This window comes from Manis javanica, chromosome 11 (assembly GCF_040802235.1).
Source record: "Manis javanica isolate MJ-LG chromosome 11, MJ_LKY, whole genome shotgun sequence".
NCBI lineage: Eukaryota > Metazoa > Chordata > Mammalia > Pholidota > Manidae > Manis > Manis javanica.
The window spans coordinates 92,489,666-92,732,517 of NC_133166.1; the positions used below are offsets into that span (position 1 = coordinate 92,489,666).

The window sequence follows — 242,852 nt, forward strand, 5'->3', positions numbered from 1 at the left end:
CTTCTATAAATATATTGAGTACGTAGATGTGCAAAGAAAACTCCCTGTCTTCCAAAATGTATGAGTCAAGACACGTAGGAAATCATTAGAAATTTCTTGGTGGTACATAGCTAAGTGCCAAAATCAACGTTGTCAGCACAACAGCCAGAAGAATTCATAGAAAGAAGCCTTGAAATGATCCTGGGGGCAGCATGTAAGTTCTCATGTGCCCTATGTGTTGGATAAACAGAAAAGGAACGTCCTTGGTGAGAGACGGCATACTAGACGATGTGGAGTAAAGTGGTTGTAAGCCCAAGACCTTTTATTCAGCCTTCATTAAAAATCTAAAAGACACTCACAGGTCACCAAGCACAGCAATATTCTAGCAAGAAAACTAGAAGGGCAAAAATCTGATACAAGTGCTTTTAAAAATATGATGTCCTGGGGATCGTATTTTAACAGGAAAAGGAGAGGGTTTAGGCCTATTTACAAATCAGTCACCTTGCACTTACAAAGAATAACTAACACTGACCAAGTAGGTTGTTTTAGGTAAGACTTATTCTTATTTTGGTGGCAAGAAATAGAATTTCTAGCTGGTTTAGAATTTTTGTTTTCTTTTGTTCTTTTAAGAAGGGAAAAGAGCTTGCCCTCAAAAAATGGGTGTGTGTTTAGTTATTCCCCAAGCACTGAGCCTTATCTAAAGACTACAATTCTGTGCTCTAGAAAACCACATCTGTCCTTGGCATATTTGTTGTAGGGAATTGTGCTTGTTTATCTGAAGTTATACACTATGTTCACAGGTCAAATTTCCTCACTTACCTTGAGATAACTAACATGTTGTTCATTGTTATAATTAGTCTAAGTGGTACATAAACAGTATGAATCTTATTGCTGAGATAGGGAGAAAAAAACCTTTTAGATTTTTCTTCTTACATGGTTAGTAAGTTTTAAAAATATTTTAAGAAATTTTCAAAACCAATACAAAAAATCAAGACTGATAGACTGGACTGGAGTTGGGAATGATCACGTTTTGTTCACCTAATGATGAGTGGGGCTAGGGCAGCACAGAGGCATTGGGAAGTATGTGAGAGGAACCAATGTCTGTTTATAGTCTAGTAAAGAGACAAGAGTTTGAGTTTTAGACTCAAACAGGAGTCATTTGAATCCTGGTGAGGCAGGCTTATTGCATTGATGGCCCTCGTTAATGGCCTCCCTGGACTCATGCCCAGTGCGACCTGACTTTGCACCTCTTCCCATCCCTTGGATCTCGGCCAGCCTGTGACTTGTTTTGGTCAACAGGATATGGCGGAAGGGATGTCCCACCAGTTCTGAGCCTGGGTCTCAAGAAGCTTTGGCTGCTATGTTTTTTTCCTCTCCCTTCCTCTCTCTGAACCTGGCTTCTGACACAAGAACAAGACTGAGTCAGCCTGCTGGAGAATGGGGAAATACCTTTCTTTTTCCCCACTTACGTTTCTCAAACCAATGTACAGAAAAGCTGCCCCCAATGTGATCCAGGCAGCAAGCAGAGAAGGGGTTGTGGTTTGAGGTATTTCCAGGAGAGACTACCCCTATAGTCAAAATCAACTCAGTATCTCGTAGGAATTCCTCATGACATAAACCCACTTTCCTACCCCAACATTCCACTTGGAATTGCCTCACCATATGCATACTCCTTTGTGTAGAGACCAGAGGCAGAAAAACACAACTGTGTCTGCAGGTCTAGGCCAGCATCCACAAGGGACTCAAGATTCCTGGAAAGACTGTGTAGGGGCTGGCGTGATGGGATCCTGATAAAAATTTTCTTCAGGGTATCTCTCTTTAGGCAGTTGGATTTTGGATTTTAGTTCATGATGGAGAAGAAATAAAAAGAGGGAAGAAATAAAGAGCAGGCTTAGAAGGTTCGATATAGAGCAACAGCCACTCACCTTTTCATCTCGAAGTGCTGTTTCTCCCAGTTCAGGAATGACACTCGCTCAAAAGATGAAACCAGCCCCATTCCAAATAAATAGGATATCTGGACACCTTTTCAAGGATGAAAATTTTATTGGAATATAGGCACTTGGCAGAGTTAATATGTGGTTACAAAGTGTTTTATTTGCTTTGTATAGTGACCAGAAATATCAATCCGCAGTGTAGATTTTTTTCTTGAAGTTACAGACTTCAGAAGGCAAATCCCCAAACCCCATCTGTGAATGGTAAAGAAGGCACATGTAGCCAACGTTTTTACCTAGTGAAACTCTATTATTGTCTTAGTCAGTGGTGTCCTTCCCTTCCCCATATTAACATTGCTATGAAGCACATATCATTTAGCACTTTTTATAAAGAAATAAAATCATCTTTCTGAAGAATTGTGAATCCCTTTGAAATCACTGGCTCCGATTGGGAGGGTTACAAAACCAGATTTGAACATCTTTGAAGTAAAATGTAGGTTGGGCCTAAAGACCTGCGGTTCTTCACGCTCAGCCTTTTTATAAAGCTTCTGGACAAAACCTGGAATCTTATCCTAGTGTTCTCCAAGAGACTTTTCTTGAAAATTCAGAGTGTTAACTCTGCATAATGCAAGGCACTACTGTCTCTGCTCTAAGCTGCAGAGGAAAAAAAATGCCATGCTAATTTTTTTCAAGGAAAAAATTCTTTCTTTGTGAAATGCCAATAGCAACATAACTAGTTTAATGTAGTGGAAATTTTGCCAAATACCATGTCTTGAGATTTTATGCATTTCTAATGTATTTGCCTTGAGGAGCAATCCCCAGAGCAGTAGGCAGAGGCTTTTCATGTTTCTGATTTAAATCACAATAACCTTGCTCCAAGCTGGAAACCACGGAAACCACACATGTAAGTGTAATAAAAGCAAGACAAATCCATGGTATGAAGTTACTCCATTCACCAAGTTAAATGAATAAGGAATATTTCTAATGCACTTAAGTCTCCTGTTCCATCTCCAAGCGGAACAATCATCCCACCTTGTCTAGTGAACTTCTGAGAAATATGTATAGAAAACTTCTTTGTTTTAAGTACACCCGTCCACTTAGTGCACCTTCCCTTGATGTTCATCCATCCAGTGCACTGAAAATGTACTCTGGAAAAATCTCTTAGCTTTGGAGGCCTCAAGAAGACCTGAGATGAGCAAAGGCAGGAAGCTAGGGAGCTAGGGCTCAGCCTGGCCCGGGACTGCCTTGCTTGCTACGATTTTCTGGGAGAGAAAGGCAGTCCTTGGTGGGGCTGGGCGCTGCTCCTGTGGCTCCTGGCATTGCTGGGCAGCGCATCTGACTATCTGACTGTCTGTTGTTTGGACTCTGGACTTGATTTAAGGCAAGACTCCCTATAGGTAGAAGCCCAAATAAAAGCATCTCCCTGCCTGACAGCAAGCCCCAAGTAGCCCCAGTTACAGCGTGTGGCACACTCAGTTCTCACATTTCCTGAGCAGCTGGCCACAGGTAATTTCCCATGCTAGGTGCTAGGAGTTTGAAAGCGACTGGAGAAGACAGGGAACCCTTATTTAAGGCTTTGTTTCTGGCAGGAAGCACAAACTAGGACTAAAGCCTAGTATCTGTCCTGGAAGACTCAGGAAGTAAACATCATTTTAATATTGTGTGCTAATGTGAGTATGCAACGAGGGACTACTGCAGGGACGAGGCGTGGGGGCGGGTTGGGGTGGGGGGGGTTGGTGGCAGGTGGCCTCTACCTTCCTAACCTGTAAGGAGGTCCTTCAGAGATGTGAGGGCCTAAACACTAAGAAGAGTTGAAACAATTCAATGTGAGAGAGTATCCTCATACTGATTCTTTTTCATCATTTTTACATGGAAATCTGAGAGATTCTTCATGGGAAGGAGAAGAGAGAGGTACTTTAATTCATGGTTAAATAGTTAAACTGCAGGACACTTTCTTTACAGAACTGATATAAACTTGTTCATCTGATCAAAACAAGCTTTAGGACAATAAGCTGTTTAACGTTAACCATTGTAGGTCATAAAACATTTAGAAGATGTATTGGTGTCGATTTCCATGAAAATGTAAGTTCTGGGAAGAAGGAGCAGCATTTTTCCTCCAAAGTATCTCCCGCGCCTGGGACATGATAGGGTCAGTTTACCTGCTGAATGATGACGGAACAAACGATTTCCAATTTGGGTGATGATATCTTTGGACCTTGGGGTTACACATCCTGGCTTTGCTCTTTCTCTCTCTCTCCCTTTTCTTTCCTTCCTCCTTTTTCTTTTTTTTCCTTCATTTTATTCACTTACTTTATTCCCTTCTGGGAAGGGGCCAGGACTGTTTCAATGGAAAGACAGAAAGCCGTCATGGTTTGAAAATTGGCATTTTTTTTCCTTTTAGATTAAATTCTCCTGGGCTTTTTAACATACTAGACAAAGTACCTTATCTTTTCTTTTTTGACACAATGCCTAACAAAGCATGTGGCACAGAGGAGTCGGTTCCATAATATTTGTTTACTTGGCGGGCTTTACCCTCCGTGATTCAGCGAAGCTTTCTCTGCCGGGTCTAAGGCTAATCTGGAATGCTTCCAGGCTGAAACATGCCAAGGAAATTTTCTTGCCTCATCTTGATTTTCCCAAAAGGTGATGCATTAATAAGAATCAACAAGATTAATTAAAAAGAGGTTGATAGAATTAGCAACAGGCTCAGACAGTCCCGTAGACCACAACCTTCCTCCATTTCTGCTCTCTTCCCCTGGGATCTCTGAGGCATAATCTCTCAGGCTCTGGGGGGCTGCACACAGCACAGGTAACAGGTGAGCACCACCTACCCTTTCTTACAGCCTGACTGTGGGTGAATGCTGAGTCCTTAAGAGATGGTGATGTTGGTACAGTAGATGGTGAGGCTGGGTTTACACTATATGTTTGCATTCTTACAAAAAAACTAAAAATCCTTAAAGTGCATTAGAAGAAAATGTGCAGAATATATTAAAAACCGTGCTCCTACTGCTTTCTTGGTCTTCATTGTGACACCGTTCCCTCCCTCGGACACCCAAACACACCATTACCTTTGTAAATCCTACTAAAATGCTAAAGCAGTAATTCGTGGTAGAACAATTCAGTTCCACAAAGATTTGCCTCGGTGCTCGCGGCCGAATTTTCCTCTGCTTTCGTTACACAAATTAAGGAAATACCTAATACCTTTCTTTTTTGGGAAACAACTCTCATGCGACCCCCTAAGCGTACCCATAATCATAACCCTTTGTCTGAGTCTGTTTTGCCAGATTGTCGCTCACTCCTCTGAGGGCTGCTCTGGGGCGCTCTCACTAGCATCCTCTTTCTGTGCATCTAGGACATCGGTGTTTGGAGCGTTCTCGACCACCCACTCACACCCGTGAACGTGGGCAGCCTTAAACTCCTCGGCACCCCCGCCGGCAGCAGCCTGGGCCGGGCTGGGGTTCCCTTCTGCCACTGCTTCTTCCACAGAGACCTGACTCTCATTGGAGTAGATAGGGTCAGAACTTGAGGTGCAATCTTGTGGCACAGCCTCACCCTCTACAGGGCGCTCAGCCCCTTCTCCATGGGCTTCTGGGCTGGATGCCTGACCTGCAAGCTCCCTGTCAGAGGGCTCCCCGGCCTCTGCTTTCTCCTCTGTGGGGCCCGGGCCTCCGGTGCTCTCTGCGAGCACTCCACAGGCCAGCTGAGCCTCCAGAGATGCCCCTGACTCCACCCCGCCAGCCTCGGCCTCCGGAGAGGGAGAACCGGCCTCCTTCTCACTGACTTCATTTTCTTCATAGTTGTCTTGACTGCAGGCAGCTTCTTGATTGGCTTTTGTGTAGATCTGGGCCATTTCCTCTTCTTTTCCAATTTCTTGGGCAACAGGGATCTCCTTATTTGTATCTTTTTCAATCTCAAGGGCAGAGGACTCCACTGGTACTTCAAGGGTCACCGTCAACAAATTTCTGATCTCCTTCAAGGAGCCAGAGGTGGAGGAGCTGGGCTCTGGCATTTCGCCAGGGGGCCTTTCACCCTCGGGAGTCCCTCCAGCCTCCAGCTGCGACGACAGTGTGCCCGGGGCTCCTGCCGTGGCCTCTGCAGCCACGTGATTCACAATGGGGTCATCCATGCTCGAAATGATCACCTGCCCATCCCCACCTGGGGGAGGGCTGGGTGCAAGGAAAGAAAGGCCTTCTCCTTTGGCCGGTGGACCAGGGACCCCAGGCTGCCTGCTTTCCTCTGACTCCTGGAACACTTCGTTACTCGGGATCTCAGTGTCCAGAGCGCCTGGTAGAACGGCTGAGGCTCTCCGGGCAGGGCTGGCCTGGTTTGACCCTGCAGGGGTTTTTAGATCCGTTAAGCTGGAAACGCTTTCACTGGGCAAGGCCACGTTGTCTTCAAATAAATTGTGTTTTTTCAGGATAGCAGCTTCCTTTATCACTGGGAGACACCAGAAAACAAAGCATGCCATTAACATTCTGCCCTGGCCCAAATGGATTTTCTGCTTTTTTCCAGAAGCCAAAGTCTTATCTTCGCTTTTCTGGCTATCCTAATTTCTCAATTTCAAGTTCCAGTTCATAGCCACCCTCTTCCAGGTAGCCCTCCCGGGTGACCAAAGCCAGCAAACTTATTCTAAACTCCAGACCTCTGTAGTGTTCATTCATTCATTCCTCCACTCATTTATTCAAATAGTGAACATTTACTGGGTATGAACTATGGGACATGCTTTGAGAATCCAAAGATGTATGAAATATGGTAAAAGGACCTCACAATCTAACAGTATTATCTGTATCACTCATGGAGGCTCTCATCACATTTAATTAACTACTAAAATTGTGGTTTCTGTTTGTCTACCTCATCTGAAACTCCTCCAGGGCAGCAGCAGGCCTTAGAAGGCAGTATTTCCCTGCTTTTCTCATAGTTCAGTCCTGAATGTGAACGGGTACTCAGTGCTGAGCCTGTAGAGAATGCCATTGACTTATAGTGTCCAAAATTAAAAACCCATGGACAACCAGCTCAGTCTTAGAGACCATGAGAAGAGTAAAAACAATAGTAAGGACAGCAACTGACATTCTTGGCCACAGGCCTCCACTTATGGCTGTGCAGGTTGTTTATGCCCCAAGATATCACACCCAGTGGGGTGCCGTTCACACCAGAGACCAGGTAGCTCTGTGCATTCAGCTGAATCATCTTCCAGCAACAGGCAGCAGAGTCCTACTCGGTATCACTCTGCTGTGGCTGTTTTACAGAGAACAGTCATGTATATGGAGAGAGGGAGCCTCTTTTATTTTGCCCAAAGGCACCGTGGTGGACTGGCATGGCCTTAGGCCCTCTCTCTGAGGTGCAGACACCATGCTAACATCTTCACATTCCTTATCTCATTGGATTAGCTACTGTGACCTGGGCTACTCCAAGACTGGGCTCACGCTTGGCCAGTCTTTGTGGAGTGTTTTTTTGTGATATTCAACCCCTACCCCAGGGAGACCCAATATGTTTCAGGCTTATGGTTTTAGGGATGGCCCTCTCCAGCATATTTCTATCAAAGGTTTCCAAGCCAGACTCCTGTCCCAGGCAAGGCCAGATTCCACAGGACAGTGGGTGCCGGAGTGCTAACGAGACACAGAGTACTGTGTCATCACACTGTGTCTGCTCTGTCCAGCGAGAGCAGGCGAGGAATGTGCTGCGGGCGCAGCTGGCAGGCCCTGCTCCCAGAATCACCTGCTCCCAGCTCTGGGAGGGGTTGTGAGCGTGCAGATATGAAGAGCCCTGCATTTCTTTGCTGTCTCAAACATGACACACTCCAGGTTTAATCTCTCTAAACCTCAGTTTTCCCACCTGAAAAATGAAGCCTAAAATTCCCATCTCCCAGAGTTCTTTGTATGGAAAGAGAAATAATATCAAATGGGCCGAAACAGTGTGTGCCAAGTCATGGCTGCCCGGTCAAGGTGAAATCCCTCCCTCTCTTCCCCTTTTCTCTCGGTGTCCTCAACACACCAAGGTCACTCTCCTGCTCCCCTTTCACACCTGTGGAGAAAACCTAGCTGGCCTAGCTGGGTCCCATCCCAGGCATGCTTCCCTCGGTGTAGAGTTCCCTCCGGCACCAGGCGGACCTTTCTTACCTTTCAGAGTCTCATCAAGGAGGATCTGATGCAGAATTTCCTCATAGACATTTTCAACATGGATCATATTGGTGTGATCTGCGAAGATGAACTGCTCGTATTTCTGAAGCTCCTGGAGAGTGAGAGAGAAGAAGATAAAGATAAAGAAGACAAGGCATGAGATGTCAGTTCACAGAGGGGATATGGAAAGGCTGACCCCATCCTGATGCCCTCCTTGGAGTAAGGAGTGCTTAGCCGTTAGTCATTCTCTTCCCTCCACCCAGGCACCATTCCTTGTACTGGGCACATGCTCTGTGGACCTTAGGAGACAGATACCAGAGATTCCGACCATCTCACACCTTGGTCTGTGGGTCTGGGGCTCTCCTTTATTAAATTTTTTTATTATAACCAAAATATTTTTCTTTTTTTTAAAATATCAACAGTACTTTACCAAGGTATAAGTTACATACAGTAAAACCCCTACATTTTAAAAGTACAGCTCAAATGGTTTTAAACATATAAATATATCATGTAACCATAACCCAGATCAAGACAGAGACTATTTCCAGCTCCCCATCGCTTTTTTGTCTACAACTTCCCAAGAGATAATAAGCACTGATTTGATATCTATCACAACAGATCCGTTTTTCTGGTTCTTGAACTTAATATAAATTGAATCATACATTTGTATTTTGTATTTGTTCTTGAGATTCATCCACATAGCTCATTCCTTTTTATTGATAAAAGGCATTCATTATGTGGATAAAATAAAGTTGTTTATACATACTCCTGGTTTTTCCATTTTAGACTGTTATGAATATAAGTGCTATGAACATTCCTGTGCATTACTTTTATGGATTTAAGGATTTTGAGTCTATACCTGTGTGTGAGGTTGCTGGGTCCTAGACTAGCTGTATGTCTGACTATTAGAATGGGACCCCTTTTCAGGTGCGGAGCATCCCTTGTCCAGGACTCTTCAGGCACATTCTCCTCTTTCCCCCCTGCTGGTCCTGGCACTCACTGATTTCCCTTTAAGACAACCAAGGCACAATGTAAAATCCCTCCACCCTTCCTGCTTTCCAGGGGTTTCCAATAGGCTTGCCTGTTATCAGCATGAGGGCAGGACAGGAATTAAAATGTACCAAATCATATCCTAGTGATTAGCTGAGTCATCTTTGTACCCGAGGGTGCTCAAGGAGGGTCCCCCATACCTGGCTCGTAGAGAGCCAGGGACTGAGCAGTGGGATTTGATGCCTTTTGCCTAGAGGGTCAGAAGCCACCACATTCAGACAACTCTCAGTACTAGGACTCGGGGCTCTGTAGCCCTGAACCAGATCACAGCAGGCAATAGTGGGGTCCCTTTATACCCACGCCGGAGCAAAGCCAAAGGACCGGAGGGACATGAGCCTCCATGACCCCAGAGAGTCTGTGAGACAGAACTGACACACTCTCTTCCTCTGCAAAATGAGGGGCCCAGGCTCATGTCTGCAATACCCTTTAATCTCCCTAAGTGGTCTTCCTCTCCTTACTCCCCTGACTGTTGTTTCTCCCTCAGGACTGGGTGCCAACATGACTCCAGCAAGTCCTCTCTGACCCGTAAGCAGAGCTGGGCACCCTCCTCAGAGCCCAAACCATTGCTCTTCCCCATAAGGCTACTGCTGTGCTCATCAAGGAGCATACTGGATGCGATCTGCTGCCCCTAGGCCGTGAATCTGGGACAGCAGGGACATTGGCCTGGCACAGTGCCTGGATCAGATGGGATACATATTTTTAATACGTGTTTGCTGATAAATAAGTAGACCTTTAAAATTTCAACCAACTAAATAATTGTGTGGAAAGGAGTAATTTCTGGGGATGCTCATGCTGTTGTGACATGTCCGGATTTATAAATCAGGTCTTGTACAGGGACTGATCGAACTGTGACATATGTTTAATTCCCTGGAGCCCTGAAACTAGAACTCCTGAGGGTGGGTCTTGGGGAATCAGAATTTTTTTAAAAGCTCCCCAGGCAATTCTGATGTGCAGCTTGGATTGAGTAGCACAGGTCAGGGAAGCTGTGATTGAAAGAACCATGGGCAACACACCTTAGTAAAATAAAGACTTCTATGACGGAGATAATCCCCTTATTTATCCATTGTGTAACTCCAGATATTTAAGAATCTCCTGACACGGAAACAATATCCTTCATTACTGAAAACTCTGAGTGTCAGTCCCTTTCGAAACCAGTCTCTCCTGATTAAAAATCACAAGAGCCTTTTACAGCTTGGGTACAACTGATGCTTAAAAAGAGGGGAACAGACGAGAAGGGAAACTTTCTTTACCTTTCCCTTCTTCTCAGGGGAGGTGGCGCCAAGGGCCCAAACTGCCTTTGAGATAGAAAAAGAAAACCACCCTGAGCAGAACGCCTGCCTGTGGACACATCCAGAGGTGACCTGAACCTTCCTTCGGGGGTGGCTGAGCTTTTCTGTCCACATCACGCCAAGGGACCATCGTATCGACAGATTCTGTCCTCCCTTGACTCGATCAAACCCTTTTCTATGAAATAAATACACCCCAGAAGTAAATGCCAGGTACTAGACATGCCAACGAGGCTGAAGAAAAACAGCATTTACAGAATCTAAAAATGACCAAAGAAATTTCCACACTAAAATAACTTATGCAAAGGATTTTAGTATTCCAATGTTTGGAGACTCTCTAAGCTGCCAAAAAGCCCTTTTTAAATTCTGAAAAGCTCTTTATCATTTGCTCCAAGAGGGGGCAGGCCTTGGAAATGCCCAGGCTCATGATCATTCCTGAAATGTACAAGTAGTAACAGTAGCAATTTATACCATTTACTGAGCACGTGCCATGCATTTGGTGAGAGTGAGTTGGGAGCAGGCAATGGTGGCCACCCACAGCGGGTCCATTACTTAATCTCCTAGGTTTCCTCACTTGGACATGAGGATATAAATAGTTACACTTTACAGAGGTGTCGGGAGAATTACTGAGATGATCCACACAGAGTGTTTAACGTAGTACCTGGCATATGGTAGGCACTCATGAAATGTTAATTGGCTCACCCTAGTCTCCTCAGTCTTAAGAAAGACATTACAAAATATATTGCATCCCTTTTCTAGAAAGTGGAATCTAGTCCAAGAAAGAGGAAATGACTTGCTCGAGGCCCCAGACTGGATATATGGAGGAGCCAGGACTCGAACCTGAGCCTTGAACCAGCCTCCACTGTCAGTGTGCCCATTACTCTGCTCTCAGACTAAGTCACACCTTCCTAATGATGGCTTCACTGGTGCCTGGTGTTCACAGCAGCTTTAAATGGTTTCAGTTTCATTGACTTCACTAATTAATTGACTTACTGGATTGAACAAATACTCTTTGATAATCTTGTTAAATGTAAGGTCTTTCTTGGATGTAGTGGTTAAATTTCAGAAGGAGGCGTGTTGGACCTACGCATCATACAGTGAGGGACACCTGGTATTCTCAGGTGTTCTATGGCAACCCTGAGCTTGGCCAAAAACCAGATCATTATCTTTTGAAATTTTGTCTAGTCTACCTGCTTGTCTTTGTACATAAAGTTTTACTGGAACACAGACGTGCCCGTTTGCTAATGTATTACTGTCTGTGACTGCTTTTGTACCACCATAGCAGAGCTGAGTAGTTGCAACAGACATAGTATGCCCTGTGGAGCCTAAAATTTTACTTTCTGACCATTTACAGAAAAAGTTTGCTAACCCCTCCCTGGTCTAGCAAGCACATCACGGCAAAGGAACTTGACTGCACTTCACAGACAGTCAGAGTAGGCTCTCTGGAATAACCATCCCCTTACGGGTTTGCACGTGGACGCCAGTGCCTTCTGCACAGTGGGAAGTGTGATCTGAACCAGGGCCTCTTGAAATATCCTCTTCCGGGTGGTGCTGCTGTCATAGTCATATTGCTGTCAACACAGAGATAGAAACATGTGCTAAATAGCAACACTGCAATCTGTCCACTTCTGCTTAAACTAAAGCTCAGGCACTCACTCCATTTCCCTCTCCTAACTACTGAGGTCCCTCCTGGTGTGCCCAAGGTCTCACGGATCTTTTAATGCAGTTAGGCAGATGTTACATCTCACAATAACTCATCCTACCCCCTCAACCCCCAACACACACAGAGATATAGAAACTGAGGCAAGATCTGAACAGCAACTTTTGAGTCGTGTAGAACCGGGAGGTGGTTGTGTACTTCCTCACCCCTGTCCTGCGTGTGCCCACAGGAGGCATGATCACTTACTTCAGTCACTCTACTCACTGAAAGTAGGATTAGTGGGTTGTAATGATTTCCACAAGAGAAGTGAGAGCCTGGCTCCTGGCTCCCTCAACACATGGCATGTTTACCAAAGAAGTTTAATATCTAGAACAAGAAAGATGATGCTTCCCTCTGTTCTGCATGGAGCACCCAAACCTAGAGACTGGAGTTTGGTTTTAGGTGTCACTTTAAGGGGATCTCAGATAAACTGGGGCACATTTATAGGCATGTGAGCAGAATGGTCAGGCCAAATAAAGCATGATTAAAGAGATGAAGCATTTATAAAGGAGACAGTACCATGAGGCAGAATTATAGCTCTTTTCAAACTACCGAAGGAAGTTGAAAATGTGGAAGAAGGATATGAACAAAGAGGGTAGAACTAGAATTACCCAAGGTGAGAACTTGGGCTTAACATTAGAAAGCATATTCTTGCAGCTGAAAGAGTCCAGAGAAGAAATGGACTGTCCCGAGAGGTATAAAGTGTCCTGACGCTGGAGGTGATATGGGCATTCATACTCTCTTTTCTTTCTCAATGGCAAGTTCCATATTATTGCTGTTACCATGTTAAATACTACTTTTAAATACAATGGTTTTGTTGCTAGAGTTTTCTCCTGTTTGTAAGACATCAAGTCTGAAATTCAGGGACCACCTCCTAGGCTCTGTGGAACTTTCATCTTCTGCTCCAAAGCGCTGGTAGGGGAAGTAGGAGGTTAAAAAATGAGTGGATTAGGTTTTAGGATAGTTTTAGCTCTAGGCTCAGCACTGACAGCCTGTTGAGCTTATGTAAATTATGTTAGCTCTTAATTTACTCATCACTGCAAAGGGGACATATTCCAATTATCTCATTATCTCACAGGCTTTTCATGAGTATCAAATGAAAAAGGATAAGTTTCAAAATAAGCTTTAGAAATATACCATATATGTACAAGCTTCTATTATTAAAACCACTTTGATATGTACTTAAGTCTTAAGCACATTAAAAAAATCAAAACAATTTCATATGGCAGGTGTCTTTTGCTTCAAGTATTGTTTCCTTTGCCATGAGATTTAAATTTTTCTAAAGAATGTTGGCCAATCTATATGAATTTTACTATAATGTAAATAAACTCTTTGAAGAAAGAGGTTGTGCCTTGTCTATTTTTACATTCCATACAATACCTAACACAGTGCTTGGCTTATAGTGGGCTGCAAATTAACGAGTCCAATTGCTGTGAAAGCAAGCTGGTGGACCATGTTAAGGACCTGTGGTCCCTCAAGCAGCCACTAGGTGGCAGAACAGGCCTGAAAGTCGTGCTGGGGGACAAGCGGCTCCCCCGGGGCGGGGAGATGAAGACAAGGTGAAAGAAGAGAGAGTGACTGACTTGGTATTTTCCACCTAAGAGAAGAAACGGGGTCACATTCTTGTCTCATGCATGCCACAAACGAGGAAACGGTTTTACCTTTAAGACTCGGAGCTTCACCTTCTCAATGGCCACTGCGGTTTTGGAGGCCTCTCCTTGGAGATGAGGCGACAGCAACTGCTCCAAAGTGAACACCGCGTTCTCCATCAGCTAGACACCAACATGACACAGAAACAGCCCCGTCAGGGCCCGGACGGAAGGGCGGCCATCGGGGACGAGGCACCTCGGGCGCCCCTCTGCAGGTGGCCCAGGGCAAGAGGCCCTCATCCCCACAGGGGGGCCCCCTATTGTTTTGTTCTGCGGATTGTGAAATAAATAGGCACGTGGCCACAGTGGGCTCAGTAAGAGGCACGGAGAGACACACGGACGCACGCGTGTATGTGTGAATGCGCATTTTCTTTTCTCTTTCTGCTCTAACTGGAAAGGACACCATCACCTTCCACGGTCGTCCCACAGCCAGGGCTGGACAAGACGAGGTGAGCCTTCCCCAGCGACTCTGGCTGCTTTAGTCCTTCCTCTCCACTTTCAGGGGGATGTAAACCACCTTCATCTACCACTTCTCTTCCTTTCTCTGCCAGGCGGCAAGGGAGGCGGGGGCGGGCTCCGTGGAGGCGGTGGCTGACATGCTCCCCGGGTCAGGAAACGGAAGTAGCTCAGATTTCTTACTCTCTGCATTGCCTGGGGTCAGTTTCACCACGGTTCAGTATTTCAAAGGGGCATCTCTTAACCTGTTGCCCGGTTTTCCCCCTCGTCTGTGTTTAAATCTCACATCTCAGAAGTTAGCTAATGAGATGACATCACTTAAAACTGCCCATAACTTTGGAGAAAAAAAATGTTCCTTTCTTCCCCAGGCATCCCGCAGGTTGGTCTCTCACTGCCTGCTCACCCAACGCCTGAGTGAACCTAGCTAAGAATCTGTCCCCCAGGCAGCTCCCTGAGGTGGATCTGGCAGTGTCCAGCCCCACAGAAGGGTTCCCCGGAATATCTGTGAAAGAGAACCATGCCCTTTTGGCTTCAATGACTACATTCATCTTCATCTGGAAAGCACTATTAATATGAGAAGAGACTGTACTTTTCATCCCTGTTCCAAAAGAAAAGTTGTTTTGGGGGAAAAAAAGGGAACCTATCAAGCAGACTCAAGACATCCAAATAGGAAGGTGTGATTGATTTACTCTTAACTAGGTTAGGGAATTAATGAAGCCCAGTGATTCCCATCCTGGCTGCATATTAGAAGCAGTGGGAATGGGAATGGGGAAGTTTTTTTTAATGACCGAAAAAAAAAATCATAGTCACTGGAAATGGAGTCTAGACATCAGTATTTCTTAAAAGCTCCCCAGATGATTCTAGTGTGCAGTCAAGGTTAAAAGCACTGATTTGACCCATATGGTAATTATCAGTGAATGCTACTCTATTTCTCTGAGATATTTCTTCTCTGTGATGGTCATGGAAGAAGGACAAAGCCAGCTGGAAGGACAAAACCTGTCCTCGGCTCCGTGTGACAGCTGAGGAAACAGGTCCCGCTTCCCTGAGTGGCACGCACACCAGCCTCGTGAGCCAGCACTTGCTTCTCTGCTCTCTCCGTCCTCACCCACCGTGACGCCCCCGCGGCTCCCACCTCTTGCATGTCGTTCTGTGTCCTCTGAACCACAAGATCGACGTGGGGGAACCTGAAGCGGCTCTTGAGGTCCTGCAAGCGTTCCTGAAGCAGGTTGACTTTAACGTAACAAGGCTCCATCTTCACAGAATCCAGTGGCAGATTCATAAGCTGGTCTAGATGCTGCGTTTTGGTGAAGAGAAAAATGAAATGCATTAAATACTCATACTCAGGAGCACTACTACATACATGTTTATCACACAAATTTTAAACAATCCAGTGTATGTTATTAGAGTGAATCACTTCTTGGTTCAGTACATCTGTGACATCTACAACTGTTGTATTTCCCTCCTTCCGTAGGTCTCTGGGGGCAGACTGGTAGAACAAACTGGATCACAGGAGCATGCATTTAGGGGCATTCAGTCTTTTTAAGCTCTTGATGGACTCCACACTTCCACTTCCAAAGCTCAGGAACTAGGCAAGCAGGCTCTTGGGCACAGGGAATTGCTGCTGGGTCCATGAACCTCCAAAGCCTTCTTGAATAAGTGGCACCCTCTTAGACACCTGAGGGGATTCAGGATGTTCCTGGACTCCCCACAGTTCTCTGGGGCTCTGCCCATGTCCATGGGCTTCCCTCTCTGGGGTTCTCTGTGGTGCTGGTGGGTGGGGAGGCGGGTGATAGGAAGAGGCCTGGCCTGGGAGAGGCATTCAGTGTTAAAAACTGGGGACCCCCTCCTCCAGTCTGCACAAGTGGTAACTTGACTGATGAGGCCAGGGAGCTTCCAGCAAGAGGACAGAGACAGACCTTGTCTGCTAAAGGCCTGAAGTATTAGCAGCATACTCTTACACTGTATTATTGCCAACAGAACACATTCTATTTTCCAAGCTTATTTAAAAATAAGTTTTAAAATTCAATGTTGGACATCTGGAATAGACAGGAGAATTTGGTGGCAAAAACAAAGATAGAAAGGTACGTTCTGAAATGGATGCCTGACGGAGAATTGGGGATCAACATAGGGTGAGTGTGATTAATCTAGTGTGCACTGTTGGACTTTCAAGTCACAGAAATGAAAAATCTAGATTCCTCGGTTTCTCTAAATAGGAATTTTTAAAGGGACCATTCCCAAGCTTGTAAAGAGAAAAACATTACTCATGATGAGGATTTATGAAGCCCTCCACTGAAGTGGAACTAATGGTCACAAGCATTCCCTCAAACCTGCCCCTCATCACACAATCTGTAATGTGTCTGTTTTAAAGGAATAACAATTAAGCAGAGAGGGGAGGTAAAATGGGTTACCACTTTGTGCCTATCAGATTGGCAAACATGTAAACAATTGATAATACATATAGCTGATGGGAATAGGGGGAAAACAGGACTCTGCCATACACAATGGGTAGAAATGAAGAATTTAAATCCTCTTTTTGGAATGCACATGGCAACATCTGTTGACAGGAGAAATAAGCCTACCTTTCCACCTAGCAATCCCTGTCCTAGTAATGTATCCCATATAAATGAGGACATCAAAGTATATGAATATATGTAACAACAAGGTTATTTACTGCAGCTTTGCTCATGGTGCCAGAAACATCTGGATTGTTGAATAAATCATGGTGTATCTCTACATGAAATGTTACGCAGCCATTATAGAGAAGGATTTAGAGCTAGAACAGTTAACTTAGAAACAGCTTCATGAGATATTTTAAAATGCAAACACTGATGAGCATAGTAGCATATATAACATAATCCCGTTTTTTCTAAGAGCAAACAATCTAAAAATAACCTATAAATGGACGTGTTTTATATGCTCTCTCAGCAGGAAGAAAAGTGCAGAATGGCATATGTCAAGTTGGTAACACTAGTTAACAACAGGAGGAGTGGGTGGCTTTGGGGGGAGGAGGGAAAGTAAAAGCAAGTTAAAAGGAAAACTGAAATAAGAGGCCCCCAAATGTATATGAAATGATCTTGTTTATGTACAATCATGTGCATGTACATTATATGCATAAACAAATCAGAAAAGGAACGAGGAAGGGTCTTATCCACTGACTTGCAGGGATGCCCTTGATGATATGTCAAGAGTAAAACCAAGGTGCCAGGTTATGTCTGTCAGTCATTCTCAAACTTCAGGGGCATCAACCCTTCTGGTGGTTCTGTTAAAACTGCGGGGCCAGAGCCCCGGAGCTTCTGATTCAGTAGGTCATTAGCGGGAACCTGAAAACTTGCTTTTTTTTAACAGCCTGGTGATGATGATGATGCTGGTGGTTCAGAAGCAATACTTTGAGAAACACTGGTTTTTATTATGAGTCTATATTTTTAGAAACCAGTCAAACAACAAACAAGACTTACAGAAATGAGCATACATGCTCATATGTTTGTATGAACAAGGAAAATTATGTGAAAACACATCCCGGGCTATTTATGTTAGTTAATTCAGGGAGTTGGGAGTGGAGGCGGCCTAGGAGCTGGGTGTGGACTAGGATTAGGTGCACATGGGTGAATGGTTTTGCCTTTATATATGTATTTGAACACACTGCTTCACTTGTACAAGCATGTTATTATTTTGACAACTTGGAAACCATTAGTAATAGAAATCAGGTGGATAGATAAATGGACAGATGAAGCCTAGATGGGCAGACGGAAGGGCAGACCAGTGGGAGGAAGGAAGCAAGGGAAGAATGGCTGAGTGCCCACAGGCTCAGGGAAAGGCAGCCCCAGGCGCCTGTTCACATTCACCTCCCCTGCGTCAGATCCTACCTCCTTGAGCCGTGCACTGTCTTTGGTGGTCTGGAAGTTCTGGCTGAGTTCATCCACTTCTTTTTCAAAGAGTGAGCGTACTTCACTGAATCCCGAGCTCACAGGTCCCATGAGCTCCTCCAGAATGGACGCCAAGAACGGTTGCACATTCTCCGCACAGTTGCTCTCTGCTGGCTGCATCACCATCGCTGAGGTAGGAAAGAGCCAGAAAACCATGACTTGCGGCAAAGTTGGGTTCCAAGGCACTGGAGCCACAGCCAGGGCAAGCTCAAATGGGCAAGACAGACCAGCACGGTGAACCCTGCACCAGCAGCCACCAGAATGGGGAACTACTAGCTGCTTTCAGAAGCCCAGCAAGCAGAATCTGTCCTCTACCCAAGCTTTCCTCTGCCCTGGGATGAAGTGCATTTTTCTGCTTGGTCCCTATGAACATGGAATTCCTAACACAAAAAAAGAAAATGCCAGTGACCCACCTCTTTACCATCAATCATCATCATTTTAGAAGCACAATTTGTCTTCTAAAAACACAATGTATTGGTTTTGTTATTAAGGTAAACTTGATATACATTAGTTTCAGGTGTACAACATATACAAAAATGGAATATAACAATTTATTGAGTTTTATTCATTTCCCTAAGAACATGCAGCGACGAAATGTAGAGTACAGGAAATCCTAAAAAGGGATGTGAAAAATGTAACCATACTCCCACTTCCCAGAGGCAAATAGTGCCCTTTGGTTTAGAAGAGGAGGGCACAGGAGGGAGGCTGACTCAGCAAGCCTGGACTGCACCTGGAAAGCTCTATTTTTTAACGTGCATTATTCTCATGCACTCCAGAGATTCTCATGATGCGCCACGTTTGGAAGCAGCCACCCAGGGAGGGAAGCCCGAGAGCGGAACCCGAGCTCCTTCCATGGACTGGAAAGCTAGCTTCATGGAGCGAGGTGAGCCACATAGCCTTGACGTATAACTGAGAAGAGACCTTCAAAGTCAGCTGGGTGCCCAGTTTCTCCATTTCACAAATGGAAAACTAGAGGCCTGCAGGTGTTAGATGGCTTGACCAAGATTGCACCCTAATGTGCAGATCCAGGACTACAGTTGAAATGTATTTCTTAAGTTTTTATTGGCAAATGTTGCTTACAGTGAAATGAACGGCCACATTATTATTCCAATTTGTAGAAATATTTCAGTTATGGAGGATCAAACCGCCTCTTATTCTGATAATCTGAGATGATCAATACTATTAATATTATGAATAATTCATAAATTATCTGGGATTAAAATATGAAACAGGTCATAGAATTACTAGGGGGAAAAAACCCTTTCAATTGTATGTTTCAGATACAAAACAATCTATGACTTCTAAACATGACTCATCTGATACCAAAATGCAGATTTGTTTGCCAGGAGAATAAAAACATTATTTATCGATTAACTGTAAGAGAAGAACTATTTGAAGAGCATTGAATTGAAGTTTCAGAGTAAGCGTGGACATGGGTATTATACAGTAAAGATTCAGCTGCCCGATTTCACCTGCTGGGTGGGGCGAGAGAGGCCCAGCGAAGGGGCCATGGAGGGGGCGGGCGGGTTCCCTTCTGCCTGACCCTCCTGATGCCTGTGTACCACCCTGTGCTCCAGCCCCCTCTCCGTGCCTGTATTCAATGCTCCTTTTACCTGTGCCTTCCGTCCTCCACCTTTGCCTGTGAACATCCCACTCCCCCCTGCAGGACCCAGTTCAAACCTCACCCACAGGGGACAGCCTAATGCCCTGGGCCCACCACACGGCTTCCTGAGCAGTGCTCTGCGGTGTTCCCTTATGGATGAGTAAATTTCACATCCCACGTGGGTCTCCTTGGCTACTTTGCAAGGCTGTGGAGATGCTGCTGTGAAGAACGCTGTGCTGTGACACATTAATTCATAAGCCACACGAAATTCAGGCCTCCGTGAGGGAGCAGGGGTGCAGAGTCAGTAAGAGTGAAAGTATAGGAATTAGAGGGGAAAGCGGGACTCTGCCACACTCTGGTTTTGGAGTCTGGGGTGAGTTACTTAATTTCTGCCTCAGTTTTCCTATCTGTAAAATGGAGATCATAAGAGTAATCACACCTTAGGGTTACAGTGAGGATTAAGTGTGTTTACCATGTCCAAACTGCTTAGAACCCTGTGACCCTCAGGAAGTGCTCAGTGACTGTCCCCTCTTACTGTGTCTGTTGGCATTATCACGTCTTCTAAGCCACTGACACTACAACGGGACTCTTGTAATGAGGAGCCCCACGCAATTTTTTGAAGTTGAAATGGTTCCTGGTTGGGAACCACTGTGCTCTCTGTTCCTGCCTCTCCTGTGGTATTTATTATAAACTTCCTTCTGTTTCCGTGTCTGTGACATGATTCTTGTCTTCTACTTGTAAAATGTTGTCTTCTTTGAATCCTCATAGTCCTTGTACTCAGCAGGAGCAGAAAAATGCTAATTACTGGATTAGTAACTGTGGATCGGAACTAAGGCGGTGGTTACTTTATCCTCCAGAGCTCATGGGAGGAAAAGGAAAGACTCCTAGTTAATACTCCCAAAGATATTTCTGAAATCCAAGCCCTTTCTCCATGGAGGCTGAAGTATACTTCGTTGTTTTGCAGCTGGAGGCTGGGTTAAAATGTGCTTTTGACACTCATTTTAAAGAGACCTGATCAAGACTTCCTTTCAAGGCCTCCTTTATTTTATTTTATTTATTTATTTATTTGTTTGTTTATTATTTATTTATTTATTTGGTCAAATATTTGTTTATTTATTCCTGGTTATTTATTTATTTACTTATTTTTCTTTTGGTGTCATTAATATACAATTACATGAGCAACACTGTGATGACTAAATTCCTCCCATCATCAAGTCCCCACCACACACCCCATTACAGTCACTGTCTGTCAGCGCAGTAAGAAGCTATGGAATCACTACTTGTCTTCTCCGTGCTGTACTGCCTTCCAAGTGCCCACCCCCCACGTTATGTGTGCTGATCATAATGCCCCTTTTCCCCCTTCTCCCTCCCTTTCCACCCATCCTCCCCAGTCCCTTTCCCTTTGGTAACTGTTAGTCCATTCTTGGGGTCTGTGAGTCTGCTGCTGTTTTGTTCCTTCAGTTTTTGCTTTGTTTTTATGCTCCACAGATGAGTGAAATCATTTGATACTTGTCTTTCTCCACCTGGCTTATTTCACTGAGCATAATACCCTCTAGCTCCATCCATGTTGTTGCAAATGGTAGGATTTGTTTTCTTCTTATGGCTGAATAATGCTCCATTGTGTATATGTATCACATCTTCTGCATCCATTCATCTACTGATGGACACTTAGGTTGCTTCCATTTCTTGGCTATTGTAAATAGTGCTGTGGTAAACATAGGGGTGCAGATGTCTTTTTGAGACTGGGCTCCTGCATTCTCAGGGTAAATTCCTAGGAGTGGAATTACTGGGTCAAATGATATTTCTCAAGGCCTCTTTTAGGAAATGAACACTAGCCCAGGGCAGAAACTTTTTCCTTCCTATGTGGGATATACTGGAGCCACAGAGATTCAGGTAAGACAGAGAGGACTGGTTTAGTGCAGGCCCTTAGAACGGTCAGAGTTAGGCCAGTTCAGCCCCAGATAATAGCAATGTGGGCACAGGAGTTGTGTGTTGGCAGTTTTAAGCTGTATAAGGTTCTTCAATATATGGTCCACTTTAGACCAGCCATGCTTGTGGAGCAGGAAGGGACATGGGTAACAGTGAACTCAAAACACTCTGAAACTGGTTTATATCTGGCTTTTGGAAGGAATCCTGTGAACAGACACCCGGATTGAGACACACACACTCCTTGCTCTAGGTGGGCCTCCTCCAGTCTCTTCTCAGCAGGGCCCATTAGAAAAGCCCTGAAGTCAGCTGGGCTGCATTACAAACAGGGTGTGAAGGGTAGAGGATACTGAGCCACAGTCCCCTGTGAGACTCTAGACTCTTGGAGAGGAACTGCTAAAGCTCCATGGCCTTGCTCGGAAAGCCCTGAGCAAATATTCTTTGAATGAGTGAATAATCTGAAGAGTGACAGCGTAGGAGGATTGCAGGCAAACAGCGGCACACCACAGAGGAGCTCGCAGAGAGGACCGCGCGTTTGTCCTCTGAAGTGACATTCAGTGCAGCATGTTTGTGGGGAGGGAGGAAAGTAGAACCACAGGATCTCATCCTGTCGGATTCCTTAAGAGGCCGTCTCACGCCTCTCCTGAGGAAACAGGCAGCCTTTTTTCTGCCGAGGGACAAATAGTGAGTATTTGTCACTTGGTCGTCCATAAAGGAAGAGGCACGGCTGTGTTCCAATAAAATGTTATTTACAAAAACAGGTGGCAGGCTGGATGTGGCCCAGGGGCCACAATTTGCCAACACCACTCTCATGGGCCTTCCTGATTTCCAAGGACACTGAGGCAGACAGAAGTCAAGCGGCCTCCCCAAGGACACATGACTGGCCCATGTTGGAGTTGGTACTAGAATCCAAACCTATCAACTCTGAGCCAAAAACTTCTTTTCTGTTAAAAGAAAATCCGTTTATTCATTCATCCAAATACTCACAGAGAGTCTGTATGTGCCAGGCATGGTAGTAGGCATGGGATATACTTGAGTGAACTAGGACAACATAGTCCTGCTCTTAGAGAGCTTACGGCAGAGAGGGGGATGGGGTAGAAGCCGTTACAATCCAGTGTCAGAAATGCTACAATGGCAGGGCGTGGGGGGCGGTGTGCAGGCAGCATCACAGTGCACATGCACAGCACCACCACCAGGCCCGTGGCATTTCCCCCACTTCGTGTTGCTGAAGTTTCCCTGGGAAGGTCCAGACCCTTATTAGCATTTCCAACTCCAATTACAACTCTTATCATCTTTTCCCAATTCCCTCAATTTAATACACCTCTGAAATCATGAATTCCAACTATATGGTAGAGCCTTAAATGTACAGCTTATTTAGTTAGTAAGAGCATGGATTATCGCCACTGACCTTTGATCTTCCCGATTAAAAAGTTCTTTGAGTTCACAATCTGGTCCATGTCTGAACGGATGGTTCCTTCCAGGCCCTTCATCAGATTTCTGCATTCCTCCTTCAGAGCACTGAATCCTTCTGCAACTTGATGCTGAACCAGGTTGTAGGCCTCCTCGAGGAGCTGTGACAGAGAACAGCACACAGATCGGGGCTTGGTCGTGTGTACGTGCCTGACAGAGTCAAGCAGGGGGACGAGGGTGAATCCCAGACCATCAAAGCATAAACAAAACTGCAAACACATTCTAACCTTTCTTTCAAAGTCTGAGCCTGTTTGGATTAGTCCTCATGTAAGTGAGACTGAGCAGACCTGAGGTAGGCAGTTCTCCACCCAGGGGAGGAATTATTTAACAAAAAAAAAACTGCTCTAAAAGAGAAGGGAAGGGAGCGCTCATTTGGCATAGCACAGTGGCAGAGCAAAGTTAGCACTTACACCAAGCCAGGCCCTCTTTCTGTCGTTCTTCTTCCCCTTCATTTTAGGCAGAAGGTCTGTCTGAAGGGTGGGCATCAGCTCCTCCATCACCAGGCTGCTCAGGATCTGCACGAGGAAGAGAGGAAGGAGCCAGTGAGTTGGTGATGGCATAGATCGAGCATCGGGCCACCTGGAGATGTCACGACGGGCTGTCCCTCTCCTGGCTACATAAGACTTTCTTGAGCTATATGAAATGACAGGCTAATGGTTTAATTCTGCTTCTGAGGCTAAAGAAATCTCAATAGAGATGCTACGAGCGGGTAAACATTCTTAAATTAAACATCCACAGGGAACAATAATGTCTACTGATGTTTTCCCACCGCAAAGGACAAATCCCTCCAATTCGAATTTCTCATATTCAAACTGGAACAGTCTAGTACATTTATGATAAGAGGAAAAACTTCAATTATGGATAAAGACATCCTTAGCAAAATTATGAAGGGGGTCAGGCTCGGCCTCAGTGGCTTAAATCCGGGTCTGTGTCTTCTGAGACCATCATTCCTCCTGCAGCTTCCTTCATATTTCAGTGTCATTAGGTTCTTTGTGCCTATTGTCTCCTGAACCCCACATCTATTCTCTCAAAAATTAAGGAAAATAAGGGAAGTAACAAATACTTTGAACAACTAGACACTTGTGGATAATATGGATGAGGGGGAGGTTCTAAAATTTTCAGTATTTTTTTAAAAACTTTGTTCCCAAATCACTCCCAAAATTTTGCTTGGCTCCACGAGAGTGTTTCTTTTGAATCTGAGCCGTGTTCTACATGTCCGAGTATTACAGAGCTCCATGTAATACCGGCCCCTCCTTCTTTGGACCCCACTCACCCCACCCCCAAGTTGGAACAGCTTTTACCATGAGTCTTTTGGGGCTCACAGCTCAATATTCAGTATCAGGCTGTAGACCAAGATTTATAAAGAGGAAGCGCAATTATGGGAATGGAGGCAGGCAGAAAAGTAGAGAATCATTTGACATCTGTTCTATGAATTTAAAATAGATTTTGTCCAGAGTAATTGACCTCCTCATAAAAATTCAAATTAAGCTTTGGGAATTAAGGAAGATTTTCTTGGAGGTTAGTGCTCAGCTGCATGCTAGTGGAAACACTCAGGAGCTCACTAGGTTCTGCCCTTCACCAGGGCTCTGCTGGGGCAGCACGTGACCATTGAGCTGAGCTGAGCAGGGACACTGCCAGCTCCCAGCCCCGCTGTGCTTCTGGGATCCTGAGGGGGAAGGCTGCTCGGGTCGGCGCAGCCAGTGGGTCTCCCGTCGTCTGCAGCGTGGAACCTCCTGGTGTGACAAAACTTACAATGGGGATAGGGTTTCCATCAGTCCTGCTAATTCAATGGTGCGGAAGTTTGTACCTTTCTTAACCATTCTCCGAGGGCAGTCAAAAGGTGAACCAGCATTTTTGAGGAGAATATGAGGAACTTGGTCTTTGTGATCCCATGGAAATCAGCTGGTCCAACAATTAGACTCAAGTAGGTAATTGAAAATTCATGGACCGTCCCCATCCTGCTCAGTGGAGCAAGTTCTTGTTTGCAACACATCTGCCCAAGAGTGATGTAAGTGTGGCATGGACAGGGTGAGCTTAGAGCATGAGGAGGTTGAAGCCAGAACTTAAAATCAACAGGAAATACTATCTTAGTTGAAAAGTGTTAAATTCAAGAATCATAGACATTGCTCTAATTCATCTTTTTTGCAGGAATTAGTTTGAATAGGAGCGTTGAGTGTGAAAGGGGTTTGAAAAGATGAAAATGTTACAAAGGCCAAAGAAAATGAATGTTCCCCTTGGGTGGACTTATACTTTTCTTCTAGTCTTTCCCATATAATGTTCCAAGAGATTTGGTTCTACTTTATAACTTAGGGAATTGAAAAGGAATTATGTCTGGAAAAAAAAGGAGGGGGACAGAAATGGGCTGCAAGGGAAGGGGGCTCAGAGAAGAGCCACAGGGCAGGCAGAGCCTCTGGGTGCTGAGGCCCAGCTGTGTCTCATCCCAACACTCTGTCACCCTCCTCTAACCCTCAGCCCCACCCTGCCCTGACCTTGTGCTGCCCCATACCTGCCCAGGGCCCCATCTGGGCTTCCCTAACTTGACCAGCTCTCCATAAGCAGCGCCCAAAGCCTGAGGGCCATTCTAGGGAAAGTAGCTAGTCTAATATATAAATCAGACTTCTGAAAGCATTCTCCAAACTTCTCTCCTCAGCACAGGATCCACTGAGTTTTAGCATAAGGGACCTGAAAAATAATCACTTCTGAATTTGAAAAGGATGTGTGTTCGTGTGTAAATTTAACTGCTGGGATGTGGACATTTTTAAATTCCATTGCACATATCAGAAACCAAACATACCATTAGGGTGATCAAAATCAGCAAACCCAGGCTCATTCCCTGAGGACCACACCACACATTACCTTCCAGGCGCTGAAGCTGTGAGGAAGGCTTGAGGTCCAGAGAGATGGCCTCCTTCTTGAGGCTGGTCTTAAGGGTCTAACCAGGCTGTGGCCTCATGCCCTTTGTCTTACTGAGTTACTGTGGGTCAAAGAATCCATTTGAAGTGGCCACATTCAAGGTCACTGAACAAAAAATAACTTTGGAACATAGAGACAAGGCCTAAAATGTGGATAGTTTTTTGTCTTGAAACCACTCTGTTCTGTGGGAACTATGAACTGCTTTCTTGGCCCATAGGGTTAATTCAAAGACAAATAATCAATATACCAAATAATTGTAAGATTTTACATTTTGCAAAATGCTTTCTTTTGCAACCTCATTTATACATTTTTATTGACATTTTTACTCATGTTTTTATCAATATATAAATATTTTCTTTCACCTTAATAGTCCACCAGGCAAGTCATTCTAAGGTATTTGCTTTGCGTGGACAGTTGCCTAAAATATCCATCGCCATGAGGTCGTGCCATTCTTGCTGTGTGAGTCATTACTATGAAGATAATAATGGAATAATGCTGAAAATCTTCTAACTATAGGCCCCGAGGGTAGAGTGGGTTAGGACAATGTTATGATTAAGTTCTTAGCAGACATGAAAAAAATGTAAATCAACCCAGTGCTCTAATCAAAAGATGTCATATTCTCAAGCCCAGTTATCCCATGCCATTTTAATGACTTGGTAGCTTCTCTCCAGCCCTGACCTCTGTTCCTGTGAGTCTAGGGAGGTAGTGCTTCAGCCCCGTGTATAAGAGGCCACAGTAGAGATCACCCTCACTGACTCCTGCACAGGAGAGTTTGGGGAGCCTTTTCCTTTTGCCGGCTTCGCCAAAGTGAGCCTGACATGACTCAAAATAAGCCCTTCTGTCACAGACTGCCTTTGTGACTTCCAACTTCCCCGAACAACCTCTTCTCACCCAGAGGGTGCTGCGCAAATAATCCTGAAATGCTTTTCATCACACGTTTTACGAGTCTGTGATTTCACCAAGGCTACTCACATTCCTAGGGGAGCAAAACATCTCACTGGGTCGCTTGATGACTCCACGGTTTTTACTGATCCCTTCCTTGGTTCTTTATTTTGAGGTATCAGGTTTTCCCACTTATGGTATTTCTCATCCTGCCCAGTTAGCGCCCTCCTGCTACTGTTGCGTCCAGTGCTTCCTGATGCCTGTGTATGCGCAGAACCACGTCTGCACTCACACACACAACTCTAATGCTGCCTTGTTCTCTGGATGTTGGTAGGTATGTCTTGCCTCACCACGATGGCAAAGGATGAGTCAGTTAGTTCTCTTGTACCTTACAGCACCTCACAGGTGTCAGCCCAAAGCAAAAAGCAAAACATCAACAGAAGAAAACAAACTCAATACTCAAGCCCCCAAAAATATATGCTATGTACCTGCTTTCAAGGGTATCGTGAAGGAAGGTGAGTCGACAGGAGATTTCAAATGAAAGAAAGAATTAAGCAAGCAGCATAGTTACATGGAAGGAGCTAAATAAATGTTTAACTTGGTGTGGTCCTGTGGTTGGTGTTGATCTTTCACTGGACCAAGGGTCCCAGGCCATCACTTCCCTTGCCATTTGTCACTTAGCATGTTACTCTGCAACTGTCAGCTCCACAGGACAGCCACTATCCTGTCTTGCCTGTCTGTGGATGGCCAGCACCCAGCGGAGTGCCTGGCATATAGTGGCTCCATAAATAATTGTTCAGTGAGTAAAACTGGGCAGGCCACTTCACTGCTATTTGCCTACCTCAGTCTTCTCATTTACAGAATGGAAATAACACTCACAGCTCCATGCACTTGAGTGTGCTAAAATGCCCACACGAAACTGGGATTTGAATGTTAAAAAGTGTCACACAGAGGCATTTTAATACTGGTATATCTACTAAATATATGTGTTTCTATGACAGGCCCATCAGCGTGAAATGCTTCAGCTGCCCCTTCTGCTTTCATTTTTCTTTTTGGCATAAGTACAGTTAGTTCTTAGTCCTCTATAAATGGATGCACTTCCCCAAAATATCAGAAACCAAGAATTGGTTAAAGTTCCGGAATAATTCTCAGGCTGGGAAATAAATGAGTTTAGAATCCACCAAAAAAATAGCTTCAGAGTCATATGATGGAGCAACAAAGAAGAGCCCCCTCATCATGAGAAAATGTCTTTGGCTCTCGATGTTTAATGGCCATGTAAAATCAAGGCACCATCTGGCATCTTCCAAATATTCTTTCCTAATAACAAATCTCACTGGCCCCCAGAAGAGGCACTCTGGGAGATGAGGGGAAATAGAAGAATAGCTTTCTTGGACCCTGTGTGCCTCTAATTAAATAATGCCCATATCCAGTCTCCTCTTCCTGGCTGAATCAGCTGTGTGATTGGTGTCCTCATGGAGATGGGGGTCACATCATGAGACACCGTTTCCTTGGAGATTTGCAACAATGCCCCTGGTACCAAGCCAACCGAGGTACTTAGCCCATGACTGGCATTTAGTGAAGGTCATGGGAAATTACACTGGATCTCAGAGGATAAACAAAACAAAACAAAACAGAAAATGTAAATGAAATGCATAGAAAACAGTCCTTTTAAAAATTGTTTCCTTCAATTACTTCATTTATGAATCACTCAATAGATAAAGAAAACTATGTGCCAAACACTTTTCTAACAATACAGGATTCAGTTCTCAAACTCTGCAAGGCAAATCTCGTTGTTCCTATTTTTATTTTTATTTTTAAGAGGAGTAACCTGAGACTAAAAGAGGTTAATTTGGTAAGATTCAATCCAAGTCTGCTGACCTCAAGCCCCACCACACACTTTGCACTGGGCCACACTGCCCACATTTGTTTCTAGTCTAGAAGCATGAGGTCATTTGAAAAAATAACACTTTTATAGAAGACAGTGGAAGCAATCCTTGCTATTGCAGTTGCCGTGGTCTCAGCCACTCTCCCTAGTGCCCTGTCTGGAGGTCTTGGAGGGGGTGCCCAATAGCTTAAATGCTTCCGGACAATGAGAGCAAGGGCCTTTGGAACATCTTCCATTCTTGCAACATTTTTTGTTTGACTTTTCATTATGACCTTGACCTCCTACCTCCCAGCAGAGAAAAAGATCCAAAATTCTGAGCCCCATGTTACCTGGATTTCATCCCCAGTGAGCATTTCCCAAGAGCCATAGTGTCCCTTCTCCTGTCGGAAGAACTGCACAGCATCTAAAAAGGCTTGGGCTTCAAACGCTGTCTGCTTCATATAATCTAGAAGAAAGAGGCAAGGACACTTAGCAAAGAAAAATACCTTATTTTACATTTTCCCATAGTTCTTCAAGGGTAGTTCTTCAGAGACCCCATCCAATATTACAAGGATAGAATTATGAGATACAGAAAAATTAAGCAAGTACTGAATTCAAGTTTCATTTCATTGCTTGCTCACCATAGTAGCTTATTAATTCTATCAGTTACTGGGCATACTGGTTAGGACTAGAAAAAGATCTACCCCCATCTCTGTCTCTTGTATATGCTTCCTTTGGGCCCCAAGGCACCTACTGACTTCATGCTACTAACTGTAACACTGAGGCAGACCATTTCTTAACTCTGCCATGTCAGTCCATCCAAAGCATCCCCTCCCAGTCTCTTGAACAAAACTCTAGTTTCTTTGAGACCTCTGTCAACTTTCTGTCAAACGACATCAATAAATATGCTGATTTATGCAAATGAACAATGATAATCACTAGAGGTAATATCAAATGGTAGTATTTTCAGTGTCGTTGAGTAAGCAGGGGCTGAATGGCCTTCCCAGAATTCTACACATCACATCATGCCTTTAAATGTCTTCATTTCTGATATGGACAGAATATTTGCGTCCCCCAAAATTTGTATGTTGAAACCTTAATCCCCAGAGTGTTGCTATCTGGAGATGGAGCCCCTGGTAGGTAGTGATGTCAAGAAGGCAGAGCCCTCATGATGGGATTAGTGCCTTTATAAGAAGAGACACAGGACTCACTCTCTGCCCCCTCTCTCTCACCAGATACCAGATCTGCCAGGGCCTTGATCTTAGGACTTGCAACACTATGATAATTTTTCCTATAGGAGCCCAAACTAACCTAGACAAGTTTCAACATATAAAACTAGTTCTTGGAGTATACAATGATAACAGGATTATAGAAATGATAGCACAGAAATGAATTTTAGAAAGAACCTAATCTAATAACAAAGAAATCAAATCTTAGAAAGGGGAAAGTGGACAAAGTGAAGTGATTGAAAACCACCTGCTTCCCACCCCCCATTAGGACACAAAGTTCTCTTGCCAATAGCATATGATCTCCATTTGTAGGGCAGTATTAGATTGGTTAGTTGAAGGCAGGGGATCACTGGGGGCGGGAGGGGGGCCTTCAAGCTTTAGACAGCAAGACCGCTCAGGAAAGGACTGAATGACTGACTGGGGGACTGAGCAGAATGAAAAGAGGATCAATCTGCTCTGCAAGGTGACCATCAATTAATAGGTTGTAGGCAACTCTTATGATATTATCTTGGGCACTTGGAAAAGAGAAAATACAGTTCAAGGCATATGAGAATTCAAGCAAAATTCTTCACAGTGAAGGTATCATGAAGCCTGGAAGTTACATCTTCAAAAATGTAACACAGTAACTGACATTTCTGGTACCAACATAGAGATTTGGTCAAAATCTAAATCAGCGAAAGGGCTTGTCCCAAGAATCAACTTTTTAAATTGAAGTATTTTTTTCCTCGTTATTTTTTTCTGGTTTGGCAATTGATTTGGGGTTTAATCTTAGAAGTTTGGAAACAAAACTAAAGTCTTAGCATAAAACTGACAGCAAGGGGCTGTGATAAAGGGCTCAGTACACTGGGAGGAACTTTACCAACTGAGATGGAAACTATAATTACTACATTGAGATTTGAGATGGACTCATGTGCTCTTACTTTTTACAGCTGTTTTCACTTCCAGCCTGAAGAAACAAAGAGAGATGGAAGAAAATGTGGTACTTGGATGAAGTTAGTATTGCCAGACCCACGAGCCTGGGAATGAAGTTTTAAATCCTTCGTGTCCTTACAGAAAGCATAAATTTACTTATTTCTTCCCTGCTGACCTCAGTAACTAGAGGAGGTGTTTGAAATCCTGCCCATTCCTTCTATATCTTTATCGGAGCAAACCATGACACTCCCACTGATGGCTGCATTTTCAAAGATCTTTGGAAAAACTAAAGAAATGGGATTCGGAGACGATGATGTGGGTGTCAGAGAGGAATCAAAGAGCAATAGAAGGGCTAACATGTAGTAGTGGCAAAGGATGAGGCACCTTTACAGGCAGAAAAGTATTAGTAATCAAATGGACCATAGAGGAAATTATAGTCATTGGGCATCTGCAGTGAAGCCTAAGAGAATGAGAACGGGATGGATCTGAGTTCTCAACTCTTCACTATTAAGACAGATTTAAACTGGATTTTAACTACTCCTTTTCCATAGAGAAAAAGGATCTAATCTACTGATACATCATTAGACTTTCAGTATGTCAACTGATTAAGTAAATTAATTTATATAAAACTTTCACAACAGTATCTGCCACACAGTAAGTTGCTTTATGGATATTGTTTATGATTATAAGCAAAGCACCACAGTAACTGCCAGATCCTTAAGGAAATAAAGAACAATGTTTGCTTTGTAAAAGAAGAGCTATATTATTTTTTTATTAAGGTATCATTGACATGCAATCTTGTGAAGGTTTCACATGGACAACATTGTGGTTACAACATTCACTCATATTATCAAGTCCCCTCACCCCCATCCCATTGCAGTCACTGTCCATCGGCGTAGTAAGATGCTATAGAGTCACTACTTGTCTTCTCTGTGCTATACTGCCCTCCCGTGACCCACCTACATTATGTGTACTAATCATAATGCCCCTTAATCCCCTTGTCCCTCCCTCCCCACCCACCCTCCCGCACCCCTCCCCTTTGGTAACGGCTAGTCCCTTCTTGGAGTCTGTGACTCTGCTGCTATTTTGTTCCTTCAGTGCTGCTTTGTTGTTATACAAGATAGAGCTATATTGAAATGGTAATATGATCTTCATTTCCTCTAAACTGTTTGCAAAGGCATTGCTGAACTCAGCCAGATTATACAGGTGTTTGAGAGAAACCAGATTATCAGTTATTTGATCAACTTCCTGCCACAGATCTGGGAACAAATTCCAGGATCACAAGCACCTACCCTCCTGCCAACAAGCAATTGAGAGTTTAGTTCAAAAGCCCCCAGAATCAACAATGGTGTTTGGTCTTTAGGCCTTCTCCCTACAAGCCAACTTGGAAAACTGGCAGGTATTAGCCCAAACTCTCCTCTTCCAACATGCTGTCATTATGAGGATGCTCAAGTAGACAGACGGGCTGGGGAAACTCAGACATCATTGAATCCAAGTCTCCTTATTTTATGGATGAGGAAACTGAAACAAGAAATGGTTAATATCTTAGCTGAAGGTCATACAGCTGGTCAGAATCAGAGCCAAGAGTTGAAAAAATGGTTCTGGCATGTCACAAGTGGCCATGGCATTCACACTTACTTGAATCATAGACTATGGAAGTTGGAAGTGATTGTAAAGGTCACCTGCCCCAGGCTCTTGTTCAATGCTGGGAGCCTTCAGAATCTCAGACAGATTCTCATTTGGCCTAAGCTTGAATATTTCCAGGGACAAGAAGCTCCCAGTTTAGTGAAGTGGTTCTTTTTGTCACTGAACTGCTCTAATTATTTGAAAAATTTTCCTTCTATTGAGCCAGAATCTGCTTCCATGAATGCTCTCATTAATCTCATTTCTGTCTTTCAGAGCAAAATACGTAAGTTTACTTCTCTTTCATATGATAACTCTAAAAGATAACTAAATCTCCTTATTTAACCATTCTTTAAATTATGTTTTTGTGATCTTTTATATCTGATCCCTCTTTTTTCCTTCCTTCCTTTAGTGACCAATTCTGATTTATCTTTCTTAAATTTGGCCCCTAGACTGAGTACAACACACTGAGTATTACCTAACTAGTGCAAATTACATAAAGTGGAAAGATTACTTTCCTTTTTCTGCTCCCTAACCTCTTTTTTAATACACCCACATCCTATTGTTGACTCCTACCTTTCTTGTGGCCAAATAAAATCCCTACACCTTTTCATAAAAAACCATGGCTAATATAAGCCTTTCCTAACCTCTGCTACTGCTTTTGATTTTGAAGTACATGTTTCAACATTACCTCTATTAAATTACAACTTACTGTGATCAGCTCAGTGCCCCCAGAACCTGCCAAAACATTTACAAATTATCATTATGTCCCCAAACTCTCTTTCACTTCAGTATTATTGGAAAATTTGGTGGGCTTGCCATCTGTGTGTCTATCCACCTCACTGCTAAAACCATTCATCAGACCAGGGGCAAGGATAGAGCCCTGAGAAACTCTAAAACATTTTACGGGACATGTGGGAGATGTGCTCTTGGCCGTTCACTTGACAAGTACATCCTTAGGACCAAGACATGTTTATTCTCCTCAATCTCTCTCTATTTCTCATCTGTGTGGTTGTATGGAAAACTCATACTGGGGAGACATGATTAAGGATTTTGCAAGGGAAGGAAAGCTTCTCAAGGCCCCTTGGGGACAGTTATTCAGGGGGCCAGTCAGAGAGAGATCGCTTTTTTCCCCCCACTTATGCAGATTTACAGCATGTCTGAGTCAACTTGAAATGTCAGAGCTCCAAGGCCTATGTAGTTATTCTTGATTTTTGACTTTGGCTGCTGGGTCGGGACTCCCTGACTCGAAGTGGGTTTGGAAGCTGCCTTGTTATATTATTTTATTTCATCGGTAAACAGCGCCAAGCCATGTTAGCGGATCTGCCTAGTGATTTGTGGAAGTTATGTAACAGCATTACTCACTATACCACTAAGGGGTTCTTCTCACTAACGCAGTCTTCTCAACTGTCTTCAGCTTCAGGTCAATTTCTCTTCTAGGAGATGGGCAGCAAGGCTGTTTGCTCTAGTTTCTTCTTCAGAAAAGAGGAAAGAGGCACAGGGAAAACTAACCACCATTTATTGAATATTTATCATGGAGTATGAACCATATGAGATGTTTACCCATACTGTTTCATATAATCCTTCCAACAACCCCATTAGGTAGGAATTAATATTCCTACTTTAAGGCTAACAAAGGAACTGGGTTTCAGAAAGGTTAAGGGACTTGTTTAAGTTAATATGTGGTCAGGCAAGGTCTCCTGACTTCCAAAGTTCTGTTATAACACTCTATGCTTTAATTTGTTAAATGTTTTATTTTGAGATAGTTGTAGATTCACATATTTTATAAGAAATAATACAGAGATATCCAACATACCCTTCACCCACTTGCCCCCATTGGGAATATCTTCCAAAACTGTAAGTGCAATATCACAAGCAGAAATTGATATTGATGCAATCTAACCACCTTGGATTTCATCAGTTTCACATGCATGTACATGTGTATGCATGCACATGAATATATGTGTTATGGTTTAATTTTTAAATTATCTTAAATTTCCTTTTCTTCTTAAGGTTCAAAATCATATAATTCTAGAGTTTGAATATACCATAGGGATCATCGAGTCAAAAGCACTCACTTAATGGGTGAGGAGACTGAGGACCAGGCGAATGTGACATGACATCATTAAAACACAAAACAAAAGAAAACCTCCTCATTGGAATTAAAAATAAATGGTGTCTGTTCTAATGAAATGGTAATAAAGTTTTGATTTTTATGAAAGAACTCATTTTTTCATGACAAACCTAAGCAAATATTTATCCCCAAAATGCAAATGCTAACTCTTATGAGAACTATCCCCAGGACTACTTAGAAGTTCCTGAATTGTATTTTGTGAACTAACAGACTACAATATTCATGTATGAACCAAACCGTATCTATAAGGAATAAGCCAAATATATTGTATACTTCATGGAGATCCAGAGACCCAAAGAGGAGTTATAATGGTGTTGTTCTAAGTGAAAATACAAAGATACATGAACTCACTCAGAGGATATAAAAGACTTCTTAAAAAGATGGGATAAAGGTGCTTCTAGTGAAGATATTGTTTTGATAGGAATTTAACCATGCAGAAAAACGCTGCATGCCTCAGACAGCTAAAAGCTGTGCATCTCATGAATTCTTGAGTTGCCGATAAATATTAAAAGACTGTCAACAGAGAAAAGGAAGTGGTGATAACTACCAGTGGAGACACACTAACTTCGTTTCCTTTAGGTAGGCATAGCAGATTGATAGATTAGTAGACTGTTGGAAACTTACTGTATCTGTATTTTATAGCAAGGCAGTTATTAAATGATGATTTGGACTGACCCACCGAAGAAATTTGGACTGGTCGATAATGCAAATAAACATAAACACTTAACCTCAGTAGCAGGTGCTAGTTAAAGGTTACTGACATCCTAGAGGCCAATCTCTGTGGCACTGCTCTTAAAACATTTTCAGTTCCTTGGAAAAGGTAATATATAGACAGATAAGTCAATAGGTAGGTAGATAAATAGATAAGCCCACGGTTTCACTTAACTGTGAGCCCAGTGCAAGTCAGTGATGTGACAGAGCTGTACATAAAGCAGTTGCAGTTGGCCTCAGGAGCGTGGAGTATGTTTATAACAAGGACAAGGGCGGTCATAGATGGATTCTGAGATACGCTCCTCTGAGTTTATCATTATATACTTCCAACACATATATTCCAACAGCAGCAGAATAGTTTGTAAAAAGTTCAAAAATAAAGAAAAAAAGGTGGAGTACTTCTGAAGAAGACCAAGTCAGTGAGGAATCTCACAGCCTTGGGAAGAAAAAAAAACCTAAAGGGAAGAAATCATCTATGTAAGATCTGTAATGTATAAGACGACTGGATTAGTTCCAAGTTGACTCAGAGACTAGAGTCAGGATGGCATGGGCCAGAACAGAGTACGGCAGATTTTGATTCAATATAGAGAACACATTTCTAAGATGTCGATTTATTTTAGAGTGAAACAGGCTCCAACAGGATGTCAAAAGTTCCTCTTAAGAGGAAGTGCTCCATCAGAGGTGTGTTTCCTTGCAGAAGGTATACAGACTTGCTCAAATCCCTCTATTATACACTCTCATGACATCATGTGCCTCCTCACTATAGCACTTAAAATAATTATATCATAGTTTTTAGTGTAATCATTTGAAATATGCCTGGACTGTAAACTCCAAGAGGGCAGGGAATTGCTGTTTGCATTCACCATTGCATCCTCTATCCCTAGGCCCAGTGCCTGGGTGAGAGAGAGAGAGAGAGAGAGAGAGAGAGAGAGAGAGAGAGAGAGAGAGAGAGAGAGAGAGAGAAAGGGAGGGGAGGGAGGGGGAGAGACAGGGATAAAGGGAGGAAGGGAAGGAGAGATTCAAACACTAGAGGGAGGGCTGGATTAAATCTCTTTTCAAAGTTTCTTCTGAACTGAGATTTCTGGGTTAAAAAACAAAACCTAAATGTTGCAAATTAATGAGGTTCTCTTAATAAATCCCTTCCCTACTGCTGTAAAGAGCTACTGAAGGGAATGGATAAACTCTACCCGGGTGCTTCTCAGGCTTTGGTGAGCTAGAGGGCTTGCTAAACAGACTGCTGGGCTCCCACCCACCCAACCAGAGTTTCTGATTCAGTAGGTTTGGGGTTGAGCCCAAGTATTTGCATTTCTAATAAGCTACCAGGAGAGCTGATGCTGTGGGTCCAGGGACACACTTTGAGCATGATTCCTCTCCCCCAAATTAGGGGAGTGGTTCTCAAACATCAGAATCACCTACAGTGCTTATTAAAAATGCAATTCTTCACCTTACCCCAGAGATGCAGCTCAGCAGGTCTGGGGTTGGACCCAGGAATCTTCATTTAAAAAGCTATTCAGGTGATTCTGTCTCTAGTGGTTTACAGACCCAATTTTGAGGGAAAAAAATTACACAGAAGAAAGAGATACAGTAGAAGACTTGGTCTTGATGATCTTGTTCCCTCATAATCAGGTTAAGAAACATCCCCTCTGTCAACTAACTGGTCACACACACAATTCAAATGAACCCTCGTACTTACTCAAAGTGATGTATAAAAACAGTATTATGATGAAGCTTTATCAAAAGGTACGTGGATAAGGAAATATTTTGCACAGGCTCATAAGGAAATTATCTTGAATAACTAGAGCTCTACCATGGAGGGAAACCCTACCCGCTTTAGAAGCGATTGTCATTGTCTGGGCATAAATTTGGGTGTGACCCTAGTTGAATCTCATTTTCCCTTTTTTGGTACTCAATGGATATGTGTCAGCCTCCTTTTCTTTTGTATAAATGGTCTCCTTGTCTTTACCTTAAGTTTTTTTCAAAGCCTAAAAAAATAAAAATAAAAATGACCCATGCTCCTGGTCTCTTCTAACAAGTGAGGATGGCTGTCCTCAGTCTCCTGATAAGGGGAGGAGAGAATGCTTCTTTTGAATACCATGAAGATACTCTGTGCCCCGGAGCTGTGTTCATTGAACATGTGCCCCAGGGGCCTGAAGGAGTTCATCTATCATCCTATATGACTTAGGAACCTGGGCAGAGTCAGGCCAAGAGAACAACGACACAATCAATTATTTTCTGTCTGCCCAGGACAAATATTTATATCTTTCAATGGGTCAGATTTGTTCTCTGAAATAGTATAGAACTGTTTTCCAATCCCCTACAACCTGTGGAGACGGTGCTGAAATAACCTCAGGAGGAAAAAATTATTACACCCTAAAGCCTCAGCAAAACAAATGAGAACTATCCAATTTCCTCTTTAAAACATGCATTTTAAAAAGAGTTCACTATATAATGTTTACAGGCACTGTGGCAGGGCACACGTTCAGGGGATCGTTCAGCTCCGACCACGGAAACTAGGTCATGTGGCTCTTGCTGACGTTGCAGGGAGTTGTGTGGCTTACTCCTTGCAGGCAAAAGTTTGCCACACAACCTGGGCACAATTTAAAGCAAGCTTGAGTTTTCGAATAAATAGGGAAGGTGTTCCTCTAGCTGTTGACTTGTTCTTCACTTCTGATGACACTTGCTCATATTCTTGAAAATGAATGGGTCTTGGTATGATTTGTCACGACAGCACAAAAAAATTTTGGAGACAGCCTTCCTGACCAATTCTATGGCTGACCTTCATCTTGTGAGCTCAGAACCCTTTGCCTAGTCTAATCCACACCCCACAGGAGCATGTTTTCTACAAGTAAAGGCAGGCAGCAGAATGACTCGGCCAGGTTTATGTTAGAGAAAAAAATCACTGTGGTTAACTGGCATGGTTTCATCCTCTCCTAGCCTGACACACCCACAGTGAAGAATCGTCTGATGATGCTATCTGGAGACGTTCCACTCTTCATCATTACCAATCATTAATAATAGGATCCACCTTGCACTTGTCAGAAGATTTTACAGTTTACATCTCATTTGATTCTCACAGCAATCTCATGAGATGGGTAAGCCAGATATAAGCATTTCCAGATGAAAAAAGAACAGAAAATGCTGAAAATCAAAGAAATTTAAGTCAGTGCCTAAGATCATATGAATATGTAACTCATTTTATCAAGTCATCTAATCAGAATGAAAAATAATGGGCAAAAAAAAAGTTTCTTGTCTCCTGCAGACTCACCTTCAAACAGGACCTAACCTCATTTAAAACATCTAACTATAGCAGGAGTTGTAACTACCTCGGATAAAAGATCTCAGTTCCCTTGTTTGTAGCCTTTACCCAAAGACCTACAAAAATTAAACTGACCCATGCTCCATTCCTTTCCTAAGCAGGGCCGGCAGCCACAGACTCCTGGAAACCCATTTCTTTACCCTGCATTGGTTGGCAAGGTGAGATCGGTTGATTTTATGGCCCCCTCCAGGTTTGGAGGGCAGTATACAACTTAGTCCTCAGATTCCTAGGGGCCAGATTCTTTTCTAAAAACTGGGAGCCTCAGCAGTCATGTGCCAATAAAAATAGTGTCTGCATTCCTGATGCATTACAAGATGGGGCCACGCTGCCAACAGAGTTCTTTTTAATTTCTGGGTTAGCTGAACCCACAATGTACCGATTTTGCATGATTGCTTTAAGCCACAGACACACGGAGACCATCCTGCTGTTCGGGTGCTTGAGCGCCTGACTGCAGCAGCCGATGGCAAGTCACCAAGGGAGCTTAGAGGCTGACTTTACAGGTAGAGTAAATACATGGTTTTACCATGAAAAGAAGCTCTAAGCATTCACCATTATTTCCAGTAAAGTGCATGGAAGATCCTGTTTTATAACTTGGCTAATAACAAGTTTAATCAACATCTGATGGGATTACTGAAAGGGATATCATGCAGTCACTAACAATTAGGATGACTTAGAGGTGTCATGGAAAAGTAGTTTGGGTATCATTTTAATTGCAAAAACCAGATCATAAAATTACACATAGCTCCTGATTAAGCAATGTAACATATTCACCCATGTGAGTGATGATCGAAAAGGAATGTGTAAGAAATGAAAGTGAGTTGGGGCAGGGTTTGTATTTGTGCCTCAAATATCGTGAAATGTTATGCTATTATCCTTAGGCAGGTTCACGCTGATCTGACGCCTTTTTTTTTTTTTTAAAAACCAGTCCTCTCATGACCATGAGCCATGTTTGCTCTTCCAGAGTCAAAACAGTCCCGTGGCAGCTCACCTCTTAAAACCTCAGGCAGCTGCCGAATCACGGCACGTTCCATGGTCCAGACATTCAGGGTCCACACTGCGGTGTTTGTAAAGTAAATTACCTGATGTGAGAGAAACAGCCTTTCTCTCCCTCAGGACGGGGGGCAGCCTGGCTTTTCACTGAGGCCACCAAGCAGTTTCCAGTGTGATTTCAACTGAAGAGATCGTTCCTTTTTTTTTCTCTCCTTAAACATACTGTTGAATGTGGTTTACTCAGAATAGGTCTCCGCTGCCTCCTTCAAGGGTTTTCATTAATGAAGGGAAAACTCATCCATCTTGGAGCATGCTGGGCTTGTCACAAATGAACTTTGAAGTATTTTTACTCTCCCCTGCTGGCCATGAAAACGAAGGAGGTCATGGACGACACAGCGACATGCATCAGAAGCCAGGGTTCACCTGCCACACAGCTGGATGAACTTGTGTTCCCTTAAGCTATCATGTCCTTGAACAAAGAGTCATATTCATCACTGGATCCTAAGGCCAGAGCCCCATGCCTGGCACCGAGTGCCCTTTAGAATAGATCAATGAACAAAGAAATCACTGACTCAATAATAGGGATGCAGCATGGAACAGTGGAGACCACCATACAGTGGGAATCAGAGCGGTGCTATTTCTACTTTTGTCACTTAAGCTTCACACCTCAAGTGAGTTACTTTGTTTCTCTGGACCTAATTTATCTCATTGGAGAAGACAGGCTGACTGTCAGGTCTCATTTTTCGGCTATGACATATGTAATTCTATGACAAACTGTAAGTACAGTTAGTTTATGAACATTTAGATAGGACTTCCCAGGACAGGGCTCCAACTTGGGGATATCAAGTGTCAGCTGCAGGACCACAGTATCCTTTCCTTCCCGCTAACCATTTTCCCTCTCTCAAGTACATATCCTTCTCTGGGCTGCAGAAAGTAATCAGTGTGGCTATTAGAAAATATTAAATTACATATGTGGCTTTCATTATATTTCTGTTAGACAGCACCGAACTGAGTATCTTTGTCCACTTCCCCTTCCATTAACCTGAATAACAGTTCAGTTTGTGGTTATTTCCACTAGGCTCACCATAGAGGCCATTTCATTAACTGAGCTAATAAAATAGTGAAAATATGAAGTTTGCTGTTTCATGGTCTATGACAAGATTATGCTAAATCAATTGTCTTTTATAAAACACTAAATCATTAACTGAGAATGTCATGTGGGCTTGGTTTCTGAAATACCCTTTTTCCTTTTTCTTGAAAAATTAGAAGCTATGTGATATCTCTTAATATCTTCCTATTCTCCAGAAAAACTGCCATTTTAGTTTGGGTATTTACTTGAATCCAAACTGTAAGGCCATTAAATGATTCTATCTCAGCTGGAAATTTCTTTCTTATGAAATGCTGCAGAACAAATTACATTATACCCTTTGTCCAAATCAGAACTATCAGTCAGGATACAGGTCTGCTCTTGATTATCTCTGTTAACTAACGAAAGCGATGACAATGACAATTCTTAAAACTTCATGTTTGCTTCTGTAGTAAAGCTACAGAGCTTTGTGTATATTTACATTTGAATTCAGATGAGTCTGATGTTTCATGATTCAGCCTATCTTAAAACCAAGAGCAAAGTTGCCTTGGGATAAACTAACTTGCACTCAGCTATTTACCCTTCCCTTATGGGAGAGTGGATGGCCTCTCAGACCAATGCTGGTCAAAATTGTTCACTTCTCTTCCTCTCCTTTTACTCCTTATCTTTCCCACTGAACATGCTACCACTTCCATGCGCGCCCTCACACATGTGCACGCATGCACGTACACACAAGCAGAAATAAATCTCTCCTTGGCCTGCAGACAGTAATTATATTGGTTTTAAAGGCTCCACCAGGGTAATGAAAGGGGGTATGGGAGGGTAAAGAGACCCTAAACCAGCACTCCCCAATAGAAATATAATGAAAGCCACATATGCAATTTAAAATTTTATAGTAGCAGCATCATAAAAGTGAAGAGAAACAGTTAAGAGGGATTTTAATAATATATTTTATGTAAGCCAACATATCCAAAATATGTCAGCGATATAAAAATTATTAAAGAGACAGTTTATGTTCTCTTTTGAGAACTAAGCTTTTGAAATCTGGTGTGTAGTTTACACTAGCACATTTCATTTCAGACTAGCCATATTTCAAGTAGCCAGTAACCACATGTAGCTAGTGGCTACCATATTAGACAGCACAGCTCTAAATGCGCATGGTTTAAGAGTTATATTGTTTATCTGAACGGAGACAGGAGGGCAGCAATAAAAGAGAGCAAGTAATAACACACCTGAACTGTATTCAAGCAGCAGCATTACAGAGGAGGTCTGTTCACACATATTCCTACTTTAACTCAATAAAGAAGGAAGAAACCTGACTTTAACTCATCATTACACACAGCACAGAGCACAGTTCGTAAGGATCAGAAAAATGCACAAAAAATAATAAGATGATTCATCATAATTCTCCGCAGGGATTAAGATTAGAGTTGATAACTATATCTCACTCATAAGCCCTGTCTTAGGGGCAGCGAGGAATCCTTGTGGCTTTAACTTTGAGGGTTGTCCAACGACAATGCCCTATCATAATAGCCCTGCTCAATGTGGCAGAAAACTGCTAACCACCAACAGACGTATTAGATGAGATCATTTCTAAACAGGATACAGCCGTACAACAATCTGCTATATTTATAGCAACAAATTGTTCACCCCTCTCTTACTCTTTGCCAAAATGAGAAAACAGCTGAAATGTTTGGTGAATTTAGGTGCCTTCTGTTCCTATTGTAGGTCACCTTCATAGTTGCTACAAACTTGAATTACATGATGTAATAAACTGATTTTATTTGGAAAACTGGTCCAATGATCTAATTCCCTTCCAGTAAAACAGAGAAAGAGGAAATGAAGACAAAACCTCAGTTCCTGTGTTGGAAGTGTTTAAGCTTCTGAATGTATGAGAGCGAGAGAGAGAGAGGGAATAAATGTGTGTGCACACCTCTTGTGATGATATGTGGGTTATAAGTGAATGCCTCTTGAGTGTTCAAAGTTTGTAAGGTATTTTTACTGTGAAGGAGCATTGATGGGATCGCAGAACTTGAATATACTTTTAATGTCTAGTTCATTTCTCTGCTAACACGACAGCAATTATTTATGAAGTAACTGAAACAGCCTATAAGTTATTCCAGGCCTATAATCATTATTAATAACAGAAAAAGCTATTATTTATTAAGTAGTGCATTTTATGAGGGTCTACAAATAAAAATTAATAAAGTTTAGGTAATTCAGAAGACATTCCACAATTTTCCCACGTGTCACATTTTAGAATACAGGAGTTCTCTTTATCAGGCAGTTCTCTCTACATTTCTCCTGTTACAATTGGGAACATTTTTGCAGGTGGCAACTTCACTGGAGTTAGAAATACCACTGGAAAGTCATTATTGTGTCTTCCCAGGGCTTTTCTTTCAAGCTGGATGATACAAGTGTCTCTAATGTTCCCTATAGCATTCATTGCTTAACCTCGTACTTAAAGTTCTGGATTCCCTCTGATAGCACTCTGTAATTCCACACTTCTTAATTTTTAGGTGGGGCATAGTTCTCCCTGTTTAATTCTGTGCACATTTAATATAACCTTCTGTTAGACAGCAGGCTGCCCTCACTCCTGTGTTGCTAGAACTCTTGAGCCCCCTTAATCTCCTCCACTGTTTTTCCATAGCACTTACTACTACCTTCTGTCATATTATATAATTTACTTACTTATTACATTTAGGGCTTATTTTCTGTGTCCACATTGGTACCTAACTAGAATATCAGTGTCATAGGAACAGGGATCTTTGCTTTGCTCATTGCTGTATCCAAGAGTGCCTAGAACATAGTATGAGCTCAATAAGTATTTGTTGACTAGTGAATGTAGATTGGACCAGTGTAAATCCACATGGTTTTTAATTAAATTAATATGTAAGTATTCATCTAGACCCATATTTCTAGTTGACCGATAGTATATTGGGCAACACAAATTAAATGTCCAAATTAAATGTTTATTTGATTATAAAGCAGAAGAAAACTGGGTTATATTGGTAGTATACTAGTTAGTATATCATATTGATAAGATTCATTCTTTAAAAACTTTATTTTTCTTCAAAGATCAAGGATTGAGAGTGCTGATTATTTCTGATTTATTCCCATATTTTTCTAATTATAAATACTGAGTCCACAATCTAGAATGTTCAGAACTATGCTTATTCATTTCTCAATTTAAATTTAATTATTATATCTGTATTAAATATTAGATCTATGTTAATCTCCTGACTGATATCTTTATCTGTTTTGTAAGTTAGATATCATGTTTTTAGATTAAAAATTATGAGCCTACATACCATGTGGAGAAAACTGAACCAACCTTCGTTTTTTAAAATGGAAGTTCTATTGATGTGGGCTTATTTTTTATCCCTATTTTATCACCAGGGCTTATCATGGTGTCAAAACATAGTAAGAGCTCTTACCATATTTATTTATTTATTTAATGAAAAATAGATCTGGCTAAGTTGGAAAAATCTGACCAAAGACGTTTAGGGAGAAAGCAATAATACAGTATATTTGAAAAATTTTACAAGCTAGGAACAACATGGTAATTGACTGATGTAGAACTGAGAAAATCATATTTCAACCAGAATTACTGTCTCCATGGCCTAATCCCTATCATATATTCACCCACTCACCACACGCTGGTTGAACATATTCTATGTATGAGTCACGTTGAAGAATTCTCTGAATACAAGGGAACAAGACTTGGCTCACGGGCATGAATCTTGCATGGGAAATAATGATAAACTCCACATGTGTTCACCATTGTATGCACAGTGCCCCAAGCAACCACATGGCAGATGCTCAATTTGGTCAAAGTTTGGTAAAAAGAATGCATGACAATTCATAATACAAGGGTGTAATAGACGCTATTGGAGACAGTAAAGGCCCTGGGAGCTCCGATGATGAGGACGGGTCGTCTGGCTGGGGGTGGGGACGTGTTCCTGGAGCAGGGAGCTAATGGGCCAACATAGGTGGGAGGGTGCCAGGCGGCAGGTGCTCAAGGCAAAAGGAAGAGCACAATCTAAAGCACAGAGGCAAACCACACAGCAAACACAACCCGTCCTCATCACACAGCACTTCCTGTTTCTAACCACCCAGGCAATGAAATCTTCAAACCAACCTGCAGCAAGAGTTTTGAATTTATATTAGGTATAGATATAAAATTATGTAGTTATGAGGGTTTCCAACGAAGTGTTAGGCAGTGGCCTCTGGAGCCCAAAAGGCCTACGGGCTATATGAGACTCCATGAGCAAAGGACTGGGCACGCAGCCTGGCACCCAGTGGGTTGTCGTTGGTGGCTAGTGACTTTCCCTCCCCTCCTTCACTTGGTGTCCTAACTGCGGCCTTGAGCTTAGTACTCACAGGCAAAACAGACATTACATTTCTAACTCCATCAGTGTGAGTTTGGTCTTCAAAAATGAATTTTTTAAATCCTTCATTGAGTATGACATATAGCAAGTTAATAATAGTTTCTAAAGTAATTTATAAATTAATGTGATAGCAATTAGAATCCCAGCAGGCATTAGGGGATAATTAGCTACTATGAATGAATTCGCAAATTAGAATAGATGGCTAAAAGTAGACAAGAAAAGTATAATATGAATGAGTTGTAAGGGAAAATCTCTCTTACCAGATACAAGAACATATGACAAAAATCTACTGTAATAGAATCAAGTTGTGTTAACATGGGACTAAACAGATCGGTGGGAAAAAAAAGAGAATCCCTAGACATTTTATATGGCAAATATTGTAGCTTAATTCAGGAGGGAAGATTAGATTTAATAAGTGGTGCTAACACAATTTGTTGTCCATTTAAAGGGAAACTTTTAATCTTTTTAGACATACTTTTCTGTATTTTGTTTTTCTCACTCAACAGGCCCTCATGGATAAGTATATATATATATACACATGATTTTCAGATAGACTAGAGACTCAAGTGTTAAAAATAAAGCAACAGAAAGACTTCAAGAAAAATCAAGGAAATTACATGTACAATCTAGAGGAAGGGGAAATCTTCTCAACATAGGCAGGAAATCCAAAAGCCACAGAAGATGGACATATTTGACTATATAAAAATGAGACATCTTTGCATGGCAAAATACATCATAATTAAAGGTTAATGAGAATGTGAATAGTTAATGATAACAGGTAAATAATGAATTTGCAAAAAGTGTGTTTAGTGGAGATAGAAAAGAATTAATATGTAAATTTTCACAGAGCTCTTATGAAGAAAATAACCAAAAGGAGGGGGTGGGGACAAGAAGATGATTAAATGGATGAAAATGAAAATGGAACAGAGCCTTAATGGGAAGGTCACATAAAAGTAAGTCAAATGGCTAATAAAGTCCAGATAAGATGCTTGGACTCCCTGGTAGTCAGGGAAGGGCACTCAAAGTAACAGGGGGATTCACTTCTCCCTATCAGCTTCTCAAAAAACAGAAAAAGAGGAAAAAGGCCTACTGGTGACAGAGATGCAGGAAAAAGAGCTCTCTCATACAGAGTAGATGTGTGAAATTTTACAGTCCCACTGAAAATTAATCAGGCAACATCTACTAAGTTATAAATACATCACCTTTAAGCCTAGCAGTCCCACTTCCTGGGCCCTGCCTCACAGGAAGAAGAACATGAGGATGTGTGCACAAGGATACTTATTTCCCTGTGAATTAGGGCAGCAAAGCTGGAAACAAAGTTCAGGCCATCCATAAGAGAATGGCTAAATAATGTAGGATAGTGACCACGGAACAGTACGTACGTACTAATAAATGAATTCTGTCAGTTGACTTAGATTTCCAGGAAGCCCTGTTCAGTGAGAAAAATAAAGTGTAAAAACATATGTACCATATAGTTCTACTTTTTTAAAGTGAGCCCCACACCATAACGCATGTATGTACATGGAGAAAAACATGGAAAGATGCATACAGAGTTTTTAATACTGTTTATGGAAGAATGAAGAGAAGGAGAGGAGAGAGCAAGCACTAAAAAAAAAAAGCCTTGCATTTATAATACAACTAAATTTATATGTCATTATGTGTATGTTTTATATGTAAATATCAATAAATGAATAAGTGGATGGATGGATGGATGGATGATAGATGATGGATAGATGAGAGGATTTTGAAATGGGGAAACAACATTTGTCTCAAAAAATCACCTGGCTCATTAAAACCCTCGGCTGCCTGCAAATTTGTCCTCAGCCCACCCACATTTCTCAGCGCTGCTCTCCATGTGATTCTGGGTAAGGTGCTCAACCTGCCCCTGTCCTTGTGTATCAAATGATGTTGGTGGAGCGCATGGTCTCTAAGGTTCCTTCCAGCCTCGCACCTTCATTTGATGCCTCTGCCTCCCACGTCACTGAGTGCGTAGAACAGAAGTCTGTGTTTGTATTTCCCCAGTAACCATGTAACCTATGCAAGCCAACCAAGAAGGGTCAGAAAGCAGAAGCAGAGTACATCCCCTTACTGATTTCTGGGTTACCCTTTCTGTTTTTTTTCTTGACGATGCCATCAGGCCAATGTTTATTTTCACAGCGCTGTGAGGCCAGAACCACAGTGTGTATGCACGCTCACTTGCCGTGTACCCTTGCTGTGCTTCGCAATGCTCACCACATTTCTGTTGGGTGACTGCCGGCCACCAAACAGGCATTTTAAGGGAAGGGCTGAGTGCCAATTTCATGAACAACCCAGTGAGAACCCCTTGTTTAGCAGGGAACTGAGGTCTGGAAGAGGAAAGGGGAGAGCGGAGTGGATGTGAGCAAGGCCATCAGCTTTCACCCTTGCCACCCCTCGGCTGCACAGCTTTCCAGATGATAAGCAGTCAGCACCCATGCACTTCTGCACATCAGAAACATAAGAAACTGGGACCAAAGCCAGAATCTCAGAGCAGGATGAGCTGGGGTGAGCTAGGACGAGGTGGAGTCGGGCAGTGGTTGGAGCAGGACAAGGACTGTGGGAGACACAGAGAGAGAAAAAATAAGGAAAGGTTGGATGAATAAGCCCTCTTGTAAACAGCTGAAAATGGACCAAACACTGTGGTGTTGGGTAGAGATGGAATTAAAGCTGCAGGATCACCAGAGGCCAGGGTTGTAGCCTGAGGGAGCAGCGAGGAGGAACATGTACCACCTACCACCTTGGGCACTTGGACATGTGCAGAGCTGCAGGCTGTGTGAGCTAGCAGGGAGTTAAGGATACACCCCCCAAGTATAAGCACTGGGGGAGGGAGACTGAAGACACGGCAGACAAATCCCTCAAATTTCCAAAGTAAAAGCAATTTAAATTTTTCAGCATGCTAAAAATTTCAAAATATTATAAAATTGACTTCAAAACACTGTAAAATTGTGACTTAGATGTCACCACACTTACTTATCCTCAGAGATCATGAATAAATGTGTTTTATTAGAATAAAAAACAAAAGCTATGAACATTTTGGGATGACATTACAAAAACTGATGGGCTAGTTTATGAAAATAGTTCTGTATATTTAAAAACATATGGTATGTATTAAGCATTTACTGTCATTCATTGTACTAAGTACTCTTGCATTATCTCGTAATTTTCACAATAACTATAAAGGGTAGGCACAGTGAGTACCTCTGCCTTACTGAGGAGGAAACAGCTCCTAATGGTAGAGCCAGGATTTCAATCCAAAGTCATCTGATTCCAATCATAAAGCTTATGAATGCATTGCCATAACTCTCTCCACAAACAGAATACAGCAGAAAATTCACTTGAAATATGCCATGTCAAGTTTTGGAGAAAGCTTCTTGTCTGCTGAAAGCCTTCTTGAAGAGACATATACTATCCTGTACAAACAGTTTGTGCCCACACGTTTCTATCAGTGAAGGTCTAGGGCCCACATTGCCTGAAAATGCATAGGTCAAACTAAATTCCGTAGCTCTTATTTTCAAGTATGTTCTACACTAGCAGTCAGCAGGCTCTTTCTGTAAAAGGCAAAATAGTAAATATTTTAGGCTTTGCAGACCATACGGTCTCTGTTATAACTATTCAGCTCTGCCACTGGATCACAAAAACAGCTCTAGAAAACCCAGGTGAATGGTGTGGCTGTGTTCCCCACAAAAACAGGTGGTGGCCAGATTTGGCTTTCATAGATTACATATATATACACACACACACATACACTCAGAGACTGAGAGCAAGGGCTATGCAGACCATGGTGTGCCAACTCGTGCTCTAGACCATACATTCTTCAGAGCTAATTCACCATGTTACTCCTTCACAGAAACCTTCCCTTGAACCAACCTAAATCAAGTCCTTGTGTTATAATTTTGTGGTGCATCTTTTACACACAGATCTCAATATTTGTCATTAATTTTTTCTTTATTATTACTAGTTTGTAAGTTCTAGGTAGGCAGGGATCCTATTGGCTTTGTATTTCACTGGATTCCTAGCACCTAGCCCATGCTTGACACACCAAAGGGCTCAGTGAGTATTTGTTGGCTATAAGGAAGGAAGGAAGGAAGGAAGGAAGGAAGGAAGGAAGGAAGGAAGGAAGGAAGGAAGGAAGGACGGACGGACGATGGCAGTCCAATATACTTAACCTGGCTCTGTGTTCTGGACTGGAATTTGTGTGCCCTGCAAAGATACCTTCCCTGGCACCTCTGTGACAAGTACTGCGCAGTCTTCCGGTACCATTACAAACCAAGTGCCCCAATGTCCTTTCATGTGGTAGAAAAATAAATTTTCCACCCTTTTCTCCCCAGGTCCAAGGGCACCCCCAGTTAGTCCACCATTCAAGGAGAGTTAAGAATGACAAGGGTCACCTGGTCTTTTCTTGCACCAAGTCATCAGACCATACCACAGTCCAAATTAGAAAATCGCCTGCACACCTTTGTGCTGCCTGTTTAACCTTAAATGCCCCCCCTGCCCAGTTAACCTCAGCCACAGGACTGTAATGGGAAGCGATGAGCCAGCCGTCGGGCTAGCTAATCATGGGTCTCTTAATCCCCCTCACATCACTTCCTAATCAGGCTCAATCTCTCGCCAGATTTTATTAATTTAACATTTACATGACTCCTCTAAGGAACTCCAACAACTTTTTGTTTATAGATGTTTACAGATGACTCCCTCACTCCATCACCACAGAGTGTGGCTGGTCTTATGAGTTGACTTGTCCTATATCCTCTGCTTTATGAAGGCTTTGAACACGAAGGCAATTCCCCTCTCCCATCCGATCAGTTGACTTTATCTTCCTTTGGACATACTGACACTTTATTCTTAGAAGGACAGAAATAAAAAGATGAGATCATTTTTGTTTTCATTCTGCCATATAGGGAGCAGATTGGAGGAGTTTGTCCTTCTAACACAACAAAATGTGATGGCATATTGAGATGGTGCATGTAATAGATGTCACTCAGGGGCTTTAAGTGAGCGCAAATTTAGTTTTAGCAATTTTGAATTATAGATTCAATTTCTACTTTTCATTAAATAAAACTTCCAGAAGCAAGTAACTGCAATTGCAGTTTCAGGATCTGAACTGCCTGCATTTACAAAGAACACTTTTGCTTTTTGGAGCAAAACAAAACATGCCTGATCCTTCTTCTTTGTGACAGAAAATATTTAAGATGTTTCCTCTCCTCAATCATTGTGAGACTACACAAACCCAGCTTTCTCTGTATACAACCTGGTTTCCTAACCTCATTCTACTCAACACCCCTCTGAATGCACTCTAATATTGAGGCAGCAAAAACAGATCTACATACAAATTGGACTTAGCTTGCTTTTTCCAATAGTTTTGTGGTCTTAAATTTCTTAAGTTGCCTAAGTCTCTGGTTCTTCACCTGCAAAATGGGGCTAAAAATTAATTCTCCTCAGTATTGTCATGGGGGTTGGAAGGGTATATACCAAGCACCCAGGACATTATCTGGAATAGTAGACAATCAATAGTTGGTTACCAATTTTATTGCTTTATAAAATCCCTCTTGAAATGTGGAAGACTGAATATAATCCTTCAGGTCCTGAGCTCTTAACTTCATAGCAGTTAAAAGCATGAGTTCCAGAGTTAAATATTCAGGATTGAATTCTGAGTCCACCACTTGATAACTGGTCTACCTCTTGGCAGTCTCCTTGACTGGTCCAGGCCCCAGTGTCCTCCGGAAAATAATACAAACCCATACAACTGCTGTCAGCCTCGACACAGTGCTTGACACAGAGTAAGTGCTCAATAAATATTAGCAATTAGAGCTAATGTTTTACCATTACAATTGGCAATCATATCTGACAAGCTGTAATGTATAAAACATTTCATTTCCATTTTCTTCTTCTATGAGCTCTATTATAATAAACACTTTATATATGCATTATTTTAGTTAGTGAACATGTGTGAGTTGCATGTTTGAATAGGGTAGGGCTGGTAGGAGCTGTTGTCTCCCCTGGCTACTTCAACGTAGAGGAAAAGTCTGCAGACAGGAAGAATTGTTTGTGTTCTTCTTTTGTTAAGTTACTTATTCAAAAGTGACAGTAAAGTTACAGTTAAACCAATGTGACTCTAAAGAATTATATGTAAATGAAAACAGATGTATTAAAAATACTAAAGAATTTTTTAAACAAAGTAAAGTATGTTTAATGGGGCACAGCCAGCAAAACAATTAATTAAAATAATAGTGCAATGCAACAAATTGACTTTGATTGGCTAGTCTTACTAGTCAGCCTGACTAGTAAGATTGATTTTCCTGATTTATCAAATAATAAGCCAAATGTACTGTTTCATATCAGAAAGAAACACTAAGCAGGAATGATAGGAAGCAATAAAGAGCAGGAAAAAAAGCTACAAAGTTGATGCACTTTTGGAGTAAAGGAAAATCATCAGCCAGTAACTGACCGCATAACTGACCGCATGGATTGTCAGGGAAGCAAGCTGAGTCTTCCAAGGAAATTGACTTTGCTGGTAATTCCAGTACAATGGGCCCTCTTCTGAAACACTCTGGATGGCTTTATGAGCTATTCTTATCCTTTCCAGACACAATTTCAAATAGTGGCCTCCTCCCTATGCTCATGCACTCAGTTAAAGAAAAGAAAATGTGCACATGCTCACTGTGTTCTGTCTGGTGCCAGGGCCTGCAAGGCAGCAGTAGGTGGGCACGGGTCCCGCCTCCAGGAGCTTCTGGTTTTAGGAGTCAGGTAAGTCAATCACCAGTGATGATATAATGTGGCTCGTACTGTGATGGAACTAAGAACAGGGAGAAGAGAAGGAAGGACAGACCGGAAGGAAGGAAATCAGAGGAGTTTTTGTCTGGTGGCCTTGATAAATTAAGGGAGGCTGTCTAGGGGAAGGACATCTAAGCTAAGGTCTTCAGAAGATCAAACTAGAGTCCCAAGTAAGCTGCCCCTGGCACAGGATTTATTTCTAGGGTAGAAAGAAGCAAAAGGCTTTGAAAATCGCACTCTAGAATGCATTCTCTGGAGGAAAATTAAGAAGATAAATATAATTTCAAGATTATAATGTAAAACAGCCCATTTTACCCCAATTGTTAGCTGCCTATTATAATATTTCCATTTTAAATCTGCTCCCTCTTCTTCTGTTTGGAAATTTACATTTCCATGAACATCTTAACTAGACCGTAAGCAACTTCGATTCCTCAACTGGTAAAAGGATAAATGGTATGAACAGAGTGATATCGTGTTCATTTAAAACCACCAAATATGGAACACTGAAAAATATGGAACTAGAAATCAGAAGAGAAACCAGAGATGGAAAAAATTTTAGACCACCTTCTCGGTCCCATGGCAACCTACTCACCTACGCTGGGAATTTCCCTTTACTTCATCACAACCAAACCCAACTGTCAATGTCAATCAATCTATCTTAAAATTAATGATATTATTGCGATTTAGAACTTCCCAGCCATCCTAAGAAGCTTTTGTTTGCAAAGTATCTGTATTAGAAATAATGAAAGATTTGCAGTTGTTTCAATCAACCATAATTCAATATTTCTTTTTTGCTATATTGTTGCTCATTCAACAGAACACATGTGGGTAAACTGGGTCAGTTTAAAGTCACTAACTAACCAGGATCTGCACAAAAGAGCCAAAGTGTAGGACCTGTACTAAGGCGGGAACGTCAGTGAGGCCAGCCAGGGAGCTCTTAATAAACAGCCTTGTTGCAAAATCCTGTGGCTGTGACTAGGGCACATAGTGCCAGGAAGTACAGCTCACTGTGTATGTTAAGCTGCTTCTGACAATGGGTGCTAGACGAATGCAAACTGCCTACATTCTCAGCAAGAATGACTCATCACTATTGCCAGGAGCAGCCTACAACCTTGTGGACAGGCTTTTGGTTCTCAAAACTTGTAAAGATCAAATTTGATGTTTTAAAAAGTGGAGAAGAAAGAAAGAGGGGAGGCCTTCAGCTATTATCTCTTCACCAGGAACCGAAGAAGGAAGGACAAGGTTAGCATGTGTTACAGGAATGCATTTGGCCTGAATGGCCATATTCTCTAGAACAGAACCACCTACGGCTGGGAAAGAGTTGACTTAATGTGAGATGGAATGAAGTAAGAAATGATGCTCCTGGTCTACTTTCCTGTTCTGTGATTCTCTCTCTCCTTGAAAATCAGCAGAAAATAATTGCCGAAGCTCTCCATGACCAATCAAACAGGCTAGTCTTACAATTGAGTCTTCTTTTCCAGCAGCAAGTGGCTCTATGTTCTTTGTTTGTGTCTCCCTACCCAGCATCTAAGATAGTGTTCTGGAGATGGTAGATACTTAATAAAGGTTATTTTATTCCAATTCTTGCCTACCTTGTAACTTAAGGTGTCATTTATCCCTGACATATGTGCACAAAACTAGAAGAAAAATGATTACCAATGACCTAGGCATTTGCCATTCTGGGCAGCCCTCTACTTTCTATGGAAAGCCGGGGAAGGAACAGGGAAGTAACAGATGAAGAGAAGTCTCAGTTCTTTTCTTAGCTGGTACTTGCACAGACCATGCCCTGATCTCCTGCAGGAAAGGGAACTTGGTAGGGAGTAGCTTAGTCTGAAAGTGGGTGTTATGATGTCATTGCTCCCCCCAACTTCCTTCTCGTTTACCTCCCTTTCTAAGCCCCTTAAAATAGAAACATCCTACTAACAACCAGATGGTGGTCACATGAAGCATAATTTGTTCAGTCCACAAGAAAACACCAAAAAAAAATCAGGTCAAGTCAGGACTTAACCCCCAGCAATAAAGAATAGAAATCCAGCTAGCATAAGAAAATGTTGAAAGGGTGGCGGGGGCAAGGCTAAATACTTAAAACATCAGAAGATGGTAATATATAAGTACAATGAATTTTCAATCCCACGCCTGCAACATGTCCCACAAAATTATTCTCAGCTGTATATTTGCACAAGCCAAGAAAATTCTGACTTTGGAGAGCACTTTTACAGTAAACGATTTACCACAGGAACACCCATCTGGGTTAAGGCTCAACTTCATGTTTGAAAGCAGAGAAAAGACAACTTCTGTATTTCAATTGCCACCTGAATTTCAACAAACGTACAGCAGCTCACTTCCCTCTCAGACAGATATCATGAAATTAACCATACTGGTATCAAGTTCAGTAAGAAGTGAGTAGCCTCAAATCATCTAGGCCCGATTAAGGAATTGGATTAGATTTTTTTTTAAAGACCAGGTAATCAAATAATGGGCACACACTAGATTCTTAATGAGCACTTGCTGACGGAGAAGCCACCTGGTACGGGGGGTTAGACAGAGAGCATGGGCTTTGCGGTGTCAGACTGCCTCGGTTTAAAGTCTTGTGCTCATCACCAGTGTGATCTTCCCAGCTGCCTCAGAATCCTCATCTGTAAAGTGGGGATGATGAGGGTAACGGTGCCCACCTCACAGGAGGTGGTTTTCCACGTAGGATCCCCAGAGCAGGGGGATAAGGAACAGCATCACTGGAGAATATGTTAGAAATACACATTCTTAGGACCCAACCTAGACCGCTGATTCAGAAACTCTGGGGATAAGGCCCAGCCATCTGCATTCTACAAGGCCCTCCAGGAGATTCTGATGCTTACTGAAGTTGGAGCATCATTGAGTCGATCCCTGTAAAGCAAACAGCATCGTTCCTTTTGTTCCCGCACTCAGGAGAGCGCTCACTGACTGCTAAGTGCTGTTACCGATCTATGTAACCCTGAAAGGCAGCACAAGGTTCCTACTTATTAAGCACAGCTTCCAAGACAGCTGTCTGCAGGGGGATCACACTCAATAACTGTTAGAAGCATTGTTTCCCTCTGGGATTTTACAGCCTCTCTAAGTTAGAGGTGGAAGACAGGAATGTTCAGAACACGGTACCCCAAAATGTGGCACCTTGGCATATTGAGCACTTTAAGCTTGAAGGTGTTTGAGCTGAGCAGAAGTAAGAAAGTCTCTGTGACCTTCCCCCTGAGGCAGGTCATCAGACCTCTGTGAGAGGTGCCCTCCCTACACCTGGAAGAGAGGGGCAGCCCTGTTTCCAAGACAGGGGGACCCTGAGAGGATCCAAACAGGCCTTGCTGAGCTTCTCCAGTTCACTACACTTAGCTCAAACTCGGTGGCCTATTTATCTGTCCACGGCTTATCCTTCTTCATCAAATCCAGCCTAAAAACACTCAGGTTTAATCGTTTCTTTGTTTCCTTACGAAGGCTCCCATGTCACACAAAACTAACATCAGGTGAACGTGGTTGATTTTCTGTTAATCCATCTGTGTCAGTCTAATTTTCAGACCCAGCCAGGGACCCTAAGAGACTTGAGCAAAACCTTTTTCCTCCCCTACAATAGTCAGAAGGGAAGGACACAGGCACAAGGGTTGAGAAGTATTTCATCTTACTAGAGGAGATCACCCATACACATATACTCGAGGTAGAGCTTGTCAGAATGAGCTTTGATGTACAGTTAGATAATACAGTAGAAAAGAAAAAGGCTACACTGGAAATGCAAAACTCAGTCAATAGATAAAATATAGCTTAGTTGAATTTGCTATTATATTTAAGATTATTTTCAAAAAAAGAAATTCTGTTTAGTTGTGGTGCCCTAACTAAAATAGTATCGATGGTTCAATTTTATCATATAATTGCTAAGCGTATTGCGACCATTTTCTACCTTTTAACTATTTTATTGACTATCGCTTCAAACACTTATTTCATATTACAAAAATCCAAACTACCAGGAATGTAATTTAAGAAAAATAAAAACTAAGTTTCTTAAAGCAATGAAAAAATTACAAGGTACACAAGTTAATAAGATACCATGCAAGAATCAGCAAAAATAATAACAGGATACAACCCACAAGGATTTTGGATATTGGAACTAGCAACACAGAATATAAAACATATTAAGCTTAACATGTTTAGAAAATAAAGGAAGGAATTAAAAATGAGAGTAAAAAGCATGAGATTGTTTTAAATGGCTATTCAGATTAGAAAAAGAACCAAAATAATGACTAGAAGTGATAAATGTAAGAAAATTAAAACTCAGTGGATGAGTTTAAAAGCAGGTCAAATACAGCTGAGAATAGAGATCTGTAGAAACAGTTCAGAAAGAAAAAAAAAGATGAAAATATAAAATAAGACATTAAAGGATGCAGAAGGTAGACTAAGAATATATAATAAACATCTAATCAGATTTCCCAAAGATGAGATAGAGAATGAGGGAGAAGAAGAGATAACGGCTAAGAATGTTCTGAAATTGATTAAACAATAACCCACAGACTCTGGAAGACCAACAAATCTCAAGCAGTATAAATAAATAGGAAATCCACAGCTAAGACACATTCTTATGAAACTACAGAGTACCAAAGACTAAGAGATTAAAAAAAAAAAAAGAATGAGAAAGAAATCAAATTACTTTCAAAAGAACAACAATTATAGGTCGATAGTAAATTTCTCAACTTTAATGTGGAAGCCAGAAGATAGTGGAATAAAATACTCAATGTAGTGATAGAAAAATAACTGCTACCCCAGAATTTCATATGCCGTAAAATATCTTTTAAGAAGAAAAATAAGATACAGACATTTTCTCATAAACAAAAACTGAGAAAGTGGGAATACAAACTAAAGAAAATTCTACAGGATATACCTCAGGAAGTAAGAAAATGCTCCCAGATGTAAAATCTGAATGCAAGAAAAATTAACAAGCACAGAGAGTGGTAAAGATTTGGTAAACATTGCAATGGTATAAAACAGCAAAAATAATATATTGGAGTTAAAATAAAAAGATATCATTAAAAGTCAAGTCAACAAGAGCCTATGGGTGAGAGGGGTGGTGTTAAAGTTAAATGTTCTAAGTTATCTGTATTTTTTTAAGAGAAAGTTAAGGGCGTTGGCTAATTTTTTACTTTGAGAAGTTGTTATGCAGGCTAACAAAAGAGAAATAGCACATACGTATTTAGCAAAAGCAATAATAAATGCTTAAATTAGAGCAAAAGAAAGGCCAATGGAGTCTATTAGTTTTCTATTCCAACAAAATAAATTATCCCAAAAGGTAAAGGTTTAAAACAGCAATAAATATTTATCTTCTCTCCTAGTTTTTGTGGATCAGGAATTCAAAAGCCTCACGGCTGGGTGGTTCTGGCTCAAGGTGTTTCACAGGGTTGCAGTCCCACGTTGCTGGCCAAATCTATAATCATTTGAAGCCTCCACTGGAACAGGGGCATCCACTCCCAAAGAAATTCACCCACATGACTAGCAAGTTGGTGCTGGCTGTTGGCAGGAGGCCCCAGTTTCTCTCCACAGGGTCCTCCGCAGAGGGCTGCTGTGGGTTCCCACTAGACAGTGCCTAGGTTCTCTGAAGTGACTGACCTAAAAGAGAGAAGGCAGGCAGAAGGTTCTTTTTTTTGTGACCTATCCTTGAAAGTCACATACCATCACTTCTGCCACTCTCTACCCGTAAGAAATGAGTCATGAAGTCTGGCCTACTTCAAGAGGAGGAAAATTAGGCTCCATTTTTCTGAAGGAAAGAGGGTCAAAGAATTTGCAAGCATTTTAAAACAATCACAAGGAGCTAAGCATGTACTTGAAGAGGTGAGAAAAAAGAGAAAACGGCAAAATAAAGCCTAAGGAAATAGAAGAAAGGCAATTAAAAAGATAACTTCAGAAATTAGCAGATGAAAACAAATAGGCAATGATCTGTAAAGGGCGTGTTTTCTGAAAAGGTTGACAAAATCAACAGTAAGACTGACCAAGAAAAATAAAGGGGAGGTAAAAACAATATTAGAAATAAATAGGGAACAACTACAGATGCGATAGAAAATAATGAGTATCATAATTGTGCTCTTAAAAAATAAGAGGATATTATGCATAACTTTATGCCACTAAATTTTTTTTTTTTTGAGAGGGCATCTCTCATATTTATTGATCAAATGGTTGTTAACAACAATAAAATTCTGTACAGGGGATTCAATGCACAATCATTAATCGACCCCAAGCCTAATTCTCAACAGTCTCCAATCTTCTGAAGCATAATGAACAAGTTCTTACACGGTGAACAGTTCTTAGATAGTGAATAAGTTCTTACATGGTGAACAGTGCAAGGGCAGTCATCACAGAAACTTTCAGTTTTGATCACACATCATGAACTATAAACAATCAAGTCAGATATGATTATTCATTTGATTTTTATACTTGATTTATATGTGAATCCCACATTTCTCCCTTATTATTATTATTATTGTTTTTTAATAAAATGCTGAAGTGGTAGGTCGATGCAAGATAAAGGTAGAAAACATAATTTAGTGCTGTAAGAGGGCAAATGATCGTCAATACAAAATCGGGAAATTACAGGGCAAATACCCTCAACACAGATGTGACCATTCCCTAAGATATTAGCAAACCAAAACAAACTTAAATATCTACGGAAGAGCAACAACAGCAAGTGTCCAGAGTAACACTGTTAGTAATAAATAATGGAAACAACCCAAATGCTTTCCAACAGGAAAATGGGTATTAGAAATTCGGGGATATTTATTTAACACTCTATGTTCAGTAATGAAAGTCAATGAAATATAACCACAAGCCATAACATGGGTGAATCACTGGAGTATAAATAATATTGAAAAAGGAAGCCATGAAAGAAGACATGGGATAAAATTCCAAAGGGTAAAGTGTAAAAACATGAAAAATGATTAAACGTACATGATAAAGCTATGAAGAAAAGCAAAATACAAAATTCAGGTTGGTACTCTCTCAAAAGGAGAAGCCAGAAGGATCACGGAAGGGCAGATAAGAGAGGTAATGGTAAGATTCTCTACACCTTCTACGTCCATCATAAGCTTTCTTTTATAGCAACTCAATATTTAATTTTAAAAACCCCAAACAATTCACACAATGCACAACAGACAGCTCCCAGCACAGTTCTATTTCACATGCTCTAAATTTGTTCACAGTGTAAGAAGGACTGTGGCTCACCTCGTAACAATTGGTGAGAATTTTCTCCAAACTCTCCTGACTGTTGATTTTTGGAAGAAGTCCAGGAATATATGCCAAATAGAGTTCTTTTGTAATTTTGATGATCTAGCCACATTTTAATGCAGCCATCCCATGTGCTCTGTTATTTTAATAAGTATGTTTCAATCTACCTGTATTCCATCCACAAGAAAAAAACTTTATTCAAGGTTTGCCAAAGTCAGTCATAATAACATCAAAAACTGTCCAGAATTTGCCCAACAGAAAATGCACAAAAAAATTTGCTTGCATTAACTTCAACTCCTTGCTTGTTAAATCTTTTTTATTATTGTTCCGATTTGTTTCCCTTGACTGCCATAATGGCACAACTTTAAGACCTTCATACCAAAAGAGCTACTTGGTTCACTGGACGTGATGGTAGGAGTGGGGGTGCAGTGCTGGTACGCAGGAATCAGTGGTTTCACTGAAATGGTAATGCGTGTTTGACAGGTCTAAAGAAGTATTCAGAAGTAGTTTAGTGCCAACATAGCTTTAGGCAACAAATGAACCTAAGAATATATATGTATGTTAATATTCTGCTGATAAAGGCTAAATGGCTGAGAGACAGGAGTTCTATTTATTCTAGTCTCTGGCCTGGTCTCTCAGTTCTAACTCTTAGATTGTTGTGAAAGCTTCAAGTAATTTAAGTAAATTTGTAATTATAAATAATATGAACATCTTTAGACCTGTTATTTCAGCTTTTCATTTCAGTTTTATTGAGGTATAATTAACCAATAAAATTATAGGATATTTAAAGTGAACATCATGGTGATATGCATATACATTTTGAAGGGACTCCCCCCATTAGTTAATTAACATACTTGTCACCTCACATATTTATCTTTTTTGGGAGGGTGAGATCTTCTAAGTTTTACTCTTTTAGCAAATTTCAATTATACAATGTTATTAACTATAGTCACCATGTTTTACATTATATCCTCAGACCTTAACTCATCTTATAGCTGAAGCACTATACCTTTTACCAATCTCTCCCTAGTTCCCCTTTTCCGCCAGCCTTAGCAACCACTTTTCTACTCTGTTTCTATGAGTTTGACTTTTGTTGTTTTAAGATTCTACGTATAAGTGATACCAAGCAGTATTTGTCTTTCTCTGTATGGCTCATTTTAGATCTATTCTTTTTAAAGTATTCTAACTCATGTCTTCAAAGCAGTATAAACTTCCTTTACAAATTGTTCATAATTTAAACTGTGTAAAACCATTTATGGTTTGCATTTTATACTACACAAATTTAACCAATAGACAAACTACATTATCAATTATTTTAGCATATCTAAACTAAAAGATACAGTCCTGTTTAGCTGGTGGACAGAATATCAAGTTAAACTCAGACAAGTACTACCTATCAAGAAACCAGAAAAATCTCAGATCTCAGATGACCTCAAGTGAATTACTCTGGGTTTAACTCTCTTTGGATCATGCAAATGTATCTTGAGAGTACTTTGATTTAATATAAGTGTGTTTTAAATGACCAGGAGATGAACGAGTCTTTTAAAAAGTACTGCTGAAAAGATAATAGGTATGTTTAACTGAAGCAGACGATACTGAGTGTCAGGACAACTGGTCCTCTACCACTAATGAGCCGTGATCTTGGACAAGTCACTATGCTAGTCTTGTCACAAACAAATGCTGAGGGGTTGGAATAGGTGACTGCTAATGTCCCTTCCAAAGTTAGAATTTTACAAACAGTACACAAGGATCAGAGAGGGGAATGTGAGTGATAACATCTTAAGAGAAAATGACTTATTCACAAAGGGACAGAGAGAAATACTTATAACTTGTAGTATTAACTATATGAGACTGAAAGCACAGATTCAACTTGAGGAGACAATGTAATCTCCAAGCAGAAAGAATTCTGTTAAAGAATGGAGTTTGGGACACTCCTATGAAAACTGGAAATTGATAGCTACTTGTTTATTAAACAGTAATTTAGCAAGCATTTTTGTTTACAATGCATAGAAGCTTTTATGCATTACAACAAAAGTAAGGACAGAATACTTTTGAATAAGGAAAAGCATACAAAATGATGTTATACTTTTATTTATCTAGTCCAGTCAACATTATTCATTTGTAGTAAAGTAGCCAGAAGATACCACAGTTGGAATTCTCTAACTCATAGATTTGTGCATCTATAAATACAAGCAGGTGCCACAAATTCAGAAGTACATTTTCATATATAACAAAATAAAATTCATTGTATAATTTAGGTAAAATCAATTGATGTTCACATTAGACACCTAGTCCCTCAAGTAATGAACTTGCTTCCAGGTGATAATGTGCTGAGGAGATACTGCTCCCAGTAGAAGATGAGTGAAAATAGATCTGAGATCTGCTGTTGAGTAGTGGAGAGGATAAAACATGTTCACATAAACACACCAAAAAAAGGATATGCTCAATTGACTCTGATTCATTAGATTCTTTCCCATTTCAAAATTCAGTTTAATACATTTATTGAATACCTAAAATGTGCAGGTATCAAAACCAAATCCAAAAAAGGCATTTGATTTTGTACGGGTTTTCTGGAAGAAGAGCTCATGGTATACAGCCCTGACAGCAACCAATTTCAAAGTTTAATTACCGTTACAGCTCCACATTCAGCCTAAGTCACCACCACCAGCACCAGCGGCTGTCTGAGTTGTCAGAGGGGATGAAACTGTTGTACTGAAGCAGAGGCTTGCAGGATCTTTAGAGCATCGTGTTCTTTTCATCAAAATCCCTTAGGCTCTTTTATACTATCTTTTTCAACCCACATGCCCTCAGGCTTCCCAGATATTCTACTGTCCCCACTTCCTCAGTGATCCTGATAATGGGGACAACTGGCACTTGTTCGGTGGCAGTCCTGGCTGTCCTTCAAGCTAGCGTAGCACAGCTGTGCCAGCATTCCACCTCTTTTCCAGAATCACCATCCGCCCAGCGACGGCTGCCCACTAACATCCAACTCCTTTGTTCCCCCAAACCCTTTGGGCTTTATAGTGACAAATTCCTTTACTCACTCATGTCAATTTGTTTAACACATTAGGCCAAAGCACGTTTATAATTGTCATCTCTGAAATTGCACTTAAACTCTGAAATCAGCTTTCCTTGAGTATTGCTATTAATTCATTAGTGTCTTTGAGCCATTTTATGAAACACCAGACACTCGTGTGAGCACCACAGGGGGACACAAAGGAGAACACGAGATTTCCCTCGAGGAACTTGAGATAGAGTTAGAGCAGCAGGACAACTAGATATGAACATGAATCGTGTAAGGCAGAACGCGGTGAGAATCCAATCAGTGGGACAGACGACAGGCCCTAGTGAAGTTACCCTGTAGTCTTCGTGGCGGAGGTCAGATGGATGCTTGTCTTCAAGAAGCAAGAGAGAATTTGAATAGGTGGAAAGGGGGAGTAGGTGTTGCAGGCATGTGCAAAGGCCAAAGGTGTCCAGGTAAAATTCCCACTCAGAGAAGGCAGGAGGGATAGGGCAGCAAGGTCGGGGGAAAGAGGTCTGTGCTCAAGAACAGTAAGAAAGCAGACACAGCTGGTCTCCTTGGAATGAAGTGTTTCATTTTCAGCAATGGCAGTGCTGCTGAAGGATTTTAATCAAAAACTGTTTAAAGGTGATTTATCTGACTGTTACATGTAGAAGGAGAGGACAATAGTTGGAAAAAGTAAGATCTACCATAAGCCTCTGGGAATGCTTTTATGTGAGTCTCAAAGCAGGTTGGTAACAGTGAACTTGTAATAAAATACAGAAGAGACACTGGCAGTTGAGTAGCTATCTGTATGGAGAGGGTGGGTCAGAGAGCCTAACAGTCACTCAATTTCACAAGGGATTTATAGTCTTGATGAACATGTTGCCTAACAGTTCAATGGTAAAATCACAGAATCACGTAGTGAATGAATAATTGAGGACTTACTTAACATTAAAGCACCGACCCATTTTACTCTGTTTTACTGATTTTGAGTACAAACATCTTCGAGTGGCACCAACATACATGCTCCATGCTTTTTCACACATGGGCATATGTGCAACTATGCCTCAGGATGGAGGGTGGAGATACTAAGAGAGCCTGTACCAGGCACCAGGCCCTCAGCCAGTTGCTGGGGATAGAGAGAAAAACCACAGCCTCTGCCTTTGAGGGGCACTCAAGCTACATCCTTCCTACACAGTCAGCCATAGCTTTAATAGCCACACACAGGCTGCTGACCTCCCACCTATGTCTCCACTCCAGATGTGCACCTGCTCTCCAGCCTTGTCCAGGCATCTGTACATGAGGCTTTCTCACCCAGTGTCCACGGGGTTCTCCAACTCAGTATCTGCAGCACTGGACACGTTGTCTCCTTTCCCTGGAACGTGCTCCTCCTTGCACAAGGTTCCCATCTCAGAGGATGGCAGAACCTGGGACTCCGCCCACTGCCCCACTGCCCACCTAATCCATCTGTCCTCCAGTTCTGCTGCTTCTGCTTCCTGAGTATCTGTCCTCTCCAGCCACTCTAGTCATCTCCATCGTTACCTCTGGAGCAGGCTACCACTTTGCCTGCCAAGACTCCACCTGGCCTCCCAGCAGGCCACCCTCCCATCCCCTGCCCGGGCAGCAGCCAGTGTGACCTTTCTAAAGTGAATATACGACTGAGTCACTGATGTGCTTAAAAATCTCTAATGGTCTCCCATTGCCCTATGAGGCATCACAAAACCCTTTATAGCCTGGATCCTACCTGTCTCCCCATCCTCACATGGCTCCTCTCCTCTTGAAGCATGAGCCACACGATTCTTTCAGTTCCTCTGATGGCCCATCTCTGACTTTCTTCCTGGCCCCCACACATCCTGTTCCTCCCACCAGGAACACTTTTTCCCCTTCTTGCAAATTCCCATGCCAAGAAATGAGTATCCTGAGTTGAAAAGACAGAGCCACATTGATAATGATCATTATTCCATATTGCATGTGTACGACTCTCCACATTTGTTAAGTTTTAATCAAATCCCTGTAACTACAATGATTGTATTTTGCAAACTAAAACTCTGAAGAATAGGACAGAATTTTGGACAATAAAAACTGGTCTAAAACAGGACCATCTTGGAGTATCTTGGCTTTATAACAGGCCATTTTGTGGCTTGTCCTCACAGGGACAAGGGACTGTGGTGTGATTCCCAAGGACAGAGGACAGCAGGTGCTCTAGGCACATGCCACACAAGGAGCTTGATATTTGGTCCAATGTTCTGGAGTAGAATGTTTCACTGACTATGAGTCTGGTAGTTTTCTCAGGCCTGCTCAGTGAAGAGGTGCCAAAAACAAAACACACACACACAAACACAAACACCTTTAGCACTTTAGGAGTGGAGATAATCTTTGAAATACCTGCCCAGAGGCAGTTCCCTCTCTTGAAGGAAGGAACAGAGAGAGCCCTCTGCTTGCTCATACCTGCCTTAGGACACAGCCTTATTGCCCAAGAACAGGGTATAATCAGGACCTTTGTCAGGGTTAAACAAGAAACCACCCACCCCACAGGGAGGAACAGGAAAAGTGGCTCCAGGTGTAGAATGAATGGACACAGACACCCAGACCAATTTGGACCCATAACTCCTGGGGCAAGTGGGCTGGGTTGTGATGGGATTTGGGCGCTAAGGAAGGTATCCTGGAACTCCAAGTGACAGACATCCCTGGTGGAACTTACCAGAAAGGCACTGAAACTATTTTCCCTCATAGATCCCTGAGGGCATTATGCTAAGTGAAATAAGTCAGACAAAGAAAGACAAATATGTGTATCATCTTATTTATATGTGGAATCTAAGAAAACTAGCTCATAAAAGCAGATCAGATGGGTGGTTGCCAAAGGCAGGGGGCAGAGTGGGTGTGGGAAATGGGTGAAGGTGGTCAAAAGGCAGAAACTTCCAGTTGTAAGTTCTGGGATTTAATTAATGTACAGCTTGGTGACTATAGTTAATATTACTGTATTATACATTTGGAAGTGGCTAAGACAGTAGATCTTAAAAGTTCTCATACCAAGAAAAATATCTGTAACTCTGTGAGGTAATGGATGTCAACTAAACTTACTGTGGTGATCATTTTGTAATAGATGCATATATCTAATCATTTATGCAATACCTCAGACCAACAGAATGTTATGTGTCAATTAATATATCAATAAAACTGGGAGAAAAGATCCCTGAGGACTTGTGAGTGAATGGGATCAACAGCGGCCCAGCATCGGCTGCTAGAATGTCTCAAATCCTGTTTCCAACGGAGGTGCCTGGTGGCCTGAGAGCCCCTAAAGCGAGAACAGCAGGCGGACAGCAGAACCTCCCTGCAGCCCCCTCAGGGTTTCTGGCCCTTATCACAGCCCTAATTTTACACCTCTTCCTATGCCTTCCTAGTAATTAAGGAAAAAATAATGGTTAGCTGGGACTTTGGGGAACCTCTTGTCCGCTTATTCAAGATTGCACAATGAATAACAGATCTGAGACTGAGACAAAAATAGTGATTCAGTAAAGATGGGTGGTGCATCTTGGGCCCACAGCGGTCAAGGACTGTTTCCGGCGTGGTTCTGATGGCCTCTGGTTCTGAGTAGAACTCCTGGAAATGACACCAAATCATATCAAGCCTGCATGAAGCCTCAGTGAGGAAGATTGGTATTTCAGGACACAGGAATGTGACGGAGAACAAGGCAATGCAACTAGACTTCATTATCCTAGTGCCTTTGATAACATACTGGAAGAGCAGGGCTGGGATCTGAATTAACTGGAATCTTCCATAAATGGAGTCTAAAAGCAGACTACACAACATCCAAAAACTCCCCAGAGAATTTCCTATTATGTACATGGAAGGGGGGGAATGAAGCAAGTCCCATCTGGCTGGGGAGAGAACATTCTCTGCTTAGTGAAACTTCATGTTTCTTGCGTTTAGTGCCAACTGCATGTTCCTACTGGACCCAGGCCCTGCACACAGAGGTGCGAGTGTACAGAAAAATGAGCTAGATGGGGCAGCCAGTGCCGGGCAATTCTTTGTTTCCAAAACATCAAAACCACAAGGCAAGATTAATAAGGTATCATTGTTATAAAGTCCTTAACTAGTTATGAGCCAATATTAGATCAGTGTTACTCAGAGTTGCTATAGCAAAATAGAGTGACAGTATCTTTTTCCAGTAGCTTCTATCAATACACAGCTAAAATCCAGAGCAGGCTGACATGCATCTCTACTGACTTTTGCTCAGTGCAACTGACACCCTCAGGGAAATCTCAGAACTTTAAGCCAATAATGAAATTAGCCTTTTTTGGAAATACAGGCGTAGATGGATGAGGTGTCTCAGCTCAAATGCCAGCTGCTCAAGGAGGCCTCCTTTGACAAGCCTGAAGCCCTGCACACCCTTCTTCCCCACGTAGTGGCCTCTAGTTACTCTGCAACACTTCACCTTTGATAACTATTAAGTTACCTTGTGAATTTGTACCCGTGTTTGTCCCTCCTCCCTGTTTGAGTGTAGACCCCAGAGGAACTGGGCCTGTTTCATCATTCTGTTCCTCAAAGCTTCAAGGCTGGCACAGAGCGAGCCCACGATAATATTTGACTAGCAGCCTTTCCAGTTGCTAAAGGACAAAGAGCTCAATTATCTGTAACTGAAGGCTTCACAGAGTCTAGAAAACCAGCACTCACTCCAATTCATCAAACACATCATATAGGAAATGAAAATAGAAGCGGTATGAATTAAAGCCATACCTAGGGGCAAAGTGCCCCGAAGCAGCACCTCTCCAGGTGTGGCCCGGGCCTGGCACCTTCATCTGCATTCGGCACTTGGTTAGAAAGGCAAACCAGGGCTCTGCCACAGACCCAGTGAACCAGAATACCAGAGGGCAGAGCCCCAGAATCCACATTTAATGAGCTCTCTAGGTGATTCTTATGTGCCCTAAAGTTTGAGTAACTGTTACTCAGAAATAAAAGTGAGAATGAACAAGAAAGATCACAAAGACTAGGATTTTGCCAGGAACAACTGGCACATTTTTGCTGTCATTTTGATTTAAAAAAAAAAATCAGGCAAGAGGAAGGGCATGATTTATATGCAAAACTATATGCATGAGTACGGCACTCTGCATGCAGGTGGACGCGGGTCACCAGATACCCGCTCCACATCCTGTGCCTGAGGCTCCCAGACCTGGCCGAACAACCGGCACGGCGGCCACGCTCCTGGGGATGAAGCCCTGGTTTCACTTGATTTCCCTCTCCTCCCCAGGGGCAGCACCACCTGCAGCTCTCCCAGGACATTCTAACAGACGAGGCCACCTGCGGAAAGGCAGCGCAGAGGGAAAGCGGGCAGCGTTACCGCGGTTCAGGTGCCTGATGCAGTCACTCAGCAGAGCGCTGAACCTCCTCTGGTCGGCGGCCTCCTGGAAGCAGAAGTAGCTGTGTCTGAGGAACGGCAGCCACAGGTACACTGGGAATTCCTTTGGCAGGACCACGAAGGGCTGGGCGTTCTCCTTCTCACTGGACACTAAGGAAATATTGAAGACACAAAGATGTGTTAAAACGTGCATCTTTTATTTAAGTTCTTATTTGGGGCTGTGAGGGTAACTGTGCAGCAGGCCGTGGGATGGGAAGGTGGTGTGAGATGGCTTCACAGGGTGATGGAAAATGAGCTCAGGCTCCACGTGCTCCTTCCACCAGCTTCCTGTCTCCCTCCAGCAGGTGGCCTCACCTCCTACTCCTCAGTGACAGCCAAGGCCACCAGACAGCCTTTCTCAACTTCCTCACATTGGCAAATGACCCACAGTCAGGGCTTGAGCTTCCCCCCCGGCCCTCTTCAAGCTAGCCTGTCCTCCTGGGCAGACACTCACCCTCCTTCCCCATCAGCTCCCATTCCACCAGCTCTGTTCCCTGCCCTGCGCCCTCTCCCTCCTCCTTGTCACTGCAGACTGGCACTGGATATCTGCAGGCCTCACCCCCTAGTCTCACCTCACTCTTGTTCCGGCCTCGCCAGTCCCAAAGGCCAACTGTGGATGGAGGTCATTAACATCATCCAAACTGCCAGCCTGTGGCTTCTTTTTCATTCTCTGTCCTTTTAACCTGATCTGAAACATGTGTTGCTGCAAACCACCCCTTCTTTTGAAAACATTCTCTTCCTTTGACTTCCAGGATCACTTCTCTCCTGGTGTTCTTGATGCTTTTTAAAAAGTGTTTCTTCTTTGTCACCTCCGTGGTTCCGCAGCCCCTTCTCTCCCCTCCCCTGTCAAGCACTAGTGTTTGTCTTCTTCTGAGCTGGTTTCCCGCCCTCAGTCTCTGCTCAATATTGTCTCTTGTTTCTGCAGTTCATATTACCTTTTCTTTCTTCTTGTCCTTCATGTTTTCTCATAGAAAATTCTACTTGATCCTTCAAAAGTCAATTAAAAGCTTCTGGAGGGGCTTTGTTCGCACCTCCCCCTGCCAGCAGAGGCAGCTGGGTGTTCCCTCCCTCGTTCTCCCAAAATACTGTAGCGATCTGGCACCATGTGCTGGCACCCGCACTCAGGGTGGGGGACAAGGAGTGATATAGGCTCCCCCACTGGTTCTCACGTGCTTCCCCTCATGAGGAAGCAGAACCACGGCCCTGGAGCTCCCAGAGGGTGGCAACTGCACCTACGTGTCTCCATAGGCTCAGCCTATGGTGCAGTCATGGAGCCTGTAGACATTCAACTGCAGTTTATTGAATGAACACATGTGATATGTTGCCCTAGGAAAATTTAAAAGCTTTTAACAATGGACTTTTTACCATTTCCCTCAAAATCAATTCTAAGAAACTCATGTTAAACCATGCTACTATTCAGATCTCCTACCTAAACTTTACTCCCCTCCATGCATTCCAGTCATAAGATACTGCACTTGGTTAAATGAGTCCAGCTTATTTCCAGACTCATGGAGAAAAGCAGCAGAAAAAATTGGCTCTGTGCTCCCTGCCTACATAATGAGCACCAATCTTGGGGAAAGGAAGGGAAGAAGGACCCTCTAAGGGGCCACTGAAAGCACTGAGGTTACCAAGAAATCGATCATAACCATAAAGGAGGCTCCAGAACTGAGTTTTGCTGCTGGCAAATAAATAAATCAAGATTGGCTTAGATAAAGAATAGACTTCTTGGGGCATAAGAACATAAGAACAAATCAACGTATGAATGGACAAATAAATGAATGACTGAATGCTGTAGCAGAGACCTCAAGTTGTAACATATTATTTATTCTCCCCTTCTTTCCTGGTAACAAAACCCCTGATTTTTAGTTGACCAAGTGACTGCAGAGAATAAAGACTACATTTCTAGTCTCCACTGCAATTTGGTGTGCCGTAACCACTAAGTTCTGGCCAATGGGATGTGAACTGAAGAGGCAATGAAACGTCCTGGAACTATCCTTTAAAGAGGGAATGTCCCTGCCTCTTCCCCTTTTGTCCTTACTGTCTGGGGAGAGAAAGCCTTGGCTGGTGCTCCAGCAGCCACGTTGGACTATGTCAGTAAGGGCTACCACCTAGAGGTAAAGGGGGAGAAACTAGAAAGAGTCCCTGGTATTTACAGAACTGCCACACCAGACCTGGGCTTGTGATACCCTGACATTTTCAGCAAGATAATAAAACCTCATGTATTTAATTTGAGTCTTAGGTTGTATGCAGCAAACTGGGTTCTAATGAACAAAATGCCAAATCAGTGAATCACTTTAGCAAAACACGGGGGCATTATTGAAACATTTTTGTAGCAGAATACTATGTGAAGAAGACATAGTTATTCATTACCCTCTAGAATTTTTTTTTTAGATAAGGCTAAATTCCTCCCATCTTTACTGTGTCTTTATTCTTTCAAGTAGAATTAGTATTATACAGTGAGTTCTCCAGATTAGCAGGGCTTCGTGAGTCAATTCTCCTCACCCTTTCCATGATGTCACAATTTTGTACAGACAAGTGAAAGTAACATCAACCCTCTGCATTAAAAAGTAAGAACCATAAAATTTACTCCTAATAGTTTGTAGTTATCTCTCATGTAACCTTTTACAATTTTCCAGATGCTATTAATTTGCATTTTTCTGAGTTGAGTGACAAAGATACCACAAATGACCCACTGTAGAGTATTCTATTTTTAAAACTCAGAAGGCCACACCATACAATAAAAGGGGTCATTGAAATACCCCACTGTGAAGCCTTGGGCCAAATGCCATTAGTCATACAGCCCTTTTCATTCCATCTGATATGATTTCATCAATAAATCAATAAATTTATTGTCTGTTTTGGCTAATTTCATTGGAAAGTTCTTTTGGAGAGATTCTCAAGAGTCAACATATTGGTATTCCCATTTCTAGCAATGGCTCCAAAGTCAAGAAATTATAGAAATAGATGTTGAAAGAAAATATAATAATATGTATAGTGCACATAAAGTACTGTTTTAGCTTGAATTACTGAGTAATAGTTTGTTAATCTAGGTTTATGGTCCATGTACTAATCTTATAATAGTATTACTAAAAACACTATACTAAGCATTCTGTGCCAAAACATCAATTGATAAAATGATTATCTTCTCCACAAATTCTAATGAAATGATTATACCCATTAATTAATAAGAACCACAGCTCTCTTTAAAAAACCAGGTAATTACTGTGTAGTATGATTTACACAAAGCCAGATGGAGTTACTACATTTCCCACAGCTCATGAATCTCCATGAAATGTGTTTAGTCTATATCCTGACCATCACTTTCTCTACGTGGAGGAAATGGAATGAATAAGAAGCAAAGTATGTTAGAACTGGGAAAATCCTTCTAGATTTTTAAATTGAAGGCCCTGAAGTTGGAGAAACAGAAACCAGAGAGAGTCAGCAAGAGCTAAGGAGAACATTTGGTAAGTGTCACAGTTTGAACTAGATAAAAATCCAGCCTCCAAATTCTCAGTGCAATGCTATGCTCTTTCCATGGCATCATTCAGCTATTATTTACAGATATGCTAATTAATGCAATGCTTTTTTTTAAGCCAGTAGCTATAAGTTACTATGACGCTCACTAAAAGTATTTTGTTGATTTACGATAATTTATTTGCATATCATCCTAAAATTTGGACCTGACAGGTCCAAGCTTGCTTACTGAAAGATGGGACTGTACATTTCACAGCCTAGGCCCCGTCTATTTATTTCTGCTGTTCTATGTAGTGCTGCTTAATCTTGTAATATATTTCAAAGCCTCAAGATGCCCAGTCAGTGGTACATTATGCATGTGCCAGAAACATAGTAACTGACTTGTGTATTACAGAATTGGGAAAATGTTTATCTAAATAAGATAAATTACATCTTTTGTTGGATAATGCAGGTCTCTCTAGCTCAGGTTATCTCACCATTGGCAAACTGATATTTCATGCTGGGTAATTCTTCATTGTAAGGGCCTGTCCTGGGCACTCTGATGTTTAACAGCATTGCTGGCCTCTATCCACTAAATGCCTGTAGCGCCACCCTCCCAAGTTGTGTGACAAACAGAAATGTCTTCAGACAAATGTCCCTAGACAGTGAAATCACACTCTCCCAGTAAGACCCACCAGTCTCATGAAGCAAAACACTTTAATGAATTTTGCCTTGGGAAAGAATGCAGCACTCACCAATAGGGTCTGGGAAAAGCCGATCAGACAATAAATTGTATTCATCTTCTGAGGTCAACACCTTGCCACCAGCTGGAAGAATTCGGCTTTTAGGAGCAGCTCCTTTCTGATAGGCCTGGAAAAGGAAAGGCATAAATAAGCAATTTTTCTCCCCTATTTGGACTTTCGGAAAATATCAGGAACATTAGAAATAGACAGACCCAGACACGTACACTCACAGATAGCAATTCCCATACTGTGTCACTAAGAGCCATTTATCCATTAATACATGTTTTGCATACTTGCTACTTGAAAAGTATTACTTGAGTACTTTTGTGTGATGGTCACAACATCATATGTCAAGGTTTCTAATCTCAGAGACATTTACCATAGGGTATGTTTCTCAAATGGGCCAAACATAACCTCAGCAACTTCTAAAAATTCTGCACCACATTTACCATTTTTGATGCTGGCCCCTTAATCATCTTGATAACCATAGGGTGATGAAGCACACAGACATTTTCTGCCCCAAATGCTTGGACTTTGACGACTCATGAGACTGTGGGACATTAACTGCAATAATTGTTGCCATAGATTTTCATCAAAACATAAAAACGTTGCCATGATAATATATGCTGCCACTTTGCTCTCAGACGTGGGACTGTTTTGCAGTAAAATGATCTGTGATGGAAGTGCGATATCGTGATATCAGAACAAATCCTGGCCAGCAGACAGAAGGCGCTGTTGTTTGAGAAACGTAAATGTTAAAGCAGTGTGTTAAGCAGTGTGTTAAGCAGATACACCCACAAGGCCAAACAAAGATAAAATTTAAGGACGTACATCTGATTGGGGTGAGGGGAGGGCGGTTGCTTAAGGAAAAATATTGAAAATAACCTAAAAGCAAGTTGAGAATTGAAACCAAGAAATGGTGGGCTCCAAAATCTAGAATAATTAAAGCAACGTTGATCAGAAAAACAAAATCAGAATAACGTAACACATTCTGCATCAGTAAGATAGTGACTGAAGTGGCCCAAACAAAGCAAACTCTTGCACATCTAAGAAGGTTGTTTTCATACTGATAAAAACCACTAAATAGCTGCTTAAGCATATCAGAGAGAATCTCACCCGGTGTGGTTTTGAGAATGTCTAGGAGCAGTTCGATTCAGACTGGCCTCCAATATGAATTGTGTTTATAAGCCCCAATCTGGGATTTCATAAACATTGTATTATTTAATCCTCAAAACAGCACAATGAGCTAGTTATTATCTCCACTTTGTAAATGAGAGAAATGAAGCTCAAAGAGGTTAAATAATTTGCCAATGACCCATTGGTGAGTAGATGGCAACTTCAGGATTCATACCTGAGTCTGTGCAGCCCCAGTGCAAGCCAACAGGAAGTAGGAAGTGATTATCCAATGAGAATGCTTCATTTGTTCCTGCTTAGGTACCAGCCAAAACTGGACTCTCGATAAAATAATAGGCAATTTATAGGTACTTAATGTGCAATTTAGATGTAATTTTTAAAAATCACCCTCCTATAAATTTTTAAAGAGAGAATGAATATTATGAAAACTGAGGAATTACGGCAAACTGCATGGGACACTTTTTTTTTTTAATTTCTAAGGTTTAAAAAAAAATTGGTTATCACCCAATTCAGCCATCCTATCTAAACAACTGAACAAGTTCATTTGAAAATGATGAGCAAAGTAAAGAAAGCAGTATAGCCCATAAAGAGCAAGTTGAGAGAGCAAGCTTTAAAAAAATGAAAAGAGTTAAAAAAAAAAAAACACCAAAATTTGACTCAGAATGAAACTCCAGTTAGTGCTAAATGTGGTAAGAATCTTAGTAAGTTTAAGAGCAAGCTCTAGGAGTGTTTCCTCCTGACTAGCTAGTAGCAATTACAACTGCTCTAGATTAGGCTCTGCTGGGGCTTGGTCAGATGCTAAGAGCATCAGTGCATTCATTTGCGCAATGCTTACAAAACATCGTAACAAAGGGATCAAGCTGACCATTTTATAGATGAGAAAACTGAGGTTCAAAGGGATTATGACTTCTATAAGGACACATATCCAGTAACTAGTAAAGGTGTGATTAATATTAACCATTATGCTATACTGTCTCCTCTCAAGCTTCCCTGAGCACTGTAATGTTGTCATACAAAACATAAGGTGATTTGTTATTATTTGTAGTGTGCTGACAATTTCCTTCTGAGAGCAAGGCAAATGTTGAATAAAATCCTAACGCCAATAAGCAGAGAAAATATTAGCTTAATGAATGCTGAAAAAAAATAAAACTATGCAAGAGAATACTGGAGCACTGCCTGGTAGCCTGTGGACTAAGTTTGTCCTGTATTTAATTCTTTTTTCCATCAGAAATGTGAAGGGAACTTATTGGTCTGTCAGCCTGAAGCCTCTTCCTAATGGTTTAACATCAGGGGTATTGCTCAGAATATCCATGAAGGTTGTCCTGACTGCTCTTGAACTTGGAGCCAAGAGAGCAGAGTTTTAAATATGTTACTATCTCTGCCAGATAAGTAGCAGCTATTCATTTCAAAGGGAGCTTCAGAATCTATGTAGACTAAAAATGTGTGCAGTATGAGATCTGGAAGGATCCAATGGGATCATAACTCTCTAGCGGAGGCCCCACCTAAAATTTAGCTTGCCAAATTCTCTGCCCAGTGTTCTTTTCCTCTATTCCTGCTTACATGGGAAAGGAAATGGGAACCAATAAAAACTGAAGTCCTCCCAGGTAAAAAGCACTTTACATATATTGCTTCATTTTCTTCCACATTTTAAAGATAAGAAAAATAATGAGAGAAATAGGAAAACGTTAAAAGAAAAAAATATCTGTAGGTATAAGTGGAATAAAGTATGTGAAATATTCTGAATTCCGAGGAACCCATGTAAATTAAATCATGATCTATTTTATTAACTAACTCCTTGGCAACCTGTCATATAGGAGGTTTATGAGTACGAAGACATGGAGACACAGAGCAGAGAGGAAGCGGTATCAGGGTAATGACTGAAAAAGACCTGGAGGGTGAATGATCATAGGACAGTTTCTGCACTGGTCACTCAGAATAACTTATGTTCACACTCACTTCCAGTTACTTGTTCAAAGTCTACCTTGCCCATTAGAGGGCAAGCATGTATCTTATCTACTGCTACATGCTCAGAACTTTAGATAACACTTGGCATGTAACAGGCGTTCCATAAGCATCTGTTAACTGAAATGAGTGCCTACATGAGTCAGGGCTTACTGAACAAATCTGTCTTGAAGGAGAGGGCATGCCAATCAACTCAATGTTTAAGAATATTGCAAGAACCAGTAGTAACAAGGAAACATCTTACCTCTTTGTTTTCATAGCTCTCCACAGCAAAATCAGTTTTAACCACAATGTATCGCTCCTTCCATTTCTTTATGTCTTCCACAAACTGTGACAACTCTCCTTCATACAAAACGGTTCCAGGCTCCAATGGCGGCTTAAAGAAGATGAATACAATTAATTATCACAATAAAAGATAACATACCACTGAGCTACCACTGAGTCCATCCATGGTATTTCAAGGAGTATTTTAGGAATATCTCTTGGGCTGAGATCCTGGGGAAACTGCAGCTTCGCCCGCCTCCCTGCATGTTGCCCTTTCTTCCCACGTCAACTGCTCAGGTGCAGTCCCAGGAGCCAGTGTTCAGTGGTTTCCTAGGCCCCAGTGCTCTGGGAACCCACGCTGGAAACGTGTTTGCTCTCTGGTAGAACAAGCAGGCCAGCCAGCAAACCCACCTCTCTACTTACAAGCCTGAGGATTTCTCACTAACTCTGGTGGTACGGGTGCTGTAGGGGAGTCTCTGCTAGATTCCTAGTCGGGTCTCCCCTTGGGCTAACTGTGTGAGGGATAATTCCCATCCTGTCTCATGTTTCAATGCCCTTATTATCTTAAAACATAGAAATGGGCCTCTTGTCTTTCACAGGTTGCTGAATTTACATCTATTTTTCCTTTATTAAAAAATCACAGTGCCTTTAGAAACTCATCTTTCCTCTTTCAAGCAAAACTTACAGGAACCATGCAGAGGTGATGGATATGCTGATCTTTTTAAGAACTGGCAAAGGGATGAAATAAATTCCCTTCTGAATTATTCTGTCCTGACAGACAATAAGACTGTCTCCTATCTTAACAGGTAAGAGGGGATCTCACCCTTCTCTTTAAGTGAGATGAAACCATAGATAAGCTGACTTTCTAGTTCTTATTGCAGCATTTCTTGAACTGGGACCACTTAAATCAACTGATACATTTGTTAAAAATGTGACCTTACCCTAGACTTACTATATCCAAATCTCTGGGGGTGCAGGTCAAACGTTGCATTTTTAACAAGCTCCCTAAATTTTGAGAATCACTTTTATGGGGACAACAATCCATTGTCCCTATACACCCATGCTGCTAAATCGCAGCTCAACTCGACCTCTTAGCAGAGGTTTTACTTGTCCCACTTATCACTCCCTCCTTCTTGAAACTCCTTTTTTATTTGCCTTCTGGCACATTATCCTTTCCTGATTTTTCTCCTCTAGTAACAGTTATTCCTGCTCAGTCCATTTTTCTGGATCCTTCTCCTTTCACTGGTCTCCAAAGGTTGAAGGGGCCAGAGCTTGATTATGGAACCTCTTTTCTTCTCTGTGTTCTCCCTCCATTATGCCCCACGGCTTTCATACCACTTATATGCTAACCGACTCCCAAATTTCTATTCTGCAGCCTCAGCGTCTCCATTGAGCTCCAGATCCAAGCAGGCACTCCCTATTCAATGTTCCCACAGGTGTATGTCAAACAAACATTTCAAACTTACATGGGCAAAAGTGAACTTGTGATTCCTAACCACCTTTGACTCTTCCTCTGAGTAAAAGGCAACTCCATCCACTTACTTGCTTTGGCTAAAAACCAAGAACTCTTCATTGATTTTTCTCTTCTTCTGTCATGTCCTACCTGATCCATCAGTGAGTTCTGCCCACTCTACCTCAAGTACATCCTGACTGGGACCCTTCCTCACTACCTCTACCATCACCTCCCTGGTCCAATTTGCCATCATCCTTTTCTTGGGCTGCTACTACATCCTCCTTCCAGTCCCCATTTTCCCCTCTTGTCCCTCCCCATAGCCTATTCTGTAGAGAAGTCAGGAAGATCAGTTAAAATTATAAATCATTCTCCAGTAACTTCCCATTGTTCTTAAAATAAAAACCCTTATTGTGGCTTATGGGTTGCACATGGTCTGTCCTGCCTGTCACTCTGCAGTCATTTCTCATCCCTTCTCCCTTGCTCACACAGCTCTCAGCACACTAGCCTTCCTGGTGTGCTTATGACTGCTTCGAGGTCTTTGCACTTGCTGTTCCATCTGCCTGGAACACGCTTCCCACAGATATTTGCACAGTCTGCTCTATTTCACTCCAGTTTCTGCTCAAATGTCATCTGCACAGACGGCATCGCTAAAATAAGACTTCTACTTTATTTTTCTTTGTAGCATTTATTGTCACCAGATATTTATTTGTTTACCTTCTTATTGTCTGTTTGCTACTTCTAAATATAACAAAAATGCAAAGAATTTGTCTTATTCCCCAGTTCTTAGAATAAGGCCTGGCACATAGTAATATCAATAAGTATTTGTTGAGATTGTAGTTATTATAATGGAGCAAAGGGGAAGAAGAAGTTGGGGGATTAAGAGAAAAAAATCATATTTCATCAATAATCAAAATAAAAATACCCATAGTATGAGGCACTGAAATTATGAGTATTTTTAATTGAACTTCACTTACAACAGATTGAAGTATCAATGTGGGAAAAACAAATAATAAAAGTGGATCATGCTAGCTTTCCTTTTATATGAATACCACCATCAATAAGAAGCCATATATTCTAACTTTGAGGCAAACAAGAGTTTTTTAAGCATGCAATCATTTGAGAACAGATTTTTTCTTCACTGCCATTCAAATGACTGTTTATTTCAGAAACATTATGACTTCCTCTTCAGTGAGAGAAATTTGTAAGCCAAATGTCTAAGGGTTACCTTGGTCTTCAGAAGCTGTGATGTGAAATCCCTTTGCTGTTCTACTTCACTGCGAACATGGTTGCAGAAAGCCACCGAGTACTGGCGACTGTAGTAGGGACTGAAGTTTTTGATGGTAGCCTCAGTTTTCCCTGGAAAAATAGGAAAATCAGGATTTAGAAGAGTTAGCATCTCTCACAGAATAAACGCATAACCACATAATTCTATAAGCTCTCCTCCTGTCTCCCTTGCACGACTATTCCCCAGGGATCTGCTGTTGGCCACATCACATTCCCTGAGACCTTCGATACATGCTGCATATGCTTCATCTGTCCTCTTCTGACATCATCCTGAGAGATACTGTCATCCCTAAGACCATCCGTCCGATAACCTATACAATGTTTCTTCATTTTAAATCAACAACTCGTTGCCATGGTCATAAACTCAACCATCCACCCTGCCCTCCCCTTCGACTTGCTCTTCATTCCTCTCTACCTCCCATCATTCAACTACATTAGCAATAATTCCAGGACCTACCGTTTCAACTCCAAAAAAATCACTCCAGTTTTTTTTTTCAAATCCCTGCGGCTCCACCTCTAGTCATGCTGATCCATAGAACTGAATAAAATCAACAACATTGTTTCTGCTAGTTCTACTCCCATGTTTCTGGTTAAAAAATTTTTGTGTGTGATCCAAAGCATCATTTAATTACAATGAGGTAGAGGGAAAAGCTTTGGTTTAGGAGTCTAGAAACGGGTCTGGTTCTGGTCGAGTCTGGTCCCAACTCTGCTGAGACAGAAACCAGTTGTATGAGCTCAGTCATCGCTCATTCTCTCCAGGAGTCCAGAGTCCCCAACTATAAAGGAAGGTGCTCACAAGTTCACACTCTTCTTAGAGCCTCCCTGATGCTGAAGCGTAACTCTGGATGTCCATAGCCACCTCATTGTAGCAACCAACAACTGCACTACGATCTTTCAGCATCAGAAGAAAATTAAACCGACGACCAGCCACGTGGTGGGAGCATGAGGACTTGAGATGGGAGGAGAGAGGGGGTGTCAGGCACTGGGGATATTCTTGAGCTTTTCCAGCCTATGCTTAGCTTTTCAGAGAAGAGGGAAATTGCAAAGGAGAGAAAGGAGAAGGAGAAATAGGAAGAAAGGGCAAGGGCATGTTCTGAAGCAGATTAGAAATCTTCACAACCTCCCAAGGACTTGCTATAGAGTCTAGAAATAAATACAGGTCCACTGACTGGGTGTACGAGCTTTTAGTCCTTGGAATGAGATACTAGGTTGAGAAAAAAATAAACTTGACATAACATTCCACAATATTTTTAAATACTTTCATAGGAACTTGGCATAATTTTTGTTTTTCAAATTTGATATATTCATGGAGAAATATTAATATGTAACATACTGGCAGGACTGGTTTAGAACTATTATGCATGTAAAATTTCAAAAATAAGTGAAGAGTTCTAACCACATAGATAAGAACTTTGAATCCTTAGCTATCAGCCTCTACAGGTATGAAATCATAGCCCAAAACACCCTTAGGACATGTATACTCTGCAGATGAAGACTCCTACTTTAGCTCAAGGCATTTAGGTTCCATGATATGTATGAGGTAGAGGGGAATTCTTGCTTATTCCCTTGATAAAATGCCATTTTCTGGTCATATTTTTGGGCCTTAATAATTATTAATTGTAAAGTGCTTTGAGACCCACTAATAATAGGTTCTGTAGAAATGCAAATAAAAGCACTTATAATTTGAATCAGGCATGCTTTTACTTGCTCTCTGAGTTTATGGTATTACTATTAATCAGTATTTGCATAATACTTTAATCCACGCAGGCTTTATAGCTATCTAAAGCTATCTAATTGGTTATTATTTTTGTTATCTTTTACACAGCACATAAGAAATAAAATTGTATATCCTTATCTATTATTTTCTTATATAGGAGTGGGACATCTTTGAGAATTCCCACAATGAGACTGAGTCTCACCTCACTGAAATATATAAACAATTAACAAGATTTGCCCTTTCAGTCTGACTGATCATTATTGTGTTTAGCAGAAGAGAAGCCTATTAATTTCTGATGCTAATTTTTGCACTCTTGCAAGCACCTGGATTTAAATGAAAGGAGGTGGATGTCATTTTATGAGGAGCTCTACACAGCTTTGAAAGCTGACTTCTTGCCACATCACAAAGCCTCCCTCAAGGTTGCCCTCCTTCTACTGAGGTTCCACGATGCTGCCACTCCCAGTGAATGAGTAAAATGCTCCTGTGATTTGAATGTCTGCAGATGGCTCCATGTACCCAGCATCCACCAGGCAGCATTTATTAAAAAAGAAATTACAGCTTCTTTGGGTAGGTGACCTAAATTAACCTAATGATTGGTTCAAAATATGACTAAAACAACTAATAACATCACAATTTCTAGGGGAAAAGAACCTAAAGTGATGCCTACAATATATATACATTTTAGATTGAGTCTATCTAAACCAAATAAAGGAATGTCCGAGGAAGAGATCTTGACAAGTAGAGCAAAGCCTGGTGTTGGGCAAAATACCACTGGGTTAGGAAGATGGACACTGGAGTCAAAAAGGTGAGTTTGAGTCCCATCTCTACCACTTACTAACAGTGGGACATTCTGTGAGTTACTTCATAAAAAGGGAAGACAGCAAGAGGAGTAATCTCATAGTGTTATTGTGTAATTATATCAAATAATGCAGAAAAGTGCTCAGCACTATAGCTGACACATAGAAAATGTTCAATAATCCATTGTAGTTATATCAGTGACGACAATCGTGATGATGGGCACACAAGCCAACCAGCAGAGGAAGGTCTGTGAGCTGAACTAAGAAATCAAGGAGAAGACAAAAGCAGGTTGTTTTCTATCATTTTAACTGGAGCCATCCTGCCCTGCTGCATACAGGACAGCCGTCCCACTCATTGCATGCTTGAAGCAAACAGCCCACATTTTCACAGATGTTTCAGGAACACTTACCAGCAAGTTAAAGACCCTCAGTGCATCCCTGGATTAAAGCCAAGTAAATAAACATTATCTATAATGAGCCAAATCAAAAAGCATGAGTTAGTAGCTGCATTAAAACTGAGCTTCTCTCTGAGACAGGCTACAAATTATCATTCGATTCCTTTCCCCAAGGCCCATATTCAATCATCAGATCCTGCCACTTCTATTTCAATATTATTTCTCGAATACATCCCCTATTTCCCCATCCCAACCACCATGCCTTCAATCAAGTCTTTATTATCTCTTTAATTGCCCTTTCAGTCTGACTGATCATTATTGTGTTTAGCAGAAGAGAAGCCTATTAATTTCTGAGGCTAATTTTTGCACCTTTGTAAAAGTCTCCTAATCTGCCCTACACCAGTATCACAGCAGAGCAAAAAACTTAGTAACTCTCAGGTTTAAAAAAGGAACAAAGGACACTTGGGGAGTGTCCAAGCTGATACACAGATCCTGGAGGATGATGGGAAATAAGCCAAAACCTGGTCTGTGTGGTGGATGCAGATTCTGGGAAGTGGCCAGAGTGAGTTCAGGGCTAACGGGACAGAAGAGGAGAGGCTAAATCCAAGCTGGCCACGGTGGTTCCACTCAAGAGAAAGCTGGCACAAGTTACCGAGGCCCAGGTGTTGGAGGGGGAAACCATCCTTCAGAACCAAGTCTTGCCATGAAACTCTTTTCAAAGCCACAGAAGCACAGTCCTCTGCATCCTGGCTGATGAATCACATTTAACATGTTGCTGCAAGATCATGTCACTACCTTCATAAACTCCTTCAACAGTTCCCCACTGCCCAGAGTAGAAACCGCTTAGCCTAGCACCAAAGGCCTTATGATCTGGCCCCAATGGCCCTTATTTCCCATTTCTGCTCAAACTAAGCCTCTAGTCCCTTGTATGCGTCCATGCCTTCACCCCTTCTTTCTCCCCACTAAATGTCTTGTCAGCCACCGTCAGACCCTTCAAGCCAGGTGACAATCCTAATCCAAGAAGAAGCCTTTTGGGTTCTCTCCAGTGAGACACAATCCTGCCTTTTGTGTTCTACCAAAACTGTGCACCACGTTTGCTACAGCTGTTTAAACATAGCTTATCTTTCCTCTCAGGGTATACTGTAGTATCAGCAAATATTTGTTGACTGAATGGATGGTTAGGTAAATATTTAAAAGTAAAGCAAAGTACAATACATCATAATCACGAACCCATGCCAAATGTCCCAACAAAGGAGAAAGGCATAGTCCTCAGCTGGAATATTTATTATTAAAAATATATGTTCTTGAAGCTCAGTTCGTTTTCTGAAATTAAGACTCTTACTGGTTAATTCCTTCTCAGCTTAGATGAATTTGTCCATGAAAGTATTTGTGGGGAATTATGTACTAACAAAGGCCTTTGCTTTTCTTGATGGATGTATAAACATGGAAAATATATAAGGGTCTAGGTAGAACTTACATGAAGCCTGAAAAGCCCTCAAGATTTGTATATTTTCTCATTAGAGAAGGTTCTTTGTTAACTTTCCAGTTCTGTAGTAGTTCATCTCAAATGCAGTCTTTTTTTTTTTTTTAGCAAATAATAACTGTGTATTAGGACATAAAACAAGTTTTAACAAATTGCAAAGGTTGTTATCCTATAGGACCATAGGCTTAAAGCACCATGCAATTAAGTCAGAAATAGATTTTTTTAAATTTATTTATTTATTTTTGGTATCATTAATATACACTTATATGAACAACATCGTGGTTAGTAGATTCCCACCATTATCAAGTCCCCACCACATACCCCATTACAGTTCAAATGCAGTGTTTATTATTATTTTTCTTCCCTGAAAGATACTGTTCAGAATAGATTACTCCCAGTTCCCCATCATTCTAGTGTCAATACAACTATGATGTATTCTAAAATCTCTGAAATATGCAAATTCCTTCCATTTCAATCACTTTTGGAAAAGCAGTTCATAAGTACAGAAAGGTATTTTTAAAGTCCAAACACTATTTTTGCTATATTTCCTTCTGATCTTTGATACAATTATTTTTTGAAGTAGTTGAGATTATTATATTTTGTATCCATTTTATTTACTTAACATTTCACCTTTGGTTTTTTTTCTATGATATTACTAAAGGGGGGAAAATCACTCTTTTTAGAAGTATTTTTGTTACTATGAAAGAGAAAAGTACAGAATTTAAAAAAATAGCTTTATTTTTTTAATAAAATAAAAAGTGTTTATTTCCTGGAAATTGAGGCAAACCCAAACATAAGGTGAGGGTTAACTGGGACTTTGACACAATTTCTTAAAAACTGTTGAGGTTTTTAAGATTAATTTGGGGGAACAAGAGAAGTGGCTGTGAAAAATAAAATATTTTAATGCTTATAAAATAGAGTATATTTTCTCCAGAGTTCCTCACATTATCAAAGTTTAAAAGCCTTGATGGATTATAACATCAGCTTTAGTCTCAGGTTTCTAAGCACCATCACTGTGCACCTTAGGGTGGAGAAATCAGAAATCCCAATTCACAATACAAAGGTGTGAAAATCTAATTACACAGAATAATGCCCAAGGACTCTCTCTTTCTTCTAGTAAATGCCTTAGAGAATAGGGACAAATTGGATTCTCCATAATTGAACTAAATGGTGTGTGTGTGTTTTTAAGCACAGCTATTATTGGTGCTGGAGTGAGAGGTTTTTGAACAGACTCTACTAGGAAAAGTAAAAAACTCGTGAGCCACCTTGATGCCAGCAAGTCCCTGCATCCTTCCTGGCAGAAACTCTACTTTGAGTGAAAAATAACCGACATAAGTCCACTTACATTCTCTGTGATTTCCTCCCAATATTAATCTACAGAAGAAACACACACAAACACTCCCAAGAGCTTATATAAAATATATCAACGTCATGCCAGGACTTTCTTCAGATTCATAAAGCATCTGGATAGAAAGCAGACATGCTTAGGGACAAACAATGAACAGTTTTCCCATTTTCAAAATGCACAGTCATACAGATCTAAACTCTGAGTTTGGCTTGCAGTATACTTGCCCTTGGACTTGAGACCATCAATTTTCCCCAGTCCTTATTCTAAAAGCAGGCCCAGTATCTTTAGTATGGCCATAAAGCTTGGCCCACTAAGGACATTCGATGAATCCATGTGTGTTTACAGATGCTACATAAGGGGCTAGGAACAAACTCCAGCAGGTTAGCAGAAACAAAAACAATGTTTTCTACACACAACCACAGCACTGAAATAAATTAAGGCTCTCATCTGCACTATATATTTAGCAGAACTATACCTTCATTGGTTAATATAATGAAATGGGAGGCGACATTACGAGAGGAAAAATACACTACCACTCCATGTTAACGATTCCTATTATTCTATGGAAAAATAAAAACCCCACTGCGGTTGGCCATTCAAGAAGAGCTTTCTAGAACTTTAAGAACTTAAGTCTGGCATCCTCATTTTTAGAGTAAGAAACCAGTACTGTAGTATTGTTAGAAAAACATATGAGCATACTTTTATGCACAAATCTTTCCTTAGCCATAATCAGATGGAAGCCATAACTTAAATTTTCTACTTCATTTGGACAAAGTGCTTGGAAACTCTCAAAATTATTTTGCCATTACCTCACAGCATGCCTCCAATTTTCTCATGACACATCTAATGAGAATAAATCTTCTTTACTTTGCCACTTTGTCTAACATCCTCCAAGGAACCTGCAGTTTTGGCCAGCTTTTTTTCTTTACGAAAATGAGATGGAAAGAGTGTGAAAAAAGAAAATTAAACCAATCTGATGCAGCTACTTTTTCAGAAAGCACCACCAGAATTATGAATTCAGGAGGAATAATATTTTTGTCCAGTAGATAGTTCTTTTTAGTTTTGAAGGAAATACATAGCTGAAATTCAGAAACTGAAATGAGATTCCCTTTGCTCTTCTTAGTCTAATTATAGTTGTTAATTATTTTTCTGCACCTATTTTATCAAAGGCTCTCAGATTATTCCAAAATCCTGCAAGAATTCTTTGCTTTGAGATTGCAGCCATGCAAATGAACACAACATGAACATTAAAAGAAATCAGGCCAGATTTAAAGCAGGCAAACAAGCCTAGGAATTTTACTAAGTGATTCTTCTTCCAAAATAATAGGTTCTGGTGCCTCCTCCAAGTTTCTCTTTTATTTTCCACCTACTTGCTTTCTTTTTTCTTCATTTCACTTTTCCACTTTTCTTTTGCCATGAAGAAGCATTTGTTTGAAATGCTATCTATTATTACAGTTTATACTTCCCTCTCAAAAATCTATGCCATTAATGTAAAAAAAAAAGTAATGCATTTCTAGAGAACTGTGCTTGGGACCCAGGTATGCTCATGTTTTGTTAGTCTGGGGTGACAGGTAACAAGGTAACAGTTGGCTAGGAAAAGGAAGGTGGCCTTGCTACACTTGGGAGGGTCCAGAGAAAACTTCATTAACTATCCAACATTTCTGTAGGCCAGCTGACTTTTTGAAATGATTTACAAGGCAGATAAAGGACTCATTAGTGAAAATTATTTTAGCATGCTCTAACTTATCCTCACAAGAATTTAAGAACTGCCGAAATGATTCTGACTCCTGTCCACTTGACTTGGTTAGGCACCGTCTCCTCTCAACACAGTTGTCTTGATAACAACCCAAATGTCTCCAGTAATAAAGTCTGACCTAGTACAGTGCAAAATACAGCTCATCACATAGTCAAAATTTGCTTTTTTGACGATCTAATGATTGCCAGTCCGTGAACCAGTTAATTACTAAATTTTTAAATTTTAGTGACATACATCAGTGAACAAAAGCTACTATATGTGATGCTCTAAAAAAAACCCACCCCAAATCCCAATACTCCTATTTAGATGGCACCAGGTTCTTTAAAACCACCCTTTTCTTCTATGGGAATTGCTCTTCTATAAAGTGAGTTCACATGGCACTCAATTAATGTACTGGAACGTCATAAGATGAGCTCTGCTTGGAATCCGAGTTGCACAAGTAAGATTTATTTACTCTAAACTAGTAGGAAGGAAAATGCAGGAAGGAAATTAAATATGAAGTTAGAACTGTAAAAAACTGAGACTACCTCCCACAATACACCTAAGTGACTTGAGTTAATCTGGACTGTAGCACAGACATGCCAATGCCAATCACATCCCAACTTTCATATACTAATGGTAAGATGAAAGATTACAGGCCACTAGAACTGAATGGGATCATAATGTTCATTACCAACCCCTTCCTATTTTCAGACATTAATTCAAGAAATTAATTGGCCCACAGTCACAAAACTAATTAGTAAGAGAACATTTATGGGAAAAAATCAGTGTCAATGTTTTTAATAGAGTTTTTCTCTCTACTAATACTATAATTACCTTTTTTGGAGGAATTCAAAGTACTTCTTTTATATTAAAGGAGGGATATAAGTACTCTTTGGTAATAAAAACCTCATTATCAGGAAGCATTGTGAAATGATCTTACATTTGGATCAAAAGATGTTGTTATGGTTAATTTTATGTGTCCATTTTTCTGGGGCCATGGGATGCCCGATGCTCTGAATGTGTCTGTGAAGCTTTTTCTGGATGAGGTTAGCTTTTCAATAGGTAAACTGAGTAATGAAGACTGCCCACCTCAGTGTGAGTGGGCCTCATCCAAGCATTTGAAAGCCTGACTAGAACAAAAAGACTAAAATGGAATTTCCTCCTGCCTGCCTGCCTTGAGCTGGGACATTGGTCTTTTCTGGACTTTGGACCTGGACTGAAACACCAGCTCTTCGTGGGTCTCTCGTCCACTGATTTTCAGACTGGAACTATGCCATGGACATTCCTGGCTCTCCAGCTTACTGACCTTAGACCTTGGAATGTGTTGCTTCTATAGCCACAACCACCAATTCTTTTTTTTTAATTATGTGTGTCTGTGGAAGTGCTCTGTAAACTGTAAGTGCTGGGCAATCACAACCACCAATTCTTTATTTTAAATCTCTCTCTCTCCCCCTCCTTCCTTCCCGGCATTCCTCCCTCCCTTTTATTGGTTGTGTTTCTCTGGAGAACCCTAATACAGATATAATGAATTAAATACATTATTGAGTCCCAACGCAATTACCAGTTTATTTTATTTGGTGTATACATATTAAACTTTTGGGGTCAACAAGTTAAAAGCAAGGCAAATATTTCGTGCTTCAATTAATGAGTTCTAGATTTATCAGCATGCCAGTGTGATTCAGGATACATTTTGAAACATGTAGAATCTGTATTTAAAACATCCCAGTAAGTGATTTATGAAGGACAGTAAAAGCATTTGGCTCAGCTTTGTCCCGGTTGGCAGAGGTTGCCAGCAAGAACGCAGAGACCCAGCAAAGCTTTGGGCGCAGGGGAAATGAGATGACCTTATCTGAGTAGCCCTTAATCTCATTCGGGTGTTCCAATTAAGTGGCATTGTCTCAATTAAAGCTGCAGTCTTGGCTGGCTAATACCATAAGGCTCCCTGGGAAGTGCACTAATTAAGTAGATGTTCTTATCTACTTATTAGGAATATGTTTTGCACCAAGTCAAGGTTAAAGGTACTGCTATGCACGAGCTCCCTCATCTCCATAATATTTGAAATGTCCTCAGCAAAATTTCTCTGGTCTCCACTTTGTATGAGCCAAGAGCTAACTTGAATTACAGAACATTAAACACAAGAGTTTGTGAATGTCTGTGTTTTCTTTAATTATGGACTATTTTAAAGATACAGAACAGTAAATGGATATATCCCACTATCCAGCTATATAAAATATTGACATTACGACATATTTGCCTCAAAATATATTTAAACAAAAGTACAGCTACATTTGTAGCTGCTCTACCTTGCCCCACAACACAAGGCACCACTATGCTCAAAGTGATGTTTATTATTCCTGTAAGTTATTTTAGACTCTTAAAATATTTGTATGAATCCATACATAATTAAAGCATTGCTATGTATATTTTTGAAATTCTACCTGTCATTCCACAGCTTGTTTTTTTCCACCCACCTATGGTGGCTAGATAGATATCATATATAATACATATATGAGATATTTATTCTAGTCTATTCATTTTAACTGCTATCTGTACTTCTTACACACTGCAATTTATTTCTTTCCTTGTTAATGGACATCTCATTTGTTACCTCTTTTTGTTGTTATAGGCAATGTTGGTGTGAACTTCATGGTGCATATGCGAGTTTCTCTAGAGCTGTGTGTCTATAATACTGTAGTGAAGTGTGAGCATCTTCACCTGCACTTGATTTTGTTAAATTTTTCTCCAAAGTGGCTATAAATTTCATATTGTACCAGCGGAGCAGGAATCCTTAAAAACCCTAGGTATTGTCCCACTTACATATTTTTATCTATTTTAGTGGATGAAAAATGGTACCTTCATTTACATTTATCAGATTACTAGTGAGTCAAGCATCTTCTCATATATTTATTGGCCACTCATGTTTCTTATTCTGTCAATTCATATCCTCTCTCCCTATGTCTGCCTCTTAATGATGTGTAGGATTGTTTATTAACTTTAGGTATGAATCCTTCTCAGATATAAACACTGCAGTTGTCTTTTCCCAATGTGTGGCTTGTCTTTTCCCATTGATTATCATGTTGAGCAAAAGTTTTAAAGTTTAATGGAGTCAGATTTAACTATCCTATTCCCTCTGCTTTGTGATTTTAGTGTCTGGCTTGGTAAATCCTTATTATTTTCTCCATAAGGATGTTCTATATTTTCTTCTAAAAGTGCTTTAGCATTAAGGCTTTTTACAACCTTCAATTAATTTTTGTGTAGAACATGGTTTAGGAATCCATACTTTTCTATAATAATTAATCATTCGGATACTATTTATTGAGCAGTCCACATTTCTCACAGTATGTGTAGCCACTCCTGATACATATCAAGCTTCTATATTTGAATGGGTTGTGTTTGAGCTCCCTATTCTGTTCCATCGGCCTGTTGTCTATTCCTATGCCATGAGTACCATTCTGTCTTAATTACTATACTGTTTCAATGATTTCTAGTATCTGAAGAGTAAAGTCTTCCCATTTGGTTCTTCAAATTTTCTTAGATATTCTTCATCTAATGCTTTTCCACATGAATGTAGGGTGAATTACATCAAGACCCACGGAAAAACAATGTTGGGATTTTGATTGGAAAAACAATGAATTTGTGATTATTATGAGGCTAACTGAAAGCTTTCTAATATAATCTCCCCATCTAAGACTGCTGGTAGCCCACATAGCACTTATGAACAAACTAGGAAAAGGTATCTGTTCCTGCATCTATCACCTCCTACCTACTTCTTAATCAGTCACTCTCCCCCTTAGAAACACAACCCCACTGCACAGGCTATATATCCGGGTAACTCCCATGTGTGTCTGCCACCCCAACCTCTCCTGAACACTGACATATATTTGTGACTGTCTCTTGCTAAATAAATCCATGTGGAAGTCCTTAGAGGCTCTTCAAACTTGCTCTCCTATCTCTGTTAACAGAGTCACTGCCACCTGGGTGCCGACCATAAAACTCAGAGTGATCCTTTGCTCTCTTCCTGATTTTGGTGCCACATGCACCAAATCCTGCCCGTTTGACCTCAGGAATCTCTCTCAAATGCAGCCCCGCTGCCAATGATTGTTCAGACCCTCCTCTCCTGCAAGAACAATTGCTGCAGTGAGCTAACTTGTCTCCTGCCTCTGACCTCTCCCTTTGCAAATCTGTTCTTCACACCACCAGCAAATTAACGTTGTGAAGTGCATAACTGATCAGTTTCCTCCCAATAAAAGCCATCTAGGATTCTTCAGTCCTACTCATCTTGTCCCAAACGCACTTCTCTAGCGTCTCCTGTATCCACAGAGCATGGTGTGCCCTGGCTATGCCACATTCCCCACTGCTGGTGAGCACAGCACATCTCTGACCCTTGTCTCTACCACTCACTCTTCCCAGAAACCACAGATCCAAACTCCTATTCATCTTCAAGGCCAAATTGAAAATCTAAAGCTTCTCCTGACTTCCCTCACCCACCACCTCAGTCAGAATTGATTGCTCTCTTTTGTATTTTTACCAGCCTTTACCTGAAACCCCAGGTTGCCCCTTGCCTTATTAGCATAATGATTTGTTTCCATGACTCTTCTCACCAGCGCAGTGGCGCAGTCAAAGTCCATTTCTCCTCTTTGACTCCTGAGAGCCTAGAGACGTCAAAGACCGAGTGCACAGTATGCCGCAGTAACTATTTGAATTGGTATTGGAAATATCAGCTCTATATGAAATGCATTTTCCCTGCTCTCTTCCCAACCTCCATGAAAAAAGGAGAAAGCAAATGGAAAATTAATTTGTCAGACAAATGGAACATTTAGACCAGCATTTAAACTTGGAAGGACTTCTATAATTCTTTAGAAAACTCCATTCCACAACTACTGTTTCTTATATACTGTGAGTTCATTTTCCCTTCATTAGAGAAACAGAAAGGCTTCAAATCAGTAATGGTTTCTCAGAAAGATTCATCGAAAGCAATAGGTTTAGCTATGTAGTGATTTAGTATAAGACATGTTACAAATAATAATAATAATAATAATCAGCAATCTTAAGTGTTTCAATATCTGGTACAAACGGGACTGTCCTGACCTGTGGATGAATCAGGCTGACCTGCTCCCAGCAGCCCGGGGCTCCAGCAGTTGCTCAATGAGGGAGCATTTTATTCTTTTTCTCCAAATCTGAGCTGAACTTTACTGCTCCACTGAGAGCAAATCATCAGAACTACACATTTACAAAGAAACTTGTGAGATGAAAATTTTAGATTAACACCATGTTTATGCAGCAGGAAAATACTTGGTTGACTTAATCCAATTCAGAATGAAGGGAAAAAGAATCAGTTTTAAACAGCCTGAGTATGAGAAATTTGCTACTTACTAGAAAAACAAAACAGATCCAAATTTATGCTAGAAATAATTTCTAAAGATCCTTAAGAAGAAAAGAAGTGAGCTACTTTGTCATCTGTTTTGCTGTTTTCCATGAAGGGTTTCTGTGATGCTTTGAACTTGTCTATATTTGGGTAATGTGGTAACAGGTGAGGAATAAAAAGCAGCTGCACATTTACTCCCTGGGGGAGGGTAATTCTGTAAACATTCTAGGTAATGAGAACAAAATATATCTGAATACACAATGCCTTTTATGAGTCACAGGTTCTTTAATGATCTCCAGATAAAGAATAAACAAAACACTAAACCATAACCAAAAAAACTTTTTTTCAAACCATACATACTCAAAAATAATCTCCAGAGGGAAGGCCTTCTCTTAAAAAGGAGAGATTAAAAGTCCTGCCTCATTCAGTTACCCAGAGATAAAAAGGAAAAAGTATGTATGTAACTTGGTTGTTACGGTTTTAAATAAATAAGACCTGCCGAGCAAAGCCAGGGAAATGAATGGACAGGAAATAAGGCAAACTTTTAGAAGAGGAAGTGGTTTTAAGCTGTCGACAAGAGGGGATTGAGGAGTAGAAAACCCACAAGATGTGTAAAAATGGAAAATCAAGGGCCTTAAGAAGGAAACTCAGAGCTTATCACTAGATTATTGCAAAGATGCATAATACAGCCAATTAGTCTTCTATGGCAATTTGAAGAGGCTCTAGGAAGATAAGAGAGATGAGAAGAAAGAAGGTGTATTATATATAAAACCTCCAAAATCACCAAAACATATGTAAGTCATTAAATCATTAAAAATCCAAAGGAAACATTTTAAATGTAGAATAAGAACACCTTTTTTTTTTCTATTATATAGTCATCTGGAATGATTTAAAAGTCAATAGTTGGACTTTAGATATCTTAACTGTCAAAATTTGATAGTTTACTGTTTTAAAGTTATAGTATGAAAGTTGAAGCCAATAAATTTTTTTTATTAAGGTATCATTGACATACACTTACGAAGGTTTCACAAGAAGAACAATGTGGTTATTACATTCACCCTTATTAACAATGAAGCCAAAAAATTTTGAAAATTTTCTTCCATCAAAAAAGCAGTGTATTTCCTAATCTAATTATGTACCTAATAAAGTATAGGAAACTAATCAGATCAGGGAAGTAGAGTATGATATATTTTAAATGAAATGAGACCGTTAAAATGTATTTGTGAAAGGGAACTAATATGTACTACATGTCAAAAGTTACCAACAAAAAGTGAACACAGACTTTTATAGAGAGAGATTATAAACAAAGACACAAAACCAGCTGGGCAGAGAAAAAAAGACTGGAAGGAACTACAGTTGACCCTTGAACAACACAGGGGTTAAGGACACAGACTCTTGACATAGTTGAATATCCACAAATCACTTTTGACTCCCCTAAAACTTAACTACTAACAGCCTATTGTCGACTGGAAATCTTACCAAGAACAGAAATAGTTGATGACTACATATTTTCTATGTTACATGTATTATATGCTTATTCTTACAATAAAGTAAGCTAGAAAAAAAATGCTATTAAGAAAATCAAAAGGAAGAGAAAATACATTTACAGTACTGTACTACATTTATCGATACTGGAAGTTTACATTGCTTATAAGATGAATTGTCTGTCAGGACCTACATCAACATTGTCTTCTATAATACAAAGCACTGTAGATGTTTTACATATTACTAATGCTAGACATCAAAAATGACAGGATAATTTGAAAAAAATTTATATTTATTCACAGATTCTGCATATTTATTGAAAAAAGTCCTTGTATAAGTGGACCCCTGCAGTTCAAACCCATTTGCTCAAGGGTCAAATGTATACTAAACAAGAACTGTGTGCATCATTGAGTAATAGACCCACTGATTATTTTTTTTCTTCTTATTTTTATAAAAGGCTATGCTTTGTAGACGTATTTTATATAAGAAAGAAACTTTCTCCAGAGAAACAGTACAAAATAATGTCCTGCTTAGTATAGGTCTAAAAACCTGTTTAAGAGAGCACACAATTGCCCAAATAAAGCCATTATATATCATTAAATTAGTATTTAAAAATCAAGGCGACTGGGTGTCCCTTTAACTGCCAAAGTGTAGCATAATCAATCCAAACATCGTAAGAGTAGTAATAATCAATAGTAATCTCCAACACAGCATCAATTCTGCCATCATTTTCTGGAACATTCAAAACAGTTGAAAAAACAACTGATTTACCCTAAACTGTGATTCTGTGCTCTGGTTATTTTAAGTGTGTAGTCCCAGTTTTTAAAAACAAGTAATCATATGATAGTTTTGGCTTGACTGTTTCTTTTCTTGTTTTTTGCTTCTATATAACAATTTTAACATGATTCCTTCAAAATATATTAAATGTTTATTAAAATATGCACATATTATTAAATATGCACATAAGTGTAGTAAGTGAATTGATGGGAGTGGAAGGAATGATTCTCCCCATTCTCCGCGCTCACTGGTTACCTTCTTCATTCCCTTCATTTTTGCGTGAGGCACACCCACTCCTAACCCCCTCACCCCTGTCTCATCTGAGGCACACCCACTCCTAAGCCCCTCACCCCTGTCTCATCTACCCCCACACATACAGATGATCATAATGTCACTGTGGAAAGAATACAGATACACTGGGAATTTTAATAAGCATGTAAAATATAGTGACACCAAATCACTTTTCTTAATAGTTCATTATATTTGCCTCCTGGTAAAAATATTAATTTCTGTTCCCATCTATGACCTTGGTATCAGTTTGTCCAGCCAGTCCTTTCCTAAATCACAAAATACTTTACTTTTTTTCACTGTTATTGAAATATCATTTACAAAGAATAAAATTCACCAATTTTAAGAATGCAGTTCAGTGAGTTTTGATAAATGTTTGTAGTTTTACAACCATCACATGTTCATGATATAAAATGTTTTTATCACCTTGAAAATCCAATTTAAAAAAAATTCAGGCTATCTAACAAATAATTACTTTTATTCTCCTCTAAATGGTCAAGTGCCCTACAATCATAATATTTAAAATAAATGCTTCCAAATAGTGTTGTCCTTTGACTTACTAAATGAAATTAGATCTGATTTTTTCTAAAAGTTTGAAAGGAAGGTTTATGCCACTTATTTTTTTTTGTTGTAAATAACAACTCCTGGAATATTTTTTTAACCTCAAAAAAGGGAGAAATTGTAAGTTTTAAGGCATTCATTTAGTTTTTTAAGAAATAAAACTCATTTGCACAAGAACTACCCTCTGAAAGTATAAATTTAAGTTTTGTCTTTTTGCTTAATACAATAAAACAAGTGCTGGCTAATTGTGCTAGCTCCACTAATGCTTAGTTAAAAATGTTAAATAGTTTACCTGATAGATTAGATTATCATGAAATGTTAAGAGGAAGATTTATCTTTTACTAAACATTGTACATGGTGCTTTAAACATGATCACATTTCATCATCTAACCAACTATAAGTCTGTACCCAGCCGATCAGAGCAGAAGCAACCCTCCAGAGATAGTAATACGGTTAGATCAAAAACAGGAACCAAGAACCCTCCTACTCCAAAAATAATATCCAAAGGATATTCAAAGGATTGGGACACCCAGCTCCAAGCTGAAGTTGTCCTCTTCATGCGCCAGTGACCTTGGCTACTAGAAACCAAAGCCACCTCTATGTGTCCCTTGCACGTCGTCTCCTGCAGACTTTTCAGGACTATCCAGTTTGCTGGGCTTTTCTTTATCCTCTTTCACAACATCCTACTCAGTGTTTTCTTTTCTTTTTTTAACTGGTAAGTGACTATAGAAAAATAAGGTAAGCCTCAAATCTGTCCATCTTTCAAATGATCAGCAATTAAGTGAATGCCTTCAGGGATTGAACTCTAGGTAGACTCCTGGGAGGAACGGTTTAAATTAATTCAATTAAGAGTGAAGGCTGACAAAATATAGATGCATCTATCAACCATCAGCCTGGAAGATAGAGACTGACAGTGTGATCTCTTTTGGCAAGCTTCCCACATCTCTATTTGCGGGGCATGTTCTATGAAATGAGCATGCTCAGTGATAAGAATGAAAGTGACTGAAGGAAGGTAAGTTACATGTTTTCCTAAATAAGGATCATCAAGAATTAAACCAGACAAGAGAAGCACAAAATTATCCATTAAATAAACTCCTAACTGGTGCATGGTATGGGTGGAAGGAAGCAGGGTAAGTAGACCTCAGATGCCTGTACACATAAACCCACCATCTTGGGAAACAGAATTTAGTAGTATGGATGCTCAGTGCTTCAGCCTCCCTCCTGGCAGAGCCCTTTGGTAAGGTGACTGTGATCACCAAATGTACACTCTGATTTTAGGACACATGTCAGTGCACGTCAAGAAACCAGAACCCCAAAGGGATGCAGCCCGACCATTTCAGTCTTCAGTGATGGAAGCAATATTTCAGCAAGAGGTAGTTTGGTTCCTCGGCATGTTTTAAAGGAAATGCATATGCTCTTGCTCCGAAAATGCACATTTTCTTCACATTTTAACATCTCTAAATTGAGATTACATCTTATAATCAGTGGGGTCTTATAATTGTCTTTGATGAAGTTGCTATCCTGACCTGGCTGCATGGGCACCAATTTAGTCAAAGCTGTTTCGTACTGCTGTCACTGTAACTGAGCTTTGTTAATGGTTAGTATTGAACTTAATTTCCATTTTTATATGTCTTTAAAAGGTTATACTGATTCAACATCAAAACAAAAAATCATTGTGTAAATAGAAAGGCCTAGAAATGGAGTTGCAGGATAAATTTGTTACTAGTGGAATAAATATTTATCTTTGGAAAAATGACCACAATTCCTTTTTTTATTGCAAAACAACAATCCATTGTTTTATGGGACCTAAACAAGACATAGAGGAAGTTGAGTTGCCCTTTGTTACAAAGATCCATGCAAACGATGGTCCACCTCATGCCAAGTGATACAACTATAAGTAGGCGCAGGTGCCAACTATCTCAGGAGAGACGCAGGAAACGTTAAAGCAATGATAAGCCACAATGGCCAGTCCAGGTGTAGGTGTAGTGCAGGATGATCATTACACAACTGGGAGCACTTTCTTTTTTCTTAATGGTACATCAAAGAGTGAGGCCCTTATGAAATGAGGTCGTAGAAGTCAGTGAAATACTACCGCCAAGTTTGTCTTCAACACCTCTCCATGGTTCTCCCCTCCTTCAGATAGCTGTTTTTGCATGGTAGTATTACCTTGCTCAGGAATACGCATATTCGAAACATCACATATAACACATATAATTATGAGATGAATATGCACAAGGCTGGTTCAAATTGTAAAGCCATACTGCATTATTTGAAACAATCTAGACTATATGGAAAAATCATAGGTTCAAATATATTGAACTCCTCTTTGGTAGCTACAAACAGAATGCCAGTTTGCTCAGAAATCATGAATTCTTCCCTTTTGTATATTTGGTTTCTTTGTCTTAAATTTTATGATTTTTTTTAAAAAAGTTGAAAGCTATTAATGTTTAGCATAGTATGTAAGAAAGACAAAGTTTGGGCATAATTAAATGAAAATTTATCTGCCTATTTATTCCTTCTTAATACCTGTCTCTACATATTTGTTTTCCTTAGCATAGAGAAAAATTATCGCTATCAAGGACTGCCTGTACCCCTTCCAACAAAAAATAGAAATGCAACAGATGAAATTTACAATGATAAACTCTCAAAAACCCTGAAAGCATGATAAAAAAATGTCTCCCCCCAAAATTTGGCTGTAGACAAGAGAAATTAGAGAATAAACTAGACTGAATTTAGCAAAAATTCCCCAGTCTAACCTTGGGAACCCTTAAAATACCCACATAATCTTCTCAGCTTGTATTTTACTCTTACATCTACTTCTCTACACTCCGATCAAACTACACTATTGTTCTGCCAGCACGGCCTGCACTGGACCATGTCCATGCTGTGTCCTTTTCCTAGCATGCCTTTTCTCCAGATCCAAGTCAATCTTTCCAAATCCTAACCATCCTTCAAAGTTCATTCATTCAAAATATAGTAAGCACAGTCAGTGGGTAGAATACTAGGGATAGAAAAAGTAATTTTGAAGATTGCTGCCCTGAGGAGCTACCAGTCTGACCTCCCTTAACCGCTGTATCTTACACAAAGCCCTGTCGGATCTACCTACCCACCAGTGATCTCTCCCTCCTTTAAGCCCTATTCTCTTGTATTACTTCAATTGAAGAATCTCTTACCAATCTCCTACATATACCAGAGATAATACTGGGTACTTTCACATGCATCTACATCATTTAATCTGTACAACAGCTTCATTAACTAGAGGTCCCGTGGAGCCAAAACTCTCCTCTGCTTCATTAACTAGAGGTTCATATGACAAAACTGATCATAAATTCATGTTCAGCACCAGTGCCTGTTAGGGAGCAGAACTTGACTTTTGTATATGGGGCTATTTTCATCAATATTTCAGCAGCATTCACGTGTTCTTATTATTTGTGTGGTTATTGTACCTTCTGTATTATAATGACATCTTAACACAAGAGTTGAATCTTACTCATGCTACCATATAGTTTGAACATTAACTATGGGAACTATCTGACTTACAGAAGGTATTCAAAATGTGATTACAAATAAAACTGTGTTCTAAGTGTCCTAGTGAATGCCAGTGCTTGTGCATAACATGCAGAGAAGAGGGTCTGAAACCAACTGGCCTCCCTGACATTGTCAATAGTTAGGACATACCATCCTTACCAGAAGTCATGGTAAGAGAAAGGGAAGAATCGTGAAGGACCTCAGAATGTACATGGGGAAATCACTGGCTCACACAAGGGGGGATAATCTATGCTGACCCGGCTGAGGCTGGAATGTCTAAAGTAATGTATTAAAAGGAATGCTAGGAATGCATTTAAAGAGAAAAATGTGAGAAAGAGAATAAAAGCTTGTAAGAATTCAGTCTGGTTTGATCAAGCTCTGTTCACAGCGGCTGGGTGGGTGAAATATAGGTTCCTGGGACTAAAGAAAGACTAGTTGAGGAAATTCCAAAGTCTGAATTCAGGAACACCAAATTAGTCTAAAGCTAAGGGTTTTTTTAAAAGCTTTGATCTGGGCCTAGGGTCTAGAATGAAAAACAATTCTTATGTAGCTGAGAGAGAACTTGACTTGGGTTAAGAGGGAGAAGAAACTACACTGTGAGAAAGGGCTTACAGGGTCATGGTCGAAAGCAAATGCAGACCAGTGAGAGAGTGACAGGACTTGAGAGTAGGAAGGAACCACAGCTAAAACCTAATCTTATTCTTGTGACAGACACAGAAAAATGGGGATTGTGTGTGGCAGGTAATTGATCTCTCAAGGAGATCAGGTTGTCTCCGAGAGTGTCAAGTTACACCTGCACGATGTCCAATCAACTAAGAATCCATTTCCTTCTTCCTTTCTCATTCTGTTTCTCTGATTTTTTTTTCTTTCCAATGAAATCTTCCTTTTTGAATCAAAAAAGAAATTCCAATTGGGACAAAAATACAAAAGCATGTTGAATTTATTTTTCAACTTTCAAGTGGTCATTTTGACAGTACAAAGCCAGGATTTTTGAATTTTTAACATTTTAAAATCCTGTTAAGCTCTCTCTTCAGTAAATTTAATGATCTTGATGGAGTTCTTAAGTTTAAGCATTCTTTTTACTGATAAGAAATTATAGAGGGTTGACTGGCCCTAGATGGCAAATAGAAATACAAATTTAATGGTAGAATTTTAGGGTTCACCCCAGTGTTACCCAAGAAGCCATGGCCAACAATCCATGACCAGCAGATAAACTGTATCTTTAAAAGTCAGCAGCTAAGTCAAGTTACTTGGAATAAGTTACATTACCAAACGTCTGCTGGCTTATTTACTCCTGTAGTGAATTGATTACCATTTCATCTGGCTAGGATTATGGATTATTTTGACTTTAGTTTTCCAACAATTTTTACATCTTTTGCCCTGATTAACATTCATTCAATATTCAACACATGGATATTGAGTTGCTCTCACAGGCAACTGTGTAAGAAGCCAGAAGAAGGCGACACTCTGGGGCCAAGCAGAGCGGAGATGCAGCATTCTCAGTCCAAGGCCGAAGGCGCTGGCACCACATTAGTGCCATGACGAGCCTCTCAGAGATTGGAGGAGAGTTAGGCTTCCAGGGGAAATACCTGAAGGCAGAGAGGAAGGTAGAAAGGATCTTGTGGGGTAAAATATATATCCCACAAAAGGAGCCTCGGTGAGAAGGTACATGCTTTACTAGGAGAACCGAGAGGCTAGGGGAGAAGCCTTGAGGTTATCACTCTCTTTTTATTTTATGTGGTTCTCTGCCCACGACTGATTTCCTCATCTATGAAATGGAGATACTGATACCTACAGGACTGGCTAGGATGACCTGGGGTAAATTATATCAAGGGCTTAGTGCCAAACCTACCAAGGATGATGCTTAATCAGTGCTGACCACTGTTATTATCACATACTTAGATCTCTGTCTCCCACACTAGATAAATCTCTGGAGGGTAGAGATATACCCTATTCATCTTTGTATCTCCAGACTCTTAACACACTGGAAAATGCTCAATACATTAAAACTTTCAGTGGCCAGTATCAGGTCCTGAGAGTGTCTCTGAGAAGATCTTCAAGAGAAAAAAATCTGAAAAGCAGATGCTGATTCAGACTTAGTGCTCAGAAAAAAATCAGCTTAATCGGTGTGTAGCTTTGAGAGTTACATACACAATACCAAGAGATGGAACAAGAAGAAAAGTAAATGAGAGGATAGAGCCTAGAATCTCAGATTTCCCAATTTGGAGAAGAAATACAAAAAACAGGGATGGTACAAGAGGGGGGGACCAGCTAGGGAGAAAGAAAACTATAGGACAGCCTTATTCATGGAAACCAAGGTAAAAAAAAAAGAGATTCAAAGTAGAAATGCACCACAGAGAATATAGCTCATACTATTGTAACATTTTTGTGTGGTGACAGATGGTAACTACACTTAGCATGGCGAGAATTTAGTAATGTACATAACTGATGAATCACTAAGTTGTTCATCTGAAATCACTGCAATATTATATACAAACTGTATTTTGATTAAAACAAATTTTAATTTAGAAAAGATTCAAATGAAAGCAGTTATCTCAATAGTGGAGAAGAGGAAAAGAAAGACTGAGAAAAATGAATTTCATAGCTAGAGGTCACTGGTAGTATGAAAAATAGTGGAGTGGAGACAGGAATATAGGGTGATAAGGATGGTAAGCATGTAAGATCCTACTCTTGAGAAAAGTCTAGTGGTAAAGGAAAGGAGAGAGCTGGGCTGGCAATTGAAGGGAATGCAACACAGAAGTTCAAAGGAAGCGATTTCTTGGTAGTGAGGGTAAAGATGGTGATGATGGTGTTTGTGAGAGAGGACAGACTTCAGCCTCTTTCCCAGAGCAGGAGAAGAAACCAGTGAGGAGGCAAAGACCGCAGACAGAGAGTAAGGGGACGGCTGGGGCAGCCAGCTCCTGCACTAACCTGGGAGTATGGGGAGATACCCCTTGCCCTGAGAAAGGACTGGGTGGGTAAGTGGCCATACAGAGACCCAGCAGCCACACCCCGGATTGCCAGAGCAGCAACTCCTGGTCCTGGCAGAACTGTGGCTGGACCTCAATGGCTAACCAAGAATTTCCATATCCATGGTAAGATGCCCAGTTTTGAAGAAACTGGAAGTTGTGAGTAGTAGTAAGGAAGCAGTATAGTGAATAGATTTCCCAAATTGCTTTTGCAGGCTTGGCATTGAAATTCCTCAACTCAGGTAATGCCACAGACTTCCCCTACACCACTCAGCGGCAAGTGACTTAAAAATATAGCACAGAAAACAATTTATGATTTGTTGCACTTAAATGCTTTTCTGATGAAAGCACCTGATAAATATATAGAATCCTAATTAGTACAAATTAGTATACCCTAATGTATTTTGGTGGGTGACTAGTGAGAGGACTAGTATTGTCTTAAAACCTTCCAACAATATGATTCATATTAATTTGATACTAAAGCAGGCATTTGAAGGGAATTTAGGCAAAACGTTTGTATAATAAACTAAAAAAAATAAAGACTCTTATTCTCAGTTCCATGAGTTAAAATGCTTAGGTACATTCTGCATTCTCAGTTAATAGACAGAATAGATAATCTTTGTGAAAATGTGAGAGGGCACTTTCTATTTCTGGATGGAGAAGATATGGTAAAATCAACATTTTGTCATTCTGCTTGATATGGGTTGAATGGGTTGACTTCCTATATCTCCTGGCTGGTTAAAGGGGGAAATATACTGTAAACATAGATACAAGTGGAAAGGCATGTGGACCCGCCCCAGTCTACCATTTCTTATATCCCAGTTATTTGCTGGTTCATATCATGGGGGAACTTCATAGACTCTGGACATCACTTAGAAAAACTCCCTTAGATTTAGCAAACAGAAGAAGGAAAATGTAAGGGGAGAGGTTAAAGAAAGGAGAGAAGAAATTGAGGCAGGTAACCCAAAACCAGCTGAACCTCTTGGGCAGTCCTTTCCTCTCAACTTCAACAAGTCTCGCCCTAAATTAGGAAACTTCAACAACTAAAATGTCAACACTTTTAATTAAAGAATCTGGGACAGAATCCATGGCCCTGAATTGATGGGGGTAGGGGCAGTAACACATATACAATACCAATTACTTTATTCTGGTTACTAAAAAGCAAGTGCCTCCATGTGTCCCATGCGAAGTGACATTACAGATTGGTATCTGTTGTCATGTTCCTGAAACAGTCTCAGAGATGCATCTGTAACTGGGCTTATGCATCAGGTCAGCTGGTGGGAGGTGGAGGAAACCATATCTGTCTTAATTTGTAGCATATTCTCCAACCATGCATTCTGCAGCTCTCTAACCTCCTCACAACTACTTCAGGTCTGGTCTCCCCGCTTCTCTTTAAGAAACAAGCTGCATGAAGTTATTATTCCTATCATGAGTTGTGTCTCTAGAACCTGGAAAGATGTACAATAGTGTTGGAGATGATGGGCAACTTTGTAATTGAACTATTTGCAGTTATAGCTGGGTTGATGGGGTCAGTTGCTCCAACAGGGAAGTGCAGAGAGCAAGTGAGTCTCCTGTAAGAAGCATGTTCACAGTTCTCAGGAGAAGAGGGAAGCTTTTAACCATAGGGAAGGATATGGAGACAGCTCAAAGAGAGGTTATGTTGAAATAGAGGACCAATGGGACCAATCTTCTCTTTCCGCAGCTCACAGTCCAACAAGAGAAACTACATGTATAATGCATAGTACCTAAAAAGGGCCTGCAGTTTAAAGACAAATTAAGTAATACAACTTAAAGTTTCTTGAGGTCCCTGAGTTATCACTGACTCAAATGCACAAAAATTACTGACCTGTTGAACAATTTCTCAAAGGCCAACAGAGTTCATAATGAAAGCTGCGTAGGCCAAGAAATACAATAAACTATCAGAAAGAAAACATAGTAATTACTGCATCTTTCCACCTCCTGAATGCATGTAAATTATGGTTTTTTTTAAAGACCATTTATGTGTGTTCAGTTTAAGAGAGGAGATGCATTTTGTAGGTAATAAAATACAAAACCACTGAGCTTTAGGGCAAATCTGGAATCCTACAGGAAGAACACAAATGAAATAGACAGAAGGCTTGGATTTTATCACCTGTTTCAAGAAATCTTTACAAATATACTTGATGGGTAAACTTTAATCTTAGACAAAGGTGTAGTAAACATATGCAAAGAGCTGCCATTCTTAAAGAATCACATCTCTCCCACGTGCCTGAGTAAAAGCCCACATTTAGCACCAGGGTGATGACTGGTGGGAAGCTGTCACTCACACTCAAACCCTGTAACTCTGTGCACTAACAATACAGCCGGCAACTGTGACATGTCACATAGAATGTGAGAAGGGCACCTCGATGTAACTTGAAAATCCATGTTTCAGAAAATCCTTAAACCAGAATATGAAAAAGGAACATGTGAGGGTAAGAACATCAATACGAACATGACCTAAGTGATTTGCTTATTTTGGAGAGAAAGTGATACTTTTTCTTGTAATCTAAGATGTCAAGAAAAATGGCTCAGCTTTTTTGGGGGGAGAGAGGAGTTATGAGTCCCTTTAATAATAGTGCTGTAAGTTTTGGATACCAGAAAATTGTATATAGCCACAAAATTCTGCCACTTCAAATTCCCTGACCCCGAGTCAAGATATTTTGATTTAGATGTCTGTGAAGAATCCCTCCAAAATTAGCATGACTAATAGTCCAGCAACAAAATTAGATCAGAATGAGTTCTGTGGGAAGCCTGCATTGGCCAAAAAATGCAAAAACAGTGGGTTTGTCCTGAAAGAGTAGAGGAAAAGAAGAGACTACATCTAAATTTTATTAATGTTTTAATTCACACTTAAACTCAATTTTTAAAATGGTGACTCTTTGGAATTAACATAGGTCCCTGATCACTGAAAATGTAATATACCAGTGCATCAGTGCCATTTCTTGGAGAGAAATTTCTATTTTCTTAATAGAAGCAGAGTGGTTATATTTAGGGTTTATTAATGAAGCTAGCAAATGTTAATGCTAAATGATACATAAAAAAACCAACCATGCTAGTTAGAAGTTGACCACATACCCTGCTGCTTGAATATTTGCAACTTGCTAAGGAAATGCAGTGCAGCAAGTCAATAAGTCAACAATGCAGATAACTATTCAAAAATCATTGCTCATATAGTTAGTGGTATCCTATACAAATCAATTACCTTTAAACATTTTTATTAAGAGTGAAATTTTTTAGCATACTGTACTGGACACTGTGGGTGATACAAAAGAGTGTAGCCCACTGTGAGAGAACATGACCCAAAGGGAGAAAAAGAAGGCTCAGGATTTGAAGCAAAACACAAAAATAGAGGTAGAGTGGGTAGGAGGATCTTCCAAAAACAAATGTGGAAAAGTCAGGTACTGTGTTTACACCTGCCACATTGTACAGCAACCGCTACTCAGTTACCTTTAGAGACACTGCCGATTGCTGTCTTTATGTACGTGGAGCGTCAGGATTCACCTTCAGGAGATACCCAAGCACCACTAGAATAAAGAAGCCTGCTATGGTCCTGGGAGAGAAAGGGTGAGTGATGGGCACCACTCTTGCTGCGGGTATTAAGGGCTCTGTGCAGATAAGATATGGTGAATCATGCTTCCTGTCCATCTTTCTTGGATTAGTTCTGGACTATAATAGTCTACTGAAACATTAGCCCCACTCATCCACTATTCAGCCCTTGAATCTCCATGGGAATGAGTCAGATTGCTAGGAGATAAAGGGGCGTCACTATCATCTAAGAAGTCACAGGCTGGAGACTTAAAGACCCAGGAGCACAAGTGGAACTTCTGTACCTCTTCTCTTCAACGGTTAGGACTTTGGGAAAGTGAGACAATTGGGGAATAGGATCAGCGAATAGGATGTCATTTTCTGTTTGATGCCTTTATGTACTGCAGTGATGGACTTTGGGTAGGGCTGGCATCCATCTCCTGAGAACAGGGGAAAAAAGTCTTGGAGACTATCAGGTGGTCTTTAAATTGAACATGGAAGAAAAAGAAAACAATGTTCATGTAAAACCCTGGAACCAGTTACCAGAAAGGTCTGCAGTCATGTCATGGGGAAAAGAGTAATTCAGGAGGAGTTGTGAGACTCCTATAAGGAAACAACAGGGAAAAGTTCCCAAAATGATATTCTCAAGGGTCCTGTAGTTGCATGGAACCAGTCCAGAGCATGGGAATTTGAGAATAAGATGGTAAATACAATCTCATGATAACTGCTTGCCATTGGTAGTATTCCAAAGAATTATCTGTAAGGAAAGGAGGTAAAGAAATATCACTTACCATCTGTGCAAAAATCCATGAACCTAGGTGGTAAGGATGATAAAGAGACATTCAAATGAGGATTAAATTAGAGGGAAAGATATATTGTTGATGAATTTGATATTAACAGACTATCTGGCTGAATGGGAGAAATGGATGATATGTTCCTAATTTAGTTTACAATGCTGGCACAGAGGCCCAAAACACTTGGGATGGGAAACTTCAACAACCCAAACACTTGAATGGAGACTCTAAACTAAAAGCAGAATGTCTTACAAGTTCCTTGCTGAACTGGATAGCAATTTTATTTCTCTATAGCAAGAAGTAACTAGAGGAACTGCTATTTGGATCTAATTCTAAACCACGAAGATATCAGCTAGTGAAGTAAAATAATGAACCTTGGGTGAAAGTAATGATGTCATTATAGCATATGGTAGAGCCCCCTTAGCCGTCCTCCACTCACCAAAGGCTTTCATTGTCTGCAAAACATACTTGCTGATGCACAGGCATCTAGAGCTCAAGTTCAATAGACTAACACCTCTGCTCCCCCTGCCAGGCTGTGTGCTCGTCAAACACCTACTGGGTTTCCTTCTGAATCTATCCACTCCAGTTGTACTGGATATTGTGGATAAGATACAAACAAACTAAATATTAATTCAAAAAGAAAAGAACTGTTAACTAAGTTGAATGTTTTGGAAAGTTTTGATGAAGAGTTCTAAAGAATCCTGTTGTTTTATAAGTGTAAGCAGTTCAACAGTAAACAGCATTTGAAAACTTAAAAACCAAAAAAAAAAAAAAAATGGATCTAGATGGATTCTGTTATTAGATTGATTGCTTTTCAAGACCTTGTTCAACTTTCAAAATTATAGATGAAAATTATAGATGATACAAAAGTGATAATGTATAACTCTAACCAATTAGAAAAAAGACCTTTGCCCTATGTTAAAAGATTAATGAATGAATGTGGGTAAAGTTGCAGTATTTCCAGATATCTCGCCTGGCCTTAGTGAATCTCCGTATCAATAGGTGATTACAAGGGTGGAGGGAGCGAGGGGATATCTGGACTGGAGAGGTTTGTTGGGGTCCCTTTTTGCAGCCAGGTGGCGAGAGACACAGGCGAGCAGAAGTAGACAACTATTTGTAAGCACCAAATGAGTTTCTCCCACTTTATTTCTCCCTTTGACTAATTTTTACTTTAAAGGTAATTTGCCCCTGGGCTGGGAACTTATTTCTCACACCCACAGTTACAATGAATATATTTGTTTCATTCATATAGTTTCAGTTAAAAAGATAATCAAGGCACATGTATCTTTTTATGATTTGCTTCTTCTATTGTCTTTTTGATTAACTGTCCAACTGCATTCCAACAGTGACAGATAAAAGATTTCTATTCTGGCATGTATGATAGCCAGGTAGGTTGTGATTTAAAATGTAAGACAATAACCTGGACTTCAGGAAGGCAAACTTCAAAAGGCTCAACAGAAACAGAACAATGACTGTGGCAAGAGACTCTGAAAGAATGTTGAGTGACATCCATCTGTCTACATAGCCTGTAGTTCTGTCTACACAATCGCAGATGGTGATTCCACCAAGGGAGATATAATGGGTATTCCTACAAGGTTCCACAATGACCTCTGATTTCAATAGGACTAGGATAAATAATTGAAACAGGGCCTCCCCAAAACAAAATTTAGGGAGGCCTGGGGCTCCCCCCACCAAATGACCAATAGATTGGATACCTATAATTTATAAAAACAAAAAGTGTTCTTTTAGTTATGTTAGGAGCAAAAGGAAAACCACAAAGGATAAAACAGATGTTTGGCACCAATGACATGATGTTGTTGGATAACAAAGAGAAAGAACTGCTCTACTATTATTTTTGTTCCCATCTCCTCTTCCAAAAAGAATGATATTTGGCCTTAAAATAGTAGACCAACTATGAAAGAGAAAAAGGCCAAGACTGGTAAAGAGATTTAAAGTGAGCAGTGGGACACTGTAAAATAACTACAATTCAGGATACGAAGAAAATTCACAAATAAGATTGCTAAGCTTTTGCCAGCTAGCAAAGGTGCTGGAAGAGTTGAATGGACAAATGTAGATCTGATTCTCAAAAACAGAAAGAGGAAGAAAGAATGCAGATTTTATAAGCTACAGGTCTTTGAGCTTCATTTTAATACCAGGAGAGATGATAGAATTGACATAGAATGGTTTGAAATTTCAAAATTTTAAAAAAAAGAGATAGTGAATAGTATATGTTTCAAATTAAAAGTAACTATCAAATTTACTAGAGAAAGAATAGGGGCATTTCTTTTAAAAAGCAGGATCAATACCTGCTATCTGGGGTAAAGGACACTTAGTCTCCACTCTTATTTTCATAAAAGGGAATCTGGACAACAGGAAGGAGAAATTGCCTACAGAGGAGTTTAGAGTTCAGACAAGGAAATGCATCATTTCTCCTGCCTTGCTTTCTTTTGAAGCAACTAACATGCAATACAAGCCTTCAAGATCTTTGAAAAAGTGTGGCAGCTCTTGGAACTGATTGAATTCAAGAAGTTTAAATAGACAAAATGCATTTGCAGTGGAAAATGATGCTCTGAAGCTAAGTCGTAATGAAGAAAGAAAATGAAGCATTGTCGTAAAAAGAGGTCTAGCTTTAGATACAGAAGGACAAACATTGTATGTTTCCACTTATATGAGGTGCCCAGAATAGGCAAATTCTTAGACAGAAAGTAAAATAAAGGTTATTATTTAATGGGTTCAGAGATTACGTTGGGGATGATGGAAAAGTTCTGGGTATAGATAGTGGTGATAGTTACACAACATTGTGAATGCATTTAATGCCACTGAATTGTACACTTACAAATGGTTAAAATGATAAATATTATGTTACGTATATTTTACCACAATGAAAAAATAAAAGAGGTCTGGCTTTGACCAGGCAGGCCTGGGTTTGAATCCCAGATTCTTATAGATTGACCTCCCTTTTTACGCACACAGGAGTTTGGGTGCGGACCAAGGGCCAGAGACAAGGGAGGACTGGATGGGGTTGGGCAAGAGGGGGGGTCAGGGGGCCTGGGCCAGGAGCTAAGTGTGAGCTGACAGGCAGGGGTGGAAACTAGGAAGAACTCAGTTCAGGCATCAATCACAAACAAAATAAGAGTCTAAAATGAGTAGATTGGCTTTACGAGAGAATGAACTTCCCGTTACCAGTGGGCAATTGATACCTGCTCACGGGCTTATAAGGGCAAAGAAGCTTAAGGTGAGCTTTAATGACCTTTAAATTCTCCTCCAAAGGGGTAAGTAGGTGATGCTTATTCATTTTCCATAATCTCCTTAAAGTATGTCACATATACAGTAATGCCCCCAAATAGTGGTAGTGTAGAAAAAAATACTGGGGATGGAAAAAGAACTCTCTGATTGATTGATTCAACCTACTCCCAAAAAAGCACAATTCAGATATTCAAGAATATGAAGCCAGAGGAAAAGATCCTTAGGAATAAAAGATCCTTAAGAATTGTCAAACACAATAATCATTATTAAATAGGCTCATGAAATTTTTTTCAAGAGACCCTTTGGTATATACAGTAATTAGAAAGGGCTAATTCAGTTACATTTCTGTCTAAAAGCACTCTAGGTTCAATTAATACCAGTTCAAAGCAAATGTGTATTCATTTAGCCATTCATTCAACAAACAAGCATTGGGGACAGATAATGGAATACAAAGTGGGCAGGAAAATGCATAAGAAAATTTCTACTACCAAGAGGTCAGATTAGTTACTGTGTTACAGAAGATGCAGAAATTCAGTGTGGCTGATATATGGCACATCTAGTATGCCTTTCATTTTCAAGCTATAATTTTTTAAATTGTTCATATCTTTGACACCTAAGTTCTTCTAAGAAAATAATCAGAAATGCACATCAATATTTATGCATTATAACACTCACTAAAATATTATTTATAATAATGAAAAATTGAAAATGACCTCCATGTCCAACAAGAGGAAAATGATCAAATAAATTATAGGATGTACAGAAGCTAGCATCCTCACAGCCAATAAAGCTCACGCTTTAGAATACTTAGTGATAAGGGAATTATTCGTGGTGTAATGTGGAGTAGCAGTAGATAGATTTGTATACAAAATATGACCCATGGAGACAGTACACTGTACTTCCTTCTCAAAACAAAGCAATTGTTAATCTTGTGATAATTCTCTCCTTCAGAGCAGCTGTCAAACTGAACTAGGACAATGCCAACGGGCTTGAGTTGCACATAAAAATCACAAGCTTGAATTTAAGTCACAGTTCTTCATCTGGAAATTACAGATGATAATATTAATAGAAAATCATGTCGAACTGGGTTTGGCTTCCTGCTCTGCCAGCCATAAATAGGGCTCTTGCACCAACAGGCAGAAAGCAGCCATCACCATCCCTACTGCCATCATTATTATTGAGTGGAGGCCAAGAAAGGAGCAATAAAGAGATAATTCAATGGACTGTCTATTTAAAATAACCCAATCAAGATAATTTTTTATCCACTCTAGCTGCAAAATAGTTCTTTAAAATTAAGGGTTATCTATAACCTTTATTTAGATAAGGACTCCCCTCCCCACCGTACTAGCCCCACTGGTAGTGCAGAGGAGTCTTCATGAATTTAGAAGTTGATGGTTTCAGGTTCATCACCCACTAGCTTGATGCTGAACGAGGAATCTGAGCCTGTTGCTGAGAAGGTGTGAGATTTTTTTTTCCCCAGGCCACCCTAGATTGTTTAGTCCAGGGAGATGACATTTGCAAAAGGTAACTGAATAATGAGGAGCAGCTAATGTAATGTATTCCCCCACTGTAATTCAATCCACATTCTTAAGCAGGCAGGCCCTGGACAAACTGCCTTTTCACTCCATCATTCTCCTGATATGTAATAGGGGCCATTAAACTAGGTAAGAAGATGAATTGCTAGAGATGATTATGCATGCCTTCAGCAGCCCATGAAATGTACCCAAGAACAATAAAGATATCTGATGACCTGTCAGGGAGATGCTTATGTAAATGAGAACATCATGATTATACTGTTCTTGTGCACCTAAAGGCTATCATGATATATTATAGATGGAAAAACTTCACTTGCTCCGTTGCATTGCAAATAAGAAGCTGCTCTCAGGTTAGGACATGCGAGAAATGAGAATTCATGGACAAATGCCTAATTCAGCTATAAAAGAGAACAATAGTGGACATAGATCAGCATCCAAGCTTATTTCCTTTGAAAACAATAATTTCAGCAGGTGACAGTTCTTACGGCTCTCCTGAATTACAGTATTTGGCACTAAAAATTATTTGTAATCCCCAGAAGCAAAATATGTTTTATATGTATGTCATCGTCATCTTCTGCTTTTAAATAATAAATGATATTTCTGATCTGAATTCTACAACCTTCAAGGTGTTCATGAGAATTAAGACAAAAAGAAGTTGAGGCAATTGATATGAATCCCTATAGCAAACTTGTTTTGGGAGCAAGAGCTCAGCTCAGCTGTTCGAAGGCCCAGACTCTTCCTGTGGTGCCCATATGGTGACACTGCAAGACGGAGCTTTGGTTCAGGGAGAACTCCATAGAATAAATATTAGACATGTGTCCCTAACCACAGAATTAATCTCCCTGGCCTCAGTCGTGCCATGTGCAAAATACGCATGACACTAGTACCCATCTCAGAGGGGTCTTGTGAGGATTTAAATAAGGTAATGTGTACGACGTTCTTAACACAGTTCCAGGCAGGTAATTAAAGGCCTCACTTAACAAATGACAATTGTTGTTATTATTATTATTAGTTGTTATTGTTGTTAATCCATCTGCCTATCTGGTATCTCCACTTGGATCTCAAATCTAGCCTGTCCAAAAATGAACTCTTCATTGTCACCCTCAAATCGTATTCCCTCAGACTTCCCTGTTTCAATAAGTAGCAGCCCCATTCTTCGTGCTGCTCAGCTCTGAAATCTTAGAGTCGTCCTTGGAGTCACTTCTTTCCTCCTATGCCACAGGCCACATCAGCAAATCCTGTCAGCAGTACCTTCAAAATGGACGTATGAGCCAACCACTTCTCACCACCTCCACCTTCCCTCTAGCCTGAGCCTTCCCTGACGTGGACTGTTACTCTGCTTCCTAGCCGACCCCCGCTCCTCCTGGGTCCCTCTTACATTCTCTACACAGTAGTGAGAGAAATCAGATTGTGTCACTCCTCTGCTCAAAGCTCCCCTTGGTTTCTCTTCTCATTCAGAGTAAAAGCCCAAGTCTGTACAATAGACTATAAATCCTTCTGTGATGGGACCCCACTTACCCCCCTGCCCGCCCTCTTCCCATAGTACCTGTTCCTCATTTCTCTCTAACCACGCTTTCTGCTAAGACAAAACAAGCTCCTTTCCAAATTCAGAGGCTTTGAACTTGCTATTTCCTCTGCCTGTGCCGTGCTTCCCTCGGATATCCCTGGGTCCTTCCTTCAGTACTAGAGAGGGCTTCCCTGACCCTGTCTGAATAACCCTCCGCCCTCCTCCCTGCTTTTTTATTTCTTCATAATACTTATTACGCGTGCCATTTTATTATTTACTTTATTCCTCTCCACCACCACCGCCATAATGAAGTCCCTCAAGAGTAGTTTTTCTGTTTTATCTTAGATGACAGAACAGGGTACATTTTGATGACTAGCATGAAAGAGATTCAATGAATGCCTCACTGTAAGGAAAAAAATGTTCCATGAAGTTTTCTAAGTTCAGCCTGAAAAAGATTTTGGGGGGAGACTTAATTAAATGGCTTTTCTCACTAATGAGAAAGCTGAGGTCTAGTGACAAGCTCAAAGTCACATGGTGAGCATTTGAACCAGGACCCAAATTTAAATTCTACACCAAGTTTCTGCACTTTTTCTATTGAATCTCAATTCTACAGATTATAGAAGCTGTATGTATCTTCAATTCTGGTTCCAACTGGTTGATGAAGGATCTTGAGGGAAAAGTTTTATTTGATGTACAGTTTATTTTAAATATTTTACTTTGGTTTTAGAATGAGTATGCTATATTATTGTAAATGATAAAGCAGCTCAAAGTTGTCGAGAGTCCGTTTCCCTATCACAGCGGTAAGTACTTAAGAATTAGCACAATGGTTACCACCACTTTCTGGGACAGTACTATTACACACATTTAACAGTGGAAGAAATCAAGATTAGAGGAGGTTAGAGAACTTGCAGATGGTTGTACAGCCAGCAAGTGACGGGCCGTGATCTGAACTTGACTACTCTACACGTAGAGGCAATGTTCTGTTGGACCAAGAAAGCTGCGGAGTTAGCATTTTATGAGGAATGCTTTAGAAGGAGTTACCTGCTTTTTAAATTCATTTTGTCTACTTTTCTGAAAATGTATGAACAGACAAGCATGACAAATACCATTCTGAAAGTTGTTATTACAAATCTTAATCAGTCTTACACTCATTTGCAAAGTATGTCATATGTATAGATTTCGCCGTTTAATTAACAATGCAACGTTTTAAAAAAATATCCCTGAAGAACTGCTGAATTGGGTTATCAACACAACTCAAGGCATCATATACTTTCTTAAAAACCATATAGAGACAAGAGTTTGTGCTGCCACTTCTCAGACATCTGTGGATGTCAGTATCTGTGATGATCAGCAATAAGCCAAATAGCCGGTTATGGTATGCCTCAACAGTTTCTTATGAAAATGCCAGATAACAATATCAAAGACAGGAAATGCCAAAACATGAAACATGTTGGTAAGTGGGTCACTAAAATTGCCATGGGTCAGCATGCACTCCTTATGGCTCTTCTCAGAATGTAGAATTCTACAGACCACAGAAATTGCAGAGAAATGCAAGTTCAGAGAAGATGGAACATTCCAGAATGTAGGTGACATTTTCAAAAGAGCACGGAGGAAACTATGTTATTTCAATTTCAACAGCAAATGTATGATTGAAGAAGTACTTACATTATTTAAAATTCCTTAAAAGGAGAAGAAAGGATGTATTGGCAATATATTGAGATAAGATTTTTAAATCTAAATTCTTACTTTTAATATTATTGAAGTTCACAATGGCCTAAATGTGATTCTATGAAAATTGGTGTCTTAGAGAGGGAAAATGAGTTGAAGCAGGGGAAAACCTGTGGGAAGGAAAATTCTGGAACAAAAAGGTCAATCAGCATTCCAGGCATCCTCTTAAATTTAGCTATCGAGTCCAGAGTGGGTGCCAAGAAGAGAAAATGGAGAAAAGAAAATGAAGCCCATCATTTATTTCTTTTAAATGTTATCCACTTTGCCACTGCTCAGCTGGGAGCAAGGGGTAGTCATATTAAGTACTGGGTTCCACATGTTTTCAACCCTTTAAGACAAAATCTAGAAGAGGTAAGAATAGCTTAACATTTCCTTATGAGTTTAAATATTCAACACAGGAAAATGCAGGAGACCAGGGGAGAGTGACCTCAGGGCTTCTCTTCTTAGGGTTCATCAGAGAGTTGAGTATCAGCCAATATGACTGCCCACCTATGCCGGCAATTCTTCAGTAGCAAGGGGAAGCTATATTTAAGTTTTAAAAGTTTTAAATCTAGGGTGCAATAATACATTGGATTGAAAAAAGACCTGCCATTTTCAGGATTTTTATGTATTAACTCTGAATGACAGCATATTAGGTTTGGACTGGAAACTAAAAGCTTGGAGATTTTGGGTTTGATTTGGTTTGGTTGAAATAGGAACAGAGCTCTGTTATCAGGAGTGTGGAGACCTAAGTTCCACTCCTATATTTGCTGATATTAACTGTGCAGACAGGAACAACTCAGCCTCGCAGATTACAATAAAGGGGCTGATTAGATGCTTATCTCTAAGTTCCCGTCTGCAGCTTTATGAATCGTTATTTCAAGAGCAGGAGTTTAAAATAAATATCATGTGAGCCACAGACATAAGCCTCAAATGTAATTTTAAGTTTCCTAATAGCACATTGACATTTTTAACAGATTAAGTTAATTTTAATGCCTTTTTTCTGTTTAATATATTTCATTTGTATATAAATAAATTATAGAATCAGTAGAACCAAAACAGTATCACTTCAATATGTAACTGCTATTAAATGATATTACTATGAGATATTTTACATCCGTTTCTTTGTACTGTCTTCAAAACTCAATGTGTATTTTACACTTGTATTGAATCTTTATTCTGACTAGCCACATTTCAAGTGCTCAGTAGTCAAGTTTAGAGGACTTGAACTTTTCTTAACTAAACATAAAGATACAGCCTCCCTTCAAAGTGAGAATACACTTAAAAGTAGAAAAACTATTCATTAAAATGTTAGGGTCAACATATTGAGGGGATGTAAGGGAAGAGGTGACCAACAGAGGGATGGGATTTTTTTAATTAAAATATTGTTGATATACAATCTTGTTTTTGCTTCAAATATACAACACAATGGTTCAACAGTTACCCATATTATTGAATCTTCACCCCCTCTAGTGTGGTTACTATCTATCAACGTAGTAAGATGTTACAGAATCATTGACTATATTCTCCATTCTGTACCACCATCCAACAAAGGATGGGGCTTTTTTTTTGGAATTGCCAAATGAAAAGATACAGATGGACTCTGGGACGTGTGGAGATTCAAAGGTTGGACAGAACTGAATGTATGCTATCTCTAGGCCTGGTTGATAAAATGTTTGCACCTAATCGGCCATTGTCTCTCTTCTCTCATCTACAAATATATGCACGGTATCCAACTAAGGTCTTTGTGGCTCTAGAAATAATAGAGCCTAAAAGAAAGGTTCCTTATCTAGGGTCTGTGGACCTTTATGGGATCTGCAGATAGAATCTAGGGGGTACAAAAGTTGAAGAGGGGGACATATTTTTATTTTCATCAACTTCCAACTAAAATTCAGCATTTCCTTCAAGCATAAATGTAGCCAATGCCACAGTAGAATTTAAAGTACTTGTGACTCTGTCATCAGTAGAGATCACAGGTGTTTTCCTAGCACATTTCATTTGATGCATATTCTTAGAGTAGCACTTCATCAAAGTGACAGCAGTTATTTGACCAGCCATGAGATAACTTGTCATTAAATGCATTAATAAAGAAACACACATATATTATTATATCACAGATTATATGCTTTGGTATCTGAATTTCAACAAAGTTGATTTCTTTTGTAATCCTGTATGTATGTATGTGTGTGTATGTATGTGTATATATATACGATTTTTTTTTTCATTTAAAATTGTTATTCTGAGATGAGGTCCTTAGGTTTTACCAGACTACCAAATGCGTCCGTGGTACAGTGCACTAGATGGGAAGACTCTGGATCCCTGTATGAACCCACCCGCCTTCCCTACTCCGCACTGAGTCCCACTGGACCGTGCATGACTGAGATACAGTCGGGGTCATCAGGTCAAGCCACTGAGATCTGCGGGGTGTTGGTTTCTGCAGTTAGCCCATTCTGACCAATGTACAACTGAAATCTGGCGTTAGGCTACCGCCCATTGGTTACAGCTGTGGCCAGATGCCATGCTCTGAAGAGAAGGACACTGGAAATCATGTGCTGGTAAACCGAGTCTCAAAAAAACAAAAACAAAAACAAAAACAAACCATGGCTAATTTCAAGCTACCAATTTGATGCCACTGAACTCTTGAGTGAGGAAGGGATGCCCAATTCAGCTCTTGGCATTCAGAGTGAGCTGGCTCCTGGCACACCACAGGGACTGCTCCCCCACCCAGGACAATGCTTAGAAAGATGTCTTGCTATTGTCCTCTTCTGGTTTGAAGGGAGGGGCATGTGAAGACTCTTGAGAATAGCGTTTAAAGGCTCCTATTTAAACCATTGTGTCTGACTCTTTCATAATGAATAAAGCAAAATACCTTAGCTGTAGTAATTTGTAAATCCAACAAGCTGTGGAAAAGAATCTAATTAGTACTAATTACAATACTAGAGTGTCCCAACAAATTATAATGCCATTGCTTCTGTAGAGGCATTGTGTTTAAACACTCTGAAACATTAATTAGTCTGCAGAACAAATGTGTGAGATAGGTATTATTCAGCAGTGTCTGAAAGCCAATTATTTACTCTGGGAATGCCTGATACCATTACTGACAGTAAAAACAAATTGATCAGCATAGTAGGAGAACTTGGAAATTAGAGAATTATACCTTCACTTCTGACCTCAGATCTCACTGGCCATTACTACTGTCCCCATCTTACATATGGGAAACTGAAGACAACCTGTTGGCAGACCCAGAATCTATAGAGAATCCAGCTTCAGATTCATCAAGTCCTCAGGAGATTCTCATGCTGTTTTTCAAATTTGAGAGCTCCAGTTATGAGTCTTTTGTGCCTTGGTTCCCAAATATAAACATATTCTCTTATAATAAAGGTACCATTTTACTTAAAGTTAACTTAAAGTGACCTAGCATACCTGCTTTCACTTATTTGTAAATTCCATACTATGCTTTGCTAACATTTAGATGAATTTTAATTTCTGGATTAAGTTATTTATCATCTCATCCACTGAAAAAATTCACATCGAAAAATAGTCAAATCATTTAGAATAAGACATGGAATTAAGGGTTTAGTTAGTGTTTCAGTTTATACCAAGGGATAAATTACTGGTTTAGCTCATTTAAAGTGGATACATCACTGTTCAAATACTAACAAGTTGCTACTCCTTTCGCTTAAAGAAAAAGCTATGTGATAAGACTTGGAATTTCTGGAAGAACATTTGATATCCTGTTAGTTTTTCTCTGAGACATTTACTTGCCTGGTACATAGCAGACACTCAATGAATGTTAACATTTATTATTATTATTATTATTATTATTATTATTATTATTATTATTATCATTCCTCAGACCAGGAGTTACCATTTTTAGTTAAGAATTAATCCATAGCCCAGATATAAACCTAAGCATATATGGTCAATTAATATACGATAAAGGAGCTATGGATATACAATGGGGAAATGACAGCCTCTTCAACAACTGGTGTTGGCAAAACTGCACAGCTACATGCACGAGAGTGAAACTGGATTATTACCTAACCCCATACACAAAAGTAAGCTCAAAATGGATCAAAGACCTGAATGTAAGTCATGAAACCATAAAACTCTTAGAAAACAACATAGGCAAAAATCTCTTGAACATGAGCAACTTTTTCCTGAACGAATCTCCTCAGGCAAGGGAAACAAAATAAAAAATGAACAAATGGGACTACATCATGCTAAAAAGCTTCTGTACAGCAAAGGACACCATCAGCAGAACAAGAAGGCATCCTACAGTATGGGAGAATATATTTGTAAACGATGTATCTTACAATGGGTTAACATCTAAAATATACAAAGAACTCACATGCCTCAACACCCAAAAAGCAAATAACCCTATTAAAAAATGGGCGGAGGATATGAACAGATAGTTCTCCAAAGAAGAAACTCAGATGGCCAACAGACACATGAAAAGATGCTCCACATAGCTAATCATCAGGGAAATGCAAATTAAAACAACAATGAGATATCACTTCACACCAGTTAGGATGGCCAGCATAGAAAAGACTAGGAACAACAAATGCTGGCGAGGATGTGGAGAAAGGGGAGCCCTCCTACACTGCTGGTGGGAATGTAAGCTAGTTCAACCATTGTGGAAAGCAATATGGAGGTTCCTCAAAAAACTAAAAATAGAAATAACATTTGACCCGGGAATCCCACTCTTAGGAATTTACCCCAAGAATACAACTTCTCAGACTCAAAAAGACATATGCACTCCTATGTTTACTGCAGCACTATTTACAATAGCGAAGATATGGAAGCAACCTAAGTGTCCATCAGTAGATGAATGGATAAAGAAGACGTGGTACAAATACACAATGGAATACTATTCAGCCATAAGAAAGAAACAAATCCTACCATTTGCAACATGGATATAGCTAGAGGGTATTATGCTCAGTGAAATAAGTCAGGCAGAGAAAGACAAGTACCAAATGATTTCCCTTTTGTGGAGTATAACAACGAAGTAAAATTGAAGGAACAAAATAGCAGCAGACTCACAGACTCCAGGAAGGGATTAGCGGTTACCAAAGGGGAGGGGTAGGGGAGGGCAGGTGGGGAGAGAGGGAGAAGGGGATTGTGGGGTATCATGATTGGTGCACATGGTGTTTGTGGGGTCACGGGGAAGACAGTGTAGCTCAGAGAAGAGAAATAGTGACTCTGTGGCATCTTGCTGCACTGATGGACAGTGACTGCAACAGGGCACGGGGGGGACTCGATAATATGGGTGAATGTAATAACCACACTGTTTTTCTTGTGAAACCTTCATAAGAGTGTATATCAATGATACCTGAATAAACAAACAAGGAAAAAATCCATGAAATAAAAACCCTGTCTATAAAAAAAAAAGAATTAACAACCCAGTTGATATGCGTATATCAGGTCTTAAGCATGCTTTAATATTCTTACTTTAAATTTAAGCAATACACTTCAATTTATGTTACTACTTGAATCCTTTCCAATGAAACCATTTTAAATATTTATACTCCAAATATTACATATTTGCCATTGTTGCTAATTAAAAAAACTTATCTTTATTCTACTCCAAGCCTGTGTCTATTTTGTTTAGGCAATTATTCAGACATATCCATCTAACTCACTCAGCATGACTTAATAGGAAATAATTTTTTAAACAAGTATGATCAATCTAAATTGGAAAACCTCTGGATTCTTTTTAGCTAAGTATAGAAATTGTCACTTGCCCTCTCTGTGAGTTCCAGAGGTAACAGTACAGAAGCACTACTAACAATGTCCTCTTTAAAAGACCATCCACAGTTTCCCTTCGTTTCTGAGCTGACCCTGCTCATCTGTCCTGGCTGCAGGCCAGCCCCACATCAGCAGCTCCTCATGTAAACTGCTCTGTTCCTCTCCCAGATCCAGTGAGAATGGCAGCCATGGTACAGCTACATTCTCCAACGGATGTTTCAACAGACTTCAAAAACACAGTAGTCGTACTGCTGTTCTTCCTTAGAGATTGGAGACAAGAATGTTTTTATTTTTCCAATTCTCTCCTCATCATGTCCATGTGTCCTTTCCTTTAGCATATGGAACATAAAAACTGTCTTACCATCCTTATCTACTAATTTTATCATGTCTGTAATTCCTAAGTCTCTTGATTTTTTTTTACTCAGAGTTATGGAGATTTATCTGCTTCTTCATTTGGCTGGTAATTTTTGATAAGATGCTAGATATTGTGAAATTTACATTGTTGAATATGTGCATTGCTGTATTTCTGTAAAGAACATTAGACTGTGTTCAGGCATGCAATCAAGTTACTTAGGATCAGTTTGATCCTTTTGAGGTTTGCTTTTACATTTTTTTATTAGAGCAGGTCCAGAGCTAATTTCTGCTTACTACTACTGAGGGCACTATAAAAAGTCCTTTGTATTAAAAGCTCTTTCCATTTTGGATAATCGGAACGTGAACTATTCCCAGCTGTAGATGAGCTCCAGGAATTGTTTGGCTCTATAAATCCAGGGACACATGATCTTTTATTCTAGAAAATGATCTCATATTATTTCTTTGATAATTTTCTCCCCTTCATTTTCTTTGCTCTCTATTTTCTGGGACTACTGTGAATCAGACATTGAAGGGTTTTGATTGACTATTTTTTAAAATTCTGCCTCTTCTGTTCTTTGATTTTTTTTGTTCTATTTTCTGCAAGACTTCCTGAACTTTATTTTCCAAAACAATTAGATTTAAAATTTTTTTCATCATCACATTTTTAATTTTCAAGAGATATTTTTTATTCTATTATTGTCATTTCTTCATTATATCCTGAACTTGTTTTATATCAGTATTCTCTTATATTTTAAGGTACTCATTACAGTCTTTAAATTGTTTTCTGCTTTTATTCATTTATTTAACAAATATTTATTGCCAACAAACTATGTACCAGACACTGATCTATCCTCTGAGAATATAGCAGTGAATCAAAACAAAGATCCTGCTTTCATGGAGCTTACATTCTAGTGGTGGTAGGCAGGCAATTAAAAATTAACAAATGAACATACATACACCTGTCAGTAAAAAGTGCTATGAGAGATTCTGCCCCATTATACCTCTCTCCCTCTTGGTCACTACACTCCAGCCATGCCACACTTTCTTTAGTTCCTTTAAGTCCCTTCCTTTCCTTCCTCCCATATGCTGTTCTCTCTACTCAAAATATTCTTCTGGTTCTTCACATGGATAGCAACCTATTCTCCTCCTGATTACCACATGTCAAGATATCTCATCCCTTTGCCCCATCATGACCATAAGTCTTCTGTCTCAGCACCCTTGTTTTTTCCTTCATGACATTTATCAGATTTATAATGTTAGCTACCAACCAACAGGCATTCATGCTTCTTCCTTGCTAAATGAACCTGACTTTGTTCAGGTGACCATGATTCTCTATATTCATGTGCTTCAAAGAATGTTAGCCCTAGCCCAGCCCAGGAGTGAATCTGGACTGGTCTTACCAGATCATGGCAATTCCATACTCTTGCCAGTGATAAATGAGGAAGGAAAGGGTGACCCAGTTCTGATCAATGGGATGTAAGGGTGACTCTGCCAGTAAGGCATCTGGGAAAGCTTTGCTCTTATAAAGAGATTCAAAGAAGAGATAATCCTCTTTTTCAGCCTCTGAGACATTGATTTACCTAAGATTATAATACCTTTTGCAGCCCTAGTCCTCCTTCAACCATAAAGAGCTGGCCCACAGAGAGCAGAAAGACGAAAATAAACTCATCTTTTAGTGTTACCATTAAGACACAAAATTAGTCTATCATTATACTTATGTCCCCATGAGCATTTTGGGAGGAATCTATTAGATAATGAACTTTGAACATTAGAGAGACATCAACATAAAGACTGATGCATTAAATAATACTTACTTTTAAAGAAAATAAAGATCAAATGAGAAAAAAGAATATAATATAATGGTTATATGCTAGGACATAGTAAAATAATAAAATACAATTGGAATTGGGATAGCATAAACAAAAATTTTGTTACTGATCTTAAAACATTTTGTTCAATAGTTTTCTACAATCATAATTGATGGTAGCTGTATTCATATTGTATCTGAGACTGTTGTATGTATTAGAATATAAAGCAAATGAGAATTTGAGGATACTTAATTCTATCACCTTGTTTTGAGAATGAAGAGAAAGGATATAAATATAATATAGAAAATACGCACTTTTTCCTAGTTCTATCCAAGGAAAAGGTCAAGAAACAATGCCTAATCCAGTCTTGACCATGAGCCTCCCTGGCCCCAAATTATCATCTTGAAATACCATTTCTCACTGAAAGGACGTCGTAAAGATATTGTTTGTTCCAAGTACAGATTAAAAAATAAACAAGATGAATCTAGAATATCTTGATCTACCAGATGGCAGGTAAGCTTATCAAATACTACTAGGATGTTTTCAGGAGGACTCAACAGCCAACTGAAGAGGCTTTCATTGACAATGATGGGAAATTTGAGCTTCAATAAAGAATTACAATGGAATTCATCAGTTCATAATGATATTTTTTAAGTTAATTGATCATCTTGGGGAATGACAGGAAGCCCGTGAATTATCTTGAAAACTGGTAAATAAAAGGAAAAGATCAAGATTTTAGCCTGCCTTTCCTAAATGAACTATGAAGTAATGAAATTGTAGATAGGGAAAGTATAACTCTATAAAATTATTCCAGCTAATAAGTGAAAAAAAAAATGACATAATTAGAATATCAACATTTTTCAACCCCAGGGCATTAATGGGTCCTGAGAATGAGCATCAATATCTGCTAACATCACAAAAGACAAGATGTTATACGCCTCCAAATGAAGAACACAGCACCACCTATAGTCTTGACAAAAGTATTAATCCTGAATCTGATCAAGTCTCACTATCACCTGTCAATTTGTAGAAAATACAGGAAACGTGTGGAACTGCACCATGAGCCAATTCCAGACTCTGGAAAAGTCTACATGTCAAATAACCCAGATTCTTCAACAGATAATATAAAAAGCAGAGATATAAGGGGAAGTGTTTAAAAATGCATTGTTGGGTGATAAAACCATAAGGAAATAGAAGGAAGCCAGTCCTTTAAAATCTACCATTAGTGGTGTGGCACTCTGGTACACTGTGTAGCTCCTAATGAAGCATAACTCATGGTGTCCATGGCTTCAGGTAGTCCCCTCTTCCTGAATCTGGGTGGGCCCAGAGACTTTCTAAATGATAGCATGTAGCGTAGTAATGCTATGCTGTTGCAGGGCTAAGCCATAAGGAGCACTGGCAGCTTCTAGACATGTTTGCACTCTTGCAAACCCTGACCCACCATTTAAAAAGTCCAGTACTCTACCAGAAAGACCACGCAGAAAGGCTACCTAGTGAGGCTACCAGCCAACTTGCCAGTTGAAGACAGCCACAGGAATGACCACTTGTGAAATATAAAATGCAGAACCACTCAGCTGAACCCTAGGGCAGGCAGCAGTACTGTAAGCAAATAAAGAGTTCTTTTAAGAACCAGTATCTTTTAGTGGTAGTTTGTTTGGCAGCAATAGATAACTGAAAATAATGGTTATTTTGGGAGACACAAAGAGAGTTGGGGTTGAGATGGTGTACATGGAGGCTTATGGGATGGTTAGGGAAGTTCTTTCATTTTCTAGACCTGGGTGATGGCGACAAGGATATTTACCTTATAATGATTCACTAAGCTATGTATTTGTTTTGGGTGGTTTTCTGAACCTATGTTTCACTTTAAAATAAAATTGGTTTTAAAAAACCCATGGTTTCCCAGGAATTCCTCTCCTAGGAATTTACCCTAAGAATCCAGCAGCCCAGTTTGAATAAGACATATGCACCCCTATGTTTATCACAGCACTATTTACAATAGCCAAGAAATGGAGGCAACCTAAGTGTCCATTAGTAGATGAATGGATAAAGAAGATGTGGTACATATACACAATGGAATATTATTCAGCCAAAGGAAGAAAACAAATCCTACCATTTGCAACAACATGGATGGAGCTAGAGGGTATTATGCTCAGTGAAATAAGCCAGGCGGAGAAAGACAAATACCAAATGATTTCAGTCATCTGTGGAGTGTAAGAACAAAGAAAAAAACTGAAGGAACAAAACAGCCGCAGAATCACAGAACCCAAGAATGGACTAATAGTTACCAAAGGGAAAGGGACTGGGGAGGATGGGTGGGAAGGGAGGGATAAGGGGGAAAAAAAAGGGGACATTACTATTAGCAGACATAATGTAGAGGGGGCATAGGGAGGGCTGTACAACACAAAGACAAGTAGTGATTCTATAGCATCTTACTACGCTGATGGACAGTGACTGTAATGGGGTATGTGGGGGGGACTTGGTGAAGGGGGGAGTCTAGTAAACATAATGTTCCTCATGTAATTGTAAATTAATGATACCAAAATAAATAAATAAATAAATAATATAAAAAATACAAAAAAATACAAAAAAAAAAACGTTTGGCATAGAGACATTTACTCTTCTTCCAAAATTCCTTCAGACTATGGACTTCTTTTAACTCTCTTCAGGGCTCCTAGAAAAAAGTAGTAATATATTCTAATTCTACAGCCATCATTATTCAAACAATATCAAGCATAGAAATATACTTCTTTGGGTCCTAGGCCTTGCAATTTGTAAAACTGAATCAATTGCTTCCTATCTCTAAATCTTTATTTCTTTAAATGAGAAAAAACATTCAGTACAAAAAAAAAAGGTACTTTTATAAGCTGGCTTGCATTTTCTTATTGGCAGGGACTTGCTAGTCACTTTTTAAAGTGAATTTTCCAGTTTAAAAGGAGAAAAATCTGTATTGCATTTGGGGTTTTGTTTGGTTGTGTGTGTGTGTGTGTGTGTGTGTGTGTGTGTGTGTGTGTGTGTGCGTGTGAGCTTTAGTTTGGAACTTAGAATTTTAGCTTTCATGTCCTATGTTTTACTGAAGTGCTTTAAACAGACTCCAGCAGATGAATTGTTGGCTTTTATTCTTTTGCCTTCTTTCCTATTATTCTTTTATCTGTTTGCATTTTCACAATGCAAATTTCTTATCATGGTGTTACCTAACTTTACTGACCAAAAAATATAAAATGTCTAATTAGATTAAAATTTACTGCTGTAATTCGCACAGTATATTTTGTAAAACTTCCACAGTACATTTATTTTAATTGAATTAGAAACTACTATTACAAATTGAGCTCCTGCTGCCGTACTTCCACCTGGGAGTCCAGGTCAGACCTTCCCAAACATTACAGTGGAGGAAAACCACAATCAGTTCAGTAGTCCTCAGCAAAAATGAATAAAATGAAAAAAATGGTTTTTGTCATTTTAGGAATTACTGTTATTAAAGCAATTACTATTATTTGAGCATGTGGTCCCCCTGTAGCCAATGCCCATAGAAAAAGAAGAAGTGTTCCAAATGAATAAAATAGCAGTAGACTCATAGACACTGAGAAGCAACTGGTGGTTACAATGGGGGAGGAGTTGGGGTGGGAGAGGTTGAGGGGGATAAAAGGGGCACACTCTCTATTATAATATAAGTTGGTCACGGGGATGGTAGTACTACATGGAGAAGGTAGCCAATGAGTCCTGTAACATCTTCCTATGTTGACAGATAGTAATCGCACTAGCAGGGGTGAGGATTTAATAATGTGGGTAACAGTTGAACCACTGTTCTGTATACTTGAAACCAGCATTAGATTGTATATCAAATGATACTACAATTTAAAAAAATCAAAAGAAAGAAAGAAAGGAGTGTTTCTTCAAGATCAGATCGTGATTTAGCATGGCTCCAAGAGGTTCATTAAGGGACCTAAGAAGGAAGGTCACTTTTCTTCCAAAAGTACAGGAGAAATGTGTTTTTGTCTCAGTCTAGTATCTTTATTTTTGATGTATCTAAGGAACTCTGAATTCAGACTAATTTTCCCAAAGTCTTCATATCCTTTCACACAGACTGAAGGAAATAGCAAGTAATTGGTGCCCTAGAAATTTCCAATCTGCAATAACGGTTTTCCTAATTTGAAACTCCTACTAGTTTCTCTGGTAGTTTTGCATCAAAATATGATGTGATCAATATACATTTGTGCATTATTTACACGGGGCCCTCTCCTTTTTCTTTCTCCCATCCCTTCTAGTCCCACCTGGGGAGCTGCATTTTCTCCCTCCTTTGGAGAATCCATTCGTTTGTACAAATTAGGAACTGAGACAATTACTAATGACATCATCTTTATCCACTTCCTACCTTCTTTGGATTAATTTTTCTTATAGGAGCCCCAATAAAACAGCATTCAGAAGTTATGATGCTTTGAGGCACAAGTTAACAGAAGACAATTACATTAGTTAAGATAAGATTTGTCTGTAGATGACAGTAATACTACAGACAACACTGGCTTAAATAAGATATAATTTTATCCCTTATTAAAAGGTCCAGAGATAAGTAGTCCAGGGCCAGTAGGAAGATCCTACTACATGGAGTCCCCAGGAACCTAGGCTCTTTGTGCTCTTCCTGCACTGTGTGTGAGCTCTTTAAAAAGGACAGACACCTCATGGCCCAAGATGGCTGCTCCAGCCATGTTCACAGTCTTGTCAGCAGTGTGGAATAGGGGACAAAGGAGGAGGGCACACACCCTTTCTCTTTAAGGCCACTTTCTGGAAATAGCATACAGCACTTTGACCTATGTCCCATTAACCAAAATACAATGATATGACCCCATCTAGTTGAAAAGGAGGCTGGGAAATACCTTTATGTGTGGCCAGCTAATATCTGGAGGTTCTATTATTTTTAAAAGCAGGGGAGAGTGATATTGCAGGATAACCAGCAGTCTCTATCACCCCAACTCAAAATGGATTTAGTAGGTCACATAATAAGAAGTGCTCAGGATCAGGGAAGGGAGATCAGCCAGGTATGTCAGGCTCCAACTCCTCTCCTCAGAGACCACCCAGCCTGGCAGTGTTCCAAGTGTTGGCTCTGTCCTTAAGCTGGTTCCCCTCCTCCTCATCATGATAAAAACTGCAGTTTGAGGCATCACATTCAGATGCAACGACTCCTTTTTAAAAAGGAAGAAAACTTTCTTAGAGGCGGCCCAGATACTTCCCTCCGAGCTCCACTGGCTAGCCTGCATCACAATCAGTAGCAAGAACACACCAGGAAGACAGGCATGGCCATCATCAGCACCCACCCCTGAGAAGCCACAGGCGGGGCTCGCTTCTCCAAAACAGAGGGCTACGCGGAGAAGGTTCAGTACTCAAACAAAACAGGGGGTCTCTTATGAAAGAGGAATGGGGAGAGCATGTTAGGTTGGCTTCCAACAGTGTCTACCACACTCCATATCCTACCTAATACACTGCCATTAATAGCCAGATAAATTGTAGTCTAAAATTAGACACCGTGATTGAGATAAATCAGACCAGTTCTTATGCCCATCTCCTACGCCCAGCAAATTATGACTGAAGAATAAGCAAATGTGTGGTTAGTACATATCTAGGTTGAGCAGGCTGCCAACATGCCTGCTCTCCCTATCCTCCATGAACCTTGTCTATGGAAACTTCACTCCAGACACTTACTGGCAGAAATTTCACATTCAGCCACATAAGTTAAGCCTTCCAGTATAAATATGAGGAAATTCTCCTGAGAGAAATACATGTTTTTAAATCAAACTCATTTCTTAACTTTATAAGCATCACATCACCGATGATTACTTCAGAAGAGCCACTGGACCTATTACAGGCTGTGACTGATTATGCAAAAGTAAATCTAGGGAAAGAAAGTTTTCCTAACTGCTATTTGCTGCTACTAGGCTTAGAGGTGTCCACCAGCCCCCCCACCCTGGACCTGTGTACCCCACAGGCCTCAGCCACACCACTGATTTTCCAATACTTTCCTGGCCTTCCACAGGATTCATGTGGGAGAGTTTTCAGGTTTGTTTTCTTTTGATTCACTAACCATTCAATGTTAATTTTGAAAAGGAAATAAAATGATTGCTTAAACAGGAAAACACTGTAAGCTATAGTTCACATTGTAAAGCTATAACATTTTTGAAGCTGTAGTTTGCTTTTAGGCATATAAAAAGCTTAAAAAAGAAAATGGAAACAAGGCATAAAAAAGAAAAATATGCCCTAAATTGACCACTGATGCTTGGATTATTATATGAGCTTTGCTTCTCATTAAAGGAAGGGTAACAGATGACACAGGCCATGTGATTACAAGTTGGTCTCAGGATTATGTATTAATAGACATGCCTATCTTATCAAGGGAAGTTACTGAAAGTCTTCTAGAAACAATCCTAAAAGTTTAGTCTGTTGTAAGAAACATGAGCGTGGTAGCAGTTTTCAAAGCTAACATGTTTAGAAATGAAGCAACTCCTTAACACTTTTGATATCCTTTTACTTGGAGATGTACTAAATCCTAAGAAGCAATGCACTTTCAAAACATCCATGTGATGAAGATCACTATTAACACAAAGTTTTGGGGCACACAAACTGAACGGCAGTTGTTATAAATGCTGCCCCAGAGTCATTAGCATACAAGAAGTACAGCTGCTTATAACTACACACAAAATCAACAAAACTTACTCCAAATACTGACTAGCTATTCTCCATATGTTAGTGAAGCTTCTCTAAGTTACTGTCAGCTACAGGAGCTCTGAAATCTATAATATTTCACTGGCACCTACTTTATGAGAAACAGATCAAAAATTGATTTACACTTTACCATTACACTTTTAATTGTTCTGTTTACAATCAAATCATGAAAATATTTATGGGCTAACGGATGGGCAAAGCAGTGAAGATATGGCTATAGTTTTTTTTCCCCAAAGATCTGGGGCTTAGAAACCATCAGGAAATCACAGCCTTATGACCTTCATTTGCTCATGCACTAACAATTCACAACACCATGAATTTTTCCAATGCTCTTTTCTCTTTTGGCAAGACTAGTATTCTCAAATGAGGCAACGTCTCATTTTCTCTGGAGGTATTCAAACTTTAACCCTTCTCATCCCTCCACCCCTTCCTACCTTGAAAGTGCCCTCCCAAATAAAGGAGATAAAACTGAACAAGACTAGACAGGGTCACACAATCTGCTATCATTTTATTCATTCAGAATGCATTCATTACAAGTCCTTCCTGTACACTAGCTATCTCATGCTTTTGCATGTGTAATAATTGAAATTCATAATAAAAACGGTAATACGTTTCCTCATCGTGCACATGAGTACGATGCTTGCATCATCAACAACTGTCGTGACCGTATAGTCTTCTGCAAGCAAATGAATCCCTCCCATGGCTGGCTTCCAGTAATTACTGTAGATGGCCATGCTTCAACTTCAGGTGCTTCTAAGCCTTTCAGTGAAATAAAGTCTTACAAAATAAATGCCATAAATATATTTCGCTGTTAACTAAATGCAAGCCCCTTGTGGCTATGTTCTACTACATTGCTCTTTCAATCCCCTACGCACTGGTGAAAATGACAACCTTATAGCCAAGTTTGTAAAACGAAGACAGGCTTAGCTTAGCTCTTTTACTAATATAAATAAGCCATCCATCTTTTTCCCATTTCAAGTAAACAGAAGCAAAGGGATACTTGACCAAGTTTTATCCCGACAGGATGGGTTGTTCATCTTCTACCTCTGAAAGCACCAGAGCAGGAATCTGGAAAAGCAGTTATATTGCTCTCAAGTGCCCTGATTTGATATTCTTTTGAAATAGTTTTAAATGTTGTGGGGGCTGTAAACAACTAGGGGAAAAGGCTCTCCTCAGATGAAAAGATTCAGGGACCAGAAAGAGGTCGCTTTTGAAGAACGTAACCATTTCTTTACAGAACTAGGGTTTTATGCCTCGAGTTTAATGCTTGGTTTAGACGGTATTTCTAAAGCCAGAAAACAAAGCACTAACTTCACAAGATAACCAAACGCTAGGTAGTGGCGGGAGGGCATGGTTGCTGGGAAGGAGAGAGCAGCTACACCCAGGAGATAAACAGCCTTGATTATCTGCAGTTTCAGTTCAGTTTGGGTTTCTTTTCTTCTACCTCACATCTTTACTGAGTTACTATATGTCTGCAAGTCTCCCAAAAACAGTTTTTCCCCATTTATAACTTTAGCAACTGTTACAAAACATGCCGATGTTCCTCTTTTGCCTTCTCCCTTCTCAGGAGAGGGAAGGGAACCGTAGAACCTGGGAGCGCAGTGACACGGTCCTTTCTGCTCTGATGAAATCATCCCACAAGTGATACCAAGTTCCAGTGAAGCCGGGGCAGACGCCGCGTTTTTCAAAACCAGGCCAACGTTACCGGCAGGGAAATTCTGCTTTATAGGCCGGGAATCCCCAGGGGAATCTCTAGAAACGAGGGATATCCCCGCTCTTGTTTTTGCGGCCAGTTCACAAAGAGCTCGGAACTAAGTGCTGCGCCAGGTACAGGAGGGCGAGGAGTGTGGGGCCGCGGGGCGGGGCGTGGGGGCGGCAGAACAGACCCCCGGCGGGCGCGGCGTGGGCCAGGGGTGCTGCCCCGCCCGGCGGCCCGCACCTGCCTCTCCCGCTGCGGCGCTTCCCCAAAGCCCCGGCCCGCTCGCAGCCGACGGCGGTGCAGCCCCACCCCGGCCGGAGCGGGCGGGCGGCTCCCCGCCGGGAGAACGCGGGCAGGTGGCGAGCGGGGAGGGAGGGCCGGGCCGCCGCCGCCGCCCCGACGTGGATCCCCTGCCGGGCAGCGCGGCCCCGGGATCGGCGGGCGTACCTCGGATGTAGGCGCACTTGCCCTCGTCCAGCTGGCTGGAGGCCGCGCCGCCCATGGCGCCGGTGCGGCGAGGCTGAGCGCGGCGGCCAGGCCCGCACCGCGCGCGGCCGGACAGCTCCCGTGGGCGCACGCCGCTCGCTCCCGGAGGCGGCGGAGACGGAGGACTGGGCTCCGCAGCCCGAGCGCAAACTTCCTCCGAGAGGCGCCGCCCCCTGGGGCGCCTCCTCCAGGCCCGCGCCCTCGGAGGATCTGTGGGCTGGCTCCCGGCTGTCTCCCCGCCTTCGCGGCCCCGGGCAGCTCCGAGGGGACGGCCAGCCTGGAAGGCCCTCCCGCCCCTTCCCTGCGCCGGCTTTGGCTTCTCATCTTCACCCGTGGCAAGCAGCTGAGAAAGGCCTTGGGGTAAGTGGGCAGTTTCCCTGGTGACTGGAAAGCTCTGGGAGCTAGAGCTTTGCCCCCTCGCATCCCACGAGGGGTCCAAGATCCCATGGCTTTGAACACTCTCCGGTCCCCAAAGCAACAGTTACTCTCAAGCATCACCTAAGAACTTGTTAGAAATGCAACTTTTCAGCTCCCTTCCTCTCTACCTACACCACACACACACACACACACACACACACACACACACACACACACACACACACACACACACACACACACACACACACACACACACACACACACACACACACACACACACACACACTGCACCCCAACTGAAAACTTGAGAGGGGGCCCTAGCAATCTGTGTCACAGGCACTTTCTGGGTAATTCAGATGCCTTCCAAGTTCGAGAACCAATGGAAAATTGTACCTTCCTGCAGCCTAGAAGTTGGGCCAAGGAGAGGGTGGGGAACGAAAGGGAAAAATAGCAAGAAATTGAAAACCTCAGGAGAAACCTCGGCTGGGTCCTACAATATGCGCCCAGCCCTGAAACTTCTTAACACTTGATCAAAATCTATTCTTTCACCTCTCCTTGACAAACTTGAAATAGTTCATTAGAAAGGGCATTTGTTCTTTTCCCACAACCACTGTTTAACTTGGCAACCTCTCCCAAACAAGAACCAGCTTGAACAGAAGGCTCGTCACTCATTTCTTCCTATTCTTAGTAGTCAGATTTTTAGTGACTCCTATTGACTTAACCTCCAAGGGCAAATAGTTTGTACACACAAGAGCCAGGCCCGCAGAAGACTTTGAAGGCTTTTCCCTCCAAAGTTAATGAGCTAGCATTTTAACACAAAGATTTCTCACACCTCACACCAATCTCACACCCTACTTCCCAATCCATCAGTAAATCCTCCCAGTCCCACTTTCAAAATACATCCAGTACCCAACCCTTTCTCCTCCCCTGTACTGCTCTCAATCCATCATTTCTCACCTGGATAATTACAGTAGCCTCCTAATTGGTCTCCCTTCTTTAGAGAAAAAGCCACAAAATCTAAGACTGATATTAGGTTCCACTTCCTCTCTGCTTTCCTGTAGGGTACCGCTCTGCCCTTGCTATCTCCGCCCCCCCACCCAGCCTTTTCACTGGTCTTTTTGCTCTTCTAGGACGAACCAAGTTAAGGGTCTTTGCACCTGCTCTTCCTTTGTCTAGGTTGCTCTCCCCTCAGATAGTCACATGATTCATTCTCTAGGTCTCTCACTTCATTCAAATCTCCACTTAAATGCTAGTATCTCAAAGACGCTTTACTTGGCCCCCATTTAAACACCAGCCCTCATTTCTCTCTGCCTTTCTTATTTCTTTTCACAGCACTTAGCCTCACCTGATGATTATTTGTCTGTCTTTCCCACTGAAATATAAACTCCATAAGGTCAAGGATTTCTTTTGGTGATATTTCTTGTTTTGTTTTTCTTTTTAGTATGTATATTCCTTATTGTTGTTATTATTATTTTTTAAGGGCAGGGATTTTTGTCCAGTCTGTTCTCTGGTGTATCTCAAATGCTTAGAACAGCAACTGGCACATAGTAGGTGCTCAATAAGTAACTACTGACTACATGAATGAATGAAATATAAAACATGAGAATCCAGACTCAGTGAAAGCTGTGATCTCCATGAATAAAGAGCTTATCTAGATAACTACTCATTGATTTAAACTATTACATGTTCCACTCTTTTCTCAATATTCTAGTCGGCTCTTACAATTGTATATATCTTCTCAGAGTAGTAATTCCTTTCATTATATGAGTTGCTATAATTGTGCCTTAGAATACTGTCTTTGTTGTTGAAGAACACTAATTTGGATCTCCTGCTACAGTATAGTTTTGGCTTCTCATCTCTTGTTTGGCAATAATTAGAAAAGACTGATTATTCTGGTATATTATTCTTGGTTCATTTCTAGCATTCACAAATGGAATAAGATATAGGGGAGGATTTGTATAGTGTAGTATTAACAGGCTTTGCAACACGAAAGTTCCAGCTTCAAATCCTAACCTGGGGTTAGCCATGTGACTTGATCAAGTTGCTAAACTTTCCTGTCTCTGTCTCCTTATCTGTTAAATAGAGCTAATCACACTTACCTCTCAGGCTTTATTAAAATTACATTTGAACAGGTCTGTGAAACACTTAACATATTCTCAGGAGCATAGCAAGTGTTAAGTAAGTGGAATCTAGGATTTTTGTTATCAGTGAGGATGGGAGTGGTCAAGGAAACAATATTCTAAAGAAAGTAGAATTTTAATTGGACCTTGAAAATCATTGATATTATATTAAGAAAGAACTTCTCCCTTTTTTCCCCAAAGTTCAGTTTCCCCAATCAGTTTACAGCGAAAAATTCATTTTTTTAGTTATAGTATTTAACATTTGCAAATCCTATGTGGGCATCATTTTATTAATCACACACTAACAATGAGTGTCCACGCAATTCAATAACTTTATGAAGCAAATTCAATTTCCTATGGTTCCAATCAGCTAGTTTAAAAATTTCCTATCCAACTTTAGTTTTTCTACTGTGTCACTGTATTTTATATTAAAATGTTCTTAAGACCTTTTTATGTAAATATCACATACTAAAATGATTAGCTTTTTAAAATCTTAATAAAGATATAATTCACAAATCATAAAAATTACCCAGGTCCTGGCAAGTGTAACTTTAGGTAACCCAAATTACCAGTTTGGTGTAGATTCCTCTAGATTTACATGCCAGTATATGTACAGTTATAATTTATAAGTATATATAAACTTATTTATAATTACTTATTTACCAAAATGAGCTGATGCTCTATTTTCTGTAATTTTCCATTTGGAATATGTAAATGATAGTTCATTGTATAAATCGAACTCAATTCGCCTGTCTAATGTATGCATGCCTTTTTCCCTACTCTCAATCAGATTGGGTATTTTCATATCTTTCATTGTTTTTATTAGTATCATTCTCATTATTCCTTTTGATATATTAAGGAATTAAAGAATATTTCATTATTCCTTTTAATATTCAGCAATTTGTGAGTTGAAATAGGTATCACATCCTATTATTTAATTTTGAAGTTCTCTTTTTATTGAAATATGGTTGACATACAATATGTATTAGTTTCATATATACAGCATAGTGATTTAACAATTATATACAAATGTAATTATATACAGATAATGTAACAATTATATTACAAAATGACTCTCTAGGTCTCTCACCTCATTCAAGTTTCCATTTAAATGCTAACACCTTAATATAGTCACCACAATAAGTGTACTTACCATCTGTCACATTATTACACTATTATTAACTATATACCCTATGCTGTACTTTTCATCCCTGTGATTTATTTATTTTATAATTGGAAATTTATACCTCTTTATCACCTTCACCTATTTCATCCATTCCCTCATTCCCTTCCCCACTAGCAACCACCAGTTTGTTGTCTATTTATGAGCCTATTTCTGTTTTTCTTATTTGTTCATTTGTTTTTCATATTCCACATATAAGTGAGAGCATACAGTATTTGTCTTTCTCTATCTGACTTATTTCTCTTAGCATAATACCCTCTAGGTCCATCCAGTTGTCACAAATGGCAAGATTTCATTCTTTTTGTGGTGGTGTAATATTCCATTGTATATACATACCACTTCTTCTTTATCCATTCATCTATTGACGGACAGTAGGTTGCTCCCATGTTTTGGCTAATGCTGCAGTAAGCAGAGGGTGCATATATCTTTTTAAATTAGTGTTTTTGTTTTCTTCTGGTAAATACACAGTAGTGGATCACTGGGTCATAGGATATTTGTAATTTTTTGAGGAACTTCAATAATATTTCCCATAGTTACTACACCAGTTTACATTCCTACCAGTAGTGCATATGGGATCCCTTTTCTCCACCTCTTCTCCAACACTCATTGTTTCTAGTCTTTATGATACTACCAGTTCTGACTGGTGTAAGGTACTATTTCATTGTGGTTTTCACTGGCATTTCCCTGATGGTTAGTGATGTTGAGCATCTTTTCATCTGTCTATATGTTTATATGTCTCCTCTGGAAAAATGTCTAGCCAGGTTCTCTGCCCATTTTTTGAAATAGGATTATTTGTTGTTTTTTTGGTGTTGAGTTGCATGAGTTCTTTATATATTTTGGATATTAGCCCTTTATAGGAAATATCATGTGCAAACATATTCTTCCATTCTTTAAGTTGCCTTTATATTTTCCTGATGGTTTCCTACATTGTGCAAGAGCTTTTTAGTTAGTTTTTGCTTTTGTTTCCCTCACCTGGGGAGACATATCCAGAAAAAAACTGCTAAGACCAATGTCTAAGAGTTTATTGCCTGTGTTTCCTTCTAGGAGTTTTATGATTTCAAGTCTTACATTTATTGATTCCATTGATCTATGTTTGTGTGTGTACATGTGTGCGTGTGCCAGTACTATTTTGATTATGGTACCTTGTATTATAGTTTGAAATGAGGGAGTGTGATGCCCATAGCTTTGTTCTTTCTCAAATTGCTTTGACTATTTGGGCTTTTTTACGGTTACATGCAAATTATAGTGATTTAACAATTATATACAAATGCAATTATATACAAATAATGTAACAATTATATTACAAAATAACTCTCTAGGTCTCTCACCTCATTCAAGTTTCCATTTAAATGCTAACACCTTAATATAGTCACCACAATAAGTGTACTTATCATCTGTCATATTATTACACTATTATTAACTATATACCCTATGCTGTATAGGATTATTTATTCTAGTTCTATGAAAAATGCCATTGAAATTTTGATAGATATTACACTGAATTTGCAGATTGCTTTGGGTAGTATGGACATTTTAGCAATATTAATTCCTCCAATCCATGAGCATGGTGTATCTTTCCATTTATTTATGTCATCTTCAATTTCTTTCATCAATGTCTTATAGTTTGCAGAATACAGGTCTTTCACCTCCTTGGTTAGATTTTTTTCTGGGTATTTTATACCTTTGATACAGTTTTAAATGGGATTGTTTTCTTAATTTCTGTTTCTAATAGTTTGTTATTAGTGTATAGAAATGCACCAAATTTCTGTATATTGACTTCGTATCCTGCAGTTTTACAGAATTCATTTATGGTTCTAATAGTTTTTGGTGGAGTATTTAGGGTTTTCTAAATATATTGTATCATGTCTTCTGCAAATAGTCACAATCTTACTTCTTCCTTACCAGTCTGGATGCTTTTTCTTTGTCTTGTTTGATTGCTGTGGCTAGGACTTCCAGCACTTTGTTGAATAGAAGTGGTGAGTATGGACATCCTGCGTTTTTCCTGATCTTAGAGGAAAAGCTTTCCGCATTTCACCATTGAGCATGCTGTTAGCTGTTGGTTGTCTTTTATGGCCTTCAGTATGTTGAGGTATATTCCCTCTACACTCACTTTATTGAGAAGTTTGGTCATGTATGGATGTTGAATTTGTCAAATGCTTTTTCAGCATCTAATGAGATGATCATATGGTTTTTAGTCTTCCTTTTATTAATATGGTGTATCACACTGATGGATCTTTGGGTTTTGAACCATCCTTGCATCCCTGGAATAAATCCCACTTGGTTGTGGTGAGTTGTCCTTTTAATGTATTTTTAATTTTTTTGCTAATATTTCATTGAGAAGTTTTACAGCTATGTTCATCAAGGATATTGATCTGTGATTTTCTTTTTTTGTAGTATCTTTGTCTGGCTTTGATATCAGTGTATTTTTTGTGTATCTATTATGGCTTTTTGGTTTGTAATTACATATATGTTGTTTCTGTGTATTAGGGAGGTCAGCTGTGTCTTCTTGTCTTGAAGGAGTGTCCTTAGGTAGAAGTTGTCCTGTGTTGCCCGGAATCGCAATCCTCCCTGGTCATCAGAACCAGGTGCTCCAGGGGGGCCCTCCTGTTATGGCTGGGCCAAAACTGCTGCAGTATGCTGGTGGGTGGGGCTGATTCCATGCCCAACTGGCTACAGTGCCTCCTGTGACTGCTGTGGGCATACTGGTGGGCAGGGCTGGCTTCATCCCTGTGCCCAAACAGGAGCCATTTTGGGGGGCTGCAAGCTGAGGCTACATGGCAGGGTGGAAGTTGCTTTGCCAAGGCACCTGCTGGGGCGGGCAAGTTGGGTGAGGCAGGTCTACAGCGATGGCTGGGGCAGGGCAAGCAGTATTTCCAAGGTAGGTACAGTGTCAGAAGTAATGCCCACCAGCACCAGGCCAGCTAATTATAAGGAAAGTAAGTAAAACAGCCCCCACCAGTTCTTCTTGTAAGAATCTCCTACAGATCCCTGCCCCTCTGGCATATATAAAACTAGTCACTAAATCTTCATAGATGAACCATGTGCCTATCAAACTGCTGCATCTGTGCTGTGTCTTGGAGCATGTGAGTTTGTGCTTGGGCCTTTCAAGAGTGGAGTCTTGGTTCCCTATAGCCCTTTGACTCTCCCAGAATTAAGTCCTGCAGATTTTCAAAGCCAGGTGTTAAGGGGATCTCTCATCTTTTTGGTACGGGTACCCAAGGAAGGGGTGCCCTATGTGGGGTCCTGACTGCATTGCTGCCCCTCTACCAGTGGCTTTTTCTTTACATTTTAGTTGTGCAGGAACTGTTCTGCTAGTCTTCAGGTAGTTCTCAGACTTCTGTATGTAGTTGTAGTTTTGGTGTGTTCATAGGAAGAGGTGAATCCAGGGTCTTCCTGCTCTACCATCTTTGGATGATTCCTGTAGTTATTTTCTTTATTTCTTACATTGTACATGACTTGTCTCTATAGGTAAATTACTGATTTACTTAAAATCAGTTTTTCTGCAAAGTATTTCAGGACAGAGAAAGTATGATGTTAGCTGTGGGCTTGTCATATATGGCTTTTATTATGTTGAGGTACGTTTCCTCTATAATCACTTTATTGAGAGTTTTTACCATGTATGGATGTTGAATTTTGTCAAATGCCTTTTCTGAATCTATTGAGATGATCATATGGCTTTTATCCCTCCTTTTGTTAATGTGGTGTATGAATTGGTAGATTTGCAGATATTGAACCACCTTTGCATCCCTGGAATAAATCTCTCTTGGTTGTGTTGAATGACCTTTTTAATGTATTTTTTTATTTTGTTTGCTAATATTTTGTTGACTTTTACATCTGTGTTCATCATGAATATTGTTCTTTAATTTTCTTTTCTTGTAATATCTTCTTCTGGTTGGGTATTAGGGTAATACTGACCTTGTGGAATGAATTTAAAAGCATTCCTTTCTCTTCTAATTTTTGGAATAGTTTGGGGATGGTAGGTATTAACTCTTCCTTAAATGTTTGGAAGGATCCACCTGTGAAGCCATCTGGTCCTGACTTGTTTTCTGGGAGTTTTTTGATTAACAATTCAATTTCATTACTATTAATCTGTCAGTTTAGCCTTTCTATTTCTGGTTTGGTATTGGAAGATTGTATGTTTCTAGGAATTGATCATTTCTTCTAGTTTGTCCAGTTTGTTGTCATATTATTTTTCATACTAGTCTTTTATAATCCTTTGTGTTTTGTTTCTGTCAGTTGTAATGTGTCCTCTTTCATTTATGATTTTATCTATTTTGCTCTTTCTGTATTTTACTTGTTGAGTCTGGCTAAAGGTTTATCAGTTTCGTTTACCTTTTCAAGGACTGTCTCTTCATTTCATTGATATTTTCTTTTCTTTTTTTTTTTTTAGTCTCTATTTCATTTATTTCCACTCTGATGCTTATTATTTCCTTCCTTCTACAAATTTTGGGATTTTTTTTTTTTTGGTCATCATTTTCTAGTTCCCTTAGGTGTAAGCTTAGATTGTTTACTTGAGATTTTTCCTGGTTCTTGAGGTTTCTACATTGCCATGAACTTCCCTTAAAACTGCTTTTGCTGTGTCCCAAAGACTTTGAGCCATTGTGTTTCAATTTTCATTTGTCTCCATGTATTTTTTTGTTTCCTCTTTGATTTCTTCGTTGACTCATTAGTTGTTCAGTAGTATGTTGGTTAGCCCCTACATGTTTGTTTTTTACAGTAAGTATAAACAATGGCACTTGCTAGCACCTCTAACGCCATAGAGAGTTCCAACATTCCCTCATTTGGAGACATTCTAGGGTTAGTAAATGGTTTTTCTTCACTTATGTTCTAGTTGTCCTTTAAACCATAGTGAGATTATTATTATTTTTTCTGTGCCCAGGATAGGCAAATCTCAGATGCCTCGGTGATATCACACTCTACTGCAGGTCACCACAATGGAGGTGGGGACCCCAGTATTGCCATGTCTCCATCTCTCCTGCCGTTCTGTATGTGGTCTCTATCCCTTATTGTGCTGAAGCTGCTCACTACCCAGTTCTTCAGGAGGAATTGTTCTCTATGTAGAGTCAGTGTGTCTGTAGGAGGAGGTGATTTCAGGGTCTTCCCACGCTGCCATCTTGGACCCCTCTCCTAATTTGGAAACTCTTAAATAAGAAAGATTATTTTTTTTCCATGGACTTTCTGGCTATGTATGTTCCTTTATAAATAGATTGTTCTTGTACTTTTCCATTTTTCTATTGATTTTTTTATTTTGACTTGGAAGAGCTTTATATATATTAAAGACATTGACCTGTTTACTATAATACATGTTACAAATTAAACAGATTTTGTTAATTAAAACATATTTCTCTATGTTCTTTGTTGGACAATCTTCTTTGAAGACTGGGCTAACCACAGGCAAATTACAAAATCAATTAAATTTGTCTCTGTCACCCTCCCATTGTTCCTTCACACTCCCTTCCCCTCTTTTCTCTGTACAATTTCTAAAGAAAGTTTAACTGTATCCACAACATGTCTTATAGATTGTTGTACAAAGGTGATGAACTATCAAAAGTCATTTTATGCTTTTCTTTAAATGAAACTCCTTTACTAGCTAGCAAGATTGTTGCAAAAATTTAATATGTTGTCTGTCTCAAGGGTATAAACTTTCGAAGTTCCAGTCTTCATTCTGATACTGACTTAACTCATGATAGGGAAATAACTTAAATTTTCTAAGCTTTATATTCCTTGTTTTCAAAATGGGTATCTGGGAAGATTAAATGAGATCATATATATAACACACTTTATACATGTTAATATGCTTAGCACATATTTAGCATTTTCCGAATAAAGCTAGCATGACAAGAAGTAATAAATGAAAAAAGTGTTTTGTTGACTCTTTGTTTATCAACTGTTTTATTAACATACCAGTGTTAGTTCATTTTATTCTTATGCTTATTGTAGTACCTTTGTGTTATGATCAGCAAATCACATTTCCCAGCAGGCAGAGCACTAGTACCAATTTCAAAAGGGAAAAGATGTATCTTGTATATTTTGACAGCATATTTGAAAAACATAAAAAACTGTTTTCATAATACAAACTATAGAAAACTAAGTTATATAAAATTTTTCTAGAGAGACTATGTAGAAGATAGAATCCAACTTCTGCTCATCAGTGATTTTTGAGGGGACATTCCAGGAGCTGCAATGTATGTGGAATTTTTATTAGAAAAAGTTTTTTTTTTTGGTTGAGAAACAATGCTTTTGCTCAACATACTTTTCAAATATGAATCATCACAATTTTATATAGGTCTCTAGCATTGCATAAGACCTTAGGCACAGAGCAGAAGTCCAAGTATCTTAACAGAAACCAATAAAGGCCTACAGTGAAGGTTACAAACTCTAGAACCAAAGGAGCATAGATGTGTAAGTACTAATCTTCAAAATAACAAAGACCAGACCACCACAGTTTTCCTTGTAAAAAGTTGTAACCATATTAGTGCCATAGATAAACAGATTCTATGGGTTCTTCTGAAGGCAAGGCTCTAAACTACCTTGTATTCGGGCCACTTGTTAGTACCAGTGTACAAAGGGAAGAGTGCCACCTGCTGGACCAGCCGTGATACTCCGTGAGGGGCCAGGGTACATGGCATAAAGGGAAATGATGCCGACTCTAGCCCAAATCAAATTCATATGCTTGCACTTAAATTAGTTTAATAATCACTTGGCATTATTCAGATATTTCTTACAGGCCTCCTTTGCTCAGCTGACAAATGAATTACCCTTCCAGAAAAGACTTTCCTTGTTGAATTTATTTTGGGAGCAAATTGTACTATTTTATAAAAGGTTATACTTACTGTTCATAACACACATTTTGACATTAATTGTAATCCATTTTATAAAGTACAGACTTTTGCTTATTTCCTCTTGAGGCCACAGTTCATTCTTTTCTTTATAGTGCAAGTCACCAGCACATTAATTTTCCTAGTCAGGTCTCAATAGTTGTGAAAATTATATGCTAGGGCTCTGAGTTCTATTCTGATGTGCTAGAATGAGGAGATGGCAGGACATATAGGCAAGGAACCCTAAGGGGGTGCAGAAAAAGTAAGACTGGTCCATCAAGGTGAGGAAGGATATATCACTAACATTTTTTAGAATTTATGTACATGGATGTTTTTAAAAATGTAAGCTGGCTTAATTTTATTATTGCTTATCTGTTCTGTACATATAATACAGGTTATTACCTGAACCAAGGGCAGACCACCCCAAAGCATTTGCCCAATGACCTTCCAAATACTTGTACCTTCAAATATTGTGGGTAGTAAGCCAGAGATGTCCATATTTATATAACTAATATATGAGAATAATATACCCTCTTCTACGTTGGCATGATTTATTGTACCTGATTAAAACTGTCTTCATCCATACTTCCTTAAATTTTTTTTCATATTTTGACATTGTATCAATTATCCTTTCATTTAGGTTACACATTAAAAACCTTAAGGTGAATCCACTTAAATCAGATTACATTCTCCTAAAATTTAGCTAAGACCAGCTCATTGTAGGAATAACAGCTTTGAAGGAAAAAAGAGTAACCTGCGAATGTGAGAGCCTTTAAAATAGTTGGTTTCCAAACAGGGCCAATCACGATTTTGCCCAGGACTGCTCTGTTGTGGCTCCTGGGGTTGATAAACTGGTAGGTTATGAATCCTGGGCTGCTAATAGGCATTTATCTCCCAGAAGGGGAGAAAGAAAAGAATTCTCTGATGACATCACATTGAGTCCTGGCATCCCCAGTTACATGAAACAATAATCATCACCATTTTTTGTTTGTTAAGCCAGTTTAAACTGGATTTCTGTTTTTGTTCCCAACCAAAAGCATTTTGACCAATATAAAGCTTTAAATATAGTGCTTATGTGCAGAATTAAAACATTCCATAGCTGTACTACTTTATCCCTTTATATAATTGATTAAAGCAAATTTAAGTACATGTTGCTCTCTGTGAGTGATTTGCAGCATATGCCAACAAAAGGCAGTTAGTGCAATATATAACAATTCACTTTTCTTTTCTTAGTCATTTTTCATTCTCTCTAGTCAGTTTTGGAAGTGATTTATTTCCCTTCTAGACATTTGATTAATCACTGGCTCTACATATACACTAGTTCCAATTCAGATATAAAATCAGTTGCCTCAAATTTTGGCAAGAGAATTAGCAGTCCTCTGCACATCATCCCTGAATATATAAAAATATAGTCACTTATTACTCTCATTTTATCATTTCTAACAAATTAGATTCATAGAGTTCAAACTTTTAGCTCAAATCATGGTGCAAGTAAATTAGGAAGCATGGCAGCGTTTGAATGAGTACTCAATCATTTTGGCAGAAATTGTGCAGCCTTAATGGCTATGTTTTACATGATGCTTTAAAAGTATAGCCACATAACTTATATCACTTAATGCTAGAATTCTTGGAAATAAAACTACTATACAGAGCAATAATAACTTTAACTTAGAGGGAGCCCAGTATAAACTAAGGAATATTGAGGAAGCTGTCATGGAAGAAGTATAACAAAAAACCAGCTGCAGAACAAGGGTAACATCAGCCTTCTGGGTTTCCTGTTTGTATGTTTGTTGAAACTGATACACTGTAAGCTTGATGGCTATCACGTGGCTGTCAATGTCTAGAACAGCACCAGGCTTATGATCAGCACTCAGTAAAGGCTTGTTGAATGAATGAGTGAATGTCCTGCAATAGATACAGATCTTTGGTGCAACAAGACATTTCCTGTGACTGCTATTCATTATAAGACCTACTCATTGTGGACTGAACCAGGAAGAATGTCACATGTCCTTTTTTTAAGCATCTTTGTCTTAATATTGAAGGAAATGAGATCAGAAAAGGTGAAGTGACGGCCCCAGAGTTAGGGGTAATAAATCAGTTAACAAACATTTATGGAGTACCCACTACTGGATAAATGTTTGGCACTTTCAGATAAAGGGATACAGCAGAGCATTAGACAGCCAGAGCCTCAGCTTTCCAAAGAGCTTGTATTCCAGTAGGGGATGATGACTAAATGTTAATGCTGCCATGAAAATACTCATGTAGAATATTGCGGTGGTGAGTGATGGAGAATGGACAGAAATGTAACCAATTTTAGTAGATTACTCAGCACAGGACCCTGCAGGAACTCTCGTGTGAGCTGAGCCCTAAGTGATGAGGACACGTCCATGCAAAATGCACCGAGGAAGAGTATTCCAAGTGCAAGTGCAAAGGTCCTGCAATAGGAGCAAGCTTGGGGTGCGTGGTAGAAAGAAAACTAGCCATAGTGCTTCAACTGGAGTGAAGAGGGAGAAAGTGGACAGAGGTGAGGCTAGATGGGCAGATACTGCACCCTGGAGGGCCCTGCGCATCAGGAAAAGCAGTTGGGTTTTATTACACAGGATGATAAGACACCATTTGAAAGGTTTTGAGGAGAGGAGTCATATAAACTAGTTTCGATTTTAGAAAATCACTCACACTACTGGGTGAAGAACGGACCAGGGTGAGAAAGAAGAGCATCTCTTAGACTGATTGGAAGCTGTGCTAGCAATCCAGGCAGGTGGCGGTCCCCTAGACTAGGGTGCAGCAGTGGAGCAGGGGAGCAGTCTCTGCACTCAAGATGTATTTTCAACTACCTACAGGACTTGCTGATAAATGCATGTGGGCAGTCAGGCAAATGAAGATGCCATTTATAGTGATGGGGAAGAATGAATCTGAAGGATGGGGATATGATTAGTTCTGCTTTGGACATGTTAAGTTTGACACGTTTTATTAAACACTCAAGCAGAAATGCCAAAAGGTAGTTGGAGAACTAAGTCAGAGGTCATTTGAGGAGGTATGGATTTGCTTGTCATTGATAAATAGCTGATTTTAAAGCCGTGGCACCCGTGAGAGTGCAGGTAGAGAAGAGAGGAGAACTGAGTGCCTCAAGCACCGCAGGAGGGCTGCTGGGGGAGGATGAGCTGGAAAGGGGCTGAGAAAGAGCTGCCTGGCAAGTCAGAGAGAAATCGGCAGAGTCTGGTTTCAGGGAAGTCTACACAGGCAGCCTCAGCGAGAACTGTTCCTTATCAGTGTGGAGAAGGGGAAGAGGGGATGAAACGCTGGCTGAAGTGTACTGAGGTGAGAAATGGGAAGCGAGGACAAAAAACTAGCGAGTTAAACATGGCTTTCAGAAATGTTTGTGCCGACTGAGGAAGAGAACTGGTGGGTGGAGGAGGATGGAGGGCCAAGAGAGAAGTTAGCCTACTAATGGAAACGATCCGGTGAAGGAAAGAATCTGATGATGAAGGAGAGCAAAGATGCACAGCCGGGTGGACTGGCCTGTGGGGCGAGCACAGATGCTGCTTCTACCATAACTCAAGGGACACGCTGGGGCCCAGCTTCAGATACAAATGAACTGCAGGGCTTCTAAGGAGCTGAGGCAGTTCTTGGCCATTTGCATCAGAGTTGTATCCAGTTTACCCAAATGCTACTCCAAAGTGTAGCCACATATCACCGTTGGGATAATAAAGTCACATTTGTTGTATTGGAAGCAATGACTGAAACTTTTGGAAGATGAGATTCCTACTGCAGTTGATTTGTAGCGGGAAAATATTTGGCAAACTTGATACTCTACATAAATTTTGTTATCTAATGAAATGAATTCTTATTCCATAAGCTTAATTTGTGTGGAATATAAAAGAGACATAGCCCTCAGTTTTTAGTTTTAATAAAGGGATAAAGTCAACACACTGAGAAGTGGAAAAAACCTGGGTCCTTGAAGTCATGATTGAACCACTGAATTAACCAACTCTGGAATGACCTTCCCCCACATTTCTTGTTATGTGAGCTAATAAATGTACTAATTGTTTAAGCTATTTTCTATTGGTATTGTCACTAATAGCTGTCAACATTTTAACTGGCATATGATTTCACTGGATCAGCTGGTAGCCATCTGGAGAAAATAATAAAGCTCTAACTTTGCACAAAAATAGATTCCAGATAGATGAAAATATATTTTTAAATCACTGAACAAAGCTATGGGAGAATTTTTCTCCAATATTGGATTAGCAAAACCCTTTCCAAGTATGACACAAAACCTAGAGGCCCTTCATGGCTGGAGTAATTGTTGAATAAACCAATGTAAGGCAAATTGCAATGACTATGTGAAAATAAAACAGAATACACAAGTGCATATTACATACACCTTGTATAAGAATATGGATCTATGTACACTGGGTTCTTTTTTGTATTACTATAAAGTTTCTTCAATTTCTAATTTGTTTTAAAGATGTTGATTTAATTATCAATATAAATGCAACATTAAAAAAAACCCGAGAGGCCATACAAGGAAAGTTTTTTATTAAATTTTACATACAAATATTAAAAATCCTGCATTTAAAAAAAAACATTACAAGTCAAAAAACAGATGAAAAGTTTGGAAAATTTGCAGTTTGAACAGAGATGAAAGGCTAATTTCCCTAAGATATAAAGAGTTCCATTAAGTATGTTAAAAAAACAGCACTGATAATATAGAAAATGATAAAGGCTATTAATAGGGTGTGTTGACAAACACATGGCTCTTAAATATAAGAAAAGATGTTCCAATTACCAAAAACTTCACATTTAAACTACACTGAGATACTATTTCTTGGATCATGTCTCTTGTGGGAAGTGTGGGACCTCTGAGACACTGCTGGCCAGAGTGTAAATTAATACCATTGAAGAGTAATTTGGCATTATCCATCCACACTACAAATGTGCATATTCCTTGAGGTTGCCGTCCTACTCTAGGAATGTGTCCTATAAAATTGTTAGTACACTTGTAAAATGACATTTGTACAAGGTTATTCTCTGTAGCATTATTTGTAAAAACAAAAGATTTGAAGACCAGGTAAAGGTGCATCAAGGATCCAGTTAAATAAATATTGGAGCAGTAATAAAATTGAAACACTGTTATAGCGGTAAGAAAAAGAATTTCCTTTAAATTCTAGCATGGAAAGATCTTCACAAACTATGTTATGTTAAAAAAGAAACAACCATCGCCAGGTACATTATGTATATATGCTACCATTTATATAAAATGAGGATATGGAGAAATATTTGTACATACTTATTTGTATATGCATCAAGTATCTCTGGAAGAGTATACTATGGGAAGGTTACTATGGCAAGAAGGTCGGGGATAGACAAGAAGGGGAAAAGACCTTTTACAATATACTCTTATGTGTATAAATTTTAAAGCATATAAATGTATTATATATACTTAAAAATGAATTTTAAAACAATGGATTAGACAAACTAAATATTAAATATAAAAACAGGAAATTTGAGAAGTAGAAACTTATTTTTATAGAAACAAATATTTGGAGAAAACCTTAAATGTCCATTAATAGTGGACAGATTAAACAAATTATGGGACATCCATACAATAAAATCTAGACAAACATTTAAAGAGAATGGGGAAGCACTTCTTGTAAAAATGTAGAAAGATCTGTAGGATACATTTTTAAGGGGGAAAGCAAGATTGGAATGGGTCTTATAGTAGCCTACCATTTGTGTAACCAGAGGGAGAAATTAATATGTACATAAAAGTTTATTGGTTGCCTGTGGGAAGGACAACAGGCAGTTGACAGATGAGGTTTGGAGCCAGATTTTTACTATATACCCTTTTACACCTTTTCAATTTTGAATTACATAAGAGTATTGCCTATTTTTTTAATGAAATAAAATTTGACTACATATTTACTAATAGTGATATCCTCTCAGCATTTTAGGACAGTTGAAAAAATTTCCCCATCACGTGGTAGTGAAGAGGTTCTGGCATCAAGCTTCCTGGCTTCAAACTCTGATCTGACCAGAGAATTTAGGCAACCTCTCCATGTCTTAGTTTTCCCATTTTCCAAGATGAGGATTATAATGTCATTTTGAGGACTGAGGACAGAATGCTTGCACTGCTTAGCAATGCTGGACCCAGAGCAAGGCCACACCAAAAGGTTAAACCTAGCACCATTCCTTCTTTGCTGTGGTTATCAAAGGAGCAGAAATTTTAAAGCAAAAGCTGTTTCTCCTATGTTTTTATCTGATTATTCTAAGTGATACTTAAGGCATTTAAACTTGTCCACCTAATGTATGTGACATCATGGGTGCACAATATAAATGCCAACAAGAGTAACTGAAAAATATGTTGTCATTAAGACGTTTTTTCATCACCTGTTGTTCTCCCCATTTTGGCATGCTGTATTTCTTTTCTTAAGCTATAAAATATTATTTACTGGATGCTTGTGGAGAACATCATTATTCTTTCCATGATTAAATATGAAACTATCAGTAGAACCCTAAAACTCCCTCTTTCTGTTCTGTCTGTTGTGCTGTGTGAGCAATCCTGGCACCCTGTCGTATTTGAGCTCTTGAAGAATAGAGACCACAGGGACTGGTCAGTATTGTGTCCCCTGTACCTGCCATGGTGGTCGGAGCATGAAGGCGTTCAGTGAAGGATCGTTGAATGGATGTAGGTATGAATGAATACATGCATGAATGAGAGAAAATGGAGGGAAAGTAATTCTCCTTTTGCTTCAGCAGCATTACATAGTCAAAAGAAGCAGAATGAGATGCTGAGCATTCATGGAAAGTTCAGGGATAATTCATCTTCGTATCCAGCTCATGAGCTTTAGTAGGTCTTGCTCAGGGCATCTCCCTGGTTGCGTTCTGAGAACTACTGTAGGGCAGGTCAAAGAAAACATTGATTGAAACCTGCTGTGTAGGCGGCACTGTACTAGACACTTCAATACATTATTCAATCTTCAGCAAAAGTATCTGGTAAACATTATTCCTATTTTATCAATAAGGAACGGTTATCTTCTAAAGGAGGTGAACAAACTATTCAACTATAGGAATTAGCAAACCCTAAAACACTCCATCTATAGCCCAATAGCCTGAATTCTGCTTTTCTAAGTTCAAAAACTATCTTCCTCAAGCAAGTGTTCTAACTTGGAAAACAAATTGTTAAAGTAAAAACAACTAACACAACAATACCTCTATTTATATTTCGAATCCCTTTTTAAATAAAAACATGATACAACTCCCCTTTTAGCTGCTCAAAAGGTACTTGCAACAAAGTAGTCAAGAGTTCCACTAGGATTCAGCTTGTTAGACTTCTCTTTATTTACTGTCCAGTTTTTGGTACGGGCGGTAAGGGTGGGGAGTTAGAGATATGATGAATGAATATACAATTAATATACTGTTTCTTTTTGTCATTCTATGCTAAGGAATATACTTCCTAAAGTAGCTTTGATGGTTAAATTTTATGTGTCAATTTGATTAGATGACGGTGTCCAGGTGTTTAGTCAAAGACTAGTGTAAATGTTACTGTGATGGTATTTTATAGATGTGATTAACATCCACAATCAGTTGACTTTAAGTAAGAGAGATTACACTCAATAATGTGGATGGTCCTCATTCAATCCAGTTGAAATCCTTGACAGCAAAAACTGAGGTTTCCTGGAGAGAGAGGGAGGAATTCTGCCTCAAGACTATAACAGAAATCCTTCTGAGTTTCACTTGCTGGCCTGCCCTGTGAATATCAGACTAACCAGTCCCCTTTATTTCCTTAAAATCAATCTCTTACTATTTATGTATAAATGATATTTATATTATATATATTTAATCACTTGGGATGGGGGTGTTCATAATGTTCATCTGCAAGAATCAAAAGCATTCACAATACTTCCTTCTTTAATCAGAAGATGCACTTATTTTTTAAGCTTTGGGGTTAAAATATTAACATGGGGGCAGTTCACACAAACCTTATACAAATATATTTATTTAAGTTTTATAGAATGGTATATAATTACTTCTGTTTCTCAGGAGAACCATTACTGATACAGTAGCTATGCTATTTGCAACAGATCAAAAATAAACTAGTTTTAAGACGGTTGAAATAATTCAGGAACAAAAATTCCAAATCTGGTTTGGAATCCTACTATCTCCAATTAGAATTAAAAAAAGATCCAACATTTAAAGAGGTAAAATTAATAGCAAATCATTTTAATTTTAAAAACACATGTAATTTATTGTTTTGAGAAAGTGCTGAAGTTGACATTAAATCAGACAATGAGAAAGTGATGCCATTTTTAAGCACTGAAGAACTGATTTCAGGCATCCCCTGGGATTTTTTTCAGCCTAGCTTATATTCTTATTGTGTTGCAATATTCATGTTTTAGGAGTGCCCCAGTAGGTTTTAAACCACTAATATATGAAATTAGAACTCTCAAGAAAGCATCTGAAACAACCACAAAAAGCTGGAGGGCACTGTAGTTCCAATGCTCTGAGGGGCTGGGTGACAGCCATTCAGCAATATCTAAAAGCAAATAGAGAATAAAACATAAAATAAATTGACTTTGCTGAAAAGTACATGAACCTCAGGTGTTGAAAACATGTCTAGTTCTTGAAAGCTTATATAGGCAGACATGTAGCTCTTTCAGGAGCACCTACCCCAGTCCAGGGCACCTGCTAGGAGCTGGACACAGACCCCACATCTTAGAGTCTAGTGAGGAAGACCATCTCACAAGTAAACAAGCATTTAGAGTGAATTGCAACATGTTTTATAAAACCATTCCATTTACAGTGATTTGCAAGAACACCTTCCCTAGGCAGGAAAGACAGATTATTCTGCTAGAAAAAAGGAGGTGGCAAAGGAAGGTAATGAACAGCCATAGGAAAAAGATGAACTTTCATCCAGTTCTTGAAGTTGAGGAAGGCAGAGAATTTGAGAGTAAAGAGAAGAGACACCAAAGCAGAGAAAGCCATTCCAAGATATCCCAGGCACAGAGAGGTTTCCAAAGGCACAGAGTCAAATACAGGGCTGACCGGCAGCTTCGCTTTGCTGTCGGGTATGTTGCGGGGCGTTGCACAAGGTGAAGTGAAAAAGTGCTTTGTGAGAAGGCTGGGTGTGGGGAAGGAGGGACGGACGTGCCTGACGGTCTGGTTTGGGAAACTGGCTGGTGGAGAACAGAAGGCTAAAGACGCGCGGAAGGAACAACTGCCTTTGGGAGCAAGAGAATGGGTTCAGTTGAGGATAATGAGATTGACGAGCTGGTGGAGATTTCAAGTCATCACTTGGTAACCTGGGTCTGCTCCATGGGAGAGAGTTGAGCTAAACACACAGGTTGAGTCATCATTTAGAAAACTGGACGAGCTTCCCAGAGGAAGAGGGCAGGATAATAAAAGAGAACCCAGGACCACAAACTGCTGAACCCTAATATTGAAGAGACAGATGAAAACAGAGAAGTCCTACAGGACACTGGAAAAGGGCACAGAGGTGTTATTGTGCTGCATTTTTTAATTGTGGTAAATTATATATGACGTGAAAGCTACCATTTTAACTACTGTTAAGTGTACAACTCAGGAGCATTAATTGCACTCACCATGTTATACACCCATAACCACTATCTAATTCCAAAATTTTTGTATTGCACTAAACAGAAACCCTGTAACCATTAAGCATTAGCTTCCCATTGCCCCTAACTCAAACCCCTGGTAAATTCTAATCTACCTTCTGTCTTTATGATTTTGCTTATTCTAGGTACCTCCTATCGGTAGAATCACACAGTAGTTGTCCTTTTGTGTCTGGCTTAATTTCCTTAGGATAATGTCTTTATCCACATTATAGCATGTATCAGAATGTCCTTCTTTTTTATGTAGTGTGCCTTTGTGTAATCAGGAAATAGAGGCAAGGAGAATAGCAGTTGTGAGTAACTAGGAGTATTGTTAAGGCTCACATGCTGGAAACTTGCCAGAGGGAGGAAGCTAGGAAACGAAATCCACTGGGAAACCAGAGCTAAGAACTGAGCGCAGAGGCCATCATCTGTTAGCTAAGACCTCTGTAGAGCAGACAGGCATCTGTGAGCTAGAGAGCACTTGGGCAAATCTTTATCTGAGAACCAGAGAGCAGCCTGATGGGTGAACCAAACACAATATTCCCCTGTTCTGATGGGAAAGCCTGGTGGGAAACAGGTCTGTCCGAACGTTTGGAAAGGCCCAGGGGTGTCACAGGGGTACCTCTACATACAGTTATAGTTGGAAGGAGAATAAAAAGCATAAGCAACCAGAGAAGCACATCAAAAACAGGTCATCAGGCAAGGAGAGAGAGTAGCTGAAGGGCAGGCTCAACCCAGATGATAGAGGAAGAGGAGCATTCGGATGCAATGAGTGAAATACTATGGAACATTATTTTGCAATAAAAAGGAATAAGGAAGTATTGATATTTGCTAACATGAATGAACCACAAAACGCTATACTAAGTGAAAGAAGCCAATCACAAAAGACCACATAATATGATTCCATTCATATGAAAAACCCAGATTTGCCTAAATCTATAGAAACAGGAAAGCAGATCTGTGGTTGCCTAGGGCTGGGGTGAAGGGGTGGGTGGTGGTGGTTAATAAGGAGTGACTGCTAATGATACAGGGTTTCTTTGGGGGGTGGTGAAAATGTTCTAAACTTAGAGTATGGTATAGTTGTATAACTGTAAATATACTTAAAAAATTGAACTGCATGCTTTAAATGGATGAATTTTATAGCATGTGCCTTTATCTTGTGATGGGCTGAATCATGTCTCCCCAAAATTCATATGTTGAAGCCTTAACTCCTAGTACCTAACAACTTTATTTGGAGACAGGGCCTTTAAAGAAGTATTTACGTTAAAATGGGTTGTTAGGATACACCCTAATCCAATATGACTGGCGGGCTCAGCAGAAGAGGAGATCTGGGTACCCCTGGGATGAGGGGCACAGAGGGAAGACCACGTGCAGACACAGCAAGCAGGTGGCCCTCTACAAGCCAGGAAGAGGGCCCTAGGAAGAAACTCTAGCCACTGACACCTTGATCTTGACCTTTTATCCCCCAGAACTGTGAGAAGATTAATTTCTGTTGTTGATGCCACCCAGTCTGTGGTAGTTTGTTATAGCAGTCCAGAAATTAATACATATCTCAATCAGTATGTTTTCTTTAAAAATGTAGTTTGCCATGTAGACTTGGTTTTCCCCAAAAAGAAATTGTGTTTCCAGCTCTCCAAACTATTAGAACTGTTTAGGCCTCGTGTAGAAATATCCCTTTTACTTACCTTATTTCCTAAAAAATCTTGCTTGGCTTCTTTATCTTCTGATCCTTCCTAATGATAATAGAATTCATTAATCTAGGTCATTGTTTTTTTTTAATATTAAGGTATCATTGATATACACTCTTATGAAGGTTTCACATGAAAAACAATGTGGCTACTACATTCACCCATATTATCTAGTCCCCCCTATACCCCATTGCAGTCACTGTCCATCAGTGTAGTAAGATGCCACAGAGTCCCTACTTGTCTTCTCTGTTCTACACTGTCTTCCCCATGATCCCCCCCACATCTAGGTCATTGTCTTTACTGGCTTATTTTATTGCTTTAGTAAAGGGCTAGGGAAAGTGTACATGCAAACATGCAAAATCCAAGCTTCTAGAGAGCAAGGCAACAGGTGATTCAGAAGCTCCCTTTGTTTGTACTTTGTAACCAACCTAAAGTGAGAATGCAAGTTCAGGCAATATAAATTCGCTGACCCAGGCTTGGGAACAAATACTTTCCTACACTGACATTTCCTCAAAGTAGAAGAAATAACGAAACACAATTTGTGGATCTGCCAATTGTTTTTCATTTAAATAGCACCATACAGTAAAAGTCGTATCAAAAACAATTTTAATGGATATAAATGTTGTGAAATAAAGGCCACCTGTGAAATTATAAATAATAAAAAAACAGTAAAATAAATATTATGAACAACTTTATGCCAAAAATTTGAAAATTCAGATGAAATGGGCAAAGCCCTAAAATAGTAGAGGATGAAAACAAACAAAATTTAATTATGGAAGCATGCTAATTTAAGAGGATTATTTCTCCTAATAACTCTTTAAATGAGCTTTAGTGTATTTATGAAGCTTATAAAGTATACCTATGAAGTTTAATCAACACCAGGAATACTTTACATGTACATGAGATGTTAGCTGGGATCATCCTGCCATTGAAATACAGATTTGATCAGCTCAGATATTAATTGCACTAGTTCAAAGTCCAATATCTTCCCCAAGATTCCTGAAAACTTGGGGGAGATCATTACCCATGTGGTAATATGGTTCTGACAAAATTTGAGCAAACTACGGCTCAATCTTGGCCTTTAAGAACTGCAACTTTTACCCCCCCACCCCACCTCTAAGGACTTTAACCACCCTCTACCCTAAAAGACCTGAAGAAATAACAGTGTAGTTTCTAACAGCTCAGGCCTGTATCCCTACGGTAACAACTCCATCTCCTTTAAGTTCCTTCCTGAGGAAGCTCAATGCTGTGAAAAGAATTTACTGTTTGTTCTTGCCAAAACCTGATGATAGGCCCCTGACTACCCTTTTCTTAGAGCATTTACTTTAAAAAGCTTGCAATTGTAAACCCTTCCTCTGTCTCTTTGAGATTTATCTTCAACTCAGGAATGTCTTTCTCAAACCTGGGATCCAGTTCTTTAAAATGTAGCCATCAGGACAGATATGACCTCTGTTTCCCAGTTGTGTTGGAGGGTAGGAGCTTAGCTCCAATGGGCACCAGTTGACAAACAGCCTAATCGTATTGACTAAACTCCCACATATGTCCTTCAATATTCCTTTAGCGCATCCAACCATTTAAAAAGCCTCCTACGAATGAGAGATTCAAGATGGCTGCGTGAGAGGCTAATGAACTGGAGGCCACTAAGTTACATGAAATTCTGTAACTGTCATCTGTTGTCAGCCCCTAACTTGCCTTGTTTCCTAATGTTTACCTTTTAGAAATCATGTCCCAATCATGTTTCTAGGATCCTGTAAAGGAGGGTCTAGAAACACGTTCACATGAGACCCAGAGGGACAAAAACACTAGGAGAGAGGGAGCCTCAGAGGAGGGAGATGCCCAGGCTCTGGTGGGCAGCAGTGGGCACCCCTGAAGCAGAGGAAAATGTTAAATCAGGAGATAGGGCCTCAGTGGGATGGGTCCCAGCAGCTCTGCCCTGAGTGGCCCTCATACGCAGAAAGAGGCCAGGCCTGGCCCTGTGTTGTCACCCAGGTCGGCTGCAGAGCCAGGTGGGCCTGGAGTGCCAGGGCTCCTGGCTGGGATCGGCCTTTCCCTCCTGCCCGTGTGCCTCTGCAGGTGACATCAGTTCCTCCGTCCAGAGCAGGAAGGGAGAGCAGCGCTCTAAAACCTGGCACGCCTCCCCTCCCCCACCTAACTGACCTGCCCTGTTAGTAGGGCCCCTGTTGACCTTAGTGATGAAACTCTGCAGGGTTCTTTGCAGTCCCCTCTGACCACAGACACTGGCACTGGGAGGCAGAGCTGGGGAGCCCCTGCAGCCATGGAGGGCCTGCTGCCTGCCACCGGACTCCTAGGCCAGCTGATCCTGGAGCGCCTGTGGGGGGCTCTGCTGGCGATCGCTGAGAGCTGGGGATGCCTAACAGGTCTCCTTGGAGTCCACTGGGGGACCCTGGCAGGTTGTGGGAAGATGCTTTTGACGGCAAGGAGAGCATGGCATTCACGACGCACCGAGGCTCAGGGAAGAAGCTGTTCTGCGCGCCCTGAAGTACCTGGAAACCGTGGTGACACTGCAGAACGAATGACTCCAACCAATGACACCGGCAGGCCACCTGCAGGGGAGGCCAGTCCTCCCACCCTACAGAGCCTGAGCTTGGCAGCGGTGGCCACACACCTGACGCTGTCCCTTCAGATCACTCTGGGCCTTCTGGCAAAGGGATGGGGGAGCCAGCCTCCTACACTTCCAAGACCACTAATGAGAAACCGACCCTCAGGGCATCACAGAAGGATGGAGAACTTGGAGAGAAACTGGATGATTGGAATGGAAACACTGCTTTTCCAGAAAGGGCAGAAGTGCTCGCCCAGTACATTGCAAGATGCAGGCAGAAGCTGAGGGAAAAGGAAGAGGAAAAGGAAGGACTGTTGGGGTCGAACGCATGTGTAGAGCAGGATCTGAAAGAGGGAGTCAGCGGACTGCTGTCAGTGGCTGAGCCCCTGCTCCATGCCGTCCCCGCACTTGCACCCCCGAGACATCTCCTGGATGGCGGGAGCCTGGAAGTCAAGCAAAAGCAGGAAGCAGGAAACTGCAAACACCCCGTTCCCGGGTCAGAAGTGGCACTGAAGGCTGACATGCACGATGCTGACTCCCCTGTGTCCCCTCAAAGCCCTGAGAGAGCCAGATCATTGAGGGAACAAAAGCAAGTGAATGAAGAGCTGAGAAAACAAAGAGCCACCCTCCAGGCAGAGGAATCATCTCTGAGGTGTGAAATCCTACAGCTGGAAAGTTGACTACTTCAGCTGAAGCTCCAGAGTCCGCTTGAACTACACCAAGAACTTACCGTGCAACTTGAGAGCCAAATCGCTAAGGAGGAAAAGAGGTGTGCACAATTGAGAAGAAACTCATCAACTTCTGCAGTAACTGGAACTCCGAGTTTCAGATTCTCCAGCTGCACAAGGTAGCTGAAGACATGGGCAAAGAAATGGAGAGAACCAGGTCCTTCTACTAAAGGGAGTTCCTCTTGCATTCGAAAAGGGCTGAGAAAAGCTGGAAGGCAGCCGTGCTGACTTGAGAGAAACCTCATGAAGCCAAGAGAAGGCGACCCCATCACACAAATGCTGGCTGACACCCAGACCCACCTGCAGCCTTTCCCAAGTGGCCCTTCTGCTCCTGTTGCTCCACCTGCAGCCCATGAAGGCCACAACCTGTCCCAGGATCCCCTGAATCCTCAGGCCCCCCAGGAAGGAGGAGGGTGTCACCATGAGGGCCTGGGGGCAGGGGTGACTTGCAGGTGTGACTCAGCTAATGGCAGCCAGGTCCTGACCATCCACTGCCATGGCACAGCTCTCCAGATGCTTCTGTCTTTAAACTAATTTTGATTTATCTCTTTTAGATTTAGCTACTGTTTTTTAACTGATACTACAATTCCCTTATCCAAGTAAGCATAGCATTATAATTTTAAGAGTATTTTTCAAATAAAGTTTCATTTAATATAAAAAAAAAAGCCTCTTATGTTTTGTTTTGGCAAAGTTGAGCTCAGAATATACTGAGGTCTCTTTCCTACTGCAGTCATCCTGAACAAAGTATGTCTTGCTTTTTTTAACAACTGTCCAATGCAAGAACTTTTTTTTTTTTTGCTTTGAATTTTTGCTTCTGATGAATTAATTCAGGTAATAGAAGGTCTCACTGTTCCACATGTGCCATTTTTGCTCCATACCATTTGGCTGTTGCAAAACTCAAAGTCTTCCCCTCATTTCCTTAAAAACAAAACTTCCACAAATAATAAGTGTGAACAGCCAATTTTACTGGACATTCTAAGAGGCAGAGGGAGTTTAAGTCACAGAAAAGGAATGGCTTAGAATAGAATATGAGATCCTTCTAGCAAATCCTTTACCTCTCTGTTAGATTGTTCAGCTACCCTCTCTCCTTCCTCTTTCTCCCCTCTTAGCTTATCTGGACTCTGTTCCTTTCTTGAACCAAGCAATGTTACCTCTTTTGTTCCCGTGTCTCCTGCTGACCATGCTGATATTCTTACTTTCCACCCCAAGCAGCTGGTTAAAGTATTTCTGAAAGTACAAGTCCCTCCTTAAGATAAATTCTGGTGCCATTTACAAAGAGAATTTTCTTCACCTCAGAACAATTAATATAAATCTTCATCTGAAGTATTTGTATATCATTGAATCCCTTATCAGCATGCTTTTACAAGATCATCATAATACCCATAGATACTAGCAAACAAACAAAATACTTTCTGCCTTATCAGAGACGTAAAATCATCAACCATCAAGGGGGAGATTTCACTAAATTAAGGACACTTACTAGTAGCAGTTAAAAAGTACATTACTTCACACATCAAAAAGCACTTAAATAGCTATTTATTTTGCACAAAATACATAAAAATAAAAATCACAGCTATTTAACAGATTATGAGGCTATTAAACCAAGTATATTAAAAGCTTTAGCACTAAACCTTGTGTGCTCAAAACACAAAATTCACTGCACATATCTAATGCTATTTCTCACTTTTAAATAAATGTCAGCCTTGAAACAACTCATTTTCTCAAAATCCAAGAGTTGCTTTTTCTTTATAATTTTTTAATAAATGTATTGATATATACTCTTATGAAGGTTTCACATGAAAAATATTGTGGTTATTACATTCACCCATATTATCAAGTACCCCATGCCCCCTTGAAGTCACTGTTCATCAGTGTAATAAGATGCCACAGTCACTACTTGTCTTCTCTGTGCTACACTGTCTTCCAGGTGAGACCGGCCCACACCAGATGTACTAATCATAATACCCCTCAATTCCCTTCCCTCTCTCCCCACCTGCCCTCCCCTACCCCTCCCCTTTGGTAACTGCTATAGACCATTCTTGGAGTCCTTGAGTCTGCTGCTGTTTTGTTGCTTAGGTTTTGCTTCATTGTTACACTCCACAAATGAGGGAAATAATTTGTTACTTGTCTTTCTTCGCCTGGCTTTTTTCACTGAGCATAATACCCTCTAGCTCCATCCATGTTGCTGCAAATGGTAGGATTTCTTTTCTTCTTATGGCTGAATAGTATTCCATTGTGTGTATGTACCACATCTTTATCCATTCATCTACTGATGGACACTTAGGTTGCTTCCTTATCTTGGCTATTGCAAACAGTGCTGCAATAAACAGGGGTGCATATGTCTTTGAATCTGAAACTTGTTTTCTTCCAAGAGTTACTTTTTATTCTAGTGCTCCTGGACCTTTTGTCTCCATTTTCTTTTTTTTTTTTTATCTTCTGGAACCTGACTTGGCTTACTGTTTCCTGTAAATAACAAACCACAGATTGTTTACCTCACATCTAATAGTCCTCACCGTAAGAATGACAACTTGTTATAACTAAGCAGATTAAATGACTGTGAAGTTCAATTATGATGAGTCCAGGATAGCTAGCTAATTACACATCAGGGTCACTGGTCTACAAGAGCATGATGAATATTGAAATAGGTTTCACTTCTTAGCCACCTGTTATGTTGTCACTTCCTTCCTTTAAGCCTTAAAATCTGGCTGTAGGTGAGAATAAGCATTCCTATTTTATAGTTTAGGAAATGAGGCTCAAGGTTACCCAACTGCCCCGTGCCCACAGAGTACACAGCTAGGAAGTGACGGAACTTGATATAAACTCAGGTATTTTTCCTGACTTAAAAGCCTATGCAGTGAGATTTTTGTCATGCACTATTGCTTTTCACTTTAATATACACATTTGCAATCTGGGTATCTTTATCTGAAATTACGAATTAAGGCAGCTTGTTGGTGCTGTGGCTCAGTCAGCTGAACAGATATAGTGAAAATAACATTAGACTACTAAAACAAACATGCCACTAGTTTTAAGCAATTTTAATACTTCCAAGAAATATTTATTTTTCAGTAAAAACCTTATTTCTGTTTTAGTTGATGAGCTATGCAGATTTTTCTAGACATTATTTACTGAATCCTGGCAGATTTTCATTTCTCCCAAGACATAATGAAATATACAAAATGTTTTTTAAAACTCACTTCTTAACAATTATTATTTAAAATTTTTTACTTCTCACCATTACTCCTTCACTTTCCTACATCCCATTCGTACTGCATAATAGCACTGATGTCTTTTGCTCCTGTCCATACATATAAACTCATACCCAGGATCACAAATACAAGAGTCCCTGATGAATTAATGCTTACAAAAAAGTTAAAGCTTGTTTGCCCTCTCCCTCCTTTCTAGAAGGAATTCCAGATATGAATTAGTCAAAAGTGTCCTGACCTGGAGAATTAACTGTTTTCTACTGAGTAATGCTGCTGGCCTGAATTAAATACATTTCAGGAACTTAACATGAAAAATTTAATATAAATTTGTTTTTGTTGTTCAGGAGGGGCTAACACTAAGTATGCAATGAATTACAACTAATTAATGCAACATTTCTTATTGTATGAAAGACTAATACCAAATGAGGAATTTGGGCTGCTAAAAGAACGCAAATCTAGGCAATAGTTGGAACTCTGAATTTTTGAGGTTTCACTGTTACTGACAAAAAAAATTAAAGTTACGGAGTCCCCTGTGGGGGAAGTTTCAGGGAAACCACCCCTCTCATGTTATAGGTGAGCTTATTATATTGTACAGTTAATATAATTTTTCAGTTAGAACATTTGATGGTAATGTTACCAAAAACTTTAAAATGTTTAAATTCTTTGATGACTAGTATTTCCTCTTTAAGGAGTTCATCCTACCTAAATATGTACTGTTAGAGTGAAGTCATATATAAGGATGTACATAAAGCTTATGTACAAGATTTATGTGTAAGGATGTTTATTATCACAGATTATTGATATCCCCAAAAAACTTTGAAACAACTTAAATATTCAACAATAGTGGATCAGTTTATTAACTGGTTAAGCATGTATAGATGGCATACAATCGGAAAGGCAATATAATACACTCGTTAGAGAACAGATCTTCAAATCAGACAAACTAAGGGTTCTTCCCAACTCAGTGAGATACTTGCTATGTGACTTTAATATCTCCTAGCCTCAGAATTTTCATCTGTAAAGCAGTGCCTACTTCACATAGATACTATAAAAATTAACTGAAAGAAAAGAAATAATCCTCCCATGTCTTCTTCCGTCTGCTACCTCTATAGCATTTCTTCTTCCTTCCTAATTACAACCCTTAAATAGAATTCGTGCCTCATATAGAATTTACTGAGTATCATAATTTCTCCAAGTGGTAAAGATACCTCAAGACAAATGCTGGGCATAGAAGCCACAGGGCATAAAACTGCAAAGAAGTAAAAAGCTAACCTTTTCAAACAATATGGCTTCTCTCTCACTTACCAACTTTACATCTCCCTGTATGGCCCCGGAAGATGACTGGTTAGCCAGAGACGGGTAAGATTCCTCAAGGGAGGAACAACCTAAGACAGGCACAGTCGCAGGGGGGCCATCAGGTGAGAAATTGGGGATCAACAGTGGTGAAGCTTAGAACCTCACCCCCACTGTTTTGAGAGAAATCTTCTCCATCCGTGGATGTTTTAATGCCCTTGTCTAGCTCGGATTAACACATAGTCTACAGGCACACACCTGATCATCTACAATTGCTCTCTTACAACACTAAACTATGTTTTCTACCTTTATCTTGCATCTACCTACCACTTTAGCATTTTATTAAAAATAAAAAATAATAATAATAAAGGGAGAAATGTGGGATCCACATATAAATCAAGTATAAAAATCAAACGAATATTCATATTTGACCTGATTGTTTATAGTTCATAATGCGTGATCAAAACCGAAAGTTTCTGTGATGACTGCCCTTGCACTGTTCACCATGTAAGAACTTATTCACTATGTAAGAATTTGTTCACCATGTAAGAACTTGTTCGTTATGCCTTCAGAAGATTGGAGACTGACAAGAATTAGGCTTGAGATGGATTAATGATTGTGCATTGAGCATTGACTCTCCTATACAGAATTTTATTGTTGTTAACAACCATTTGATCAATAAATATGAGAGATACCCTCTCAAAAAAAAATTAACTGAAAGAATGTATGGTTTGAAACACACATTATCTACACTTGAGAAATTCTTTTCTGTCCATTACAAATATGTTTTAAGTGTCACTTCTGAAAATGCTTATAATATTAAGATTTTAACTATAAACACATAATGATTACAATTGTGTAATTCAAATATATTGTCCTATTACCTGTTTGTGCGAATACATTAATGCCTAGCTTTTCTTTCTCATTAGCCCCTAGCTGGGTAACTGCACCACTTCAGCTCTGTCTTCCCAGCCTCCCCCAGACATTTCTGGGAAGCCCCACGGTATTCTCATGTGCATTCCATTCCCACAAGCAAGCATTCAGGCTATTCATAGTATTTACCTTGTCCAGAGCAACTGGGCTGAAATGTCTGTAGTCTCCAATCCTCCTCCAATCCAATCCTGTTAAATGTGATCTGAAATTCTCTGCATTTGTTGGCGTTGGTATCTGACCCTAAACTGAAATATTCTTTAACTGTCTGTGGGGAATTAATGCTGCCTGACTTATACTAAATATCCTAGTAATTTTTCTCTCCTTCATTCATTTTCTTTTTCTTTTTCTTTTTTTGCCATTTGTGCCACAAAATCAACATCCTATTATATGTTGTCCAACTTTTAAATTGTCTTTCTTTCATTGGTATAGTTTTGCCATGTATTGATTGACTTTTTTGCTGACTGTGACTTAATTTCTCTAACTAGATTCTAGATTCCTTAGGAGAAGAGGCTGAGTTTTCTTTTTCTATAGCATTCTCCTAGAGCACCCAGTATAATTCTACCACAAAGTATGAACTCGGGAAATTCTTATTAATGCAGTTGCAAGGATGGAGTAAGGAATAAATCATGTAATAGGAAGCTGTGGCTCAGCAAGAAATTCTTTTATGCTGATACTGTGGACCCTTATGTGTTAATTCTCTCCTCTTTCCCCGCACTGCCTCTGTACAGCCCCACTTAAAACCTCTGGCCTGGGCTCCTCTGAATGACAAATTCTTTTCTGACATGGACTGCTGAAGCTGCTGAACCTAAGAAATGCTTTCATAAGGAACAAGGTGTAGATGGAGGCACCGGGGTGCTGCGTTCACCATGCACTACCCTGTATCCTTGGTCAACTTCTTGTGTATCATTTCTTCCGATATTTTGCTGGTTTTGGGTGAAAATGAAAATGATCTCAATCAATTCATCTTTCACACCAAGCCTAAAACTTGGATCAGCCTTTGTGGTCTGATCTAGTTCATCAGGTACAATTGTTAATCCTTTGTATACATGATCTCATCTAATCCTCAGAAAACAAGGGGTGATGGGGCAGACAGTGCTAACCAACGACTCCATAACCTTCTCTACATTTCCCAGCCTACCTTGCAGATAGGTTGGGGCCATGTGACTAGTTCTGGCCAATGGATTGAGCAGAAATAATGTATGTCTCTGTGGGGCCAAGGAAGTTAAAAGCCAGTGTGCCTCCCCCATTCCTCTCCTGCTGTAATGATGTTGGATTAGAAGCCATTAGTTACAAGAGGGAGGGCAGCTGCTGGATCCACATTGGAATCTGTGAAGCAAAAAATACAATCTCAGTATGTTACATCACTAGGATTTCAGTTTGATGCTGCAGCATAGCCTATCCTGTCCTGACTAACATTGGTGATATTTAACAGCTAGTACAGAGCAGGCACCGCCCTATCAGAATGAGAACAATGACCAATCAGAACCGACACTGGCTCTAAACAGGCAGTGTGGCTGTATGAGTCCGTACTAGTGGAATAGCCCAGAAAACAATTCTAGAAATTTATCCCCATTTTATAGTTGATGATATTGAAGTTCAAAGGTCAGGTGGCCTGCCTAAAATCAGTGATTTGTAAGCAACATTCAGTCCAGCTCTGATATAAAATCCTTTCTTTCTTTCCATCCCAGCACTTGTTGAATGATGCCTACGTTACCTCATCAGCTCAACAGCTCATGTGAACTAGAAACTGTCCAAATAGCCTAACTGTTTACCTAAACCACGATGGTATGGCCCAACAGAACATATTTAGTACTGTTGACTTTTCTTTGACTTGAACTCATTCTTGTCGCGGTATAGAATGTCAGCATTATATCTTGCCTTTTCTTTTAAAAAGGCAAAAAAAAATATTTTTCCTTTTGTCATTATTCGTCATTACCCCTGAAATTATATTATTTAAGCTGACCCAACATCCAGCTTTATGATGTAACATGTATTAAAAAGGCAAGAGATAATTAAACGGGATGAAATGCTTGGCTTTTGGCATACTTCTTCCCTGTTTCTCATTCTTCATTGAAATTCATAATTCTCTTTTCTCCATGACAGGATAATCATCTCCACAGCAACTAACTATTATACCACAAAGGACGACGCCTGTGAGTGAGAACTGATCAGCAGGAGCTGAGCAACACTTGAGCAACAGAGGTTCTATTTTCTTACAAATATCTCTAATTATAATAAGCTGAGGAAGAAATATATCATTCTCTCCCTTTCCGCCCCCCACCCCATACAATCAGAGCTATCACTACATAGTTTCTCACAAAAATACGGTACTTTCAGCCGCAGATGAATTTAATAAGAGCATATTCTCATGTAGAGATGAATCACCTGTTAATGCAAGGCAGGCAAACCTGTGTCTAGACTGAAAAGCAGGCACAAATTAAATTAAAATCTCACAGATTGCTGTATGATTTAAGAGTAGAAATCAAAGGTGGAACTGTGCCTTACAGATTGCTAATAAATTTCAAACACACAACAAACCAAAACCTCTTTAAAGGTGAAAGGAAAGGTACGGAAATGGTTATTTGACCAATGTATTACCAGAGCCTCTCTTTCCAAAGAGGGAGTTTGGAATGGGAGTGGTATGGTCAGGAGCTTGTGTGGATGCTAATCACAGCAATGGTAACGTGCATTCAATTTGAAATAGATTTGAACACTTTACAGCACAATGGCAAGGGAACATACCGCAGGCAGAATGCTCTAGGGAGACTGAAACCGTAGTGCCTTCTGGTGATAGAGTCCAAGTGGACAGCAGATGCTTAGCAGGCACTACCCACTGTTTTTACATGGGTTTTATGGAATTTAAAGCCAAGTCATATTTATAACACACAATCTTATAAGTGACATGCATTGTTTGAAGAACACCAGTCTTGTCTTTCCCAATAGATGAGCAACATCTGGAGGGCAGTTACCTTGTCTTATATGATGATGCTATTTCCTATAATGCTCAAGACAGTCCATGACCATAATCACCTCCACAGTGTATACTGGTTGAAAGGACCATATTTTTGTGAGAAACCATGCAGTGATAGCTCTGATTGTATGGGGTGGTGGGCAGAAAGGGAGAGAATATTTCTTCCTCAGCTTATTATAATTAGAGATAATTGTAAGAAAATAGAATCTCTGTTGCTCAAGTGTTGCTCAGCTCCTGCTGATCAGTTCTCACTCACAGGCGTCATCCTTTGTGATATAATATAATAAACTGTCACATCTTAATATGGAAATGACAAGGCCCTATGATCTAACGTTATTGTGGAAAATAGAATCATTGAGGTTGGCAGTGTCTCTCTCCCCTTGTAGCCCCAAAGTTCAAATGAGTTGGATAGTAGGGTGACTACCATTCTGTACTGGAACTCACCTGTGGAACCCTCCCAACTCCTATAACCCATTTATCTCCCAATGATATTTAACTCTTTATCTGGATTCTGTTATCACATTACAACTGACCCCAAGAAGTTCCCTCCTAGCACCTTCCATCTTTAGCCCCTGTGCTCCTGCGGTCACATGTGACCTTTCTGGATCATCTTTATTGTCACTTGATGTGTGATGGACTCCAGGCTGATGAGTGATGCTAGAGGAAGTCATGGAACTCTGTTATCATGGCTTCCTCTAAATTCACACTTTTCACCTCATCAGGGCCTGTACTGCCCAGGAATCCTTTCCATCATCTCTTACTGATTCATTGACATTGTCTATATTGGAAATAATATTCAAAAATTTTAACAAGTCTAGCAGAGGCATCAGCCTTGAATAGTATCACAGGATCTGAGAGAGGCTCCTAGGGCACCCTGTATTTATCCTGTAATTGCTGACTGAGGGGCCTGGGGGAGAAGCCAGTGTTTCATGGGAAACAGATACTTGCCAACTGATGGAAAAGTATGTCAGTATTTCAAACAGCTGGTACAGTTGTATGATTTGAACCACCTGAGTATCAGTCCTGCTTTCAGCTATGACTTTTCCAAAAACTCCTTTTTTCTTGCCTCCATTCAATATCCTTTCTATTTATTTATTCAACAAATATTTATTCAGCACAAAACCAGGTAGTATTCTAAGTAAACAAAGGAGACAAAAATTCCTGCCTTTGTGGACTTACAGCTAGTGGAAAGTGACAGATAATAGAAAATGCTTACAGTAAGTAAATTATGTAGTATGTTTAAAGCTGTTAAGTGCTATTGAAGAAAGAAAAAGGAGACAGTAAGGGAGTTCAGGATTGCAGGGAGCAGGTGAAGATTTTAGATGGGATGTGAGGGTTGGGCTCATTGAGAAGGTAACTTGAAGAAGTTGAGGGGTGAGCCATGTGCTGGGGAAGAGCATTCAGGACAGAGGGAACAGGCCATGCAAAGGCTTACATGCTTGGAACTCCTAATTATCCAAAGATGGTTTAACCTTTAATCTCCTGTTCTATTGAGATCAAAGTTATCAGTAAGTGAGCTCTTGAACCTTTCTTCCTTCCCATTTCTAAGACATCTTTCCGTTTTCTCTTTTCCTTCACATCTTAGATAAATAAGTGTTCCTCCTTCCAGTATCTTCTGCTTTTCCTCCTCTGCTTCATTTACCCTTTTGTCCATCATCTACAGTCTCTTCCCATTCTCCCTCTTCAGATATGCACAGGTTTTTTTCTAAATTAAAAACACCATCGTCACTTAATTTAAATGTTTCTTCTCATTATAAGCTATTTCTTCCATTTAATACTTTCAATATCCTCCCCACAGTTATTCATTTTAGCCTCTGATTTCTGCCTCCTGCTCCCTTCAGACAACTTAAACTGATCTCTTAATTCCTGAAATCAAACTGCACCTTTACCCTGTTCACAACTCTGTCCATTGGCGATTATTTCTGTCCAGGGAAGATGGACTTGGAAAGGAATACCTATCTGTAATTGCTTCTATTAAACTCAGTATTCAACTAGGTAAGCTTGTAAATTCTAAAACTCTGGGGTTTTTTTTATTTAATTTTTTAAGTGATAAAATATATGCAACATGAAATTTGCCTTTTAATCATTTTAACTATACATTTCAGTGGCAGTAAGTACATTCATGATGTGCAACTGTGGTCACTATGTACTTCGAGGACTTTTTCATCATCTCAAACAGAATCCCTGTATCTGTTTGAGTCCCTGCTTCAACCTTTGGGGGTAAATACCTTGGAGTGGAATTGCTGGATTATACAGTAATACCATATTCAGCATTTTGAGGAACTGCCAAACCCTTTTCCTCAGGGGCTGCACCATTTTACATTTCTGCCAGCAGTGTGCAAGGGCTCTAGCTCCTCCACATTCCCACTAACATCTGATATTTCTTGTTTCTTGATAAATGCCATCCTACCGTGTTTAAGTGGTATCTCATTGTGGTTTTAATTTGCATTTCCTTAACGACTAGTGATGTTGAAAGTCTTTTCATGTGCTTATTGGCCATGTTTGAAGAAATAACTGTTCAAGTCCTTTCCACTACTGAAACATCTTTACATTTTTAAATTGGGTGGTTTGTTTTGTTGTTGAGTTGTAGGAATTCTTTATATATTCTAGGTATTCATCCCTAATCAGATATATAATATAAAAATATTTTTCTCCCAATCTGTCTTCTCACTCTCTTGGTATTATCCTTTTAGGCACAAAAGTTAAAAATTTTTGGTGAAGTTCAATTTATCTATTTTATTCTTTTATTGCCTGTACTTTTGGTGTCATATCGAAGAAATCATTACCATATCCAGTGTTATGAAGATTTTACCCTGTATTTTCTAACAGTAAAACCTGTTTTAAGTTCAACATATTTTTATTTGTTATTAGGGTAATATTCAATTAATTATAAGTTTAAAATGATTATATTCCCCTAAAACATTTTCAACCTGTTTTCAAGTTCTACATAATCTTCAAATACTTAAAAAATCTGACAGAATACTTTCAAACCTACAAAACATAATTTAGGTATACTTAAATTACCAACAGACACACAAAGGTTATCAAAATAATGGCAAAGCATATCCCTAAACAAATACAAAAGTGGGCATTCTATGCATTTGACTATATTATCATTTTCTATACATTCCCATCATTGCAGAATCACTTATCCAACAAAAGTTAACATATTTTCCATCTCTCTTGGCCTAAAATTTAAGGCTTCTTTGTTAGTAGCTATGTTTGTTACAGGATATGTCCTCAGACCCTTTTTTTCTTTTAAACAAGCAACCTATTTTATAACCTTAATTGTCTAGTGTAACTTGATAAGAATCCCCTTTCTGCCTGATTGGTCTCTGTATTATTTTCTTGTCTTTCTTTTGACATCCCTTTTATAGGCAAACCCCTTGAACTTAAAAAGCTTTAACCAATATTGACTGTCCTTTTCCTTTTTAGAAACTGCTTGCTTTCATGAGGCTACAGTCTCCTGGATTTTCTTTCATCTGTTTTCACTGACTCTTCTGTTCTCTGACCCTCTTGCTCTTTCTTCCTCCCTGTGTCACATAAAGGGGACCCTATGTGGCTCAGAGCAGAGCCTTTTAGGTGTCTCTGTATCCTCTCTCCATTGAAATCCTCAATAACTTCAACTCTCATCTTTTGACCAAGACTTTCTAGTCTGTATCTCTATTTCTGATTTCCTTTTTCTTTGTTTTCTATCTGCTGCTAAAAATTTACATTTTTGCCTTTAATTCACACTCATCTAAAATAAAATTCTGTATCCTTTTCATAAACTAACACTCCCTCTGACCTTCTCTTATTGGTACTAGCATTATCCCAGGCCCAAGTCTTGAAAAGTTGTGTCCTTTTTAAATGAGAGAATTTGGGATTTTAGGGGCAAGAAGAGCATTAGGAATGATGGGACAAAGTCAGCAGAGCTAGGACAGAATCTTTAGAGAGAACAAAACAAAACATCAGGGCTTATGGGTTGCATTCCTGATTCATGGCTGTGTGTCCTGCTAGGTTTAGTTGCTGTGGAACAGAGTTGCCCCAGACCAAATGAAAGCTCTTTAACTCCATGTGTTGGGGAGGGACAAGCTTCCTGGTGGGCTAGAGCTCTTTCCACTAGTTAATAAAAGCTATTTTAATAAAACAGAGCCCAAGGGTTTTTCTTTTCAGAAGCATCCAGGCTAATTCACTGACTTCAGGGCCATTGCCCCTTGAATTTTAGTTCTGAAGGTTCTGATGTACTCAGGCACCCTGGAGATTTCTTTGACTTCTTTCCCTTCCTCACTTATCATAATCAGTCTGACACAAGCTCAGACTGTCTTTCTCTACTATGTCTCTATAGTGTGTGTATATTCTTTACACTCCCTCTACCACCATCAGGTCCAGGTCCTTATTACCTTATTCCTAAAGCACTTTGGCCAATTCCTGATCTGTTTATCAATGGTCTTCCTCCCTCCAGTGATCAAGTCTTGTGGACAGAAAGGACCCTGAAGAAGCTAGCAAAATCTAACTAACTCTTGTATCACTTGTCCAGTTTCTCTTAGTGTTCATCTAACTTGGGCTAATTAATCCATCTCAAGCATAGTGATCAAGTTGAGTACCACATTACTCTCTTTCCTCAAAAACCTCTGGTAGGTTTTATGAGTAAAATCTGAACCCGATCTCATATTTAAGTAAGGGTCACACGGTCTAATAGTGATCAGTATCTTACCACAGCCTTTCCACTATCCACAGTAGACCATTTATTATAAGTTCCTCAAATACACGTGCAATTTAACTCTGCTTTTCTGGCCACTTGGTTCCCTCTGTCCTAGAGTGCTCCATTCTCTGCTTGCCCAAATCCTGCTTGTTCTTTAGGATCCAAAGCTCAAAATGCTCCTTGTTTGAAATTGCCTCCTACACCCTCCTCCCAAAGCATTTCATTGATATTATACGGGAGAATGGCTTTACTAGTACTTGTGTATATATTTAACTCTTTTAGAAATCCGTGAGCTCCTTGAGGACATATATTATGTGCTTTTTTGTTTGCTGGAGAAATTGAGAATTCCTTATTCTCCTGACTTTCTGCTTTTCAGATATTTTGGTTGGCCTTATATGCGGCAAAGTGTTTTTATATAATTATTGATGTAACATTCAGTCCCTCACTTTTCATTAGCAGTACAGGGGCTGCAAGATTGAATTCTTGGCACAAATAATACCTTGGGGCTAATGACTGGAGTGGTTAACAGTCCAGCTGCTTTCCTGGCACAGAACTGCAATGGGGTAAACCGTAACTTCTGGAGCCTGGTGCTGGCACCATTTTCCTCATTAGATTTGCTCATAGGCTATGTTTTTGGGCCTTCTTCCTACAAGCTCAGCCTTGAGTGTATTGGTCCAACCCTCCCAACCATTCTGTGAACTACTTAATACCCTTTAGTAAAACTTTTCCACTCAATCAGCCAGTCACTTCTGTTGCTTACAACCAAAAAAATTGACTGATAAAAGTATTTTCTCCATAAACCAACTAAATCAGGATCATAATATTTAACAAAACTTTCCTGTAGTCTCAGGGATAATACAGTGAAAATACAACACTAAAAGTAACCCATCGTAGAAGATTAGATAATTGCTGCTCTCAGATCCTACGAACTTGGAAGCAACCAAGATTTCCTTCAATAGGTGAATGGAAAAATAAAATGTGCTATATCCAGACAATGAAATATTATTTGGTGCTAAAAAGAAATGAGCTATCAAGCCACAAAAAGATATGGAGGAATCTTAAATGCATTTGACTAAGTTAAAGAAGCCAATCTCCAAAGGTTACGTACTATATGATTCCAACTACATGACATTCTGGAAAAGGCAAAACTACAGAGACAGTAGAAAGATTAGTGGTTGTTAGGGAATGGTGGGGAAGGAGGGATGACTAGGCAGAGCACAAGGGTATTTTAGGGCATGAAACTACTCTGTGTGATACTATAATGATGGATACATGTCATTATACATTTGTCCAAACCCCTTGAATGTACAACACCAAGAATGAACCATAATATAAACTACGGACTTTGGGTGATAGTGACATGTCAATTGATAATGATGTGCTCATTGATTGCAACAAATATTCTACTCTCTTCAGGTTAGTGATAGTGGGGGAGGCTAGCCATATGTAGGGGTAGAGGTATATGGGAATTCTCTATACCTTTTGCTCAATCTTGCTGTTAACCTAAAACTGCTCTAAAAAATAAAGTCTATTAAAAAATGCAAGCCACAAAATGAAAGAAAACATTCTTAATACATATCTCTCATAAAGAACTTGTATAAAGTACTCCTACAAATAAAAGATACCCAATTAAAAAATAGGCAAAGAATAGACATTTCACAAAGGTAGACATACAAGTGACCAATAAGCACATGAAAAGATACTTAAGGAGCATCAGTAGTCATCCGGGGAATATTAACTAAAACCATATTGAAATTTCACTTCCCACCCACTAAAATGGCTGAAACTAAAAAGACTCACAACATCAATTGTTGTCAAGCATGTTGTACAAATGGAACTCTCATTCACTGCTGATGGAAGTATAAAATAACATAGACTCTTTGGACAACTGTTTAGGAGCTTCTTGTAAAATTATACACCCATCTAATGATACAGCAATTCAACTCCTGGGTATTTTATCCAAGTAAAAGAAAATACCCATTCACAAAAACTGGACCAAGAATGTTAATGGCAGCTTTATTCCTAATAGCAAAAAACTGAAAGTAAATACAAATGTCCATTAGCAGGATTATGGATTTTTTAAAAATGTTGCATGTGTATACAAAGGAATATTACTCAGTGATAAAGTAGAATGAACATACAATATGGGTAATCTCTAAAACTTTGCATAGAGTAAAAGAATCAGACACAAGACAATACTTAATGCCTATAAGAGTGTCCAGAACATAATGAGTGCTCAATAAATGTTTGAGGAAAGTTAAACAAATGAACATATTGTTTTGGCAGTTTATAGACACATGATGAGACACCGAGGTAGCTTATTTTAGGCATGTGTTTCACTTTCTACTTGATACCTCCATAGAGAGAGACTTTCCTTCAGGGCTCTTTTTAGACTATCCATGATCACTCTAGCTTTGAGCAAATTATCTTTGGCAGTCAGTATACGTGTATATGTGTATTGTGTATGTCTCCTTAGTATAATCAATTGTCTTGGGTTGGTCTCCTGTGATAGAAACTGTCTAAACTGACTAATTATTTTTTTTAATTATCACATAAATGTATTATAAGATTAAACTAAAAACTAAATCACAATTTCATCTGAGAAAGACATCTTTGCTCAGTGATTTCAAAATAGTTTCCCCTCAAAATAGAGGAATGACTATAAAGTCATTCCATATTGTATATTTTTTTGTTCCAAGACCATTTCCAATTAAAGCATTTATTATAAAAAATGTTTTCTCCACTAATAATTTTAAAGAGACTTGAAAAATAGAGATTATATAATTATAGATAGATATTAAGCTAATGCGGAGAAAGATCTTTTAAGAATTTTCTTAGATGTATATCTTTAAAATGAAATTACTTTCAATACTTAAATGTGACTTGAAAGAATAGATTTTTTTAAAGCTTCAGGTTTTAAAAAGCAGATGGCAGACAAAAATGTGCTATTAAAATGTGATGTCTAAATTCCAGATGAGATGGAGCAAATGGGGATGTGTAAAATATTTATACATATCAGAGCTGTATTTTCCAAGAATGTTTTTCTTCAGCTTAAGTAAAAGTTACTCAGAAATATCTTAGGTCTGTCTCAAAATGAAAATAATTGCATTTCAAAAGTCTTAAGTCTCAACAATTTCCAGATTAAGAAATGAAGTCTCAGTTAATTTGAAAAGATGATGGGAGAACTTTAACTCTATTATATAACTAGCATAAAAGGAAACTTCTAAACCACCAATAAGTTCTGATTCTCTACTTTGAAATTGAGGTCACATTCCTCTCCCCTGTCTGTCATGGGATGGCCACCTCCATTAAACATACATCTGGTTTAAATTCCCACCATATGTGATAAATCAATGCATAACCAGTAATAAATTTGTAAGACTCTACTCCTACAGGCTTTGGTTTCTATTCTCTTAGCTTTTGCAAATCTGATGATTTTTCCATCTTAGCTTTTCTATGTTACAGTAAGAAGGCCCAAAACACAGAATGTACTTTAGAACGAGGAGCTTAGCTCCAAAGGCAAGCAGCAGGAAACCTGAAATGATCAATCCTTTCTGCTCCTGTGTCTTTATGAGTTGAAAAACTGAACTCACCATGTCATGACTTCTTATATTATAGTCTTTTTATCCAATTATGTTTAGTAATTGGGGCTTATTACTAAAGCATAATAGATTTCACTATTTGCATTATTCATACATTTATGCCTTTATTTTAGTTCAAATATTAAAAATACCTAATGCCTTTTATATTAGTTAAACCAGGGTCACCAATTGTGAGAAGGCAGTTTAGAGGACTGGTTAAGGATATGCTTTTGTCCACCCTATTACTTGAGGTAATTGGGCAAATATTAAATGTTTAGAATATTTCTAATCCAGAAAATGGTAATAAATATGGCAACTTCCTCACAGGCTTGTCATAGAGATGAAATGGAATGATGCCTCTAAAATACTTAGCACTGTTCCTGACACATACAGAGTGTATGAGGATGTTGGCTATTAACACAGTTGTGAATTTACCTACAACTCTTCTAATTTCCAGGATTAAAGCTAATATTGCCAAGACTGGAACCCTACGAGAAATGAGAAATGCTGCTCTATAGGGTATAATTAATAATGGGCCTCAGGAGAGAGTATTCCTATTACTTTTTTTTATCAGCCTCATCAGACTTTGTGTGTGCCTATGTCCTCTACTAGATGCTGGGTTCTTGGAAGAGAGGGTCTGTGTCTTCTGTCCTTTGAATTATTGAGTCTCGCTAATGGTAGATTCTTGCTAAAGGAATGTATAAATATAGGCAAATACATTTATGCAGATACATGTATGCAAATACACTTAAAACATTAATTTTTCATTTGGGTTATTTATGTGGTTTTATGTAATTATAAATAGTAATTCTTTTAACCCCCTTGGGTCTAAGTGAAGCAATATAGATATTATAGCTAATAATAAAATAAAAGGACAGTAAAAAACCATATATTGTTCTTTACATTTCAAAGAGGAGGTCCAGTTTAGGCATTTTTTATTTGAGACATGTATTAGACATCCAAATAGAGGGACTGAGTAGGGAGTTGGACATAAATTTGGAGAGAGATCCTTAAGTTTCCAGAAACTTACAGAAGTTCGTAAGTTTGGAGAAGATTGGGAGTTGTCAACATATGGGTAGTATTTAGAGCCACATGAGTACACAAGATCACCCAAAGAGAGGATATAAATTAGGAAAAAAGGTCCTAAGACTAAACCCTGGGACATCCTAAAACATAGAATTTGGGATGATGATGAGAATCCACAAGAGAGACTGAGCTGGAGTGGGTCAGAGGGTCAGAAAAATATAAGAGAGCCTAGAGAAAGCCCAGCATCATATGTTCAGCTCTCACTGTACCTGACTCTTCTCAACTCACTGAGTCCTCACATCTATCTCAGGAGCTCTTCTCAATAATGGTGTGCTCTTTGGATCCGCATCTCTAATTTTCCTAACCAATTCTCTGCTTCTCACAGCTGTCATTCAACAATTCTGTTCTGCCTGTGTCATCAGATTTGACCCACCTGCAAATTTAGGACCTCGAGTCAACATCAGAGGTGTCCCTTTGCCATCCTCAGCTCACAGCCGCCCTGCTGTACCTCACCCCTTCTCATCTGACTTATCACCCTCTCCATTGGAGGAGAAGGAAAGATAGCTACTGTTGATGTTCCTGGATTCAGACCCCCTCATTCATCTTTCATGTAGGTGTCCTGCATGCCCTTAACCTTACTTTGAGTCCTGCTCTCTTGGACTTCTTCCTTGCCTGTGTATTGTATTCTTGCTTCAGCATTTGGCCACTTCGGACAAACAACCTGTCCTTTTCAGACAGTCCCTGAGAGCCGGTGTCTCTGCATAGCCCCACCCCCACTGTACCCAGACTGCAGTGGCAAGTGTTCCTGCTGTGAACCTTCAGGTCATTTGAGCCCTATTTGGAGGGAGGTCAAGTCTTCTGAACCCAGCCTAATATATTGCCCAAGCTTTTTAGCACATGGTGATCTCAGAGTTTGGAAAATAAAACTTCCCCAGAATGGAGGTATATAAGATGGAAAATTCAAATATTTGATTCTCAACTTAAAATTTGTACTTTCTTCCAGCAATCACATGCTAAATCAGTAGGAATTTCTTGAGGCAGTACTAAGGAGTCTAATTAGACAGCAATACCTGATATTTCTCCTAGAGACTGGGGACATAAATTACTGGGAGGAGAATAGAATCGAATCCCAAGATAATTATATAGATCCTAGAACTATTTTAAAGGGTTGCTATTTGAGGGATCTATAATCATTGGTTGGTCCCTGTTTAGCCTAAATACTTGTTATGCACGGTTAGGAATGTTTAAGGTAATGGAGAGTGAGGTTTAGTAATAAGTCATTTGAATCTCTGATTTTCAAGGCCACTACAGAACTAGATCTCCAGAAACACAGTAAAGAATTACCAAGTTCTAGTTTTGCTATTTATTTTGGCTGGTGATGATCTAGAGCAGTTGTTTTCTTTACCTCAGTCCTTCAGCTAACAATAGGTAGCTGTATGCTGTGATTTTCTCATTTTCATTATATAAGTTTACTTTTTATATGTAATTGTATCTTTACCACTTTCATGATAAAACACATTTTATTCCAATATGAAATATTCAAACAACACAGAAATTAAGAAATAATTTAGAAACTAAAAGTCCTTAAAAGTTGTCGTTTCTGAAATGTAATCCCTCTTAGTAGTTTGGTTTATATTCTTTTGAATGTTTTTGTATTACAAAAATGAGATATATGGTACTTACTGCATATTGCTGAGGAACTTGATTTTTTGCGTGATAATATATTTTTTGATATGTTTTTTACATTAGTTCTTGTAGGTTATCTCATTCTTTTTAATGGCTATATGATATAATACTATATGGATATGCCAAAATATACATAGCCAAAAATGAGGGTTATATTTAGTTTCTTACAAATGCAAAATTAACATCCATGTATATATTTCTTTGCACACTTGTGTATCTCTGTAGGATACATTCCTAGAATTGGATTTCTTAGGCTAAAAGATATACATATTTAAAGTTTTGAGAGATAACTACCAAATAATCTTCTTAAGAGACTGTATCATTTTTCACGCACATCAATAATCTATGTAATATTTGTGTTCATGAACACTAACCAAAAATGAGTATTATAATTGCATGAACATGGCAGGTAGAAAGTTATATCTATTCAAATTTTCATTTCTCAATATTATTGTAATGATTAAACTAGATGCTATTTGCAAAATATATAAAGCAAGTATTTTTAGTAACTTCTTTTTAAATTTTGTAATTATTATTGTTTAAAGGCATACCAAATGTATTTTAGGAGCTAGGAATATAGATGTAGGTATGTATTTATTACATATATCTTACATTGTGTCAAGTGCTGAGACCCACATAAAGATGAATAGTGACTGGTATGGAAAGGTGAATAATAAGATGTTTCCTTCATGCTACTCATACTCTGGTGGGTGGGTGGTATCAGGGCATATACTTGCACACTATTAATCTAAGCAAGTGAATGCAGAAGAGAGATGCTAAGTGTTATTTGAGAACTAGTCCAATTTCAAGTTCCAACTGGAATGTTAGGATTAATGTATAGCATTTTAAACTTCTCTTGGTCTGAAATGTTACTGTGTTTTGACAGGACTTTTAAAAGTCAACATCCAATTACAATTCTACTTGAAAGTCAACCAATAATAAATGTTCTGTTTGGTCATGACTTCTTTGGGTATCTGCAACAATATCACATGACATTTCTAACATGAGTTCTCCTGACCCAAGATCGTTCCTGGAGTAGTTGTTCTTATAGTGACTTCATTCCTTCTCTGTTCTTCCCACTAAAGAACTCAGTATTTTCTGTATTTATTGATGGAGATGGCTCTTTTTCTGTCCCATTAATGATACGGTGTCTATGGATTATGTTGCGACAATTTGTAATGCAGTTTGCATTCACTGTGTGTCAAGTTCCAAGCTAAAGGCTGGGATGAGAATAACGTCAAGCCTAATTAAAGAGCCAAGTCAGGAAATGAAAAGGTTGGCAAATGGCTAAGAACTGGATCATGTGGAAGAAAGGACAGCTGTGTTGAGGTCAGGCCCACAGTAGTCTTACATATTTTAGGAAAGGGTCAAATCAGGGCAGCTAATGTGATGAAGTCCAAAGTGAAGACTGGAAGCTAAAAATGTGTAACTGCCAAGAAGTCAAGGAATTGGAAATCCACTAACAATGCACATCAGTACTGTCCTAGAACAAGAACTAATTGTATCAGACAAGGAGTGAGTGTCAAAGAGGGACACAATAAGGAGAGTTAGGCCACCCATACATCCATAATAGGATACAGTGATGAGAAGGTTCATTTGCAGCTACCTTTATCCCATATTATTCCATATGTAGAAGACTTTGTAATTCTCAAGGAACCACAGTCAATTTTGATCTTATAAGCATGATTAATGAAATATGTTTATTTAAAAAATGATAAAACAATTTCCTACAGACAAAAATCCTTAAGAAATCTCTCTTCCTGGACATAACTCATGAAACTTCACTATTCTAGGTTGACCTAGGATGATTTTCAGATTTACCTGAATTATAACCTACTTCAGTATGTTATTCAATGGATATTTAAGTGGCTTTCTTTTTTTTAAATTCATTTTATTATCATTAATCTACAATTACATGAAGAACATTATGGTTACTAGACTCCCCCCTTCACCAAGTCCCCTGCCGACAAACCCCATTACAGTCACTGTCCATCAGCGTAGTAAGATGTTATGGACTCACTACTTATCTTCTCTGTGTTGCACGTCCCTCCCTATGCCCCCCCCCACACTATACATGCTAATCGTAAGGCCCCCTTACTTTTTCCCTGCCTTAAGTGGCTTGCTTTTGCACACTATAGAATGGTAATGTCTCAGCAGATGGATACTGCAGCAGTTTCCAGATCTTGATGTAGTCTAAAACAAAATTTTCTTTGTATGGGTGGGATTTGGCAGTTCTTTTAAATTCTTCACTAAAGAAACGTTTCCAAGAAATGTGTTAGGTAAGATGTCTTTATCCTCTATTCTCTCACCCCACATAAAACCATTCTAGCACTGTGCTTGTTTTAAGCGTGAAAAATTTAAATGTCCGCAAAGATAGTTTGAGCAACCTGTCAATTGATTTAAATACTTTGCACTCTTCATTTGTACTTTCCTATCTGGGATGTTTCAGCCTTCTTTTCCAGAGAAATTTCCATTTTAGTTCTCAGTTTCAATCTTACTGATCTATTCCTTGTTAGTTTCCATGATGATTCTTGGTGTTCCTTGATCAGTGTCAAGGCACAAATCTCATCTCTTGCAGTAAACATTTTGAAAGGAAAAACCTACAAAGTTTGTTTAAATGGAACAAACGTCTTCATATTGGAAAACTAAAAGCTAATAGTTACTAAATCACACTTTATTTTATAGTTGAAGTTGGATGTCACATTAATATCTCCCATTTATGTTCTCCATTATTAACTACAAAGGAACAGCTAGCTATTCATGCTGCATCAGAATGAAAACTTTTATTCATTCTTTTGACTCTTCAAGCACATGCTAGTTCTTTATTTTAATAAAATGCACTAACAGATGTTAGGCAGAATGCAGCCACATCTGGGACATATAAAATATCATTCCACGTCTCCATAGGGGAGAAATAGCAACATTGTTTGGTTCTCTCCAAAAGTCTAAGTAGCTCATCTCATTTAATATGTTTAACGCCTTTAAGTTGAATAGTTAAAAGAGTAGCACCAATCATTTCTGTTGTCTTGGGAATATAATAAGGAACAATGAACTAAAACACCAAAGGAAATGTCACAAAAATAAATGCAATATACTGAAATACAAATAAAACTTCACTAAAGCTTGTGGTTAGAGCTATATTTTTTCAGCTGAAGAGGTTGTAAATCTTGAGTTGCCTGCTTCCTGAAGCCACCTTGAATTATAGGTCTCTCTAGGCCTTTCTACAACGTCCCTACTTAACTTGATCCTTTCAAAGAAAACACATCTAAAAGATGACAAAGATTTTGGTAGAAGACATATTTTGACAAAAGCATATATATATACATATGTATGTATATACACACACACACACACACATATATATATGCAGATAGATAGATGGTGATTAAATCTCAAGCTATTTCAGTCTTTTAACCTGTTAGCTTTAATTTCATTTTGTTTTTTCAAAGCAAGTTTTCTAAGAAAATAGAAACATAACCTGGTCAATGGATCAGGTTCATATAATATTATATTTGGCATCATCTCTAGCTTCTTAAAAATAGACCACATTGAGGATTGGAATAAATACTAGTGTTGAGAAGCAGATCTGGAGATGTTTGTCTCATATACTGCTTACCAATTAGAAAGAATTAAAAAGCTGGATTTGTGTGTACAGCACACAGTGGAAGGTACAAGTGGCATAATGGGAAGTATCCTGCCCTTGGACTTGGATGACCTAGGTCTGAGCCTCAGCTCTGCCACTTAGGAGCACAATGTTTGGGAGAGTTAGTTAACTACAAAAGTCATATTTCCCTTGTCTATAAAGTAGAAGCCCTACCTTTGTAGGATTGTTCTGAAGATTCAGTGAAATAATGGATATAAATGGGAGTAAAAATAATGACACTCTATAAGCTGATACATACATAGTGTATTATTAACAGGGTACAGGTGGCCTGTAATCTTCATCTCAGAAGAACAGATATTTAGAGCACTGCTGAAAAGAAATTCATGTGGTGGATATAGATAGGCAGGCATGAATTTTCATTTAAGACATACTGCCTAAATAGGGAAAGCCTCTGGAGGGACTAAATGCAATCTTGAGAGGAATTTCTGCTCCTAAGTGATGCAAGTGAGACAAGCCAAACTCATATGTAGTATTACATTTCATATACACATTGGAATAGAAGACTCCCAGTCTCTCATTCACTTAACACCTATTTGTTGAACATCTACTATATGTGCCAAGCATTATGCTGGTATCTAGGTATGTACTGATGGACAAAATGAACTTTTGTCCTAGTCATGTTAATACCTTTATTCCAAGCCTGTAGTCAAGTGTCAACACATAGTAGATACTCAATAAAAGTTTGTTGAGCTGAACTCATCCCTAATTTTGTAATGTTACCATAGCAGAAAACCAGTTAAGAGGTGATTTTTGTCATCAGAGATGCCTACCCAAATTACCATGTGATTAACAGGGTACTACTCAAGTTTTGAGAGAAAAGAATCTTGGTAAGTAGAGTTCATCTAGTCATCTACCTATATGATACTTGTATTATGCAGTGTTAATGTTTTCCTACTTAAAATATGATTGTCACTTCCAACTAGTATATTTAACATGGGGGGCAGGATGTTAGTAGAAATGTTTTTCGGGGTGGTATCTTTTATATTGGGTCAAAAAATTAGCAAAAAGAATATAGACTGGATATGTCAAATCACTATTAATAGACTATGGACTTGAAACTGACTTAATATACAATTAAAACAAAGGGGAAGGAAATAAAATAGCCATTCTGTTTACATGATACTCAACTCTTAACAAGTACATAGAATTTAGTTTTGAAAGCATAACTTTCTTGAAGCTACTCAAAGGAGCCAGTGTATGGAATAAAACCTTGGAGTTTTTCATAATATATAAGAGCTTATTGGTGGGGTCAGAGTGGTTGACATTAATATTAATCACCAGTATCCCCAGTTCTCCCCCTGAACTTTGTTCAAGGACTCAGTCTCCTTACAGATGGGATAGGCTATGTAACAAATTTTGGCCAATGAAATATGATGGTATCTATTTCCTTTCCAAGATGAGGCTCTGAAAAGTGCATGGGGACTCTTTAGTCACTTTCTTCTTCTGCCAATGAGACTTACTTGCTGTGTTCTAGGTAATACAGCTATAAGATAGTGGACCCTCTGTCAGTGTGGCTTCTGGAGTAACTGGAACAGGAAATTAATCCACGTGAAGCATGAGCAAGCAATAAAATTTATTGTGTTAAGGCATGGACATTTTGGAGATGTTTGTTACTACAGCATAACTTAATCTTTCAGGTACTAGTCAGGAAGGCCCATAGTACTCTCAGCAGCAAGTTTTTGAGTGAGAGATAAAATAGATGAGTTCCATTAATTTGTCTTTTCTGCTAAGGGTGCTAGCCTGAGGTCTAGCTTTTTAATCACATTTAATCTAGATATCCCATAAATTTTCCATTTTTCCACTAATTCTCCTGTGAATCATTTTTAAGAATTATATTTAACTTTCATCCATAAAGTTCCTGTGCTTTCTACAAATGATCGTTTTTCTCAATATCCACTGAAGATCTTAATCTCACCACACATCATTATTTTCGTAAACATAACCAGAGCAAAAGGTTCTGAATTATGAACATCTTTAATTGAACTACAAATGCAGTCATCATGAATTAAAAAGGAGATGTTTCTGCTCTAGAATGGGGACACTTATAGGAAGAAAGCAGCAGAAACATCCCTGATTTCAGATCTTCCTGACTTATGATGGGGTTACATCCTGCTAAACGCATCTTAAATTGAAAATATCATAAATCAAAAATGCATTTAACCCACTTAACTCACCAAATATAGCTTAGCCTAGCCTACCTTAAATGTGCTCAGAACACTTACATTAGCCAGCATTTGGGCAAAATTATCTAACACAAAGCTTGTTTATGATGAAGTGTTGAGCATCTCATGTAATTGATTGAATAGTGTCCTGGAAGTGAAAAACAGTGGTTATATGGGTACAGAATGGTTGTAAGCATATTGTGATCACCCCCGTGATCACATGGCTCACTGTGAACTGCAGTGAGGCCGCTCCCAGCATTATAAAAGAGGATTACATGGCATATCGCTTGCACCAGGAAAACATCCGAATTCAGAATTTGAGGTATGCTTCCTACAGAATGCATATCGCTTTTGAACTACGGTAAAGTAAAAAAGTTGGTATACAGAACCATCATAAGTTGGGGACATCTGTATTTTGGTTTTCTTTTTTTCAGTGTTGGAAGAGCTTAACCTCGAAGGGCTCATAGAGTCTCAGAATTATCATTTCTTATTTATAGATGGTAGTTGAAAGTTTTCAAGTCACTGAAAAAGAATAATGCTTTGCTCTTGTTTAGTGGATTGTTAGGTAGGGTACATAATGTGCTGTCTTTAATACTTTAATGCCTGTTCTTTTACTATCCAAAGCTATCTGTCACAGTCCTACTCAAATTCTAGGTCCTCAAGACCACACCAAAAGGAATCCATCCCTTTGTTTTCCAAAATCCTATGTAAATTCGTACCATTTATTTGGCCTTGCTTGTAGCGTTTCAGGGAGTTCAGAAGCTGGAAAGGACCGACGAATCATTCCACACTATCCTCAGTTTGTAAATGAGGAAGAGAAAGTCCAGAGGAGTTACGTAATTTACTTAAGTCACGTCGTTAAGAGACATATTGGAGACCGTAAACCTGGTTTATCCAATTCCCCGGACAGTCCAGTCCTTTATGCCACAAGTGCCTTCACATTTACTGTCTGGTAAGGTTGACTATCTATTCAGGAGCACATGACATCTCACCAACGGTACATCGTCAGTCAGGAGGCTCTCACTTGTTACTTCTTGAGTGTATAGCCCAACTTAAGCGCATTTTACACACAATTTTTTTGGTAGACGAATTGGATGTGTTTTAGGTAATAGTACATCTATTTAATCTATTCTTATATTCTCCAGAAGATAATACTGGAAGGGACCAAGGAGGTAGGAATAAAACAGCAGCAAGCGATGAAAACCATCAGCATGCGTACGGGCGTCCAACATTGTCTCCAGAACTGAAGGTCATTTTCCCTGGAATAATTAGGTCTTGCTGGTTCGCTCCGCAAGGCTGGAAAGCGTGTGTGTGTGCTGAACGGGGGCGGCACGCAGAGCGCTGAAGTTCGGGTGAAGTTCTGGAGGTGACTGCCTGGGGAAGACTTCCACCGGACGGGGTCGGGGCGGGCACGGGAGGCGGTCACGGAGAGCAGGACTCTGAGCCCAAACTCCGCAGGCGGCCGGGCAGGCGTAGCGGGAGGGCCGACGGGCCCGGCGGCGCGGTCGTCATCCGGGCGTCGCCGGGGGCCGCGTCGGCCGGCGGAGGGCGCCAGGGGCGGGGCGGCCGGCCCGGGGAGGGCGGCGGTGGGGCCTCCCGGCCGGCGCGCGGCGGCGCCCCCTCCCCTCACGCCGCGGGCTCCCCGCGCCGTGCACGTCCCCGGCCCGCGCCTCCGCCCCCTCGCTCGCTCGCTCGCTCCTTCCCGCCCTCCCCGCAGCGCTGGCCGAGTCGGCTTCTCCTCGGTCTCTCATGAATATTGAGCGGCCCCTGTTGTATTTCCCGAGCTCCATTGCGGAAGCGGAGCTCGCCATATTGTGCGGCGGCGCCGGCGGCCGCGGCGGCTTCTCCTTAAGTCTCGCTCCGGCCGCGGCCAGCGGAGTCCGGGTCCGGGACAGGCGCCGGTGAGTGGGGCTGGCGGCGGCGAAGGGCGCGGGGGCGGCGGGTCGGGACGCGCGTCGGCTCGGCCGGGCTGCGGGCGGCTGGCGGCGGCCCCGGGGCCGGGGGTGTGTGTGTTCGCGGGGGTGTGAGGGGTGATGGCGCCGCCGCTCCCAGCCGCTCTCGGGGCTGGGAAGGCGGGGAGGCGGCTTCTCATTGTTCCCGTTTCCTCGAGGGTCTCGGCGGGGGTGGTGGGTCTGCCTCGTGGAGGGAGAACCGCTGGGCGAAGCGTCCTTCGCTGCCCGCTCGGCGCGGAGGCCAAGGGCTGCGGCGAGCCCCTCGGCCCGGGCGCGGTCGCCAACCTCCGGGGCGAGCAGCGTGGGATGCGGGGTTCTCTCCAGGCTTCCTCCCAGCAGCCGGGGGTGTGTGTGCCTGCGCCGTGGGGGTGGGGCAGGGGCGCTTTGTGCGCAGCCCCCCGTTCCCCGCGGGTGCTGGAGTCGGGGTTCTCGTAGGCTGCGGAGAGACCCCTCCTGGTTGAGACATTCCTGGAGTGCCACCGGCCTGCTCAGGACTTACCAGTTGCTGCTTTTTAAAACCGTGAGGTTGCCCGGGAGGAGTCGTGGGGGGAGGGGGTGTCTGGGTTTATTTCCGATGGAAGCTTAGCATTTTGAATCCTGTCGTTTTACGCTGAGAGCTTCGGTACCCCGTGTCGCCCGGGAGCCCTCGTCCTGGATGTCACGGGCATTTCCCTCCTGCAGAAGTAGCCGCCCGGCTCTCGCAGACGCTGTTAGTAAGAACTGGTCTCTCAAACTTCGAGGTTCGTTGCGATTATTTGGCCGCTAAGACCATAACGGTTTATTTTGCTTGATGTCTTTTTTGGTATCTACTGCATCGCTATCAGAAGTTTTAGAGAATGTGGGCCTTTACGTAGTAAAAAGGTCAGAACGTGTCAGGTTTCCTTGATGTGTATAAAGAAATTTGGGATGAAAAGGATAGGTTTGCATTCAGTACTTTAGTAACATGCCTTATTTCTTATAAAAATCAAAAATAAAAGACGCGGTTTCAGTGTTTGGACTGAGAATTATGTTTAAAACTAACGTACGAGTGATTTGCTTTACATAATCTTTTGATAGTTCCAAGATGATAAGCCGGGGATACTTAGTGTAATTGGTGGATAATCTGCTTTCCCCAATGTGCATTAGGGTGTAGTTGTTGAATATTTTAGTAACTTAGATTGATGTTAGATCATGGTTCTTAAACTGAGTATTTGATCCTTTGATTTATGAAGAATTTAAACGGCAATGTGACTCTTGCATTTTCCTTTTTCGTCTGAAATTTCTACTTGTCACAATCAACAGGTATCTTTTAAAATCTTGATTGCACGTTTAACGTACTGTTTAGTAAAATAATGGCTAGTTTTATAAGACTCCATTTTCCAGGGATAGCAGAGCAAATATGGCCCCTCACTTTTTCTAAGGATTTGAGTTATTTCCTTCGGGTGCCCTTGTGGAATCCACATTTGAGGTTAATTATTGTAGGTGCTAGAGTGAAATGGAGAATTTATGAAGGAAAACTGCCTGACTAGGCCAGTCTGTTTGAGTACTTGAAAAATAGGCTCAAATATGCTGCACAGAAAATTTTCAAATTAGAACCACTAAGGTAATGTAGACAATGCAAACATTAAAAATACAGAGAATTTTGAGTTTTTCTCTGCCTATGTGTAGCATTTAGACCGGTAGCTCCCAGGTTCGTGTGGATAGAAATACAGAGCAGGTCAGCAAACATCTTTGGAATTTCATTTGCCCATTACTGACCTTCAGTTTGTGGTGTCAGGTCTCTTTACTCTGATTTATTCATGATTTGTGTTTATATTAACCAGTCTGTGTAGTAAAGGTGATACATGTCTAATGAATAATATATAAGCAGATGTTCCAGTGACAATTTCATTTCTATACATTAGTAAGGAATCCTAATGCCTTCCCTCAGGAGAAGTGAGTTTACATTAAAGTACACTTCATTAAAATCGTGGCAGCATTTCTAGTATGACTTAAAGCACCTCATAGTTTTGTAGTGACTTATTAAAGTTGGAGAAACTAAACAATCCATTATAGTGTGCAGTTTGTTAAAAAAGGAAAATACTGCGAGATTATGTAAATCCTGCTCACAGATTTACACTTGATATTTTATTAGCATTTATTATATACACTGTGGAAGACAGACATTGTCAAAAGACACCCGTTATTTAATTGACTTTTTTTTCACTTTTCTGAAATCTTAGTTATGGTAGTAACTTATTGAATGTTCTTTTGCATTTAATTGACTAAATTCCCATATGATTTGGGGTACAAAGTTACAATAACATTTACCCTGTAAATTAATCCTGTTGATTCCCTGCTAGTCTTTCGCCTTTGCTACCTGCTGTGTCAAATGGGTCCTCTAATGTCTTTTGTTGTAAGGAGTACAGTTTGGTTGACTTATACGTGAACATACTGAGTGTGGTAATGGCATTCTTGGCACTTAAGTAGAAGCTGGTATTAGTATGTCTTTAGGCAGGAAGTAGGTGATGAATTGCTGACATTATAGATGCTAAGATGGTAGGTGGCCTACTATCTATGCTGTGCAGAGGAAGGAGCTCCAGTGGAACTGGACTTGGGACTTTGAGATTTAAAATTCTTCTCACTTTTGTCTTACAGCTGTTAGGCAGCTGAAGTGGACTAGTGTGTCTGGGCCTGGTGATACTCTTGTTGCATGCCCAGCAGCTCTATACAGTACTGAAAATTCTGACAAAGTCCTGTTGCTTGAGTTTGCCTTCTCCCATTTCAGAGAATGGGTTAGCATGTTCTACCTATCTGCTATTTTGTCAAAATTTTTCCCAAAAAAAGTTTATTAAGTACATAGTGAAAAATTATTTTTGGAACTAACCTCATATTAAATTGTCTCATGAGGGCATCTTATTAAGTGAAGTAACAGACCATATGAAAATATAGCATTTTGTCATTTGTTTTCAACACATGTGTTGATTATGGGTTCTCCTGCAAGGGGGATTTGTTTCTCTGCTATACTGTGGAGTTGTATTTTACAAAGAGGTTGGATTCTGAAGTCAGTACATAAAATGAAAATCACATGTAGGGAAAAATTATGCTTGAAAATCCCTTAGGAAGGGAGAAGCACATACCAATAAGTTCAGCTCAGCTTTAGGGTTGGAACAGATTGCTGTTTCTTCTGTTGAACACTAGATGAAGTAGCTTGCATTTAGGAGCCATGCTAAACAACAGCAAAAAACAAAGCCTTTATATATAAGAATCATATTAAACATAGCCTTATTCTCACACTAGGAAAGGCTTGTGGGAATTGAGACTACTGAGGAACTGCAGATGAGCTCCCCCCATCTAACATATTCTCTAGAATTTGTATTCTAGTAGAAGGAGGTAGGTAGGTGTGCTTGGATGGTCTGCACTGTTTAAATATATCTCATTTCCTCTCTTTTTCCTTTCCAAGCTGGATAGTTTAAATCACAAAAGTTAAATGATTTTTATGCTGCAGCTTAACAGATACAGTTTAAAGGTTTTTAAGTTACTCTTTATAAAATACATTTTATCTATAAGAATAACCCCAAACTTTATTTACTTTCCCCTTCAGTGAAGAAGAGAACAGTGAGAATCACTGTTTTTAATAATGTATTAGTATTCAGAATTTCAATAGAGGGGATTTAATATAGGGAGTTGGTTAGATGGGTATAAGAGCAAAAAGAAAACATTACAGTAATCAATTTAAGAGCTCAGAGAAGTTCCATTGGGCTGGTTGTGAACCTTTGAGGAGGTCAGTGTTGTTCAGCTGCTAAGGCTAGTTCTGAGAGTACCAAATAGAAACTGGAGTCTGGAACCAATTTCTGCTGCCAGGAACTGGAAGGAAGTCTCCTCAACCCCTTCCTGCTTTCCAGGCTCCATTTACTGTCTTCATTGGCAAAGCCTAACACAGAGCCCGCTAACAGACAGGAGAGCCAGTGAAATACACTTGCAAAGTCTCAGCCCCAGCACCATAGGGTAGTCTCTAGAGTGATGATTTTGGAGTTGAGAGACAATGAGTAACTAACCGGCACAAATAGTGTAGATTAAAATAAAGTAAATAAGGATGCTTGTCCTCACCATGCTTGCTGAAAAAAAAAGCATTTATTGATTATCTTCTGTGTGCCAAACACTAAGCTGGGAATTAGGGGTACAAAAATGAATTGGACAGGGTCTCTGTCCATGAGAAATTTACAGTCTAAGTAGGGATGACAAACTACTGTGCAGTGTGTTAAGTGCAATTAACAGATGAGTAATGTGCTCTGGGAACCCAAATGACACAGCAACCTATTTGCCTCTTCTCTGCCTAGATAACTTAATGACAACTATTTTAATTTTTTATCTTGATCAAATCCAACTTCATTCCCTCTGATTGCTGTGTTCAGCCCAACTCCTTTGGAAGCTATTTGTCTGAGATCCCTCAATGTTCTCTTGTAGTCCTGATCATTATTATAATAAGTATTTCTTTGTGCTTTATTCATCTAGATTATAAAGACCATCACTTTCTGTGCACTTTTAGCCTACCCTAGTCTGCACATATAGATGTTGCTCAAGAAATACTTGTTTTTGCAATAGATAATGGGGATTAAAATATTGATCATTGTTCTTCCTTTCAAGGTCATTAGGAAATAGTTTGGGTAGAGTGCTGTTTGATTTTACAGATGTGAGAATTAAAAGGTTAAAATAATGGGTTAATCTAAATGTGTAGTACCAATAGCTGATCTCGAAAAAGGAGTTTGGGTTTCTCATGCACTGTAGAGCCAAGCCAGCAATTTGGGCAGAGTCCTTTTGATGGCTGAATAAAATACTCTTTTAATTCTTTTATTATTTTATAGTCTAATGTTCTAAAGTCTTACAGTTATTTCTGGGCAAAAGAAAAGATAGAAGTCTGTATTTTTATCTACTAAAAATAAAAACATCTTGCAGTTTCTTTTTACATTGTTCTTTTTACTGTCCACTCTGTCTCTTTTTTCTATTCCCTGTATTGATTACCGCTACCTGTTAGCTCTTACAAAATATGCAAATCTGCTGTACTTCATTTTGACTTTTTAGAAGAGCGCTCCCCACCATGCACACACTATGTTGATTTAACTTAACCAATTGATTTTCACTTTTAAAAAGGCATTTTTTAAAATGCCTCCATGCCAGTAATTGCATCGAACCCTCACTGTTCACACTATTTACTATATGAAGTATAATTCAGTCTGGGGTGGCTGTCTTGGAAGCCAGCCAAATGTTTTATAGAAGGCTTACTGTATTACAGAAGGGGTACTGTTGTGTATAGATGGAGCTTCAGAAGTGAAGGCAGGAGACTTGGCCTCTAGGTCCGGATTCTTGGCTTTTCTCTCTGTTTTCTTTCTATTGAAAAAAAATAGCACCCTTGAAAAAAATAGGTTATTTGTAAAATCAGACATAAGAGGTAATGTAGGTAGAAAGGAGTTTTGTAAACAGTAAAGCACATTGTAATATAAGGGATGTATGTATGTGAAGAGACACAGAAATCAGTTAGTTACCTGTGGCATGGACCCTGGGGATTGTTCTGTGTCTGCTTTGAAATTTTTGACTTTCCATATTAAGAAGAAAGTTGTTAGGGTGAAGTGAAAATTGGTGTTATAGGAGTTGTGGATGCCCTATAACCCTGCTTTTCCCAAGTCTGGCTGATGATGTATTATTCCCTTCTCCTTAAATAATTGTCTTTGAAGGATGGCATGCCTCATTTCTTTTCACCAGCATTAAGTACTTTGCTTATATCATGAGACCCCAGTTTTACAGGTAGGAACAAGGTATCACTTTACGGACTGTTTAAATGACAAGGGCCTGAGGGAGCAGGGGAAACAGATGCTGTTATTATTTTGACTGAAACTACCTATTGTCTTATGTTACTTTACAGTATCAATTACAGAAAAATCTGTGCTTTAAAAAATACATTTAGCCACTAAAGTTTGTGCATTTTATTGTATGTACCTCAATAAAAAAACTAGCAACAGTGAAAAAATAAGAAATAAAAAAAAAATACATTTAAAAGACAAGTACCAAATGATTTCACTCAATTTGTGGAGTATAACAACAAAGCAAAACTGAAGGAACAAAACAGCGCCAGACTCACAGACTCCAAGAAGGGATCAGCGGTTCCCAAAGGCAAGGGGATCGGGGGTGGGAGGGAGGGAGAAGGGGATTAAGGGGCATTATGATTAGCACACACAATATTGGTAGGTCACGGGGAAGACAGTATAGCACAAAGACATAATGACTGTATAGCATCTTACTGTGCTGGTGGACAGTGATTGCAATGGGGTACGTGGGGGGAACTTGATAATATGGGCGAGTGTTGAAACCACAATGTTGGCTCATGTGAAACCTTCATAAGATTATATATCAATGATACCTTAATTTAAAAAAATACACTTAGCAAGATTAGCCATTTAGAAGTTTTAATAAATTTATCCTCTTATCCCTAATCTTAAAAGTTGTAATTGGCATATTTGTAAAGAAAACATGCCTCATTAAATTAGTGGGAAGATTCCTTTTTTATAGCTTTTTAGTTTTTATGAGGTACTGTTCTAAGAGCATTTCCCCATCTCCCTATGAAGTAATGGAAATATGTTGTTAAAGGCTTTCAAATATTGATTGTTGAGTATCAAATATTATAATAATCTTCAGTTGTCATTAATTTTTTAAAATTTATTCTATTTTGGATAATTCAAATAAGTAGAAAGAAAAAAGTCATTTATGCGCTCAATATTCAATTTTAATTATTCTTAAATTTTATGTATTTCCTTTGGAAATAAATATTAGCTTTTGATTTTCATTTTGTTTAAACTTAGTTTTAACTGTGTTCTATATAGAGACCTAAATTTATGGGTATTTTAAAATCTAATTCTAGATTTCACACACATTTTCTGTGCCATAACCAATTTGGTAACATTATTGATGATTGTATAGTATTTCAAGTGGATATACCATAGTGTATTTAATCATTTCCTTGTGCCTGGATCCTAAGGTTCTTTACAGCTTGGTGTTTATGTTTGTAGGGAGTTCTGACATTCATTGTGGCAGCTAGACTGAAGTAATTAACAAGCAGTACCGGTTGTCTCCATAAGTTTTATCTTTTCAAGAATGAATCTGTAATTGTCTTTGATGGCAGTAGCTTGTGCAGTACAGCTGAAAAAACTGAGAAGAAATTAGAGAAGATAGATAGCCTCTGGTTTCCCTGTTTAAGCTTTGGAATGCTTACTTAGACAGTGGGAAGCAAGTGTTGTAGACCTTCACTCCAGGGATCTTTTAAGGGTCCATGAATACTCTTAAGATTTTGGGTCTGTGTTCTCTTGTGTGATGTTTTATCCCCTGTGGTGAGAGTTCTATATTTCATTAGATTGTCAAGGCAGGGGCGGTATGGACTCAGAAAAGTTGAACATGCACTTGCAGGATTTTGTTAAAAAGTAGAGATAGGTGGAAAACTATAAAAAGTGCTTGAAAGCAGTATTTGTTATATCAACTTAATGTCAGTTTTTCTTTCTGTTTATTGTTCAGTAAGATTAGTTTTGCTGAGGAGAAAACGGATTTGCTACGTAAGTTTTTCTTTAGTATGGTATTATGGTTTTCCATTTTTCTAACATTATTTGAAGAACTCACATTGAGATTATCAAAGCTAATTGCTAGTAAGTAGTTTTAGAGTTTTAAAAAATAAATATACATGTTTAAATATGTATTTTTAAATTGCTGATAAAGAGCTCTGCCCTGATGGATATCACACACTCACCCACCCACCCACCCACACTATATATTGAAGCACTCGAAGTCATGTCGATTTCCAGTATATATTAGCTATGCCAAATTTTTGTTGATTTCATGAAACTAAAAAAGTGTGTCTTTACAATTAAGCTGTAGGACTTCTTTCTATCCTTAAAGTTTGTTTTCTTTTCCATTCTTCTAAGACCCTGGCCTTTGGAACTACAGAAGGTGCTTTTGCCAGTTTTGAACTTTTGATGCAAGTTGCAGAAACCAGGAGGTAAGCCAGAAGAGAAGGGCTAAATCATTGTACCTTTTAGAAGTTTCAAGACTCCAAAATGAGAACTGTCTCCTGAATCTGAGTCCGACTTGTCATTCCCCGAAATAGTCATTTTCTTTTTCCACATGAGAAAATGTATCCTATGTAGGAGACCAGAAATACATTTTTCACTCCTCTGTTCTTATCTGTTGTTGCTTTAAAACTGTTAAAATTTGTGCTTATTGAAATATGATGATAATGAGGGTTGAAAAATGGAGGGGAAACCCTCTCCACAAACTAACAACTCCTTATTACCTTGTAGAATATAACTTCTACACAGTTGTAACTATAGCACAATTGCAAATCAGTGGCCTCTCTCATCACTTTACAAGTAATATTAGTCATTGCATATGGTGTTAATAATTGTTATTTTTACTAATGGGAATTTTCTGATTAATGTATCTGTGCTGATAGTGTTAGTATTGTAGTAGTAGTGAGAATAGTATGTTTGGTGTGGTGGTTAGAGGCATGGCCTTTTTAGTAGACTGGGGTTTGAGTTTTGCTTTTGATACTTACTATGAGACCTTTAAGTAAATTGCTTGCTTATTTATTTAATTATTTATGATTTGGCTTGATTTCCTTTTTTATTAAATGGGGACAATAATAGTAGCCACTTCATAAGTTGCTAGGATTAAGCAGGATTAAGTAAACACTGTAAATGTTGCCTATTATTGTTAATAGCCTTATTTCCCAGGTCTGGGATTACTGGGTTAAAGAATAGGAATGTCCTTGTGTGCCTGGAGTTGAATTGCCTTCTGCTTTCTGAAAGGGTATTCCAGTCACTGTTAGGAGAATGTGAAGGAATCAGCCTTCATCTTTCTCTCTTTTCCTACTTTATCAAATTTTCTTTCCTGTGTTGCTACCTCACCACCAGTTTAATTTCCCAGGAATGTAGACCCTGTTGGTATATTTTCAGCAACACGAGGCCATGTTGCTGTAACCTCCCACATTGCTGCTTGCTAAAACTCGTTTTTTCATCAGTGCCTTGCTGATTTTGGCAGGAATCTGTACTCGATGGCCATTTCTCCTCCCAGGAAAGGTTAACAACCTTCGTGTACCACTTTTCAAAAGTTGTTAACTTCTATTCGGGATACGAAGCTTGGATTAAAGACTTGATAGCTACTAGATTTATCTTTTTAGCTTTGTCACTAATGATAAGCCTGTGTAAGTCTTTAAGCTTTCCCTTATGCCTTAGTTGTGTGTCACATCTTCCTCTCAAAGATAGAGATACTTACTGATCTCCCTATGCCATTAAAGCTGCAGATATTGGGGCCAAGCATGTGTGCTGATGGCATAGAGCAGCAGTCCACAGTCAATAGGAAGTTGGTCCCTGCTACCAGCTCAATATGCTGTCTTGTTGAGTTTCCTGCAATCTGGGTAGGGATGTGAAATGAAGTTGGTAGCCTCCCTTGCTCTACTTTGGAACTCAGAATTTTTGTCTCCTATGGAAATTATCAATGTCCCTTGTGTATCGTGGTCTTAGGGCAGTGGAAGAATTAAAAGTAGTCCCTATCTAAGAGTGTGGTTAGTTTGTGATAAAGAGGTCAGGTGCATTCAGGGCTGAGAGTCTCTAGTATGCCAAAGGCTGACGTCTAAACTACTAGTGAGTCAGTAGTTTGGCAGTAGATCATTAGATTCACATAATTGGATGAAACAGTAGACTGGAAACCCTTAGGCATGCAGAGGCTGAATCATCCTTAGAAGAGTTACAAAATACAGACTGGCAGATGAGAACCAGGAGGTAAAGTCCCAGTGTAAGGAACCTCTTGTCAGGACAGACAATAAGAATTTAAGAAATCAACAAAAATGGAAGGTTCTAACCAAATGAAGCAAAATACATACATACATACATGACACAACACAACAGAAAAAAACAAACCACCCAAATGTACAAGTCTCTCTAGCACAGAGGAAAATCTATACTAGCTCAGTAGTTTAAAAGGTATATGCAGACATGCCAGATGGACCTAGAGAAGTATAATATCAGCTGTTAAGGAAAAAGTTCAGAAAGCCTTGGCTGTGACTTGGAATGCTAGATGTGTGAACTTGATACACAGTATGTCTCTTTTGAACCTGTTTCGAAAAGAAAAGATTGGAAGAGACTACTGGTTGTGGTTGTTTGAGGTATTCAAGTCAAAGGAAGTTTCTGAAGATAGAATACCTTAGCTCAAGAGGACAGGGCTGTCTTTAGGCAGTGGGCTTATATATAAGGACATTTAAGTAAGCTTTCTATTACACAAAATATTGGAGTTAAGAGGGCTTTTGATGCTATTTAATAAAAGTTCTTAAATTTACAAATACGGAAACTGGATTCTCAGCCAAAGTGACTAGCGCTAGTTCACCCAAGAATTTAGAAGCAGAGCTTCTTTACCATTAGAGCATATTTGTAGAAAATTTGCAGCTTCTCGTATTCTGTAACCAGTATTCTTTTATCAAATTGTCTCCACCTAGTGGTGACAAATATTTTGCGAGACTGAGTACAAACATGGGAAAAAACTGCTAGGGGGAACTTTATTCGTCACTTTTGAGGAAGAGGCAGCCTGGTGACCGTTTTGTTACTGTTGCAGAGGGAAAAGAGGACACTGTGCCTAATATTTACTTTCATAGTCCAAAACCTAATTAAGAGATTTGTAAACTCTGTATACCTGAGTTAGGCAGCCCATTTATTGACAGTGTAAGAAATTAGTTTGTTAAACTTCCATTTGAGAGTTTTCATATACACACATGTATAAGCATAAATGTATATATTCACACGAATAAGTTGTTTTTTCTCTTTTCCTATTTTTGCCATGAGTTAAAGGTAACTTCATCAGTGGAGAGGAGATTAACTAAACAATAAATGATGTTGGGACAATTGCCAGTTACCTAGAGTGGGGCAAACCCCAACCTCTTAAATATATAAAACTAAACTCTGAAAGTATTAGAAGGAAGTGTGGGTTGATAGTGGATGTTTTTAGTTTTAGAGTGTGGTTTAACTTTCCAAGGAAACAATAGAAGAAAAGGTAAATATGTTAAAAATATATAAAAAATAAAATTTATGACCTAAAGTAGTCAAAGACAAAAGACAAAGCAAACTGGGGGAAAATAATTAACACTCATGACAGACAAAGGTCAATTTCCTTAACAGAAAAAGTTTTTATAAGTTAACTTAGGAAAAAAACTAGTAGAAATGGATATGAGTAAGTAATGGACAGACCAAAAAATGGCCAATAAGGCAGTGTAAAGATACTCAGCTTCAGTCATAATTGTAGCTTTGCAAATTAAAACAGCAATGAAATACAATTTTCCACCTATCAGATTGGGCAAGATTAAAAAAAAAGATGTTGTCAGACCTTAATGGCTGGAAGAGTAAATTGCTATAGCAGTTTGGCGGCATTCATCATAATTGAAAATGATTTGCCTGCCTTTTAATACAGTAATTTTGCTTTTTGCTATCCTAACAGGTTTGAAGCAGAATTTAATTGTGGTTTTGATTTGCATCTTCCTGATGATGAGTGCTGTTGAGCATTTTTTCATGTGCTTATTGGCCATCCTGTGTAGCTTCTATGGAGAAATATTTTTTATATTTTGTTTTTGTTGAGTTGTAGTACTTCATATATTCTAGAGATTAATCCTTTATTAGATACATGATTTGCAGCTATTTTCTCTCATTCTGTGGGTTGCCTTTTCACTCTCTTGACAGTGTCCTTTGATGTACAAAAGTTTTAATTAAAAAAAGTCTTATTTATCGATTTTCTTTCTTTCATTGCCTGTGCTTTTGGTGTCATAGCCAAAAAATTATTGCCAAATCCAATGTCATGAACAATTTCCCCTCTTTTCTTCTAAGAGTTTTCTAGTTTTGGCTCTTATATTTAGATCTTTGAACCATTTTAATTTTTACATATTAGGTCAGGGTCTAACTTCAGTCTTTTGCATGTGGATATCAGGCTTCCAAGAACCCTTTGTTACCCATTCATTGAATGGTTTTGGCACCCTTGTTGAAATAATTAACATATATGTGATGACTTATTTTGGGGCGTTTTATTCTATTTCATTGGTTGGTCTATGTCTGTCTTTATTCCAGTATCAGATTATTTTGATTATTGTAGTTTTGTAATAAGTTTTGAAATCAGGAAGTATGAGTCCTCCAACTTATTCATTTTCAAGATTATTTTGACTATTTGGGGTCCCTTGAGATGCTATATGAGTTTTAGAATGGATTTTCTGTTTCTGTGAAAAATATTTTTGGGAATTTGATAGGGATTTCATGACCTGTAATCTGTAGATCTGTAGATAGCTTTGGGTGATATTATCATTTTAACAGTATTAAGTCTTGTTATCCATGATTGTGGGATGGGATATCTTTCCATTTATTTATGTCTTTAATTTCTTTCAGTAGCATTTTATAATTTTCAGTGTACAAGTTGTTTGCATCCTTGGTTAAATGTATTTCTAAGTATTATTCTTCTCAATGCTTTTATAAATGGAATTATTTTCTTGATATCCTTTTCATTGTTAGTATATAGAAGTGCAACTGATTTTTGTGTGTTAATTATTTTTTCCCCTGCAACTTTGCTGAGTTCATTTATCCATTCCGTTTTTTGTGTCTGGACTCTACAGTTTTCTACATAAAAAAGCATGTCATCTGTAAGCAAATACTTATTCCTCCAATTTGAATGCCTTTTATTTTAATTATTTTTCTTGCCTAATCAGGCTAGGATGTTAAATAATATGTTGAATAGAGGTGGCAAAAATACTGTTTTCTGTTTTGCTATCTCACTTTTTTAGCATCATCTAAAACAGCCACAAGCTTGAGAGCCATGACTTTACTTTTTCCTCTTTCTCATTTCCTTTATCCCATATATTTTACCTCCTATTTTTCAGCTCTGCTCCTGGTTCATCCTTATTATTCAAAGCCCCATTTGCAGGCATTTCTTATTTGGATTATTGCACAAGCCCTAACTTGTATTCTTACCTCCCTCAGGTCAAAGTTTATCTGCTTGTGTCAAATGCCTGTCTGACCTTGTCATTCCAGTGTGGATTTATCCTGACACATCTGGTCCACAGTTTAATTCTTCAGTCTAACTTTGTGCTACTCCCTCTCTCCTTCTTTTCACTCATTTAATAGTGAACTACATGGAGTTTCCCAGACACACCGTGCTGAATTATGTCTTTATTTACATTACGTTCATCCATTGGACTGCTTTCCTTTCCTCAGTTCATAACCTTCAACGCTCCTTCCAAGGAGTCTCTTTCTCTAGGAAACCTTTTCTGATTTCTGCTCCATTTGACTGCCTATTGATGTTCTTGTGGCATTTTATTGCCTCTCTGCTCTTGCATCATTGTTCTGAAACATGTTCAGGGGCCCTTTAGCTCATAAACTTTTGGAGGGTCTCATGTCCTACGTAACTCTCAAATGTTTACTAAACTGTTGAACTCAACTGTGTTTCATTAGCTTATTGGCTTCTAAGATTTATAGGTAAAGGGACAGAAAGAAAACAAGGCTACTTCTGCTAGAACTGGTGCTGACTAATATTAGACCTTGATATGGTCTAATATGAGGCCTTGGGGAAAGGCTGAATTCGTCCATTAAGAAAGTTCCTCTGTGTGTGTGTGTGTGTGTGTGTGATGTAGTGGTGTTAGAGGAGTGACAAGTGATGAGAAGTGTGGTATGGTAGGATGACACAGATCACACTACATTGTCTGGAGCTCCATTTTAAATGGTGCTTTAAAAATTCTTAAAGCATTTATTTTCCCTGTAACAATACTTAATTATATAAAGACTAAAAAACATTAAGTCTGTTATCAGTACTCAGAAACTTAGGACTGGGTAATGATTTGGTGAATCAACCTTGAAAGTCTCTATTCTGTGTTCCACAATGTGGAAAGATACCTTCCAACTAGAAATTGATTGTATTACCTTTTTAAATACCTTTTTAAGTGAAGGTATTAGGTTACCAAAAGTAATTTAGATGAGTATTCCAGATGTTTAGTACAATGACAACTTTTTCAATAAAGAACTCTGTGTCTTTAGTAGCTTACACAAATTAGTGTCTGTTTTACAGTTGTAGTTTTAGTTTTAGATTAAACTGCTGCAAGTGGTTTTTATGGGGTGATACTTACTGCAGGCAGTGTTACAATGGCAGTTGGATTGTTTACTCAGAATTGATTACTGCTCCTTGGTTTGCCTAGTCTTCAGTAAATTTCTAAAATCCAATACCTGTATCCTGTAAGCAAGTGGTGTTTTTAATTATGAAACAAATTGTTTGCTTATTTGTATTTTGCATGATATAATGAAAGAGGAAAAAGAAAAATGCAAAAGATTAGGAGAGTTGATTTGATGTGACCTTTGTTTATTTTACATTCAGAGGGGACAATGACCATAGAATAAAAAGGTACATTTCTTACACAAAAATAAAAAAGAGGGAGAGTTTCTTAGTTTTGTTTAGTAGGGCTTTATGGAAACAAATCTGAAACATGAAAAAAATGTTTTATAGGAAAATTAGACAATCAAAGTAATTTAAAATGATTGCATTTTCTGATATATTTCAGTTTAAAACAAATTAAGGAAATATATCATATGCAGGCATACTACATTTAATTTTACTTTGCTTTATTGCACTTTGTAGATATATTTTGTGGTAGCCCTGCATCAAGCAGGTCTGTCAGCACTTTTCCAATAGCACCTGGTCACTTGTCTCTGTGTCACATTTTGGTAATTCTTGAAATATTGCAAACTTTTGAAATTATTGTATTTGTTATGGTAATATGTGATGAGTGATCTTTGATGTTACTATTGTAATTGTTTTGGGGTACCATGAGTCATGCCCATGTAAGATGGTGAAATTAAGCAACAAGTGTGTGTTCTGACTGCTTCACCAATCAGCTCTTCTCCAGCTCTTCTGTCTCACTCCCTTTCCTTAGGCCTCCCTGTTCCCTGAGACACAACAGTATTGAAATTAGGCCATTTAGTAACTTTACAATAGCTACTGAGTATTCAAGTGAAAAGAAGAGTCATACCTCACTTCAAATTAAAAGCTAGAAATGATTAAGCTTAGTGAGGAAGGCGTGTCAGAAAGCCTAGATAGGCTGAAAGCTAGGCTGTTGCAGTAGTTAGCCAAGTTGTGAATGCAAAGGAAAAGTTCTTGAAGGGAATTAAAAGTGCTACTCTAGTGGATCCATGAGTGATAAGAAAGCTAAACAGCCTTATTGGTAACAGAGAACGTTTTAGTGCCTGGATAAGAAGATCAAACCAGCCACAAAATTCCCTTAAACCAAAGCCTAAATCCAGAGCAAGGACCTGTCTCCATTCAATTCTGTGAAGGCTGAGAGAGGTGAGGAAGCTGCAGAAGATAAGTTTAAAGATAGCAGAGATTGGTTCATGAGGTTTAAGGAAAAAAGCTGTCTTCATGACATAAAAGTGCAAGGTGAAGCAGCAAGTGCTGATGTAGAAGCTATAGCAAGTTATCCAGAAGATGTTAGCTAAGATAATTAATGAAGGTGGCTATGTTAAACCATAGGTGGAGATGAAACAGCCTTCTGTTAGATGAAGATGGCATCCAGGAATTTTATAGGTAAAGAAGAGAAGTCAATACCTGGCTTCAAAGCTTCAAAGGACAGACTGACTCCTGCTAGGGGCTAATACAGCTGGTGACTTTAAATTGAAGTCAGTGCTCACTGAGCATTCTGGAAATCCTAGGGCCCTTGAGAATTACACTAAATCTACCCTGTCTATGCTCTAGAAATGGAACAACAAAGCCTGGATGACAGCACATCTGTTTACAACATGGTTTACTGCATATTTAAAGCCCAGTGTTGAGACCAACTGCTCAGAAAAAAAGATTCCTTTCACAATATTATTGCTCATTGATGCACCTGTCACCTAAGTGTTCTGATGGAGATGCACAACAATATTAATGCAGTTTTTATGCTAACACAATATCCATTCTGTAGTTCATCAAAAAGTTCATTTTGATTTGCAGGTCTTCTTAAGAAATACATCTCATAAGGCTATAGCTGCCATAGATAAGCGATTTCTCTGATGTATCTAGGGAGTCAGTTGAAAACATACAGGAAAGGATTCACCATTCTAGATGCCATTCAGAAAATTTGCGGTTGATGGGAAGAGGTCAAAATATCGACATTCACGGAAGATTGGTAGAAGATGATTACAGCCCTCATGGATGACTGAGAGAGGTTCAAGATGTCATTGGAGAAAGTAACTGTAGATGTGGGAAGAGCAAGAGAACTAGAATTATAAGTGGAGCCTGAAAGTTGGACTGAATTGTTCAGTCTCATGATAAAACTTGAATGGATGAGGAATTCCTTTTATGGATGAGCAAAGGAAGTGGTTTCTTGAGTTGGAATCTACTCCTGGTGAAAATGCTAGGAAGACTTAAAATGACAATGAAGGATTTGTAATACTACATCACCTTAGTTGATAAAGCAATGACAGGGTTTGAGAGGATTGGCTCCTGTTTTGAAAGAAGTTCTATTTTGAGTAAAATGGTATCAAACACCAAAATATATTAACTCATACGCCTCAACACCCAAAAAGCAAATAACCCTATTAAAAAATGGCCTGAGGATATGAACAGACAATTCTCCAAAGTAGAATTTCAGATGGCCAACAGGCACATGAGAAGATGTTCCACATCACTAATTATCAGGGAAATGCAAACTAAAACCACAGTGAGATACCACCTCATGTCAGTTAGGATGGCCAGCATAGAAAAGACTAGGAACAACAAATGCTGGCGAGGATGTGGAGAAAGGGGAACTATCCACACTGCTGGTGGGAATGTAAACTAGTTCAACCATTGTGAAAAGCAATATGGAGGTTCCTCAAAATGCTCAAAATAGAAATACCATTTGACCCAGGAATTCCACTTCTAGGAATTTACCCTAAGAATGCAGCACTCCAGTTTGAAAAAGACAGATGCACCCCTATGTTTATCACAGCACTATTTACAATAGCCAAGAAATGGAAGCAACCTAAGTGTCCATCGGTAGATGAATGGATAAAGGGGAGGTGGTACACATACACAATGTAGTATTATTCAGCTATAAGAAGAAAACAAATCCTACCATTCGCAACAACATGGCTGGAGCTAGAGGGCATTATGCTCAGTGAAATAAGCCAGGTGGAGAAAGACAAGTACCAAATGATTTCACTCATCTGTGGAGCGTAAGAACAAAGCAAAAACTGAAGGAACAAAACAGCAGCAGACTCACAGAACTCAAGAATGGACTAACAGTTTCCAAAGGGAAAGGCACTCGGGGCGGGAGTGGAAAGTGGGGGAGAAGGGTTGTAAGGGGCATTATGATTAGCACACATAATGTAGCGGGGGGGGGCACGGGGAAGGCAGTACAGCACAGAGAAGATGAGTAGTGATTCTATAGCATCTTACTACGCTGATGGACAGTGACTGTAATGGGGCATATGGTGGGGGCTTGATAATGGGGGAATCTAGTAACCACAGTGTTGCTCATGTAATTGTATATTAATGATACCAAAATAAAAAAAATGGTATCAAACAGCATTGTGTGCTACCGGGAAATATTTTGTGAAAGGAAGAGTCAAGTGATGTGACAGAATTTATTGTTGTTTGACTTTAAGAAATTGCCACAGCCACAGCAGCCTTTAGCAACCACCACTTTTACAGTGAAGCAGCCATCAACCATCAAGGCAGCATATTCCACCAGCAAAAAAATCACAACTTACTGAAAGCTCAGGTGATGGTTACCATTTATTAGCAATCAAGTGTTTTTTGATGAAGGTGTATACATTGTTTTTTTTAGACATAATGCTGTTGCACACTTAATATTGACTATAGTGTAAATATAACTTACATGTACTAAGAAACCAAAAAATTCATTTGACTCCCTTTATTGTGATACTCACTTTATTGTAGGCATCTGAAACAGAACCTACAATATCTCTGAGGTGTGTTTTAGGGATAAAGACCTAAGGAAGTGTTGGCTCTGAGGAGTTGGTTTGATAGTTACCCTTACCTTTAGCAATTGTGGAAGACTGAAAAATGGGTCCCTAAAATATATCCACATGTGTAGTCTGTAATACTTTACTTTGGGGGGTGGGCAGGTCTTCGTAAATGTCATTAAGTTGAAGCTCTTGATATTAGGATATTATCATGGATTATCTGGGTGGGCTATAAATGTTATTACATCTGCCCTTATATGAGAGGCAGAGGGAGATGATTATCTGCACAGAAGTAGGGGAGGCATTGTGACCACATAGGTAGAGATTGATGTGGCTGCAAGCCAAGGAATGCCAGCAGTTATACTCTAACCTGGGAGAGGCAAGGAAATCATAAAACATCCGGAGGAAATACCTTGATTTTGGCCCAGTGGTAATTGATTTAGGATTTTTGGCTCCCAGAAATAAGAGAAATTTCTGTTGTTTTAAATCACCAAATCTGTGGTTGTTACAGCAGTTGTAATAAACTAACACAGCAACAATTATTCTTCAAACTGTAAATGTGCATTTTTAAATAGCCCAATTTGCCTAAATAATTTCTCCTTTTGAGGGGTGTATAATTTATCTCTCTCTCATATTAGACTGTAGTTCTATTTCAAATCATTTAAAAACTAGACAGTTTTTATGATTAAAACAACGGATAAACATTTTTAGGCACAAAACTCTGTTTTTTTAACTCAAAATAAGTTATATTTAAAGCTCCCCCCTTTTTGGGGAAAATGTTTTATCCAGTCTGGAAGCTCCCTCATGGCTGCTTGTTTATAGCTACACTCTGGTAAGAGTACAATTTAGTTTCTTAAAATTTTACAATATAATGTCAGCCCTTTTGGATGACTTTTTCACCCATACTATAGAAAATGTACACTTTAAATCTTTTCATGAGAATTAGATTGAGTTCACTATGACCCAGCATGTACCAGGGTCTCCCTGAGCCTGGTTTATTGGTAGTCTACCTAAAAAAAGAAAAGAAAAGTAAAAGGCAGTTAATAGGTTCTCTGTACTTTAACCCTTTTCCTTATAATGATCAGACAGCAGAGTACCTGGCCTGTATTATCTTAATCCCCTTAAAGATTGTGTATATTTTTGGGGAGGGGTAATCCAAGAAACATCCATCTGATATCTCTGAATGTTTTGCAAAGCTGGTATTCAGGATGCCCTCTATGTCATCTAATGCCCCTTTTATAAAGAATGCACAAGTTTCTAATGGCATTTGAGACTGAAATGTCTGTACTCAGTGTTTCTGTTTTTCCCATAAGGTTCCAGAAACTACACTTAATATTCAGCCATGTACAAATTATTAGCAGTAGACAACTGACAAGTCTACCATTTCTGGTGATTTTTGTTTGTTATAGAAAAGACTTTAAATACAGTATGTACAGAGAAGACAAGTAATGACTCTATAGCATCTTACAACGCTGATGGACAGTGACTGTAATGGGGTATGTGGGGGGACTTGATAATAGGGGGAGTCTAGTAATCAAAATGTTCAAGTAGTTGTACATTAATGATATAAAAAATGCACTTGCATGCAGAAAAAAAATAAAAAAGAAAAGGCCTTAAATAAGTAGTATTGGATTATTAGCCTGTTGCTTCATTTTTTTTTTAACCACATGAGGCACAACTGAACATTCTTAAGTTCCTTTCTAAAATAATTTAATTTTTAATCTTTTTGAAAGATTGATGTAAAAATGTTCTTAAGTTAGGGAGTGGGTATGTAAGTTTTTTCCTAATCGTTTACATTTTGGGAGGCTTACAAAGAATGCTTATTTATTGACATAGTAAAGGAAATTATATCCTCTCAGTTCCATGGCTTATTATGTATGGAATATCTCATTCAGCTTTGCCAATGACCCTGAAAATGTTTGTCACTTTGCAGATAAAGGAAAAAAAATGAACCTTGAGAGACAGAGATTTGTTTGTGGATCCATACAGTAACTGCCAGCGTTAGAATGAAGACTCAAGCTGATCTAGTTCCAAAAATCACTTACTGTTCTTCCTAGTTACCTCATTTGTACCAAACCAAACCATAAGGACATCCCCTAAAATATGAAATGCTCTGCTTTTATTCTTGAGGAATTTGTGGTTTAGTGCATATGTTTTTCCTGCTAGAGGAGCTAGAGAATGGTCTTGGGAGCAGATGTGTGGCCTAGTCAGGGGATTTGAAGGTCTTTGGGGGTCGAGAGTTGAATGGGAACCTGTGTTAGTGTCTTCAAGATTTTTTCACATGAAACTTGCTCTTTGCCACATCTCAGCTCTAGAGACTTAACCATGTATTTTTTCAATGCTCCTCTCAACCAAGTTAAGGACTGTAGGTTTGGGGTGGATAACAATGCCTCTTCAGGGAGCCTCTACATTATTTTGTTTTCCAAAGCACTAGTAAATGGATATTTAAGTAGAAACAATGTTATGATTAGAGGTTAGGTCCCTAGACTAGTCTTCAAAAGATTAATACATAATGTAATTGAACTAGTATGCAACTAGACATTTTCCAGTATTTCAGACACATTACTTAGGTATAATGTTTTTAATGAAAAAACTTAGAATGGAAATTTTAGTTTCTAAGGTGAGGCATTAATGTACTTTTGTCCTGAAAAAATTTTTATGTGCATTTTCAAAAATTTGTTACAGCTTGAATTTCCAGGATAAGTTTTAGGAGCCAAATTCTGTATGTTAGAATGATATATTTTAGTAGGTATATGTATTCTTATTATCCTATGAGTAGACCCAAAATTTTGGGGGCACGGATGGATTAATTATTACGGAAATAACTGCATCTGCTCCTCCTTGCCCCAGTTCTTCCCCTCAGAGTAATGCAGTGAGAGCCTGATGTATGTTTGTAGGTGAGGAACCCAAAAATTATGACTCTAGGAGGTTTGTTTACATGTTGCCCACCTGTCCTCCTGGCAGAGGGAGAGAGACCTTTGCTCCCTTAGATGAATAAATTTTCCTTGGTTGTAGTAGGGGGAAGCCTAGGTTCCTAATCTTTGGATTGTAAATGAATGTTTTGTCCAGGGTCATGGGGGTGGGAGCAGACAAGTCGTAGAATTTACAACCCCAGGAATGTCTCCATAGTCTCATATCTTATAGTTTCATCCCCTCTGAGATACAAACACATACTTCTAGAGAGGTAAATCTCTCACTTACCTATTCACTTTTATTTCAGTTTTAAGACTTGTCCCTAGAAGGACAGATTGCTTTGTTCAGAAAACCCTAGCCATGAAGAAATAGTATTTTCTCTATACCTAGAAAATAAACCAACTGATAAATCTTCCTTTTATCATACCCTTTCCCATGTGAATTTGAAGTGACTTTTTTTAGTCACGAAAGTGTGAAATGTTAAGGTTGCCTAATTTGAGCTCGTTCCTTTATTCATCACCATTGTTGAATTCTTCAGCAAATATTTAGTGAATAACTACTGCCGAGCACAGTTCAAGGTACTGAGGATATCGTGATGAATAAGGTAGATAACTAGCCTGCTTTTAAGGAGCTTAGAGGCTATGAAAGTGCTATGGTGGGAAAAAAAGGGGGGAAGACATAAGAAAATGACAAAGTTAGAATTATGTTAGAATGCATGAAGAAGCTAGCTATGGGACAGTCTTAGGGGAAGAGAGCATTCTGTTCCAGGTAGAGGAATGGGCTAGTGAAAAGATTCTAATGAGAATGAGCTTGGCAAGATTGATAAGAGATGGGAAATATGGCTGAAACAAGTTGAACAGACTCAGAATGACAAATGCACATTTAAGTGTTTGGATTTCTTTTTTAATTGCTAAGATAGGATCATACACATTTTTTAAAAACTTAATGTGTGGTGTGTACATATGTTGAAGTCCATATCAGTGTATACAGCTATATAGTATTCTATACTAGGGATATATCCTAATTAACCATATTCCTATTGACAGACATATATAGGCTTTTACACATTTTTGCTATTATGAACAGTGCTGTGATGGGCCATTCTTATGGTAGATTTCCTTAAGAGAGTCATCATGAAGTGCTTTAAAAATTTTAACAGATACAGGCTGCTCTGAGAGGTGAGGATTCAGCCAGTATGGTACAGTGAGTTAATTTTTTGACTACGTCAAAGAGCAGAGACAGTTCTTTTGGTGTATTCTTTTTCATTGGTGTCTATTTTTCAGATACTGTCTTGATTCATAGGATTTATTTATTGAATTTTTTAAAAGGATAAGTAAGTGAATTATTTTACAGTTTAAGGTATCTGTTTTTCATCTTGTTTTTAGATCTTGTATAGGTTTATAAAAAATGCTTAATCCTTCTGGATTTTTTTTTCATTTAGGTATATCTGATTTAATTAAAAAGATTTTTTAAAATTTGTTAGCCCTCTGATTTAAAATATCCTAAATTATATAAATGCATGTATGTTTTTGAACCCCTTATTTTGTTTTATCAATCTATTTGTCTTCAGACCATAGTCTTACTTTTTTTTTTTGAGAGGGCGTCTCATATTTATTGATCAAATGGTTGTTAACAACAATAAAATTCTGTATAGGGGACTCCATGCACAGTCATTAATCAACCCCAAGCCTATTTCTCAACAGTCTTCAATCTTCTGAAGCATAATGAACAAGTTCTTACATGGTGAACAAGTTCTTACATAGTGAATAAGTTCTTACATGGTGAACAGTGCAAGGGCAGTCATATCACAGAAACTTTCGGTTTTGATCACGCATCATGAACTATAAACAATCAAGTCAGATATGATTATTCGTTTGATTTTTATACTTGATTTATATGTGAATCCCACATTTCTCCCTTATTATTATTATTATTATTTTTTAAATAAAATGCTGAAGTGGTAGGTCGATGCAAGATAAAGGTAGAAAACATAATTTAGTGCTGTAAGAGGGCAAATGTAGATAATCAGGTCTGTGCCTATACATAGTCTTACTTTTTATTAAGCTTTAATATTTGATAATAGTTTTTCAAAATATCCAGGTGTTCTTGTGCATTTTCCAGGTGATCCTTAGAATCAGTTTGTCTGTTGATATTTTGATTGGTAGCTTATTGTATTGGATTTATATGTTCATGTGCATGCTTATCTAATTCACCTATGTCCTTCAGTTAAGTTGTAGAGTTTTCTCTGTTTTTCATAAAATTTACTCTTAAATATTTTATGGCTTTAGTTGCTGTTGTGGATGGTTATAAATGCGTTCTTGAAAAATAATACATTTCTAAATGTTTTTTCCTGGTTTTATAGGCAATCTATGGCTTCTGTGGCATGCTGTTCTCCTTTCAAGCCACCATGTTACTGCTTTTTTTTTTTTTTTTAGTTCTAATAGTTTTTCATTTTTTTTCTTTTTTTTAGTTCTAATAGTTTCTCATTTGATTCATGAGGTAGTTAGCAGTTGATACTTTTGTCACTTCCTTTTCCAATGTTCCTCTCTCCTCTGGTGGAATTCTTTAGGACGTTAGCAGAATTGTAGGGCAGGCTGTTTTGCTCCTAACCTTTTAAATAGGAATCTTCTAAAGTTTTAACACTGGGTAGTTCCATCTATTTCCAACTTAGTAAGACCATTAACTAGTAGTAGTTTTATTTATTTATTCATGTTAAGTTGAATGTAACACTCTCCAGTAATCTCATTTTAAAATCTGTTTCATATCTATATGCATTTTCTTAACTTTTTGCCTTTTGATTTTGTCAGAAACTTAGCTATAGTATTGCCTGTATCAAGTAAGTGAAGTTTGCTTTAATGAACAAGTTCTTGTTTCTTAGCTGTTGTTTCTGTTTGATTTATACTTCTACAGTGATTTTTCCCTTTTACTTTCTTTAAGTTCATATTCTGATTTCTAATGCTTAGTTCATTTTTTTCAGTCTTTATGGTTTAATTATTTAAAAATTGAAGGTTATACATTTTTCTGAAAAAGATTTCTCTCATTACATATCTCATGTGTTTCAATAAAGTAGTATTTTAATTGTATCAATTTGTAAAGGACATAAAATTTCAATTTTGATTTCCTTTTTTAACCTATTCCACTCAACCACATTTGATTCTTCGGAAGGTCTCCATATGGTGTCTCTTTAACTCTGTAACCTCTCGTGTATTTTCCCCTTTACTTCCAGATCAACCTCTCTCCCTTCCTGCTTTTTTAAATTGCTCCTTTTCTTCTCTTGATTATCTAACCCAATGCCCTTTTTTGTAAAATAGCACTTAAAAATGTTATGGTATGTACTGTTTTGTTTACTGCTCTTATTCCTAGCGCCTTGTTCAGTGCATAGGTACCCTTAGATGATCAGCATTTGAATGAGTGTATGAATGGTATGTAATCTTGAAAAGATTGGGACAGGGAGAGAATGACCTACCCAGATACATAGACCTGTTTTCAGGCAGATCAATTTGTGTAAAAATACTTAAGGAAAATTGATTATCTGGAAATTAAAGTGTTTTAGAACTATCCAAGCTCTGAATAGCCCCCTGGAAAGCTATTACATATTTCCTGAGTACATGTCTCTATCTAATTTAAAGATCTCTAGTTAAATTATTGTAAGATCCTTATTAGTTAGCAGTAATTCTTTCCCTTGGTGTATCATTTAAGGTTCATTTTTTTTTTCTAAATGCCTTCCCTCACTTATTTAACTTACTGGAAAGTAGACTCATTATAAAGCAGTCTCATTTCTAACTGCAGCAGAAAGTAGTAAGATGTGTTACAGTACTTAATGTCAGTGGGGTAGACATGTAAGCAACTGTAATGCAGTAAAAACTCCATAGTGAAAGGGTATCTTGCTGCGACCCTCCTTACCCAGAATGACTCAGGAGACAGGGACCCCGCAAGAGATTTTATTATCTGAAAGAGAAAGTGGCTGCCCCAGAGGGAGGGAGGGAGAGAAAGACGGGGTGGGGTGGGGGAAGATGTGGGGGGGAGAGAGGGAGAGAGAAGGGGAGAGAGAGCCAGAGGAACAGAGACAGAGAGAGAGAGGGCAGCAGCATGGTGCAGAGCGTTGTGCTTTTTATTTTGGCAGATCCGCTCGGCTTCTTGCGTTGGGGGAGGGTCGGGATGTTTAGAGATAAGGTGGGGTAAGCCCAGGTAGGCTCCAGGCAAGCCCAGGCATGATTCTCAACGGCTTATGTGCTTGGGACCATGGGGCAAATGGAGGATGAATTACTATTTTCTTATACATAGCACAGGGCATACTTTGTACTTTGCACCGATTTTTTTCTACTCAAACAAGTAGAACCTTTTTCCTCTGCCTTCTTTCAAGATTTTTTATTTTTGAATTCCTGTTCAAAATGATATGCTGTTCAAAATCAGTTTGAAAATGATATGCTGAGGTAGTTGTGCTTGTGTTTGTTTTGTTTTTTTCTGCTTGGTGTTCTCTAGAGCTTCCTGGATCTGTGGTTTGGTGTCTGACATTAATTTGGGGAAATCCTCAGTCATTGTTGCTTCAGATACTTCTTCTATTCCTTTCTCTCTTTCTTTCCTGCTGGTATTCCCATTACACATCTGTTAAATCTCTGTACTTACCCCACAGTACTTGCTCATTGTGTTTTGCTTTTTTCCATCTTTGTTCTTTTTGCTTTTTCAGTTTTTGAGGATTCTACTTATGTATTGTCTAGTACAGATATTCTTTCCTTAGCCATATCCAGACTACTAATAAGCCCTTCAAAGGCATTCTTTGTGTCTGTTAGTGTTTTTGATCTCTAGCATTTCTTTTTGGATCTTTCTTAGGATTTCCGTGTCTTTGCTTATATTGCACATCTGTTTGTTCACGCTGTCTGTTTTATTCATTAGAACCCTTAGCATATTCATCATAGTTGTTTAAAATCCCTGGTCTGGTAATTCCAGCATCCCTGCCATGGCTGGTTCTGATGCTTGCTCTGTCTATTCAAATTATGTTTTTTGCCTTTTGGTATGCCTTGTAATTTTTTCTAGATAGCCGACGTGATGTACTGGGTAAAAGGAACTGCTGTAAATACACCCTTAGTAATGTGGTGAGGTGTGGGGCAAGGGGAAAGGCTCTGTAGTCCTATAGTCAGGTCTCCGTCTTTTAGTTATTAGCCAGTGCCTCTGGACTGTGAACTCCACAAGTGGTTCTCAGTTTTTTTCCCAACTCCCTTAGGTGGGACAGGATGACTAGAATGGGCCGAATTGGGTATTTCCCCTCCCCAGGTCAGGTTAGGTTCTGGCTAATTACTTTTTCTGGAGGACAGGCCTTGTAAGAATAGAGCGCTCTGGCATATTTAAAAATGATTCCTTTTCCCCTCCCTCTCCTGGAAGCAGGAGAGAATTTTTTTCTGATATTTATTATGGGAATCTGGTCAAGTTTCAGGAGGTAAATTTTACAATATTATGGGGACTCCTTATGACTGGGTCCTCTTGGGAGTTTTTTTACTCTCAGACCTGTCGGTACTCCTCCAGCAGTTTTTCAATTACAGTTCAGATTTCCCTACTTGTCACTTGGTTCTTACTGTAGTTTTCGCTCCTAAGTCTGCTGTGGTGAATTGAGCTTCCCTGTATTTTGTCTCTGCACCTTGAGGGCAGTGGCGTGCCTTGTGTCCTCCTTGTGGGTGGATCCAAGAAGAGTTGATTTGCAGACTGGTCAGCTTTGTAGTTGTCCAGATGGAGTGGCGACTTACATGTGGAACCAGAAACCAGACGTCTAACCTTTTTCTTGTTTAAAGAAAATATACTTCCTAAATCTTTTTGGGTATAATACATAGAAAGTTTTCATCTCTTTTGCCTCCTCTGCTCTTTGCTATGTGGGTAACCACCTCTTGGAGGCACTGCATTGAAAAAGTTTTTGTGATCACCCTTGGCCTCTGTAAAAAGAACTGTGTGATCTTCTGTAAATGTAAAGATGTGGAGAGTCAGCATGAATGCCAGGTATTTCTAGTCCCTAAAGGAGCATTTTGAATATCCTATTGCTATATCCCCTTTGGTTATTGAAGCTGCAAGCTTTCAAAGTCTGCTTATGTCTAGATCTTTTCTGGGACTTATTTTCTGTTTCTGTCACTACTACTGAAGTTACCTTATCTTGTCCAAACTAATACTAACTTTTCATTAATACATTCTCTCCACACCTGAGCAAATGTTTCTTTGTGCAAGAAACATTTGTTTTTGGTGGGGACTTGGGGGGCGGCACAGGTATCTCTTTTATTCAAAAGTATAACTGAGGTGTTAATAACTGGGGATTCGGCCCCAGATGGACCTAGATTTCCTTATGTTGTGATGCAGGGGTCTTCAGGCAGTGGTCTACTGGAAGCACATTGCTGTTGCTGGAAAGAATCCTTAAGATTACTTAGACAATTCATGTCCCATCTTGACTGACTTCAGATCTACTTAACAGCATTTCAAGTTATAATTATTACCTAAGCTGTCCATTCTTGTTCCTTTCCTCTTCCTTTGCTCTATCTATATGTTAGTAAAAACCATACAGAGATGACTCCCAAGTACTATTCATCAAAATCATAGTTCATTCCCATCTGAAGAACAGAAGGTAAACGTATTTCACATTTTTTGTCTTGGGCAAGGGGGAGCTACAGGCAGAAATACAACTTCTCAGAAAAAACTGGAGAGGTTGTATATGATTTTGGGGAAAGGTAGAATTTAGGTTAAATTTAAATAAAACTGTATTGACCTAAAGCAAAAAGGGACTAGTTCTCAAGAGATTATCTGATAGCAGCTGTCAAAAGTGGAAATTTGAGCTCCCTATGTACACATGGATTGTGTCCTTTAGGCAGTCTCTTCTGTATATATGGATTGTGTCTTGACACAAAAAATGGAATTTTTCTTTATCTGATCATCTTTTGGCCCTCCTTGGCCAGGCCACAGGAGAGGCTACTAAATTATTGTTCAGATTTACACTGCTAACATGTTCTTAAAAATTGAGAGAGTGGTTTTGGCTGTCAACAAGGTTGTGTCCCTTTTTTGATCTCAGGATTACCTGCTGTATCAGTAGCATTTAAGACTCTAGATATAAAGGAACATGTGATTGTAATACAGATATAAACAGAGAGACTGGAAAACTTTCAAAGCCATGGAGGTCCGAAGTTTTTCCAAATGTTATCAGGAAGTTCTGGAACTACAACTAACTTGTGAATTGCTTCCTGAGTCTTGTTTGCCACAGGAATACAAATGCCCAAATCAGATATAATTTGGTTATGTGCGGAACTGGTATCTCTAGAAACAAGACTTCAGCAGAATATTTTATTTGACATTTCCTATTATTTGCTGGAGGAACTTTCTGGAGACAGAAGAAAGGAGTGTCCTGTTTATAGTTGGCCCCGGGGTAGCAGTCATAAGTTGTGGACACAGAGTTAGGATTTGGAATTCTTAGAAATTCCGTCTGAGTAGTTTTAGTTCTTTGAGAAATTCACTGTGTTATAGTAGGGTTTATGGTGGAAATAATGGCATGGGTAGTTACTAGGAAGCTGACCATTTATTGTAGGTAGGTCATCTTAAATTCAGTGACAGGAAATGAGATTACGTAGTAATCTTAAGAGCAGCATTATTGGGAAGGTTTGGGGCCATTGTTCTCTTCGTACGTACATATATATACACACACACATGTGAGCATGCACCTTTTATTTGCTAATATAGAACAATGCCTCTTCCAGTTATTTTTCTGATCGCTCGCTGAATCTGCCAGTATCTCTGTGAATAGGTCCTTCATACTTAGAGGCTGAAGGACCTCTTGATTTTGTTTTTGATGTTTATCTGAAGGTTCTATGTTTGTTTTAGTTTGTAGTTTGTCAGTTTTCTAAAGCTCTTCTATTATGTTCAGCTCCATGTTGAAGATAATCCAAATTTGCAGTTTTCCATTCCTTTTTTTTTTTTTAAGTCTCTGTTTTAGGTCTTAGCCTATTAATGAGAAGAAAAGGTAGTTTTGTATTATCTCTTGGGTCTGTCCCATAACACGCATTGAACTCCTTGAAGCCAGTTTCTCATGTTTCCTCTTTATTGTTCCATCCTTTGTGTACAGCCTTATTTTTCTTGCTCTCTCTAGTCCCTGATGAATGTTTAGCAAGTTATAAAAAAATCATTTTCCAGTCATTTGTCAGCTTTGAACCACTTTTATCCATCTGAGGGACTACAAATAAATGGATTAATTAATATAAGCCTGGACACCCAGTGTCTAAGAGCGTGTGAAATCCAGTAACAGCTCTTAGTCTGTCTGCCTTACAGTTTGAGAAAGTCTTCCATTAGGACTGTTAGTTCAGCCCTAAACTGGGCCTTCATTTAGTTTTCTTTGGCTTTACCATCATTGTAGTAATTTTAGCGGGTTTTGGATAATTTGGCTGTTTTCTAGGGAAGACCTTGAGAAAAAGATAGTTTATTTAGGATTTTAGGAGAAGAACTAGAGGGGAACAGAGGGAATATATGTCAGGTGATGATGCTAAAACATGATCTTGCTGGATGCATAAGGAGGGTAGGTTTCAGATAATTTGAGTGGTTTCTATTCTTTGGCTTTTGCTAGAGAATCTTAGAAGGGTTGCTATTTTGCGGTTAGAGTTTTGTTTTGAGGCCTTGGTATACTAGTCAAAAAGTCTGGCCCTTGTATACTTGGTACTTTTTCTCCTTTCTTTTTTAGAACTTATCTTAGATATATTCTCTTAGCTATGTCCACAAATCCCAATAATAGTTTAGGGAGTCAAAAATTATCTTTGGCAAAACTGTGCCATCAAGCTTAGTAAGCACAGTAATTATTAAGGGTTATTGTAAGAGTGTGTATAAGGGGCAGGAGTTCTGCCAGGAGAAGTTTGCAGCTTAAATACAGAGAAACCCACTTTGATACACAATAGAGAAGGGGTCACTACAGTAGGATTTAGTGGTACTTATAAAATGATGGTTAGGGCCTATGATTTAGTGTCTGTTACCTTTAGCCCCAGAACGCATAAATGAAGGACAAAGGCCTCCTACTTAAAATAAAGTGCTCTCTCTCAGAGTCTCTTCATGAAGGTTTCTAAAGAGACTCACAACAAAGTTTGTTGCTTCAGAAAGAAGAGTCCGGTCTAACGGGACTCTTGTATCCATTAGCCTCTAAAAGTCGACTAGATAACAATGTGTATGTAGTCTGTGCCATCTTTAAATCCTCATGAAGACTGAATGAAAAGACACCATTTCACCAGGAAGTTCCTACCACAAATGTTTTTCCATTTATGATTCTCAGAGAATGGAATCAAAGCACTCAGAGATGGTAAAAGAGCCAAAGGCTACTAATCCTAGGATTAACAGGTAAACTGTGGTCAGATTAGTGGCCATAGCTCTGTGAAAAATTATTCAGGTTTCAGATTAATTGGAGACACTGATAAGGGATCATAATGAAGCTGAAAGGCAATTGTATTTAAAGTATAAGAGGCTCAAGGAATGTTTGCTTGTTTGGTAATCCACTACTTCTAATGACCAGAATGAGTGAGTCCTCAAGGCAGTGGACATTGTCAAAATTGTGAACAAAAATCACCACTCATTCAAATCTGAAAAGTTTGAACATATTTATTTCAAAAATCTCCTTGAACAAGGGAGAAACTTCATATGGAAACATAGTTTTTTTGTTAAGGAAAAGAGACAATGTATGTAGAATTTTACAGGGGGCTAAAATTTCAATGAAATGTGTTTATTTATCAAAGCAAAATTGAGCCAATTACTGATTGGGTGGTTCTTGATAGTTGGTCTGTTCAAATGGTGTCGCTGAAAGTGGGAAATTCAGTTGCCTGGATACATATAGATCATGTGCTTTATTGTGTATATGCCAGTGTAGAATATATGCCCTCCTGTGAATGTGCAGGTTGTGTCCTCAGGCAGGTGTGGTTTTTTTCTTTTTCACTCCCTGCTGGACCACTCTGCCTCAGTGTTCCATCAATAATATTGGAACTCAGTATGTGTAACAACTCTATTTCTCTTCTAACGCTCTGTCTCAGTAAAGGATGGTTGCTTTCTCAAAGATGTATTTGACCTTTCTTACACCAGTGTTGAATGTATCACTTAGTGGTCTAATTTTGTCTTTCTGTCCATGCTTAACTGCTTTTGTTCAGAGTTGATATCACCCAGGTTTTTGCAACAACTTCCTCATGGGTCTTACTGATAGCTGATATCTATTCTTCTGCCTTCTACCCTACTACTTGAATTTCTGTGAAACGACTTGATTTTGTTACTTTTCTTGTTCATTAAAACTTCCAGTAGCCTCCACACACAAGCATACCTGTTTTTCATGCCCATCTTCATACATGATGCTATCTACTCTGCCTTAAAATAGAACCCTCTTTCTTTCTTTTGTACCCTATCCCAATGTAGTAGTTTCTCATTTTTTAAGGCTTATTTCATCTCTGCTGAATTCCTTCCCTGAATCCTCAAATTTCCTGATTTTCTTTTGTAATTCCATACTGCTTTTTACATACTGCTGCTTAGAAATTATCTTGTCAGATAGTAGTTGAACTGTTTACATGCAGATCTTTCTTTTTAGGTTTTGTATTCTGAGGCAAGGACCTAGAGCAGTTCTGCTTGGCTAATAATAGATACCTACACTACACAGTTGAATAACTGGAGGCCCTTCTTTTTCCTGTGCTCTAGAAGAGTTAGTTCCTAAGACCATCTTACTCACATGTATATACTAGATTCCATCCCCCTACTCAAAGACAAGCAGAGGATTTAGCCTTACACTGTTCAGTTCATTCGTAGCAAAAGGTAAGGCAGAAATAGTGAGTCAGGGTAGTGAGGAGACCTTGAAATTATGTCATATGGCAAGCAGTGGGAGGATTAAGTGGCAAGCATTTAATCAAAATGGAAAAAAAATCAACTGGGGTATGATAAGTGTTCAGATATTTGAAAGACTGGAAAAATTATTAAACCTAATTAGAGTGCCTCCAAAGGGCAGTGGTAGGAACAGGAAGCAGTTTTGGCCTTAGTGTTACTAGGAAGAGCTTTCTGAACATTACAAGCTAATTTATTAGGGAATTTTTCATGAGGGGAACTATGAGTAGAGGCAGAATGACCTATGGTTTAAAGTGCTAAGAAGTAGATTTTGTATCTTTGGTAAAAGTTGGACTAGGTGGCCATGGTGGAGTCTGAAATTTTCCTGATTTAGTTCTGAGTTCCATGATCATGAATTTTGGGAACATATTTCTTGTTTTGGGTTAAGATAATTTTCTATACATTTAGTAGTAAGTACTTTCCATGTGCCAGCTGTTGAGGATTCAGAGATCAGTGATAGTCTCTTGCTATCAAGTAGCTTGTATTTATAAATGGAAAGATTCTTGAGCTTTACTTCTTTTTAATTTTTGAGAAGCCAGTGTTATTTCTATTTTTAGTACTCTCAGGATTCACAATTCCTAAAAATTAGTTTTGAGATTTACTTCCCTGTCAAATACTAAAATAGTTTTTTGATCCTTTGTATTCCTAGCAATGTCTCAGGCTGTGCAGACCAATGGAACTCAACCATTAAGCAAAACATGGGAACTCAGTTTATATGAATTACAAAGAACACCTCAGGTAAGTTAGATTAAGGTAACAGGGGAAATATGGGACATATGTAAACTGGGATTCATTTTTAGAAAATCAAATCTTGAAAGAACATAACTAATAATAAATTTATATACAAGCAGTCCTGACTTGTGTGTGTTTGGCTGACAATTCATTCATTCATTGAACAAATGATTTGAGTGTACACTCTGTACCAGGTCCTAATCTAGGTACTAAGCAAAGTGAATAAAACAGATGTAGCACCAGCCAATGGAGTTTAATAGACATTAAACAAGTAAATACCCGTAGAATTACACGGTTGAGAAGTTGTGTAAAAGGAAAGTCCCCACTGTTGTAATAAATAATAGCCTGGGAGAGCTAGGGAAAACTGTTTTGAGCTAATGATGGGAAGGACTGAGGAGGAGCCAGATTTGAAAGAGATAAACATGCTTAAAATTGAATTCATTTTAAAGTTGAGATGCCTATATGACAGGCAGGCAGAGATGCTAACTTTGGGGTCTGGACTAAATATAAAATTTAGGTGTTGTCAGTACATTTTAAACAATTAGAATGGATAAGATAACCCAGAGGGAGATGAGCAGAGGTCGTAGAGCTGCATCCAGAGGAGCTTCAACATTTAGAAATTAAGTAATGGAAAGGAACCATCAATGGAGACAGAGAAGGAACAGCCAGAGAAAAGTAAGGAAAAATGGGAGCTGGAGAGAGGGATCAAAACCTAAGAGGAAGGATGTTGTAGTAATCTTATTCAACATTACTGAGGGATAAATAAGATGATTACAAAAGTGTACCTTAGATTTGTCATCATACAGGTGGTGACCTTGACAAGAGTAGAGGTACTTGAGTAGATTGTGCTATGTTGAAGGGAGGGAAAAGTGAAAATATGTAGGTAGTTCGTGAGAGAAGTTTGGCTATGCAGAGGAGCAGAGAAATCGAATACAAACTAAAGGGGAACTTGAAATTGGGAAGTTTTAAATTTTGTTTGTAAGATGGGACATAGAGCTGCAGTGACACTCTACTGTCTTCGCCCCCCAACTCCAAAGTGCTTCAGTCACATTTAACTATTCAGCAACCTGTGGAGATACTAATCTAGGCTAATTTAGTGGAGAGGGAGAGATTGCAAAGTCAGAGAGTGAATATAATAATCAAGAGGGATATACTTGAGAAGGTAGAAGGAATACACCTTTGATATGAAGAGGCATGCTTTCTCCTTGTAGCAAGAAAGATGAAGATTTATCAAGGTTTCATAGAAAAAGAGAGCTTTCTTAATGAAATTTGAGGCAATCTGTTGAACATCCAGGTGGAGGAAAGCCTTCAGGTAGAAGACAAGGGGTAACATAGTGTAGTGAAAGGAAAAACGAGTTGTTAGAGAAACCAGTTGCTGAGTAGTGTCAAACACTTCTTTGAGGCTGGTGAAATTCTGGCAGTCGTGTGTGTTTCCCCATTTCTTTCCCCACAGTGCCACATACCCACACAGGAGAATGTGGATGTTGAGTTTATCCAGGGTTGGGATTTTGATAGGCAAGTTATAAAGAAGAAGAGGAGGGACAAACTTGATTACTAGCTAAGTCAGTCATATTTTCTGAATGATAGTTTCCTCATCTATAAAATGGAGGTTATAATTACTATATAAAAAGTTTGTGTATGTATTATGTTAGGTATAGTAGTCCTCTTTTATCTGTGGCTTTGCTTTCCACATTTTCAGTACCTATGGTCGATCATGGTCTGGCAGTCAACCATAGTCTGGAAACATGATCGTCCTTTGACTTCTGGTCAGAAGGTCAATAGTAACCTAACACTGCATCACAATGCCTATGTCATTCATCTCTTTACATCTCATCACGTAGGCATCTTATCTCACATCATCACAAAAGGAGGAGGAAGTTTGGGTACAGTATAAGAAGATACTTTGAGAGAAAGACCATATTCACATAGCTTTTATTATTACATATTGTTACAGTTGTTCTATTTTATTACTAGTTATTGTTAATCTCTTACTATGCCTGTTTTATAAATTAAACTTTATCATAGGTATGTATGGATAGCAAAAAACTTAATGTATATATAGGGTTCAGTACTATCCACTGTTTCAAGCATCCAGTGGGGGTCTTGGAACTTACCCTTTGTGGATAAGGGGAGACTACTGTAAAATAAAATACTTAGAAGTACATTATATAGAGAGGCTGAAACAGACACTCTATAATAGTGGTAGTTATTATAAATGTAAATATATTTTACTCGAGTCCTTTAGGGACAGTATCTATAGTTTCTATGTCTTTCTCTGTGAGATCATCAGTTTATGAACCTATAGAGGAAACACAATTATAATGGAGAGCTAGTGGAAGCAGGAAATGTCATTAACATATAGGAGGGAAGCCCCTCATTTCTTCCTTTTCTTTTTCTTCTTTCTTTTCCTCTTTTTTCCTTTACAGTAGCCACCAACTAGACCTTTTTCCACAATCCATAGGAGCCAGTGTTGGTGGCTTTAGAACTCAGTAGTCTTTATTCTCAAGGCCACCTTGTGGGAAAGGTGGGTAGTGGTGGTGAAGAAAGGAGAAGTCACTAATCTCTCTGCAGCTGGAGATGTGTCTTGGGATTCTATTGGAACGAGTGCATTTTCACACTGAAGCATTTTTTAGACATAATTAGAAATACTAATAATTGTTATACTTCAGATGTATTCTACTTTAAATCAGTTTGTAGGTTTGCCTGAGCACCTGACCACTTGGTATAATCGGTTTCTGTGGACCAAGACCTTTTCAGGTTTAAAAAAAATCCTGTTAAACTCTATTTAGATAATACTTGTATCACAATCTTAAAATCTCTTAATGGATGGCATGAAATTTATAATTTATTATCAAAATGGTATGCTTTTTAAAGATAAAGGAATTCTTAGAGTTCAGTTACCCCTAATTTCTCATTTTTTAGGTAAGGAAACAATGAAAATAATCATTTAGAGTCAAATCCAGTTAATATGCCAAGAACTGGAACCAAAGGCATCTGATTGCACAGTCAATGTTTTTTTTTTATTATACCAGGCTGATTTATCTTTCAAATACATTAATAGGTTATCTTCAGCATTAAAACAATAGCATTTCTATAATGCAGTGGTGGAGGAGGGAGGGGAATTGAGGGAGATTATTGCCAAAACAAGATTAGCTGTGAGTCGACAATGATGGTAGCTGGGTGATGGGTACATAAATGTTCATTTTTGTCATTTTCAATACTTCTGCATGTTGAACTTGTCTTTAATAAACAAATAGCATTAATTTTAGAGTGACTCTTCCATAGGAGGCAATAACAGATGGCTTGGAAATTGTGGTTTCACCTCGAAGTCTACACAGTGAATTAATGTGCCCAATTTGTTTGGACATGTTGAAGAACACCATGACTACTAAAGAGTGTTTACATCGTTTCTGTGCAGACTGCATTATCACAGCCCTCAGAAGTGGGTATGTTGAAATGAGTTACACTAGGTACCTAAGTTGTATCAGAACAGTGCTCTCTGGGTTTTGGGAAATACATTCTCTATAAGTGTTCATTTGAGAACTGGAAATTTTTTAAAGTCTAGGTTTTAATTGTTGGAGAATCTTTGTTTTGAAACAGTTGATTTTATACAATTTTAGAAGCTTTATAGGATGAATATTTTGAGGAAATTACAATGGATGAAACCATGGTTTTTTTATTTCTGAAGCACATAAAATAATCTTACGAATGCTATTTTAATTAGGAATTCATAGCATACAAATTAATATATATATTAGTGGGTAGTTTTTCCTTATATGGCTTGGATATCAGAAAGGAGCAATTTATATTTGAGAAGAATAGGTTTATATTTCTAAAACGGTTATATGTAACTGATCGATGGGAAGAATTCACATTTTTCTCTGTTGGCTAGTGATATAGAGTGAGGTTACCAGATTCATGCTTAACCACTAGTAAGATTTCCAAGGAAATTCAGGTTAATCAGTTTAAATTCCTTTGTTTTAGTAAAATATTAGAATGATAAAAATGATCCAGAAGCAGTGACTGTAATGGGGTATGTGGTGGGGACTTGATAATGGAGGGAAATCTAGTAACCACAATGTTGCTCATGTGATTGTATATTAGTGATACCAGAAAAAAAAAAAAAGATCCAGAATGTGGGTATTTGTCTTAAGCCCAAAGATACTGGTATCATTTACATCTTCCTTCCCCTCTTTTTATTTAGCAATAAAGAATGTCCTACATGTCGGAAAAAGTTAGTTTCTAAAAGATCACTAAGGCCAGACCCAAACTTTGATGCACTCATCAGCAAAATTTATCCAAGTCGTGATGAATATGAAGCTCATCAAGAGAGAGTATTAGCCAGGATCAACAAGCACAATAATCAGCAAGCACTCAGTCACAGCATTGAGGAAGGACTGAAGATACAGGCCATGAACAGGTGTGTGGGAAAACAGGCCAGAGAGAGTGGCCATTTTTCTGAATACTTTGTAAAATACTGAATTTACTGAACAGCCTCCATTTTGAAAAAGGTAACGTGAAATAACAAATGGTAGTTTTGCATGGTTATCTTTTTATGCAGGTATAATATATGCCTCCAGGCGTAGTAGGGTGTTCGATTTTAAACACTACAGTCTTTAAACACCCTTCTTAGTACATACTTCTCCCTCCACTTACTATTCTATATCTCCTCTTCCCTTTATAGCAGAGATCCTTGGAAGAGTTGTCTATGCTTACTTTATCCGGTTCTCCCGTTCCATTTTGAACTCCCTCTAGTCAGGTTTTCATCCTCACCCTTAACTCCCAAATCACGCTATTGGAGTTACCAGTGACCTCCACATTGTGAGATCTAATTGCTGATTCTCAGAGCCCATCTTACGTAGCAGCATTTGAGAAGGGTTTTCTTTGAAAGGTTTCTTTACCTGGCTTTCAGGAGACCCTATTGTCTTGGTTCCCTTTGTATGTCATTCGCTCAAACTTGACATGTCCCATACTGAACTTTTTATTCTTATCCCTACTTCTCTTCATTGTTGTTCACTTCAGTTGATGGCAAGTCCATAATACCACTTGCTTTAACAAAAAATTTTAGAGTCACCCTTAACATCTCCAATTTTTCTCACATTCTGTATTCCAATCTGTGAATAAATATATTTTTAGCTTTCTTCATAATACATTCAGATTGCTCTAGGCCACCACTATCTTTCATTTGAAGTATTGAAATAATCTCCTAATTGGCCTTTGTACTTTCCATGTTTACCCCGACATGGTCTATTCTCAGCACAGCAGCCAGAGTGATTCTGTTAAAATAAAAGTCACATCTGGGTTCTCCTTTACTCTAGAGCCTCTAATTTCGCATTCAGATTAAAAGACCCTAATGATGGCTTCCAAGAACCTACATAATGTGGGTACTTTGTTACTCCCATTCTCTCTTCCTTTCTGACATCTCCTAATATATTCAGACCTCAAGGAGATGGCAAAATAGGAGATGGCATTCTAATCTAGTAATTCTCACCTTGGCTAAAACATCAGAATTACTTGCAAAGCCTTTAAATTCCAGGGCCTTAGGTATCATCCCTGACAAAGTCAATTCGAATCTTTGATTGGAATTCAGGCATTGTTTTTCTTAAAGTTCCAGAAGTGGTTCCTAAGTGCAACCTTAAACCATTGGCTTGAAGTATTCCGTCCTCACTGTGTTAAACTGAACTACCACTAAACAAAGGAAAATAAAGTGTTAAATATTGAATGTATTTATTTTAAAGGAGTTAAACATTTCTAAGAGTTGGAGAGACTTTAATGGTTGTTCAGTTTAATCTTTTACCAGGAGAAGAATCCCCTTTGCAAAATCCTTTATTGATAGTCCTTTGGGTTGACATTTCTAAGTGGTAGGGAATATGTGATAGGAGAGGAGCTCCTTTCATTTGACAACTTTATTATAGCTTCCTTTCTATTTTTCAACATCATCAAGCATGCTTCTGCTTCAGGGCCTTTGTACTTCATGTTCTTTTAGGAACCCTCATTATCCAGATAACCCATATGGCACACATTCTCTCTCATGTGTCTGCCATGTTTCTGTCTTTCGCCTTGGAACTCCATGCTTTCTTTCCCTCCATGCTGCATTTTTTCACCACAGCACCTACTATTCTCTGACATGTTTTTGTTATCCACTCTGCTAGGATAATATAATTCCTATGAGGGTAGAGATTGTGTCAGTATAATTGATTCCTGTCACACCAGTACATAGAACTGTGTCTGGCTTAAGGTAGCTGCTCAGTAAATATTTTTGAATGCATGAATATTTTTTTAAAGTTCTTTCTTTATATTGAATTAAAATTAGTCTCTTGTATGTGGCAGTCTTGGCATGTCTTTGTCAGAATACTTATGTTGGATTCTACACTCCATATTCTGATTTTACTAGGTCTTCAAATAATAAAGGCTAAATATTCACATTCCTTATTTCTTTTATTGTTCCTCATACAACACTCAAGTCTCTTGGTGTAATTCGTGAAATGCTACTTCTAGAATCGTATGTAGTATTATAAATATGATTTGATAAATGGAAGATATAATAGTTATTGGTTTCCATTATCCAAACATTCTGTGATTGCTGCCTGAAATGAATCAATCTAGCTGTGTCATCTCACACCTTTTTTAGAAAGAAGTATGGGATAAAAATAAATGCATTCAGACAGTAACCCTGTTACATTAGAACAACTTTTCTTTTGCTTTATTTGTGGATTTTAGGAAATACTTAAGTATAGTCCTTATATTTTCACTGCTGAGGTTTTTTCATTTCATTAATTTGGCCAGTTCGTTTCTTTTTTTTTTCTTCTTTAAGTTGTGGTAAAAAAGTTGTATAACGCAGAACTTAACCATCTTAACCATTTTTAAGTAACAGTTCAATATTCTGAGTGTAGCCACATTGTTGTATGGCTGGTTTCCAGAACTCTTTTCATCTCCTGATGCTGACATTCTGATAGTTCTTCATTTCCTCCCCCTTTCCTCACTTCTGGTAGCTACCATTCTACTTTCTGATTACTTTAAATATCTTGTGTAGGGGGAATCATACAGGGTTTGTCTTTGTGACTGGCTTGTTCACTTAGTAGGTCTTCAGAGTTCATTTGTGTTGCAGCATATGCAGGATTTCCTTCCTTTTTAAGACTGAATAATTATACATTGTCTGTGTTCATGTCGTTTTGAATCAGTTTTACTATTTAACATATTATTCATCCCCTCTTCAGTTTGAAATGAGATACAGATTTCATGAGTTTTTTTTTTAAAGCAAACTAGTTCCTGAGCATCTTTCTTAAGTAGTGGGCTATTATTTCCTTGTCCTGGCAGTAAACACGTAATGATGGTATTGTTCATGAAAGTGCAAGTCATTCTTTCATGTTTCTTTTTCATCTGTATCTCTCCTTTTTCCTTGAATATATAGGTAGAGAGAGAGGCAATGTGGTAGAAAGAATGCGTATCACATCCTAGTTCTGGTGCTTCCTAGCTTATAACGTGGGGCCTTGAACCCCAGTTTCTTTGGTCTTCTCAACTATAAAAGAATGATAATGTCAGTTGCCTTGACAGTTGTTTTGATGAGTAAATAAAATATATACACAATTCACGTTGCCTAGTTACTGGTATTTGAGCTTGTTAGAGAGCTGCTTCTATATCTGTGCGTGTATTTAGATACCATATCATTTTCCTTATTAAAATAATTTTGCATTGCATTAGCAGACTTTTGGTGAAGTTGGTATGGAGGAGTGCTTGTACTGCTCCTCTTAAATCTTGTTTCTTTAAGAAATTCTAATTAAAGAGGCATAAATATCTTCCCTTAGAACTTTCAAGTTTTCCTATCTGAATCATGCCTTTGTTTAGATTTAAAATCCTATTACTAGAAAAACTGTCAAAATATAAGGGTTTGCCAATAATTCCTACAGTTAATAAAGAAAATTATTAAGTGAATATAAACATTTGCTAAGTCATACAGATATTTGCCTGTGTGTGAGTGAGTTACCTAGACCTTTCAGGGATGTATGGGAAATAAATATTGTTACCTATTTTGGAGAAAATTCAGTTATCAAGATTTTTTTAGAATTCTGAAGTTCAGTAAACATGTTTCAAAACTGATGAATTGAAAAGGCCTAAATGTAAACTTTATACAACCCCCCTTTTTTTTCTTAACTTAGATTACAGCGAGGCAAGAAACAACAGATTGAAAATGGTAGTGGAGCAGAAGACAATGGTGACAGTTCTCACTGCAGTAATGCATCCACACATAGCAATCAGGAAGCAGGACCGAGTAACAAACGGACCAAAACATCTGATGATTCTGGGCTTGACCTTGATAATAACAATGCAACAGTGGCAATTGATCCAGTAATGGATGGTGCCAGTGAAATTGAGTTAGTCTTCAGGCCTCATCCCACACTTATGGAAAAGGATGACAGTGCACAGACAAGGTAAGTGTGTGGGTTAGTTTCAGATTATCTGAGTTGAGAATGTTTAATATGAGGTTAAAGGGCAATTTTGCATAAGAAGCAAGGACAATATTTGTCATCTCCATGAATTGCTGGGATTCATTGGGGTACTCCGGTTGCCTAAATTGTTGTTTTCTTCCTTCCTCATGTATTTCTCACCCACAGTTACATATCTGAAAGGAATGATCCTCCTTGGTAGAGTAGGAAAAAGGATGATTTAAAGTTCTTAACAAGGATACTAGACTATAAAATTCATGCTGGCAAGGATTTCTACTTTACTACTCTTATCTCCAGCATACTGTCTGCCATTGAGTACATATAAGCATCAAATATTTGTCCATGAATAGTATATGATGCTTTAAAAAAAAATCCCAAGATTAGCACTTCTATGCTCAGAAAACAGATTCTTAGACAATAATAAATTTGCTCATATTCTTACTATTCCTCTTGATACAATAGGGAGCAGACCTCTGATTACTGAGGTTAAGGGGTATATTCTTTTTTCCCCTTAGTACTATGTGTAAGTTCTGTTTGATTTTGTCATTATACATCATATTTTATGGGTGGCATGGTGGAAAGAGCTTTTGTCTGGCCTGGTATATAAATAGTGAATGTGTACTTTCCCCTCTTCTGTACCTTCCAATAAGAAATTTTTAGATAATGGGAATAAATTTCTGGTATTACTTTGTCAGTAACTGAGACATTTACATTTCATATAGTTTTTTAGATATGTATTCTATGATACTAACATTTTTATTAATCTGGAAATTAAATTTTTAATAATTCACTTCTCCAGATACATAAAGACTTCAGGTAATGCCACTGTTGATCATTTATCCAAGTATCTGGCTGTGAGATTAGCTTTAGAAGAACTTCGAAGCAAAGGCGAATCAAACCAGATGAACCTTGATACAGCCAGTGAGAAGCAGTATACCATTTACATAGCAACGGCCAGTGGGCAGTTCACTGTGAGTATTTAAAAGTATAGGCTGTTGAAACTGGGAGCGTTTTGACCATCTGAGAATGGCAAGTAGTGGGGTGGAGCCTGATAAAATGGTACAGGACTCTGAGACTAAAAGAAAGAGAAGATGCAGCAGGTAGTTAACTTTATATTTTGTTTGTTTGTTTATGAGTTGTTTATGTGACAAGTTTATCCCAAGATACATTTTTTGAAATGATGGACTTTTATATTTGTTCCATCTCATGATTACTGTGCCTTGAACAGTTTTTATAATTCTTTCTTTCTTTTTTTTGTTTTAGGTTTTAAATGGCTCTTTTTCTTTGGAATTGGTCAGTGAGAAATACTGGAAAGTGAACAAACCCATGGAACTGTATTATGCACCCACAAAGGAACACAAATGAGCTTTTACTAAAATCAGTTCTGAGAGTAAACTTTTTTATAGCCTATTTCTTTAATATTAAATATGTACTGTCATTACTTTTATGGACAGAATCTTGGATATGTTCAGTTTTCTTTCTGAGCCAGACTTGTTTACACTATTAGAATCTTTCCCCTTAATTTAAGATTTCCTTTTTGGAAGGGACTGCAGTTACTCAGTTCTTTTTCTTTCCTTTTAAATATATCTAAGTTGTATGTTTTCACAAAATATGGTTCCAATTTGGAGCACCCTTTTGACCCAGGAATTTTTCGTAGTTCTGTATTCATAAGGGAAGATTCAATTGGCCATCCTTTTCCCTTCTCTCAGAAGTTTTTTAGATCTACAGAATGTTGAAATTAAGTATTTTGACTTTTTTCCTGGAGTCTTGTATATTTATAGTTTTCTATATAAGCTGTAGTATCTTCATGAAGACCAAGGCTCAAATTTACTGTGCTTAAAAACAATTCTCATAGGATTATTATTTTCATGGTATTTTCTTCCATAAAATCTCATTTTTTAAAAAAGGTTCTCTATGAACTTAGTGTCCATTGTCATGCAATGTTATTTTTTCCATTTTTTTCCCTCTGATTTTGGAATTTCTGATCCTAGGAAAGAGAATCAAACAAAATCTCAAGTTATGTGAGAACTTGACTCATTTATAGATTTCACTGAAGAGAGAAAAATTAAATTGGTCTTATGTAGTCTTCAAGAGTATATTTAAAGAGGTCTTTTTTGTATTAGTTCTGCTGTCACTTAAGTTCCTTTATTATATGTGTTTGATGTTTTTTGCCTATTAAAATACCAGAGACATGGAGATATTTTGCACTTTAGCCTTGATAAAAGTACAAGATATGCTCAAAGCTTCCCTAATTCTTTTCTTATTGGTAGCCACATAAATTTCAAGAATGACATGGCACATAGAACTAACAGTGGGGGATGGGGGGAAGTTTGCCCTTTTTTGAAAAGTTTATTTAGCATTTTGGTTGCCATCTATCAGTTTATAAATTTGGAGCTCTGCTAATTACAAATTAATGGAGCTCAAGCCCTGCCTTGATATAGTGAAAGATAATTCTGCATAACAATGTCAGCCAGTAGGGTAAAGTCATTCTACTACTCTTCTTTTAGTTTTATATTGAGGGACAGTGTTGGACTTTTGGGGCCAGAAGGCTTTATGATGACAAGTCAGAAATAAGGTTGACTTGTGTGTTATTTTTCATCCCTGTCCTGATTCTAGGTATGTTTCCAAGTTTATATTATCACAGTATTTACAAAGAGCTTGCATTGAGAAATTAATCCTAAAGGGTTTTTTCTAGAGGGGAGTAGTACTCCCATACCATTGTTACTAAAACCTTGTCTAGTCATTGTAAATATTTATCTGTCATTTTTGACAGATTGGAGCCAGCTTGATGTTTTAAATCTTCAGCTCAGTATGATGAAAATTTAAAGGCTTATTCAATTTTTTACCATTTTACTGAAAATATTTAAAATCTGTTTTTACAGTTTTTTTTGTAATCTGTGCCATGAAATTTGAAGACCACCAAGAAAAAAGGGAGATTTTGTATTCAATTCCTTTTCTGGTGTAATGTTAAGTTGTATAGATTATTAATGCATGTCCACTGAATATAACCCTGGTTTTGTGATATAACTGCTTAGATTTTATTGGTGACATTAGCTTAGTGGTTGCATTAAATAACTAAATTCCTGTTGTGATTAATTGAAGTTTTGTCTTTAAGCAAAAAGTTACTTGTTAATATAAGCTTTGTGCTTAGAGAATGTATGCGTTTCCATCTGTCAGTATGGGAGGACGTAAACTCTCCATATCAGTGAGTTCATTGGATATGTAATCATTTGCAAAATACAGTTACAGGTATTTGATAGAGCATTGAGTGTAGTATTGTGTGTATGTGTGCATGTGTGTGTGTTTTTTGGTGGGTGGGTACTGTTCACCATCACTACCTACCAAATTTTTCATAAAGTGTTATCTAAGTAACTTCTATAACCACCATCTTAACTGAGGAACAAAAGGCTTACCAATGTGGTGGTAGCCTTTGGATATATTATCATTTTCAAATTTACTATGGTAAAATATACATAGCCAAATTTCCATTTTAGCCATTTTTAAGTGTATAATTCATTGACATTAAGTACATTCACAGTGTTCTTAACTGTCACCACTATCTATTTACAGGACTTTTTCATCATTCCAGCTAGAAACTCTGTGCCGATTAAACAGTAGCTCCCCCCCACACCACCTTCCCCCTGGCCCCTGATGACCTACCTATATTCTACTTTCTCTTCAAATTTGACCCTAAGTGGAATTCTATAATATTTGTCCTTTGTGTCTGTCTTATTTCACATAACATACTGTTTTCAAGGTTCATCAATGTTCTAGGATGTATCAGAATTTCATTCCTTTTTATATCTGAATAATACTCCATTATTGTACCACATTTAGTTTATGCATTCATGTGGTGATGAAGGACACTTGGATTGATGGACACATTTTACTGTTGTGAATAATGCTGCTGTGAACATTTTTATGCAAGTGTCTGAGTTTCTGCTTCAACTTCTTTAGAGTTTGTACCTAGGAATGAAGTTGCTGGATTCTATGGTAATTCTGTGTTTAATTTGTGAGGAATCTCTAATTGCTTTCCGCAGTGGCTGTACTATTTTACATTCCCACTAGCAGTATACAGGGACTTCAGTGTCTCCACATCCTCATCAACACTTGTTTTTATTTTATTTTGTTTTTGTTTTTAATAGTACCCTCATGAATATAAAGTTTTATTTCATTGTGGTTTTGATTTACATTTTCCTGATGGTTTGTGATGCTAAGCATATTTTCATGTGCTTGTTGGCCCTTTGTATATCTCTGTGGAGAAATAATTTATTCAAGTATTTTGCCCATTTTAATTGGGTTGTTATTGATCTGTAGGAATTCTTTATATAATATATTCTGGATATTGAACTGCTCTCAGATACATGATTTGCAAATATTGCCTCCAGTTTTTGTGGGTTGCTTTTCACTTCTTGATAGTGTCTGTCCTTTGTCGCACAAAAGGTTTTCATTTTGAAGAAATCAGTTTGCCTATTTTTTTTCTTTTGTTGCCTGTGCTTTTGATGTCTTATCCAAGAAGGCATTGCCAAATCTAATGTTATGGAGATGTTGCTCTATTTCCTAATAAGAATTTTACAGTTTTAGCTTTCATATTTAAGTCTGATCCATTTTGAATTTTGTATATGAAGAAAGAATTAAGCTTTGGTCATATGTATTTGGATATCCAGTTTTCCCAGCACCATTTGTTGAAAAGACTGCTGCTCTCTTTCCATTGAATTGTCTTGGCAGATTTATTTGAAAATTGATCATATATGTGAGGGTTTATTTCTGGGCTCTGTATTCCATTGGTCCATTTCATTCTTCTATACCATAACTCTTTTGATTGCTATAGCTTTATAATATGGTTTACATTATCATTTTAAATCCTCTGAACCCTCTGAGGAAGACAGTATTTATCTTGTACATTTGATAAAACTGAGACTCAGGATTCTGACTTACATACATACCTAAACATGAAATAATTGAAATGGCAGATGAGAAAAAGTGTCTTTTTCAAATTCCCATCACATTTCTACTTAGAAATGCTTGCTTTTCTAAATCTTAGAAACATAATTATAACAAAGGAATATTAGTGTACAACTGTTGTAACTACAAAAATGACTTTCTTGAAAAGTCTTCTGAATTAATGAGTAAGGGCCTCTGAAAATCTTCTCTTCCATAAAAGCAATGAGAACATGTAAAGTTGTCAAAATCAACTTTTTCAGACCTCTAAAAATTAACTAAAGGTTTCCAATGATCTAAAGAGCATTTATTCAATAAAAATGTAACTGTTAGTTTTGTAGCATTTTAAATTGCCCTATTCCCCTTTACCCAGTTCTAGAGTAGCCTTGAAAACGAGTAGCTTTGCAGCTGTGGTGGCTGTAAAGTCTAGCAGCCTAGTAGCCAGTGGAAGGTTCTTGAAGCTCCCCAAAAAGTCCACCCCAGAGAACTGTCAATATCTTGCCTATATGGTACCTCACTGTGAAGCTCTGTTCTCAGAACTTGTCTTTGATTTGACCTGACTTGACTCATTATGTGTAAGCAGTCCTGTCCTCATCTGTTTCTCAAAAATAGCTGTATTTAACATAGCAGCTTCTTGAGGTAGTGATAACAATTTGGGCTAACAAGGGACAAAAGGGAAAGCTGAGGAATGACATTGTGTCATGGGCTTTGAAAAGCTCCAGCATATGCCTGGGAATCTACAAGTCCACATGCATGTGTATGGCTATATGTATATCCAAGAAAAAAAATGAAGGCACTAATCTCACTGGTGGCAAAATTTGAGACTCTGCAAGCAGGAAGTGAATTCTAAAGCAGAGTTGTAAGCTGCATGTTGCATTGCTGAAGGTATATTCTTACACATTCACAGAACACTTCATCAAGGCTGGTAGAGTTACTGTTTCAAGGCATTTAAGGAAATATCTGTGCAGTCATTAGCTGTTCTCTAAGCCAACAAAGCTGAATATATTGGTTACACTCAGAAAAGAATGCAGACTATAGAATTAGTCCAGGAAGGTGGCTAAACAAACAGCAAACAACAAACCCTGAGAAGGTAGAGGGATTCTGTGGTCTAGATTTGCCACATTATGTATTTATATTTATATATTTCAACAAAAGTTTACAAGACATGCACAGAAACAGAAGTGTCTGTGAGGAAGCCCAGATATTGAACTTATTAAAGAATTTGTCAGCTTTTAAAGACATATTCAAAGAACTAAAAGAAACTGTGTCTCTAAAGTGAGAACAATTTTTTCACCCAATAAAGAATAACAAAGAAATGGAAACTGATACAAGAACCAAATAGAAATTCTGGATTGAAAAAATACAATTAAGGAAAAAATTCATTTGAGATGCTCAACAGCAGATGTGAATGCGACAAACTTGAATACAAGCCAATTGAGAGTATCCTGTCAAAATAGAAGAATGAAGAAAAAGCTGCAGAGACCTGTGGGATACCATCAAGTGTATAAACATGCATAATGGGAATCCCAGAAGAAGAGGAGATAATGGGCACAAAATGTGTTCGAAGAAATAATTGCTAGAAACTTCACACTTTGATGAAAAATATTATCTGCACATCTGAAAAGCTCAACAAATGCTAAATAAGGCAGAGAGACTCTTGAAAGCAGCAAGAGAGAAGTCATTACATAGAAGGGATCTTTATTAAGATTAACAGTTTGTTTCTTGTGAGAAGTCATGAAGTTCAGGAGGTAGGGAATGACAATGCTGAAAGAAAAAGAGACCACCAAATATTCTTTATGCAACAAAATTATTCCTTAGAAATGAAGTTAAGACATTCCCACATAAAAGCAAAATGAATTTGTCACTAGCAGACCAGCAGCCCGTACAAGAAATACTTAAAGGGAGTCCTTTAGGCAGAAGTGAAAGGACATTAGATAGTACTGTGAAGCCACACAAAGCACTGGTAAAGTTAACTACATAATTGAATATAAAAGTATAAATGTGTTTGTGTTACCTTGGTCTGCTATAACAAAATACTATAAACTGGGTGGCTTAAAAGACAAGTTCTCATAGTTCTGGAGGCTGAGAAGGCCAAGATTTAGGCCTGGGTAGATTTGGTTCCTGGTGAGGGCCCTCTTCCCGGCTGGTGGACAGCTGCCTTCTCATTGTTTCCTCCCATGGCAGAGAGAGCTCTGGTTTCTTAAAAGGACACTAATCCCATCATGGGTGCTTCACCCTTATGACCTCATGTAAACCTAATTACCTCCTAAAGCCCCAACTTTTAAATACTATCACATTAGGGGTTAGGGTTTCAACATAATGGATTTGGGGGGATATAAATATTAAGTCCATAACAGTATTCTTTCTGATTTAAAAGAAAACCACATAAAAGCCTTATGCATTATCATAAAGATGTAATTTGTATGGCAGTAGCATAAAGCATCAAGGAAGGAATGCAGCTATATTGGAGAAAAGGCTACATTGAAATTAAGTTGGTATTATTCTGAAGTAGATTATTATAAATAAAAATGTTAATCATCTCCCCTACCTAGCAGAACCACTAAGAAAAAAAGTGCAAAAGATATGGTAAAAGAAACAAGGAAATTAAAATGATATATAAGAAAGTAACATAAAAGGCAGCTGTAGTGGAGGTATAGGGAAATAAGACATAATACAGAGAAAACATAGTAAACTGGTAGGTGTGAATCTTGTTACCATTAATTACTTCAGATGTGAATGAACTAAACACTCCAATGAAAGGTAAATATTGACAGAATAGATTAAAAACAATGCAGCTATATACTGTTCATTAGAGATATAACTTTAATTTCAAAGAAACAAATTGGTTGAAAGTAAAAATACGGAAAAACATATACCAATAGTAACCAAAAGAGAACCAAAGTAGCTATAATGATGAAAGAGTCATCAAGGAAATTTAACAATATGAGCCTAAAATACATTACCAGATAAGGTAAAAATTAGCGTGATTAAAGGGAAAAATAGTAGATAATAGTAGTTGAAGATGTCAGTACCCCATTGTTAGAGTGGACAGTTAAAGTGGGCAGAAGATTAACAGGGAAATGGAAGACATGAACAATACTAAACCAAGTAGACCTAACAGGTGTATAAAATTTCACCCAAGAATAGCAGATTACATATTCTCAAGTGAACATGGAATATTCTCCAGGGTGGGTCATAAACTAAAGCTAGGTCATAAAACAAGTTTCAGTAAATTAAAAAGAATTAGTACAGTGTATGGGTTCTGGCTACAATGGAATGAAACTAGAAATAATAAAAGGAAATTTGGTTAATTCACAAATAAGTGGGAAGTAAACAGTACTAGAAAAAAAAGGTCAAAGCAAATACTTTGAAGTAAATGAAAATGAAGACCACATGATAGAATTTATGGGATAAAGGCTAAAGCAGTGCTTGGAAATATATAGCTATAGATATGTATGTCAACAGATCTCTGATTAATTTTCCACCTTACGATACTGTAAAAAGCAAACAGCATGCGTAAGGATTAAAGAATTGGAGCAGAAATAAGTGAAATAAATAACAGGAAAGCAATAGAGAAAATGAGCAAAGTACCACAGGCCGGGTGGCTTAAACAATAGACACTTATTTTCTCACAGTTCTGGAGACTGAAGTCCAAGATCAAAGTGTTGGCAGAGTTGTTTGCTCTGAGGCCTCTCTCTGGCTTGTACATACGTGGTCGCCTTCTTTTCTCTTCACTCGCTTTTCCCTCTGTGTGTTGTAGTCTCTTCTAAGGATATCAGTCACACAGGATTACGGCCCATCTCCAATGACCTTATTTAATCTGTATAATCCCTTTAAATATATCTTAACTCCAAATATGGTCACATTCTGAGGTACTCATGGTTAGGACTTCAGCATACAAATGTTGAGGCAACACAGTGGGGCCCGTAACAGTGGCTAGTACTTATTGTGATGGGTGTAGACACAACAGGCAATATTCCTAAGATAAAAGTGAAAGCTTACTACTAAATCATGCTAAATTAATCTGGCAAAAAATAAAAGATGCTTAAAGTCTTAGACTGAATTTTATTCATTTGGTGACCAGTAAAAAAAGTACGTTGAAAGTACTGCTCAGTGGGCAAGAAAGGTTGTTTTCTAAAAATGTACTTTCTCTGTTTAGTCAGTAGATTAAAATGTAAACTACCTGGTTTGAACCAAACTCCATTAAGATGGTACCAAAGGAATTTTTGTTTTAAATGAACAAATAGGTCAAAGACAAGGCCTGTGGAGATAACAAATGTCAACACATTGGGAAGTCAGGTGTTTTCACATAGATGGTGAACAATCAGTGGCAACTGATTTAGCAGATAAAGGAAGCTTACAAAGTCCAAAGGGGTAATAGGGGATATGGATTGCTGGAACGGCAGGTATGCAAAGTGGACATGAAAATGAGATAGGTTAATAATGGGGTGTTTAGGGAGTACAGCTGACTTGAAAATGCCTGTTTGTACTGTGTAGGTCCACTTATATGCAGATTTTTTTCAATATACTGGAAGTTTTTTTTGAAATTTGTGTTTGAGACAACATTTTCTCTAGCTTTATTGTAAAAATACAATGTACTAGATGAACGATATTTGTTAATGGACTATCAATAAGGCTCTGGTCAGCAGACCATTAGTAACATTTTTGGGGGAGTCAAAGGTTACATGCATATGTTCACCCCTAATCCCCGCATTGTTTGAGGTCCACCTGTATTTGGATCCTGTCCTGCACCACCAGATCAGTACCCTCTGTCCCAGCAGAAGGGCAATTGGCTCTCTACAGAAAATGAACCAGAGCTGTGTGACACTTGGACACCAGGCATAGCAGAGGGGCCTCTTTATTAAATGGTGATGTGGCCCTGTTCCCTTCCTATACAAGTCCCCAGAATGCTGGCAGTTAGGCTTGGAACTGATGAGCACTAGGTAGAAGAAACCTATAAAGATGTTTGAAGGTAACCAAACAGTATGTTCTTAGTCACCTTGCAGTAAGGCCTACCAGTAGACCATACTTTTGCACATAAAACCACTATAATAAGTAATAAAGTTGACATGAATCACATTTAAGGAAAGCCTCTGACGTGTAAAAGAGACTGACACAAACTGATGGAGGATTAAAAGTTGAAAAACAAATATTTCAAAACTTTAAAAATGTATGAGAACCACATTCACAAAGATCTTTAAAAGACAATATTCAAGAAAGTAGATTTTTACTATTATCTTTATCTAGAAGACCCAAAATATAACTATAAATTTAGTTTCAGGAAAAGAGGAGATGAAATGGAAAGGAAATTACTAAGTAATAATGATAAACAGATTAGAAGTGAAGGACCTGAGTTTCCAGTTTGAAAGGACCCAGAGAATGCCTGTCACAAAGAACAAACATGCAAACCAAGCATAGGAACACAAGTTAAAAAGTTCCAGAAAGGAGAAAAGGCATGTGCACACATTCAGAAAGATAAACCATAGTACCAGGTAGCTTGAAAATGGTATAAGAAAGTTCTATTCTATAGTAGGAATTTAATAGATGATGCCTAAAATTCATTGAACTGAATATTCAAAACTGAAAAATCACAGGACTATTGGTACATATTTAGAAGTAAGTGGGTCCTTGGCCTACTCCTTCCACTAAGAATTAATCTAACTTGTAGAAAATGTATATGTACTACTTTGGCAACCCTTTGTACCCCCCAAAGTGGTGGAAATAAAACACTTGCATTCTGGTTTCCTTTCTGTACCTGAATATGGTGTAACTGTGGCCAGGTGTCTTGGTTCCTTAACCCCGTTAGTAGTGTCTTCTCTGAAATGAAAATATGAAGACTTTTTTTTAAAAACACTTGGTTCCTATCATACATATGAGATTTTCAAGTTGCAACATTATTGAGAGAGATCTGGGAGTTCAATGAGTTTTTACCTATTACCATCAAAGGGTTGTAGTTTTCAGTGGCTGTCAAAACTAAGTTCTGGGAAATTTTGGTCATAGAAAATGGGAATGAAGCTGAAAAGAACGCTTTTTGCATATGTGTGGACTTTACACATGTATGTATACTGGTTAAGAGGGTTTCAGACATGGAGGATGTACCAGTGGTGAGCTACATTTTTGTAATCTACCAGAATTTTCTACTATACTGCCTTTGGTCAAAAGTTTACAATGAAACTTACTTTACATATGTCTTTATTTCCTTCAATGAAAGTAGATCATCAAGTGGCTGAAAGCACGAGTGCTCAAGTAAACCTGGGATTGGATCCTGGCTTTCACTTGCCTGCTTTAGAGAGGCACTGGATAAATCAATAATCTCATTTAGCCTGGCTATATGTTGTATGATATAATCTATGTAACATCGTGGGGCATGGGAGGTGCCACAGAGGCCTCCTCCTAAAACTGCATATAATGTGAAAATATAGTTAATGTAAAATCCTGAAAGAGCAGCAGGAAAGAAGGCTGTGCCAGACTGCATACACCTGGAGAAAAGAGCAGACCTCACGGAACAGGGTAATGTACCAAAGCTGTGATCTGGTGGGAACCAAGCCCTTTCCCCCACTGCAACTCACTGGTGGGAGGTAGAGAAACAGAGCAGGGAGGGAGTGGAGGCCTGGGACTGCTGAATACCTAGCTCTGGAGATCTGCTCTGGGAGCACAGACCTACATTGCATGGTGCTCTGGTGGCTAGGGGGGTTGGAAAGCCAAGACAGAATACCTGGAGAGAATGAGATTCTAGCCCCTTGTGGAAAATGGGGATCCATATCTGGCTGCTCTGGGACAAAAGAAAAGCAGGCAGTCTGAAAGACTTCCTAACAGTGAGAGGGCTGCTAAAGGGGCAAGGGTTGCACAGAGCTTACTGCTTAGCAGAAAGGACAGGTAGACAAAATTGTTTGGGTACACTCTGCCCAGCAGGTTGGGAGCTTTCATGATCTTCAGGCTCTCCAGCCCCCTGGCTGGCTCAAGGGCCCCCTCCGTGATACACAGCCTGCTGCACCTTCCTCCCTGCCAGCCCTCACCTGGCTCGCAAACCAGCAAACCCTGCCCTGGTGTCAGGCCAGCCACAGGGAAGCCCTGCCTATAGCAGCTACAAATGCAAAGCATAGAGGCTTGTACCTGTGTGCTTGGTCCACTGGTTCTGGCAGTGGAGACAGGCATAGCAGCCAGGAAGCAGGAAACAGCTCTTTTCTCCCCCCAGGCACCAACACTGCTCCCTTACAATCCCCGACATTGCTACAGGGGCTGAGCAGTTCCAGAGAGTAGAGCATCTGAGCACTTGAGGGCGCCACATACAAATATGAAACTTTAAAGGAAAATGGTTCAAAGCAAAATACTGCATATTCCAAACAAAGAGTCAAATGAAACCGATCTCATGAATCTTCCTGAAAGAGATTTCAAAATAAAAATCATAAACGTGCTCATGGAGGTACAGAAAAATATTCAAGAACTCAGGAATGAATTCCAGTTGGAGATCCAATTGTTATGGAACACAGTATCAGAAATGAAACATACTATGGAAAGTTTTAAAAGCAGATTAGATATGGTGGAGGAGACGATAAGTGAAATAGAAATGAGAGAAGAGGAATACAAAGAAGCTGAGGCACAGAGAGGAAAAAAAGGATCTCTAAGAATGAAAGAATATTGAGAGAACTGTGTGACCAATCCAAATGGAACAATATTTGTATCATAGGGGGTACCAGAAGAAGAAGAGAGAGAAAAAGGAATAGAAAGTGTCTTTGAGGAGGTAATTGCTGGAAACTTTCCCAGTCTGGGGAAGGAAATAATCTCTCAGGCCATGGAGATTCACAGATCTCCCAACACAAAAGACCCAAGGAAGACAACACCAAGACATATAATAATTAAATGGCAAAGATCAAGGATAAGGACAGACTATTAAAAGCAGCCAGAGAGAGATAAGATCACATACAAAGGAAAGCCTATCAGGCTATCATCAGACTTCTCAGCAGAAATGTTACAGGCCAGAAGGGAGTGGCTCAATATACTTAATGCAGTGAAGCAGAAGGGCCTTGAACTAAAAATATGTTATCTGGCAAGATTATCATTTAAATTTGAAGGAGGGATTAAACAATTTCCAGATAAGCAAAAGCTGAGAGAATTTACCTCCCACAAACCATCTCTACAGTGTATTTTGGAGGGACTGCTATGGAGGGAAGTGTTCCTAAGGTTTAATAGCTGTCACCAGAGGTAATAAAACCACAATAAAGAAAGTAGAACAGTTAATTACTAAGCAAATGGAAAATTAAATCAACTACCCCCAAAGTCAGTCAAGGGATAGAAAAAGAGTAAAGAATATAATACCTAATATATAAAGAATGGAGGAGGAAGAAAAAAGACAAAAAAAGAACCTTTAGATTGTGTTTGCAATAGCATACTAAGGGAGTTTAAGTTAGACTCTTAGACAGCAAGGAAGTTATCCTGGAACCTTTGGAGACCACGTATCTAAAGCCCACAGTGGCAATAAGTACATAACCTATTGATAATCACCCTAAATGTAAATGGCCTGAATGCACCATCAAAAGACAGAGTCACTGAATGAATAAAAAACAAGATCCATCTATATGCTGCCTACAAGAGACTCTAAACCCAAAGACATACACAGACTGAAAGTGAAGGGATGGAAAAAGATATTTCATCTAATAGGGAGAAAAAATTTGGAGTTGCAGTACTTGTATCAGATAAAATAGACCTCAAAACAAAGAAAGTCGAGACAAAAAAGGATATTACATAATGATAAAGGGGTCAATCCAACAAGAAGATAGAACCATTATAAATATCTATGCACCCAACACAGGACCATCTACATACATACGTGAAACAAATGCTAACAGAATTAGAAGGGGAAATAGAATGTAATGCATTCATTCTAGGAGACTTCAACACTCCACTCACTCCAAAGGACAGATCAACGAGACAGGAAATAAGGAGACAGAAGCACTGAACAACACATTAGAACCTATGGACCTAACAGACATCTACAAAACTCTCCACCCAAAAGCAGCAGAAAACACATTCTTCTCAAGTGCACACGGAACATTTTCAAGAATAGATCATATACTAGGCGACAAAAAGACCTTGATAAATTAAAAAAGATTGATATTGTAGCAACCAGCTTCTCAGATCACAAAGGTATGAAACGAAGTAAAGTACACCAAGAAAATGAAAAAGCCCACAAACACATGGAGGCTTAATAACATGCTCCTAATCAATGGATCAGTGACCAAATAAAAACAGATCAAGCAATATATGGAGACAAATGACAAAAGTAATTCAACACCGCAAAATATGAGGAATGCAGTGAAGGCCGTGATAAAAGGGAAGTAATATTGCAATACAGGCCTACCTGAGGAAAGAAGAACAATTCCATATGAACAGTCTAAACTCACAATTAACCAAACTAGAAAAAGAAAAACAAATGAGGCCCAAAGTTAGTAGAAGGAGGGATATAATAAAGATTAGAGCAGAAGTAAAATTGAGAAGAATAGAACAATAGAAAAAGTTAATGAAAGAAAGAGCTGGTTCTTCGAGAAAATAAACAAAATAGATAAACCCCTAGCCAGACTATCAAGAAAAAAAGGGAGTCTATACACAGAATCAGAAATGAGAAAGGAAAAATCACTATGGACACCCAGAAATTGCAAAGAGTTATTAGAGAATATTATGAAAAATTACATGTCAATGAACTGGATAGCCTAGAAGAAATGGACAACTTTCTAGTAAAATACAACCTTACAAGACTGACCCAGAAAGAAACATAAAATCTGAAGAGACCAATTACCAGCAACGAAATTGAACTGGTAATCAAAAACCTACCTGAGAACAAAATCCCTGGACCAGATGGTTTCACTGCTGAATTTTATCAAACATTTAGTGAAGACCTAATACCCATCTTCCTTAAAGTTTTCCAACGAGTAGAAGAGAAGGGAATACTCCTAAATTCATACTACAAGGCCAACATCACTCTAATAACAAAACCAGGCAAAAACACTACAAAGGAAAATACAGACCAATATCCCTGATGAACATAGATGCACATTCAACAAAATATTAGCAAATTGAATTCAAAAATACATCAAAAAGACCACCATAATCAAGTAGGATTCAAAAAGACCACCATAATCAAGTAGGATTTATTCCACGGATGTAAGGATGGTACAATATTAGAAAATCCATCAACATCATGCACATCAACAAGAAGGACAAAAACCACATGATCATCTCCATAGATGCCGAAAAGGCATTTGACAAAATTCAACATCCATTCATGACAAAATCTCTCAACAAAATGGGTATAGAGGGCAAGTACCTCAACATAATAAAGGCCATATATGACAAACCCACAGTCAATATCATACTTAAGAGCGAGAAGCTGAAAGCCTTTCCTTTAAGATTGGGAACAAGACAAGGATCCCACTCTCTCCACTTTTATTCAACATAGTTCTGGAGGTCCTCGCCACAGCAATCAGACAACACAAAGAAATAAAGGGCATCCAGATTGGCAAGGAAGAAATTAAACTGTCCCTGTTTGCAGATGACATGATATTGTACATAAAAAACCCTAAAGAATTCACTCCAAAACTACTAGATCTAATAATTGAATTTAGCAAATTGTAGGATACAAAATTAATACACAGAAATATGTTGCATACCTACATACTAATGATGAACTAGCAGAAAGAGAAATAAGGAAAACAATTCCATTCACAATTGCATCAAAAAGAATAAAATACCTAGGAATAAACCTAACCAAGGAAGTGAAAGACCTATACTCTGAAAACTATAAGACACTTATGAGAGAAATTAAAGAAGATACCAATAAATGGAAACACATTACATGCTCATGAGTAAGAAGAATTAATATTCTTAAAATGGCCATCCTGCCTAAAGCAATCTACAGATTCAATGCAATTCCTATCAAAATACCAACAGCATTCTTCAGCAAATGAGAAACTCATTCTAAAATTCATATGAAACCACAAAAGACCCCAAATAGCCAAGGTAATGCTGAGAAGGAAGAATAAAGCTGGGGGAATTACACTCCCCGACTTCAAGCTATACTACAAAGCCACAGTAATCAAGACAATTTGGTACTGGCACAAGAACAGACCCATAGACCAATGGAACAGACTAGAGAGCTCAGATACAAACACAAGCATATATCATCAATTAATAAATGATAAAGGAGCCATGGATATACAATGGGGAAATGACAGCCTCTTCAACAGCTGGTGTTGGCAAAACTGGACAGCTACATGCAAGAGAATGAAACTGGATTATTGTTTAATCCCATACAAAAAGTAAACTCGAAATGGATCATAGACCTGTATGTAAGTCATGAAACCATAAAACTCTTAGAAGACAACATAGGCAAACATCTCCTGAATATAAACATGAGCAACTTCTTCCTGAACGCATCTTCTTGAGCAAGGGAAACAAGCAAAAATGAACACATGGAACCACATCAAACTTAAAAGCTTCTGTATGGCAAAGGACACCATCAATAGAACAAAAAGGGATCTTACAGTATGGGAGAATATATTTGTAAATGACATATCTGACAAGGGGTTAACATACAAAAATATATAAAGAACTTATATGCTTCAACACCCAAAAAGCAAATAATCCAATTAAAAAATGGATGGAGGATATGAAGAGACAATTCTCCAAATAAGAAATTTAGATGGCTAACAGAAACATGAAAAGGTGCTCCACATCACTAATCATCAGGGAAATGCAAATTAAAACCACAGTGAGATATCACCTCACACCAAAAGGATGGCCAGCATCGAAAAGATTAAGAACAACAAATGCTGGCAAGGATGCGGAGAAAGGGGAACCCTTCTACACTGCTGGTGGGAATGTAAGCTAGTTCAACCATTGTGGAAAGCAATATGGAGGTTCCTCAAAAAACTAAAAATAGAAACACCATTTGACCTGGGAATTCCACCCCTTGGAATGTATCCAAAGAATACAAGTTCTCAAGATTCAAAAAGACATATGCACCCCTATGTTTATCGCAGCACTTTTTACAATTGTCAAGATATGGAAGCAACCTAAGTGTCCATCTGTAGATGAATGGATAAAGAAGATGTACATATACACAATGGAATACTATTTGACCATAAGAAAGAAATCCCACAATTTGCAACAACATGGATGGAGCTGGAGGGTATTATGTGCAGCGAATAAGCCAGGCAGAGAAAGACAAGTACCAAATGATTTCCCTCATTTGTGGAGTATAACAACGAAGCAAAACTGAAAGGAACAAATAGCAGCAGACTCTTAAGACTCCAAGAAGCGACTTGCGGTTACCAAAGGGTAGGGGTGTCGGAGGGCTGATGAAGGGAATTGAGGGGTATTATGTTTAGTATATATGGTGGGTGGGTCATGGAAAAGACAGTGTCGCACAAAGAAAGCAAATAATCTGTCATCTTACTACACTGATGGACAGTGACTGCAATGGGGTTTGGGTGGGCAGTTGATAATATGGGGAAATGTAGTAACCACATTGTTTTTTCATGTGAAACCTTCATAAGAGTGTGTATCAATAATACCTTAATAAAACAGGAAAAAATAAATAAAAACAGCCAACATTAATTGTATAGTAAGAAAAAAAACGGTGTGTAGTGCTAAATCTCACACAAAGACAAGCTAGTTCAATTAATATGTCACTTCCTAGGAAATGTTTTTACTTGGCAAGTTATAGTCTCCTGCCTCCGTGATCTAAAATTCTCTTATCATTTCACTTCAATTGCGTAAAGTAGGTTGAAGAAGTTTGCAGTTTTGTGATAATTCATTTATAAATTACTCACATTTTAAAGTTAACAGACTTACCCCTCCTGAAAGCTAGAATAGGATCTTTCGGCAGAGTAGGAAAAGGGTGGCAGCAGAGAAAGGGATAATATAGGCATGGATGATAAGGCATTGTAGAGAAATATGGACGTTGTCTTTCTTTTTACATGCTCAGCCTTTGTAATCTCCTCTGGGGCTATGAATTCCTTTCCCTAATGAGGGATAGTCAATCCCCAAATGGAGACTAAAATTATGAGTTGTTCCCTTTCCCCTTGTCCTATGTAACTTTAAGGCTGAGATAGGTGGGTAAGACAGTGATCCCATAAACTGGCTGAACTCACTATCTTACTGGGTCTCTTAAGTGAGAGTAGACACACTGATCAGGAAAGAGTGATATTTTGAGAATTGGAGTTAAAGTTTTGGATTTAAGTGAATGAATGAATATCCTACATCCTTAAGTCCACTGAGCCTCACTTGAAATGGAAGAATGCCTTTAGATGCTTGCTGCCTTGGTAGATGACTCCTTAGTTATCTCACTTCAAGGAGTTAGTTACCTTACAAAGAGCAGCCTCTCTGCTCTATCCCTATTCCCTCATTGTCTCTAGGACATAATTATTTAGATCCCAGCGGGAGTCCTGTGTAACCTGAGAGAGTGATTTTCTGATCATATATGTGGTGAATACCTGTGGAATAGATTCAGGGTATGTTGGATCTTGAAGGAACATCATTTCAAATTGGGTTACTGATAAATGTACACTTAGACCAGAGATTGTGGCTCTGTTTGTCAGCTTCAGCAGCCTGGTGTGGTTCTGTTTACTTGGTTGAAAGAAATTTTGACTCAGCAGTGACTGACCTAAATTAAGAGGTGAGATGCAAGAGATTCCTTAATATAGAGAAAGGAAATGAAAGACTTAGAAGAGGAAGTTTTGCAGAGGATTTATTATGTCTGATCTGCTCACTATATCCCTCATGAAAGCCCTGTTGACTCTTTACCAAGGCTTTGAGAACTAACACCACTGAAAATCTTTTTACTTTTTATTAAGGTATTATTGATATTCCCTCTTATGAAGGTTCCACATGAAAAAACTGTGGTTACTACGTTTACCCATATTATCAACTCCCCACCCATACCCAATGCAGTCACTGTCCATCAGTGTAGTATGATGCCACAGATCTACTATTTGCCTTCTCTGTGCTACACTTGTTCTCCCCATGATCTCCCACACCATATGTACTAACACCCCACAATCCCCTTCTCCATCCCTCTCTGCCTGCCCACACCCCTCCCCTTTGGTAACCATGAGTTCCTTCTTGGAGTCTCTGAGTCTACTGCTATTTTGTTCCTTCAGTTTTGCTTCGTTGTTATACTCCACAAATGAGGGAAATCATTTGGCACTTGTCTTTCTCTGCCTGGCTTATTCACTGAGCATGATATCCTCCAGCTCCATCCATGTTGTTGCAAATTGTGGGATTTGTTTCTTTCTTATGGCCAAATAGTATTCCAATGTACCACATCTTCTTTATTCATTCATCTACAGATGGACACTTAGGTTGCTTCCATATCTTGGCAATTGTAAAGTGCTGCAATAAACATAGGGGTGCATATGTCTTTTTGAATCTTGAGAACTTGTATTCTTTGGATAAATTCCTAGGAGTGGGATTCCCGGGTCAAATGGTGTTTCTATTTTTAGTTTTTTGAGGAACCTCCATATTGCTTTCCACAATGGTTGAACTAGCTTACATTCCCACCAGCAGTGTAGGAGGGTTCCCTTTTCTCCACATCCTCACCAGCATTTGTTGTTCTTAGTCTTTTCGATGCTGGCCATCCTTTTGGTGTGAGGTGATATCTCACTGTGGTTTTAATTTGCATTTCCCTGATGATTAGTGATGTGGAATATCTTTTCATTTATCTGTTGGCCATCTGAATTTTTTATTTGGAGAATTGTCTCTTCATATCCTCTACCCATTTGTTAATCGGGCTATTTGCTTTTTGGGTGTTGAGGCATGTAAGTTCTTTATATATTTGGATGTTAACCCTTTGTCGGATATATCATTTACAAATATATTCTCCCATACTGTAGGATCCCTTTTTGTTCTGTTGATGGTGTCCTTTGCTGTACAGAAACTTTTTAGTTTGATGTAGTCCCATGAGTTCATTTTTGCTTTTGTTTCCCTTGCTTGAGGAGATGAGTTCAGGAAGAGGTTGCTCATGCTTATATGCAGGTGTTTGCCTATGTTGTCTGCTAAGAGTTTTATGATTTCATGACTTACATTCAAGTGTTTAATCCATTTTTTACTTTTGTGTTTACTTTTGTGTATGGGGTTAAACAATAATCCAGTTTCATTCTCTTGCATGTAGCTGTCCAGTTTTGCCAACACCAGCTGTTGAAGAGGCTGTCATTTCCCCATTGTATGTCCATGGCTCCTTTCTTATATATTAATTGACCATATATGGTTGGGTTTATATCAGGGTTCTCTAGTGTGTTCCATTGGTCTATGGGTCTGTTCTTGTGCCACTACCAAATTGTCTTGATT

At 39.1% G+C, this 242,852-nt stretch overlaps 2 protein-coding genes and 1 long non-coding RNA gene across 7 annotated transcripts; 2 read left to right on the top strand and 1 right to left on the bottom strand.

Annotated features, from left to right (window-relative positions):
• Nucleotides 1-2,002: 2,002 nt before the first annotated feature.
• Nucleotides 2,003-129,584, bottom strand: NIBAN1 (niban apoptosis regulator 1). The gene is made up of 14 exons (XM_037009906.2): nt 129,396-129,584; nt 77,787-77,917; nt 75,089-75,220; nt 71,761-71,875; nt 67,496-67,663; nt 29,098-29,213; nt 23,499-23,603; nt 23,027-23,189; nt 18,030-18,217; nt 15,299-15,460; nt 13,723-13,833; nt 11,826-11,933; nt 8,027-8,138; nt 2,003-6,347 (listed from the first exon to the last, which is right to left on the bottom strand). Exons 1-14 carry the CDS (start codon nt 129,448-129,450, stop codon nt 5,203-5,205), a joined length of 2,811 nt encoding a protein of 936 aa, XP_036865801.2. The 5' UTR covers nt 129,451-129,584; the 3' UTR covers nt 2,003-5,202.
• On the top strand, nt 13,840-40,951 carry LOC118970822 (uncharacterized). Of its 2 annotated transcripts, XR_005058969.2 has the most exons (4): nt 13,840-14,159; nt 18,866-18,972; nt 30,906-30,968; nt 34,525-40,951. It is a non-coding gene; the product is annotated as an uncharacterized lncRNA (long non-coding RNA). The 2 variants fall into 2 exon arrangements; XR_012122843.1 differs by lacking the exon at nt 34,525-40,951 and having other exon boundaries at nt 30,906-31,387.
• A 191-nt stretch (nt 129,585-129,775) lies between the features above and the next one.
• RNF2 (ring finger protein 2) lies at nt 129,776-225,661 on the top strand. Of its 4 annotated transcripts, none has more exons than XM_037009907.2 (8): nt 181,317-181,627; nt 189,601-189,674; nt 214,043-214,131; nt 217,411-217,571; nt 218,330-218,545; nt 222,282-222,554; nt 223,369-223,540; nt 223,833-225,661. In XM_037009907.2, exons 3-8 carry the CDS (start codon nt 214,045-214,047, stop codon nt 223,932-223,934), a joined length of 1,011 nt encoding a protein of 336 aa, XP_036865802.1. In that variant the 5' UTR covers nt 181,317-181,627; nt 189,601-189,674; nt 214,043-214,044; the 3' UTR covers nt 223,935-225,661. The 4 variants fall into 4 exon arrangements, with proteins under 4 accessions (XP_073073005.1, XP_036865803.1, XP_036865802.1 ...); XM_073216903.1 differs by lacking the exon at nt 181,317-181,627 and adding an exon at nt 182,378-182,418; XM_073216904.1 differs by lacking the exons at nt 181,317-181,627; nt 189,601-189,674 and adding an exon at nt 129,776-129,794.
• Nucleotides 225,662-242,852: the final 17,191 nt, after the last annotated feature.

Bases quoted from the DNA above. Each gene is read 5' to 3' on its own strand.
- RNF2 (XM_073216904.1), top strand. From the start codon at position 214,045: ATGTCTCAGGCTGTGCAGACCAATGGAACTCAACCATTAAGCAAAACA. The intron at 218,546-222,281 runs GTGTGTGGGAAA...TTCTTAACTTAG, and splicing joins AAGATACAGGCCATGAACAG to ATTACAGCGAGGCAAGAAAC. The intron at 222,555-223,368 runs GTAAGTGTGTGG...TCACTTCTCCAG, and splicing joins GATGACAGTGCACAGACAAG to ATACATAAAGACTTCAGGTA.
- NIBAN1 (XM_037009906.2), bottom strand. From the start codon at position 129,450: ATGGGCGGCGCGGCCTCCAGCCAGCTGGACGAGGGCAAGTGCGCCTAC. The intron at 23,190-23,498 runs GTAAGTGCTAAC...TCTCTGTCACAG, and splicing joins GAAAGAGGGCCTGGCTTGGT to CTCCTCGAGGAGGCCTACAA. The intron at 18,218-23,026 runs GTCAGTGGCGAT...TTCCTACCTCAG, and splicing joins TTTAATCGGGAAGATCAAAG to CGATGGTGATGCAGCCAGCA.